General features: G+C 39.6%; 2 protein-coding genes and 1 pseudogene across 2 annotated transcripts; 1 reads left to right on the forward strand and 2 right to left on the reverse strand.

Annotated features, from left to right (window-relative positions):
• Positions 1-2453: 2453 nt before the first annotated feature.
• On the reverse strand, positions 2454-21683 carry LOC136850373 (crustacyanin-A1 subunit-like). Its single transcript, XM_067123984.1, has 6 exons — positions 21537-21683; positions 21210-21330; positions 15994-16081; positions 4251-4367; positions 3325-3467; positions 2454-2696 (listed from the first exon to the last, which is right to left on the reverse strand). The coding sequence occupies exons 1-6, from the start codon at positions 21560-21562 to the stop codon at positions 2607-2609; spliced, it is 585 nt and encodes a 194-aa protein (XP_066980085.1). The 5' UTR covers positions 21563-21683; the 3' UTR covers positions 2454-2606.
• A 33293-nt stretch (positions 21684-54976) lies between these two features.
• On the forward strand, positions 54977-210542 carry DCAF12 (DDB1 and CUL4 associated factor 12-like protein). The gene is made up of 7 exons (XM_067124272.1): positions 54977-55133; positions 71689-71835; positions 96229-96404; positions 130200-130364; positions 153491-154177; positions 189038-189174; positions 209794-210542. Exons 2-7 carry the CDS (start codon positions 71817-71819, stop codon positions 209987-209989), a joined length of 1380 nt encoding a protein of 459 aa, XP_066980373.1. The 5' UTR covers positions 54977-55133; positions 71689-71816; the 3' UTR covers positions 209990-210542.
• A 1371-nt stretch (positions 210543-211913) lies between these two features.
• Positions 211914-212033, reverse strand: LOC136850884 (5S ribosomal RNA; annotated as a pseudogene).
• Between the last annotated feature and the right edge of the window lie 22905 nt (positions 212034-234938).

The raw sequence follows: 234938 nt of genomic DNA on the forward strand, positions 1-234938 counted from the left end.
TCTGAAGATTTCATAACTTTAACAGAGAAAAGCTCTTTCGTTTTTGTTACTGCCTACTGATGAATATAGTTGTGTGCCATTCAGTATAGTGAATTTTGGGACTGTCTTGTCAAAGATATCCCCTTATATATATATATATATATATATATATATATATATATATATATATATATATATAGATAGATAGATAGATAGATAGATAGATAGATAGATAGATAGATAGATAGATAGATAGATATACATGTATATATATATATATATATATATATATATATATATATATATATATATATATATATGAGATATATGATACTATGACTACAATGTTTGTAAACAGGGCTACACTAACTGTTACTTCGTCCTTGTTTGTGACCTGTCTAAAACCCCTAATAAATAAATGATTAGCCTACGTATAAATTTTGCCATGACCTGAGGTCTGCTGTTTTACCTTGACTTCAAAACCTTGTGAAGTACAGACTAAATTTTTTATCTTGCCTCTTTATGGGTCTTCTTTCAGTTTTCAGCTTTACCAGTCATCACGAGTATAAAGAAGATTTCCTATTTATTATAAAGACAGAAAGCAAGAAAAAACAGTTAAAGGAAGGCACTCTGATTCTGATTAAAATCTTTTTTGAGCATTGAATGAAAGGTTTAAAGATTTTCCTGACTAACTTGACCGTTAAACTGCTGAGAGAAATACTGTAATGTGTCGAGTGATTCATGACGTCGATGAACACACATTCATCATCATATGAGTGGGGGTTACAGACTTCCCTAGTTCTAACCATGACTACACAAAAAATTTTGTTAAACATCTGCATTCAGAGAACTGTAGGGCGTCAAGAGGGAAATTCTAGAATTACAGGAAGTGGTCATCATCATTTAAAGCTACTTAAAGCAACGATTTGGTGGAATTATGATAAGCTAATCTTTATATTAATATGAATGATTTTCAAAAGAAGTTTTGCAACTGCTTGATGTGGCCTTGTTGTGACGACTAATGTTGAATACAAATAAGGGGAGAGAGAGAGAGAGAGAGATTAAAAATCATACTAAAAACCATTCATAATTAAACCCATTTTTGGCAATTGCTGCTTATTCCTCTCCCGTTTCAGTGATCTCCACAACCTGGTGTTGAGGGAGATTAGACTGATATTTCAGGACATGACACAGTCGAAGTGGTTGTCTATGATACTCGTGAGGTATTTTCAAGCACAAATAATCTGAAGAAGCAACAGCATTATCATCGTTATATATGAACATCTCTGAAAAGTATTCTGAAGAAACAACAGCAGTCATGGTTATATAGACGAAAATCTTTCAAAAGTACTCTACTGTACTTACACTAACTATTTCCATTCTGTATGCATTAAGAAATCTTAAGATATGATGTCTATAGTCAAATTCTCCCTTCCACCTCTGAAAAGAAAATGACGAAAGAAACGGGATTCGCCATCATTGCTCAGCGGCATCGGCAGAAATTAATAACTGCATTTATAGCAGATACTGACGTTGCTTTAGTCGTTGTGGTTGTCCCTGGATACTTCTGATATTCAAGAAGATACGTTCAATAGCTTTTCTCATAATTTCATTTGCATTGCTAGTGTGCTTCTATTGTCTCTCTGAGAAAGATTCAAAGGAAAGCGAGAAACTTCACAGTGTTTTATTAACATTGTTCGACATAAGCATAACACGTGTACTCTTTTTCCAAATGCCTCTTCATAACAGCGCCTGATAGGGCGTGGATTCCTCACAGCCTTGGATCCAATGGGAGGTTTAAGTTCTGCCTAAGAGTACTTTAACTGATGCTTTGATAAATAAACGGAATATCTAATCGTAGCAAGTATAGTGCTTTCCCTCTGTACCCAATAATGATGAGTAACAGTAATATATGCGATTCATTAGTATACCTGCTGCAGAGACACTAGCGTAAGCAAGTTTAACTTAACTTCTCCAAGTGCCTCAAAAAGGTAGTGAAGAACTTTTTTTTATTTAAATTTGACTTTCATAAGATTCATGATTTTGCTAATCTGTAAAACATGTTCAGTTATTAGTGTCATATTTATCATCATTATTACTCTCAACATCATTAGCATCATCATATAAAACATTGACATCAAATCCTTGAAAATTGCTTGTCTGTGGCCCCTGGTAAATTTTATAGTTTACTTCTTAAAAACACTTTATCGCCAGCATCAGAAACGTTAACTTACATAAAACTACGTCGAGTCTACGTCCACCCCCGGAACTATGGAGGATTTCCAAAATCGAAAATTCGTGATGTACTCACATGATCCGAGGTAACAATAACTTTGATTTTACCTGTTCAGGTCATTTGGATGAAAGCCAGAGTATATTTAGGTCCCTTATCCTTGTGATTATTTTTCTTCAGTGTCTCAGCATAACTAGATAAACAGACCCTGATGAAGTCTGAATGTCTCAATAAAAACCAGTCTCTTTGTTTCTTTATTTATTAATATAACTCTACAATCACTCCACTTTCTCGGGTTTGCATGATGACCTGCTGTTTTCTTGCTTACATTATGAGAATGAAACTTAAAACTATATGCCTTTACTTTTTCCAGAGTCCTTTCAGATGAGGCACGTTAGTGACTGCAATTAGATCCTTGGTAAGTTCCTCGCAACTGTGCAATTGGCACTCCCACTTTACGGAGAGCGACCTGGCACTCAGCGATCTGGAAAAAAAGATGCATAGAGAATGAAACTGAACTATAGAAATAAACAAGATGAGCAACGAACAAAGTGTGGGTAATTTTGAATACGTTACTGAAGTTAACGAAAAGAAAAGAAACTTTCGAGCAATAAACTTCTTGGCAAGCAAAGAATCTACAAACACCCGGAAGCCCTCTTCAGAGCTTCAAGTCAAGGACACTTGAGTCTGATTCAGTGAGTGTGTAGTCACTACGTCTGCTGAGACAGCCCCTTGTATCCCTAGTGTTGCACAAAAAGGTTCCCGAGTCGTCTGCCTGTTGTAGAACTTAGGATTTGAGCCCTTTTATGAGCGAACAATTTTTATCGTGTCTGTAAATAGTTGTTAATTCAGGTGTTTTACTGCTAACTTCAGAGTTAATCTGTACATGATTGCTGGACCTGTCACCCCCGTAAGGAATTTATCGTTGCATATTCCTCACTCACCCACACACACACACACACACACACACACGCACACATACATATATATATATATATATATATATATATATATATATATATATATATATATATATATATATATATATATATATACATATGTATAAATGCATGTATCTATATATTTGTGCATGCTTTATAAAGAAGACTAACCTTTTCTTTGGGCAGGCTAGTAGTGCGAGAGAGAATCCAAGCGAACTGCGCCTTATGAGATTCTCTGAAGTTGTAGCAGGTGAAAACGCAAGCATACGCTGAGTAGTCTGTGCTCACGACAACCATTTCTGCATCAAACTTACCTAAAAGAGAATTAAACACCGTTGTAATCTGGAATTCATTCACAGCAGGCAAGTATGTCTGAAAACTTGTTCTGTTTACACCTCAACACAGAGGTGGTTTAGGAAAGATACAGAATGACACTCATGCGCCTGGCGCGCGAATGAAAAGTTGCAGGCTTCGTTGCTTTGATATTATTTCGGCCTCGGAATCTCTTGGTTCATCAGGAGTAAGTTCTTTTGAGGTTAGGAGGTAACAACGCAAGGCAATCTTATAAATAGTTGGTTCTCTGAAAAATGAGCTCGTTCTTTATTTAGAGCTTCACGTGCTGTCGCTCAAGATGATACAGTACCTGTACAAAGATGTAAGCAATACCAAAGAGGAAAATGGGAATGTTTCTCATGTTAAAATAATATTGTTGCCATTTAGTACCTAATATTTTGGTTTCGTAGTTGAAACCCCGGATTAAAATAAGGCAAAAATGTTTATCAAATTCTGCCAAACTGATCGTAACTTAATTAGAAGCTCAGTCTAAGAGATATAACCTACCCAATTTCATGGGCAATGGCAATATTCTTTCATTCACTACAAACGAAGGAAAATTCGCGTAAACAGTTGTTTTTCATAAACCTGAAACATTCCCACATTTTTTATTGGATAAGAACTTGGGGGAAGAACACTTCAACAACATGAACTACTACAGACTAGAATTTCCTTTTCAGAATTATGGCTTTGATTCTTTTAATCAGTCCTCACATAAGTAAGGTACCTGTCCATCCTGAATTCCAGGGTTCCGGGAGAATTACCTCTTATGGTTGTGGTGAACTGTGCTAGGCCTGGCGTCTTCTGAGTAAGGGAACTGCTCTGGCTAACTGGACTGAAGTCACTCAACACGCCGTTGGATATCACATTGAAGCCAGATCCTGATGGAACAAAATTATCTGTAATACGTTGCTGCATGAAGACAGAAATAAACATTATATACATATACATACATCCCCTACAGCATGAAGGAGCGCGTGCTTGAGAATATCACTAAGTCCACGTCGGAAGGTGAGTGAAAACCGGGAAATGTAGAATAAACCACGAAAGTACTAGTTCAAAGGTTTTCACTCACCTTCCGACGTGGACTTAGTGCTATACATACATACACATACACATACATCTATATATACATATATATATATATATATATATATATATATATATATATATATAATATATATATACTATATATAACATATATGTTTATACACATATATTTATATATATATAATATATATATATATATATATATATATATATAAAGAGTTTTTATCACATTCATTTTACTTGAATCTTATCACACTCTTGTATATTTTCAAGTCACCAAGACGTATGTCGAGATTAAAAATAAAAGTGACACACATACACAATATATATATATATATATATATATATATATATATATATATATATATATATATATATATATATATATATATATATATATATATATATATATATAATCGTAATAGCCACAATGCCCTCTTCTCGAATTCTTCGCGCCTTTTCGGATCCGCTTGCCACTACAAAGACTTAGGATCCAAGTGCAAGAAATATGAAGAAATTATGATGTCCGGTAGCGGGAAACGAACCCGGGTCCCCTAATCAGAACGAGGTACCATTGTCGACGTAGTGACAAGCGTACCAAAAAAGCTCAGAAGAGACGGACAGAGAGGTTAAGAGGGCATTGTGCTGATTACAATTACATATGTATCTGTAAAAATGGATCAGTAGGTTGTACATTTATATATATATATATATATATATATATGGATATATATATATATAATGTGTGTGTGTGTTTATGTGTGTGTGTGTGTGTGAAAAGAGCATTTATCCATTTATTAAATCCTTTTTCTTAAACGTGGATGGCTCAGAGAAAAGAGCAAATCACAGGCGAAATCGCTTGCCAGCTTGACTAACGAATTGTGGATGGATACCCGTGAGGTACAGTTCTGCATCATTAGCAACTTCATTTTCCAATTGAGATGTCTCATGGGCAGAGCATCGGAAAACCCTACACATATTGGGCCATTCACCTCTCTCATGCATGCATTTTCAAGAACACTGATATGTTGACAAAGATTTTAGTCATCATGTTCAATAAACTTTGCACAAATTCTTATTGTGACTTGAAAATGAAAGAAATGTCCGTTTCCCAGAACAGTATTTGATTCCTCCATCATGGGTTATACTGTTTTTTGTATTTTGATAATTTAATTCACTGTTTTCAAATGCCTTCCTCTACATATCATTTGGAATTCAATTCACTGTATAGGCAAATGGTATGTTTCACTGATAAGAAATTTAGACCATTGACGTCCGTTAAGGACGAAGCCTTTTCAGTTGGGTGAAGGAATTTTTCCTTACATTTCTCCATGTTGACACGTTAGTCACCAGGACACTTTCCTCAAGATTGCCCTTTTCTTGGACACCTCTGGAGGCTCATAGAAATACTCGTCATTCTGAGACTACGAAAGCAACGTGGCTTGGATGATCAATTTATGAACGGTCATTTCCTCGTTCATCAATCCAGTTTCGATTAATTTTCATAATATTTGTCTCCGTAAGGTGAGTCCTATTAAAGAACAAATCTGTAATTAATGACGTTATCAGTGTATGAAAATTTCAGATAACACTAGTTTTTGCTTAAACGGGGATCATCAAGCGTCCGGGTTTGGTATCCAGCTGTTCCCTAATCTCTTAAGGGACAAATGCCCTAATTGGTTTTGAGCATTATACTGAAGCTAAACAGTTCAGCTTATTTAGCAGTAATGTCTCATTGCTAGAAAACCGAGAGTTATTGGTTGAATAAATAAACCAGAGTGATTTAGGGCTGCATACTTGTTGCCTGAAATTTTTTTACGTCTTGTTCAATTTCCAAATTCTTAGATTCATACATCATTAAACAAATGATAACTTTTAGCTTGGTGCTCAGTTACGGTTAATAAACCTCCTGTTTAGCTATCTTTCAAAGATTAAAAATGCAGACTCGCTTTTTTTTCGCAGACGCAGTTTGTGAAAGTATGTTTGGAGAGGAATGTTATAAAGTGTTTGCTAATTCTGGTTTAGACTTCATGGCCGGTGAAAGAAACTATTGCGTATATCGGTCACAGTCATTATCCGTTACATTTCTTGGGGCTTTGACGAATCCAACACTTTCTTTGACAAAAACAAGGGGCGATAATTGTAGCAGCAGTTAATTAATGAATAGATTTCTGAGTAATCTGTTGCTGAAGCTGACTTATTTTAGAGGGAATGTTGTCTTTTACTGAAGATGAAATCAACATAGGACGACATAAATTTTTAAACCAATAATTGGTCGTTTTGGAGTACTACGAAGCAGGTGAACTGGAGATTTTTGACTAATGGTTACCCGTTTTTAAATATTTTCAGATATCTTAAATTTCCGGTGACGTCTTACAGACTTACGATTTGGTGACAAATTACGATCGCCACGTGCTAATAGGGGAATGCTTATGTTTCAGGGTTGAAAGATATTATCTGACATTTGAATTGGCATAAATATGACAAAATCTTCCTTTAGCGAATAAATACGTTCCAAATACAATTATAAGATTTGCTCTATCGTTATGGGACTGCTTAAGTCAAAACAACCTTGTTTTCTGCGGAACATCAGCTGTACGAGCTAATAAAATGGGAATAAATGTGAATGAAGAGTGGACGCTGTAATAGTAAAATAATATATGTATGAAATATCAATATAAATAAAGTTTGAAGTAAGACATACAATCTAATGATGTTCAAGGATATTTTACAGAAAACATTTTTTCTGTTTACTGTTATTAGGTAACATGTTGCGCAGACTGTTTTGGAAACGACAGAACGACCGTTAAATCAACATCGGTGTAAGACGAAGTCACGCAAATCTCATCTAATGCACCACCTTTCACTCGTTCTCAAGTCAGTCACACTGGTACATAAAATATTAACTGCTTCTGTCATTTCACCGCCCCAAAAAAAAAAAAAACCCTCGTTAAGTGTCGAAAATTTACCTCAGGCCAAAGAACTAGCAAAACGTCTCCTTCAGTATGCGTCACCTAATGGGTTCCCTCGAGTGCATAACAAGACACAAAGTATCAACTATAACAGTTAAGGTTTCCTTGGAATGTATCCATGGTCGCTTTACTTACGTTACTTTAATGTTACCACGAAACAAGTCAGGAAATAAAACAACAAAGAGCTGCTACCCTCATAATGTTAAACAGATTCGATTAAAAAAAAAAAATTGTATTTCAACGCTGCCTTGCCATCCATAGTAGACTACGCACTGTGTGCCCGAAGAATCATAGCAACCAAATTAATATGTTTAAATCGAGAGTGGAACCGAGATACCATTACAGTCTTATGCAGCATATTAACCTTACAAAGATACCATGTAACTACAGAAGAAAGCAATAAAATAATTTTGACGATTAAACACAATAACTAAGCCAGAACAAAATAGTGGCTAGAGATAAAAAGTGTTTCGCTGTAATTTATAATGTAATGGATTTCTTTAGATCGTTAATGTGATATGACCGCAAGTGTGTCGACACCAGTGAGGGAGAGGCGGTGGGGGGACGAGTTAAGGGGATGATGACAAGGAGTTTAAAATCCATTCAAAGAGAGAGAGAGAGAGAGAGAGAGAGAGAGAGGAGTCAACTTTGGTATTTGGAGAAATTTAGACGGGGATTTTTTCAAGGCATATTCTAGCAAACTGCCAGAACCCAAGAGTTTGATTTTTGTTATCAAACTCTTTGATCAAGACTCCACTATAAATAGCCATTTTTTATGGTTTGTCCTTTCAAAACAAAGTGACAGTGTTCTTATCTTTTCAGTTTGTCCTGTTCAGCGTTGTTGGCTGCAAAAGCCCTGCATGTGTTTTATCTTCATCAAAAGTTTGTTTGATAATTTTTCCAAGTTTTCAGCGGAATAATATTGCATTACTAAAATGCTGTGTTGAAAATCCTTCAACTATCCATTGCCTATTAATTGTAATATAGCTTTTCTTGCTTCGGTAGAACTAAGCCCCTTTAAAACACCAGTCCTCCATTTTTTCTGTGCCCGTTGGTACAAAGCAGCACGATCTGAATCATTGGTTCACTCGAAGTGCTGCTGCTGTCTGTAGAGTGGAGACACAACATGATTGTTCGCGGTAATTTCGCAAAAATACCAAGGTGAGGCTAGATTCCATTCTCTGCTTCTGAGTGCCAAAATCAAAGTTGAGTTTAAACGGAACGATTTGATCCTGATGCGCATGACGAATGTCTTCCTTTCGAAACAGATATAAAAAGTGGACTGCAGGTCAGAACAAAGCCTTGTTCTCGCTCGCCTTGACGGAGTAACCCGATGATTGGACCAACCGGCTGTCCTTGGTGCATAGCAGTGATGTAGACGTCTATGATATTTTTTTTCTCTCTCTTATAATTCCTTATTTGCTGAACATAAATACAGAGCAAAGCTTTTGACGCGGTAAACAAACGCATGTGACTTCATTTCAGCACTGTATTTAGACTCCTCTCTCAGCGCGAGTTCACAAACACAAATGATCTCACTTTCTCTTAAAGCCCAAACCAACCACACATGTGGCTGTCAAGTCTGTAGTGATAAAATTAGGATATAAGAAGTGTCCGAATACGTTTCGTGCTCACTTGATGCTCAGTGACTTGTTTACCTTTTGCATCTAGAAAAAAAAGACTCTTTCAATAACCTTATTCTTCAAAGACAGATTATCAGCAACTTTGCATTACGTTACAGAAGGAAACACACTCCGTTTCTTGGGATCATTAAGCGTTACCTTTATCTCTCTCTACCTTTCTCGGTGAAGAGAGAGCTTTATTTCTTATCTTTATTTGATGGTCATTTTTTCTTACGTCACTTTTCATGTAACATATTTCCTAAAATTAACAAAGATTTTTGTTTAACTTGAACTTCCGTCCCATCTAATTATGAGGTAATCTTACTATATATATACACACACACATATATGTATATATATATATATATCTATATATATATATATATATATATATATATATATATATATATATATATATATATATATATATATATATCCACTGTTGGTTTAGTCTAATATATTTAAAATATTTATCGACACTTTCGATTCTGCCGAATTACGGTACTTGGCTGTTGAGTAATCATTTGTCTGAATTCGGGTGTAGGCTATGTTGCCCAACAGATAAGAAGCCGTGGTAGAGGAAGTAAAGGTTTTAATTATCCTCAATTTTAGAAGATTAAGGGTGAATATCGACATTGTGAAGAACCACGCATTTTAAACTTCCAATTCCCCCATAAAAACATCCCTTTTTTCAGTAAAGAGAGGAGGAAAGAAAATACATTGTAAATCAGATAGCATTAACGCCGTAATGTTGATTCTAGATAAACTGTTCTTCAGGTTACAGTCAAAAGAGGAAAAAGTGAAAATATTAGAATGGCTGCCATTAAGGACAGCCAGTCCAGTCGCAGATATTCTGACTCACTTGGTCACTTCTTTTCTGGAGACTTCCTGGAAAACTCTATACACGTTAACATGTACTCTCTCTTTGGTCTAACGTTTTGTTGCTTTTCGCTTTATTTTGTCCTATTGGAGGCTGTCGAGAAAGGCAACTGAATGTCCTTGTGTAGATCAGGACAGAGAAAAATAAAAAGTGGAAAGCGGTCGAGAAAAATGAAGTCAGGAAGAAAATTCTGTTTATTTGGTTTTCCTTTCATCCAGGATGTAAATGGACATACAGATAAAGCAAAAATTTTCCCAAGGAAATCAAAACAAAGTTGCCAGAAACACATCTAAATGTAAGGAGACATTCGTCATAGCCTGGTCTAAATACTAAAGCGAATTTACTAACCCAGTGTCCCAAAGCTAACTCTAAAAGTTTTTGGCATTCTTCTGATACGATGTACATATGTGTACTAACTGCAGCATGTATACTCGAAAGATGTTTATTGAAAGAGCGATGAGAAATTATAGACCTCAACTGAAGAGAGAGAGAGTAGAAAAAAGTGACTCCTTCACTCTTAAACGTCTAGAATCATCCATATACTAACGCCATGCCAATTCTAATCAAATCTAATCTGTTCTTTTGCATTTATCAAAAGATCATATATACATATACACACATATATATATATATATATATATATATATATATATATATATATATATATATATATATATATATATATATATATATAAGCAGTTTATTTCTATAGAATCCAAACTTATATACAAACATTCACTTATATATATATATATATATATATATATATATATATATATATATATATATATATATATATATATATATATATATATATATATATATATATATATATATATAATAAATAAATGTCTGTATATAAGTTTGGCTTCTATAAAATTCCAAACCTCTTGACAGACTCAGACAAAATTTTGCACTCGGCCTCTTTGTCACCCCAGAAAGGTTTGTAACTCATAATGAAACCCCTACCTCCTAACAGACATACAAACACAGACAAAACAAATGAAATTTTCGTTTTTACGTCACCTTTTCCTTCAGTTTTCTGGGTTTATTCTCATTTTTTAACTGACACTTCACCTTTTCTTCTAGCGCTGTCAGAAGTATGATTAGCCTACAACAAAAAATCCCCCATAACATCAATTTTTTTTTATCAGAATTTACGTGAATTTTGATCATAATTTATGATAATAATCATTATAAACGTTTATTACATCGATAAAATCTGCACTGAAAACCTGAATCGATCATTTCTTTCTGTAGTAAGCGAAGCCAAGTCCGCGCATGCGTAGTAGTGGCTTAATGCAACGATTTCAGCCAGCAGAAACCACGCCTGTTCATACATATGGTTGAAGACGTTATATGACATAAGTAAATAAACACATTCCCTTTTTGAGTACGGTGTTAAAATGGTCCTACACACGATCCTACATCATTTATTACACAATCACCAGAATCATTGTTGGCTGTGCTGGAATAATTGAAATACCACCTTGGACACTCCAGTGGCTAGAACTAATTATCGTGCTAATTAGCAAAAACTTCACTGCATAAGAAAGATAAGTTTCTTTTCACATTGCTTGGTACTGATTACCTGGAAGATAATGACTAAAAATTCTAGATTAAAACTTTACAGGAATGCAGATCATAACATTTGGAAATATTTTCCAGAAGGCACTTGGACGGTAAATGTATTAGACGCAAATAAGGATTTAAGAAATGGCAACTACTGCACTTCGAGTCACCTGAAGTGCTCACAGCTTACACAACACGTCAAGTCATACCTTTTGCTGATGTAATCATACACAGTAAGGAATAGTATTCCCATCATTTAGGAAAATAATAAATCCAAATCCCCTATAGCATCAATTTTTTATCAGAATTTATGTGAATTTTGATCATAATTTATGAAAATTATTAATATAAATTGTTTATTACCTCGGTAAAATCAACATTGAAAACCTAAACCGGTTTAAATGAGGTTTGTGTGGAATTAATTATCGGCAACTAGAATGGTGAGGAGCAAGAGACAGCACATTATATATTTGATCGAAGAACTAAGTAACATTTTTCATACAATCACGAACATAGAATATGCATGAAAAAACAAAGCATTAACTTAAATTTGGTGATTCACACACTTTTATTTGAAATGGACACCTGGCAGCTACATCAACCCGTGAACAGCAAGACTGGAAACTACCAGTCAGTTCGCACCTATTGCTGCATTTCCAGGATTTAGGAAAATAAAATGTTTGTTTATGGTTATTAATTAGAATGATACATATTCATTTCTATCTTTTACCAACTTGTATTTATTCAAAACAATAAATAACCGTTTGCCTTACATTCCTCTGCGAGGGGAATGTTTTTGTTTATGATGCCTTATTACGTCATTACCATAGGTACGAATTGACCGTTGGGTGCTCACCAAACCTTGTTTGTACGGGTTGATATAGTTGCCGCACGAGCATGCATAGCGGTAATTTTTTGCTATCGTTCCGTGTAACCTTATATTAAATGCTACGTTCATAAATTTGATAACCACTGGAATGAAAGGGCTTTCATATCCAAGAAGCGAGAGGGCAGGCAAGGCATAGGTGAATATTGTCTTGTGTGCACGTGGGTTTGACAGACCGCAGATGAACCTTATGTGTAGTTGTCAATAGTGGCTAATTTTTGGAAGATTTCCGTACGGTGGGTTTATCATTGATGCAGCAGTTCTGAAGGGCTGATCATTAGTTACCTAACGTTGTGACTAGAACTGTCAAAGATAAGGAGATTCTCCGGTCAAAGGATTAATGTGACAGTGACCTGGAATCACCATTCTTATATTCGGCTTATTGTCTCTGGAATCACCATTCTTATATTGCAACGGCTTATTGTCGAAAATTTTGGTCATTACAGTATATATATGTATACATACACACATATATATATATACACACACACATATATATATATATATATATATATATATATATATATATATATATATATATATATATATATATATATATATATTATATATGAAGATAAAAAACACTATTTGAGCGTTGCAACCATATGGTTGCAACGTTCAAATAGTGTTTTATAGGCTTTTTTTATCTTCATATTATACTGTAGTATTACAGTAAAAGACATTCATATATATATATATATATATATATATATATATATATATATATATATATATATATATATATATATATATACATATATATATATACTGTATATATAATTGTAATAACCACAATGCTCTCTCAACTTCTTGCTTTCTTCACACTTTTTTAGATACACTTGTCACTACGAAGCAGGATTCGAACCCGCATCCGGAGTATCAGAACAAGGTCACATTACCTACCTGACCACGTGGTAAAGTGACCTAGCCCTGATGCTCCAGATGCGGGCTCAAATCCTGCTACGGACGACAGAATTTCTTCATATTCTTCTATTTGAATATCAGGTTCTGTAGTGATAAGCTAATCCAAAAAGTACGAAGAAAATTAGGAGTTCAGAGAGCATGTAGAAATTAAAATTACATACGGATCTGGTAAAGAGTGGCTAGCAGATTCTATACATATACATATATACATACATAAGTTAAGTATACCTTAGTTTAACCAGACCACTGAGCTGATTAACAGCTCTCCTAGGGCTGGCCCGAAGGATTAGGTTTATTTTATGTGGCTAAGAACCAATTAGTTACCTAGCAAAGGAACCTACAGCTTGTGGAATTCCAACCACATTATAGCGAGAAATGAATTTCTATCACCAGAAATAAATTCCTGTAATTCTTCATTGGCCTGTCGGAGAATCGAACGCAGGTTAAAAGTTAAGTATATCTTAGTTTAACCAGACCACTGAGCTGGTTAACAGTTCTCCTAGGGCTGGCCCGAAGGATTAGACTTATTTTTACGTGGCTAAGAACCAACTGGTTACCTAGCAACGGGACCTACAGCTTATTGTGGAATCCGAACCACATTATGACGAGAAATTAATTTCTACCACCAGAAATAAATTCTTCTAATTCTTCATTGGCGGCTCGGAGAGTCGAACGCAGGCCAGCAGAGTGCTAGCTGAGAACGGTATTCACCAGTCCAATGAGGAACTACTATATACATACATATATATATATGTGTGTGTGTACATATGTATATATATATAATTTATATATATATACAAATATATATATATATATATATATATATATATATATATATATCATATCAATATCAGATGCTTCCCCTACAACCCAGAATAGCGATGCAAGCCAATCAAGAAGCGCCCTAAGCGAGAACATAAAACCTAGACTACTTATTTCTACGACCCGAATCTAGTTTTTATGCTTTCGACCTTAATTAAGCACGTCTAGAGTTCATCTGTCACGCGGACGAGCATCAGCACAGGTAGGGATGACGTGGATGCCACGAAAGTCTGATCTTTGTGAATACTTTGAAACCATCTCTAAGAAACTAACGACCCTCCATTAATCTCGTTAAACCACAGGGACTAAAATAAATCTTCGTGTTTCGCTTGACTTTGGGTTAACGAAGGAACTACATACGTAAATTTACCGGTTTCTGAAGTGAATTTTATATCCCTAAACATACACATCTTGGGAACAAGTGCATGACGAGTATAGCAACAAAATATAATGCTAATCAAAATTAACAGAATATATCGTAAACGTCCTAAAATTCCGTAGAGAAGTCAATCAATATTAAATCTGGTTTATTCTCTACGTTTGGTAACGAGTGCTCTCCGTTGCAAGACTGGATTCAGTGAACAAAAGCAAGTGAATATAAATGAAGATTTGTCTCCTTCATCAAAGATGTCGTTATTAGAGATTCTTAATGTATTGTGTATCATATGACAGCAAGAGCATTGTTATAAAAAAATTATTAACATTATCGTGTTAACATATCATCAATAATATTTATGAGTTTTTCTTTTTTTCATTTTCACTATTATTTATGCTGTAAACGTTTACAAAAAGTGTATGAGAAACGTGGCCTGCAAAACTCACTCTCTTTTTTCTCTCTCTCTCTCTCTCTCAAACACACACACACACACACACACACACACACAAAGAGTGATTGTGTGTCTGGGGAAGCTGATTGTGATAATGGAAATCATCAAACAAGGTTGCCAGCTGTTTGATGAACAATCCGACAATTATATAACAGAGTAGTAACCAATGTGTCGGAGGCTGGATTTATACAGTATAAAATTCACAGTTGGCTGATGGTGTTTTTAGTAAGTTAGATCTACCTTCTCTACTGCTCCTCAGTAGGCCTATAGTGCTCAGAGACCGCTTTTTTTCTGGTTTTATAGCAACATAAATGTTATCGTAGAATTTGAGATGATACTGCTGCTTAGTTACTCAGCCCAAAGAGGGAAATGAAGTTGCTGTTATCTACAAACAAGGATCTGGAACTGGTTAGTGCATTTCTTAGCAAGTGTGACTCTGAACTCCAGCAAAATCGAGGTTATTGATAGCTTATTCACACCGTGTCCCCTCTCCATGATCTACTCTGCAAAGTAGCTACTGCACTTAATCATTTATAACGTTCGACGATATACAGCGTTACCTAAGGCATGGTATTTTTCACAGCACTTGAAAAGTATATCCAATGTTACCAGAAATTTTGCTGTTGCCTTTCGTGGAAGCTGACATTGAGAGTAGTTTCAGGAAAACTGTTATCCTGTGCCGTGCCAGTAAAATATCCCTGGAACCGTTATCTTTCAAACAATGTCGCTCAGAGTCACGACTTGCTTTTCCCAGTAATGGTAATTAGAATTCAGACTAATGCAGACAGGTGCCCTATTTAGCCGTCTTTCATGAACCCTGTTTCGGTAGAAATCCCTTGAGCACAATTGATGTTTACTATGCGTTTGCCACTGAATCAGCATCCACATTCCCATGATGCATCACGTAAGAAGATACAGAAAGAATATTTTACTGCAAAGCAAAAGACCTTACCTGTAAGTTGGTAATTGTATATAGTACAATTAACGGACTTTTCTTCAGCGTTCCGAAGACCTCCGATCCTATACCAAGTTCCAGAAAACTGCAAAGGAAAAGAAATTTCTTAGAGTCTACATTACAGTTTTTCCATGGCTCACAATCAGGAGGCACAAGTCAAAAGTGCACTCCATTTGCTCGGCAGACGCTTAATTGTTAGGATGCCCAATGGTAAAAAGATGAAATTGCAATTAAAATGGAAAACACAATAACAGCAATGATTAACTAGATGATATTTATTAGTTACATGAACGTCTATCTGTTAAGAAAAACAAAACTAAAAATAAAATGCAATCCGTATTAAACCCATTATTTTTCTCCATTCTTGGGAGAAAACTTATCTCTGAACCCGTAATTGTGGAGCAAAGTATTTCCACGGAGGAGAGAAAGCTTCTGTTAAAATAGAGAAGAAGTTTTATAATGCTAAGGAGGCAGTTCCAGGGGAAGGTATGAAATAACACCAGTTATGAGAACGATGTTTTTAAAGGGCAACCACGTCACTTTAATGTAAGTATATAGTTAAAGATGTCATGCTGAATATATATATATATATATATATATATATATATATATATATATATATATATATATATATATATATATATATATATATATATATATATATATATATATATATATATACATATATGAGAAATGGAATCTACCAATAAATAAGATCTGAATAGTTCTGGGAACTGATGGCCCGATTGCATGATGTTATAATGCATTAGTTAAAAAAAAAACTGAAGGAAAGATCTATTTCAAGTGTGAACATGGGTCTCAATCAAGATTGGGCTCTCTCTCTCTCTCTCTCTCTCTCTCTCTCTCTCTCTCTCTCTCTCTCTCTCTCTCCCCAGAGATTATTATCTATATCACGTGTGAACATAGGTCGCACTCAAAACTGGTTCTCTCTCTCTCTCTTCTCTCTCTCTCTCTCTCTCTCTCTCTCTCTCTCTCTACACACAGATCATTATTCCTAAAAAGTTAAGAAGAAAGATAATCACCATATAAAGAATACAGTAAACGTTTGTATGATTTTTATCTCCCATTTTTGTCCGTACATACGTCAGTGCGTGCAAACAGCAATCTTTGGTCACCAGATGCAGCTGAATGATGACATGTTAAAAGAACATCGTATACAGAGGCCTCCAATAAAATATCTGTAAACACACACACATTATACACACACACACACACACACATATATATATATATATATATATATATATATATATATATATATATATATATATATATATATATATATATATATGTGTGTGTGTGTGTGTGTGTCTATGTTCTAGATATTTTATTACATATTACATATATATATTTATATACATATACACACACACACACATATATATATATATATATATATATATATATATATATATATATACATACATACATACATATCTATATGTGTGTGTGTGTTTATGTGCGTGTGTGTACTTACGCATGCACCTTCGTACCCTTATCTTCGTAAGGAAGCTGCACGAAATCACCCGATTTTTTTTCTTTTTATGTAGCGACCAAAACCGGTTTATGGCCAAAATGTATAGCTTCGCAGAATTGTGGCCCGGGCCAAAAAGGTCCCAGGTATGGCTGGTGATTACGGAAATGTCATGACGCTGTCCTTAATCTCAGTGTCAAACACAGAAGCAGAAAGCTGTTTGGCTAAACGAATGATGTCGCCTAACAAAAGCAGTTACTTCCGTTCGTCAGTATCTGATGCACCTGGGGAAGATTAATGGTGTTTCTGGTTTTCTTTTTCAGCTTGTGAACTTGGCTTTTCTTGTTTTCGTTTTCATAATTTTTCTCATCGTTACACCTTTGTTCAGTGAAAACTAGCTCAGATAGTTCCTTCGACTTCGTTTTGTCCTTTTCTTTACAAATGCACGTACATTTGAATATTAGTTATGATGTTTAAATAGATACTTCCGTCTTTACAGAAGCCACACATTGCTCCGTATGATGTTTGTGCGCAAGGAGATATAAGAATCAGATCACAGTCCTAAACAGAGGTAATTATTTCTAGATGATATGTGAAAAGTCATGGTCAGTAATCAAGGCCAAGAACCAGTCTATGCAAGACCGAACCTGGAAGGAAAATAATATTCTGGAATCTGTGATCATTATTTCGCCGAAGCAATATAAGCCAAATCCATCAGCCACAGGTTTTTTGTTCAGTGATTATTGATGTTAGATTAGAAAGCAAAGCAGAGCAATATGAATCTCTGTTACAAATGCAACGTATTAGTTTAATGCGATGCATTTTGTGTGCGTATGTTTACAGAGATTTACTAAGAGGCGGATATAAAATTATATCATATCCAAGTAGGTCACTGTACACTCGTGAAAGTTGTCGCTATTTGGAGCGAGTAACGCGGTCATCATTATCGTGTAATTCAGGGGCTGAATGAATGTGCCTTTGCAAAGGTCATTGGCGATTTTCATATTGCCGCTCTAAAACCTCGCTTTGACAAACATGTATTCCCTCCTTGTATATCTGAACCATAGACCCATGATACAAATGACTTTCAAAATGACACAAGATTACACAACTAATTATACGTTAAAGATCTGTATTTTCTAAGCCTTTACTCCGTTTACGAAATCGTCTTTGTGAAATTATACTGGATCTGGCAAGACAGTAACCTTGTCCCTCTCCAAATTACGACACTGGAGTAAAGGGGAGTAGGTCTGTACATGCAAAGGAAAAAATGATTTTCCTGTCTCTGTCTCTCTGCACACATTGCAGAATCGCACGCACACCGATCTCTTGACTTTATTTCTTTCTCTTGTTGCTCATAAAAACAAATTATTTTTCAAAAATAGGATATCTAAAATGAAATCTGGTCCACATAATTTACATTTTCTGGAGAGAGAGAGAGAGAGAGAGAGAGAGAGAGAGAGAGAGAGAGAGAGAGAGAGAGACGCTGAAGTATGTGTGAGCCATCAACTGAGCTCTCATTGTTTCAGAATATTTATCAGAAACACCCTGATACCGTTACTGTTATTTTTTTCTAACTACCTCCTAAATTGCCTTACAATCAAAGAAAACTTTTCGCTCTTATTTATATTCCTGGTTCTTTACAAACAGACGGGAAAAAACATCTGAGTTTAGCTAAACGTCTCTCATAACCCAAAACCGTCATAATAATGAGAGACAGCCTAATGCTTTCCAAGATACGAGACAGCCAATATTCTTCAAAGTTTTCACACTCGAAAGGAAAGCAGAAGACTCTCTGGAACACTTCTTGGAGTATCTTGCTACATAGGTCTTGAATAAACTAGACCATGCAACAAGCTTTTCACAAAGGAACCCTAAATATAAATCAATTAATGAAACTGATCTCTTTTGCTTATCAGTTCCAGCGATCCACATATTTCGGGGTGTGAGAACGTACGTAAGAGCCCTTTTACAAGTAAAAAAACGACGTGCTATTCAATACCTGGTTATAGGTTCATATGCTCCTAAGGTCAAAAAAAAAACTATGGAAGAGTATGTGCCGCACAGCTGCTATTAGAAATGAAGCATGAAAGGTCTTACGCGTGACTACTTAAGGGTTGTTTTACCTTGTCTTTTGTTGCCTGACCACTACGTCAACCAGGAAAATAAGACAAAAATTTTTTGTTCCTTGAACAGATTATTCCATTCTACGAATTTCTTAGCTACAAAACAAGGGAGGAATTTTATTGTTATCACTTTCTTATCATAATATACTCTTGGTGATTCTTCATCATTTTTTGAGGCTATAAACTCTGGCGATTAAAAGAATCTAATAAAACCTTGTCATTCATCTCTCTCTCTCTCTCTCTCTCTCTCTCTCTCTCTCTCTCTCTCTCTCTCTCTCTCTCGCCATAGCAAAACGATATATTACTAGTTTTGAATCTTGCAGTGCAACTTTCACTTTTGTTAGCTGAAACTTTTACCCAAACCATCAACAAAGCAGGCTCCTGCCGTACAGGAAATTACCGGATTCTTTTTAATAGACCTTGTAAATAGCAAGAACACGAGAAGGGGCTGTGAAAATTTAGGGAACAATTTCCTCAAGAGAACATCGAACAAACTGTGTATAAATGCATTCCTTCTACAGTTGCTAAAATGACATAGGCAAGAATAACAAGTTTTGAAGCACCAGGCATGAATATGAAATTCTTAAGATTATGAAGTTCAAGCACTGTCTAGAAATACAAGATGTTATGATCAGTGAATAAACCATCGACAGATGAATTTCAGATTCCTTTCCCGGGCGCACGTTCTTCAGCCACATAAGAGAAAGGAGCATTAATGCTTTCTCAAAATGACATTGGCACTGTGATTAAATTACTACCATCTCAAAATGCTTTCCTCAAAGAAAAAGGAAGCAGTAAATATACATTTCCGTTCTCTCGTAGTTACATAAAAATGCCACACTCGCATTCCCATTTCTATCAAACGAAACGGCATTTGTTATGTTCTAATGTTTCCTTAAAATTACCAAATCACAATGAGAATAAAGTTAAGGTTGTAATTACAAAGCATTCTTTTAAAAAGCTCTTGACTCCGAAACAGCAATACAATACAAAACACCAAGTAAAACCTGAAAAATCTTTGATATTCCTGAATATAAACTCCAAAATACGCTTCCTAGTCAATAAAGGGACTCGATGTCCGTACACTTCATTTCATGAAGCCTTGTAGAGTCAGAAAACCATATCTTTAGACAACAAAATTTCACAAGAAAATATGTGGTGCACTACGATTTTAGTTCACGATTTTTTTATTTTTTTGTTTGTTTGGTTTTACCCTACAGCCCTAACACTCAAAAAATACTTTTATTGCACGATAAGTGAACTGGAGCGAACATTCTGCTTTGGAATTTGGGAGGGCCTTACAATGAGCCTCTACATAAGTCATTTATAAACGATTGCTGGAGTTCTCAGACTTAAAGGGCTGTTGATAATCTCCCTATAAAATCAAGAAAAATTTCGAAGTGGCATTATTACTGTCTATCATGTACACATAAATGATCGTTCGCCAACTTTGGTGAAGTACTGTTATTCAAATATTCTATCCAGTAGCAGTCGGAAGCCCAAAAACATTAAAGAAATGGGAAGATCAAAGTCGTGCTTTATCTAAAGAGAAAGGTGTTATTTACTACTAAAATCTCACATGCATAACTTACGCGAGAGTTGTCAAAACCAGTCGGGATATCTACGATGGGGCATCGTCCCTCGACGAGAAATTTCGGCCTGTCAGTGGCATAGGCCAAAGTTGCAGCAGCTAGCAACAGGACAGCAGCTCGCCTTCAGTAATAAAGCAAAGAACATGAAAAACCAGGCACAAATGGAATTGTCAATAAAGCCACAAAACTAAAGGTCGATTACAGGCAAAAATGAACAGCCTTCAGCTTTTTTATTTTCAGACGTTAATTCTTATTCATGAGAGAGAGAGAGAGAGAGAGAGAGAGAGAGAGAGAGAGAGAGAGAGAGAGAGAGAGAATTACACTTACAAGACTGAAGCGGACTTATTACTCATTTCGGCGCTCAGGGATGTTCACCTATCGGTTCGAGCAGCGTTGGCTTTCTGCCGGACTAGGAATTCGCTTGGGAAGTTGGGAGGTCGTTAGTTGCGCCATGTGGAATCCAGTCCCCCTAAACCATTGTTGCCAGTTACTCATATTGCTTTGTAATATTTACGTTGAAAACAAATGACATGCTCTTTTAAATTATTTATTTCTGGGGGCAGGAGGAGATTTGAAATTAAAAATCAATCTGCTTGTATCGGATTCTAATTCTTGTAGAAAGTTAGCGAAATGTTAGTGCTTTACTGTAATTATCCATTTCCCTGTGTAACAATGGAGAGCATGTAAAAGTGACAGCTGGTTTAAAAATTTGCTTTATTTAACCACGAAGATTTCTGTACATATCTAGCTTAAGTTAAAGAGAGCAAAGCTACCTTAAAAAAAACAGATTGAAGACCTGATCGTTACATAAACATAGCTCGAGGCTTAAGGAGGTGACTCCCGTTACGTAACGTGGTTTGGTTGGACTTAAGGCCTGGCAAAAAAATTTACGTCGCTCGAGATTTGCACAGTCTGCAAACCTTGCAGCGGAATTTATGCATAAAACCTTTAGCAGTACGTCTTAGAGAATATAAAAAAATAACCAAATTAAGGAAAAGTTTTTTAAAATGCAGCAGGATTATTTTCGGAAGACATAAAATTTCAGTCGCAGTATCCTTAGACAAACAAAGCAACTAATGTATGTCTGACCTACGTGTTTTCTCTTAATTTTTATTCTTTTTCTTAGAAGGGGTGGATTTAGGTGCCACCCTTCCTATTCTGATAGCCTTTGGAATGAAGTAGTTAGCCCTTTCCCTCACGCTATCTAGACCCACTACCGTCGATTCATAAACAGATGCGTACCTTGCTGATTAGGTCATCAGAGGCACATTTGGGATTTAGCTGAACGTTTTCGTATCTCGTTCGTCATCTCGAATTCGACTTGCTGAGAACCAGAGGCCATCCTTTTAAATGGTGAAAATGTACGTGTTTCTTTGACACCTATCACCCCGACCGTGTGCACCAATCTGTCACAAATTGCATTTTGGGTTAGCAATATTTCTATTTGAATGGTAAGAGTAGACTAACTTGGTGAATTTTCCTGAAGTTACCCCAGTTTTGCTATTCTCTCATAATATTCCCTTTTCCTGTACCGCTCATTCTTCCATTTCCTTATCCTTAAAAAGCCAGGTGTGTCCAGTCATGTCAGCTCTCACACCTGATACAGCAGAAGAGAGGGGTTACGGTTTGGTATTCATAGAAGTTAGGTTAACAGCGACAGAGGCAGAAATTTATGATTCCTTGGTGCTTCGCTTCTACTGGACAGAGGGTAAACATAGGTCTAATTTCCCTTGGGTAGCAACGACAACTTCGGAGGGCCACAGTCAGATAACTAGAAAACATTTCTATAAATTGGAGGGAACAAATGGAATAGAATATAAAATTTAGGCCAAAGGCCAAGCACTGGGACCCATGATGTCATTCAGCGCTGAAAGGAAACTGAGATCAAAAAGGTTTTAAGATGTAACAGGAGGAAAACCTATCAGTTGCACAATGAGACCATTGTTAGGAGAGAGTGGAAAATAAGATAGATGAAAGAGAGTATGAACAGAGATACAGTAAAAGGAATGAAAGAGGATACAGCCAGGGTCCGAAGGGAGGCTGCAAAAAACCTGTACCGCGTGAGGTGCACTGACGGCGCTACCTCCCAACGGGAGATACAAAATTGAGGGTACCCTCTCCTTTAACTCTTTCTGCTCTCTTACCCTAAAGATGTGTAGCATGATGAAGTACAATCATCACCATTTTTCAGCACGGACTGATTGCTCCGTAGGCCTCTTCCTGCGGAGGACAAGGCGATCGACATTCAAAGCTTCAAGATCCAGCATGACTAATATTTTTTTTGAGAGGGTTGCTCATTCATATAAAATAATCACGTTAATGTATTATAGTGTCTCGTCAGCCAATATTCATAACATTGTTATGAGTTACTGTAAATACTGTTTTATTAATAAGTACTTTACGTTCTGTGTAAGTTCGGATTATAATTTCCCTCCCCCTTGAAATGATTCACTTGCTCTTCAGAGTTAACTTTTCTGAATTAAGATATATAAAAGAAGTAAGAAATGTACTTCCTCTGAGAAGTCAAGACACTGAAGTGTTTATATAGTCTGTTAAAGCATAAATTGTGTGATTTTTTCATTCTATTCTCCTATTGGTACCATTTTCCGTAACTAAACTTACAAAGAAAAAATACGTTCCTCGAGGAGTTTAGATTTAGTATCTGTAATACTCTAGAATTTTTGGTAGATGTTTTAATTTCGAAACGATGTATATAACTAAAAAAAATGCTTGCTTATTAAAATGTTGTATTAACTCCGGTATATATAGTTATTTTTAAAGCATATCAATTATGATTTTTCCAAAAATTTAACGTATGTATTTCAAGGTATTTGCAGAGGTTTCTGAATTGCGCAGTATATTTGAAATTTGTATATTTGTTAAATGGTACCTGGAATCCAAGATTGTTCATTTGACTTTGGATTAAAGCCTTCATTCCAAGCAATAACTCTGGAAGTTCAGAACCCACATTTCGATTATAGTACTTTGAAACATGTTCTCTCTTTTCTAACAAGGATTCTGGGTCTTATAACTTTAACAATTTATAATCACCCTCAGCTGGTAGAATGGAACGGGTCTTCTTTCCATACAATAACTCAGCAGGATTTAGAATTTTTCCGTCCACTGGGGGACAACACAGGCATAATAATGCCATTTGTGGACCACTGCCTATAACTGTTTTGCCTTTCTGAGTACAGATTTCACTACTCCCACCATCCGTTCAGCAAAGCCATTACTCTGGCGATAGTGAGGGCTGCTAGTAATGTATTCAGAATCCCAATCTTTGGTAAACTTTTCGAAATCATCCGTAGTGTATTGTGGTCCACTGTTACTACACAAGAGTTTAGGCTCCCCATGAATTGCACACTTATTTTCACTGAACTTAACCACCTCAGCACAGGTTGTTATCTTTAGTCCTTGTACAAAAGGCATTTTGCAAAAATGATCTACTAGCAAAACCACTAGACTACTCCCCATGGTTGTGAGTTCTTATGGGAAATAATAGATTCCTTCCTCATGCTCTTGCCATTCTGCAGGCATATTTCATAATTTTTTGCAGCTTTCTCTATGGCAGTCATCATATTTGGCCAATAAAAACAATCATCTGCCCCGAGATGAGATTGTGTCACATCCCAGTGACCTGCATGGACAAGATCCTCTGGAATAATGAGTCTATGCCTACAATATACTACGCCATCTTCTTTGGCACTAACTCTGATAGAGTTGGCCATCCCCTTATCGTCTGTTCACATAACACTCACATTTCAGCATCCTACCGACTAAGTTTAACTATTATGATTGATGGACTGAAATTTGAATCATGTGCATGGCCTGCTCTAATTCTGCATGGCACCAGGAGATGGTTGCAAATGAGAGAGGTAATCAGTATAAATCATATCTCTCCCAGGACAGTATTTATCTGTTAAACGTCCTGGCAATGTTTTATTATTTGCAGTTTCTGGCTTGATTATTCACCACAGAAATTTGTTTACTCTTTACAGTCTATACAATTCCTAACCTTTCTCTGAAAACAAAGCTAAGCATAAAGGTGTAAGAAAACTATCTTAAAGAACACCTTAAATAAAATTGCTAAAGCTACTATACTGGCTATCAACAGACCCTTTGCGTTCTGCCTTGAAAAATAAAATTCGTTTAGAATATTAATAGAAGATCCACCAATTCCCAGTAATGTCAGCTTGCAGAATAGTGCTTCATGATTCACATAGTCTTAGGCTGAGGTAAAATCTAAAATGACCACTCATGCCTCTGCAACATCATCAATAGCACTCTGCAAGATGGTGGATATTGACAAGAGTTCATCACACGTGGCGACCATGAAGAAGTGGCTCATCTTAAATTATCTCAGGAACTTAGAAAAAAAGTTATCCTTAGGTCTTCACATGCTTGCTGACTTACCACATTTTTCTCATTTTGCTGTCTCTTTACTTAACTCTTTTTTTCTTTAATGTCTTATCACACAACTTCGACCTTTCATGATCTGACATCGACGTTTGTGATTGACACAGTTTTACAAAATGATTCTCCTAATGTCATATTGCATAATTTTTCCTAAGCTGGGCGCTGTTTTGGTGGGTGACTTATGCCAAAGTATCTACATAATCAGTTCTCATCTGCTTCCATAGCCACACATAAAACTTAAGATTTTGCACAGCAGCTTTAAAATTGTATACAGATTTAATAGCCTCAACTTACTTTAAATCATGCCTTTGCTGATAAGACTTTTCTCTCATCTGGCCAATATAAATTACACTTTTATCAACTGGTAAGTAATTTTCTCGTTCCTAACAGTAGTCTGAAAATCTGCAAAAGTTAGCTTTCGTTTTCAGTCTTTGTACAATATTATCTGTAGACTCGCCTTCTCCCCTTCTCTATTGTTGGAAGCTCAAGCTTCATAAGCCATTTATTTGTAATACCTAACGTGTGTGCCTCAAATTTATCAAATACCAATGCTGGGTTTTGCTTATCCTCATCTGTTAAGGTAAGTGTTTTTCACAGTTCATGGTCCTTCTGACTAGCTGACAAAAGAATTTGATGATATTCATTTTCATCAGGAACATTATTACAAAATAGTTACTTAAAATACCAGTCTTTAAAAGCATCAATTTAGTCTACTGCTTCCCAATTTAGGGCTGGTAGTAAGACTGATGTATCCTTAAAATTAGACATTTCTAATATCCAATAGTAAATAATGCTGCAGTAAATTAATACACATAAGCACCTCTACCCAGGGTTAGGTTATTCACAAAATATCATTAAATATAATTTACAATATATATTTAATTCTTAACCAAGGTAGATAAATTCATCCCCAAAGAGTGAACAGAGTCTTGCGAAGACAGCTCATAATCCTATGACATGCCCATACCCATTATTTTAGGCATCCTGAAATAGCGTCCATGTTAGTTTCCACATGCTTCCCATTTCACTTTGCTGCCAGTTCATCCACTATCACCGTGACGAAAATTCCTTATATTTCATTATACAAACTTACTTCACCCTCCAGGTTTGAAAAAGTTGACACTATGTTTGTAATTTCCAGTGGGGAAATTTTTCATCCGAGTCAAGGGAAGGCATTTTTAGTTAGTTACAGAAATCCCCCAAGAAGTCAGGATAGTTTTAATTATTTACTCACAAGTGATGGAAAATGCGAAAAAGAGATCAAAAGATCCGTAGATAAAGAAATTAGTCACCAACTCAAAAAATCATGAATCAAGATTTGTGAAATGTTTTGTTTTAGCATATGGCTGTGAAACTTGGACCTTCAGAAGTTAAGCCTTGAAATGAAAATATGGACAGAAAGGAAAATAATAATTAATAATAATAATAATAGACAAAATAATGAGAAGACAAGAATAATAATAATAAGTAATAATATATGGATGGATGAGAATCCTGCAGCTTTGCTTTCAGCCATGATTGCCGACGTCCTTGGGGATATGGCACCTGGATGATGATGATGGGTAATGGAATATACAGCAAATACAATACAGCAATTTAATAATAATATAATAATAACGATAACAAGATAAAAATAATAATCATGGAATATAAATACAATACACAATTTAGATGCTACGATAATAAGATAAAAATAAGTCGCATATTCCACACAGTTGCTGAAGAAGTCGAAAAATAGAATTCATAATAATAGTAATGACAGTAATTATAAGGTGAATAATAGTAAAAAAATATAAAAATAATAACACTTAATAATACAGACTGCAGACGATTAATTTCCAGCTAGGTGGTTACAGAAGTCAGGTCAGGAAGGCTAATTACGAACGTTGAAAATTGCAAAACTCTACAATGATATTATTCAGAGTAATAATAAAAAAAGGAAAATACCAATAATAACAAGAAACATAGAAATATAATAATAATAATAATAATAATAATAATAATAATAATAATAATAATAATAATAGCAAACCAGAAAAAGAAATGGACAAGAGAAGAAAATAAGGAAATATGGAGATGCTACATCAGAAGCAACCCGACAGAAAGAGGATACAGAAGAAGACTGGTCAATGTTGTATGATATCTCTAATGCACAGCTGTGTTATTGATCTTTTGTCTGCTATCTAGCATTTATTATATCAATTGTACCTGTGTCTGGTAACAGTGCCAATAAACAGTCCTAGGCCGGCCACACACGTGCAGTTTTAACTGACAGTTACAACTGTTCAGTTAAAACTGTCAGTTGAAACTGCACGTGTGTGGGTATCTCAGTATCTCAGTTCAACACAACTGAACAGTTAAACTGAGACAAATAAAATTTCAATATTTTTAACTGAACTGAGCGTGTGTGGGGATTCAACTGTATAGTTCTCAGTTAAAAATTTGTGTTTAGCATGGAGTGCAGTTGGTTGAGATGAAGATGTCACGTAAACCAAACCAAGTGATTGTTGATTTCATTGCATTATATCGATGTGAACCTTGTCTGTGACAAGTTAAAAGTCAAGAATATCATGACTGCGCAAATTAGCAAAGAAGTTGGAGGAACTTGAACCTGGTGCTACCAAGAAGTGTGTGTTAATGAAAATTAACAGTTTGAGATCTGCTTATCGCAAGGAGAAAAAGAAGGTTGAGGCATCACTTTTTGCACCACTGTTACGCTTTTTCGTTTTTTTTTTCTTTATTTGCAGAAATTGTAGCATTACAAAGAGTACACCGAGAGCGGCAAGATCGTAGGCTACTCCTCGGAATCCATTGTGAAAATTGAAGGATTGAACTGTACGTGTGTATGCATCTCCGTTTAAACTGACGTTAGTTTAAACTGACGTAAATACAGTGAACAGGTATAACTGTCAGTTAAAACTGCATGTGTGTGGCCGGTCCTAGACTCCTAGCAGCAACGATGTTTCAGTTAACCAAATAATCCAGCATGGTGGCAGCGTTTTGGTCGATTTTGTGCACATATCAACGTTGCACGAACTTTGCGTGCCTCACAGGAGATTGTGAACTTCTCAGGAACATTTTGGCACAGGTATTTGGGAATATAAAGTTAAATCAAACTTATTATCTTATGATATATCATTGGTCGTCCACTCTCCAACCGGCTGTGATGTGATGCCAACTTGGAGCAATATTGCCAATACTTGAAAAAACCCAAATATTTCCAGACCAGTAAAATCTGCAGTTGAAGTTCCGAGTATTTATGCCAAAGTGCAGGTGAATTTAAAGTGCTAGGCTAAGAGTTTTCAATCAAAACCACACCTAATGCACATTGACAAAGTAAAGTTGGCTACTTACCAAATTCCTGCACCCCAACCCATGACCCTCAATGGAGATGTTGAAAACTGGAAAGAATTCGAGAACTCCTGGGATTACTACCTCATAGCTACTAACCTAAGAGCTAAAATGAGAAATGCTGAAGGGGAGAAAGATAACGAAGGGATGGAAATCGTTGCTGCAAGATTATGCACAGTTATGGGAGCTGGATGCAAGAAGTTATGAATTCCCTTCCAATCTTGACCTCGGAAGACAAGAAGAAACCAGCAAGGATAGTCGAAGAATTATGCCCACACTTCGTACCCCAACGTAATGTGCTTTACAAAAGGTTTGTCTGTAACTCTGCTAATCAGAAAAGAAGTGAAAGTATTGATGAGTATGTACTACGCTTATGTCAGCTGGCTGACTCGTGAGTTCGGCGACCTCAGGACTTCTCTTATTAGAGACAGGATAGTCATAGGTACTTCAAATGAAGCAGGAAGAGAAAGACTACTTCGTGAACAACCGGTTCCAGATTTAGAAAAAGCAGTGCAAAGTCTTCGAGCTACTGAAATACCTCGAACGCACAAACAGATGATCATGGGAAAATCTGAAGCTAACTCGGTTGACTATACAGCAAAGCATAAGGGTACTACTAGGCTACAATCAACAAGGAAGAAAACATTCAGCAAGAAAGCAGAAGTGATAAGACACAGGAATCTGTGAAACAGAAGCAACCTGGGAGAAGTAGACCAACATCAACCAGTCAACAAAAGTGCCAGTGGTGCGGCAAAGAGGATGAGCACTACAAGAGGGATTGTCCCGCCAAAGATGCAAGGTGCCAAATGTGTAGCAAAATAGGACATATGCAACAGTATGCCGAGCAAGAAGATCAGTGCATGAAGTCTGCGACGAGGACTATGATGAATCTACAGATGGATGGTACATGTTAGGAGAAGTCAAGACAGATGAGGAAAACTTCTGGTCAGCAGATGTTCGAGTGAACAATGAAAAGACGACGTTTAAACTCTACAATGGATCAAAAGCTACAATCGTCGATGAGAAGATGCCATGGCTTTGAGGACTTAAGGTTTCGTCCTCGGGCTCGACATGTAAATTTGTAGGACCAGATAGTGTAAAATGATCTCACTTATTCAGAAGTAAGATTCCAAATGCAGAACTTCGAATAGGAAATAATACCCTTGTTGAGGACGTATTCGTCATGTCAAAACAGCCCCATAATCTTCTCTCCAAGAAGGCAGTAGAGAAATTAGGACTGCTAACACCTGGACACAAAGCTTACAACATTGGAAACGCGCCTAACTTTCGAGAGGATTTTCCAAAACTTTTCAAGGCCTAGGGATGATGAAAACAAAGTACAAGATAGCTTTGCGTGATGACGCAACACCCTTTTGCCTTTATGCGCCCAGAAGAGTCCCCCATCTGCTACTCCCACAAAGTAAAAGAGAAACTGCAAACGATGGTCCAGCAGAACATCATAACGCCCGTAACCAAGCCAACTGAGTGGTGCTCAGGAATGGTTAAGGCAGTGAAGCGTAATGGGGACGTGAGAATTTGTGTGGATCTTACACTGTTGAATAAAGTGGTTAAAAGGGAAATGCACCCAATGGCCAGCATTGATGAAAACCTCACCAAGCTACGAGGAAGCAAAGTGTTTACAAAATTGGATGCTAAGTCTAGATTCTGGCAGAGACCCCTCGATGAAGAATCAAGACTCTTGATGACATTCATAACCCCATTTAGATGGTACTGTTTCAACCGTCTTCCTTTCGGGATTAGCTCAGCACCTGAAATTTTCCAGGTGACAATATCAATTATTCTAGAGTGACTGGAAGTTGTCTGTCACATGGATGACATTCTCATCCATGGCCCTTCACAGGATAGCCACGACAAGCATGTCAGAAAGGTTCTACAACGAATGCAGGATGCGGGAGTTACGTTAAACAACAAGTGTGAATTCTCTAAGGAGCAGATTAAATTCCTAGGACACATTATCTCCAGAAATGGAATACAGGCAGACCCAGAGAAAACAAAGGCTATCAAAGAATTTCCAAGACCGACTAATGTTACCGAATTTCAATGGTTTAACGGCATGGTAAACCAACTAGCCAAGTTCCTACCAGACCTTGCCACTATCAACGAGCCTCTGAGGCAACTCTTAAAGAAGAGTCAACACTGGTTCTGGGACCAGCCTCAAGAAGCAGCTTTCCAGTCAATAAAAAACAAGCTCATGTCTACGGATGTGCTAGCACACTATGATCCTAACAAAAGGAGCACAATTGCCGCTGATGCCTGCCATGATAGATTAGGAGCTGTTCTTCTACAACTTGACGATTCCAGTAATCGACGACCAATTGCCTATGCTTCATAAGCGAGACCGAGCAGAGATACACAGTTATCGAAAAAAAAGCTTTAGAAGCCACATGGGCCTGCAAGAAGTTTAAGGATTATGTATTAGGTACAACTTTCAGTCTAGAGATGGACCACAGACCGTTGGTTCCATTACTCTCAGTTACTGACCTATCAAAGCTTCCACCTTCCATTTTCATCTACGACTTGCAAGATATTTGCATGAAGTAACCTACGTCCAAGGAATACGTCAAAATACAGCCGATGCTTCATCCCACACTCTGATGAGTCTCCCGACAATGGAAGATTTTCAGTTGATTAAAGAAGTAGAAGAATATCAAGAAGCAAATCTGAAGTGTATCCCAGCTACAGAACGACGACTAGAAGAAATTAGGTAGCTCAAGAGGCTGACGCTATTTGCAAACAAGTAATCACGTATTGTCGTTACGGATGGCCTGCAGTTATGCCTTCTCAGCCACTCTTGAAACCACACTGGGAGAAGAAACATCTTATGGTAAATCAAGGACTTTCGATGTTCAACACCCGTATAGTTATTCCAGGATCTCCTCGTTTGGAAGTACTGAACACACTACATGAAGGTCATCTAGGTATCACCAAATGTCAAGCATGTGCAAGTTACTCAGTTTGGTGGCCCCTCATTACGAAACAAATAAAACCGATGGTTAACGTGTCATACATGCGCCAAGTTGAGACCAGACCCAAGGGAATTTCTTATGGCTATGCCCTTTCCAACGAAACAACCATGGCACCAGATTGGTACCGATTTGTTTGAACTTGAAGGAAAGTCATATCATAGCAGTAGACTACATCAGCAAATGGTACGAATTCAAAGAATTGAAAACCATGTCTTCAGGAGCAGTTATCAGAGTTTTGTCCAAGATATTTTCGACTCATGGAATTCCTGATACACTCATTTCCGACAATGGACCTCAGTATGCCAGTTGTGAATTTCAAGAATTCGCAAAGGATTGGGGATTTGCTCACGTGACATCATCGCCTCTTCATCCACAAGCAAATGGGGAAGCAGAGAGAGCCATACAGACAGCCAAACATATCCTTAAGAAAAACGCAAATACTTATCTTGGTCTACTTGCCTATCGCTCAGCGCCTCTCAGAAATGGCCTTACGCCTAGCGAACTCCTGATGAGTAGAAAGATATATACGAAACTACCTGTTCACCCAGATGTTCTACATCCAAGGGATATAGATAAAGAAGAACTGCAGAGAAAAGAGGAGAGATGCAGAGAGCAGTATTCAGCCAACTGCAACAGTCATTACCGAATACAAAACTTCCCTCTCTACAAGAAGGTGATAAAGTGTATATATGTGACCAAGAGAAATACGGCGAAATTAAAGAAAGACTAGCAAGCCCTAGGTCATATAAAGTAGTTACAGACACTGGATCAACAATAAGGAAAATAGGTGTTCTCTGATTTACACTGGGGAAAACTCGGACTCTCAAATAGAGCAACCAAGAAATGACAGTCTGCAAACCAGCAAAACTACACCTAATTCAAATGACCAAAATGCCAGTGCACCAAGTGACAACAGTCACAGTGAAGTAAGGAAATCTTCTAGACTACCCAAACCAAACAAGCAGCCCGATATGCTGTACTATTGATTATTATTGTATTTGGTTATTTTTGCACAGTACTGTATTCACTGGTCAGTGTTTAGTTACTCATGCAGAGACTCTATTGTTTGAAATGTTATGTACGATTCCTTTTGAAGCTTGTCTTGTAGCTATCCATAAGCTTGAGGTGGGGTGTTGTATGATATCCCTAATGTACAGCAATGTTACTGAAATTGTGTCTGCTATCTAGCATTTATTATATCAGTTGTACCTGTGTCTGGTAACAGTGTCAATAAGCAGTCCTAGCAGCAACGATGTTTCAGTTAACCAAATAATCCAGCAGTCAACATCTGGAATGAGAGAAATAACACCCCTCAAACAGAACAGAGGCTGGCAGACCAATTAAGGAACATAAAGAAAAAGAACTGGTTCTCCACAACAGAAAGAGAGGACCTGGAAAGAGAAACAACACCCAGCAACAAAGGACAAGAAGACGAACTAAGAGGCGATGACACAGAAAACAACAGAAATGATGAGCTAACAAACAACAACACATGAGGAAACACCAAGATGTAACAGAGAGGTCTGAATGGTTGGAAAAGATCAGACAATGGACGGAGCCAGATACAGAAAGAACAAAGATCCCCTCCATGAAAGCCTACAACACAAGGAAACTAAGGGAAAAAACAAGTGAAGTTAATAAAATAATGAGACTAATCCACACCACCAGTATCACAGAAACAAATAATCTGGTATATGCAGGAGCAAGACTCGTAGTAGAACTCATGGGGATACAAACACCAACACCACCACAACCAACCCAACAAAAACCAAAACAGCAACCGCCTTGGAAAAGGTGCCTGGAAAAGCAAATCTTGGCGATGAGACCTGACTTGAGTAAACTGAAAGAGATGCAGAAAAGTGTCTAAGAAGCAAGAAAACAAGAGAGGAGCTGAATGAGAAATACAGAGTACAGGAGAATGGACTAAACAACACAATAGAAGATATTAAACAGAGGCTTAAAGCCAAAGCACATAAGATCCAGCAATACTTGAACAGGAATAAAGGATGCCAACAGAACAAACTCTTTGAAACCAGTCAGAAAAGGCAACCACCAGGAAATTCCTGAAGCCAAACCAAGTAAGAGACTCTGGGAAAACATATGGAGCATTCTGGTATCACACAACAAACATGCAACATGGCTTCAGGAAATCAAGGCAGAAGAAATAAAGATTCACCGAAATCACGACAGACACAGTCAGACACCAGCTAAAGAAAATGCCCAACTGGAAAGCCCCAGGTACCGATGAAGTTCATGGATACTGGGTCAAAAACTTCATGACCCTATGCCCACGAATAGCAGAACAACTCCAGCATTGTATCACAAACCAAGATGCGCCCAAATGAATGACCACAGGGAGAACATCATTAGTACAGAAAGACAAGAACAAGGGAAATATAACAAGTAACTACAAGCCTATCACCTTCCTACCAATAATATGGAAATTACTAACAGGTATCAGTGGAAGGCTATACAACTACCTAGAGGACACAAACACCATCCCCCACCAACAGAAAGGCTGCAAAAGAAAGTGTAGGGGCACAAAAGACCAGTCCCTAATAGACAAAATGGTAATGAAGAATAGTAAGAGAAGGAGAACCAACCTAAGCATGGCTTGGATTGAGTGCAAGAAAACCTTCAACATGATACCGCACACGTGGCTAATAGAATGCCTGAAAATATATGGGGCAGAGGAAAACACCATCAGCTTCCATAAAAATACAATGTGCAACTAGAATGCAGTACTTACAAGCTCAGGGATAAGACTAGCAGAGGTTAACATCAGGAGAGGGATCTTCCAAGGCAACTCACCGTCCCCACTACTCTTCATAGTAGCCATGATTCCCATGACAAAAGTACTGCAGAAGATGGATGCTGGGTACCGACTAAAGAAAGTAGGCAACAGAATTAACCATCTGATGTTCATGGACCACATCAAGCTCTATGGTAAGAGCATCAAGGAAATAGATACCCTAAGCCAGACTGTAAGGATTATATCTGGGGACATCAGGATAGAGTTTGGAATAGAAAAATGTGCCTTGGTCAACACAAAAAGCAAAGTAACAAGGACTGAAGGGATAAAGCTAACAGACAGGAATAGCATCAAACACATAGATGAGACAGGATACAAATACCTGTGAATAATGGAAGGAGAGGTTATAAAATGTCAAGAGATGAATGACACAATCAGGAAAGAATATATGCAGAGACTTAAGGCGATACTCAAGTCAAAACTCAACACCAGAAACGTGACGAAGGCCATACATACATGGGCAGCACCAGTAACCAGATACAGAGCAGGAGTAGTGGAGTGGATGAAGGCTGAACTCTGCAGCATAGACCAGAAAACTAGAAAACACATGACAATACACAAAGCACTACACCCAAGAGCAAATACAAACAGACTATTCATAACACAAAAGGAAGTGGGGAGAGGGCTACTAGGCATAGAGGACTGTGTCAACATTGAGAGCAGAGCACTGGGGCAATATCTGAAAACCAGCGAAGATGAGTGGCTAAGGAGTGCATTGGAAGAAGGATTGATAAAAGTAGACGAAGACCCAGATATATAAAGAGACAGGAGAATGAAAACCAGAACAGAAGAATGGCACAACAAACCAATGCACGGACAGTACATGAGACAGACAAAAGAATTGGCCAGTGATGAAACATGGCAATGGCTACAGAGGGGAAAACTCAAGAAGGAAACAGAAGGAATGCTAACAGTGGCACAAGATCAGGCCCAAAGAACCAGATATGTCCAAAGAACAATAGGTGGAAATAACATCTCACCCATATGCAGGAAGTGCAATATGAAAGACGAGACCATAAACCACATAGCAAGCCAATGTCTGGTGCTTGCACAGAATCTGTACAAAAAGAGGCATGATTCAGTAGCAAAAGCCCTCCACTGGAGCCTGTGCAAGAAACACCAGCTAGTTTGCAGTAATAAGTGGTACAAACACCAACCTGAGGGAGTGATAGTGTAAAGTCACCACATCGGCGCCAGGAAAGTGTTTCGGCGGCGCCATTAATTAAGTCTCCGCTGAGCTTGTTTTCTTTGGTGACTTCCCATTTTCTTCAAGCTCAATTAGTCACGCCTAAAACGTGCCAGGTCACGCATTTTAATAATTTTTACTTATGCATATTTATACAAATGTCGCACATTGTGTATCACATGTTTCTTCATTCACAGGCATCAAGACTGTATCCATATTGTAGCTCTGTATGTTTTTGTATTGTAATTTGTACTCGTTCACTGCATATTATTGTTTATTGTTTCAACCTCAGGTCACAGTCAATTCCATTGTCTCGCGACCCGGCGTCAGTCGGCCGCAATATAAGCTGCCTGGATCTGTAATAAAGTAGCAGTAACTTTACCTGCTCGTTTCTTTGACACCTTACAGTGGTGACCCCGGAGTATCCCGGAGCCATTAGCGGACTCACACGGCGACTTAGTCTTGGCTCCAGGATTTCTCCAAAAACGCTCTTAGTGGCCTAAACACGGCGCTGTAACCAGCGTTTGAGCGTGCTGACTCGCCGGCGTGCCCCACCAGCGTCACTAGCGGAACCCACGGCGCACGAAAGTGCGACGACAGTACCCCACTCCAGTAAGGGGTCAGCGAGCGAGCATGGACGCGGATATCCTCCTTCAGGCAGTTAAACGTGGACCCCGCGGACTCGGAGGTTTACCTACCTCCCATCACACCCGCGCCTGCCCCGCATCGATCGAGGCCCTCCCGCAACTCCACACCAGCGCCCGAACACACGACGGCCGGGCAACACAATCGCGGGCCGCCCTCACCATAAAGCTGCCGCCCGTTTACGCAGGGGAACCCATCGATGTGGCTGCGCAGGGTGGAGAGCCACTTCAGAATCGCGGACCTCACGGACGAAATCCTACAGGCCGACACAGTGCTCAACGCCCTTCCGGAGGACGTGTACAGAAAACTCATCTCGCGGGTACCGAAACACACACCCTCACATACAGCACCACAAAAAAGTTCCTCCTCGAAGCTTGCTCCTGCCCATCGCCGAGCGGGCCGCCCGTGCTATCGACCTTGCCATAAACCCACGCCACGACCTCAATTCAAGAGACGCTGGGGCATGGTCGAGATCTCCTGTCACTACCAGACTTGGGTGGCACAAAGAAGCGGCAGGAGATAAGTTTCACACGGGAAATCTACCTTCGCCAACTCCTCCCGGAGGTACGCAACCAGATCGCTCACCCCTACACCATGCCTGTCGAGGACCTCAGAGACGGCACAACACCTCACGGACTCCGTCAAGGCTTCACAGCGGCTAAAACCGGCCACACAGCCGGTCAGCTCTGTCCAGCCTGAAGAGGACGTAGAGCAGCCAACAGACGTCCACCAAACCACAGCAGATGGAGGTCCCTGGGCTTCTGTCGCTACTCACAAGTGGTTTGGAAAGGACGCCCGAAACTGCCTGCCGCCCTGCTCATTCGCCCGTTCAAAAAACGGGGGTGGCGGCGGCCAGCAGGACAGGCCGCCATGGCAGCCGAAGAACCCAGGGCCTCAAAAACAGTAGGTTTTACGTCCCGCGACACCGTCTCCGGCAGGATGATGCTGGTCGACACAGGGGCCTTTAAATCGGTCTTCCCAGCATCCAGAGAGGACCGCAACCAGACACCAGACCCGGCCGCTTTCCTGACGGCCGCCAACGGAACCCCCATCTCTCCTACGGCACCAGGCTCCTGTTGGTCTCCATCCTTGGCCAGAGTTACTCCTGGGACTTCATCGCCGCGGACGTAGGGAACCCCACTCCTGGGGCCGATTTTCTGGCGCACTTTGGCCTGCTAGTCGACGTGGGGGCAGCGCCTCCTCGATACCGACTCCTGCCGGTCTCTCCCATTAACGGCGGGACCCAGACCCACCATCAGCGCCATCGCCCCCACCAGTATGCACACCTACTGTCGGAGTTCCTGAGATATTTAAGCCTGAGCTTTGCCAAGTCCCCGGGCCCCAGCCAAGCACGGCATATACCACCATATAGTGACTAAAGGGCCTGACGACATGCGAAGTTCCGCAGGCTTCCCCTCAGCGCCTTCAGAGGCGAAAAAGCATTCATGGAGATGGAACAGATGGGCATCTGCAGGAAAGCCTCCAGTCCATGGGCCTCCCCCTCCACATGGTGCAGAAACCGGACGGCTCCTGGAGACCCTGCGGCGACTACAGGCGGCTCAACATTGCAACAGAGCCCGACCACTACCCTCACCCAACATGCAAGACCTCACGGCCTCCTTTTCACGGGGCCAAAATATTCACTAAATTGGACCTTCTTAAATCTTATTTCCAGGTACCTGTTGCCAGAGGACATACCAAAGACAGCCATCATCACGCCCTTCGGGTCCTATATTGTTCGCCTTCTCCACCTTCGGGCTGAGGAATGCGGGCCACCTTCCAGCGGCTCATGGACAGCATCCCTGGGCGACCTAAAAATTCTGCGTCTGCTAAACGTCGACGACATTCTCATATTTTCCAGGTCTCACAGCGAACACCAGAGACACATCAGAGCAGTCCTCCAGCGCCTCCAAGAAAAACGGCCTCGTCGTCCGTTTCAACAAATGTACCTTCGGCGTCCAGAAAGCAGAATTCCTGGGTCACGAGGTATCTCCGACAGGCGTCCGCCCTCTTACATCGAGAAAGTAGCAGCCGTAGCCAAGTTCCCGACACCCACCTCCATCAAGGCCATCCAGGAGTTCCTTGGGATGGTAAACTTCTACAGGCGGTTCATCCCGGGATCGCGCGCACACCACGGCCCCCTGACGGCAGTCCTAAAAGGCCAACCAAAAGTCCCTGTCTTGGGACCCAGCCAGCAGCAGGCCTTTCTTTGACGAAGGCGCCCTCACCAAGGCAACCGCCTTGGCACACCAGGATCCCCAAGGCCCCCTCCAGCTGACGACAGACGCCAGTAACGTTGCCTGCGGGTGCTGTTCTGAGCAAATCATCAACGGCGCCCCAGCCCATCGCCTTCTTCAGCAAGAAGTTCAAGAAGATGAGACCCGCTACAGCACCTTCGACAGGGAACTCTGCGCGATGTACTGTGCAGTTCGGCACTTCAAGTTCCTCCTGGAGGACGCCCTTCACAATCTTCACAGACCACCAGCCACTGGTTCACGCCTTCACGAAGCAGGGGGACGCATGGTCTTCCAGACAGCAGCGCCACCTCTCAGCCATAGCCGAATTTACCTGTTCCGTCAGGTACCTCCCGGCAAGAAAATCCCCGTAGCAGACGCCCTCTCCAGAGTCGAGTTGAACGCAGTGCAGCTGGTGTAGATTACCAGGACCTTGCCAGAGAACAGGCCGCTGACCCAGAAACCCCAGCATACCGCCCGCCATCACATCCCCCTCAAGTGGCGGGAATATTTGACCCTCTGGGGAAGGCCCCAGCCTGCTCTGTGACATCAGCACAGGTCAGCCCGCCCCTTTGGTTCCAGCCTCACGCCGCCGCCAGGTATTTGACATAATTCACGGCCTCTCACACCCCTCTCCGGCAGGACCACGGCCAAACTGCTTTCAAAAGTTCGTCTGGCATGGGGTGCAAAAAGGACGCCACGGCCTGGGCAAAACAGTGCCTGCAGTGCCAGACCAGTAAGGTGGGTCGTCACACGCAGTCGGGGTAGGGCGAGTTCCCACAGCCAGGGCGCCGCTAAGGCCACATCCCATCGACGTCGTCGGGCCCCTTCCCCATCGGGCGGATCCAGATACCTCCGGACGGTGGTAGACCGTTTGACGAGGTGGCCCGAAGCCACACCCATGCAAGAAGCCACCGCCAGCGCGTGCGCCGAGGCCCTGCTCTCCAGTTGGGTTAGCCGCCGGCGCCCCGGACCACATCACAACCGACAGGGCCCGCTTTCCTCTCCGAGTTGTGGTCTGCCCTGGCTCAACTGCTGGGGGAACCACGCACCACACCACCACAGCGTACAACCCAGCGGCCAACGGCCTGGTCGAACGGTTCCACAGGTCCCTAAAGTCATCCCTCATGGCCCGCTGCACCGCCGAGGACTGGAAACATCAGCTGCCGTGGGTCCTCCTCGGGTTGAGGACCGCCCCAGAGCCGGCGGCACCCCATCCGCAGCTGAACAAACCTATGGGGAACCCCTCGTGGTGCCGGGAGAGCTCGTGACGGATGAACGCCACTCCCCATCACTGCAGAGGCTCGCGACGTGGCGGCAAGTTAAGCCCCCTTGCAGGCGCTCATACATCGACAAAGCAACCACCTTCATGCCGCCACAGCTGTCATCCGCCACCCACGTCTTCGTCAGAGTCGACGCCGTCCGTCCACCACTAACTAAGCCCTACAGGGACCTTCCGCATGCTGGAACGAAACAGCAAGGCGTTCCAGCTGGCACTCCCAGGCAAGGACGACTGGGTTTCCATAAAACCAGTTAAAAGCCCGCCTTCCTGTCGGAGAGTCCCGGCAGCGACGCAGCACCCTTCCGCCCAATACTTGACTCCAGCACGCCTCACCCCGCAGGCGCCATTTTTTTCCCAGGAAGGGACCGCCAACCAGCAGCCTCACAGGCGGGAGGCCCCTCCGTTATCTTCAAGGAGCCGCGGCACCCTTCAGCGTCCCAGCAGATGCAGGGGATTAGTCAGGACGCGTCCCTCGTCTTGGGAGTATTTGTAAAGTCACCACATCGGCGCCAGGATAGTGTTGGGCGGCGCCATTAATTAAGTCTCCGCTGAGCTTGTTTTCTTTGGTGACTTCCCCATTTTCTTCAAGCTCAATTAGTCACGCCTAAAACGTGCCAGGTCACGATTTTAATCATTTTTACTTTATGCGTATTTATACAAATGTCACACATTGTGTATCACATGTTTCTTCATTCACAGGCATCAAGACTGTATCCATATTGTAGCTCTGTATGTTTTGTATTGTAATTTGTACTCGTTCACTGCATATTATTGTTTATTGTTTCGACCTCAGGTCACAGTCAATTCCATTGTCTCGATGACCCGGCGTCATAGTGTGTGCTATAATATAAGCTGCCTGGATCTGTAATAAAGTAGCAGTAACTTTTACCTGCTCGTTTCTTTGACACCTTACAATAGAAAACAATCAGGCAAAGATGCTCTGGGACTATGGTATCAGAACAGATAGGGTGATACGTGCCAGTAGACCAGATGTGACATTGATTGACAAAATCAAGAAGAAAGTATCACTCATTGATGTCGCAATACCATGGGACAACAGAGTAGATGAGAAAGAAAGAGAGAAAATTGATAAGTATAAAGACCTGAAAATCAAAATAAGAAGGATATGGAATATGCCAGTGGAAATTGTACCCATAATCATAGGAACACTAGGCACAATCCCAAGATCCCTGAAAAGGAATCTGGCCAAACTAGATGCCGAAGTAGCTCCAGGACTCGTGCAGAAAAGTGTGCTACTATAAACAGCGCACATAGTGAGAAAAGTGATGGACTCCTTAGGAGGCAGGATGCAACCCGGAACCCCACACTGTAAAAACCACCCAGTCGAATAGGATGACTGTGATAGACAAAAAAAAAATAATATAATAGTGACAGATTCTGGAGGTGACACTTCAGAATTGCAAAAATAGCGAATATATGTCATTTAAGGAACAGATGCCTCATTATCCCATCTTTCCCACAATTTAGATTTTCTTCTTGCCTCACTGCTTAGGAAGCTTTGTTTGAGCAAATTGCTGTTGTTTCTCAGTAGGGGGGTCAGACTGGACATGTTCGCCTCACAATGATTTTAAATTATCCAGGTGGTTTTCTATGAACATCTGCATGGCAGAGTAATAGTGAGGAGGGTTTGTGAGGCATCTCAGAATGTCATTGTGAACAACAGTGATGCGTCTCTTGGGTATAGTTCATCCAAAGGGAACACCCATATATACTGTAGCAGAAGAGCAGCAGTTTTGTGTCTCAGTAACAGAAGGCAAACATCCTTGCAATCATGTTGCCAGTTGCACATAGTTTTACGACGCCTCTGTTCTGTCTGCCGTATCTTTTAGGTCATCCGTGATATTGTGGCCCAAATATGGAAGTTCATGCACGAATTCCAGACGATGTTTTCAGAGGAAAATTTGCAGTTCTGCAATATGCTTAAGAGATCTCGGGAGCAGCGACATACACTGGGTCTTGGTTTCGTTGTATAAGATATCAAATTCGTCTGCATGTGGGCGGCAGGAGTCGATGAAGTCACTGGAGACCTTGCACTGATGGGGAAATCAGAACCATGTCGTCGGCATAACAGAGGTTGTTTATTGTTGTTTCGTTGATAGTGAATCCAATTGGAAGTGAGTTCAGTTTGACATTCTGGGCATCCATGTATGTGTTAAACAGGTATGGAGAGAGAATGCCCCCTTGCCGGAGCCCGTTTAGGGAGCCGAAGGTGTATGACAATTAGTTACCCCATTTGACACAGAATTGCTGTGTGGAAAACCAACATAAAATGCCAATTAGATATAGAGGTGTGCCTCGTTTGTGCAGCTTCAGGAAGAGCTTCAGGTAGTTTACTCTGTCAAATGCTTTTCTCACATCTACAAAACATAGGAAAACAGGAGAGGCTGATGATAAGTAATAGTTCAGCAATTCTTTCAGGATGTAGATGCAGGTGTCAGTTGAGTGGTTTGCTTTAAAGCCGAATTGGCTGTCAGTAATGTGTAGAAAGGGAAGAAGTCTAACCAGAAGAACGGACTCAAGTATCTTCGATGCAATTGTAGTAATTGCAATTGGGCGATTATTGCCAGGGTCAGCTGCATCCTTTAGCTTGTTTTTTATTAATGGTATTAAGTGAACTAAGAGTAGGGAGTCTGGGAGAAACTGGTGAATTATGCACACATTGAATAGAGCAGCTAGCAAAATGTAAATTATCAGATAGCAGAATTTGAAAGCTTCAGCAGGTAGACCATCGCAGCTTGGTGACTTATTATCAGGTAGGTTGTTTATGGCGTCGCTGATGTTACCTGGTGTTATACGATTGGCGAAATGAAACTGAATGTTATCAGTAAGGAGGTTATCTACATCCCTTCGGGAGTCTTGATCATTTATGCAATTCAGGATAGTGCTGAAGTGATCACCCCACATTCTAGCGATAGCCTCATCACCAACGGCATCTCCTGCTCTCTGTGGTAGCTTTTTAGTTTTGGGATTTAGGGATTGAATATCTTTCCAAAGACGAAGGTAATCACTAGATTCTAATTTTCCAGACACTGCATCAGCTCTTAGTTGCTTTTCATTCAGTCTGCAGTGCTTAAGGGCAAGTTTGAACTGCGCTCTCGCCTGCCTCATTAGCAGTGCAAAGTGTCCTTCCCTTGAGCTACCATTTTGCCTCCACCGTAAAAAAATTTCTCGTGAATGTGAATATAGATCTTTAACCAAGTCATTCCATCCAGGTATATTATGAGAGTTGCCTTGACGAGTTCTAAAGGTATCCCTGCTGGAGACAAGCATAGTGGAAATTATATTCGAATAGAATTCTTTCAGATCTCTCCTGTGATGGTCATTTCTACATTTTGGGTTAGTGCACAGTAAGGCGTCTGCCAGTTGAACTATTGACCGCAGCCTGGTTTCAGTGGTTTCCCCAAAGGATCTTGTTTTCTGTTGGTTTTGAAGTCCCAGTTAACAGCAGGTGGGTGATTAGTTACGGGGTTCACGGTAGGGAGGGATGGGGTACTCAATGACACCTGTAAGGTAATGTGATCATAGCCCATTGCAAGATTGTAGCAAATGTTGCAGGTCACAATAGAATCATGAAGCTGTGGGAACATGATGCAGTGGTCCAGCCAGGAGGTTGTAATTGTGTCAGTTCTATTTTGTACATAGGTGTAGGAGGAGGGAGGGAGGAGCTTTACATCGCTAATTTGGAGAGCATGATTTTGACAGAAGCGAGTAAGTTCGCTATAAAATCCTAGCAAATGTTGCAGGTCACAATAGAATCATGAATTTGTGGGAACATGATGCAGTGGTCCAGCCGGGAGTTTGTAATTGTGTCCATTCTATTTTGTACATAGGTGTAGGAGGAGGGAGGGAGGAGCATTACATTGCTAATTTGGAGAGCATGATTTTGACAGAAGCGAGTAAGTTTGCTATAAAATTGTTTTGTGGGGTGAGAATTAAGGTCCTCAATTATACAAATATGATCAGCAGTAGAATCATGAATAATGCTGTGTAGCTCATCTAGGATCATGCAGCATTGATCAAAATTGTTGTTCTTTTCCCAGGGCACACAAACATTAATTATTAGGATCTTGAAGTCCCCTAATGTCACTTGAAGCCCCAGCAATCTATCACTCCTGTAGGTCAACACGTTCACCATATTGTCTAACTATTTGTGCCACAGGAAAGACAGGCCCCCTTTCGGGCGACTGGCTACAACGTGATCTGTAACTTGTATCGATGAACTTGAGTAAGCTCTGAAGTCTTCATGCACTGAATCGATTATGGCAAGGTCACGAGGCCAGAGGAACGTTTCTTGTATTGCAATGATGCCTTTGAAGTTTTTGCAGAACATGTTTAGGAGAGGAATGTTCTGCTTGAGGCCAAAAAATATTCCAAGAGATTATATCAAATGTATCCATGGCAACTCACAAAGATGGGAAATGAATGAGTTGGTCATTTGGGTGGATGGGGGGTTGGCCAGTGGGGGTTGGCATTCACTCAGCTTGGGAGGTTTACTGGCACTTGTGGTAGAAAGCAAGCCTACACTTGAACCCCTGCTTTGGGTGTCAGTAAGTTCCCCCTGGGATGTGGGGTTGGTCCCGAATTAGGTGGTATCTTGAGACTTTTATATTAGGACCGAAATTCTCGCCTTTAAGAACATCGAGGTGTTGAAATAGGCATTTTAATCCTGTAGGCCACTTTATGTTTAATTTTGCATGGGAGATAAGAGGGTTGGAGCCCTTGAGAAACTTGACTCTCTCTACTGTCTATCTTTACAGATGAGCGTAAATCGTGAATCACAACATGACATCTCTTCTCAGGTTTCGAGCGAGGTGATTTACGAATGTTCGGCTTCAGTCCAGCGGACAATCAAGATATTCTTTTCTTTTTTCTACTTGATTGTGTCTGCCAGCCCCCGGTCCCCTCATGGTCATTCACACCCTCATCCACGACGGAGGCCTGGGCAGGAAAGATAGGGTCGGAAGACTCATGAGGGCTGGTGATCGTCACTGAAGATCTATGACTTGCAGTCCTTAACAACTGGAATTTTTCCACGAATAAGGTCATAAATAGGATTATTTAGGCACATAGTGTACACTTCTCTTACACAGCAAAGTGTTTTTCATTAATCTTTGAAACTGGATATTCCTCCATATTCCTATAAAACTGAATGCAAAAATGCACTTCTTATCAGTCATTTGGTCCTTAGTTACCAAATCCAGCATGCAATTGCGCTTGTAGAACCTGTATCTTGTTGCACTGTTACTTTGTTCTTGACAATCTAACCTTCACTAGCTGGTAAATTATGGTGCCTCAACCTCCCCTCTTCAGATCTGCATGCTCCTAACACAACAGGTAGTTCAGCTGCATTTGCCAGCTTCAGCCTATATCTGTGATGATTTGGTGACTATTATTCGAAAAACAATTATTCGAAAAACAATTATTCGAAAGACAATTGTTCGAAATTCAATTATTCGAAAGCAATTGTTAGAATGTGTAATTGTTCGAATTCACAACTGATCGAATTACAAGATATTCGAATAAGCAGTTCTTCGAAATGAATATTGTTCGAATGAGTAGTTATAGGAGAAAAAGCTCAGTTGCATTGTTTGTTTTTAAGTTCATTTCTAAAGAATTCATAACATACTTTACCTAACCATAAAGGAAAATAGGATTAATGTTAATTAACAATATTTAAAAATAATTAAAGTTTTATTTACATGTCTTTGCACATTAATGACAAATACAAAAATATTTTAAAAGCAATTTAACAAATATTTTAAAATAGTTAAAGTTTTATTTACATGTCTTTGCACATTAATGACAAAACAAAAATATTTTAAAAGCAATTTAAAATAATACTACCAATATAAAAAGGAAATCAGACATTTTATTACAGCCTTAAATTATGGGCTATTGTGCGAAGATACTTGATCACGTCTTCATATTCTTCAAAGCTATCGACTATTTTCTTGAGACGTTTTGCGCTTTCTTTATATTATGGGTGCTTCTCTCACATTCTTCACCTCTATTTAATTTTGCAATTTTAATTCAGTGAGAGACTGTTCTCTTTTCAGGGCGTCGATGAATTTCCATAATGATGGGTGAGCAGCGCCGACTTGCTGAGAAAATGCTCGATGCCAACCCTCAATCAAGTTATTGGTCTTTGGGAAATCATTCTTAACTCTTTCAAAGCAAGACCAAATATTTATAGCAAACGAAGGTGCACGGCGCGCATTACGTCTACCTGGCCGACCAAGCCACGTATCTTCAAAATAATCTAGTACCGGAAGTAATTCGGGTGAAGATAGCTCCTTTTCTGCTAACTGTTCAAAAGTTTCAACAACGCTTTCTTCTGGTATAAATGCCAGTGCTAATAGCATTCGAATTTTCATTGAAAACTCTACGTCAGTATCATATTTTATTTTTAAACCAACATTGCATACTTTTCTATATAAACATTGACATAGATGGAAAAAACAACCATAAAGCTTGACTGAGGAAAATTCATTGTTGGAAGCATTTATCATGGCCTGTTCAAAATCAGTAGTGATTGAATCAATATTTGATAGTCGTGTCAATTCTTTGACGCTTCGCAAAAATCTAACGTAAGTTTGTTCCTTTTTTATTAGGCAGCAACGCAAAAATCAAAGGTATACAAAACCCATTCTTTGAGCCATGTATAGTATAAAGTTGTTCAAACAGTGTCGGTACAGTTTTGAAAGTACCATCGCAGAACAAATGTTGACACGAAGTTAAAACATCAAGATTTGCGTGTGTGGAAAATATTAATATTCTCTCTTCCTCCATGCCCGAGTCAAAAAGAAGAAAATCGTCATTCTTGAATGTCTTCATATATTCGATTGAAAACACTATATCCATCCTATCACTTGGTGTTGATAGTCCACAATTTTCTTTCGCGCGAACCTTTCTAATCGAACGCTTAATACTGTTTACAGTTGGCAATCCTTGAGCTCCATATTCGCTAAGATTTGAAGCTGCGGTTGAAATTATATAATGAGGGGAGTCACGTGTATGCTTTGCGTCGTCTTTAACTTTTTCCATGAATTTTCGCACTTCTATATCAGCTGGATCAGCTGAATGATTATGTTCTTTAGAAATAGTAACATCTTCGTTTACTGTTATAGCACGACATTTACAGTAACTTGAAAATTTATGGCACTTCCAATATGTTTTATCTTGTATTTTCTTGTCTTTAACAAATAAATGTCCATCCACTAATAACATTGGTTTTCCTTTTTCACTCTTAACGAATTCAGCCATCATAAGGTCTAGGAGATTTCTTCTAGATAGGAAAGCGTCAAAAATAACACTAAAGTTTTGCCGGTGGTTTATTTACCAAAAGCAAGTTTTTAAGTATTTTAAAAAATGTTTTTAAAAAAAGAATGCAATTGAGTTGTTTATCGTATAACTACTCATTCGAATAATATTCATTTCGAAGAATTGCTTATTCGAATATCTTGTAATTCGATCAGTTGTGAATTCGAACAATTACACATTCTAACAATTGTTTTCTAATAATTGAGTTTCGAACAATTGTCTTTCGAATAATTGTTTTTCGAATAATTATTTTTCGAAAAATAGTCCGCACACGGTCTTTCAGCTTCCCCTCTTGCTTTTTGGCATTCTTCATGAGAGCTAGTTCTTGCTGTTCCTTAACAAAATCTCTAAAATCATGGTCTCCTAGTCCCATTTCCTTAGCTAATTCAGTGAGCTCTGCCACATCTGTTGCTGTTATAAAGAATGTACTTAAACCTTTGCAAGGTAAAATCATACTGAAATACTGCTGCTTGAAAGTCCTGTCATAGTCACCTCTTTTTCACACTAATGGTGTGTTATAAGGTCCTAAATTAGCAGTGGTCATTGGATTTATATAAATTGTGATTAAGATTCTCTGTATATATAAATAAATAGAATGTTATTTCAGTACTCACACAACAACATATTAAAGAAGGCAAACAATGACTTTTAACTAATCTAAGGATAACTTATAAAACAAAAAACACTGAAATGCCTATATATATTGTACTGAAAACACTATCTCTTCCTTCTTTTTAAAGTACACTGAAGAGATCATGTGAGATGCATCTATACAAGATGACTGGTGACTTGAAACTTCATAACCTACCAATGTAATGTTTTTACCACCTTCAAATGTTATGATGTTCCTTTCTTTATTTCTGTTATAGTTGCTTTGTCGTTTCTAGCTTTGTTTGTTATTAGCTGTAGAGTTCCAGGAAGTTTAGCAAGACACAGTGTAGTTTTCTTACTTCATTAACACACTAATAAAATATACAGTATTTATACAACTTAAGTGAATCAAAGTGTGAGCCTTTCTTTCTTCTCGACCCACAACTGGTGAGGCTCACGACCTCACTCCTCTGCTTCTCTCTCTTCTATCTGCTTCTTTTCTATCTGCTTCTCTTTCTCTTCAAACTTGCTTTTTGAATGGTTTTGAAAGGAAAAAGTCCATCCCACAGTAGGCGGACCATTGTTCTTGTTCTGCCTTGTAGACGTCCTAAGTGCTTGGAGATTATCTAATGACATCCCTTTGGGTGTGATTAGTTGAATTAATCCCCTCCTTCGTGGGTGGGACTAATGATGTCACAGAAGTCTTTAGGTGCCGGCGAAAATTGAAAGGTCAGCTCACAGGTAGGACGGTTAGGCATTTTCGTTATGGTTGCCTTAGATTATACTGGCACCCGTGTTTTGGTTACATAATCATAACACTTCCTGGTCGTTATTCTCTCTCTCTCTGTCTCGTTTCATTATTATTCATTTCTCTCTCTCTCTCTCTTTTCTTTCTTTGTCTATCACTGGTTCTCTCTCACTTCTTTTTCTCTCTTTTATAATTACGCTAATTCCTAATATACTTCCAGCTATCATTACACCAACATCACTGGTATTTATAGAAATATCAAAAGCTTTTGTACATTCTGGCGCATGTGCCCACACCATGTAACAGTGAACTAGAACACTAACACATATGCACACACCATGTGACAGTGAACTAGAACATTGTTATCTCAAACTCTGAAGAACCCAGAAACTTCAGGAAATTTCTTGAATAAACATGTTAGGGCATATCCATATGGGTGTTCAAACATCTGTTATGAACACTGATTTTATCATGCTTTGATGCACGTTTCCAACAGTATTTAGACAGTTGTCTGGATACACGATTCAGTAATGTTGCAAACATGTTCACAGCAGTGATACCATGATACTCTCGTCCAAAGGACTGGGAGTGCTTGATACAACTCAGTCAACATCAGTGTTTGCTCCCATGACCACTCCATCCTATCCACTGTGCTCTGGGTGTTTAGTCCACCATATATGTGAGCAGCTCACACCTCACTTTGCCCACATTGGCATTATCAACATATTCCAACCAGTGCTGTCCTTATTTCCTGGACACAACAGTTCACAACATGTTAATACTGTGTGTTGCTTACATGTTGCAAGCACATGTTTGAGCACCCGTGCCCTTATGTAATATTTCCAAGAAAATCATAATTGACATGCATATACCAGAGTTAATTTGACACCTTATTGAACAAATATATTGTCAGTAATATACATCCTCACAAAGTAACACGTTTAATTACAATTCTAGAGAATTACAGCAACTATTTCTAAACTCTTCTAGAGTATTACCCATATTCTCAACAAGCTTGGCAACACAGAAAATGGTACTAGTGAGAAACTACAAAAATCATCCATAATGGAACTAAAATGAGAAAATCACTAAGTTATACTTTAACAAGAACTCATCACTGACCTCAGTTGAAATAACTCTTCAGCATTACTAATTTGATCAGATTACAAAAGAGAACAGTTTGCTAATTATTTAGAATATAGCCCATATAATAAGGTTTACTTGAAGAACACTGCTTTGCAACCACACAATGAATTCAAGGATCATTGACAGAGGAAGAAGTTAATGAAATTTAAGCTCTTCCTGGATTTTGGACTTTGCATGAATTTATTATTTCTTGTTAAATATTCTTTCAGAATATTTACTAAGAAATAATAAATCCTCCAAAGGTATTTATTTATGCTATACATCTAGTACATCGGGAAATGTATGGTGTCAGTAGCCTACAAATTGAAGTTCACCTATGACAGAGCAACCTTGCTTGTTACATCGTCTTCCTCTATGTATGAAAGCTCTTATCCAGAAGATTACAGGCACCTTTCACAAGGTTAAATTTTTGTTGTTGTTGAGCAAATCATTCATATATAATCTCTGCTAAAGTACCAGCTGACTAGGTAACAGGGTGGAAGTGAAAGTCATTGTGCCAGTGATAATGTTTTTATGTTTCACTTGTACTGTTACATAATGTTATAGGTAGTAGAGTGGTATTCTTTCTGTTCCAGTTCTGCATGACATGGAAGATCAGCTGTATAAAATAGATTTCAAGACACTGAAGATGTTTCACCAAAAATTATGATTTAAATACCTGAACATCTCGAGTTAAGCCAAGCTGATAACCATGGATAAGTTACTGCATCCAAGCATCCTTGGCACTTACCCAGAATCATCGACAGCAGCAGATAAGTGGGGTATGTGAATTTCCAACTTCAAGGCAGTAATTGAAGCAATAGATCCTGGCTTAAATCCAGACAAACTAAAGTTCCTACTAGCACATGCATCAAGCCACATCTTCAAGTTCATCAAGAGTGAGGCTGCTTACCAGGAGGCCATTGAAATATTGAAGGCCTGCTTTGTGAGGCCAGAGAGAGAGAGGTGCATGCAAGGGAATGTCTGGCCACCCACAAACAACAGGCAGGTGAAATGCTGGACTAGTTCTTGGAGAAGCTGGAGAGCTTGGCTTAAGATTGCAACCTCACAATTGCTACTTCTTAAGAAGTTGAAGAGTTGGCCATCTGAGATGTCTTCATGACAGGTACAGTATCAAATGTCATATGACAGAGACTTCTAGCAAACCTTGAACTTGTAAGGACTGGGGTATGAGCGACATACTGGCTGGGTGTTGACTGGTTTATTGGTTGTTCCTTACTGAGATAAATGTACAGAATCTTGGAAGATGTTATTGACGCGTGCGAGCGGTAATGTAGCGTCTACACACAGACAGGTAAAACAGACATAAAAGGTTCAGACATCTGTGTCTGTCGGCAGACAAACAGATGGCGATATCAAGAGACATGATTAACATACAGTGATGAAACATGCATCAGTGGAAAGGCCAGGAAATTCTACATATGGCCAATTGCATGAGATTCAAGACAGATTAATGGATACAATGCAATAGCAAATAAATGTGAAATGAAGAGACATTTGGCGTCTTCACAAACAGAAACACACGTACAGTTTAATACAGAAGGTTCGTTGGAACATTATGAGTACATGATTAGAATGCTTGCATGGCAATGCAAGTAGTGGTGATTGTACATACATCAAGACAACAGTGGCTAGGGAGAAACAGACGGAAATATTGTATGGTTGAAATAGCGTTCCTGTAGAGAAAGAAAACGAGACGGTGGTTTTGTCCTGTCCACTTCGATGATGACGATTGACGAACACACACGTGTTTGGAAGAGGCAGCGTCGGGGCTCTTACAAACTGAACTTTCATACTACTGCAAAGCAGTCATGTGCTTGAGATGGTTCAGTTACATTCTGATGTTACCATACAGTTATCATTGACTGCATCTACTGAATTGGATGGGTGCCACAGAGAAATAAAAAAAGTAGAGCATAGCACAGGATGACTTTCCAACCATGAATGTGACAGTGAAATCCAAGCAGAGGTTTCTTCTGTGGAGAGGCCTTTCACCCTAGGAAGTTGTGTACGACAAGGCATTCTTGTCAGAACTCTGGGTCTCCCCGGCACACCTGATGGGGACAACACCCCACAGTGCGACGGCATACAACCCTGCAGCCAACAGTATGGTGGAAAGGACCCACTGTTCATTGAAAGCAGCTCTGATGGCATGTTGTACTGACGGGAATTTGAGGGCGCACCTGCCCTGGGTCCTGTTGGGTCTCCGCACTGCACCAAGGGCAAATGGCGAAGAATCTCCTGCAGAAAAAGTCTACGGCGAAGCATTGGCCGTACCTGGAGAATTCTTCCCCACGGAGCCGGACGACCCAGATACACCCCTTCCAAGACCAAGAGAAATTGCAAAGAAATTTGCGCCCTGACGGAAGACCTTCACAGACAGGACCCATAACTTCAGCCCAGAAGGCCTGAAACCTGTACACACGTCTTCATGAGGAACGACGCCCACCCTTGACCAGACCATACAGAGGACCGTACTGAGTCGTCGTAGAACATCCAAGGCCTACCTCGTCAACATCCATGGGCGGGAAGACTGGATATCTATTGACGGGTTAAAGCCAGCCTTCCTGATGGGTAGCGGAACCCAGGAGGAAACCGGCAGACGTCCCAGAATTCCTCCACAAAAAAGACCTCAGATGAAGAGGTGAGCATCCCGAAACGAGGCCGAGGACGTCCCAAGGGCTGCACTAAGGATGTCATACGCCTGGCAAAACCGCCGGACGACTCAGCAGTCGAATCCGCCCCACAACCGCAGATATCAAGAACTCGGGATTGGCTCCTGCTCCCAAGAAGATAGCGTGATTAACATTCAACAGATCTTCCATTCATTATTTAATAATAATTGTCTAAAGAGGGGGGGTGGGAGTACTTGTAAAGACGTCTACTTTGCCCATTAATTACGTTCATGTGTCGCACCTATCAACGCAGCAAGAATCTCATGTAGCCTATATATTTGTATGTAGAATTTTCTGTCCTTTTCGCCAATATACATTTTATCACTGTATGTACATTATGTCTCGTTGTTGTTATCTGATTGACTGTTAACAAACACAAATTGCTCTCACCCAGTGTGCGGGTCACAGAGACCTGGGGTCGGGCACCATGTTTCCGTCCGCACGCTGCTATGTAAGGCTATACCTTATGCCCAGGTAATAAATGAATCAGTAGGCCTACCCAGTTCTGTCTTCTTTGACCTCACAGTGGCAGACATCTCTAAAAGAAATAAAAAACGTTTAGACAAATAAACAAATGTAATAAATAAGAGATTTAATATCAAGTACGAGGAAAATATAACACATAAGAAATGCAGCAAACAGTGTTTGTATATAAGAATGCAGTCACACGGCTAGACTCCACATAACAAGGTAGTGTCATATGTACATCTCCCATGGTGTACTGTACGCATTGCTAAAGCTAAGAGACACTGGATAATATCATTACACACGTATCTGGTAAAAAGTGACCAGCAGACTACATATGGCTGTGATGGTAAAAGTATGTCTATTCCAACTCTAGTAAATGTATTTGAATTTAACAGATATGTGCATGCATGAACAGGACAAAACTAATTCCGTCCTTTGTGGTGAGGTGCATAACATTACCCCATTCTGTAACTCCGGATACTGTTTCGAATCTCGCCCGGGCATCATGATTTCTTCACTTGGTGTTTCTTTACTTTTAGGCTTTGTAGTGACCAGTGTCTCCACAGTGTGAAGAAATCGAAATGATAAGAGGGTATTGTGAAAGGTGCTTGCAGTGTTCCTTCGGTCCCTAGCCCCATCCAACCTTTTACTTTACCTCCATGCCCACTTCATTTAGACTCGGTGTTCAACACCTTGGACCGTTTCTTCTTGTGCAACTGTGGGAGTTTCTTCCAGTTGTGAATTTAGATCCTTGTACTACATTTTCTTTACCTTTTGGCCACTATCTTGCTGTCCAACCACCCCAGTCCTCTCTTTTCACTGTCTTAAGCACTCTATTAAAGCAAGAATTAAATACAGAATACATATTTTGGCACACATTACGGTAAAAAATAAAACCCGTTATTGTGAAAGACCTCAACTAAAGTATACTTTAAAAATTCAAAATACACGTATGGACACTGAAAAATATAGAGTACTGAAACCAAGGTGCAACAAAGAGATAAGACTTCACAACGGGGCAATAAAAAGAAATTGGAGACTCATTAATCCGAAAACAGCCATGACACGTTAAATTAAAGCGAGATGAAAACTGCAGAATGTCAACGGTGACAAACAAATGGAGGTAGCCGATGGTCCAAAAGAGGGCCGAAAGAATTATTATTATTATTATTATTATTATTATTATTATTATTATTATTATTATTATTATTATTATTATTAAGGAGAAGATAAACCCTAATCATGTGGAACAAGCCTACGGGGGCACTGGCTTGAAATTCAAGTTTCCAAAGGTGTGGTGTTTATTTGAAATGAGCAATTCATAATGATGACTACCACTTAGAAATCTTTTATTGTTCAACGACGGAAATTTCTAACAAGCAGTATTATTCCTTATAACAAAAGAGGATTTATAAAAGAGAAAAGTGGGATATAGCTGGAAAATATCACACAATATGAAAAATCACACCTGCGATCTATGTTTTAGAGATTTCTTATGACAAGCGGCATAGGAACTCGGCTTTCATCTAAGTAAATATTACAAAAAGCAGAAAGTTTCAGCCTTTATCCTAGTAGAGAGGTTTAACAACAATATTGGAAACACATAGATATGATAATTAAACTTACATCCTCAAAAGAATCAGCCCAAAAATTCTTGGTAGGACAGGGGTATAGGCATCTTGAAAGACAAGACCGTTGAATCTCATACGCTTAAGCCCAGACTACATACATGTAGTCAATGCAAATTTGGGCATAATAATTTTATCAGATGTTCTTCATGCGTCTGGGGCACTTCTTCACAGACTCAAGTTGGGATAACAGCTGTACAGAAAATCACTTGATTTGAACAACGTCAGGGGGCAAAATCTGTAAAGAGCTCAAGTTAGACTTTTCCCACATTGGCCACCAGATGGCTCTGTGTGCCGCCCCTTAATGTTTATGTTTTCTCTTTGCAGCTGAAGACTTGTAGTCGTCGTCCGTCGATCCTCCTACCTATGTATTTGGTCGAACTTCGTTTTTACGTTTTGTTACCTCGTTAGGTAAGTTAAAGTTCGATGTATTTCTATTTGTTATTTTCGTTTATTTTGTATTCGCTGTCCCATGGGGTTTGTTCCTCGCAATATCCAAATAAAGATAACCCACTCTCCAAGGGCATGATAGTATGCAATGATCAAAGTGACAATGACTTTCGAATGGGTTAGCTTAGTCAAGGCTAACTAGCCCTCCCTTCCCCTCTGCTGGTGGATTTTTCTTTCTGACATAAACTAGGATGCTGATATAAAAAGTATTTATTTTGATAGTTTCGATGTGACTTGAATATTGCCTAGGCTAGCATTGATTTATATAGAAGTGCTGGGTGAGACTACCCTGTGCCTATCATTGTGTACCAACGAAGGTCAGTTTACTACCCACCCTAGCCAAGTAGCAGCAAATTTTACAGCAGTGTTACCCCAAGGCTAATTGGGGGATTTTTTGTTTAATAGCTTTTGACTAAAGTGCAGAACGGTTGTGCAGACGTTCTGCTGTGCAAAATATCATGTTTGAGAACAGGCATGGTGCCTCTGATTAAGGTTAGGTTGCTATATATATTATATATATATATATATATATATATATATATATATATATATATATATATATATATGGTAGAACTTTATAGTAGCTCATGGCGGCTTACTCCTTCTAACTTAACTTTTTCTACAGTTTTTTGGTTGCTAATTATGAATTTACCTTTAATTTTTGGCGCTCGAGTGTAATTAACCTGTAATTAACCCGTTAAGTCTATCCAACAAGGGGTTTCCATACGCGATCTTTACAAGACAGAGCACGGGTACGTCTGTTCCGAACGGTTCATATCCCGTCTGGCAGTTGCAATAACTTGTTAATGTATGGGTACCCCCCCTGGGCCAGTACTAAACACAGTGAAAGGACATTCCATTTGGCCGACAACAAATAGATGCACCACCAGTATCACAACCTCTAAAAGTGTAGAAAAACCAGTTGAAAAGGTAAAACAGATGCGGAGCTAATACTTAGAATTACCATATATATATATTATATATATATATATATATATATATATATATATATATATATATATATATATATATATATATATATATATATATATATATATATATATATATATATATATATACATATATATATATATATATGTGCTAGGTTTTACCTGTTGCAGAATGTCTTTGATCTAGCCTAGGCTATTTTGAAGCTGGCTGAGATCACATAAGTACCGCGCACTGTTCTTTTGCACTTTACATAGTTCTTCATGTGATGGAGCCTCGATGGCTCGGTTGGTAGAAGCAGCAACCTCAGACTTCATAGAAGTCTATGGCGAGGGTTCAATCCCCGCAGCCGACCGGTCAGAGAGTTGGACACTTTGCTATCCGTGTAGACACCCCGGGATTACGTATGTAATCAACGGATAGGTTTGCTGAAAGCAAATGGTTGTTACAGATTAATACACACATAAACAAAGCCACTCCAACGCCTTCAAAAACATAACAGACACCTCACACGTCTCGAACTGTCAACCTACTCGCCCAGTTCTCCTCGCTGCTGGGAGAAAGGGAGCTGGGGATTTGGTAACATGTACACATTCGCTACCGGGGTCTAAGCGATGCCAGGCAGGGCAGCCGATCGAGGCTACGGCCTACCCCACCGCCAAATCAAAGTCCTTCAAAAAGAAGGCATCGTGCTTACCCCATATAATAATGGGAAAATGCACGTTAAAGACGAAGAAGAAGAAGAAGAAGAGGATAGTTCTTCATGTGATGTTGGTGAATTTAATGTAATTTTTGTACGAAAAGCATAACTAACCCACATCATGGCCTCCCACTCCCAATATCTAACAATAGTGGGGGCTTCGTGAGATACTGAGGCTTATGGGTGGACGAACTGATATTAGAAAAGTAAGGGAATGCATCCTAAACTAACATAGGGTGTTGGGTCCTTACCTGGCTCAGAGTGCCATAAGTCATAGAGTGCAATGCAGGTGTGAATCATAGCCCAACTTAACAGAGGGCATCGGGTCCTCACTTTTGAGTTCTGGCCCCACCTAAGTTTGCCCAGAGTACTGTAAACTATATTATTTGGGTAGGCTTTGCACAAATCCATCATTTCAGCTAAATGAAAATATATGAAACTTTGCCTCATTCTACCAATATCACATTAGCACTGTTACTTGTCAGGTTGGGAAATTAAATAACTAAGAATTTCTGACAAAAGTTAGTATGAAAATCATTCAAAACATCAAAAGCTATTAGAAGAACCCCATATCAATGCTGATTTTAGTTACTGTATTATCAGCTTGGAAATTTCACTGTTAATGTTAAACCTTAAGGTGTAGTGAAGTAATCGAGTTGGGTTCTCAAAGTTATGCTGTAGTAGCTCAAACAGAAAAAGTTAACTTTTCTGACTTTCCTAAGTAACACCATATAATGGCCACTGCATTTTAACTATTTTCATTCATAACAGTGAATTAATACAATAGAATTCCTCATACCCAACACCCTTGGGATGAAAAGGTTGCCAGATATTTAGATTTGTTGGGTACACAAGAGATATCTTGAAATGCCATAACTTTATCTTAAAGTGTCGTTTTGCCTTCATTATCAATAAACAATACCGACTTTTCATGATACTTAAAAACTAACATTATCTTGTCCTCACCTAACTCTGATGGTAATGTGCTTAAATTCATTGATGCAGCAGATAACAAATACTGTACACACTTGCTGCATTAGAAGAGTCAAACACTTCTAAGTGAAATGTGACAGTTGGAGGGAAGTACAGTCAAATCTTGACTTATGAGTGAACCAACATACATGCCGGCACACAAGTGATTTTTTGCTTTAAGAGCGAGCCAAGATTTGAGCTACGAGCCTGGTAGACGCCATCTCCCAATGCATCCTCCATTACCAGCACCGAGATGGCTAGCCAAGCGATCTCATTCAGTTCATGTGGTTACCTTGTCGTGTGAGCCTATACTTAACTTATCTCGTAGCATTACTCGCTGTGCCCCTGTATATTTTAACATTTCTTAGTTTTCACCATGGGTCCTAAGAAAGTGAGTTTTTAAGACCAGTGTTGAGAAGAAGAAAAGGCCTATTACCTTGGATATGAACCATGAAATTATAAAAAAACTCAATCAAGGTGTGCATTTTATGGACTTGGCTAGGCAGTATGACTGGGCTACTTCTACAATCTGTACCATTTTGAAGCAGGAGTCGATAATGGCTATAACGCCAGCCAAGGGCATAAGATTATTTCAAAGCTCTGGGCCTCTGCCCACGAAGTGATGATGAAGTTGTTGTTGCTGTGGTTAAATGAGAAGCAGCTCACAGGGGATACCGTGACAGAGAGCATCGTCTGTGAGAAGGCACGAGACATCTATGCGGATTTGGTGCGGAAGACGCCGGGAACATCAACAGACAAGGCATCGGAAGAGTCATTCAAAGCCACTTGGGGCTGGCTTGATCATTTTAAAAAGAGGACTGGCATTCACTCTGCCATCAGGCATGGTCAGGCAGCAAACTCCAATGTGAAGGCAGCTGAGGAGTTTGTTATAAGTTTTGCCGAACTGGTAGAAGCAGAGGGATACGTCACCTAGCAAGTCTTCAACTGTGACAAGACAGGGATCATCAGGAAAAAGATGCCGAGGAGGACCTATATGATGGCAGAGGAGAAAAGCTTGCCAAGCCACAAACCTGTGAAGGATAGGCTAACCCTTGTGTTGTGCACAAATGTGAGTGGCGACTGCAGACTTAAGCCACTACTGATATATCACTCAAAAAAACCCCAGAGCCTTTAAGTCCCACAAGATAACCAAAGAAAATCTGCAGGTTATGTTGAGGGCAAACTCAAAGGCATGGGTCACCAGGGATATCCTTGTCCAGTATGTAAACGTAGTCATTGGTCTTACCATCAAGAATTACCTCACCAAAAATAACTTAACCCCTAAAAGCCTTTCTCATCCTTGGCAACACTCCCACCCACCCACCAACCCTCACAGCTGACACCTGAGAAGAATTCAAGTAACAAAACTGTCTGACAAAACATATGTTATTAGCTGATGTTATTGTTGTCATTACAAAGAAAGTAGACAAAGTAGCTCATTAGATGAACTACAACTTGAAAAGTACTGCACAATAAATAGGGCGCCATTTGTAAATTACAGGAGGTATATGTAACAGCCTACAAATATGTCAGTAACTATATATTTGCTATGAATATCACATACTGAAGTAAATACAAAGGCTATGCAAATATTAAGGAATTAGCCTATAGGTGACTTGGAAAATTATACACAAAAATACTTCAAACAAGATAAACAGTTGCAAAAGTATATGGTTTGTGTATTTAGTGAGAAATTAATATACCCCCTTTCAAATTGCACTTAAATAGCAGAACCTAGGTTTGCCTGATGTAAAATATCAGAGCTCCAGATTCTAAACTGCTGAATAATGTCAAAACTATTTTTTTTTTTACCAGCAATGATATTAAAAATCCATGAAACACAGTAACACCATTCAAAAGTATATGGTTTATGTACTTGCTAAAAAATTAACATGTCACATAATTATACCAGAGTTATTGTAAATAACAAATTGTTCCTACATAAATACAAACCTTCTTTACATAGGTCTTTAGCTTGTGAATAGCTTGCAAACTTGAGTTGGATTGGTCGTTTAACTTCAGACAAGGTTGTTAACTATATATTGACTGGTAGGGGGAAGCCCTGCCCACCTGTCATTATGCACTCCACTTTGCTTCTGTGCTGTTCTGTTTGGATTCCCGTTAGACTCTCTGTCCCACTTTGCCATTTGCTTTCTATGAAATCTTCAAATTTTATATACGTAACTCACCAAGTAGTTACGTAGCTGTTAGTTTCTACTTTAATGGCAGCTTTAGAATTGAAGTTCGCGGTAGTGCGGTTTTGTTTTGGTGCAGGTAATTACCCCACCCACTTCCAGGGAAGTACAGTTACAACATAGCTGGAGAGCTCAGTTCGTTTCTGCCGCTCAGTGACCATACGTCGGTTGTTCAGCAGCTTTGTTTTGAAGTTCAGGAGTTTTCACAGGGTGGTTTTGATTGTTTTCGAAGGATTTGGTGAAGTATTCTTTGCTTAGCTTAGTTTTTTTGGATTTTTTGACCTATTATGTCTGACTCGAGTGTGTGTAGTAACCGGTATTGTAGCAAGGGCTGCAGTACTAGGTTGACTTCTTCCAAATGTGACGCCCATTTAATTTGTTTTCATTGCTGATGACAAGTTGGTTCTCCTGACTTGACCTGCGAAGAATGTAGAGACTGGGACGAAGTTAAATGGAAAATTTTTACTGCCCATTTAGATAAAGTTAGAGAAGGCTAAGCATAGAAAGGCGACTGGTAGAGCCGAGGCTAGAGCTTCACTGTCCTCTACCCCTAGACCAGTCCTTTCGACACCTATGACTACTCGTTCACCTATTCCTACTTTTCGCGCACTCCCTATGACTCTGTTACTTGGCTGCCTTCCCTCTGAACCTAGTGCCATTGCCAGTCTCGAAGCTCGGATAGACAAGAAATTTGACGCGTTAGTGAACATGTTCACTCAAACAAGAGCTTCAGTAAGAGTGCTTTTAGATAAAGCAAGTGGTGATCCCTGTGCTAGTGTAGGTGCAAGTGTTAGCACTAGCGTTGTGTCAATGGAGGGGGTGGCTTCTCGACCCACCGATGCTCTTGGACGAAGGTCCCTGCCAGACTCCCCTGCACCTTGGAGGAGGCAAACCATAAGTCCAAAGGAGGTCTGTGGGGTTTGCCCATAAGTAGCTGCTCCCTCAACCGAATCTGTTGCTATTTCCCAGGTTTCAGTAACTAAGCGCTAGAAAGGTGTACCAGTGGACCACACCTTATCTCCCAGTGGTTCTGATTCCGAGCCCAAAGGATGCAGTGGGCCTTTTCATGTTTCCTCCAGTTCTTTGAAGAGACATGTATTGGAGGATCAGAATCCCTCAATTCCTCGTAAGCACCAAAAGGACCAGGAACCTTCATGTAGCTATTGGGACAATAGAAAACTCCCATTGGATACCAAGCTCCCAGTGGCTCCCAAGTGCCAAATGGCTCATAAGCGTACCAAGGGATCAACTTCTCCCGTGGGATCAGAGGTCCCAGTAGCTCATAAGCATGCAGTGGGATCAGTACACTCAGTGGCTTCCAGCTCTCATACAGTGTTGGATTACGTGTCTGAGGGTTCTTCTGATTCAGGCGTCCCTATTACAGCTGGTCAACCTGTTTTGGTGCCTTCTGTTAAGCAAGTTTCGAAGACTGTGCCTTTTTCTGTTGCTGGGTGCCCGAAGGTGACCCTAGTACCGCCTCCTCAAGAAACTTCACTGCTCCCCATTCATCAGCGATTGGACAATATCCTGGAGCTTCTGAAGAAACCTTTGTCTTCTCAGAAACCAGAGGAACCGCAACAGGACTTAGCGCTGTCTATGTCTTGAGCAGAAGAGGAATGTGAGCAAGAGCAGCCTTCTTCTTCATATGCTTCCCTGTTAAATTACTTTCTGTTCTGCTTCCTGTCGTGCTTTACCACCACGGTGCCGCCTTCTCCTGGGTATTCCTTCATGTTATGGCAACCAGCAGGGTCTGCTAAACTTTCGAAGAGGACTCTCTCAATTTCACCCAAGAAGGTTTTGACAGGTATTGATTCTTGGTTGGCTGAGAAGAGAAGGTTAGGCAAGGCGGTATTTTGTTCTCCTCCTTCGGCCTGTGGAAGAGGAAGTACTGTATGTGTTTTATGCAACTGGAGTAGCACCCTCCTTGGGAGTTTCTGCTTCCTCCCAAGGGGACTTCTCCAGCCTGATTGATCCTGCTCGAAGATTGGCCTTCGACTTGGTGAAGATTGTTTTCTTCCTCTGACTCAGGGTTCTTTCTTCTGCCGATAAGGCTATTAGAGATGGGGCACAAGAATTAGCTGCTCTCTTTTTTTACAGGCATGTTGAAGAAAAGGGAGCTTTCGTGCCCATTCATCACCAAGGGAGTGACTCCGTCTCAAAGATCTACTCTTCTCTTTGCCCCAGTGGACAAAAGTAGCCTTTTCCCTCAGGTGACAGTGAAACGAGTAGCTACGGAGCTTCAGAAGATGACTACACATGATCTGCTAGCTCAGTTGACCAAATGACTGAAGGATTCGAGCCGTGCCCCTTCTGTCTCTTTTAATCCTCAACCATTCTTTCCCCTTCAGCCACGGCCCTTTTGAGGTGGCAAAGGTAGAGCTCCTTCTCGACTAAGTACGAACCCTAGATCCGTCCATCCCATTACGAAGGAATCATCCTCTAGACCAGCCTCTAGCAAGTGAGGATCCCATCCTCCGTTTCCCAGTGGGCGCCAGATTCCTACATTTTTGGAAGCAGTGGGAAGCCAGATCAGCAGAACTGTGGGTACTTCAAGTGCTCAAAGAAGGATATTCGATCCCCTTCAAGGAGAGACCTTTGACGTCTTCTCCCTTTGCCTTGAAGGCAAACTCAGAAGGCTCGGAGAGGTGTTCGGCCCTCTCTGAGGAAGTTGCAGCTCTTCTCCAGAAAAGAGCAATAGAGGAGGTAGAAGACGTATCATTGGAGGGGTTTTACAACCACCTTTTCATAGTCCCCAAGGCATCGGGGGTTGGAAACCGGTCCTGGATGTAAGCACTCTGAACTTCATCCAAACCACGAAGTTCAAGATGCAGACGAACAACTTGGTTCTTGCTGCAATTCATCAAGGGGACTGGATGGTTTCCATAGACATGAGAGATGCTTACTTTCATATCCCAATCACCAAGATTCAATGAAATTCCTGAGATTTGTATTCCAGGACAGTGTTTTCCAATTTCGGGCTCTGTGCTTCTGGTTGTCCACAGCCCATCAAGTCTTCAGCAGAGTACTCGCCCCTCCTACCACAATGGCTTCACCTAATGGGTGTGAAAGTGTGCCTATATCTGGACGACTGGCTCCTACGATTGTCATCCCAGAGGAAATGTATGGAGGACCTTCTCAAAACTCTGCAGTTAGCCCAGGATTTGGGCATTTTAATCAATCAAGAGAAGACTTCCAGATTCCTTTGTATTCCCCATCACTCGGGAAATAAAGGAAGATCTTCGGTGATGGCTTGAAGAAGGAAGGTTTCATATAGAAAAATCTGTTTCATCCGAACCCGAGCCTAAAATTGTTCTCCGCTGCATCGGATAAGGGTTGGAGAACAGTTCTAGAACATTTAGGAGTGTCAGGAAGATGGTCTCTACAAGAGAGGAAGCTACACATAAACCTGAAAGAACTGAAGGTGATTCATCTCGTGCTTCAACATTTTGCTGTAGTGACTTGCGACACAGTGGTCGCAGTGCATTCCGACAACACAACTGCTCTAGCATATATTTGGAACCAGGGAGGCACACGTTCTCTTTCGATGTGCGAATTAGACAGAGATCTTCTTCTATGGGTTCACAACAACAACACCCAGATCCTCACCCGCTTTGTTCAGGGCAAGTCAAACATATTGGTGGACGAGTTGAGCCATTGCAAACAGGCCTTACCCACGAAATGGTCGCTGAATCCACAGGTGTCCACTGACTTATGGAAACAGTGGGGAAAACCATGGGTAGACTTGTTTGCAACATCCAGGAACCATCACCTCCCCCTGTATTGCTCTCCAATGCCTGACCCTCTAGTAAAGGCAATGGATGGGATACTCCAAGACTCTGTGCAGTTTAGTGAGGGAAGTCATAAACAAGTTCCGGGATTCCTATCACACATCAGTGATTTTGATGGCCCCCTTTTGGCCTCAAAAGAAATGGTTCCCAGACCTTCTGGGACTTCTGTTGGACTTTCCATGACTCCTTCCACAGAGGAAAGATCTGCTCAGACAACCTCATATCAGCCGGTTTCATCAAGTTTTGTCCACTCCTGCTCTGACAGGCTTCAGACTGTCAGGAAGCATGTCAGAGCAAAAGAGTTTTCAAGAGAGGTTGCAAATGCTATTGCAATTATTTCACAAGTGGTGTAAGGAATGTGACATCGCTGCTTCTTCTACCTCTATAGCCCAACTAGCTGAATTTTTACTCTACCTGAGATCTTCCCGGGGTCTGTCAACATCTACGATCAAGGGCTACAGATCTATGCTGAACTCAGTGTTCAAGCATAGAGGTTTGGATCTCTCCTCAAACCCAGATATTTCGGACTTGATTAAGTCCTTTGACACCCGAAATGGAAATCGCATTCTCCAGTTTCTTGGAACCTAGATGTAGTACTGCATTGGTTTTCAGGCCCTCTTTTTGAACCAATTCACAAGTCTTCTTTTAGGGATTTATCCAGAAAGACACTATTTATAATCACCATAGCCACAGCAAAGTGAGTCAGTGAGTTGCAAGCTCTGGATGCCACAGCAAAGCAAGTCAGTGAGTTGCAAGCTCTGGATAAACAGGTTTGTTTCTCCCAAGAGAATGCAGTATGTACGTATATCTAAAATTTTTTAGCTAAGAACAAGAATCCTTTTAATCCTTGGCCTCATTCTTTTTGGTCCATTCAGAGCCTTACGGAACTGATGGGATCTTCGGATCAAGAGAGAGAGAGAGTTGTGCCTAGTGAGAGCATTGAGATATTACCTTGAGAGAACCAAGAACATCAGAGGGGATTTTCATAACCTCAGGTGCTCAGTTAAGAATCCTTTGCGCTCTCTCTCCAAGAATGCTATCTCATTCTTTTTGAGAGACATTATTTTGGAATCTCACTTGGGGATTCAAGATGATTTAACTTTTTAAAGGTAAAAGCCCATGATGTGCAGGCGTAGTCACATTGTTGGCTTTTAAACACAATCTCTCTGTCTACTGTTATCCAATCAACTTATTGGACGTGTCCCTCGGTCTTCGCCAACCATTATTTATGTGATGTCAAAATGGTGTTTGAAGACTACAGTACACTGGGTCCGTTCTCCGTGGCTGGCGCAGCACTAGGAAATGAGGATTAGGAGTGATCCTTCTATTTTCCTCTATCTCCTAGCCTTGTTGGTTGTTGAGTTTCTTTGGGAAGCCTGGGGGGATACTTGGTACCTGGAGTACCCTCCGATTTTTTTATTTTAATGGTTGGGTAATAAGTTTTTAATTGGTGTTCAGGTAACAATTTTTATGGTCGTATTTTGGTTGGTTTATTTTCACGCCCAGGGCAAGGGCAGTTGCTTTTGTTTAGCTTTGTCAAGTCATGAGAGTACTCCCTGACCACAAAGCTCCCACTGAAGAAGGGACAATTCCTGACATTACCTGTCGTGTCCCAGTGGATCGAGATGAGCAACGACCAAGAGGCAGTATCTTCCTGCTCTTGCTCTCTCCCCAAGGTAAGGTTACAACAAGCATTACCACAATGCTAGCTTTTTATCTATTACAAATGCATTTCCATTTATGAATGTTTTTGAGTAATACATGTCTGTGCTTCCCACCTCCTGTGGATGTGGGATTCAGCTATGTAATTACTTGGTAAGTTACATATCGTCACCCTCATAAACTAACTACCTAAGTCATTTTTTCTACTTTTTGGGAAATTAAAAAAAACTCATTCACTTTCTTACTTTTTATATTATTGTCATTTGTTTCCTTACACAGCTTCTCGATAGAACGATAGAAACATGCATAGACCATATTCCTGTAGAAAACGTTAGATATAGAAATAAAACAAAGAAAACTGACTTAGGCAATTACAATGGTAGTGTTTTCCATGACTTAGGCAAAATTATAAAACATACAATTGCTCAAAAAAAAAATAGTAATAATATATAAAATACTTGTACATCCTGAAAACTTTATTTATACTTTCTGGAAATAAAGAAAGATCTTCTATAAAAAAAAAACAGAGATAAATACTCCAAATAGTGTAGGATCCTATTGTGCAGTAGTTTAATTTCATTACTCATGAGGCAAGGAATCAAAGAAGTTGTAGCAGTCTGCTGGCATTACTGTTTTCATGGACTGTAAGTCATTAAATTTCCTCTTTTTAATAGGGAGCCTTGAGGGGAACAGTGGGTTCCACTTAATTTCAGTGTTTTGAACTCTTTTTGGCAAGTCTTCCCAGGTGGATTGAGAGTTGAATGACAACTTGTACTGTACTTTTCCATCGCTTTGATACTTCAACCCATGCAGATCATGAACTACTGGGTCTCCTGTCTTTTTCTCTGGTCTGATGCTCGTGAAGTATGCTCTATCCATCTTCATGAAGTCTTGGTGTTTCATTTGTTTGACAATGTATGGCGATGGTTTGATCCTAGCACACTGGATGAGTACTGCATAGTCATGCTCAGTAAAGACATCATTAACAATCTTTCGTTCAATGGTGCTAAGCATGGAGTCACATTCCATCTGTGTGTGACCTGCAACGAGGTACTTTTGAATGATGTTGATGCCATACTTTCTAGCTAGGGCAGAATAAGCGTTGGCAATGGCAATGCTTCTGTTCTGGTAGCCACATCCATCACTCCAAATTACAACTTCTTGTAAATTTGGGTTGTCTGAAAGTACCTTCTCAAAATGAAGATACTGCAGACATGCAAAAACTTCACTTCTCAAGTCACCCTCTGTTTCATTCCAGAGGTAACAGTAACCTTTCTTGGAAGCAAGATCATGCAGTGTAAAGTTATGCACCTGTAGGTTTGTCTTATAGTACATGGTACTTGCCATTGTCTTTGGGCACAAGAGTACAGATTGTAGATCCATAGTCCAAACAGACTTACTTACTGGCACTGGCACTTTCCTTATCTTCTGCTTTCTCCTTCCTGGCTTCATCCTTGAGCTTAATATGTTTGTCGTACTCATTCTTAGAAATGTTGCCATGTTTGAATGAATAACAAACATCGCATTGATCTTTTCGGGGTATGAAGACATAAAACTTTTCCTCATGGAATCTTTTTGTGAAGTAGGTGAGTTGAACAGCTCTTACTCCTTTCTTGTCAGCCTCCATTTTGTACTCCCGATGAAGGTTTGCAATAGTGGTCCCGGGATACAAGAACTTTTTGTCCCTATATGTTGGTGAGTTCCTGTAATAATGTGATTCAACAGTGGGCAGTCCATTTAACCAATCTGTGAGGAATTTATTATCTAAATCACTCACTTTAGCACACTTTCCACTTTTGGGGCCACGTTGGCCTGATGCACTGACTCCTGATTGGCTGTCAGTTGACGAGGATGCTGTCTGTTTACCCTCCTTAGCCTGTACCCATGACATGATAGTTCTTGCAGGGACTCCAAAGGTTGAAACAAAGAGTTGTTTGCAGACCTGATATGATGATCCATTAGGAAGTTGTAGACAGTAGGCATAGGATGCTTGCCTCCTTAAGTCTTGTAATTTTTTCTTCTGCTTTATTTCTTTCCTTGTGATCAAGGCTTGAATGCAGACTCTATGTTCACCCCAAGACTTCAATGACCAAAATTTATGGAAGATTTGGCTTCGTTGTTCTTCAGTTATCAATTGACAGTTACAGAACTTGGCTTTCAGACAAAATGTAGATTGGCAGGGAGGTCCCATTGCAGCAGGTGGAACATCTTCACCAGTTTTCCTTTTACGCTGCTCACCCTTCAGCCGCTTCTCCTTCGCAACATTCTGCTGCCATTTTTCTTTATGTGGCCGTTTGTGCCTCTTAATGTTGTCTTCGGGTATGTTCTTCAAAATAAATGCATCGTTGTCAGCTACATCAGTTTCAGAGCTTGATAAATCACCATCAGGTGGATGATAGGGATGCTAAAATATTCAATAAAAGAAAATTATTTCTTAAGGGGATACTTTAGAATATTGATTTAGGCAGTATTATTTTTTTTTTGCACAATCATGACTTAGGCATAGTGATAATAATGCCTAAGTCACTGAGTGACTTAGGCAGAAAGCTTTTTGGGAAATTTATTCCTCTTACTTTCTACATCAGACTTAGGCATGTATACCAGTAGGTGCACCACATATTGGAGATTTGATTTAGGCAAAAAAAAATCAATGAAAAATGACTTAGGCAGTTAGTTTATGAGGGTGACGATATATAGAAATGACATTTTCATTATAATGACTTACCAAAACACTGTAAAAGCTTTTATCTCTTTAAAATCGACACGTCCGAGATATAAATTTTCAAACTTTGTTTGGGAACGCTGATACAATTGGCGGAGACCCAACCCCACGGATGTCGGTGGGGGTAGCGTGGCAGGAGACATACCCATAAACCCAGGTCAGTTTCATTCTCGGGCGATTGGGAACGCATCTCGCGCGTCCGTCTGCCTCAAACTGTTTGGGTTCCTTTGTCTGCTTGCACTTAGTTGTGGCGTCTCTCCTTGGTGAAGTACTCAATTGCCTGTTTATTTATCTAGCTAGCCTAGCTCTGGGAATTCATAGCTGTGTCGGATTCAAGCTTCTCGGGATCCAGAGTTTGCGCAGGGAATTTGTGCTCCGCCAAACACCAAAACAAAAGAGCGCTACTGCAAATTTCAATTCTAAAGCTGCCATTAAAGTAGAAACTAATACCTATGTAATTACTTGGTAAGTATATATTGAACCTTATTTTTTTTATGAAAAGTCATAATGATTAGCTGTTTCTCTTTATATGACTTATTTTTCCTGATTGGTTGAATAGTAAAGACTGTGAGGCTTTCCACCTTCCTTGCAAGGAAACCTCTGGTATTCAGGTGCCGCCCAGAGAAGGACAGGCCTTGCGGCAGGTTCCTTTCCTGTGGAAGTGGATCCTCACACCCTCTGTATCTCTTCCATGAATCATGAGTGTAACCAAAATAGCCAGTGTTTGGAGTGTCATGTCTGGCCTTCTGAACAGTGGGTGATGTTGCTTAGGAAGAAGAAAAGAAAGGTCTCCCCAGTGTCATCAGATTGCAATACTCTGCCAGCGACATTAAAGGTTGTCTTTGGTACTTATCCTCCTGCCAAACTCCCCCTTGCCAACTCCCACTGAATGTTTGGCAGACGGCTTCAAGATGGAGAGGACACCCAGTCCAGCATCTCTGTTGAGGCCTCCTTTCACTCTGAGGGAGACTTTTACTCCGGAGGACACACACTTGGGGCAAAGGGAAGAGTCTCATTAATAATCTGACTTTCTTTCCAGGTGCGGCTGAGGACGAGCAGCTTAGGAAGTTGTGGCCCTCCCTGGGCATCTTTTGGGGACCCTAATGTTTCTTCTCTTCATGATCACCTGAAGGTCTTGCCTGTCACTGCTTCTGCGGTGAATGTTACGACTTCAGTGGTCACAATCTCCACTGGCTCCAGGACCATTCCCACTTATTCATTGTCTTCCCATGTCTCATCAGTGGTGTGTCCAGAGGAGTGTTCTTCTTTGAATATGGGACTGGTCATCATTGAGTCCTGTCATCTCTTTCTCTAGTTAGCAAGTTGAGAAAGAATAAGGCTGCTATATCTCCCTGCGGGAAGTCTCATCGAGATTCCAGCAGTTAATCCTCTACTTCAGAGAGGAATGACAGGGCTCTCACTAGTGATACCATGAGCACTGCTGCACCTGTTGCCAAGCACAAGGGTGCAACCACTACCCAGGGTTCTCTGGATCCCTGGTGTACCAGTACCGCCCCTAGTAGTACCCCTACCTGGCCCAGCCAGGGTTCCCTGTCTATGGACCCAGTCCCATCTGCCAGCACTACTATAAAGAACCTGATTGAGTTCTGGGTTCTCAGGTATGTGAAGCAGTTTTCTGCCCCCGCTATCAAAGAAAGTCGTTCTGTGTTGTCTTCAACCCTGTGTCATGCTAACCTGGATATTGCTTATTATTTTTGAAGGAGGTTTTCCAATCTTTTGAGCTGGAACCCGAAATCTTCATATTATTTAGGATGGAATTTTGGACATATTCCTTAAGGATTTAATGTTACCTCAGTTTGAGCCTTTAGATGCAAGTCTCCCAAGAAATTTTAAGATACTTTTTGTTTTAGCTCTTGCTAAGCTTAGCAAAGCATATTAGCAAGAAAGGGCTTGAAGCTTTAAGCCCTTTCTTGTATGTGGGCTTTGTTTAAGGGGACACTTGTCTCTTTTCTTCCATTGTGTAAAGAAAAAAAGATGTCAAAGTAAAATCCCTTCCTAGATTTGTGACACATGACTAATTTAACTGCTTTAGTAGGCAATAAAGAAGTGGTTTTTATGTCCAGTTAGAGCTCTAAGGGTTTACCTGGACAGTCATAAACCTTGAAAGGAGGAGTTAAGAATTTATTCTGTGGTCCTTTGTCCAAGAATGCTGTCCTTTTTCTACGTTGCTGGGTTAATTCAGCACACACGAAGTTGAATCCTGAGTGTTTAGCCTGTTTGAAAGTAAGCCTTATGGCATCCATGCCAAAAGCATGTCTTTTTATTTCCTTTAAAATCGTTTGCTAGGGATGGTTATCAAAGCATCTCATTGGGGGTATAACTTTGATTTTGCCTCCCATTATTTTGTGAAACAAAATTTTGCACGAGAAGTGTATAGCTCCTAGTACTAACGTTGAAGTGGGGACAGTTTCTCCTGAACAAAATATGAGAGTAACCTTCATTTATCTTCATATCTGGAGATAGTCTTCTTTAGTTTTGGACTGTCAATTTTGGGCTTTCGATTCAGGCACAAGAGTCACTAGTACTCATCAAGATAGTGTTCTTTTCCCTGTAAGGGTCCTCTGACAAGTTTTGCTACAAGGGCCATACACCCTGCTGTGGATCCAACAGCTGGTGACAGTACTTACCAGTAGGATCATATAAGAGGCAGGAATGTTTAGAACCTTTTTTTTTAAACTTACTTGGTCAAACAGATGTTTCTCTGGCTGCACCAACCCACCATCCTCATTTTATTTTGAATGCCAGTTGCATCTGACGGTGCGAAGATGTGATCTAACTTTAACAATAGTTAAGTGTCCAGATAATTAATTTTATCATAAACAGTTCATTTTCAAAATGAAATGTATGACTTGGATATTTATCTACTGTTAAACGTACACCTGCCCAGCCTCCCCACAACTTAGTGGGCTGTCAAGGAGAATTCTTACATGGACTAAAAATTTGAGATGCACCTGGTGGAGATCAGGTGAACCAGATAGTCAACCAGGTCAGCGAAGCTATCTATTTCTTCTTTGCTTTGAGTGACAGCTGCACCTGCCAGCTGAAGGTGTAGCTGTCTTGAACAGTAGGTAGGTATCCAAATAAATGTTATGAAATTTTACATATCTCTGGATTTAGAAACAAAAAGTTTGTAAATCCAGATTGTGAGTAAGTTGTTACTTAAAAGTGGTGAAACAGCTGTTATGACAAAGAACAATAAATGGAAGAAAGATATCTTCAAATTTTTTTCAGCAAGTGTCAAATGAGAATTAGAAAAACTCCGACAAGAAAATTATTGATCCCACTAAAGCAGTTGTATTGAAAGAATTTTGTCTATTTACTGTATACTGTACTGTATTCTGCTTAAAATGTTTTGTGCATTATCATTGTGTAATTTTTTTATGGGTAAATAGCAATAAAGCAGTTAATTTATTTTAGCAGCTCCAGATATAACCATAGTCTCATTTTATTGTAAAATACCGCTAACTAAGCCTTCAGTGCATTCCTATATTATTTTAGTTTTCTACAGATCTCTTCCCATGGCAACAACTCATACAATAAGGACAGTAGGAAGCATACCAGCAAAGTATGTTCCAAGAAAGCGGCCACGTTCACGTCCCTCTAATCTTGGTTATCATCGTGTTGCTTTAGTCCCACATGAGAGAACATGAGCAAAATTGGTCATGCAAGTGACATATATTATTTTACTGTACATTTCTGTGTTGCTGACAAATATTGGTCATGCAAGTGATACTCTACAGCATATTATGGGCAAATTTGAACACAGAATTGTCAAGAAATTTCATGGTTTTGGCTGTTTGCTGCTTTCAGGGTACATGTACTGTACATTTATTTTCCCCAGGATACCTTCCACTGGAATCAAGGCTAAGAACATCACATTCTGTAGGAATGATTACTGTGTTAGTAGGATGGTAATTTTTGAGGTATAGATACACTGTTTGTGCTGGCTGCAGGGGTATAAAGTGTGATCTTGAGAATAGATGTGAGGAAAATAGGGATTTTCAAAGGACTTTATGGTTTTGTTCGTTAGTATAGTAAAAGAAGGGAAGTAAATAGATAGTGAGAGCAAATAGTTAGGTCAGGTCATAAACCTGTCATTTTTATATAAGTGACTTACCATGCAATTACATAGCTGCTAGCTTCTACCACGACAGTCTAAAAAAAATTCAAATTTCCCGGTGGCGCTACCATCGTTTGTGTAGGTGACAAGGCCCCGTACACATTTGCGACTGATAGGTACAACTCAGCAAAGAGTTTCAGTTCATTTTCTGCCGGCTCCTGACTATCACCGGTGGTTTTGTGCAGTTGTTGCTTCATCTTTTTTGGATATTTGTCATGTATTTTGGTGAAGTATTCACTTATTTGTGGTGGCCTTTAAGATTAGTTATATTGTTAGCTGTGGTTAACTTTGTTTCTAACATTAGTTCAAGATGTCTGACTCCAGTTCTTCAAGCATTCGTTATTGCATTGAGGGTTGCAAAACTAGATTAACTAAATTGTCTTATGATTCTCACACTAAGTGTGTCAAATGTAGGGGGCATAAATGTAGTAAAGAGCTTACTTGTCCAGAATGTCAGGATTGGGAAGATAAAAAGTGGAAGGCATTGAAGCCCCATCTGGACAAACTTGACAGAGATAGGAAAAGGAAGGCAGCCCTTAGAGCCGAAAGTAGGACTAGTTTAGAGGCTGTTCCTTTACCTGTTATGGTAGAAGATAGCACTGTTTCTTCTCCTCATATTCCTGGTATGCCTCCCATCCTTAGCCCTCCTGCTCATTTACTCCATACTCCTTTACCAGGTTCCCGTTCTTCTAATCTCGATGCCATGGCCAGTCTCAAGTTGAGGTTCGACCAAAAATTTGAGTTTTTGGCTACACTGTAATGGAGTCAAGTACTTCTTTCGGAGCCTTTGTGGAGAAAGCGTCTTCCAGTGTTCCGAGTGTCAGTGTTGTGCATGCTGAGGAAATGGCTGCCTGTCTCACTGGTGCTCCTAGACAGAGGTTTCTGTCCCGCTCCCCTGCACCAGGAGGAGACATACCGGAGGTCCAGGGGAGGCTGGTGGGGTTTGCCCATGGACAGTTGCCCCCTCCGTCGAGCCTGTTGCCCTTCCCAGGCTGCGACAGAGCGCCACTAGAAAGGCGTCTCTGGTGTGAATCGTCTGTTGTTTGTCAGATTCGGATGGTTCCACTCCTGACAGGAAACGACAGTGGTGCCATGCTTCTGCTTCTCAGCCTTTGAAAAGGCACTCCGCCTATGCGGACAGCTCCCCGCCTCCTGTCAAGAGGTACAAGTAGGCCAGTGTTAGCCCTCACCCCTCCTGTAGTTTCGCTGTTCTGCCTTCTGCCACTACCACTGCTCATCATCTGCAGCCTTCATGGGATAGTCCGTAGTCTCTCTTGTGTCTAGAGCGCCCTGTTTTGGTTCCCAAGCACCCAGAAGCTTCTAGTAAGCACCCATCTCCTGCTGCTAAGTACTTTCTCATCTCTGAGCACCCCTCTCCTCCGGAATGCTTGGCACCCACTTTGACTCTTCAGACTCCTGCACCTGACTGCTTGGAGCCAACTTTTGGGCACTCAGCACCAGCTGTGGGGTATTCAGAGTGAACTTTGGGCACTCGGCGCCAGCTGTGGAGTGTTCACTGCCAACATTGGAGCGCTCTTCACCTCTTCCTCTCTCATCAGCTCAGGAAAACTCATCTTCAGCCCCGATTAACCGTCAGCTTGAGGAGCTGATGAGGATTTTTGAAGAAGAAAAGAGCAGTCCCTAAGTGTAAGGACACGTCTTTGTCCCATCTCTTCTGGCGATGAGGATGCTGAACAAGATGCTGCTCCTTCTTCAGGCTATTCTTCCTTACTGAGGTTTTTCCTGGCTAATTTCCCATGTTATTTCGAGCCTGTCACTCTTGATTCTCCAGCCTCAACCTTCCTCATAAGGAAACGGATGTCTGACAGTGCTTGCCTTCCAAAGTTGGTTCTTTCCTCTTCCTTGAAGAAAGCCTTTCGGAAAGTAGATAAGTGGTTGGCCATGAAGAGGGAGCAAGGTAAAGCTACCTTTACTTTCCCTCCTTCTAAGCTTCTCAAGAGGAGGTATTGTTTCTACTCCACTGAAGAAGCTCCCTCCTTGGGAGTTTCTGCCTCCTCCCAAGGGGACTTCTCTGGGTTGGTTGATGCAACATGTTGTTCCACGTTCGCCTCGGCTAAGATTTTATTTTCTTTTCCCATGCAAGATCATCTCGTCAGGGATCTCCTTCATGGTTTTGGAAATTTTTAGCTTCCTCGACTGGGCCATGGTGGCTTTGGCAAGGAAAATTGTGGATTGTCCAGTCCTGGCAGAAGATTTCACTTACTGTTTAGAGGTATTGTCATGTGCTGACAAGGCAGTCAGAGATAGTTCTTTTGAGCTTGCCTCCTGGTTTTCGATGGGGATTTTGAAGAAATGAGAGCTGTGGTGCTCCTTTGCCACAAAAGGGGTACCACAGTGCAGAAGTCAGCCTTCTTGTTTTCTCCTTTGGACAGATCCCATCTTTTTCCCCAAGACACAGTTAAGGAAATTCTGTTGGACTTACAGAAGAAATCCACTACCGATCTTCTGGCTCAGTCTACTAAGTGCCCGACAAAAGCTCCCACAGTTGCAGCCAAGCCTTTCTCACCACTGCAACCTCAGCCCTTTCGAGGAGGAAGATCTAGACTTCAGCCGAGACATCGGGCCAATGTGCGTCCCCCCTCTAGGTCTGCTGTATCAAGAAATCTTCATTCAAACCAGCCGTCAAGAAATGAGTCTAGTCCTTCGCTCCCCAGTAGGAGCCAGGCTACACCTCTTTTGGGAGGAAAGCGATGCAGAGGGGCCAGAACCTTGGGTAGTCCAAGTGTTGAGGGAAGGCTATTCCATCCCCTTCAAAGAGAAGCCTCCCTTATGCAAGTCACCGATCATCTTGACAGCATACTCGGCAGACTCTGAGAAGTCAAGTCTCATATGGAGACCAGCCACTCAGTCATATCCTCTTTCCATCAGGGTGACTGGATGGTCACTCTGGATATGCAGGATGCTTATTTCCATGTCCGTATGCATCCAGACTCCAGAAAGTTCCTGCGATCTGTCTTTCGGGCAAGGTTCTCCATTTTCGAGCCTTGTGCTTCAGCATGTCCACAGCCCTGCAAGTGTTCACTCGGATTCTCACACCTCTTTGGAAATGGCTTCATTTTCTCAACATAAACATATGCCTCTGTCTCAACAACTGGCTTTTCCACTCCCCTTCGGAGGAGAAGTGTGCGGAGGACTTAAAGAAGACTCTTTGCCTGACACAGTTGGGCATTTTAATGAACTTCCAGAAATCTCAAGTAATTCTGACACTGCAGATTCTTTATTTAGGGATGATTCTGGATCACTGATTTTCGGGTTTTTCTCCCCCAAAAGGATTGACTCCTGTCTCCAGACTGTTCGGGAGTTCCTATCTTTCAGAAATTGCTTAGTGGTTCAGTGGATGAGTCTGCTGGGGACTTTGGTGTCCATGGAACCTTTTGTGAAGTTGGGCAGGCTTCACATGAGGCCGCCTCAGTTTTACCTGAAAGTGAACTGGAGCAGGAAATCTCAGTCGGACTCCTTTCTTTCCCATCTCTTCAGATACCAAGGCAGACCTTCATTGGTGGTTGTCCATATAAAGACTTCGAGAAGGGAAGTCTCTTGTGCCCCCTGAATCCCGTCCTAGACTTTTATTCAGACACTAAATTCTAGGTTGGGGATCCCTTTTAGGGAGTCGGAAGGTCTCAGGGATGTGGTCGGTAGATCAGAGGGCTCTCCACATCAATGTCAGGGAGCTGAAGACTGTTCACCTGGGCCTCCAGGTCTTCTCCTCACTCATCTCCGGCAAGGTAGTAGCAGTTTACACGAACAACACCACACCTCTTATCATGTCCGCAAACAAGGAGGCACTCGCTCCTTCACACTCTACGAGACAGTGAAAGATCTTCTCTGGCTGGAGCAGAACCAGGTGAAGATTATCACTTGCTTCATTCAGGGGAAAATGAATATCCTAGCAGATGAATTGAGTCATTGCAATCAAGTCCTGCTGACGGAGTGGACCCTGGACTCCCTTGTATGGAACGATCTCTGGAAGCTATGGGGCAAACCAACAGTGAACCTCTTCACGACGTCAAGGAACCACCGTTTGCCTGTCTTTTGCTCCCCAGTCCTGGACCTCCTCACATGGGCGATGGATGCCATGCTTTTGGACTGGACAGGCCTTGACATGTATGCGTTTCCATCTTTTGAGTTGATCAGGGAGGTGATCAAGTTTTCATCTCGCCAGAACGTCTCAATGATCCTAGTTGCTCCGCTCTGGCCCAGGAAGGAATGGTTTCCAGTCCTGCTGTGACTGTTAGTGAATTTCCCAAGCTCCTTCCACAAAAACAGTCGCTGCTCAGACAGCCCAACAAGGATTGTCCGCTCTGACCCTGGCAGGCTACAGACTGTCAGGTGCCTTGTCAGAGCGAAAGGATTTTCAAGGCAGGCTGCAGAAGCTATTGCTAGTGCAGACAGTCTTCTTCTAGCAAGCTCTACCAGTCCAAGTGGACAGTTGTCAGGACATGGTTCAGCCGCAATAACATCTCTTCTTCTGAGGCCTCCATAAGCCAGATTGCTGATTTTTTGCTTTTCCTGAGGACCACCAAGAAGTTCTCTCCCTCAGTGTTTAAGCATAGAGGCCTGGATCTGCCCTCAAACCAAGATCTCAGCAACCTCATCAGGTCCTTTGAGACTTACAAACAAGAAAAGCCTGACTTAGTCTCTTGGAATTTGGACGTTGTTCTGAAGTGGCTCTCAGGCCCCGCCTTCGAACATCTGTACATGCCAAGGAGACAAGAAACAATGTTATGCAAATTGAGGATTGGACATACAAGACTCACTCATGGGTTCTTGATGTCCCGCAAAAATCCCCCATTTTGCGATGACTGTATCGTGCCCTTGACTAAGACATTTGCTGGTCAGGAGTCCCAGCATTGGGAGTTTGAGACGTAGGTTCCTGTCTTGGGGTTGTGACAGAGAAGGTCATTTTATTCTAGCTAGCAACTGAGGATGGTAACAAAGGGCAGTTATATAGCTTTATGTGGGAGGCGGGCCTCCTCAACAAAATTTAAATTATACATATAAAGTATATATAAGTATTGAGAATATGATTATGTACATTTTTTTTAGGTATTTTTATATGAAATTCTTTTTAAACATTTATTTTTAGTTTTCTGTTTAAATTTATTATGCCGTCAATAATCTAGATGTTGTTATGCCAGTTTTAATAGATATAATCAGTCAGTCAATCAGTCTCCGCTCTGCCTCTTAAGAACCTCACCAAGAAGACTCTCTTCCTCGTGGTGTTGGCTACTTCCAAGTGCATTAGCAAACTGCAAACTTTCAACAAGGGGATGCAGTATGCTCTCTCTCTCTTGGTTTTCTCGCCAAGAAGGAGGAAATTGCCAAACCATGGCCTCGTTTGTTCATTATTAAGAACTTAACAGACATCCTTGGACTAGAGGAAGAAGAAAGATTCTTTGTCCTGTGAGAGCCTTGAGGTGCTACCTTCAAAGGACAGAAAGGATCAGAGGACTTTCGAACAATCTCTGGTGCTCTGTGAGGAATCCTTCACATCCCTTGTTGAAGAATGCACTTTCTTTTTTTGAGAAGTTTGATTACCGAGGCACACACTCAAGTTCAAGAGGACGTCTTACCAACCTTTAAGGTGAAGGCTCATGAGGTTCAGGCCATCATGACTTCTCTAGCTTATGTCTCTTGAGGCTATTCTGCAATCAACATTTTGGAACTGTAGGTCAGTCTTCACTTCACATTACCCTAAAGATGTAGAAACTGTGTTTGAAAATTGGGTCCTTTATCCGTGGCTGGCATGGTGTTGGGAAAGGAAGCATAGGGGACTCTCTGTTCCTCGTCTTTCCTCTCACCTTGATGTAAGGTGTTGAGTAAAAAGGGAAGCCTTGGGGTACATTGTACCCGGAGCACCCTCCAGTTTTCAGTGGTTGGGTTGTTGGTTTTTATTCCAGTGTAGCGTGACAGGGTTGTATTTTATTCTAGTCTACACCCAGGGCAAGGGCATCCTTTTTAATCTTTGACAACCATTGGTGAACTTCCATGGTTGCAAAGCACTCACTGAAGTAGGGGTGATTCTTGGCCATACTGCAATGCCCTCTACAGGTTAAGATGAACACCAATAAGGAACAGCAAATATTGTACCAATGCTAGCAACCTTTCTATTTCAAAGTCATTACTTTTATTAATGTTTTGGAATAGAATATGTCCACTATCCCACCTCCTTTCATTGTGGAATCAGCTACGTAATTACTTGGTAAGTCACTTATATAAAAATGATATATTTAGGATAAACTAAGGTTTTATATACAGTCCCCCCCAACCAGTTTTATGCATTTCACGTTTCCGTGGTTCACTTTGTCGCGGATTTCTGTGGAACACATCATTCAGTTGTCCAGGGGGGAAATTTCACTGATTTGCAGATTTTTCTTTGGGCCATATCTCTAAAATTATTATTAATTCGATTTTTTGTAGAGCAGCAGTATTTATTTACTAATTACTATATTTTTTCATTAAAATAAATGTATACTGAGAGAGAGAGAGAGAGAGAGAGAGAGAGAGAGAGAGAGAGAGAGAGAGAGAGAGAGAGAACTGTGATTTTTACATCAAAGTCTAAGCACAGTATAAGTCGATTCTGTAAGTGAAATATTTCATTCATGTTTTGCTATTTTTTTTTTATTAAAGGACATTATACCATTTGAGAGAGAGAGAAACACTGGTTTTTACATCGAAGTTTAAGCACAGTATAAATGGATTCTGTAAGAGAAATAACGTTTCATTGATATTTTGCTGTTTTTTCCATTAAAGTAATATGTATACCAGTTGAGAGAGAGAGAGAACTGAAGTGTTTATACATACATCAAAGCACAGTAACTTGCTGAGGACAAGAACTAAAGGCACTGAAACTCTGGCTGGGATGAGAATTTTGAGTTCCCTACGATTGAAATTTGGATTTTAAATATTTTTACAGTGATTATAGATGAAACATCAACAGTGATGAAATATTTTCTTGTGTACTGTTATAATATGTGCGGTAATCATAGTCACCTAAACTTGTAATGAAATACAGGCAGTCCCTGGTTAACAGCGGGCTCGGTTAACGGCGATCCAGCTTTATGGCGCTTGTCTAGCGACGAAAATCAGCAATTTTCGGTGCTGAAAATCGCCGATATCTGCTTATTGGCGCAGATAATTGGGTATTGGTGTCGATACATACCTAACAGAGGCACCGATAACTGAAAATCGGCGCTTTTTGGTGCTGATAAGCCCCGAAAATCACCAATTTTCGGTTATCGGCTATTTTCAGTTATCATCGCACCCTCAGGAATGGAACCCCGCCGATAACTGGGGACTGCCTGTACGATATAATAAATCAGATAAAGCAAAAATATGGCAATCTGTCATGAATTGCTGGATTTGTTTATTTCGTGTTTTTTTATGCTTTGGTACAGTAATTGAGATTGTTTTTCATTAACGAATATGTACAGTACAGTACTGATATACAAGAGAGAGAGAGAGAGAGAGAGAGAGAGAGAGAGAGAGAGAGAGAGAGAGAGAGAGAGAGAGAGAGAGAGAGAGAAACATTACAGAAAAATTGCTACTGGAGCCTACGTACAAAATTCAGATTTTAAATTTTTTATGGTGATTAGATCAGTGTAGTATAAACAGATTCTGTGAGTGAAATAATGTGTTACATATATTTGCTGTATTTTCTCAGTATATGTATACTGAGAGAAAGAGACAGAGAGAGAATAATGGCACAAAAATTTTTTTACAAATTTATGGGAGATGTTGAGGACTAACCACACAAGACATAAACCAAGAACTTACTGTAATAAATAATTTTCTTTATCATAATGTATTTTTACAATCATAAAAATATTAACACGACATAACAAGCCTAGCATTCTGTTTGGAGGTACGTGTCCCATCGTTCTAAACTACCCACGTGTTTTAGATGCTCTACACAGTACAGTACTAGTACTATCCTAAAATACGTACCTGTACAGTAAATATAATTTCAAAATCTTCTTACAACACGGGAAAATATCAATATGTGTAAAATATAAGCCCAGTGCATTACAGTATGCACAGAATGATGCGTAAAGTTATGTAGGCCAAAAAAACGTATGTGTCTGGGTGATAAGGGAAACTTAAGAGTAACAGTTGTGGGCTGGTATACTTAATTTTGCAGCATGACTTTGAAATATTATGGTGTTCTGGGATGGTAGTTTGAGGTATATTTTTGTTTGAACTGTCAAGTTTATTGATGAACTGTTGAAATAGGCAGTTATAAGCGTTTTACGGGTGTTTATTGCCTCCTTGAGAGTAACAGTAATAGGAGGGTACTGTAATGTAAGGTTACTTTGGGTGTTTTGGGATGATGGTTTGGGGTGTATATTTGTTTTGAAATTATATTAATTAAATTGTTTTAGTATGATAATTTAAGGTATATTTTTGTGTGAACTATCAAATTAAGCACTGAAATGTTAAAATAGGCAGTTATAAGCATTCTTTTTAAGGGGTACAAGGTATGTGGCAGTTATAAGCCAGTTATAAGCATTTTTTTAGAGGGGATTTTTGCATTTCTGCCGTAGGTTCTGGAACCTATCCCTGCTTAAAAGTGGGGAGCACTGTATACTTACCAATTAATTACATAATTGGAGCCCTCCCTCCTTCCCTCAGATGGACATCAGGCCTCAAACGAATTAAAGCTCTCTGCTGAGTTGTACCTATCAGTCCCGAATGTGGGTGGGGCATTGTTACCTACACAAATGATTGTAGCGCCACCACGAAATTTGAATATTTTTTAGATTGCCATGGTAGAAGGAAGTAACTATGTACTTTCTTGGTAAGCATATATAAAACCTTACTTTATCATAAAAATATAATTTTTTCCCCTTCTTCAGATTTCATATGTAGTTTTCCATACTCAGTCCATGGCTTTTTCCCCTACTAATGTTTTAGCTAGTACTGAGACTTCCTCTTTAGCTCCGCCTTCCACTCCCCTTCGGTTCAAGAAAAGCATATTGAAGTTAGAACAGGATGTAAACCTTATTTTGGTAGTTAAAAGGTTTGTCTGAATTTATGTTAGGGAACTGTTGTGGGTCCCTCCAAATTGTGCGATTATTTCCTCATTCCCCTGTAAGAGATAAAGTGTCAGTGCCCTCACCCATCTGTAGCCTGAGCCTAGGACAGTTGGAAGACTCCACTGCCAGAGAACCGGGCAGTTCTTGAGGCAATGTGGTTCCATGCCTTCCATCACCTGCCTCTTGTTTTTCACAATCTGATTCTCATTTAATGTGTTGGCTGAAAGATCGTTTTTGTAAACATTAATCTTTGCAACAGATTCAACTACTACCATCATCAGCATCTAGTATGAGGTTAGCACCGATAAGACTAATTATACAGTATAGGTGAAGAGTGTTAGATTGTTAATAATTGTGTGCCTGAAGTGAGTTGTACTTATTCTGATGTTACGTTGACTCAGTCGATTGTTAAACCAATCTGTTCTAAACTTATCATCATTCTAAATCCTTGTCTGTTATTCCTCTTTCTCTTCGAAATGCACGTGTTCGCTCTTCACATGCTGTTTCTTCAGCTTTTGGTGCATCTCTTCCTTATGCTTCAATTAATATGTGTCTTTCCAATTCTGCCATGGATACAGTATCTTCTGTTGTTTCCAAGCTAGATATTATTCTAGCTAATTCACTTTCTTAGGATGTGTAGTATGGGAATTCTCTTAAGTCTGTTATGTTGCTTTCAGACAAGGCAGGATAGTTGTCATTTTCTTTTGCTCAGCCAACTTGTGTCAATTCGGGTGAGTCGCTTCAGATTGAGTTTCCCTTTCTCCCTTTCATATAGTAGTGGATTCATTGCAGGTAGTTGCCTGCTGCTGCCCATAGTTGCCATAACTCCTCCTCTAGTGGAAGACGAGTTTGAATCGGAGGAATCTTCTTTTGATTGTTGACGTTTGCTGGAACGTTAAGCTTCACTTCATCTTCATTTAGTGGAGGAAAGAGGCCATGTATGGAATAGGTCTCGGTTATCTTTGAGTATCTCGGTACCTATCAAGTATTTGGGGTCTCAGTTATCTTCGAGTATCTTGGCACCTATCAAGTATTTGGAGAACCCTAGCTTTCTCTTTCAATTAGAACACATTTCACCAGTTTTCTCATACTCTGGCACACAAAGCCTCTTTTAGGTCTGCCATCACGTCTTCTTGGTGTTTTGAAGTCGCGGAGAGCCACATCTTATGAAACGAGCACTTTACTACCAGTGCTTGAACTGCTATTGGGTGAAGATTTGGTTGTCTTGCCTGTCTCTGACCTTTGGAGAGACGTACTTTGGAGACTGCAAGTGCTTTGGACATGCTGAACGGTGTTTGTTTTCCAGATCTCTGTTTAGATTGTTGACGTTTTATCTTTTTCTGAACTTTTGCTCAGTATGATTGCCGCCTCTCTGCACCAGCTTAGAGTGGTTGAGTGCCAGCTTAGAGTGTTTGTGGTGCCAGTTTAGAAAGTTTGTGGCACCAGCTTAGAGAGAGTGTGGAGCCACAGGATTTTAGCATGGGAGAGTGTAAAAAGATTTTTACATAAGTGGTCAAGGCCTTTTCTGATGCTTTGGGAGAATGTTCTCATACTTTTACTAACTCAGTTTTGAAGAAGTGAGAACTATTATTCTCTTGTCTGTAGTTAAAGGTTTCCCCTGCACAGGAAATGGCAGCTGTTTTGATTTCTCCTTAGGATTGCCTTCTAAACCTGACTTTTTTTTTTTTTTTTTTTTAAGGCAATAAGGGAGGATATATAGGTACTGTACAAGCCGTACCTCATTCTCACAGGTATTGTATACCTTTCTGGGATGCATTCAGCCCTCAGGTTCCAGTAGGAGGCCATTTGCAGGCCTTCTGGCATGCTTGGAGAGACTTCTGAGTAGAATCTTTAGTGGTGTAGGTACTGTAGGAGATGTTTCCATTTAGGTTTCCCCTCCACTGGCTTAGTCTTCCATACCTGTTCCTTCTTATCTTCTCCAGCTGAAGTATCTTGTTCTTCAGTAGGAGGTTGTAATTGGAGAAGAATGCAGTGGAGCAGGTGTTGGTACTTCACTGGGATTTTACCTCCAACTTTTTCCTAGTACCATAGTGATTGACACCCAGTGTTAGGCAATTTAAGACTGAAAAACTTTATTTGTCTGTTCCCATACTTTTTGGTTGTTTTCCAGCATTTTTTTACTGACTTTTCCAAAAGAATGATTGAATGTTTTGGTGGACATGCAGGATGCATTTTCCTCATACCAACAGATCTTCAGTCTCGCAAGTTCCTTAGATGTATATTTGCAGGGAAGGTCTTGCTGTTCCAGGCGCTTTGTTTCGGCTTGATTACAGCTCCTTAAGTACTGTATTCACAATGAATTTGTTGCCCAGAGGCAGATGGCATTGTCTTTTAGGAGTAAGAATTCTTTTCTGCTGAGTAGAGTGGTTCAAGTTGGCCAACTCTGTCAACAGAATTCCAAAGGCCAAGGATCTGTTGCTTCACTTGGCTCAATCTCTTATGTATTATGGTTTTTTGTAGACTTCCCTAACTTTGTGGGATGAGAGTATGCTTTTGGAATTTGCGGGTGTTTTAGTCATAAGGTCAATAGGCACTTCTGGCTTCTTGAAGAATTTTAGCCCATAAGGAAGCTTCCTATGCGGTAATGGCTTTCTTTGTTAGTGAGCATAGCCCTACTGGAAAATTTGTCAGAATAATCGGGGAAAATTACACTGTGGTCTCAGATTGCAGCTTATAGCAGACATTCATTAACTATGAGTTGATAAGTTTATTCTTAGACCTACACCCAGGCTTTGTTGTTTTTTCCCTCTGTCTTGTAATACAAAACGAAGAGTTAAGACAAGTGTCGTGACACTTACTTATAGTACACCAAACAATGTGGTCAACACTACACCCGGTCAACCTTAGATGTTAGGGTACACCAAAAAATGGCCAACACTACACCAAGTAAACCTTACAGAGATGTTAGGGTGGTGGAAAGGTCGTTGAAGAATCCTGGTAGGTTTATCCCTAAGAGCTTATACTTGGCTCTGTGGAATTGTCTACAATGCAAATGCCCGGTCAGAAACTAAGTCATAGTGGAAAAACTGCTTCATTTAGCGAAAATGAACAACATAGTACTTGCTCTCTAGGTCATCTGCTGAAAGACAATGTTTTTGGCAATTGAAGATTCAGGGAGAACAAGAATGCTTACTTAGTGGTCATTACATCCATGAGTCTGACAGTTGCTGTGGAATTGGAGGAGTGCTCAAATGTGGACTTTTTAGCATGCAGATGAACAGGAACAACCAGTCTACTACTTCTCCTTAGAGAGCCCTCAGGCTTGAGTGGTGGATGCATTTCTTCAAGCTTGGCTTGATTCAGTAAATGCTTTCCCCTTCTATCTGCTCTAAGAAAAGTATTGAACAAATCTTGATGGCAAGAACTGCTCAATGACTCCCATAGAGCCCTAGTAGCCTCGGAGGGATTGATTTTTGGAGTTTGTAGCTCTCTTGGTGGATGTCTTGTATTCTTCTGTTAAGGAGATACTGACCCAAGCTACTGAATTCCATCTGGTTCACTAACTTCCACATCTCAAAAATAACCACTTGGAGATGCTCAACCATCTCTTGCCAATAAGGGGGTTATCAAAGGTATCTGGGATTCTAGCCTTAAGTGAAGAAACAACCGTGGCCTTGTATCAGAAGCAGGGATTTATGTATTGCTCTGGGTGCTGCTTTAGAAGAATTTTCAGCACATGTACCCCTGTAGACATCAGAGTTTCCCTGCTTTCATAGATAAAGTAAGAGATTTTTTGCTGTCTACTTTCAAGGTTATAGTTCCATGCTTTCCTCAGTACTGCGTCGTGCATTTGGATCTGGCTAAGGATCAATACCTTAAGGTGTTCAGACCAGTTGAGATTGAAGCCCCAGACCTTAGTATCAGTCTCTCTCTGGAATTTAGCTGTACTGTAGTTCTAAAATTATATCTGGAATGAGTTCCATTTTGTAAGCACTGTCGGCAGCCAAAAGAGCAAGTTTATTGCAAGCACTCTCCTTAACCCTTACTGGACAGGTATGATTATGTGAGGCATAATAATAGCTAAAGAGTGAGGAGCAGACTGCCTTAGGTGAGAATCATTATTATGCGCCACACAGTTTGAATGAATTTTGTAGGAAAAGTTTTCAAATTACTTCAATGGGTTACAAATGACTTCTGGCAACTCTTATGGCAACACTCGTACCTCAGTACAGGATAGAGATAGATCAGTTTGACTTGAGATTTCATTGAGGAATGTACTGCACCTCCCCATCCCAGGATGTCTTTTTATATATTTGCTCAAAAATATACCCAGTGATTGCTGTTGGTTTTAGTTCTTATCTTTTATGATAGTATGTCAGCTATATTTGTAATTTTGCAAACTTAAGTACAAAGTAGTAGAAAAAACGTGTATACTGCACTAAAAGGTACAGCGTCATCTCATCTCAGTACATCTTGTAAATATTTTACCTTAATATACAGGCAGTCCCCGGTTATTGGTGGGGGTTCTGTTCCAACAGCGTGACAATAAGTGAAAATTGCTGATAACCGAAAATTGGCAATTTTCAGCGGTTATCGGTGCTGATAACTGGAGATCAGCGCCTCTGTTGGGTATGTATTGGCCAATACCTGACTGTGGGCACCGAAGATCACAGATTTCATTGCTAGACAAGCACCATAAAACCAGATTACTGATAATCGGGTGCTGCCTGTACTCAGAATTTGTTACTGATTTTAGTTCTTATCTGTTATGATATTGTGTGATTTGTAAAAAAAATTATTAGAATAAACATTAGCATATTTTTATGACTGTCTTTTGGAAAAGTGGCCCGCACAGGGTTGGAAATATTCACTTTCAACATCCTGTGGAAGGTACAGAAAATTTGCTAGAACTTTTTTTCTTATACCATGTGCATTTGCTTAAGAACTTTTTTTTCTTATACCATGTGCATTTGCATATCTTCCTCTTTCCATTGATGTGTTTTTTTTTTTAAACTGGCCAACTTTATAGTTTGCCTGGTTTAGGGGTGTGCTTAATATATATTATTTGGAATGAATCTTACCTACTGTTAAAGTTAGCTTATATCTTCGCACCATCAGATGCAATTAGCATTTTAAAAAAAATTCAAATTTTGCTTGGCTAACCTGTTAGGACTGTCTCTGCAATCACCTGTTTTCCCACCAGATGGTGTCGGAGTGTATACTTTTGAGTCAGAATTCTTCATGCCGTCTGTTTCTAGAGGTGTGTGAATCGGCAATTTTATATTTTGATGATTTTTTACTAAATTTCTCTTATGTGGTATTGTGCTTGTTTTCGGTTTTTCGTATTATGCCAGCTACAACAGGCACAGGTGAAAGCACTAGGCTGTATATGATTCAGTTTTGCAGAATGACCACGTAGCCTACGTTAGCCCAGCTAAGGCATGAGTGTGGTTTTCTTGTCAAGATAATGAGTGATCTAATGAGATAATGGAATTTTGTGTAATACCGAAAGTGCTAGAGGGATGATACTGCAAAATTTTGAGTTTTGAAGTGGCTTAGAGCTGGTTTAGACCTTACAGATAGCCTGTCACCTCTAATAGGTCAGGTACTTAGGCCTAATTGTGAAGCCTAATTTCATTGTAGTATTTCATTCTTAGCACTACAGCTTGATTACTGCAAGAGTAATATATGTTTATATGCACAAATGTGTAATGTTTTTGCATGCATATACTGTATAGATAGGCCTGTGTATGTATGTATGTATGTAGGTAGATAGTATATGTTATTGTGTGGTGTCACTGGTTGTCTGCTCTCTCTACATCCCCCCTATTTTGTAAGCTATGTTTTATAAGGCTTAGAGGTAAAAAATCAACATAGGTTACAATACAATATGCTAAGCTATCCCATGTCTACAATACCATAGGCTAGGGTACCATAGGCCTAAATACCATAGGTTAGGCTATCATACCAAAAATAAATATTGGCCTAATGGCTTCGTGGCCAACCTTTATGACATAGGGGTGATATATCAATCTGTAACAGATATTACATCATATGACTCTGTCACCATTTGTTACATTTAATGATATGTATAAAAGTTAAAATTAGCCCTGAAGAGGCAGTGTTTTTTTGCTGATGCCTCAGACTTGTAACCTCTCCTTGATAGCCCTATTCCGAGGCTAATGGAAGGAATGTCCGTTTCCTATTCTCAACTCAGATGTAAAGAGATGTAAAGTAACAGAAACAGTCGTGTATAAGTCATTTTAAGTAGCCCTGCTCAGCCACTAGTAGCTCTTTGTTCCAACACAATACACAAACTGTCGGTCCTTTACATTAGGAATTACTCTCAGCGAAGCTGGAAATGGCCATTTAACTTTCGAACAAGGTGTTTAGGCAGATAACTACCGTCCTGGAGGTGGGAGTCCCTCCTGCCTGGATGTAAACCTTCCAATTTGCTTTCAGCCGCCGTGCCCTGCAGACATGTTTCTCGCTCTTTGCCCTGACTGATGTTGAGCTCTTTTCCCGGTGGGATCTTTTTCTTGTTGTTTTCTATATTGAATGTGATAAACCTCCCAAGTCCTCCTTCCCCCAGCATGTGTGCCCTGGGATAGGGAGTAAGAAGTGCAACAGTTTCCGATCTAATGTTGACATGGACCCAGACGCCCTTTGCGCCTCTTGCAGGGGGCAAGTGTGTTCACGTAATTCACCTTGTTTGGAGTTGTTCCTGGTCTGCCGAGCAATGGGTGAAGTTTGAGGGGAGGAGACGGTACTGAACGAAGCCCGCCAAGGCGTCATCTGAGGTTTATACACCTCTGATGATTCCCTTGGTGGCTGACCCGTCGGGATCATTTCTCCCTCCCGGCAAGCTTCCCCATCTTGCTGCCTCTCCTTCGGGAGGACTCTCCCTCGTCATCTTCACTCGCTTCCGGGTGTGGAAGACTGCATGGGAGCGGACAATCAGGACATCCTCTCGGGGGCCTCTCCTTGTTCCAGGGGGGAACTTTTTCCCCTGGAGCGAGCAGAGACTCCCTCCTTTGACCTGACTTTGTCTTCAGGTTTGCCGGTGGAAACTTCTCTCGGTGGGCAGGTTCCAGACCTAACCTCTACCTGGCTTCACCTGGGTCCACCTGGCGTCCCGTCATTGGAAGGCCTGATTTCCCATCTGTCTGGTGCTCCTGTGATTACCCACACTGCAGCTACTGCCACCACATCAGCAGTCACCATGACTTTTTTCGCCAAATTGCCAGTGACTGTCGCCTCGCACCTGGGTACCCAGGTATCAGCCGTGCCTGGCCCTCTCCATGCCTTGCCACTGCCGCCTGGCTTTCTGGCCCCGCTATCCCTTCCTGGCCCCTCCAGTATGGTAACCTCATCAGTGCCCTACATCACGGTTCCTGCTCCTACTGCTCCTGCTGTTGCCACCCTACACTCGTTCCCCACTCTGGTCCCTGCTCCTGGCTTACCTGGCTCTCGGCTTGGCCTGGCTCCTGTTCCTGCTCCATCTGTGCTGACCACCCATGTCTTGGCTCCTGGCTTACCTGGCTCCTGAGCTGCTCCACCTGCCACGGTCGCTGCTGGTCTGATTGTTGATGTCTCCGCTGCCCAGGTTGCTCCTGCTTCCCTGGCCCCCCGGCTGCTCCTAAGTCTTCTGCTGCCCTCTCCTGGATGGGGGACCTTACCGCCATCCTGAAGATGATGAAGAAGAGGTCTCAGAAGGTGTCATCATCTTCATCGTCTTTTGAAATTTGCTGGTCACACTAGTTTGTTTTTGGTTTTGGTGATGTGCCCCGCCCACTTTCAGGGAAAGAGAGGAACAACTAGCAAAAGAGCTTCAATTTGTTTCTGCTAGCTGATGGCTGTACACCAGTTGTTAGCAGCACCGGTTTCTATTTTGGAATTCGTCTTTCCTGTAGTTATTTCATCACTTGGTGAAGTATTCTGTATTAGTAGCCTTTTCGGTGCATGTAGATAGTGTTAGATCCTTAATTGTGAGTTTAACTGATTTGACTCTTCCTAATTTTGTCTTTTCCTCGGTTTTTCATTATGTCTGACTCTAGTTCATGTAACTTTCAGCATTGCAGCAAAGGTTGTAATACTCGTTTGACCAAGGAAACCTATGACTCTCGTACGATCTGCACAGGCTGTAGGGGACAAGTATGTTCTGAAGAGTTAACTTGTAGCGATTGTGTTGATTGGGATTTAAAGAGGTGGAAGACTTTGAAATCACATTTGAGCAAACTGGCTAGGGACAAGAAAAGAAAAGCTACTGCTAGACAGACCAGTAAATCTTTAGCCAGCCAGGAATCTCTTAGTCCTGCTATTGATAATGTTGACATTTATAGTAACATTCCTGTGATGTCTGCTAATCCCATTAACGATTCCTCTCCTGTGAAACCCTCTCCTTTACCTGGCTCTCATGCTTCTGAACCCAACCCTATGATCAGCCTCGAGTTAGAGATTGATAAAAGATTTGAATTGATCGTCGAATCCATTGCTAAGTTAGCTTCGTCCGTCAAAGTTCTTATGGATGATAAGTATTTTGGAGTGCCCTGTAGCGCCCAGTTCTAGTGTTGTGTCGGCAGATCGCATAGTAGTGCCCAGTGCAAGTAAAGTGGTGGTGGAGGAGGTGGCTGCCTGACCATCGATTCTCCTAGGCAAAGGTCAGTGACATACTTACTAAACCTGGGGGAAATCAAATTGGTAGCATAAGGGAGGTCGGTGGGGTCTGCCCTCGGATAGTTGCCCCCTCGGTTGAACTTGTTGCCAAATCCCAGGCTGCAGCCAAATGCCTTTGGAAAGGCGTTTTGTTGGATGCTCATCATCTTTCCTCAAGTTCGGAGGGTTCCTCTCCAAAGTGGCAATGGCGCTTTGTAGATGAGTCGTCCACTGAAAAGACGTGCTAGTGGTATTTCGTGTTCTCCTCCAGTGCCTTGCAAGAAGTAAGTCAGCCTTCATGTAGTGGTTGGGACAGTCCAGAGCAGTTTTCTTTGGTTCCTCCTGTTGTAGAGAGTCAGGAAGTGTCTTCTAAGCGGTCTTTGTCTCGTCAACATTCAGATTCTCGCAGAGTATCTTCTTCTGATCATCTCCCAGCACCAGAACCTGCTTTGGCTCCCAAATACCCAGTAGTGACGAAGACTCCTGCTGTCGTCGATTGCCAGACTTCTCCCAAGCACCCAGAAGCGCCAGACCACCCATTAGTGCTCAAACTCTTGTCAGTTTCCGAGCGCCCTTCTTCTCGTAAGTGCCATAGAGCTCCTGAGTGCCCGTGTTTGTCCGACTGCTCTGTGTATCTTGAGGTTTCTGTTGTTTTGAAGCGACCATCAGTGCCTGAGTGCCCAAGGATGGCTGGGCGCCCTCCTTCCAGAGTCGATGCTCCTGTTGCAGCTCCTGTAGTTGTTCGTGCTCCTTAGTCTAGTCTGCTTCAGCCTTCAACTAGTGCCCAGTCAGCTTCTACAGTGGACCCTATCCAGAGTAAGCTGGACAATATTTTGAGCTTGCTTACTAAGGCTCCTTCGGCTCCCAAGTCTATGGATCCGGTCTTGTAACCTGTTTCTTCTGAAGACGAAGAGGAGGTTCTCATTCAGGACGCTCGCCTCTCAGCTTACGCGGCTCTTCTGAAGTACCTGTTAGCCACTTTCCCGAGTTTCTTTTCCCCTGTTGCCCCTTCCTTGTCTGCCTCCGCTTTTCTGATGGAGGTTCAGTTGTCCGACTCTTCTAAGTTGCCGAGGTTAGTGCTCTCTTCTTCAGCAAAGGAAGCCTTAAACGATAGTGATAGTTGGGTGTCGGAGAAGAGGGAGCAAGGTCGTGTCATCTTTGGTCATCCTCCTTCAAGGTTAACTAAGAGGAGACACTTTCATGTTACAGGGGAAGCTCCTTCCCTGGGAGTGTCTGCCTCCTCCCAGGGCGACTTCTCAGGTGTAATTGACTCTTCCCGAAGATCGGCTTTTGCTTCAGCAAAGATTATGTTTTCCTTGATGGAACTTTCACACCCTCCAAAGAATCTTTTTAATGTGTTTGAAGTTTTTAGCTTAATGGACTGGGCTGTGGGCTCTCTAGCCTGTCAAATTAAGGAATGTACGACTGTTCCTGAAGATAGATAATGCCTCTAGCTGGTTAGGGGTACTTTCCTGTATAGATAAAGGGATCAGGGATGGTTCCCAGGAGTTGGTTTCCCTTTATACTATGGGAGTTCTGAAGAAGAGGGAGTTGTGGTGTTCGTACACCTCTAAGGGGGTTACACCCTCTCAGAAGTCTACTCTTCTGTTTTCCCCTCTGAACCATCTGCACTTGTTCCTGCAATCAGCTGTTCTTGGGATATCATCTGACCTGCGGAAGAGTAAGCATCTGATCTGCAGAAGAAGAGTACTTAGGATCTTCTGACGCAGTCTTCTCAACGCCCTAAGGAGTTGTCTTCTCTTCCCTCCAGGAGTGTTTCCCCTTTGCAGTTTTGTCCCCTTCAGGGTAACAGGCAGAGAGCATATTCCAGATCTAGATCTGGAACCAGATGAACATTGAAATCCATTAAGAAGTAGTCTTCCCGTACATCCTCATGCAAGTGAGAACATTCCCCTCTGAATGCCAGTAGGAGCCAGACTCCTTCTCTTCTGGGAGAGGTGGAGGGAGAAAGAGGCCGAACCCTCTATAGTAAATGTTCTCAAGGAAGGATACTCCATTCCATTCCGAGAAGAGCCTCCCTTAGTCAGATGGCCAGTGACATTGAAGGTGTACTCTGAAGGCTCTACGAGGTTTTCGGCCCTCTCAGAGGAAGCTTCATCCCTCAAGAAGTGGGTGATAGAGTTAGTAGAAAATGTGAATTCTCCAGGGTTCTACAGTTGTCTTTTTGTGGTACCCAAAGCGTCAGGGGATGGAGGCCCGTGTTAGACATCAGCGCTTTGAACGTCTTCGTGTAGAAGACAGAACTCAACATAGAGACAAACCGTACCATCCTGTCATCCATTCACCGGGGAGAATGGATGATGTCAATAGATATGCAGGACGCATATTTCCATAATCCAATTCACCAGGAGTTGAGGAAGTTTCTAAGGTTTGTCTACGGGAACAAAGTCTATCAGTTCTGCTCCTTGTTTAAGACATTCGATGGCACCAGAAGTTTTCACCAGAGTTCTCTTTCCCCTGGCCAAATGGCTCCATTTGATGGGTATCAGAATCTCCCTGTATCTCAACGATTGAGTCCTTCGGGCCCAATCAAGGGAGAAGTGTTTGGAGGATCTTCGGAAAACCTTCCTCTTAGCCAGTATCTTGGGTTGGTCATCAACTTTCAAAAGTCCTAGCTGATTCCTGATCAACAGATTCTTTATTTGGGAACGTTGATCAACTCTCAGACTTTTCGGGCTTCTCTGTCCCCAAAAAGAGTGGAGTCTTGTCTGAGGACGGTAAACAAGTTTCTCAATCTAGACTTTTCAGGCTTATCCGTCCCCGAAAAGAGTGGAGTCATGTCTGAGGATGGTAAACAAGTTTCCCGGTCTCGATCACTGTTCAGCCGATGAGTGGATGAGCCATCTGGGAATGTTGTCTTACTTGTAGCAATTCATTCGTTTAGGCAGGCTTCACATGAGACTACTGCAATTTTACTTAAGGATCAGCTGGGACAGGAAGGTTTATCCAGACATCTTCAGTTTACGTATTTCAACTGAGATCAAGGAGGACCTGCGCTGGTGGAATTTAGAAAGCAGGTTAGCAGAAGGAAAGTCTCTTCTTCCGTTGAGCCCCAACCTAGACTTTTATTCCGACGCATCAGATCTAGGATGGGGAGCTCTTTTAGGGGGCAAGGAAGTTTCAGGGACATGGTCCCCGGAACAGAGAGAGTGGCATATAAATGCCATGGAACTGAGAGCGGTACATGTGGGACTTCAGTTCTTGAGCAGGGTAGTATTCAAAAAGTCAATAGTGGTACATTCAGACAGCATGACCACCTTATATAAAGAATCAAGGTGGAACTCGCTCCTCTCTTTGCGAGATATCAAGGGAGCTTCTACTTTGGGCAGATCAACACCAGACGAACCGTTTAACATGCTTCATACAAGGGAAGTCAAAAGTTCTGGCAGGCGAATTGAATCGTCAGAAGCAGGTGATACCCACATAGTGGATGCTAGATCAGCAGGTATGTCTGGATCTATGGAAACTGGGGGGGGGACCCCAATTCTCGACCTTTTTGCAACTTCCAGAAACCACTGTCTTCCTCTGTTTTTTTCGCCAGTCTGGATCCTTTAGGGTGGGCAACAGATGCCATGCTTCAGAACTGGTCCAACAAGTTCCTCTATGCCTTCCCACCTATAAATATGGTGAGGCAAGTTTTCAACAAATTTTGGATGCACCAGAATGTAGAAATGATCCTAGTAGCTCCGTTTTGGCCAACGAAAGAGTGGTTTCCAGACCTCGAACTGCTATCAGACTTCCCAAGGCTTCTTCCTCAAAAGCCTCATCTACCCCAACAACCTCATTTTTGGCAGTTTCGTCAGGGTTTGTCTTCTCTGGCCCTAACAGGCTACAAACTGTCAGGGACTCCTGCGGAAGAAAGGCTTTTCAAGAGGAGCTTCACAAGCTATTGCCAAATGCAGACGTCAGCCCTCAGACAGAGTTTATCAGGCAAAGTGGGCGATATTTTGAGATTTGTGCAAAAGCCGCAGAGTTTCCTCTTCCCAAGCATCATTGACAGAAATAGCAGATTTTCTGCTATATATGAAGACCGACAGAGGCCTTTCTACTCTGACGATTAAAGGGTACAGAGCCATGTTGGGCTCAGTATTCCGACATAGAGGGATAGATCTCTCTTCTAACCACAATTTGTCAGACCTTATCAAATCGCTTGCTATATCTAAACAGAAAGAGGTTGTAGTAGTTCCATGGAATTTGGACATGGTACTTAAATGGTTATGTAGCCCCCATTTTGAGCCATTACGTTCAATCTCTTTAAGAGATTTGACTAGGAAGACACTGTTTCTTGTAGCCTTAGCAACAGCTAAACGGATTAGTGAGATCCATGAGATGGGTAGAGTGGGCTTTTCCCAAGGTGATGCTGTCTTCCCCTGTTCTTTGGGTTTTATGGCTAAAAATGAATCCTTATCCAATCTGTGGCCTCATTCTTTTTCTATTTAAAGTCTGTCAGAGATTGTTGGCCCTAGTGTCCTGTGAGGGCACTGAAGTATTATATTTACAGAACAAAAGGAGTGCATGGTTCGTCTAGTGCTTAATGGAGTTTGGTCAAGAACCCCTTGTGCCCACTGTCAAAGAATGCCTTGGCATTCTTCCTCAGAGACCTAATCAAGGAAGCTTATTCCTCAATTGGAGATGAAGCCCGTCCCTTGTGTAAAGTGAAGGCACATGAAATTAGAGTAGTAGCAACTTCCTTAGCCTTCAAGCGTAATGTCTCTCTCTTCTATATTGCAAGCTACTTTTTGGAAGTGTCATTCAGTATTCGCTTTGCATTGTTTAAAGGGGATAGAGACTGTATGTGAAAACTGCAGTACATTGGGTCCGTTTTCAGTGGCTGGTGTGGTGTTGGGGGAGGAGGCATAGGAAGCAATCCTTCCTACTAAGTTTCACCTTGAAACAAGGGTGTTGAGTTTTTTAAGGGGGCCTGGGGGTAAGACTTGCCTGGAGTACCCTCCAGTCATTTATGGTTGGGTAATGGTGTTTTTATGGTGGTTTTGGTAGCTTATGTTTTCTCTGGCTATATATATATATATTTTGTCTGTGCCCAGGGCAGGGTAACTTTTTATCCGTGTGAAGCAATTGGAATTGTTCTTTTCTGCAAGATACCCACTAAAATAGTAGGCAACTCTCGGATGTAACACCGAGCCACTATACAATAAGATGAGTGCCATCCAGAGGCAGTATCTTCCTGTAGCAGCTCTCTTATCAGGTGAGGATTCAACAGACATTATTTTAATGTTAGCAATCTTTTCTGTTCTCAAATCCATTACAATTATTAATGTTTTGGGGTAGATATGTTCATGCCTCCCACTTCCTATCAATGTGGGAATCAGTAATGTAATTACTTGGTAAGTTACTTATACTGTATAAAAATGACATTTTTATGGTAAAATAAAGTTTCATATATACTTATCAAGTAATAAATGATTGGAGCCTAGCCTCCTCCTCACGCTTGAATATGAGTGCATAAGCTCTTTTGTTAGTTGTTTCTCTCTTTCCCCGAAAGTGGGCAGGGCACGTCGCCAAAACCCAAAACAAACTAGCACGACCTGCAAATTTCAAAATTTTAAGCTGCTGATAATAGAAACTAAAAGCAATGTAATTACTTGGTAAGTATATATGAAACTTTATTTCATCATAAAAATGTCATTTTTCCTAATATATAAACTTGCGGTCTTTACAATAAGGGCCCACCTCTTACTACCCTGCATTCTGTTACCTGGGCCAAAAAGGTAAACTGCATAGAACTGAATGTATACCGACTGGGTGGGCGGTGCTTCCACCCCTACCATCGGTAACTGTTACCATCACCAACGTTGCAAAAGTTTAGCGCCCAGATTTCCAGCTCGCTGAAAGTTAATCCCATACGTAAAGACCTCAGGTTTGTATGTTAGGAAAAATACAAATTACTTTGGAAATTTGTTGTTTCAGTGCGGTAAAATAATGGTTTTATTTTATGATTCTATTGACTGGTAAACTCATTTTATCTGGTATAGGAACTCTTAAAGTGTACACATTGTGATAAGGCATTGGTTTTTATATTATATACAGTAATGGTTTTTTGTGATATTCTTTTTTTTATACATTTTAACTTTTTATTTACTTGACATTTTATCATGAAATATTTTTTGCATTTTACATTACATAGTATACTGTTGTACTGTTTACAGACAGGAAAATTGTATATTCCATTCTTTGTTTAGATTTCATCATGTTCATTATAGAAACTGCTCCTTTCAGGTTGATGAATTTGTGATATACAGCGATGAAGACGAGGATGCTGAAGATGAAAATGATGGAGAAGAGGATGAAAATTCACGTGATGGAGGAGGTTACATTGCTCTGGGTGGTGTTCCTCATCATGCTGCACATTCCTATCACCATTCATTTCGACGGAAACGGTCATTTATGCAGGTGAGAGAGGTTCTGTTACTAGATTGGATGGTATGGAAGACCCTCCCCCCAATTCTGTAGAGAAAATTGTACCCGTAAAAAAACAGGTTTTGGCATAGGAAAAACCTGTTTTTGGTAGTTGCTGTTGAGTCCTCAAGGAGTTACCTTCCATGGGTCTACCAGAGCTCCATGGTGAACAAGCTAATATCAAAAAATTCTCTTTAGTTGGTCTCATGGCCAGCTATTGTGTCGTAATGTTGGGACTTCCCAGAAGAGAAACTGGTTGATGACCCAAAGTAGGAATATAGAAGGTTTACACACAAAAAAACTAAATTTCTTAAAACTAATTTATTATCTTAGTAATCCCAATCATACAAAAACAGATGAAAATTTGGCCTCTTCACAGCACTAGGCAACCAGGAAAAAAACCAACAGTACACACAATATATACACACAAATGCGAGACACAAGCAACAAAATTTAACCAATGAAAACTACCACTTCACACACACACACACACACACACACACACACACACACACACACACACACACACACACACACACACACACACACATCAGTTATATATAAACTATGCAATCAAAGTACAAAAACAATTGATTTATATATATATATATATATATATATATATATATATATATATATATATATATATATATACATACAGGTATATATATATATATACTTATATATATATATATATATACAGGTAGTCATCGACTTTTTGACTGACCGACTTTAGGACAGCTACGACAATATAATAATATATAATAATATTTAATTTTATATTTTGCTAAAATAAGTCGTAGCGTCTGATACTTTTTTTCCCCTGCCGGCAGCGCTCATATCATATCCGAGAGATGCTCAGCTTTCGCAGCAGCGTTGTGTGTTTGTGTAAAAAATAGTAAAAGATTCATATTTTTGTAATGTATTTTGTATTTCTATTTTTTGCAAATAAATCAAATGTAATAACAAATTACCGTATTTGATGGCTTATAACACGTATGTCTGCATAGGACGCACCCCAATTTCAGCAGGACATTGAGGGAAAAAAAATAAGGTTTCCTAGCCCATGCTCATATGATTTTGGTAAGTAAAAACTGTAGTATTAGGTTATCATATGCATATTGTTTCTTACCAACAGAATCAACAAAAACATTAATAAAGAAGTTATTTACCATATTTATATTTATCAAAATATGTATTATACAATCAGCCATTTACTACGATCGAATGTTTCGTCTGCTGCTGAAAGCTACCTCATAGGTTTACCAATAGATTGCAACACATTCATTTGTAAACATTGTTTCTTACTGGCAGAATCAACAAAAACATTAATAAAGATGTTACCTACAGTAATATATGTTATATATATCCATTATATATTATAAAAGTATGCAATCAAGGGGTAAAATCCAATAAATAAAAATGTTTCCTATGTAACGGCTCGAGCCTCATGAGCAACTGAACAAAGCCATGTTATTATTCTTAAAAGAGAATGCTAGCACGAGTTACGAAGTATCAACTCAACGAAGCCTTGTTATTATGCCTAAAGAGAATGGTAGCAGGAGTTGTCAACCACCAATTGATTGAAGCCATGTTGTTATGCGTAAAGAGAATGTTTGCAGGAATTGCCAACTACCAACTGAACGAAGCCTTGTTATCCGTAAAGCTCTCGAGATAATCACCAATAGGTGGCAGCACACATACTGTAAGTCTGTAAATGTGGAATGCAGCGATCCGCTGTAGACGACGATAATAATATTAACATTTTAATGAAAATATCGATAATATCAACGTAGATATTGATTATAATACTAGCAGTAGTAATTGCGGTGATGGTAAGTGTGATAATGATAAATAATTATAATAAACTTTGTTTTTTAATAGGTTATTAGGATAACACCGAATGTTAGGCTAGGCTACAACATCTACGTGACGTTTCATGTATAATTTTGGCCAAAATTCTTAAATTTTGAGCCTATATTATGTACATATGACGAGGGATTTTTAGGCTATTTTTTTTTTTTTTTGTTAAAAAGTGCGTCTTATATGCCGTCAAATACGGTATATATTAAATTCAAACCTATAAATAAATAAAAGTAAATAATACGTCATACGTTTAGCCGATTGGCAATGCAAATGGCAGATAAGAAAATGTAAACACCAGACAGATGGTTTGAATGCCTACAATAAAAATGTTAAATACAGTAATAAAAGTAAGTATTAATCAAGGAGTTCAAGCATGATAAGATTTCATATGCTAAACGTAATAATAGGTACTATACATGGACATTTTTGGGATAATATAAAATGTATATGTAGGCTAGTCATACTTAGGATATAATATATGATGGATAATATACGGTAGGTACAGAATACATGTACATATGTGGTTGGTCGACTTACGACGAGATCGACTTCCGACCACTCTTTCAGAACCTAAGTCAACGACTACCTTTATATATGTGTGTATACAGGCAGTCCCCAGTTATCGGCAGGGGTTCTGTTCTCAGGGCGTGATGATAACTGAAAATCGGTGATTGTCGATGCCTTTTTGGTGATTTTTGGGGCTTATCAGCGCCTCTGTTAGGTATATATCAGCTCCAGTACCCAATTATCGGTGCCGATAAGCAGAAATTGGCGATTTTCAGCACTAGACAAGCGCTGTAAAACCGGATCGCCGATAACCGAGCCCACAGCTAACCAGGACTGCATGAATATATTATATATATATATATATATATATATATATATATATATATATATATATATATATATATATATATATATATATATATATATATATATATATATATATATATATTATATGTCCCTGTTTACGACGGGGTTCCGCTTCAGCCAAGGTCAGAATCCTAAAATCGTCGTAGTCGGAACATCGCCGTAAAACGTCAAAATCATAAGAAAACCTTTACTTTTAATGCTCTGGGTGCATTGAAAACGAAGGAACCTGCATTATTATTGAGTTTTACATCAAAAAACTCAAATTATGATTATTCTGCCATTTTGGGGCCATATTTCTTCCGGTTGATCGGCGCATTTAATGCGCCGTAACCTCGAACATGCGTCAGTTGCGGAAATAATTTCTGATGAATATTTGAAAAGCGCCGTGAACCTCGAACGCCGTAGTCGGAACCGTCAGAACTGGGACTGCTCAGTATATATATATATATATATATACTGTATATGAGTATGTGTGTGTGTGTGTATGTATACAGTATAGTCATACCTCGATCTTACACGATTCGATATGCGCGAATTCACACACACACAAACTTTTCACTGGAACCTAACTAATTGGCATACGCGATTTTTTCACACACACGCAAAATTCTTGAGAAACCCTGCAGAAGTGGATATGTTTAATTTTTGAAGTAATTTCTGGATCGGGTCCCGTGTCACCCGGTGAAAAAGTCCATTCAGCACTTATTTCTAGGTAACCTAATACAGATACCAGAGAAAGCAATGAAATGCTGGAGTTGACATTCTCAGAGCGAGCCCATCAGATGGAGTCAGTGGAAAAAGGGTGAACTAAGCAAAACACGGAACCTTATCCTATAGAGATCCCAAAGTCAAAAGTCCCACAGGGAGGTGCTGTTACAAACCCATGCACCACTCGCGGACAGCACACAAGACACCGCTAGCCGCATTCCATTTCAGCAAGCACCTTCGGTCACACGTTTTTTCGTTGTGCTTAATCTGTGCCTTTTGTGCATCATTATGGCTTCCTCACAAGGTCTTTCACACCTAAGTTGAGTACCAGTATTTTTGGTTTTTTAGCGGAGGCGATTGAGGCTCCTTATTTCCTTTAGTTTAATAATTAGTATTTATAACGCCCGCCTCGATCTCCTCTCGCCTCACGTGACCTCCATGGTTCGTGGATCTGGGTCACTCCTGTTTTTTGATCTTTCTCACGGTTCCTCTTCGTGTTTAGGATCATTTTCCTTTCATGAGGTCTAATTAGTGATTTTGATTGATTAATGCTTATTTCTTTGCTTCGAGATGAGGGCTGGTGCTTAGGCCGGGCTTCCTCGAGCCTATTCCTCGCCTTTACTTCAGTTCTATTAACATGCCTTATTTTTGCCCTTCTCTCTCTTTTTTAGCTTCTGGAATTTTATTTACGTTAGTACTTTTAAGTTTTTTGTTTTATCTTTAACCCAGTGTTCGATGTATTTGATACTGATGATTATTATGGATATTTTCTTTTAGCCATGAGGCGGCCATTTCCCTTCACGTCCACATCGTGTTGGGTATGGTCCTCCTCTTGTTTTGTTTTGTTGCGTTTTTATTTTATCCTTTTTATGGGTTGGTTGTTAGCTTTGGATTTCTTTGAAGTGTTAGTTATTGCCTCCCTTTCCATGAAAGGGTGGTCAACCATTCTTTTCGCTCACATGCCTTTCATAAGGTTTGTGTTCGTATTTTCCAATGCGCGCTTCCTTAAGTTTTACTAGGTCTTCCCTTTATGTTCCCTTCCCTGTTTCGCTTTCTTTATGTAGGCTAATAAGCTTCCCGTTGCTGAAAGAATAGGATCTCATGTTGCTCTCTCCCCAGCCCTGGCTTTTTCTCAAGGTAGGCTAATGAGCCTCTTGTTGCTGGGATAATAGGGGCTTCATGTAGCCTACCCTAGTTTGGGCTTTTTACTTAAGGTTGGGTTTCCAGTTTTTATTATGTCGACCCACCCTTTTCCCTCCTCTCCCGAAAGTGCTCTCTTCCTGATTTGTTTTCAATCTTGTTAACTTATCCAGGCTTAATGAGAGCATTCCTTCCTTTAGCCTATAGCATATGCCCTCTTCCTCTGCATTGTTTGGCCTCCCTTGGTACGCCCGTGACTTTACCTATTTACTCTCCCTCCTGGGATTGTTGCGGTCGGGAGGGCTTCTCCCGTCCACCATCTTTGGCCATCTTTATCTCCCTGTCCCCATGGAGGTTGTTCCTGTTCCTCTCCTGCTTCTCTCGCTTGTTGCACCACTCAGTCAGCGAAAGTGGGCTGGAGATTGGCCAGAACGCCCGGATTGTGCATTCCTACCTCTCTGGCTGCCCTTTTGCCCTTCCTCCGGTTTTCATTCTCCCTTCATACGCCTTCCGGGCGTGTCGTTAATTTGGCGACACCGTTCAGTCCTCTTCGCTACAGTTAGAGCTTCCGCCTGACTGTCTTCGTGTTGGGCTTTTGACGTTCCTCGTTCCTTACAACTACTGTCTTCTATCGGAGCGCATTCTCGTTTCCGCTCCGGCGGTTCTAGCGCTTATCGGTCTTCTGTTATCGCTTAGTTTCATATTATTTTTAGTTGCTGGAATGCGCTTCCCGACAGCGTTTAACCTTCCATTTCATTTTGTATCCGCTAATTTACTTTAAGGTACGTTACTCCGCTAGTTCGCAAATTTATTTTTGTTTTATTTATTATTTTATTATTTATTTTGTTTTGTTTGTATGAGATTTTACTCGGTTACCTCCTGGATCATTCTGGCTGGTTTCACGGCTTTTGTTTACTGTGTTGTTCGCACACTACTCCGCACTCACAGTGTATCATAATCTCATACTCTTACAGGTGGTACGCTGCCAAGAAGAAGGGTGCCCGCAGCCCCATCAGGCCAGCGGCCACGGTTTGTCGGTCTCACTCCGATGTGCGGTCCACGTAGGGGATCTTATTGTTTCTGGCACTCCTGACGGATGATGCTTGCTACGCTTTACGCAGCAGGCTATCGGCGATTGGGTGATCATGCATCTTTCCTAGCCAACTATAATGTTTACATTTTTCCGATCTCCTCCGCCTTCGGTAAACCGCAATAATGTTTTTCTTCCGGCAGGCTGACCGCAAGTCTCGTGATGCTTCGCTTCAGGCCCTTAAAGTCTGGGTTAGCGGCTTTGGGCGCAACGTAGGAGCTGGCAATCCATATATACTCGGCGACATTTGTAATGTCCTTTTTCCCAAGCGCTGATCACAGCTTCGTCACCGACGCAGGTTGCTGCCCGCTGATTGCCGGGATTAGGGAGTTGACCCAGCCCTCTAGACGGTTCGCTCAGATATGCCTCCAGAAGACGCGCGAACTCGATCTCGCCTGAGTTCCAGCATTATCCCGGAGCATCGGCAGGTATGTAAGTAGTGCAGCAGATAATTGCATATTTCATAAGAATCGTTCCATAGTAAAACAAGTATGAAATTTTGCACAAGTGCTCTGAAGTTCCTCTATCGTAGAGTATACACACGCGAAAATTTAATATGGCGCCAAATTCCAAGATGGCGCCAGTATCGACAGATTTTGGCTAATTTTTCACTAGAATGGCATGTATTTGCTTCTAGCAATATGGTAAAGCTCTTCCATACTATTTCAGAATATTATGTTTCTATAGCTTCCCAGCACAGTTTACCTTAAATATGGGGGCTATATGGCTGCTACAAGAAAAGGTAGAAACAATAATTATAATGAGAAATAATGTCTGGTTCAACAATTATCGCTTTAAGCATGGATCTTGGTTTCTGTGGTTTTAGATCCTAATGAGGCCATCTCTTCGAATAACTCATCAATTTGAAGGAAAATTAATAAATGTAAAAGAGTGTATGTCTGCACACAACCAGGGCACACTGGCAGAGCATCACTGCTGTGTAACTCAGCATAAATTCAGTGCCAGCTAATCCAGCTTTACTAATCCTGTAGTCTTAGACTAGTAGTTGTAGTATATGGGTTTAGTTTAGTGTCCCAAATGCTTTCTAACAGCCCCAGACCAGCTATAGTTAGATAGCCAAGACTGAATAGACAGGATGTGCCAGCGCTGGAGAGCCGAGCCAGCAGGGCGGGGGGCTGTCAGCTGCAGTGTAACCAGGACACGGCAGATGCAATTCAGGTTACAGCCTCTAGTTTGTACAACTCCTGAGGACAGCATACACTGACTACTGTGCTGAGAAAGCAAACAACACTGAGCAGGCATTAGAGTTTGAGGAGGAATGGACCTTCGAAGACAGAGTCCACAGTTCCACTTCTGGCACATGGCAGGTTGTCTATGGAACTTGTGATATTCCTACTGATCAGGTCCTTCCGTGAGGCCAATTTTGTCCTCTACTGCTGTAGCATTGCATGAGCTGATACCCTACTTCTTTTCCAACAATAATACAAACTATGCTCATGGCTGCCTATTCACCTCAGGGACATGCTTACCTCAGAGAGTCACACCCAGAGTTGCACAAGGAGTTCAAGGCTGGCAACTCGTTGTGCACAAGACCAGTCGCCAGTTCAGCAATGGCTCTGACCAAGCTCATGAGCAGACCAATGCCTTTATAAAGGCTGATGGCGGGAGTTTGGCTGGGCTGACTGAAGATCCGTCAGCACTCAGAAGATGGATGGTGGCTGGCCCAGAGAGATCATCCGCTTGGTGTCTGCATACGAAACAGAGGTTCAAAGTAAGGAGTCTAATGAGCATGACAACACACCATGAACAACACCATGCGCAGAAGACATTCTTGGAGAGGAGTCAGCAAGCTGTCATTGTTGGCTTTGCAACACTTGGGAAGTCCTTTTCAGGAAGAGAGCCAGGACCTGTATTCCATTGACAACAAAGACATTGCCCACCCCAGCTCAGCAGAACTTCTACAGACACACCTTGACAGAGGCACAGATTAAATTTCAGAAGCTTTCAGACTCTTTGGCAACAATGCAGTCTCCTTCTCTATGAGCCGATAAAGAAGAACAGAACTGACTTCTTCAGGCAAGAAGCTGCTCCCTGTAGAACAGTCAAAGCAGAAACTTCTGAAGGAGGATTGCCAGCTTTTCTCAAAGCTACGAGTATCCTGTCAGAGCCGTGAATGATCTGTAGTGAATTCTTCCAGCACGAATCAAACATTCCCAGCTTCCTCATAGGAGGGTGGTGAGGCTACACATGTCAGAAGTCTCCAGCTGACCTCGGTCCTGGAGAGTCATGTTACACTAGGAAGACAAAGAACCAAAGACTGATGTCCTCATTGTAGATGGATCAGCTTTGGTCCATGCCTTGCCACCAAAGAAAGAAAGACCTTGAGGGCTATGCACTTTGCAACTTCTTGCCTGTGATACAATCCTATAGCAGCAAGTACACATCGTCACATCTTGTATTTGATGTATACAATACATCCAGCCTCAAAGCTGAGACCAGGCCCGTGGTCAAGGAGGAAGGCGAAGGTGACAGACAAGCACCACAATTCCATCCAACTGGCGCACTTCCTAAGACACGATGCCACAAGACAGAGTTTGTTCCAGTTCCTGGCAGACAAAGTTGCCCAGATGTCTGCCACAAATGTTGTCATTGCCACGAAAGGGTCTGCTGTCCTCAGCACTCATGAGGTTAGTCTTCAGGGACTGGAAAAGTGCTCTCATGAGGAAGCTGACACCCGCATCTTTCTCCATGCCAAATATGCCACAGAACATGGAGCCAAGACCATCACGGTTAAAGCAAATGACACAGATGTTCTTGTCGGGTTGCAGTCAGGTGCTTTCTCCACTCTCCACAATCTAGGGCTGGGAGAAGCTTATGTGGTATTAATGTGGCGCCAGAGCCTGCGCTTGGATTGCTGCAAGGACCTGTGCAACTCTCTGGGCCAGGAGAAGGGGTGAATGGCATGCCTTTCTTCCATGCTCACAGGCTGTGATACAGTGTCAGCCTTCCGAGCAAGGGCAAGAAGACCGGGCCTGGCAGACATGGAACATCTTTCCAGAGGCCCTCCACTGTGTTCTCCAAACTGAGTCACCACCCTCTCAGAGTGGAAGAGAGTGACCGAAGGTCCTTGAGAGGTTTGTCATACTTATGTATGAAAGATCCAGCACTGCTGGCACTGTGGATGAGGCTAGACTTGATATGTTTGCCAGAAAACAAAGGGCATATGAGGCCATCTCCACCAACCAGAGTTTCTCCTCCAACACACCAAGCTTGCTGCGCACTCAGGCTGGTTGTGTGTGGGGCAGGCCACCCAGTGTCAGCCACAGCCAGAGAACCCTGCTGAGTGGGGATGGCAAAGTCTGGTGAAGCATGGCAAGTCCTCTGACAACCAACTCACTTCCTTAGCAAGAGTTGCCAACAGCTTACCAAATGGGATGCAAAGCAGGCTGTCGGGAAAGGTGCAAGTGCTACAAGCTGTCTTCCTGCACAGCTCTGTGCACTTGCAATGTGAAGTCTTAGATAAATATTGCCTCTCTCTTCAGTAGATAATCTAGCTTGAGTATCCAACGTCATGCTATGCCTACCTTTCTTATCCTCAATTTTTCAAAGGTGTAGAAGGAGAGAGACCTATATAGATTGGTTGTGAACGAACTGCATTTCTCTCTCTTTCTTTATGGTTACAGTCTTAGACACAATGTTGTATGTGACCATACCATTACTATTTCAGTTGGCATTGGCATATTAGCTAAACTGTTCGATCTGCCAGAATATACCATTAAATAAAAACAGTTGGTCTCTAAGTGTTCGCTAGCGCTGTGATAGAAAAACTTTTATGGCAACCATTTTGTACGCCCATCTTGGTTACAATTCATTTAGTAAGGGTTTTCTAATAAAATGTGTGTGGTATGGAACATTTTTATAACCTAAAAGTCGAGGTTTAAAAAAAAACTGGTATATTCCATCCAATAGATGCTCCCAAACCAGTGACTAACATGTGATGGCGGCCATTTTGAAAATAGCCATCTTGATTTTCAGGTGGCCAGCTACTCTTTTCTAAGAGAGCGTAGTCTTAGGAATGTTTGTGCCAAATTTCATGCTTGTTTCACTATCTGAACGATTTTACAGAATCTGCTGCTAAAGTGAGGCAGGTTCTCCACTGTTTAGCTCTCCTTCCTCTGTTGCTTCTTTAAAGGCTTCTAAATCTTCATACCTTACGGGCAATGCCTGGGTCTACGTCTGAAGGTGAAGTCCGTTAAAAAGAAAACCTTACCTACTCCGGCAGGCCGATATGGGGTCCCTCCGGCGGCGGCACGGGCGACGAGCCCCGTTCCGTCGACGAGTACAGCCTCCCCTTCCGGGTCCCAAGCGGAGCCTCAGTCACGTCAGGTAGTTCCCCCTCCTTTCTTTGGATACGTTTCATTTCCTTTTGAACAATTCCTTGGAAAGAATCGACGCGCAGGTTTGAGAAGATCGACGCGTAGGGTAGACATAAGCTGTCCGGGTCTTTACTTTTTCAGTCTCTCTTCGCCAGCTGTGAATCACAACAAGGTTCTCGTTCTAGGTCTCATTCTGTTCCTGACCTTCCACTCTCCTCCCTTGATCTAGGGAATCTCATGCCTCGCTCTTTATGCTCCTTTATACCAAGGTACTTTACCATAGAGGGTTTGGGTACCCAGGAGAGTGGAAGAGTTGGAGTTCTATCCTGACTGACATCTCCCTACACTGGGTTTGCCAGGCTGAAGGGGAGAAGTTTGGAACAGGTCTGACAAAGTCCTCAAGGAGACGCAAGACCATCCTAGGACCAAGCCCAGTCGTCTTTGATGAGGACCTCACGAGTGGCAAGCGGAGAACACTCAAGCTGGTACCAGCTAAGGAGGTTCACCATGTTCACTCTAAGTGATGTTCTCCTTCCCTTGCACTTGAAAGGGCCTCCCTGGGACTAGTCAGGCTTGCTTCGAAGGAAACCCTTCCTCATCTCCGAGAGACGGACCCAACATCTCGCCTTCCCGAGGCAATCAATTCTGGAAGGAGCCCCTAATACGTTTACGGTGACTCGGTTGGACTCCAGACTGCGCCTCTGATTTGTTCAGTGAGCAGCCCCTAAGATCCTGAGACGCTCTTGAAAACAGAGGCTGATACTATGAAAGGCTCTCGCCAGGCTTTTGAACTTTGGCTTTAGCGGAAGCAACTTTTAATATAGGAAGATCCATTATTCCAGGTCTTGACGAAATTCTGGCGAGTTTTTTCAACAAGACCTGCTTGACTTTATGATCGTTCCGACTGGCCTGCCGAAGCACATCTTTTCAGCAGCCACCCGCATGAACCAAATAAGTTTCTTAAGAGTTCGATCTGGGAGCTAATCTTTTTCCCACAAGAAGAAGTTGATGCAGTCTATCTGAGGCAGCTAGGTCAATCAGAGTCTCCGCTCCCGCTGGGGTCTGCTCCTATAAAAGGAAACAGTCTGATCTTGCTAGCCCTCCCACAAAGTCCAGTAAGAAATTTAAACATTTCTCTCAAACGCCTTTCCAGCTCAGTCCTTAGTTCAGGTTCCTTTACAAGGTCAGCCTTCGACTCCTTTCCTCCCATCCTCCGCCTCTCAGTATGTCCCAAAGTGGTGAACCCGGCACATCAGTCTTTGGCTGCTCCCTCCTATGTTTCCTCCCCAGCCTTTCAATCCTGCATATGAAAGTCAGGGGAAATTTCGCTCCAGACAATCAACCAGAGGCAATAAGCCAGGTGGCTTCGCTCGGGGAAGGGGAACCCCGGCCTCCTCTCCCAGGAATGAACAGGGGAGGTAGAGTACCCAGAGGGGGAAGCAAAACACAGGACCATGACATACATCCAGGGCGGGAGGTTGTACCATTTTCGAGCTCGGTGGACCTTTCTGTCCCTGGGCTCAGAGTATAGTTTCCAAGGGCCTAGGCTGGTGCTGATCACAACTTCTCCGCCGGGTTTTACTTCTTCTTCAGGCTACTTCTACCAAGGATCTCGAGGACTGAGGATCTCCTACAGAAACAGGCTATAAGGAGTGAGGACTCTGAAGTTCCAAGGCAGGCTCTTCAGTGTTCCCAAGAAGGGTTCGGCTAAACGGAGAGTAATTCGGGACTTGTCCCGCCTAAATTCCTACATTCAAGGCGGCATAAGTTTCGGATGCTTACTGTCTCCTGCCCGACCTCACTGTCCCGTGGAGCCACCAATCTCTTCTTAGATCTTCCGACGCCATTATCACGCCCGGTTATGAAGGTTCTCCTCTTCTGGGGTTCAGGCTCGAAGGCAGGCATATTCTCATGTGATGCCTTCGGCTCAACATAGCCCCAAGGATTTTACTGTTGATGACACGGTCGTATACAACAACTCCGTCTCAAGGGGATTACGCTTGAGCCGCGCATCTCGACGACTGGATCATCTGGGCATCCAGCGCCGAGGAATGCCGGAGAGTTACATCCGCGGTGGTCGCAATTTCTGAATCCTTTGGCCGCGGTGGTAAACAGGGAGAAGTCCCCGCGCTGGTTCCGGAGCAGTTGTTTTCAATGGCTAGGAATCTAGTGGGATCTGACTACAAGCTCTCTTCCCTCCTCCCAAGAGGAAGGAGATAGCCAGAGCAACCAGACAGTTTCTCAAATCCAAATGGCTGGCGGACTCAAGAACGAGTCTTGGCCTTCAGTTCGTCGTGACAGACCTGTTGCTGAAAGTGAAACTGAAAGATATCAACAGAGTGTGGCAGAGTCGGCAAATATCAGTCTCAGGACAAGGCGTGCCCTGATCCTCACATCTTGAAGAAGGAATTCGGCCTTGGTCGACTGTCAAGAGCCTGTCCAAGTCAGTCCTGGCTCTCCTCCGGCGTTGGTTATCCACGCAGACGCCTCTCAAGTGGTGAGGATATTTCTAACACCAAGAAGTACAGGGACTTGGTCCTCATGTTCTGCCAGTTCCATATAAACGTTTGGAGCATGGCGGTCTTCCTTACCTTGAAGCAGCTTCTTCCCCAAGAAGATCCACATAAGACCGGTTCTGGATACAGCGCCACGGTAGTCCACTGCATAAACAGGGGAGGTTCAAAATCGAGCAGGATCAACCAGGTAATGATTGCACTCTTTCTCCTCTTGGCATGCAAGAACAAGTGGCACCTATCTGCATCCATCTTGCAGGGGTCCGAACGTCGTGAGCAGACTTTCTCCAGGACAACTCCCTCGAGTCGGAGTGGTCCTGACAGGGGCTCGCCTAATTGATCTGCAAACAAGTTCCGGGTCTGAGGTAGATTTGTTCGTTAAACTGCCCAACAACAAGCTCCCCCATTACGTAGCTCCCAACCTGACCCTCAAGCTCTTTTTCATCGACTAATGTCGCTGATTGGAACAGGTGAAGGTGATCTATCTGTTCCCTCCAGTGAACTTGTTGTTAAAGGTCCTTCACAAACTGAGGACGTTCAAGGGTCAAGTAGCCTAGTGGCTCCTACTGGCCAAAGCAGCAGCTACTTCTCTTCTGCCAGAACTGAAACTGGCCACATCTGAATCCCCAGTCCGGAAACTAACACAAGTAGTACAAACTCAGACTGTGTCAGCTTCCTCAAAAATCCAAAATGCCCTGGCTTCAGGACTTTATGAAGTTTGCGGCCCGCGATGCTAACGTTGGATCCCGTCAATACCATGTTCTTGGAATCAGATAAGCTGAACTTCCACTCTTCAGTACGACTCAGCAATTAAGAAACTAGCACTCTTTGAGAGAATCTGAGGCTACAGTAATGACCATAAATTTAGTAACCTTTTTAGATTCACATTTCAGAGAAGGGCTTAGCCATGGCACGTTACTACAAATAAGTCGGGTTTAATTTAAAGTGCGTTCTGTATGGTTTCAAATTGGACTCTCACAGACCCTTTAACTTTCTTCCATCCCTAAAGCATGCATGGTCTGAGGCCAGTAATCCGTCCACATACGGTTTCGGTTTTAAATGACGTGTTGGCTAGCCTCAGATATCGAGCAATCAGTCTTGGCTCCCTACCTTTCCTTGCTGAGGAAAACGCTGTTCTAGTTAGCCTAGCTCGGGTGCTAGAATTTCAGAGCTGTCTGCACTCTAGGAACCCAACCACGCCGACTTCCTTCCATCAGGGGAGGTTTTGCTGATTCCTCACCCTACCTTCCTGGCCAAAATGAAGATCCGCAGGCCAGGTGGTCGCTGGAAAATTCTCCCTGCCTCAAGACCTGTCCCTGGTGCCCAGTCTGTTTTGAGGGCTTATTTAGACAGGTCCTCTCACATCTCTTCTGGGCCTCTCTTTACTGTGTGAGGTAATTCCTCTATGTCTGCTATTAGACAACAGATCCTTTTACTTTATCAAGCAGGCTAACCCTGACTCAGTCCTAAAGAGTCAAGATATTAGAGCTGTTGCCACCTCCATTAATTACTCATTACATGAATTTCAATGGATCTACCAGGCACACCGTTGGAAGTCACCCTGGTTTTCAACGTGTCACTATTTGAAATCCTGCAAAAGCTCTTAAATTCTCAGCAGTCGCGCAGGGAACGCGGTCTCTCCCTCTGTTCCCCTTCTGATTCCTAGTCATTTCCTCCTCCACTGCCCAGTTATCCCCACGGTCATCATTTCCAGCGTCAGGCTTGGCCTTTGACTTCTCACCTGGCTGTGTTATCTATGTGTTTGTCTAAATGACATTTAAGTTATAAGGTTTTCACGATTGTAATATTTTGCTTTATGTATATTTTTCATATTGTCATGTTAATTTTGCAGTTAACATCAGTTTCTTTTGTACATTATTGTTATTATTGTTACTAGTGATTAAAAATTTCTTTTTGACCTTCGGTCTTCGTTCTTTAGAATTATTATCTCTTTAGTTTAAGAATGATATTTATTTCTCTGTTATTTCTGCCACTGCGACATCGACCCATCCAGAAAAAGGGATTTTGACGAAGGAAAATCTATTTTGAGAGGGACCGCAAGTCACCCGTGACTCACCTCCATCATGTGTCATGTCCTCCATAGTAAACATCATTCTGGTGGGTATGTCATGGAATGCGGCTAGCGGTGTTTTTGTGTGCTGTCCGCGAGTGGTGTATGGGTTTGTAACGGCAGTCTGTGGACTTTTGACTTGGGATCTCTATAGGATAAGGTTCCTGTTTTTGTAGTTCAATTTTCCATACCCACTCCATCTGATGGAGCTCGCTTCTGGGGGGTAGTAACTCCAGCATTTCATTTAGCTTTCTCTGGTATCTAGCAACGGAATTACCTAGAAATAAGTGCGCTGAATGGACTTTTCACCGGGTGACACGGGTCCCCTCTCCAGAAATAGATTTTTCCTTCGTCAAAATCCCTTTTATAAGTTTTCTTGCTTTTATGTGTAAAATCTGTATGAAAAATGCATTTCATGCTTTTATATGTCAAATCTGTATGAAAAACGTATTATTTTTATTTTTGCACATGCATAAATATGATGCAAAGTTAATTTCAGCACATTCAGTTAGTGTACTTTTACAAGATGTGATACCCATTTGCAAAGTTACTGCACTTTTCAAAGATGACACCCCTGCAGAAAATGCTTGTTTAATCTTTAAAGTACAGTACTGTACAGTACATTTATAAGTTTTCATGCTTTTAATTCCTCTGGCCGGCTGATGAAGAGTTAGAGGAATTTATTTCTGGTGATAGAAATTCATTTCTCGCTATAATGTGGTTCGGATTCCACAATAAGCTGCAGGTCCCGTTGCTAAGTAACCAATTGATTCTTAGCCACGTAAAATAAGTCTGATCCTTCGGGCCAGCCCTAGGAGAGCTGTTAATCAGCTCAGTGGTCTGGTAAAACTAAGGTATACTTAACTTTAACTGTAAAATCGATATGGAAAATTTATATTTATATTTTTGTACATAAATATCATACAAGTATTATGTCCACGCAAAGTCTTTGTCACTAGGACGACTTTACATGACCTCGAGATGAGGTTGTTCTGTCGCACTCGTTTGATAAAATGAATTTGTTAATGTAATATCAGAGATGTAACTAAAAGTTGTATAAGCGTCATTCTTTGAAAATTACTTTAACCTCAGAGAAAAGTGCTGGTGCAATCTGTATGTGCATGTAATTACAGCACGTTCAGTTGGTGGACTTTTACAAGATGTGATACCCATTCATAAAGCACTGCACTTTTCAAAGATGATACCCCTGCAGAAAGTGTGTTTAATTTTTGAAGTACTATTTTATAAGTTTACATGTTTTTAGGTGTAAAATCAGAATGGAAAATTTGTATTTATACGATACAAAAGTAGTAGTTACTGTATGATGCCCATTTGCAAAGCCTTACCTCACATTACCTGGAGATGAGGTTGTTCAGTCGCACTCGTTTGATAAAATGAATTCGTTAACATACTAAAGCATATCAGAGACATAACTAAGAGTTGTATTAGTGTCGTTCTGTGAAAATGACTTCGTTAACCTCGAAGAAAAGTGCTAGTGCATCTGTATTACTGTAAAAAATACAGTAGTGAATTAACTATTATGAAACCCCAAATCTCATCGACAAAGCGTATCTGGCTTGGGCGATGACGTAGGCACCATAGAGACATGACACTGGCTACAAGAATTAGAGGTAGCCAATCACAGAGCAGGCCAGAGTTCGCTGACTGTTAGAATGCTTCAGCATCAGTTATAACGCGCTTAGTACGTATCTCGTGCGGTTGTGAGAAATTGTGTGCTCAAGTATTTCAGTGTTTTTACTTTTAATCATCAAGATGCCTAAACGTCCCGCTCCCTCTAAAGCTCCTAGCAGTCTTCCTAAGAAACAGAGGAAGGTGATGACCATAAAGGAAAAAGTTAAAGTGTTAGATATGTTGAAATCTGGTCAGACTGCTACAAGCATAGGGGGCCAGTTGGGGATGAATGAGAGCTCTGTACGTTCTATAAAGAAGAAAGAGGTGGAAATTCGGAAAATGGTCTCCAAGAGCTACCTCAATAAAGCGAAGCAGGTTTCGACCAAGAGAGATCCAAACATTGTGAAGATGGCATCTGCCCTTTCGTTATGGATAGAAGACTGCCGTAAAAAAGACAGCCCCTTGCAGGGCAATGTGATTCGGGAGAAGACTTTGCAACTTTATAAGATTGTCGAAGAGGGTACAGAAGAACCGCAGCCAGGAACATCAACATCACCAGACCGTGGAAGTTTTCAGGCCAGCAGGGGATGGTTTGACAAGTTTGCAAAGCGTTTTAGCATCAGGAGTGTGAAGTTGCATGGAGAGGCTGCATCTGCTGACACAGAAGCTGCAGAGAGCTATCCAGAAACCTTCAAAGGAATCATCCAGGAAATGGGATACAGGCCTGAACAGGTCTTCAACATGGATGAGACTGGGCTGTTCTGGAAGAGAATGCCATCAAGAACATAACTGATGAAGGACGAGGCCAAAGCTCCTGGATTTAAGGTGCAAAAAGACAGAATCACACTCATCATGTGTGGGAATGCTGGCGGCCACATGCTGAAACCAGGCCTGATTTATAAGTCTGCAAACCCCAGGGCCCTCAAAAACAAAAATAAGAATACCCTGCCTGTCTACTGGATGCATAACCCCAAGGCCTGGATAACCAAAGTCTTAGTATCCAACTGGTTCCACCAGTGTTTCATCCCTGAAGTGAAGACTTACCTTTCCGACCTAGGCCTTGAATTTAAGGTGTTGCTGATCATGGACAATGCTGGAGGGCACCCCACAGATCTGTCGCATGATGGTTTGCAGATTGAATTCCTCCCTGCCAACACCACCTCTCTCATACAGCCTGTGGACCAAGGCGTGATCCGTGCATGTAAGGCCCTCTACACACGTAAAGCTCTGCAACACCTGGTTAATGCAATGGATGCACTGGAGGACTTCACCTTGAAAGAATATTGGAAGACATTCACCATAGCATCGTGCCTTTCAATAATTCAATCTGCTCCCAAGATATGAAAAAGGAAACACTCAATGCATGCTGGAAAAAACTGTGGCCAGATGCAGTCCATGACTACAAGGGCTTCTCGCCGGAGGAGATTCACAATGGGGCTGTCAACAAGGCTGTGAAACTGGCAAAATTGCTTGGTGGTGAAGGATTTACTGATTGCACCGAAGAAGAAGTCAACACACTCATCGATGCCCACTCTGACCCCCTGACAGATGATGATTTACTTGAGCTGACCAAATCAGCAAGTGAAGAGGAAGAAGAATCAGCTCAAGAACAAGAGGATGATGAGGGTCTTAATTGGTCATCTTGGGATAATCCTGAGGGCACAACAGCAGGTGCTATCATATATAGAAGAGTGGGAACCACAGTTTGAACGTGCTCTGAAAACGAAAAATGCAATAGATTCAGCCATGGCATGGAGACATACAGAACCCGCTACCAGACAATGAAAAAACAGCAGCGGCAGAGCAAAATAACTTGGTTCTTCAACCCAAAACCCAAACCTTCAAGAACCTCCTGAAGAAAGTCCTGGCAGAAGAGTTTCCTCATCTGGAAGAGGAGGAACTCAAGTACTCTGTGCAGCCATATCATCGACATTCATCGGACTGCACACAGCTTATTCATCATCACCTTCAAATCAACATTCATCACTGGTGAGTACCCATACTTACTGTTTTTTTATTACAGTCCAATATTTTTAATGCGTATCTAATATCTTAGTTAGTGCTCAAACATATTTTTACAACTTACTATTTCTCTATACGTCATTAAACAGTATATAATTGTAAATTGATTGAATTTACCTTAATACAAGTATTATATACATGTTTTTCGATATTTTATTAAATTATTTCTATCCCATGAATTAGGGGTAACATTAGTATAATCACTCATAAAGTGATAATTATGAAATGCAGCTGTCAATTGGGTCATTTAAAAGTTAACTTAATGCTTTGAGTCAAGAAATAAACATTTATTAGCATTTCTAAAGACCATGGGCAGGAAGAACCTAATATGAAGTTCGAGGTATGTATGTATGTAAGCAGTTATATATATATATATATATATATATATATATATATATATATATATATATATATATATATATATATATATATATATGTATATATATATATATATATATGCATATTATACATATATATATATATATATATATATATATATATATATATATATATATATATATATATATATATATATAGTAATTTACCCACAATCACGTGTGGAACAGAAATAAATTTCTGAATTGCATCAGATTGAACACAGATTTTTCAATTGCAAGGGTGCTGCCCTCAGGTTCTATCCAAGTTCTGTCAATTTTTAGGTGACAGTTAGCTTGTCCTTTGGGTGCAGTTGCCTGTAGGCAGCACCCTTGCCTTTCAATTGAAAGACCTAGGTTCGGTCCTGATGTGAGTCAGAAATTTATTTCTGTTCCACACGTGATTGGGTGTTGATTATTTCTATCTTATTCACTCAGAAGGGATAATTCAAATGAAATGCTGTCAATTGGGTCATTGCTGAGTCGGGAAGGTGGGGAAAACACGCTGGTATGCAAGCAGTTAGCTTGCCCAGGTAATTCCTTGGGTTCAGTTGCCCTTAGGTTCCAAGTTCTTTTGTGACTTGTATGGCCTAGTGGGCAGTGCCCTTGCCTTTCAGTTGAAAGACCTGTGTTCAATCCTGATGTGAGTCAGAAATTTATTTCTGTTCCACACGTGATTGGGTGTTGGTTATTTCTATCTTATTCACTCAGAAGGGATAAGTCCAATGAAATGCTGCCAGTTGGGTCATTGCTGAGTTGGGAAGTTGGGGAAAACACTGGTATGCAGGCAGTTAGCTTGCCCAGGTAATTTCTTGGGTGCAGTTGCCCTCAGGTTTCAAGTTCGTTTATGACTTGTATGGTCTAGTGGGCAGAGCCCTTGCCTTTCAATTGAAAGACCTGGGTTCGATCCTGGTGTGAGTCAGAAATTTATTTCTGTTCCACACCTGATTGTGTGTTAATTATTTCTATCTTATTACCTCAGAAGGGATAATTCGAATGAAATGGTGTCAGTTGGGTCATTGCTGAGTCGGGAAGTTGGGGAAAACTTGCTGGTATGCAAGCCATCAGGAAAACCCCTGGTTTTCCACTGTAGTGCCTATGGGATCAGAACTAACCATACCACCTACTGATACACAAGTGTAGTTAAACTTGTTCAAGCTCATGGCAATAATGTTTTAAGAATACTGTCTCTGATGACCACCCTGTACATTTCAGAGACTTCTTCAAAAGAGACATTTCTGAAGAAGGCCAACGACATACTTTCTAATATCTTGTGACCTAGGAATGAGTGGATTTGCCTTTTTAATGAAGGACTTTAAAATTATTCTCAACCCTTGTAGAGAGGGTGGTTTGTCTGTGCTAGGGTGTGGCAAAATTGGACCCTCTGGGATGTTTGCCATGACCTCTAGTTAAGCCTTAAGTGTTTGAACCAGGCATAATTTCTTGTCTGCTAAATTGAGTTTTCTTATGACAATACTGTAGATTTCGTTTTTAAAGGACTCTCTTTCTTGGCCAGGAATGATGGGCCAGGGGACAATAATAACTGATGGTCAGCTGTTTGCGTAATGTATTGTCCCCGTCTAAGAGAACCTAGTTCACTAATACGAGCTCCTGATGCGGGTCTTTGTAGTGCAAAAGACCGGAGAAGGGAAGTGACAATTTCTATGCTAGAGTCAATCCCTAATCTGTAAGGCAAGGGTTCTGTTAACCTTTAGTGGATGGGAATCCTCATATGAGTATTAATATTACATGCCATACTGTTTGAATGAATTTACCGTGAAAGATGTTCATAGCACTTCAATGGTACATAAATGACTTATGGCAACTGTAATACCTCGGCACAGTAGAGGCATCGATCAGTATGTACTGCTTCTTTGCAACTCCAGGACATCTTTTTATTTATTTGCTCATGAATATACTCAGGGATTGCTGTTGGTTTTAGGTCTTATCTTTTATGATATGTCAGCTATAATTGTAATTTTGCAAAGAAATGTTAGAAAAAACACATATAACTCACAAAAATTTACTGCATCTCCCCATCTCTGTAAATCTCGTAAATATTTTACAACAAATGTACTCCGAATTTGTTCCTGATTTCAGTTCTTATCTATTATGATATTGTGTGAACTGTAATTATAATTTTACAAAATAAAAGAAAATAAATTATTAGAAAAAACATGCATAACTTAGTAAAATTTACATATTTTTACGAGTGTCTCATAAAAGAGGCCCCACAGTGTTGTAAATGGTCACTTCAAACTTCCCGTGGAAGGTAGGGAAAAATTTTTAGAATTTTTTTTACTCACACCATGCGCATTTGCATATTTGATGTGTTTTTTTCTTAAATTGGCCAACCTTAAAGTTTGCCTGATTGGGGGGTGTGCTTGATATATATTTAGCCCGTCCCCTAAGGTGAATGCTGCCTTGTATGCTGTGATTGTTGTAGCAGCAAGGCGTTTTGTTGTCAAAAAGGTATACAGTAAAGCCCTGTATCCGCGGACTCACCTATTCGTTGATTTCTCTATGGAACATATATACTCATTATTCGCTGAAAATCTGTCCATTCACGGTATTTTTCACTGAGAAATATTCACTAATTACTGTTCTTTCATCTTATTTTCATGACTAACTGCCTTTTTTGTGATAAAACTAATTTTCATGACTAACTGCCTTTTTTGTGATAAAACTATTAAAATACTCGGGTATTGCTCGAGTTACGATAATTCACCTTACGATAATTTGATTTTGCAGTGGAGTAAGCAATTAATACCGAAACAACAATATTTGTAAAATATTTTTAATTTCACACGGGCGCAGGCGGCAGCATACAATCAGTCAGTGAGAGAGACCAAATTACAATAGACCAGCTTCTTTTCCTCCAGCTCTTTATCCTATCTTCTAGTTAAAAAAAATAACAATGACAAAAGTATTGTTAGCAACGTTATACTCTTGCGTAAATGCGTACAGCCATAAACAACCACCAAGAAACTGTTGTTTTGTTTATCACTGAATCGGATGAGAACAGCCCTTTTGCTTGTATTTCAACCATCGTACGGTAATACACAATTACCGTAGGTTATAGTACAAATGACGTTAAGTAGAATAGGACTGACATATTTTTACATTAAACTGTTATTCGGTATGGATAAAAGATCGGCAAGGAAATATACAGTAAACCTCCCGTACTCGCGGGGGATGCATACCACACCCCCCTGCGAATAGTTAAAACCAGTGAATACTTAGAACCCTTTTAAAAACACTTAGAACTGCCTATTTTGATAGTTCAAGCATACACAAAACAAACTAAAAATGTTTATACAGGTATTATCCTACTTACGATGGGGTTAGGTCCCAAAAAACACCATCGTTTGTTGGAAAAAACGTAAGACATAACAAAACGTATCTCGAACATAGCCTAGCCTACACTGGGGTATTCGATGCCATGTACTGATTACATATATATGGTAGCCTAGCCAACGCTATAAAATATACTCTTTACATACACGGTATAGTAATTACTGTATTAATATCAGCTAATTCTGGAGGTTCACGCAAAGTGACTTAGGATAATTCAGTACAAAGAGAAATTGAATAACAAACAAGAATTAGTTCAGCCTACTCTATGGTATGTTGTTTACATACACGGTAGCATAGCCTACATTATACTCTCCTCTGTATTCATATATCATATACAAATGTCAACATAACGAATATGCATGTTTTCCATGGATCTTTTAAAATGTTATGCCTTAATTCACTTTATCCAATAATATTGTATATATTCTTATATTGCTTTTGTATTATAAATTGCGATCATAGTGATCAATGTTTTGGTGTGGAAATGTTTACGTGGCGTTTATTTCGCCATGTTTAATGCAGTTCTGAGCGCTTTTTTAGCTTCTAGTTAGCGTAAATGTACCTCTAGATACTTTATTTATATGGGGCAAGGTTATTTTTCATTATACAAAGTGTTTTTAAGTCGAAATATAGCTAAAATACATCTCGTTGTGAAATTAATTTATCTATTTTCGTTAGTAGATGACGATGGCCATTTGGGGCATTTGTTTTATGTGAGAAAAATTCAAGATTTGGTTTGCCATTTTCACTTGATTTCATCGTAATACAAGCTTTACATATTTATCGTTTATTTGTGTAAAATAACAGTAATGTATTCTTTCATGCACAGTAGTTTTGATTAAAATACTTTCTCTCGCATTTTAATTACGATCGAGTTTCATCCATGTTGCCGATGCACGATAGTTTACAGTATAGTCATTAGCAGCTTGAACATTGTTTTCTCAGCTTCAGCTACAACTTGTAGCTTAAATTTAGCAGTGTATCTCCTTGCCGATCTTTTATCCATACCGAATAAGGGTATAGTGTAAAAATATATCAGTCCTATTCTACTTAACATCATTTGTGCCATAACCTACGGTAATTGTTTATTACCGTATGATGGTTGAAATAACAGGTACAGGCAGTCCCCGGTTATCGGCGGGGTTCCGTTCCTGACGACATGACGACAACCGAAAATCGGCGACAATAGCACTGATCCCCGGTTAGTGGCGCCGATGACCGGTGATCAGCGCCGCTGATAAGAGGTGATCAGCTCCAATAACCGGTTATCGTCAACGAAAATCTGGTTATCGTTGTCGCTAGACGCGCTGTAAAACCGGATCGCCAGTAACCGAGGCCGCCGATAACCGGGGACTGCTTGTAAACGGCTGTTGTTATCCGATTCAGTTATAAGCAAAACAACAATTTCTTGGTCAGTTGTTTATGGCTGTATGCATTTACACAAGAGTATAACGTTACTAACAATACTTTTATCATTCTCTTTTACTTTTTTAACTAGAAGATGGGGTAAAGAGATGGAGGAAAAGTTGTCTATGTCTATTGTAATTTGGTCTCTCCCACTGCCTGGTTACACTGCTGCCTGCACCCGCGCAAAATTTAAAAATATTTTACAAATAATTTTGTGTTATCGGTATTAACTGCTTACCCCATTGCAAAATGGAATTATCATAAGGTAAATTATCGTAGCTTGAGCATTACCTGAGTATTTTAATATTTTTATCACAAAAAGTGCATTTAGTCATGAAAATGAGATGAAAATCCAGTATTTAGTGAATATTTCTCAGTGAAAAATACTGCAAATAGGCGAATTTTCCGCAAGTAATTGGTAGATACGTTCCAAAGAGAAATCCGTGAATACGTGAGTCCGCGAATTGTGAGAACACGAATCCGGGGGGGTTTACTGTACTGCTAAATCTGCTACAAGTTGTAGCTGAAGCTGAGAAAACAATGTTCAAGATGCTAATGACTATTAGCATCTTGAACATGCATCTGCAACATGGATGAAACTCAACCATAATTAAAATCGGAGAGAAAATATTTTAATCAAAACTACTGGGCATGAAAGAACACATTACTGCTATTTTTATGCCGATAAACAATAAATACGTAAAGCTCTTATTATGATGAAATCAAGTGAAAATAGCAAATGGAATCTTGATTTTTTACACAAACAAACACCCCCAAACAGCCAACGTCATCTATTAATGAAAAAATAGCTAAGTTAATTTCACAACGAGACGTATTTAAGTTATATTTCAACTTAAAAACACTTACAATATAATAAAAAATAACTTTGACCCATTTAAACAAAGTATCTAGAGATTCATTTAAGCTAACTAGAAGCAAGAAAAATGCTCTGAACCGAGTTAAATACGGCGTAATAAACATTGAGTAAACGATTTCCAAACAAAAACATTGGTCGCTATGGTCGCAATTTATAATACAAAAGCAATATAAGAATATATACAATATTATTGGATACAGTGAATTAGGGCGTAACATTTTAAAAGATCTATGGAAAAGGTGCATATTCATTATGTTGATGTTTGTATAATACGATATGTGAATACAGAGTACAGTATAATGTAGGCTATGGTACCGCATATGTAAACGATATACCATAGTGTAGGCTAAGCTAATTCTTGTTTGTTATTCAATTTCTCTTTGTATTGAATTATCATAAGTCACTGAATGAACCTCCAGAAGTAGCTGATATTAATAATTACTATACCTTGTATGTATAGAGTATACTTCATAGTGTAGGCTAGGCTACCATATATGTATACATGGTACCAAATTTTGTTTTTTTTTATTGTGTTTGAACTATGAAAATAGGCAGTTCTAAGTGTTTTTAGAAGGGTTCTAAGTATTCTGTGGTTCTAGCTATTTGCGGGGGCGTGTGGTTCGCATCCCCCGCAAATATGGGTGGTTTACTGTATGAGAAAACTTTAAAGTGTTTCCATAGAGATCTCAACTGGGCTCTCATCATGGATATAATCTAACCATATCTTCCATAGAGACTGGTATTATTGGATAGATGACGTCCGTAATTTTTGTACTAGGTACCTATTGCTGTTCGGTGAGTAATTTTCATGGTAGACAATATTTAGAAAATCCACACATGAAGGTCTCGGAGGAGGATGCATAGACGACATTCTCTCCTACTTTCTGGGATAGAACAGTGGATGGTGGTGGAATTGATCTCTTTGCCCATTGTTGGAGTAATGGGAACCAATGCCTGTTTAGCCAGTGTGGGCTATTAACCCTTAAACGCCGAGCCTCTATTTACAAAAACGTCTCCCGTATCCCGGCGGCGTTCGGTGAGTTAGCTCCGAAGCAGAAAAAAAGTTTTTTTCAAAAAATCACAGCACCCTTAGTTTTTAAGATTAAGAGTTCATTTTTGGCTCATTTTTTTGTCATTGCCTGAAGTTTAGTATGCAACCATCAGAAATGAAAAAAAATATCATTATCATATATAAATATTGGAATATATGACAGAAAAAAAAAACTCTTATATAATTGTATACAAATCGTGCTGTAAGCACAACGGTTAAAGCTAATGAGTTAATTTTTTTTAGTTGTATTGTACACTAAATTGCGATGATTTTGGTATATAACAAATTGTAAAACGATCAAAGTAACAGAGAGAAAATATTATCACAAAATGATGCATGAATTGTGAACGAGCGGACGTAAAAAATGTTTTTTTAAATTCACCATAAATTGAAATATTGTGCTAGAGACTTCCTGTTTGTTGAAAAATGAAGCTAATTGATTGAATATTACTAGACTGTAAGTGTTTTAGCTTACAATTGCAGTTTTCGACCATTTCGGTCGAGTTAAAGTTGACCGAAAGTCGAATTTTGGCAGTTATCGTGATTTATGTGAAAATATTTCAAAACTGATAAAAGCTACAACCATGAGCTATCTTCTGTTGTATTCTACATGAAATTGCGCACATTTTCATATATAAAAATTTATGTAACAACTAATGTAAAACAATGCAAACATTACGACAACATGACGAAAGAATTTCTGAGATGTTCGGCCGAGTTACAGCAGCAGGCGTAAGGAAAAAGTTTTTTTTTCAGAAATTCACCATATATCGAAATATTGTGCTAGAGACTTCCAGTTTGTTGCAAAATGAAGGTACATGATTGAATATTACTGGATTGTAAGAGTTTTAGCTTATAATTGCGTTTTTACCATTTCGGTAGAGTTAAAGTTGACCGAAGGTTGAAATTTTGGCAGTTATCGTGATTTATGTGAAAATATTTCAAAACTGATAAAAGCTATAACCATGAGTTATTTTCTGTTGTATTCTACATGAAATTGCACACATTTCCATATATAAAACTTTATGTAATGACTAATATAAAACAGTGCAAACATTACGACAACGTGATTTAAAGAATTTCTGGCGCGGACGTAAGGAAAAAAGTTTTTTCAAAAATTCACCACAAATCGTAATATTGTGCTAGAGACTTCCAATTGGTTGCAAAATGAAGGTAAATTATTGAATATTACTAGAATGCAAGAGTTTTAGCTTACAATTGCGTTTTTTGACCATTTTGGTCGAGTCAAAGTTGACCGAAGGTTGAAATTTTGGCAGTTATCGTGATTTATATGAAAATATTTCAAAACTGATAAAAGTTACAACCATGAGTTATTTTCTGTTGTATTGTACATGAAATTGTGCACATTTTCATATCTAAAACTTTATGTAACGGCTAATATAGAACAGTGCAAAAATTACGACAAAATGACGAAAGAATTTCTGAAATTTTCGGCCGAGTTACGCTGGCTGGTGTAAGAAAAAAGTTTTTTCAAAAATTCACCATAAATCGAAATATTGTGCTAGAGACTTCCAATTTGTTGCAAAATGAAGGTACATGATTGAATATTACTAGAATGTAAGAGTTTTAGCTTACAATTGCATTTTTCGACCATTTCGGTCAAGTCAAAGTTGACCCGAAGGTTGAAATTTTTGTAGTCGATGTACTGTACGTCCACTTGACACCCAACAGACAATTTTAGTCGACTTATGATACGTCCAGTAGGCGTTTAAGGGTTAAGTAAGTTGTTCCTTTGAAGGTTAGAAGCTTGCTCAAAACCTTCAAAGTCTGGGACAGTGGAGGAAAAAGGTATATTGTCTTCCATTTGTTCCAGTCTTGTGGGAAGGCATTTCTTGCTGTTGCTTGATTGTCCAAGTTCAGAGACATACACTGGAAGTTTGTGATTCTCATATGTGCCACACAGGTCCACTTCTGGTTGTGGAAGCATGTTTGCTATTGTTTGAAAAGAGTGGTTGTCCAACATCCACTCTGTCGAGGCTGTCATTTTCCTTGATAAAGAGTCTGCTATTACATTGAGAGACCCTGTGAAGTGGATTGCAGATAAGTGCTGCTTCCTTGCTTGCGCCATCTGAAGGATGGCTAGCATTACCATATTGAGAGGAGGTGAAAATGATCCCGACCTCTTGATACAAGACAGTTCAACTTCTATCATGTTGTCTAGAACCAACAAAATGTCTCTCTTTTGGAGGTTTGAGTTTTTTGAGAGAAAAAGACAGCCATCAGCTCCAGGAAATTGATATGACAATTCCTCAGAGTAGCTGACCACCTCCCTGCCGCCTGATGATCCTCCCAGTGTCCTCCCCGACCTGTCAGTGAGGCATCTGAATGTATTATCACTTGTACAGATGGAAGAGTCAGGGTGACTTGTTTCGCCAGAGAGTCCTTCAGGGTCCAAGGCCGAAGTATCTCCACTTTTTTATTCTTTTGGTGAGGTCGGTCTTGCATCTTTTTTCTTGCGTGCAATAGCCAGAGTTTGTTCACATCTTTTAGTTGCAGTCTGAGTATTGGATCTGTTACTGATGCGTACTGCAGCAGGCCCATCGTACATTCTAATTGTCGTCTGGAAACTCTGGGCTGTGCAAGGAATGTTTTGAGGTCTTTTCCTGATTCTGTTTTGAGTACTGATGGGGAGAGAGAACTGGCTGTGTAGAGTATCCCAGCACAATCCCAACCACTGAAAATGTCTGCTGGGCATTAGGCGGGACTTTTTCCAACTTATTAGAAAACCTTATGACTGGAGTCTGTTGACCACAGCTCTTAGGTTTTTCAAGCACTTTTCTTGTGGGCCCCCAGATTAACCAATCGTCTAGGTAGGCTATTATAGTCAACCCCCAGGATTTGCAGATGTTTTTTGTGGAACCTATCTATAAATTATTCTTGGTAAACTTGCCCTTTCGCGGATATTTCTGTGGAACATGTTTATAAATTATTCTTGGCAACCACTATTTGCGGATTTTTTCATTTTTTCGTAGAGCAATATTCTGTGTTTTCATGTTATTTACAGTAATAATATTAAATAATAATGTACAGTAATAATAATACTATAGTACATAATAGTAATAAGATTAAATAATAAAGTACTATATAACAGTAATAAAATTAAATAATAATACTAATATGTAATGTAATAACACAGGGTACCTGTAATAATAATACGTAATAATACAGTAATAAGATTAAATCATAAGGGTACTCGCTGGTGATGAATGTTGATCAAAAGATGATGATGATGAATTAGCTGTGCAGTCTGATTAATGACGAAGATATGACTGCACAGCAGAGTAGAGGAGTTACATCTCCTCTGAGGGCAGCTCTTCCCCTTCTTCAGGAGGCGCTTCGTCAGGGGTTTCGGGAGGCACCACCTTGTTGAGGTAATTGAACATGTCCACAAAGGTGTTATGATAGGGCTGCATCAGTTCATTAAGGCCATTGGAAAAGTTTCTTGCTCTTTCCTCAGAACTATCCCAAGCCTGTATCATTGTCTGCAGCTGCCTGACTTTCTTAAGAGTTTTGTACAGACCATGAAATTCTTCAAAATCCTGGTCCATCAGTGGGATAGAGAGGGCTGCGAGTTCTTCTCTAGCAAGGGCTTCTTTCCCAAGCATTCTACCATTTTCATATTCCTTCTTGATGAAGGCAATGGCACTTAATGTCATGCCATAACGGGCTGCTATTTCTTTGTGACTTTTGCCCTCTCTTAACATAACAATCGCATCTACCTCCTTCTCAAGTGTCATGATCTTCCTCTGGTGCTTAGGCTCTTTGCCAGAAGACTTAGAAGAAGCAGGGCATTTAGGAGGCATCTTGGGCACGATTCAAAAAGATATGCAGTCTCCACTGTTACGTATGTACACGACACACGACCTCTAGAGGCATGCACAGTGAACTGACACATAGGGTAGACATGCTGGGTCATACAGGGTATTACGCATAACAATATTGATATTGTGCGCAATTTGTTGTGTTGTAAGATCGTTTTGAAATATCAGTGTGTTTCGTGATGATACATAGTACGTATGAAGGGATTTATGTACTACATAAGATATGTCTATTTTCATTTTACTGTACAGTATATTTTCGTGACAACTCTACGTAAATACATTTTTTTATGATGAAAAAAGATTTACTAATTTTCAAATATTACAGTACTTTAATATATTAATGTAAACAGCAAAATTTCAATAACTGTATTTTTTTTTTTATCTTAAAAAATGTTCTACCCCAGCCATCGATCTGTTGAGAAAGAAAATGCGTCCTGGGATGCTGTATACTCAGGCGCAATAATACTCGACATGTTATTGGCTGTCTACACCCCTCAACCCTTCTCAGTCTCTTTGTTACCAACATTTCCTTAGGCTGCACAGCGTTGCCAACAATTGAAGAATGGTTTTTTTTTTTTTTTTTTTTTTTTAATTTTTAAGAATGTGTACATATATATTTACAGTGAACCCCCCGTATTCGCAGGGGATGCATACCGCCTCCCCCCGAATAGCTAAAATCAAATACTTAAAACCCCCTCTAAAAACACTTAGAACTGCCAATTTTGATAGTTTAAGCACAAGAAAAACCCTGTAAAAATGCTTATGCCTGAGTATTTTAATAGTTTTATCATAAAAAGTGCATTTATTCATGAAAATTATATGAGAATACAATAATTAGTGAATATTTCTCAGTGAAAAATTCTGCGAATGAGCAAATTTTCCACGAATAAGGGGTAGATATGGTCCACATAGAAACCTGCGAATCGTGAGAACGTGAATACGGGGGGTTTACTGTATCTTTGGTTCCTTGGATCCAGTTGTGTCCGGATAATGTCACAGTCCAGGTAATGTGCATCTAGATGATCGAGAGATTACTGTATTTTCAAACAGTCCACTCCTATAAATAAGAGCCATTTGCTCATCACTCACAACCATGAACACATGCTTAACTTTCTCTAACTTATCTATACTTACAACTAAAACTACTACTTCCCATGCCATAACTTGTCCTCTACTGAGCCCATGAAGAATTATATTGTCACATATATGCTTAATATTCTATGTACAGGCAATCCCCAGTTATTGGCAGGGGCTCTGTTCTGAGGGTGTGATGATTAGTGCGATTTTTGGGCCTTATCGGCGCCGAAAACTGATTTTCGGTTATCGGCGCCTCTGTTAGGTAAGTATCGGTGCCGATAAGTGGAAACTGGCCATTTTCAGCACTGAAAATTGCCGATTTTTGTCGCTAAACAAACTCCGTAAGACCGGATCGCAGTTAACCGAGCCTGCTGTTAACTGGGGACTGCCTGTATACTTTTCTATCTTCTAGACCAGGATGGAAACGGTTCAGTCAGTGCACAATTTCATCAGAGAGGGCGACTTAATGGTTTCAGCACACCTCAAGGATGGCATTTCTAAATATTCATGCATCAATCCTCTTGAAAGTACCTCTGCTTTACCTGGGGGGTGTCTATCAATACCGGGCACTCTGTTTCTGGCTTTCGAGTGCCCTGAGTGTTCATACAAGTATTCATGATGGTGTTTGTTGAAGGATAGCCATGTGGGATACATCTTTTGAGGTACTTCAATGATTGGCTAGTCTTGGTAAGCTTGTTGCCACAATTGTTACAGGACAGGAACCATCTTTTCAAGTTTTGTCGCGACCCTCATGTTGTGATAAACCAGCAGGAATTGACTCTCTTTCCCAAGCAGAGGGTGGAGTACCTGGGTATGCCGACAGATATGGCAGCATTGAGAGTCTTCTTTGGAAGGTAGCTTGCAAGTTCCTGCCTCATCAGGAACAATCTGTTCAGCTGTGCCAAGTCATTACAGGTCATCTATCATCCTTGGAGAAGCTGGTCCCTCAAGGGTGGCTTCACCTTTGCTCTCTGTAATACTGTAGTAGTTAAAGGAGTTCAGGTCTCCAGCAAGATACCATCCTTTTCTTCCAGTTACCCCCTTGGAGGAGGTAAGGGAAGACTTAAGCTGGTGACTAGACAATAGGAGTCTCACAGTGAAGGTGCCACTTATCACATGTGCACACACAGCAGTGGGTGGGGTGCACACCTAGAGGAGTTGTTGGTGTCAGGTGTGTGGGACCTGACTGATCGTCACCTATGCAACATTGTCTGGGAATTTAAGGCAGCATTTTTTTGTTTTGTTTTTCAGGAATTTCCAGGTTCATGTATTAGGTCACTCCATGGTGCTGATGAGCAACTACGCTGCAGTGGTGGCTTACATCAGTAAGCGACAGAGATTGGTTTCTCTTCCCTTCACCAGTTGACAATGCAACTGCATGACTTTGCGGTGAGCCACTCTATAGAGCTGACCACCAGATAAGGGTTTTGAAATGTAGTGGCAGACAAGCTCAGCTGCCAGGGACAGGTAATAAGGATGGAGTAGTCCCTGCACACCTCTATGGTGGAAAAGTTGTTTGAGGATTGAGGGATTCCAAGCATATACCTGTTTGACACTTGGGACAGCAGGAAACTCCTAGTCTTGTGTTCCTTAATACTAGACCCAGGGGCCTAATAGGAGGGTAATCAACAAAATCTTGACCACCCAAATCTAAGGCTGACTGTTGTCCAAAGTCCCAAAAGAGGTAGGTTCCTTCCTGGCACTACCTTCTGTGTCAGCTGCAAGTAGAGAGGTATCACTAGGCAATGGGATCACTTGCTCTTCACATCTGGAGACTATCCAGCTTCTCTGAGTGACAGTTCTTTGTTGCCAGGCTATGGAGGAAATATTTGCATTTTGCATAATTCTTTGTGGCTGTCTACCAGGGAAATGGTTGGTGTCATAGATGGGGTATCTCTCCAGTCAGAGCCACTCCTCAGCAGGTAACAGACTTTCTTGTTTCCTTAGCTGTGGGAAGCTTCTCTCTCTCTTAACTATTATTGGCTAGAGGTCAATCTTAAGGGGATCACCATGCTCCTGCAAAGCTAGAACAGTCTTGTCCTCCCAGAGAACTCAGGCCCCCTGAGTACGACATGAATCTTGTCCTTAGAAGTTTGTTTGTTGCTAGATTTTGTAGTGAAGGCTGAGAACCCTTCAGTCCCTGACGTTGGTTCCAAGTCCTTTTCGGTCGTTTCTCTTGAGGACTTTGTCAGTAGTGATCTGGGTGAGATGCTAGGGGGTCCTGTGAGGTTGTTATGTTACCGTCTGTAGACAATTCAACATCTCAGGCCTGATTGTGGATGCCTCTTAGTACTTAGTACTGGCAAAACCATAAAAGAAGTGCAAGAACACCATTTCTTTCTGGCTCTGGTAGATGATCAAGTGGAGGAATGATTCCTCCAACGAGGAGGTTGAGAGTGCAGTTTAGGCGATAACTCACGAGGTCAGGGACACCTCCCTGTTCGTAGCAAGTATTACATGTTGGGGTGTGTTCTCAACATACCACATTTACCTCTTTTTACCTGCCGGACAATGCCCACAAATCCTTGATCACTTTTTCTATACAAGTCTTTGGACAATTTTTCCTTTGGTCCTGTGGTGGCTGCTCAACAAGTTTGTAGCTACCCCAGCTCCTGTAATTGGACAAGTAGCATCTTTTCTAAGGTATTTGGTTGGCAAGAGAGAGGTATGTGATTGATGGGTTCTCCCTCCTTTTTCTTCCTTTCCCTTTTAGAGTTAGAGAGTGCCAGGCCACATACAAGCTGGAAGGACGAGAATGCAGGTAAGCTATGTAACTGAGCACTAGTCTGTCATCAGGATATGAATAGATATAAGTTCTTCCACCTCTTTCAACAATGGAAGAGGACGATAGGCAGTGAAACAAATCCATCGAGTTACATATGCCAGTTTTACTGTCTCTGACAGTATATGATGCAAGGTTCTCTCAGCCTTTTTAAGTAATTGAATTTCAAATTTCATTACTTCAAGGTTCAGAAGTCTAGTAGCTGCAGCATCCTGTATGTCCAGCAAGGATAGAAGTAGGGAGTCATCCTTCCTTTGCTCCTATCTGACCAGAAAAATGACATTCCCTGGTCTGATGAACCTACCTGTTGGCTTAGAGGGTACCCAGATATCCACCCACCAGTGGGTAAGTCTCCTATGCAAAAAACAAAAGTTTGTATTTGTTTAGGAACAAATATCAAAGTAATTTGAAGTTTTACTAAACCTGAAGTTCTTTACATATATTGCTCACCTCAGCCACCCCTCCCAGTCCGACACCAAGGCCAGAAGGCAGAGTGGACTGCAGACTGATAAGTGGTCAGGGCTTTCCTCTACTGTTGGTTGTTAACTACCTTGTCATTAAGTTTGAATGGCTATTTCCAGCTCATGCTTCAAGCAAAATCCTTATGTAAAGAAATTCAGGCATGTATGTTAGGAAAATTTCAAATTACTTTTAAGCTTTGATATTTTGCAGTTGAATATAAGCTGTGTTCCCACCTGCCCAAACTCTGGTTGAATATGAATAAAATAAGTAGTTTTTATCAGTTACAGAGATAATATTTTTTTTTCCAGAAATACCAGCCAGTTAGCCATAGCTTCGCCGATTACGTAATTACAAGATCTCAAGGATGTAGTCGTCTTGAGCATCAACATGTAAATGAAGAGTTTGGCACCAGGCATATGTTAACGACAGGAATGTTTAGAGAAAGGCCTATCCCTCTTGATAGAATTAACAAGGTAAGTTTTTAGGATACTTAGGATATAGGAGGGAAAATGTAAAGGTATGTGTTGTACAGTATTGTAACAAAGTTTTGCACAGTATAAACTTTTTATGGTGTTCTGTAACAAATACAGATTTATACTGGTTAGACAACAAAGTTTGCTCTAAATGCAGATGTCTACAAAGGAATTGAAAAAAAACTAATTCTTGTTAGCATGTTCTTTCACTGGCAAATCACCATTTTAAATTTCTAATGAAGATACAGGAATGATGGGTAGCATCATTATGTATACTGTATAAATTACAAACCATTGCTTTACAAAGTTCTCTCAGGTCTTCATGGGGCATACCTCCAACCCTTATTATTTGGGATTAATCTTGTTGACTGTTGAAGTAAGCTTACAACTTTGCACTATTAGGTGTGATTGGCAGTCAAACTAAACAAAAGAATAATGCTTGGCTGACCCAGTTGGACTGTGTAATTACCTGTTTCCCACCAAGTGGCATTGAAGTCTTGACATTATTGTGAGAATTCTTCATGCCATGTCCTTTTGCATACAGTGTGAATTGGATGGAGTAATTTGGATTATTTTAGACTGTTTTTCTCATGTATGGTATGTTCTTGTTTTCTAAATTTACATTATGTCATCCACAGTAAGAAGAGACAGAAGCATTAGGTTCTGTATGAGGGAATGTTGTGTAAACTGAATGTATTCGGTTAAGCATGAGGGTCTCATAGATGTTGCCAGTTGGGGTAATGAGTGTGATTTTATTTATTCTTAGTATGAGAATGTGAGGAATGGTCTGATGAGAATGAATAATTTTGTCAAGTATCAAAAAATGTGAGGGGGCCATTAGTTATGTAGACAGTCAGTTTAGGTCTGGTCATAAGTCTACTTTATCTTTTTTTTTTTCTTCTGTTGTTATTCCTCACACTCTTTTACTCCATCTCCTAATGCACCCTGTGTAGTTGTTAGGTAAACCTGAAGACATGAGTTTACTTCTGTTGTCAGTCAGGCACTTCACCTCCCCCCGAAAGAGAGATGGTGTCAGAGCCTTTCTGTCTGTCTGTAGCCCAACCTTTGGACTGCCCTGCATTAGTAGGTCTCCCCTGCCAGGGAACCAAGGTGTGTCTCAGGGCAGAGTTCTGTTCCCTTCTCCACCTCAGTGGCAACTGTTTCCTATCCTAAATTTGACATGAAAATTACACCATTGAAGGAATTACTCAGCCTCATCTGTGGTGGACCAAATTGTTATCATCTGTCTTTGGGTCAGGCTTGTCTTCCATTCCACCACTACTAACAGATGATGGTAGATTGCTTACTGGCCCTAGGGAAAAGGTTGAACTGCTTCATTGGGCTTTTGAAACTAAACAGTTAGCTGAGGATGTCTTTCTCCCTGATACTGTATTTATCATCCAGAATCTATTCTTACAAAATTTGCATTTAGTCTAGAGATGTTAAGAAAATTTTTGATAAACTTTATAGCTGGGGTGGAGATCCTGATGGTTTCTTCCCTTTGTTTTTAAAAAAGTTTTTAGTGTGCTGTTTCCCAAGATTAGTAGATTCTATAGATTTTTATGTCAACGAAGTGTCTTTATGAATGAGTGCAAGCTTAGTAATGCAGTGCCTGTTCCAAAGAGTGGCATATCTGTGGACTGCAGTAACGACAGGCCAATTGCTATTCTCCCTGTGCTCTCCAAAGTTGTAGAAAAACTTACTTGTAAACCACTATATAAGTAAGGCAGTCCCGGGTTACTTCAGTCTCGCATTATGTCATTCCGAGTTTACGCCGCTTTTCAAACATGTTCATAAAAAAATCAGTTCTGGGTTACAGTGGATATTCCGAGGTTATGTCGTTATCTTAAACCGCGACGGAACAGTAAAAGCATATACAGCTACTAAAGTCAAAATTTGGAGCTCTTTGGATGCACACCACATCAGAATGCAAATAAAATACTGTACAGTACACCCAGAGGATTAAAGGTAAGGCTTTCATCACCTTATTTCTCAATTTTATTAATTTTTCTTGCGACGTTCTGGGTTACGTCGTTTTCCGGGTTACAGCATGGCATTGGAACAGAACCCCCGACATAACCCAGTTAGGTACCTGCAATGCTGTTTTAGACATGACATGCCTTTTGCAAGAGAATCTTGAAAAGAGTTTTGGATGCAAAGTAATTCAAATAGATTTTAGTGCTGCTTCTGATTTAGTAAATCACAAAGCACTTCAGAACTTGGGAGTGAGTTGACATGTTGTAGGATTACTTTGAGATTTCTTTACACGTAGGCAGCAGCAAGTTGCTGTTGATGGGATCTTTAACGAACCAAGACTTACTGTGTCTGGAGTTCCACAGTGAAGTGTTCTTTGTCCACTGTTGTTTTTAGTGTATACAAGTGATATGGTTGTTGGCCTGGAAAAAAAGATTGTTCAATATGCCAATAATGCAACACTTGTGGGTGTAGTAAAGTCTCCACTTTTGAGAAAGGAAGCTGCCCTCGGCCTCAATCGGGACATGGACCGGATCAGTGAATGGTGTATTCAGTGGGGTGTAAGGCTGAACTCGGGTAAAACGAAAACACTAATGATTAGCAGATTTTGTACAGATTTTCCACCCCATCCTCCCCTTCAGATGGATGGGACTTTGCTCAATGAGTCTGAAGCTTTAACTATTCTAGGTGCAACTTTTGACACACATCTTACTTTTGAGAACCATCTACTGAAAGGTTCAGCAAATGCCACACAAAAATTAGGTATTGTTTGTAAGGCCTCATATATTTATAACAGCAGTAAAATGAATGCAACTTGTTTTAGGTTGTTTGTCCTTCCTTTAATAGAATACTGTTCTCAGGTGAATGTCTGCTTCTTCCAGAGATTATCTATTTTAGATAGAGACTGGTTTGTGACAGTGGGTTTCTGTTTCCTAATGTTAGCAGTTATGACTTGGACCACTGACAGATGGTCTCTTGTTTGTCAGTTTTTTATAAGTTGTATTTTAACAGAGATCTTTCACATTCACAATTAATCCCTGATCCCCTTTTCCTGCCGAGAGCAACCAGATTCGCTGAACAATACCACCAACATATAGTAAATGTGCCACACTGTGGAACTCATCTCCAGAGGTCGTTTATTCCTTACATCGTTGGACTGTGGAACAGCCTCTCTGAGGATGTCATGCAGTTGGAACTTTGGAAGTTCAAGCGAAGATGCAATGCATTACTATCATAATACATTTCTCCTTGTATTTTTATAATGTACTTTCATTTTTATTTATTGATTTATTGATATGTTAATTTACCTGTTTTTCTAATAACTGATCTCTTTCTGTGTATTTCCCATTACCTTCTGTTACTTCTTTCAAATGAACCCATATTGGGAAGCTTGAATTTCAAGTCAGTGGCCCATGTGGGCTTATTCCATATGAATAGGGTTCATCTTCTGATTGGCAATAATGATAATGATAATATTCGCTAAACGTTTTATTCAGTAGAGACGGCGTCAGGCTCTTACAATCTCAGAAATTCTTTAGTCACTGTCGAAATTTTTGCACAGTTTTCCATTAGCCGTTACATGAAATTTTATATATGAAAATGTGTGCAATTTCATGTAAAATAGAACAAAAAATAACTCATGGTTGTAGATTTTATCAATTTTGACATATTTTCATATAAATCATGATAAGTGCCAAAATTTCAACCAGTGGTCAACTTTGACTCGACCGAAATGGTAAAAAATGCAATTGTAAGCTAAAACTCTTACATTCTAGTAATATTCAATCATTTACCTTCATTTTGCAACAAACAAGAATTCTCTAGCACAATATTTCGATTTATGGTGAATTTTTGAAAAAACTTTTTCCTTACATCCACGTGCTCTAACTCTGCTGAAAATCACAGAATTTCTTTAGTCACTTTGTCGTAATTTTTGTACCATTTTATATTAGCCATTACATAAAGTTTTATATATGAAAATGTGCGCAATTTCATGTAGAATACAACAAAAAATAACTCATGGTTTTAGCTTTTATCAGTTTTGAAATATTTTCATATCACGGTAAGTGCCGAAATTTCAACCTGTGGTCAACTTTGACTCGACCGAAATGGTCGAAAAATGCAATTGCAAGCTAAAACTCTTACATTCTAGTAATATTCAATAATTTTTCCTTCATTTTGCAACAAACAAGAAGTCTCTAGCACAATATTTCGATTTATGGTGAATTTTTGAAAAAAACTTTTTCCTTACCTCCATGCACTCTAACTGCTGAAAATCTTAGAATTTCTTTAGTCACTTTGTCGTAATTTTTGCACCGTTTTATATTAGCCGTTACATAAAGTTTTATATATGAAAATGTGTGCAATTTCATGTAGAATACAACAAAAAATAACTCATGGTTGTAGCTTTTATCAGTTTTGAAATATTTTCATATAAATTATGATAAGTGCCGAAATTTCAACCTGTGGTCAACTTTGACCCGACTGAAATGGTCGAAAAATGCAATTGTAAGCAAAAACTTGTACATTCTAGTAATATTCAATCATTTACCTTCATTTTGCAATAAACGAGAAGTCTCTAGCACAATATTTCGATTTTTAGTGAATTTTTGAAAAAAAATTTTATGTCCGCACGGTATGAATTCATGCATCATTTTGTGATAATATTTTCTCTCTGTTGCTTTGATCGTTTTACAATTTGTTATATATCAAAATCATCGCAATTTAGTGTACAATACAACGGAAAAAAATAGCTCATTAACTTGAACCGTTTTGCTCACAGCGCGATTTGTATACAATTATATATGAATTTTTTTTTCGCTGTCATATATTCCAATATTTATATATGATAATGATATTTTTTTTAATTTCTGATGGTTGCATACTAAACTTCAGGCAATGAGAAAAAAAGGAGCCAAAAATGAACTCTTAATCTTAAAAACTAAGCGTGCTGTGATTTAAAAAAAAAACTTTCTTTCCGCTCCGGCGCTAACTCCCAAACCCTGCCGGCATACGGCAGACACTTTTGTAAATAGAGGCTCGGCGTTTAGGGTTAAAGTAATGGGAACTGTTTTGTTCATATTTATCTTATAAAGTAGCAGTGGTCAGTTGCTGTTTTTGACACATTACATCATTGCTTCCTTAACCTCAAAGTGTCTAAGGCCATTGCCAAAGATGTTTGCGTGATGTTTGAAGCCTTCCCTCTAGCATCCTGTGCGTGCAGACTTTTCCACTTGGAAGTTCTGCGCAGAATATCAATCCAAACTGCCCTTGAGTTCTTCCTTTTCAATATGCTTATTTGAGGTGTTGAAGGCTGACAAACTAAGTGAAAGAATTGCAAAGGCAACTGTAACTGATGTTTTGAATTCTCACAGTCAAGTAAGAGGCCAAATACAAAGTTTTTGAAGTGTCTTGGGTAGTGATGATTCTCAGGGAAGGATATTTTGTACTTTTGTTACTCTTCCATCTTGGTCAGCATCCTTGATATCCTCCATCTTGGTCAGCATCCTTGATATCCTTCCATGCCCACCATCTAAACAAAGTGAAGTCCTGAATTTGGAAGATCAGACATTTGTTATGCAAGATGATCGAGCTGATTTTAGATAAGTCAGCGAGATCTTACCATGGACTTTTTCTTGTTCCCAAGACCTTGTGGGGCTGTAGAACAGTATTGGACATTTCCTGTCTCAAGTTTGTTTTACTCCCTTTTCAACTGAGTCATTCCGTTCAGCCTTAGCAGCCTCTGGAAGTGTGACTGAATCTTTTCTGTAGATATGCAGGATTAGTATATCATTGTATCTATGCTTTGTCTTCAAAGGGAAGGTTTTCCAATTCAAGCTGTGTGTTGGTTTGAGCACAATGCCACATGTATTCTCCCATGGTTGGGTTCATTAGTGGGAGGAAGTCACCTGCTAGGAGTCTGAGTTCTCCTAATTTTGGATGACTGGTTAGTTCTCACTTGAATTAAAAAATAAATGTTTTTATTTGAAATAAAAGAAAAACAGCGTTTCATTTATTGGCCTCACGAACTCCTTTCGGGCTATTTTGAGAGCGAAAGATTGTCTTCTGCATCTAGCTTTGGTGCTGGGCATTCTGATTACAGTAATGTCAATAAGTCTGTGCTTCTCCAGCCCAGTCAATTGTTTACTCACAGTATATGGGGATGATGACCAACTCTCTCATTTTGGGTTTGTCAGAGACACAGAGAATTTCAACCCATATAAGTCTTGCGCCAAGAAGTGGCTACCTCTTTTTGGGTCACTTAGCCTCTTTAGTGAAGTTTGTTAACATGGCCTGTCTAAGAATAACCAGATTAGGCTTACCTCGAGAAATCCTGGGTCAGGTTTGATTTTCTTGACTTTGTTCCAATGGTAATTTATTCAGGTCTTTATGTTCACTCCATTGGTTGGGAGATCAGTCAAGACTGTTGATGGATCTGCATCTAGACCTCTGGGGCCCAGACCACACATTGTCCTCAGTTGCTGCAGGGTCAGGTTGGGGGCCCATTCTGGAGAACATTGGAATGTTAGGGAGTTGGATGCTATAGGAGACTAAATGCATACAAACAACCTAGAGCTTTTGGCAGGTTGAAGATCTGATGTAAGAAGAAAATCTGATCACAGACAAGATGGTCATAGCTTACCCCAACAAAGCTGCTAATGACTATAAATTATCGTGCACCGGCAACATGGATGAAACTCAACCGTAATTAAAATTGGAGAGAGAGTATTTTAATCAAAATTACTGGGCATGAAAGAATACATTACTGCTATTTTTACGCCGATAAACGATAAATACATAAAGCTCATATTATGATGAAATCAAGTGAGAAATAGCAAAAGGAATCTTGATTTTTTTACACAAAACAAATGCCCAACATCATCTATTAATGAAAAAATTAGCTAAATTAATTTTACAAGGAGACATATTTAAGGTACATTTCGACTTAAAAACACTTCGTACAGTATAATGAAAAATAACCTTGTCCCATATAAATAAAGTATCTAGTGATTCATTTACGCTAACTAGAAGCAAGAAAAGCTGTCTGAACTGAGTTAAATGCGGCGAAATAAACTTACCGCATAAATATTTCCAAACCAAGACATTGATCGCTGATTGCAATTTATAATACAAAAGCAATATAAGAATATATACAATATTGGATACAGTGAATTAAGGCATAACATTTTAAAAGATCCATGGAAAAGATGCATATTCGTTATGTTGATATTTTTATAATACAATATGTGAATATAGAGTAGAGTATGATGTAGGCTAGGCTGAGTATAGTGTAGGGTAGGCTACCATTCATGTATTCAAGGTACCAAATACCCTAGTGTAGGCTAGGCTATACTCGAGATACGTTTATTCCAACAAACGATGGGTTTTTTGGAACCTAATCCCATCATAAGTAGGATAATACCTGTATAAGCATTTTTAGTGTTTTTTTTTTTTTGTGTGGTTGAACTATGAAAATAGGCAGTTCTAAGTGTTTTTAGAAGTGTTCTAAATATTCGCGCAGGTTTTAGCTATTCGCTGGGGGTTGTGGTGCTCATCCCCCACGAATACGGAGGGTTTACTGTACTTACCTAATGTTAAAGTGGTAACCCACCCAGCCTCCCTACATCTTATTGGGTGGTTGGGAAGAACTCTGACAAGAATGTAAACATTCCAATGCCACCTGGTGGGAAACAGGTGATTGCAGACAATCCATCCGTGTCAGCCAAGCATTATTCTTGTATTTATATTAATGGTGATTGCACCTAACAGCATGATGTGAGCCAACTTTAATAGTAGGTAGTATCCAAATAACTTATTTTATCATCAAAATTTTCAATTTTCAAATGATAATGTTAGGGGTTGCTGATTAGTTCCCGAGATATTTCCTGTAATTGTTTGTGCCCTTTTTTCCTCACAATCTCCAAAATGCTCTCTAGTGTCACCTCAACTTAACGGACAGATCAGGGGTCTGCCCTTGACACTTCTACGAAATCTGCTAAATAACAAACCTACACAGTAGGGTACCCAAAGCTAACCCTCATACCTTATAGTCTAGTGCAATTCTGTATAAAGTATTTAATAGCCTATGCTGACCAGCATTTTGTAATTATGATTCAGTTTAAAGTATTGAATAACTTATCATTTTAACTTAGAGATATAAAAGCAAAATGAAATGCTGCTAGTAGTAGGAAGTAAATGAAATGCTGATGAGAGATATAAAAGCAAAATGAAATGCTGCGAATAGTAAGAAGTAAATGAAATGCTGATGGGTATTTTAGTAAGGTATGCCCCTAGAAAGGTCAAGATTAGGACGAATGACTAGCCATGGTTTGATGTACCTTTGCTTTGCCTGTAGTGGTACCATCAATTAGTTCAAGGTGTTGCTTCAGACTGGTAATGGCTGGTCAGGTGTTTACCCAAGTATCCACCTTGGTTTTGGCTTAGGCATTTTTGAAGGTTATTCACTTTGTGAGGTACCCATCCATTTACTTACTCCTGGTGTCCTCAGAGACATGACTCCTCCAGGACACTGCTTGACTTCTCGCCTTGTGGTTTTTTCTCTTAGGAACCAGTGTTAATAAATTGAAGAGTTATGGAGTAAGAGCAGTGTTTTACTTGAACAATCTTTGGGAGTAAATCATACAATCACTATTTAACTTAAAAATTTATTTGCTAATACTTTAGTTACATTTACAAAATCTTCAGTCAGCACAGGTTAACTCCGAATTCCTGTAGACAATACCTAACTGAACAGACCTACAGTTGGTATTATTTCCATATTTATTTTATGATTATCATACTTATATTAGCCCTACAATAACTTCTTTATAAATTATTTTGTACAACAGTCTTATGACAACTGTAGCAATATTAGTAGTCACAACAAATACAAACAATGCACATCAAGACCAAGTTAATTAGTATTCAATTACTTTATATTCTTTGCATTAAAAAGTATAGGCAGTTGCTGATTTTATGCAAGCTTGCTCCTGTACAGCGACACCTAGACGATGTTCAAGGTATTTTTAAGAAACCTACGAACCCTTCTTCTACTAAGGACTTGTCTTTTTTGCCAGTATCTGTGATGGATGAGGAAGGTGACAAGGATGAGGAAGCAGACTCTTCTCCTTCAGCTTATGCATCGCTGCTTAATTTTCTACTTTGAAGTTTCCCCCTTCTTTTTTCTCTCTAGCTGCCCCTGCGTCCACTTTTCAAATGAGTAATGTCACTATTGAATCTTCAAGACTACCTAATATGGTACTATTGACTTCAGCCAGGAATGCACTTAATGAGGTCGAGACCTGGCTCGTGGATAAGACAAGGAAAATATAATTTTTTAGTTACCCTCCTTCTCGTCTTCTGAAGAGAAGATATTCATATTGGGCTGCTGCCTCCTCCCAAGGCGTTATGGATTCGGTCCATAGGTCAGCCTTTTCTGTGGCCAAAGTTATGTTCTCTTCGGTGGAGATAGATCACATGATGATGAATCTCTTCAACGTACAGGCAGTCCCCGGTTTACGACGGGGTTTCTGTTTTTACACCGCGTCGTAAACCGAAAATTGTCGAAAATCGTCAAAAATCCTAAGAAAACCTTACTTTTAATGCTTTGGGTGTATTGAAAATGACGTAAACTGCATTTTTATTGAGTTTTTCATCAAATATTATTCTGCCGTTTTGGAGCCATATTTCCTCCGTCGGATCGGTGTACGACGCGTCGTAACTCTGGAACATGTGTCGTAAACCGGGAAATAATTTTTGATGAATATATTTGAAAAGCGTCGTAACCTTGGAACGTCGTAAGCCAGCCCGTCATAAACCAGGGACTGCCTGTATTCGAGATCATGAGTTTTGTGGACTGGTCGGTAGGCACTCTCGTACATAAAGTACAGGAATACGGTGCCTTGCCTACTGAACTTTCTTTAGATATCTTCGGAGTCCTTTCGTGTATGGGTAAAGGGATAAGGGATGGAGCACAGGAGTTGGCTTCACTCTTCACCATGGGAGTGTTAAAGAAGAGGGAGTTACGGTGTTCGCACACCTCTCAAGGAGTGACTTTGATTCAGAGGTCGGTACTTCTTTTTCTCCCCTGTCGAGAGACAGTTTGTTACCTCTGTCAGTAATCAGTGAAATTTCTTCTACCTTACAGAAGAAATCTACACATGATCTTCCAGCCAAGTCATTGAGGCACCCTAAGGCGGTGGGTTTTAAGTCTTCATCTCATCTACAACCTGTTCCCTTTTGTGGTAGTAGGCAGAGATACTCCTCAAGAGCAAGACCGAACGTGTGATTCCAGTCTCAGACTGTTAAGAAGTCCGCCTCTTAAACCTTTCTCAAGAAAGTGAATTGAGTGTCCTCCTTGCTTCAGTAGGTGCCAGACTCTTTCAATATTGGGAGAAAGTGAGCAAGAGAGGTGTGGAGCAGTGGGTTGCGGAAGTTTTAAGGAATGGCTATGCTATCCCCTTCCTAGAAAGACCTCCCTTATTCAAGACGCAGATCGCCTTAACTGCCTACTCCAAGAGTTCGAGGAGATTTTTGGCCTTTGCAAGAGAAGTAGCATCTCTCCTCGAAAAGAAGGCAATAGAGATAGTTCCAAATGTAAATTCAGAAGGGTTCTACAATCAGCTTTTTGTGGTCCCGAAGGCCTCAGGAGGATAGAGGCCAGTTCTGGAGTGCCTTAAATGTCTTTATTCAGATGACAAAATTCCAAGTGGAGACCACCTGTTTGATCCTTTCCCCACCCAGGATGGAGACTAGATTGTCTCGATAGACCTACAAGATGCTTACTTCCACATCCCATTGCACCCAGACTCTTGGAAATATCTGAGATTTGTTTTTCAGGACCAGGTGTTCCAGTTTGGGGTCCTGTGCTTCGAGCTATCAACAGCCCCTCAATATTCACTCATCACTCATGTTCTTGCTCCCCTGGAGCTATGTTGATGGGCATCAACATAGCGTTCTATTTGGACGATTGGATTCTTTGCTCCACATCGAAGGCACAATGTACAAAGGACCTTCAGAAAACAGTACCTCTTGCCCAAGACCTGGGCTTGCTAATAAATCATGAGAAGTCTCAGATGACTCCTTCACAGGAGATAGTTTATCTGGGGATGACTCTCAATTCTCATCTTTTTCGGGCTTTTCCCTCTCCGGAAAGAGTAGTCATGCCTAAAGAAGATAGACGAAATGCTTTGCCTCCAGATGTGTTCAGCGAACAACTGGATGAGCCTCCTAGGGACGTTAGCTTCTATGGAACAGTTCGTCTCCCTAGGGAGACTGGATGCGAAGGTATTCCAGTTTTTTTTTTTTAAGGGAAAAATGGGACAGGAAAAGATTTCCAGACTCCTTCACATTCCCAGTATGCAAGAAACCAAGAGGCACCTGCTTTGGTGAAAGTCAAGAGACAGGTGGCTGGAAGGAAAGCCTCTGTTTCCACAGAGCCCAGACCTGAACTTTTATGCTGACGGATCAGACATGGGTTGGGGAGCCCTTGTATGGAACAAGGAGATCTCTGGAACGTGGTCGAGAGATCAGATGATCCGTTGGCACATAAATGTCAAAGAATTAAAGGCAATCCACTTGGGTCTGATGGCCTATTCGTCAGTGGTATGCTGAAGGATGGTAGTGGTCTACTCGGACAACACGATGGCACTGGCATACTTAAACAAACAAGGAGGAACTCTGTCTTTTTTCCTCTGCAAGGCAGCGAGGGACCTCCTTCTATGGGCAGACTAGAATTTTACAAGGTTGTTGACCAGTTTTTTCCAGGGCAAACTGAATGTGTTGGCGGATCAGCCAAGCCGACAGAACCAAGCAATTCCCACAGAATGTACTCTTGATCCATTGGTCTGTCTAGACTCATGGAAACTATGGGGAAAGCCTGTGTTGGATCTCTTTGCGATGTCAAGGAATCATCGGCTTCGTCTTTTCTGGTCTCCAGTGCCGGATCCACAAGCATGGGCCATGAATGCCATGCTTCTCAACTGGTCTGACAAGGTCCTGTATGCCTTTCCTCCCTTCAGGATGATGAGTGTACTAAACAAGTTTCACCCATAGCAGAATGTGATGATGATTCTGGTAGCCCCCTTTTGGCCCTTGAGGGAATGGTTCCCAGAACTAATGAATCTGCTGGTAGATTTTCCAAGACTCCTCCCTCAGAGGAAAAAGATTCTCAGACAACCCCACATCAGGCACTTTCATCAAGGTTTGTCTTCTCTGGCTCTGACAGGATTCAAACTGTCAAAAGATTCCTCAGAGCAAAGGGTTTATCAAGGGAAACTGTGGAGGCTATTTCAAAATGTAGATGTCAATCCTCAGCTAACATCTACCAGAGCAAATGGTCAATTTCCCGAAGTTAGTACAAAAGTAATAGAATCTCTTCTAAAACAACACTGACAGAGATTGCAGACTTTCTTTTATTCTTGAGGAACTCCAAGAGTTTATCGCCTTCGACCATGAAAGGCTACAGAGCAATGCTGAGCTCTGTGTTTATACATAGGGATCTGGATATATCCTCAAATCAAGACCTTTCAGACCTCATTAGGTCTTTTGACACTAGGAAACAAAATCACTTGGAACTTGGAATCTGGACGTAGTCCTAAAGTGGCTCTCGGGACCACCGTTCGAGCCCCTGAACTTAGCCTCATTCAGGAACTTAACTAAGAAGACTATTTTTAGTAGAATTATCAACAGCCAAAAAGAGTCAGTGAAATTCAGGCCATTGACAAGAGGGTCGGATTTTCAGGAGGCGAAGCAGTCTGCTCCTGTATTTTGGGATTTCTCGCTAAGAACAAGAACCCGACTAATCCCTGGTCTCTATCTTTCAGCACTAAAGTACTAACAGATACACTTGGACCAGAAGAGATTGAGAGGGTACTTTGTCCAGTAAGAGCCCTAAAGTTTTACCTTCTCAGGACAGAGATGATTAGGGGTCCATCTGGCAACCTCTGGATTTCGGTCAAGGATCAATCTCATCCTCTTCCAAAGAATGCTGTCCTTCTGCTTGAGGGATACCATTTGTGATGCACACTTGCTAATGAGAGAGGAGGATTGTCCTATCTTGAAAGTAAGGGCACGTGGAGCCAGACCTGTGGCTACTTCATTAGCTTTTAAATACAATCTGTCACTCTCTGCAGTACTCCAAGCGACTTATTGTAGGTGCAGGTCCGTATTTGCCTTGCATTGTGGAAACAGCTTTTAACAATTGCAGTACCCTAGGACCTTTATCGATGGCTGGCATGGTATTGGAGGAGGGAGTATAGGAAGCAATCTTTCCTTCCTCATCTCTTGACCTTGGTTAATGGTGTTGAGTTCTAGGGGAGTCTGGGGGTACATTGTGCATGGATACCCACTAATCTTTTTTAGTGTTAGGTGGTGTTTTTTAATGTTTTATGGCATAGATAACGGTGTTGTGTTTTTGTGGTTTTTTATGGTACTGTGCCCTGGGCAGGGGCAAAATTTCTTGGTGCTTCATTTAGCGTTCGGAAATGTCCTTCTCTGTGAAGCTCCCATTGATGTAGCAGACAACCCTTGACCATGCAGCCACATCTCTATGGTTAAGATGAGCGCACAACCAGAGGCAGTAACTTCCTGCTGCGACTGTCTTACCAGGTAAGGAAACAACAAGCATTTTTAGTAATGCTGGCAGGCACTTTTTCCCTTAATTCATTACATTTATTGATGTTTTGGGGAAGAACAGTCCATACATCCCAACTCCAGTCAGTGTGGGAATCAGCTATGTAATTCCTTGGTAAGTTTTTACTTATATAAAAATGTCATTTTATGGTAAAATAAGATTTTATATATACTTACCAGTACTGTAATTACAGAGTGGTAGCCCACCCTCCTCCCCTCACATGGATGCTAAGCATAAACATATTGGAGCCTTCTGCTCAGTTGTTCCTCTTTTGCCCAAAAGTGGGTGGGGTCAGTTACCTACACTGTAATATAAACAAAAGAATCGCTACCGCTAATTTCAAATTTTAGCTGGCAGTTAATAGAAACTGTTAGCTATGTAATTACTTGGTAAGTATATATAAAATCTTATTTTATCATAAAAATGTCATTTGTCTTATGAAGTCAGTGGCATCTTTCTCTCCTGGCAAGCTGAGGAATACAGGAAAGTCATTAGGGATTCTTTCAATTGACTTTATATATATATATATATATATATATATATATATATATATATATATATATATATATATATATATATATATATATATATATATATATATATATATATATATATATATATATATATATATATATATATATATATATATATATATATATATTTCCATTATCCAGAATTGCCATTATCCAGAACTTGACATTATCTGACACACCGGACCAGGGTCAAGGCCCTAAATTTATGTGATATTTCTAAATTTTTTAAATTTGAAAAAAAAAACTGCCCTCCAATGTTTGGCTGGCAATGCTGTGTGGCCTCAAGAAAATGTTGGTAACACTGCCTACACTCAGACTGACTGGTGCCATCAGAGAGGATGGCCAGTAAGGCTGTGTAGAGGAAGGCTCAGAGAAGGGGCTTATTTTGGAAGGTGAGTGGAGCTTGGGAGCAGTTTTTATGGCTGGGAGTGGGTGGAGATGTAGTGCTGGATGGGTGGAGAGGGCTACGTTGACCTGACTCGGACTTAATAGAGCTTGTTTGGTTTCATGTTTTTATATTAATGATACAGTAATTCACATTTTATATAGGATATGTACAATACTGAGATAGGGAGAGAGAGAGAGAACAATAACTGAGGTATCTTTACATCAGAGTCCAAGTACAGTAACACACATGCACTCCTTCACTTTTTTATTTATATTTTATGCTACATATTCTCATTTATATTTTTACTGTATTTTCTGATTTCTTATCCTCTCAAACCAAAAAAGATAAAGCAATTAGACGATAAGTACAAAGAGAGAGAGAGAGAGAGAGAGAGAGAGAGAGAGAGAGAGAGAGAGAGAGAGAGAGAGAGAGAGAGAGAGAGAGAGAGAGAGAGAGAGAGAGAGAGAGAGAACAATTATCGAGGTATGTTTACATCAAAGTCTAAGTACAGTAACACGCACTCCATCACTTTTTTATTTACATTTTATGCTACTTCAGTATTCTCATTTATATTTTTACTTTATTTTCTAATTTTTTATTCTTTCAAATTGAAGATGAATGTAATTATGTGCTTAGGTTACCAGAGAGAGAAAGCAAGAATTATGATGTCACATTACTATAAAATTGTCATTGTAAATCCATAGTATACCTGGATAAATTACTTAGTTATTGCGATGCAGAATGTTGTAATTATAGTCGTTGCTTGGTATTCACTGGGATGCGTACCACACCCACCCACGAATACTGAAACCCCCTCTAAAAATGCTTATAACTGCCTGTTTTAATAGTTCAAACACAAAATGTATACCTTAAACTATCATCCTACACCAAATATACCGTTAACTATCATCTAAAACCCTTCAATATTTCAAAGTCAGCTTACAACATTACCCTTAACTCTCAACGGACGGGCTAATTATATATCATGCAACCCCCCAGACCGTGCAAATTTTAAGGTTGGCCAATTTAAGAAAAAACATATCAGTGGAAAGTGGAAGATATGCAAATGCAAATGGTGTAAGAAAAAAAAATTCTAAAACATTTTTCCTACCTTCCACCGGAAGTTGCAAGTGACTATTAACAACCCTGTGTGGGGCCTCTTTTATGCAACACTAGTAAATTTTACCAAGTTATACATGTTTTTTTTAATAATTTGTTTTATTTTATTTTGTAAAATTATAATTACAGCTCACACAGTATCGTAACAGATAAGAACTAAAATCATTAACAAATTCTGATTATATTTATAAAATATTTACGTAAATTTACTGAGATCGGGAGATGCAGTGACTTTTTTGGAGGTATACATGTTTTTTTCTAATATTTCCTTGTACTTTTCTTTGCAGAATTACAATTATAACTGACATCATATCTTAAAAGATAAGAAATAAAACCAACAGTAATCGCTGGGTATATTTATGAGCAAAGTAGCGCTGTTTTTTCCATTAGAAAAGTGCTAGCCACCTACGTGATGCACACAGAAACTGTTTACAGTAATACCTCGAACTTATGCTAGGTTAGGTTCCAGAACCCCTCGTGTCAGAGGAGGATTCGCATAAGTTTGGTACAGTCACTAAAAATGCTAATAAATGCTTATTTCTAGAGTTTAAACACTAAATATGACCCAAATCATGCTCTCAAAGTACAGCATTAAGCTAACTTTTAAATGAAATTAATGTTTATTTCATTTAAAAGTTAGCTTAATACATTACCCTTAAGAAAGAAATAAATATTTGATGTAAAAATAGAGTGCAGTATCGTAATGGGTATTTGCCACACACTAGGGCATTTACAGTAGTCACGTATACTAATGTTACCCCTAATTCATGGGATGCCATTTTCTTTTTTTCCAACAGCAAAGTAAAAGACTTTTTTTTTGTGTCACAGATGGTACAATTCAATAAAATGAAAACACGTATGTAATGTATGTAGAGGGTACAGGTACATTCAATCAACTTAAAATTATGCAGAGAGGTAAAGAGAAATAATAAGTTGTAAAAATATGTGGGCGCTAACAACAAGAGAGAGAGAGAAGCGTATGCACATTTAAAATATTGTAATATTTGTATCATTTATGTACAAAAATAAAAGTAATACAAATTTTTCATTCCAATTTCACACTTAAAAGCATGAAAACTTATAAATTACTTCAAAAATTAAACATAAACACCTTCTGCAAGGGTATCACGTCTTCTAAAATTATGTAACTTTGCGAATGGGTATCACATCTTGTACAAAAGTAAACTTTACTGTAAATTACCTCTGTATCACATATGTATAAAAATAAAAATAATGCAAAATTAAACAAATACTTCTTCAGGGGTATCAAATCTTCTAAAAGTACGTAACGTTGCTAATGGGTATCACATCTTGTACAAAAGTAAACTTTACTATAAATTACCTTTGTATCATTTATGTACAAAAATATAAATAATACAAAAATTTCATACCGATTTTACACTTAAATGCATGAAAAATTATACAGTTAATTACTGTACTTCAAAAATTAAACAAACACTTTCTGCAGGGGTATCACATCTTGTAAAGTACACTAACTTTATGTGCTGTAATTTCCTTTGTATCATATTTATGCATGCACAAAAATAAAAATAATACATTTTTCCTACAGATTTTACACATAAAAGAATGAAAACTTGAACTTACTTCAAAAATTAGACTTCAACACTTCTGCAGGGTTTCTCTAGGATTTCACAAATGTCACTTGTCTGTGAAAAAATCACACATGCCAATTAGTTAGGTTCCAAAGAAAAGTTTGCATATCTGTGGATTTGCGCAGCTCAGATCACGGAAGTTCAAGGTATTACTGTATACCTTTTTTGGTCAAAGACATGCAGCTTTGACAGTTTTCAAGGTCGAGAGCTCAGTTTTGTTTCACTTTGCAGTTAAATAATTGCTCTATGTAATGGCATAAAAAACAAAATAACAATATGTAGATGAAATAATGAGTAGAAATTAAGACACACAAGAAAACTTTGCACTTCCCCCAAAAAAAAAAATTTGCTAAAAAAAAAGAGGAATTGCGATAAACTCCTTGTTTTTATGCATATTACACCCAGATAAATTACTAGTTACTACAGATTTGCATTATGAGTTCCATAAAAAAACTCTCTCTCTCTCTCTCTCTCTCTCTCTCTCTCTCTCTCTCTCTCTCTCTCTCTCTCTCTCTCTCTCTCTCTCTCTCTCTCTCTCTCTCTCTCTCTCTCTCTCTCTCTCTCTCTCTCTCTCTCTCTCTCTCTCTCTCTCTCTCTCTCTCTCTCTCTCTCTCTCTCTCAAAAATGGTTCTTATTTGACAGTGGGCTTGTGCAATTCCTTCAAGCTGTACTTGCAAAAGCAGTGAGATGCAAAATCCATACACAAGTAAAAGCATCCAAGAAATATCTTGTTGCAATGGCAGAAGGAATTGCAAAGGGCCAATTATAGTTACTGGCCACATCCCCTTTCTCTTGAAGATGACATTTGACTAGTACTTGTGAAGGATGTGGCACCTCTTGAAGCAGTCCCCCCCCCTGATGCAGAGTGCCACGTGACACTCAGTACACTAGTATGGGGTATCCCTCCATATGCTACCATGTAGCATAGTGGACTCCCACTTATTCATGCTTCACTTTATTGCAGATTTTTGTGGAACATATCTTTCACTTTTATGCGGGAACTTTCAATTCACTTTTTTTTTTTTAATTAGGCAGTGAGCTGTTAAAATAGGCAGGTATAAGCATTTTAGTTTAAGGGGTACAGGCATTAGCTGTTCGAAGACATGATGGAGCGATGATGTCTTCGGATGTCCAGAAGGACCGAAGATCCTGGCCCTCTTCTTAGGGGAAGGTGTTTCCTTGATGAGATTGTCATTGGAATCGTCATCATTATCATCATTTCCCTGACACAACAGGGTCAATAGAATGGCAGGCCTAGCGGGCAGGAGGGTGATAATACTCCAGCTGATCAACAGGCAGTGAAGGAGCATGAGGCAGTTCACTGACACTAGCAGGCCATTCTGTGATGTCAAAGTAGAGCAGTGCATATGGTGCCATCATGTGAAATTCTATTAGAGTCAGCTTTTGTACATCTGTGGTGTACTTCTGGTAAAGGATATAAGCATTCTGCAGCAACACCTGGATCAGATAAAGTAACAACTTATTTGTCCACTTGGTACTTCTGTAGTTGAAGCTGTAGTACTTGATCCTCTGATGAAATCAATCAACTCCTCTCATGTATTTGATGTACCGTCATATTACACATGGATGTTACAAGGTGGTTGATTGCAGCGTTGACTTGCCCTGCTTTCATACTTGCTTATGATGCACTTACTCTTCTACTTCCACACCATCAGCATTCGTGATCATAGTGAACAGCCGAGTGTCCTGCCAACACATCAGGAAGGTATTTCCTTTGCAACAGAAATCCATTGTGTTCCGAGGCACCTTGGAACACGCAAATACTTCAGTGGCTTCAGTGCTCCTCATGTCAGCCGTAAAGTGCCAGTAGTGTGTATGCTGTGCTCCAAAATTTCCTCAGACAGGTCAGCAGAATTATAAAAATTGTCCAAGAAGACATGGTATCCTTTATTCAGATATGGTGCCAAAAGTCCAAACACAGTATCACGAAGTGTGTGCGACACACTGTGATAAATGTGAAAGTCCAGTACGTATCCGCTTTCAGCCTCACATAAAAAATAAATTTTGTTGTCAGGTTTCTGGGGTTAAAAACTTTATTGATGATCCTTCTTTGTAAGAAAGCATGCTCTCGTCCAAGGAAAGATTTTGCAATGGTGTATACAGCCTCCTCCACTTCTGCACATACTCCATGATGGTCTGGACCAGCATGAGCTTATCCCTGTTGCCCTTTGGCACTGCCTCTCGATTGAAGTGGAGATATTTGCCAATTTACATATACCAATTATGTTATCATTTGTTGTGCAGTCGCTGGGACGCAGGGATCTGGCAACCAGTAATACTGTTTCTGAGGCAAACGTCACATCCCCTTAAATGTGCGCAACCCAGGGTAGTGTGCATTGTTGGAGATGTACCCGTGCCACAAGTATTTGGTTGCCATCTGCAATTTCACTGTGCAAAGCATTGCATACATATTTATTTCAGTTACTAATACTCGAGAAACTCGAGTGTGAGAAAAAACTGGAGGAAACCAAGAGGTGTACTGTAGTAGGAATGGGCACAGACATCCCTAGGGTGGCACTGGATGGGTAATGGGGCATTAGATCACGTGACCAATCAGGAACTTCATCCACTGTGAGTCGCTGCCATGTTTTGCTTTGTTTCCCCCCTCTCCCTCTCCCATTCCCTCGTGCACATAGGCAACCATGCTTACATGATGGGACAGATAAACCACCTGTTTTCATAAATTTACTGACTGTTCATCATCATCATCAGCCCTTGCCTCATTATCATCATATCACTTTCATTCCCCCCTTCCCTCTCTTCAACCCCAAACGCAGTCCTATCCCGCAAATACACACAAATTTTCTTCCAGCATTCTCTGCAATTCAGGTCTTTCTGGCTCATCTTCTGACTTCTCAAATTCATGTTAACTTTCCGACTCATCAGCAGGTTGCGTTTTTGCTGCTCGGCAAGTGACAAAATACAGTAATACCCCGAACTTGGGCGATTTGAGTTGCGCGAATTCACAGACACACGAACTTTTCATTGGAAACTAACTATCGCACAAGTTTTTCACAGACATGCAAACATAAGTGAATACTGGGAAACCCTGCAAAAGTGTTTATGTTGAATTTTTTTGTAATTTATAAGTTATCAAGCTTTTATATGTAAATTAAATAACATTAAATGATAAAAGTAATAATTTCTCTCTCTCTCTCTCTCTTTTACTGGGATGAGAGAATTTTTATGATACAATATATGTTTATTTGTTTTGTATGATAATTAAATTTTTTACCTAATAGTAAGTACTAATTTTCAGATATTAATAAGACTAAGATTAAATAATAATAATAATAATAAAACTAATTACAAAATTCATATGTGATATGCATTTTAAACAAAAAAATATTTTTCCCTCATCTTCTGTAAGAAGCTCGAAGGCAAAAAGCTGTCAGACACGTCACTTTAACATGCCAAGAAGGGTAGCGTTGCTGATTAGTGGTCAAAGGTTTCTCTCTCTCTCTCTCTCTCCGTTAATTCATAAAAAATTTCACTCTCTCAAGTAAGGACACCTGTTATCTCTCTCTCTCTCTCTCTCTCTCTCTCTCTCTCTCTCTCTCTCTCTCTCTCTCTCTCGTTTGTAGTTAGCGCAGCTCACGTATTGTTTCTCTATATGTCTTTAAGTACACAGTAGATAATTTTAGATTGATCTAATTTTACCTGTACCATCTACAAACTGTAAGTGTGCCGTTTTAAAGCATAGAGACATAGAGCATTTCAGAACAAAGAGAAAGAGACAGAATAAAGAAGTTTCTAAAAACGAGGTTGAGAAGACTTCTAAAAATAGATTGGTGGAATGGGGAGAGAGGGAAATAGTACACTAATCTTCACACTCTCCGATATTCTTACATCTACCATTTATTTATTTTTTTAAGGGTAATGTATTAAACTAACTTTTAAATGAAATTACAGCAACTTTAATTTCATTTAAAAGTTAGTTTAATACTGAATTTCTATCTTTTGATATTAACATAAGAATAACTTTCTCTCTCTCTTAAGTAAGGACAATCTCTCTCTCTCTCTCTCTCTCTCTCTCTCTCTCTCTCTCTCTCTCTCTCTCTCTCTCTCTCTCTCTCTCTCTCTCTCTCTCTCATAGTTAGCGCTCACACATTTTTACAACTTGTTATTTCTCTGTACTTCTAAAAATAGATCGGTCGGAAGGGGAGAGAGACAGAAATTCTCTTCCGACTCTCTTTTTATATCAACTATTTATTTCTTTTTTTTAAGGGTAATGTATCAAGCTAACTTTTAAATGAAGTTACAGTAACTTTAATTTCATTTAAAAGTTAACTTAAGAATTTGGGAGCATGATTAGGGTCATATTTAGTGTTTAAACTTTAGAAATAAGCAATTGTTTGCATTTTTAGAGACCATGCCAAACTTACGCAAAAATTCACCTTGCACGAGGGTTTCTGGAACCTAACCTCGTGTAAGTTTGGGGTATGACTGTATACTGATCACTTGCTGAGTTACAGGTACCATCTTTCACTCCACCAAAAGCATGATCACTTTCCCTGAGATTACTCTCATTTTTGGGACTTTGCCCTTTTGCACTTGTTATTTTTGACACACTTTATTCACTTATACCTGGAATGAGCGAAGGATATGTGAAAAAATTTAAAAAATTGAATCTCAAATAACTGAGATATAACACTTTTCCCATGAGAAGCAAATGCTCATGCTTAACCTTTCACATCCATGATAAGACTGAACAAGATCAACACATTATGGGCCACTGCATGAGATATAAGCTTGCTTACTGGCTCATGCCCATAATCTTGTTTTACCCCCTCCCCCCCACACACACACATACACACTCAGAAGCAAAAAACCTGTGCTAGTGTGAAAAAAGGAATTTATTATTTTTTTTTTTAGGGTGATTATACCAACGGTAAGCTAAAGACTTAAATTTTGATGACTCTATATCCATCATTAGTGAGCGAGAGGGTTAAGATCCATTTTAGAAAGATGCAATGTTTTCTAACTTAATGTAATTAGATTTTTTGTATAATAGGTAATTTTTCTCCCCAGTTATTGGCAAAAAATAGAAGTATGAAGCTTGTCTGTTATATGCACATTCCAAATAATTTAGGTTTCTAGTGCTCCATCAATTTGTTTCTTGTGCTCGATAAATTTGTCACACCATCATGGAGTGGCCTACTGGTATGGCAACAAACCAGAAGGTTACCACTAATATTGTGCCATGCATACAGTACTGTATTGTAGTTTGTATAATGCTAAAGGTACTTGGCAGTGTCATCTGAGACCCAGCTGCCTTGCTTTCAGATGTTTACTCTTCATCTGATCCTTTTGATCTCTCATAATTAACTTTCCAGCTTCATTAACTTTACCTTATTTGAATTTTGAACTAGTACTTTAAAGAAAAAATCCTTATGCTGAGCCCATTTAAAGTCAAGAAATTGGTCACAATGGTCATGTTAAGTTCATGGTGATAGTAGTCAAACAAAAACTTCCCACCTTGGGTGGTCTTACCACTTAATAGCTTCTTAAGGTCAGTGACTACTGAGGATTGTCATAATTAAAGTAAGGTTTGGTGTATATGGAACAAAATAGCCCAAGTTTTGTATGATTGCATCAGCATATCATAAATATGTTGATAAATGTACAAATATTCTTCCTAACTCTTACTAACCCTTACAGATGGTTTCAGTTTTATCCACTTGCACTTTATTACAGAGTTTGGTTTTTTTTTTTCCTAAGTGTCAGATTTGGTAGAAATGAAATGCCATTGCTATATTTTAAAGCCTAACCAACTGAAGTTTTCACAACACAGTTTTTCTTATTTGCATCCTAAAAATTTTATATACCAGTTTATTCTTTTACAGGTCTTTTGCTCACAGTGGCTAAGTGACCATCAAATAGCAATGGGGACTAAGTGCAATAAGTTAATGGTTTATGATGTAAATACCAGACAAATGGACATCATTCCTTCTTTACGCAGTATGGAAGTTATGCGACCACCAGATCAACCTTGTGGTATTCATTCAATTGAAATTAATCCTTCTCGAACACTCTTAGCAACAGGTGCCCTAAACTCGCATGATGTTGCTGTGTATCGACTTCCAACTTTAGATCCTGTTTGTGTTGGAGAAAAAGCTCACAGTGACTGGATATTTGACATGTGCTGGTTGGATGATCAGTTTCTGGTATCAGGGTCAAGAGACACTCGATTAGCTCTATGGAAAATAGATGATGAGTTAGACACAAGCGATACAAACAATCTTCCTAATTATGGACATATTAAACCTGTTAAAGTTAAACAGTGTAGCGGTGCTGAGAAAGTTCGTGCAGTTATATTTAATCCAAATCTAGTAGAAATTGTAGCACTATCACTTAATGCTTATGTACATGTGTGGGATGCTAATAGATTTGCACAGAAAATGTCCAAGAAGCTTCCACATGCCATGGAGAATGTTTGTCTAACAAGGAAAGAAGACAGCTCTCTATATGCCATAGGATCAAAATCTCACACTACACTTCTAGATCCTAGGACGTTACATTATGTAAAAAAGGTAAGCCTTTATGAAGAATAGTGATAAGTCATATTGAAATTTCGAACTGTTATTGCACATTTTGTACTGTATAAGTTTGCAAACATACTGATAACATTGATGTTGTCATAACTTCATTGTATTAACTATGTCAAAATGTTCAGTGCTATCAGAAAAATGGAGCAGTTACAGGCTTTGTTAGACCAAACCAGGGAATCATGATGAAAATTAAACTTGTAAATGAATTGATATCTTAATATTGTGTCACAAAGTTACTAACGAAGAAGTTACTAATGCTTCTTGTTGGAGGGATATCATATGTTAACACAGGAGTTCTTAAATAATTCAGAAAATTATTAGTTAAAAACTTCACAGTTGCTAGTTACTTTATATATAACAACATACTCTGGTGTTCCAAAGGAAAATATCAAAACAAGTGACAATATAAGTCAAATTTTGTTTGGTAGATACAAAACATAGCTATACCAAGTCTCATGTTTTGTAGTGGCCAGTTAGATATTTACTAAACTGATCCTTTTACTCAAAGAGATGAGAGGCCCACTTCCAGAAAGGTAAGTTTATATTTCCAACCCTAATATTTTTTTTTAGTAAATTGCTCTCAAATTAATTTATGGGAAGATTGAGGATAACACAGGGAGTGGTTTGTCTATAAAAATAAAACAGGTTATATGAAAGTGCTCAGGGCTTGTACAAAAATGAACTACTGCTATAAAATGGAAAATTTTTATCTTTATAGCTGCTTATGACAAAAATCTGAATATAGAGTATTTCATGAAAATCATTGTACAGTATATTGCCCTTGTAGTACATGTTGATTGTGACAACATATAGTGTTACAGAAAGTTGCAATGACTTTTGGAAAAAGAAACCAATAAAACTGAATGAAGCACCATTTCCCACGTTACAAAGTCAACTTACCTTTTAGTTCCCAAGACCAGGCCTGTTTTCGAGGAGTGACAGGAAGACTAAAAATTTTTGAAATACTTAAAATTTGTATTCTGTACCCTGATTATATGTACCTATTATTCTGTTTGTTCCTACAGGAATACAAACCATCACTTTTTATAATGGATTACAGTATCTTTCAGCAAGAGCTGGAAACTGGTCAGAACTTGTTAATGGGCTAGTTAACCAGATCGTTAACAGGTGGAGGTAGGGGATGAGTGACCCTCACTCGCCAATCATCACTATCACTTTTCCTTCAATCATGGTGGAATACAGAGGTGCCGTACCCTTCTGTCTAAATGCCTGTTGAAAGCCTGGATTTTTCATGTGTGTTATTGTGTTCTTTTATTGCCTTCTTCATGTGTTTTACTGGAATGGATAAAAATTATAAATGTCATTGTGAGGGATGTGGCTGCCCTCGTGGGTGGTACATGCTGCCCATAATGACGTAGTAGTACTCTGTATGTGCTTCTTGCAGGGGGAAATCCTGCTCTAGGCATTCTGCAAGGAATGTATTAATTGGGATTTTCCACAGTGGATTAGGTTTAGGAATTGGAGGAAGAAGGATTAAAGGCATGCCAGTGTCTTTTTTTTTGGGGCGCTATTTATCTAGGGACACCTCCAAACCATAACCCATAGGTTACTTCTAATCTCCATTTTCCATCCCTCTTCCCTCTATGAGTGTTACTCCTACAATGAGGGGTAGCACTAGGCCTAAAAAATCTGACCACAATGTTTTGCCTGGGGATGTAGCAGCTTTAAATGAAGGTGCTCCATCAGCTGCTGCGTTGCCCTCTGGCAATTCTGATCATGGCTTTAACACTCCTAGTGTCTGTAGGAAGATGTCTTCCTGGGAGTACCTGTGGAAGATATGGTCCCTCTTTTGTTGCTTTCTGGACAACCAGACTGAGGAGAAGTGGGCCTTAACTTCTGAGCCCATCGCAGAGTATGTTCCTGATGGGTCTATGGCCGTTTCACCTTCGTCAGTTGCTATGAAGGGAGTGTATCTTCCTATTGCAGTGGTTCTCCCCGAGCAAATCCTCTGGTGGGTAAGACGGCTGCAGTTCCTACCTTCACCAGTTGTGTTGTGCATAAGGTGAGTGCGATCAGTGGGGAGAAAGCAAAGAAGCACTGGTGGTGCTCTCTCTCTTCATCTTCCTTTTTGTTGGACTTGTCTTCCTCCTCCACAACCCTGAACTCTTCTCTGCATAGGCAGATGAAGAAGAAGGGGAAGTCTAAGGTCTCACATAAGAAGTTGAAGAGGGCTTCAGTGCACTCTTCCTGTCAAGGGGGTAATAGAGGTACACTATCAGCGGGTGATTGGGCTTAGGTAGAGTTGATGACAAGGCACCAGCTCATTTAGACTCAGGGCAGTTCCTGTCTTATCTCACTGAGAGTGCTTGGCTGAGACCAGGATGAGATTGCACCACTTGCTCATTCTGGTCAACCACAACTGGATGATCATGGGAAGGTATGTGCATGGGACAACCCTTCTTACTGTGACTCCTTGGGGTCACACAAAGAGGGGCATTGCCTAACCCACTCGCTTGGCTTGGGTCTGGTTTATGGATCGGGTGCAAGTTAGTGATGAAGCAGGATCTCCTCAGTCTTCTGTGTGGGGCTGTAGGAGGGAACCTGCACTGGTTCCATACTCAAGACATTTGTGCTAGTCCAAGAGATCCTTTTCCAGGGAGAGATCTCCTTAGACTTCTTCTGCCTATTGTATGTACAGATTGTTGACTGGCTGGGAGGGGAGTGTTCCTCTCTTCTGCCTTTTTTCTCAGTGGCTACCAGGTATTGCAGCAGAGGGGCAGATATCTCAAAATTGCCCCATACCTTTTCTCCGACAAGAGTCTGAGTTGTTTCAGTTCAGGACCAAGAACACCCTAGGGATTGGAGTTGATACGTGTCTCCTTCTTTGGCTGAAGAAGGAGTGGCTCATGCTCAAGGGGATCTGATGGGACCAGACAGTCCCACTCCAAATTCTCTGCAGGCCAAACTGAAGCAGCAGTATTCGGAGATTATTTCGCTCATTTATGAACAGAATAACTTAGGGGAAACAACTATGGCTTCTTACCTGTCAACAGTCTCGTCACGGGGAAACGACTAAGGCTTCTTACTTGTCAGCAGTCTCGTTGACGGAGATAACCTTCAGGATTATTAGACTGGTTGACATGGTCACAGTTGGCACAAGGTGTTTTGGAGGAGGTGAATACCCTGATCTACTAATCATTAGTTCCCTTGCCTCCCGCAGATCTTGCAAACTCCTTCCCCCACTGCTTTCATGCCGGAGGAGGTATTATGTGGCTGAGGATGTTGGACATCAGTCTGCAGGCTGACTAACCGCCTTCCATTGATAAGGTTTCATCTGGAAGCCACCTTTGCTGCAACTGTGGTAGCTGCATTGGAGACCTTGTCTATGATGAACATCCAGACTGTTTTGTGGCTGGACTTATGGCTAAATGCATTAGCCCTTAAACACCGAGCCTCTGTTTACAAGTGTCTGCTGTATGCCGACGGTGTTTGAGAGTTAGCACCGAAGCGGAAAGATTTTTTTTTTTTTTTTTTTTTTTTTTCCAAAAATCACAGCACGCTTAGCTTTTAAGATTTAGTTCATTTTTAGCTCCTTTTTTTCTCATTGCCTGAAGTTTAGTATGCAATCATCAGAAATGAAAAAAAAATATCATTATCATATATGAATATTGGAATATATGACAGCGCAAAAAAAAAAATTTCATTTATAATTGTATACAAGTTGCGCTGTGAGCGAAACAGTTAAAGCTAATGGGTTATTTTTTTTCGTTGTATTTTACACTAAATTGCGATGATTTTGGTATATAACAAATTGCAAAAAGATCAAAGCAAAACAGAGAAAATATTATCACAAAATGATGCATGAATTCGTAACGCGCAGACGTAAAAAAAGTTTTTTTCAAAAATTCACCATAAATCTAAATATTATGCTAGAGACTTCCCGTTTGTTGCAAAATAAAGGTAAATTATTGAATATTACTAGAATGTAAGAGTTTTAGCTTACAATTGCATTTTTCGACCATTTCGGTTGAGTCAAAGTTGACTGAAGGTTGAAATTTTGGCACTTATCGTGATTTATATGAAACTATTTCAAAACTGATAAAAGCTACAACCATGAGTTATTTTTTGTTGTATTCTACATGAAATTGCACACATTTTCATATATAAAACGTTATGTGACGCCTAATATAAAACGGTGCAAAAATTACGACAAAGTGACTAAAGAATTTCTGAGATTTTCAGCAGTTAGTGCGAGCGGACGTAAGGAAAAAGTTTTTTCAAAAATTCTCCATAAATCGAAATATTGTGCTAGAGACTTCTCGTTTGTTGCAAAATGAAGGTAAATGATTGAATATTACTAGAATGTAAGAGTTTTAACTTACAATTGCATTTTTCGACCATTTCGGTCGAGTCAAATTTGACCGAAGGTTGAAATTTTGGCACTTATTGTGATTTATATGAAAATGTCAAAATTGATAAAAGCTACAACCATGAGTTATTTTTTGTTGTATTCTACATGAAATTGCGCACATTTCCATATATAAAACTTTATGTAACGGCTAATACAAAACTGTGCAAAAATTACGACAAAGTGACTAAAGAATTTCTGAGATTGTAAGAGCCTGACGCCGTCTCTTCCAAACACGTGTGTGTTCGTGTGTTCGTCGTCCATCGGAGTGGCGAGATGTTTGGCGTCTTCACAAACAGAAACATACACAGAGTTTGATACAGAAGATTCGTTGGAACATTATGAGTACATGATTAGAATGCTTGTATGGCAATGCAAGTAGTGGTGATTGTACATATATCAAGGCAACAATGGTTAGGGAGAAACAGACGGAAATATTGTATGGTTGAAATTGCATTCCTTTAGAGAAAGAAAACGAAACGCTCTTGTTGTCTTGTCCACTCCAATGGATGACGAACACACAAACACACACGTGTTTGGAAGAGACGGCGTCAGGCTCTTACAAGATTTTCAGCAGTTAGCGCGTGCGGACGTAAGGAAAAAGCTTTTTTCAAAAATTCACCATAAATCGAAATATTGTGCTAGAGACTTCTCGTTTGTTGCAAAATGAAGGTAAATGATAAATGATTGAATATTACTAGAATGTAATAGTTTTAGCGTACAATTGCATTTTTCGACCATTTCAGTCGAGTCAAAGTTGACCGAAGGTTGAAATTTTGGCACTTATTGTGATTTATATGAAAATATGTCAAAATTGATAAAAGCTACAACCATGGGTTATTTTTTGTTGTATTCTACATGAAATTGCACACATTTTCATATATAAAACTTTATGTAACGGGTAATACAAAACTGTGCAAAAATTACGACAAAGCGACTAAAGAATTTCTGAGATTTTCAGCAGTTAGTGCGAGCGGACGTAAGGAAAAAGTTTTTCAAAAATTCACCATAAATCGAAATATTGTGGTAGAGACTTCTCGTTTGTTGCAAAATGAAGGTAAATGATTGAATATTACTAGAATGTAAGAGTTTTAGCTTACAGTACAGTTGCATTTTTCGACTATTTCGGTCGAGTCAAAGTTGACCGAAGGTTGAAATTTTGGCACTTGTCGGGATTTATATGAAAATATGTCAAAATTGATAAAAGCTACAACTATGAGTTATTTTTTGTTGTATTCTACATGAAATTGCACACATTTTCATATATAAAACTTTATGTAAAGGCTAGTAGAAAACAGTGCAAAAATTACGATAAAGTGACTAAAGAATTTCTGAGATTTTCAGTAGAGTTAGCTGATGCTTTCTTTTGGGGTAAGAAAGAAATTCGCGCATGCGCAACTGGGTCACAACAGCGTGATCCGTGAACTCCCAGCATCCCTTAAGGCGCTTGATTTAAAATTTTTTGCAAACGAGGCTTATAAGTATTTTTCCGCGAATATTTAAAAAATCTTTTTGTAGTCAACGTATTTTACGTCGACTTGGCACCCGACAGACAATTTTTATTGACGTAAAATACGTCCAGTCAGCGTTAAAGGGTTAATGAACCAAACCTTGTCAGGCAACTTGTCCTTGGATAAGGTGATGTTTTGAAGGTTGTTGGTGTGAAGAGGTAGAGTTTTAAATTCCCTGGCACACTAGAGTGCCAACCAATGGGCAAGCTTGGTCCTTCAGAGGAAAGACAAGATTTCCTCTCTTACCTACTTTTCCTCAGAGTAGAATGGAGGCGGCAGTGCATCAGAGAGTCTTGGGCTTTGAAAGCAGCTTCATCCAAACCTAAAGGTCTGGCTAAGCCTTCCATGCCTGGGACAGCAAAGAAACTGTCTCATTAGAAATTGAGACAAGATGCCAGCTTTCTTCCTCTAAGAAGGGCAGAGTCTTCTCAGCCCTTTCATCTACCTCCCACTGGCAGTGCCAAAAAGGGAGGAAAAGAGGAGGAGGAGGAGGTCACTGAGGGTGGCAATCCCCTTGCCCCACTGTCATGAGTAGTGGATTGCTTGTCGTAACAAGGAGCTGTTTGGCAGGAGCAGGGAGAGCAACCTTGGGTAGTAGCCATGCTTCAGGACGGATAAAGAATTTTATTCAAGAATATTCATCCCCCTCCTCTTGGAGATGTTTAACAGTTTACACTTTTATCCTCCACAATCACTGATGTCTCGGGCCCTGTCAGCAGAGGCAGAAGCGATGATGGAGAAGAGCGCCATAGAAATCATAGAGCGCTGGTCTTGGAGGTTTTAGTCAGATTTTCCTGGAGGAGAAGGGACTGGAGTCATGAGACCAGTGATTGACCTTTTCCCCTAAACAAGTTTGTATGTATTGTAGACTCGGTTCAAGATTGAAATAGCACGGACTGTGTTGGAATCCATCAAAGAGAGCTACTCCATGCCTTAGATAAATCTGAAGGATGCTTATTTTCATGTACCCATTCATCAAAACTCTCACAAGAACCTCCACACTGTCTGGAGTGGGACCATTTACCACTTCAAAGTGTTGTGCTTCTGACTGCCAACAGCCCCTCAGGTGTTTACTTGGGTAGTTACCGTGGTGTCAACCTGTTCTCATTTGAAGAGTATTTGCTTATTGCGCTACCTGCATAATTAGCAGGTCCTGGTGTCCACAGAGGTGTGATTCCTTCAGAACAGAGATTGATTTCTCAAGTTTTATCAGCTGGGAGAAGTCCAGTGTCATTCTCAAGCAGCAGACAGAAGTACCTGGGCAAGCTTATAGACTGGGCAGTGGAGAGAGCCAGTCCTACAGGCTTTCATGTGAGCAAGGTTATGGAGATGAAGGTGCAGTTACTGTCCTAGCAGGAACAACCAACTCTGCTTTGTTGGTGACAACCAAAGCAGTATTGGAGTGCCTGTTGGTATCCTGCTTCCTGACTCATTCCTTTGATTCAGCCCCCTGATCCCAACCCCTTGACGAGGTGGAGGGCTTAAGGATCCACTGCAGGGAGTGTATGCTTACTCGCTTTGTTGTAGATTCAACTGAGCATTGGGATCTATAACTATTTTACTCTTCCTATAAATTTTCCCCTTCCCTTCTTCCTCGTGTTGACGACCTTGGCATGGTATTGGATTACGGAATTTACTGCTCTCTAAACTAGGGTGGAGTGTGATGGCATACTACTCCACTCATAGCACTAGAGTACCCAATGTGGTCGAGCAAGGGGAAATTTTTGTCAGATCATGCTCTCAGTGTTGGGTCCGATCTCGACAGACTGACGACCTTAAGGCACTGAGGGTATGGTGTATATCCAGATGAGGGTCCCAGGAAGTTACCACTGTGAGTAACAGTATTGCTCCCCCCCAGTTGAGCCTCTTGGGTGAGAGGGACCTCATCTTGGACAAAATTTATAATTTTTCGTTATATGGGGAATAAACCAAACCTCCCTATGACTTCTGGCATGGAAATGTACAATTCCCAGGACAACCTAGTTAATCAAAATTGGGGTGGTATAAAAACTTTAATACCACATAAACACCCAAAAAAGTAAATAACGACATGACCCAACCTTGACTCACTTTGACTCCCTCAGTAGGAGCAGAAGTTGGTCAAGGTTTCTAACCTTGGAAACGGAACAAAAAATCTCAGTCGTAAAGTTGGAAAACTACTTGTTAAAAAGACATCCAAAGACAGAAATGTCATTCAGACAAATTAAAGAAAAGACATGGCTTATAGGAGCCACAACAAAAAACCAATCTGAAGACTATTTGTTTATGAAATGTATCAATAATGTAAATTTAAAAATGAAAAAAACAGGACATTATGAATAGCATTCAGGTTCTATTATACAGTACATCCTGAAAATAATAACGAACCAGTCGAGAAGAGTATGCTGTTGGACTCTTAAAATGAGATAACCCAAAGTCCAAGGTTGTGGGATACAGTATATATACAGTAAACCCCCCGTATTCGCGGTCTCATGATTCGCGGACTCACCTATTCACAGATTCCTCTGTGGAACATATAGAGGCAGTCCCCGGTTATTGGCGGGGTTCCGTTCCCAACAGTGTGACCATAACAGAAAATTGGCGATAATAGCACCGATCCTCAGTTATTGGCGCCGGTATCCGGCTTTCACCGCCGGTATCCAGCTATTGGCGTCAGTATCTGGTTATCAGTGCCGATAACCAGTGATCAGTGCCCCCAGTAACCGAGGATCAGCGCCAATAACCAGTAACCAAAGATCAGCACTGATAACCGGGAATTGGTGTCGAAAATCCGGTTATCGTAGTCACTTGACAAGCATCGTAAAACCAGATCACTGATAACCAAGGCCGCCGATAACTGGGGACTGCCTGTATAAGCATTATTTGCTGAAAATTCACCCACTCATGGTGTTTTCACTGAGAAATATTCACTAATTACTGTATTTTCATCTCGTTTTCATGACTAAATGCACTTTTTGTGATAAAACTATTAAAATACTCTGGTAGTGCTTGAGTTACAATAATTCGCTACGATAATTCGATTTTGCAATGGGGTAAGCAATTTATACTGATACGACAATATTTATTATATATTTTAAATTTCGCACGGGCGCAGGCGGCAGCATACAATCAGGCAGCGAGAGACCAAATTACAACAGACCGACTTCTTTTCCTCCATCTCTTTATCCCATCTTCTAGTTAAAAGAGTAAAAGAGAATGATAAAAGTATTGTTAGTAACGTTATACTCTCATGTAAATGTGTACACCATAAACAACTGAACGAGAAACTGTTGTTTTGCTTATCACTGAATCGGATAACAACAGCCCTGTTGCTTGCATTTCAACCATTGTATTGTAATAAACAATTACCATAGTTATAGTACCAATGATGTTAAGTAGAATAGGCCTGATGTATTTTTGTATTACTTTATACCGTTATTCGGTATGGATAAAAGATCAGCAAGGAAATAAACTGCTAAATTTAAGCTGCAAGTTGTAGCTGAAGCTGAGAAAACAATGTTCAAGCTGCTAATGACTATAAATTATCATGCATTGGCAACATGGATGAAACTCGACCATAATTAAAATTGGAGAGAAAGTATTTTAATAAAAACTACTGGGCGTGAAAGAACATATTACTGCTAGTTTTATGCCGATAAACGATAAATATGTAAAACTCATACTGTAATGAAATCAAGTGAAAATAGCGAAAGGAATCTTGATTTTTTTTACACAAAACAAACACCCCCAAACGGCCAACGTCATCTATTAACGAAAAATAGCTACATTAATTTCACAACGAAACATATTTAAAGTGGCAGTTCAGCCCCAAATTCAGCAAAGTGTCTTGATCCAGGGAGGGCTGGAAATCTGTCAAGTTGATGTAGCTTTGTGCTGCTGCGGCACTCCTAACTTACCACCGTTGAGGGCTGTGAGTTTGCGCATGACGCCCCTCATGTGTTGGGTCATATCATCCTCTCGAAGGAGGTAGAGACAGGCTAAAACTTCTTCTTCAGTATTCATCATCGGGTGGGGGGACACGTTCATTATCAATGTGGTCATCTTCGTGGTCGATCTCAGTCAGGATGTCGTCATTCATGGGAACTAAGTATTGCAAGGGACCAGGTTGTTCTGCTTCGGGTGCTCCATCTCCTCCGTCGGTGGGTCTGCTCGTCTGCTACCAGGCGTTCATCCATTGCTGGTGTAGGCGGGCTGCTTCATCGTGCAGGTCACGCAACTCCGACGTCTTAGTTCCCAATTGCCGCTGTAGGAGGGACCACCTGAAGCTCCTGGTATCTTCGTTTGTTCTTGCTGAAGGGTTGTGCAGTCTTAAATTAGTATAATTTGGCAGCAGACCCTCTTTTAAACAGGTTTTATTGAATATTATTGCTGCTTCAGCTGCATTTATCTTGTAGAAGACTTTTTCTATTTTCCTGCGAAGGAGCTGAAGGAAAAGGAAGGCATCACGGTGCGTCGCGCTGACAAGACAGTAGCTTTTGTCCTTATACATGCGGAGGAGTATTTCAACAAATTGGATGCCATCATGTTGGACACGACGAAATTCGAGAGGCTGACGAGGAACCCCACTGAAGACATCAAGAGGGAAGCTAATAGGATCATCAGCACTGTGAATGCTGCCAGCAATGCTGTACATCTTCCCCCCATCGTAGGTGACTTCGACCTTGGTCACCTGTATGGGAATGTCAAGACACACAAGGCTGGTAACCCCCTCCGCCCGATCATCAGCCAAACACCTGCCCCGACCTACGCCCTCGCCAAATGACTAAACCATATCCTGACCCCCTACGTCCTGAGCAGATATAGCCTGAAGTTCTCTGTGGAATTCCTCGAAGTGATCCGAGACTCCCCTGGCGCAGGGACCATCGCCTCTGGATGTAGAGAGTCTATTCACCAACGTACTGGTGGATGAAACCATCCACATTATCCTGAACAGAGTCTACAGAGACCCGACAAGGACCCCACTGAACATCCCAGCAGGTTCCTTGAAGGCTCTGCTGGAGATCTGTACGAAGATGGCGACTTTCACCACGCACAGAGGGCACATGTATAGACAGAAGGATGGCGTTGCGATGGGCTCTCCATTGGGCGTCCTCTTTTGCATTTTTTTACTTGGGCACTGTAGAAGAACGTGTCTTCGAGAGGATCCAGCGGCCGAAGAAATATGCCCGATATATTGATGACGTCTTCGTTCAAGCAGACAACGAGGAGGAGGTTGAAGCCCTTCGTCAGACGTTCCAGCAATGTAAGTGTGCTGAACTACCGTGTCCGGAAAATTCACCGTAGGAAAATTTGCCGTAGGAAATCTCGCCTCAGGAAATTTCACCGAATAGGAAAAATCGCTGCAAGGCAAGGCAGTTTTGCCGTAAAACATGTATTTGTGATAAAAAGTGTGGTTTCTGAAGTACCATTTTATCGCTTTCAAACAACCAAGTAATTATTATTTTTTTACTTTAAAAGTGTGGTTTCTGAAGTACCATTTTATCGCTTTCAAACAACCAAGTAATTATTTTTTTACTTTAAAAGTTCTTTATATATTCGACTACAGTTTTTGTAGGCAGCCAACCCAAGACGATGGTCTATCAAATGGAAACCAGTAGAGGAGGACTGAAATTAGTTGACGATCGTAACTATATTTACCGATTAGATCGAAAATACGGTGAGAAAACATATTGGAAGTGTGATTCTATGGGATGTAAAGCAAGAGTTCATACCAAGTTGGAAGATGATAGTGTATCTATATGCAAAACAGTCGGCGAGCATTGCCATCCTGTCCATCCTTCTAAGCCTAAAGTTTACGAAGCATCAGCAGCCACCAATTCACAAACCTCTTCACGGTCCTTAATTGCCGAAGTTGCATCTAGTTTAGATTCAAATGCATTGGCGTTGCTGCCCACTAAAGCACATTTGTTGCGCAGTATTAGAGGCCGGAGGCAAAAGGAAAATCAAGCTCCCCCGATCCCAACCGGAAGAAGTGGGTATATTATACCAGGAGAATATAGATTTCTTGAAAATGGTGATCAGTTTTTATTATACAATAGTGGGGAAGATTGTTCAGACAGAATTTTAGTTTTTGGCACAAAAGCTGGGCTAGATGACCTTGAGAAAAACAAGGACTGGGCGTGTGACGGCACGTTTAAATGCAGCCCAGAGATATATTACCAATTGTTCACATTACATATTGTTATAAAGAATATTAGTATACCACGTATTTTTGTCTTGCTACCTGACAAATCTCAAGTAACTTACAGCAGACTTTTCAGTGCCTTGAAGGACTTACGCCCATCATTACAACCCGAAACCTTGATGGTCGATTTTGAAAAAGCTAGTATTAACGCCTTTTCTGCTGTATTTTCAACAACAAAGTTAACAGGTTGTTTATTTCATATGGCAAAGAATATTTATAGGCACATTGTGGATCTCGGTTTAAAGTCACGTTATCAAACAGACGCAGAATTCAACAACAAAATCAAATATTTGACCGCATTAGCTTTTCTTCCTGTGCAAGATGTTATTGACGGATTTATCGAGTTATCAGATGATGACGATTTGCCCCAAGAATTAGTATCTTATTTCGAAATGCACTATATAGGAGAAGAACGGGGTAGAGGAGAGCGACGTCGAAGAGTGGAGCCTACTTTTCCTATTGCATTATGGAATGTTTTCGAACAGTTAAGCTTTTAATAGAAGCAGAACGAACAACAGCATAGAAGGCTACCATAATGCACTGCAAAGCTAAATGACAAATATGTATCCAAATCTTTGGAAACTTATTTCGTATCTAGAAAAGGAAGAGATTTTAGCAAGAAAGAAAAAGTGTGACTTAGATCGAGGAGACGCAGAAGGAACGAAAAAGGTATATAGTGATATCAACACAAGACTCCAACGACAAGTAATTGGGTACAATTCTGCGCAGAAAAGAGACTATATACATAGTATTGCATGGAATCTGCACACTTTTTAAATTATTACATTTTTTCTGTTTTATTTTATGTATGTTCTTAAATGACGAATCTTTTTTAAAGGATATTTTCTTAAATAATAGAGTATTTTATAAATGGTCTACGTATTTTCATTTGATCATAGTAAAAAAAATAATTATTTGATTTCCTTATTGGTTGTTTACTTATCAGAAACTTAGAAAGCCAAACTTGGTTGTTTGAAAGTGATAAAAAGGTACTTCAGAAACCACACTTTTTATCACAAATAATTGTTTTACGGTAAAAATGTCTTAGGGCGATTTTTCCTATTCGGCGAAATTTCCTGCGGCGAGATTTCCTACGACAAATTTTCCCACGGCGAATTTTCCTAGAACCCTGAACTACACTGTCGAGTTCAGCACAGACGACCAGCTCCCCTTCCTCGACGTTATGGTCACAAAGATGGAACGGAACATGAAGACATCAGTCTACACGAAATCCACCAATTTGGGACTATGCTTGAACAGAGATAGCGAGTGCCCTGCTAGGTTTAAGAATATAATGGTCAGGACCTTCATTAGAAGGGACCTCTCCCACTGCTCCACCTGGCAGGACACTAACAAGGAATTTGAACGTGCTGCACAATTGTTGGTGAATAATGGTTTCACCAACAAACTCATCAAAGAAATTCGAACTGGCCTGGAAAAATGGTATAGCGGTGAGAGCGCACAACCTGCCCCCCAAGATGACATCAAGATATATTATAAGGCCCGGATGCATCCCCAGTACCGTGAGGACGAGTGCTCCATGAAGAAAATCGTCGTGGAGAACATCACCCCGACTGAAGACAGTAAGAAAATAAATCTTGTAATTTATTACAAGAACCGCCGCACCCGTGATCTCGTGATGAAGAATAACCCCTCTCCGCCAGCAAGAGAATCCCTCAAGAGAAGAACGTGGTCTACCAATTTGTATGTCCTATCCGAGGATGCCCGGCGCTTATATTGGAATGACCACGATGCGTTTGTCAAAAAGGATCTTGTGCCATGCCCAGGAGGGTGCCATCATGAACCACGCTTGTGCTACCCACAATATTTCCATCTCCCGCAACAGTATTATACATAATACAAGTATAATCGGGAGAGCCGCCGACCCTCGATGTCTGCGCCTTCTGGAGGTGCTCCCCATTGCCGGGAGGAAACCCACAATGAATACAATGCAGGAGGCATCGCTCCTATCCATGAATTCGAGAAGAGTAATGCCGAACACCCACCAAATCCAACGAATACCTGAAAATGACAACCCTGAGAATGGAGACACCCCTGATGAGCAAGGCACCCTTCGAGACAACTCCCCCCGACTACGACAGTGTAAATAATGACATCATTCATCCTCCGCCTAATAGCAGCCAAACTATCGATGATGTCAGTCAGCATGACATCACACAACAGCAGGCCAATGGGAACGCTGGAATGAGTGATATTCCCAGGTTGCGAAGATCTGTCAGGATTGAGCTTCGCCGCAGAAATTTGGCTTGAAGTTCGCCGACTGCAACCAATCAAAATTCGCCATCCATGACCCCCCGCTGAAGCCCGTGTATAAATTCAGAAGGACCTATGCAACCTGCCAGTCCTCTACTAGCTCCCGCTGGAGAATGACAGGAGAGTCTGTCGAAACGTTGCGGCAACAAGTGTTTAGCAACTATGTCGTAATATTCTAACTGTATAGAATCTATGAAAAAGCAGAATCCAGATTTTTTACTTTTCCCCCATGAAATGACAAATATAGCCGAGCTGTTAGCACGCACCTCCAATGAAGAGAAGTCCGCAATAAGGTAAATAGAAAAAGTCTTCTACAAAATAAATGCAGCTGAAGCAACAATAATATTCAGTAAAACCAGTAATAATAATAATAATAATAATAATAATAATAATAATAATTTGTTAAAGAAGATGGCAGCATCAGTGGAATTGATTTTATATATGGTCTTCTCAATTCCTATTATTTTCTCGTCAGGGCTGATTCTTCATTTATACAGTCAGGAAGCCAAATCATAAAAATGACAACATTTGAGCTGCAAAGTTGATGATATCAGCGATGACATGTGCTATCGCCAAGTTGTGAAATTTCCTGAATGTTTGGGAATTTTTCTCTGTTTCACAGCCAAATGGTTAATGTGGATCATCAAAGAAAGAGGACAGTCATGGAAATGGCGAATACTAAAGGGAAACTGTGCCTACTGGTGGAATATTTCCTTTCATCAAAGATCCTGAAAATGTGTTATCTGTTGAAGAAGTCACATTTTTGCATGATAAGGCATGATGTTTCAAGGCTCTTCAGACACAGGAAGCTGCTTCGAAACAGTGGTATCGATTTCTTCTCGTCAAGTGAATTTCCAGGTAGCTTCCCTGACCTTAATGTGTGTGAAAACATTGGTAGTATCATAAAGGATCGTGTTGAAGCACGCACATTGAACTATGATGGTATACCAAACCTCTACAACCTGCGGAGAGAGGTGATAGAAGTGCTCAGGGAAATGGAGTTTGAGTCTCAGCTTTTTTGCGATTTGCTGAAATCATACCCCTCAAGAATGCAGGCTGTGGTACAGGCAGATGGAGGCCACACAAAATATTAAATACTCAGAGAGAAACTTAAATAAATACCTGTTCTGAATTACTTTTGTTTTTGTCCATATCAATTTTAGTTTATGCTGTAGAAGGGGGCTTCTAATTTGAAACACCCTGTGTGTATATATGTATATATATATATATATATATATATATATATATATATATATATATATATATATATATATATATATATATATATATATATAGATATATATATAGATAGATAGATAGATATATATATATATATAGATAGATAGATATACAATTTTAGTATCATAACATTTATTGAATATATATATATTATATATATATAAAGATTTTGTATATAAAAATGTATGATTCTGTGCATGATAATACAATAGGTACACAAAGTATCATAACATTTATTGAAAGATATTTTAAAGATTTTGTAGGGAAAAATGTATGAATTACAATAGGTAACAACTTTATCCAAAACATTTTGTTTGAAAGTAGTGTCAGTTCATAAGGTTGGCGTGCTAATGGCTGACCTGTGTCATTTGGGTTTGTGTTGCTACTCAGATGATTTTTATTACAAAATCCCAAGAATTCACCTTAGAAAATCACAAGATAATAAAATACTTGAACATCTATCAAGCCCCAAATGATATCTCTCTCTCTCTCTCTCTCTCTCTCTCTCTCTCTCTCTCTCTCTCAGAAAAAGATACTGCTAATTTGAGTCTCTTTAACCAATGGGTATTAGTACATACGTACACAGTGTGTGTGTGTGTGTGTGTGTGTTCGTAATGTTTTAAAAATGTATAGCACATGTAATACATCTTTTGAAGACAAAAAACATGGTAAATTTTTTGTTATCAGTCACATGGAAACAGGAAAAATAAATAGATTAACATTCCTCAAGAGATTAAAGAGATGGACTCTCTCTCAGGAAAAGATATTGCTAATTTGAATCTCTTTAAGCAATAGGTATTAGCATATATGCACACACTGTGTATTCATGTTTTAAAAAATGTGTAGTACAGGTAATACATCTTTACTATTAAAAACTATGCGCTGTATTTAAAACCAAAACACATCTGGCCCCAAGGATTTCGGATGAAGGATTGCGTACCTTATTGTGAGAGAAATATACGTACAGTATTCCAGTAGACTGTATGAAATTTACAATAAATACTACAGTACGTAAACGTTTGTGTTCCCGCGACAAGCTATGGTTTGGTCACATCCACTCATGGGAAATAGCTGAAAGGCCAACTGCTGACGTATAGTAAACAGTTTGTTTTAAGTTTGTGATAACAGATATAGTTCAGTTTGTTTTTAATGTTTTATTAATTTACTGTAATAATATGCTTGTTTTCTAATGTTTTGTTATTACCAACAATTTTTATGCCTACCCAGTACAGTATAGTACCTAGCCTAGCCTACAGTGCTTAGTCTCCCATCAGTAATGTGGGCGCGTTGGAAGTAGGGCAATTTTTTTATACAGCATACATTTAAAAATAAAAAAGTCCCTCTAATATGGTATGTTATTTAACTCTGAACATATTTAATTGTATGTAATTTATGTGTAATGTTTTGTATACAAAGACAAGGTTAGGGTAATAACTGGTGGTCAAGAACAGATTAATCCATTTTCAGTCTTGACAGAATTGCATCTCGATGCTTCTTCTGGAATGGATTAGCGTCAAGGTCCAGAGTTCTAATGTATTATATATACAGTACTGTATATATACATACATATATATACAAATAAATACATATATATATATATCATAATACAAATATATAATATACATATATATATATATCCGTATATATATATATATATATATATATATATATATATATATATATATATATATATATATATATATATATATATATATATATATATATATATATATATATATATATATATATATATATATATATATATATATATATTTTATGAGACTCCTTTTAAACTTATTTATCTTTTTAATTTCCTATTTACTATTATTAGGGCATCAACAACCTAGATGTTGTGATGCCATTTTTAATAGACACAAATCAGTCAACCTTTCCAGGTAAGAGGTTCATAACAATTATGTTCCTTTAGCTTTTCCAGTCAGCAGGGTTGTTGGGCTGTTAAAATACAGTGGACTCCCACTTCTTCACACTTCACTTTTTCATGCTCAACTCCGGGAATTTTTGTGAACATATCTTTCACTTTTACGTGGGAATTTTCACCAATGCGTGAATTTTTCTATGGACCGTATCTAAAATTATCACCAGATCTTTTTTCATAGAGCAACACTGTGCATTCACTCATTATGCGTTTTTTCATGTTTTGTTCATGGCTAAATAAAGATTTTTATGATAAAAATGATTTACAGTGTACTTACCTACAGATTCGCAATCCCTTATCTGAAACTCTCGGGGCAAGCTGTGTTTCGGTTTTTGGATTTTTTCAGGTGTCAAAACTGGATGTAGCTCCTAAATGCATAAGCATATTCATTTTCAACAATAATTCTTTAAAACTGAAAAATATGCAGCATAAAAAAGAAACGTAATTTGCTTACATAATCACGTATCATCTGATCTCATGTATAATGTGATCCTTAAAATAATTGTCCCAAAACATGATTTCATTACATATAATATCATGTACAGTAAGAGATGCATTTCATTAGATTACATGTAGGTATGCATAATATGCAGGACATACTAGGCTAGGCTTCCTATGCCTTTCTCATTTTCATCAGTAAGGTTTATGTAGGTTAGCTTTTAACTAATTAATTGGCCTGTGAACAAAAGTTCATCATACATTCAACCAGGCTTTCCAAATTTGTTTATGTAAGAATTCATTACTATTTCTTACAGTTAACAACAACTTGCTACTGCATGCAAAACACTGGAATAAACAGCAGCAAATATTGACATAAATAACAGAATTAACAAACAGCTGTTTGCCAATGTTAGTTGCCGTAACTAACACGTTTATTAAGAGTTGTGTTACAGTTGTTTTGTTTAAAACTTGCTTTTTTCAATGTAATTCCATAAAAATAAAAATAAAAATATGGTAATACTGTTATACATGAATTATGATTAGATATGCACAGTAAAAAAAGTTATATTAAAATTATCATTATTCTCAATACAGCTATTATTCAACTTTTGCTAATGGATATCTGTCAGTGTAACAGCTAACTGGGGCAATAGTTTCAATCTCTCTCTCTCTCTCTCTCTCTCTCTCTCTCTCTCTCTCTCTCTCTCTCTCTCTCTCTCTCTCTCTCTCTCTAATGGATATCTGTCAGTACAACAGCTAACTGGGGCAATAGTTTCTCTCTCTCTCTCTCTCTCTCTCTCTCTCTCTCTATCTATACATTTCATCGACTGTAATACTTATGATGATGCTCCGTCATCCACTAAAAAATTCTGGTTTTTAGAATTCCGGATGAAGCAATTGTAAACCTATACTGACATAAACAGCCGAATTGAGAAACAACTAGCAAAACAACCGTTATTTAAATCATCATTAGTATCAGTGTAGTTGTACTGCTTAACTTTTGCAAATTATTTTTCTCCAGAAAATATTATTTTTAGAGTTTTTTGGTTTTTAGAAATACTGATAAGAGATTGTAAACCAATTGTACATACATCTGTTTTGTGACCTTTGTAGTTTGCCATGTGTCGAACATCTTAAAAAAAAAAATACATTTTAGTGATATTCAGCTCTGTTTACATACATTAATATTACTGTAATGGTACAAAATTAGTACAGTTGATCATTTTTTTTGTCATGAATGTATTTGTACGTAATCACGAAAATACTAACATGATGCAACTAACCTAGCATTTTAGATATGCTCTATACAGTAGTACTATATTAAAATAATGTACTGTACATTAAATATCATTCAAAATCTTCTTACAACACAGCAAAATATCAATAAAATATATGTACGTTATATGCAGTACAGTAGACAATGTGCAAGGTTACATTAGGCAAAAGAAAATGTATGCGTCTGAATCGTAGGGATACTTAGAGTAACAGTGTAGTCAGATCCATAATGTTTTAAGATGACTTTGAAATGATATTTGGGTGTTTTGGGATGATAGTTTGAAGTATATTTTTGTTTGAACTGTTAAGTTGGGTGATGAACTGTTAAAATAGGCAGTTATAAGCATTTTAGGGGTGTATATACTTGAGAGTAACAGTTGTAGAAGGGTAATGTAAGGTGACTTTGGGTGTTTTGGGGTATATTTTTGTTTGAAATGTTGAGTTGTTTTAGTATGATAATTTAAGGTATATTTTTGTTTGAACTATTAAATTAGGAAGTGAACTGTTAAAATGGCCAGTTATAAGTGTTTTAGTTAAGGGGTACAGGTATTTGGCAGTTATAAGCATTTTTAGAGGGGATTTTGCATTTCCGCAGTGTGTTCTGGAACCTATCCCAGTGAAAAAGTAAGGTTCACTAGCCCTCTATTCACATCAGTGTGGAATTCAACTAGATGAATGTTTGGTAAATTGTATTGAAATAACGTACAGTTTAACCCTTAAGGGACGGGCTAAATATATATCAAGCACACCCCCAGACTGGGCAGACTTTAAGGTTGGCCAGTTTAAGAAAAAACACATCAATGGAAAGAGGAAGATAAGCAAGTACACATGGTGTAAGAAAAAAAATTCTAAAAATTTTTCCCTACCTTCCACAGGAAGTTGAAAGTGACTATGTACATCCCTGTGTGGGGCCTCTTTTACAAGACACTTGTAAAAATATGCTAATTTTACCATGTTATGCATGTTTTTTCTAATAATTTAGTTTATTTTATTTTGTAAAATTATAATTATAGCTCACACTATCATAACAGATAAGAACTAAAATCAGTAACAAATTCTGAGTATATTTGTTGTAAAATATTTACGAGATTTACTGAGATGGGGAGATGCAGTAGCTTTTTGTGAGGTATATGTTTTTTCTAATATTTCTTTGCACTTTTCTTTGCAAAATTGCAATTATAGCTGACATACTGTCATAAAAGATAAGAACTAAAACCAACGGCAGTCCCTGGGTATATTTATGAGCAAATAAATAAAAAGATGTCCTGGAGCTACAGAGATCCCTCTATGAAATCTCAAGGCATACGAGCTAAATAGTTGCCATAAGTCATTTATGGCCCACTGAATTGTTAAGAACATCCTTCCCACAAAATTCATTCAAACAGCATGCGCAAAATATGATTACAGTACTCAGATGAGGATTCCCGTCCATCACCCAAAACCTGTTATAGATACTCATATGAGGATTCCTGTCCATTAGGGTTAATCATGAAATTATATTTCAGTATCACAAACATTCTTAAAACCACCCCCCTACCTCCCCACATTCTAGTGGGCAAAGAAAAAGTGATGCAAAAGCCAAAACTGGCTTGAGTGCAAGTGAGAGGGTATAAAATGGACAGCCTACCAAAACCCAACATGGTATAACTGTGAAATATGTTCTTTGATGTGTCGGTAAAGTCATAGCTAGATTAATTGATAAAATAATGTTATGATGAAAATTCATATTTTTGTGCATTTTCATGTATCTAAGAAACATTTAAAAAGATAACATCTCCAATGTCTTTGTACAACTTGGTGGGTTTTATCAAACCAGTCCTCCTTCAGGAGAGTATTTTATCTCATTTTCAATAATTTAAAACTCCTCATACCATTTTCTTTTTAGAATTTGTAAACAGTCAGAAAAAAAAAATAATAGGAAATTAAACATTTGTATTTAAACAAAATACATCAAGAAACAAAACTTAATTTGTTCTGCATTATGTATTTATTCACAGAATATGTACAGTTTGCATTTTCCTATTATTTGGAATGAAACGTACCTGCTGTTAAATTTAGTTTATATCTGTGCGCCATTAGGTGCGATTGGCAATCAAAATTAAACAAAATAATGCTTGGTTAACCCACTAGGGCTATCTCTGTAATCACCTGTTTCCCACCAGTTGGTGCTGGAGTATTTACACTCTTGTCAGAATTCTTCATGCCGTGTCCTTTTGCAGACGGTGTGAATCTGCGTTAATAATAATTTGGATGATTTCTTGCTGATTTTCTCTTGTACGGTATTGTGCTTGATTTCTATTTTTGCATTATATCACCTACAACAAGCAGAGATGAAAGCATTAGGCTGTATATAGGAAAGAGTTTGTGGGAAAACAAATGTTTCGTTTGTGCATGACATAACTACATGTTAGCCTAGCTGTTGAGGCATGAGTGTGGTTTTCTTGATGTGAAGATAATAAGGAGTGATGTGATAAGGGGATGAAAATTTTGTGAAGTATCAGAAGATGCTAGAGGCTGGTACATTATGTAAACAATTCATTAGGGCACACCATAAGCCTACTCAGTTGTTTCCTTTTCTCTTCTGGTGTTGCTTCTCCTCCAACAGCCTACCTGACAACCTAGGTTAATTCGTCTATCCTTCAGCTCTGCCTTTTGCTCCCAATGTGGCTCAGGAGAAAAATAATAGGTAATTGAGAAATATTCTTTTATTATGGTTAGAAATTTGACTCTATATGTTAGGGCATGATCCCCACCCCATAGTGATCAACCTTTTTTGGTTTCTCCTGCGGAAGAGGGTGTCGAAGCCTTGGTGTCTATCTGTACACGCCCTCTGGACTGCCCTGAATCTTTTGGTCTTCTCCATGGACAGGGAACCATGGCTTGTGTCAGGACCAAGGTTTGTGCCTTTTGCCACCTCTCTCAGCCGTCCCTCTGGTTTGAATTTGACGCGTTCTCCAGATGAGTTATTTGATAGTTTAGCACTCACGTATCATCCATTTTGGAGAGTGATGGTGATGTATGTGAGCTGGTAGAGTTATTTAGGGATACATACATGTTATAATATTATATTTACCTTAGTAGTTTTGAGCCACGCACCAATTCTTTTGTTATAATTTACTCAACCGGTATCGTCCTTCAAGTGGACGATAACCATCCCTCCTCCTACTCAGTTTTCCCCTCTATTGCCTCATATTTGTCACCATGTGACAGTTATTCCTTTTGGTAATAGTGGCTTTCCCTCCTCTGCTGCTTATTTATCTAGAGTGAGTTAGCCTGGTGATAGAATGGCTCTCGCTTCTCGGCAATTGCCTCTTAAGTGTTAAGTAGACGGTTCCAGCAGTTGTCATGGTTACATGGTGACGTCATGTAAGAACCCTCTACCCTCCCCACCCAGCCATCTGGTACTTATTACTGGCACTCTGTGATGTCTTTGCTAACGTTCCGTGATGTGTCACCATCTGTGGCATTTTTTCGCCTTGCCGTCACCGTCCTTAGATTGCCATTTTTTCCGTCTCAGTTCCTCCATTTAGACTTAAGGGGTTTCAACCATGATTTGGTTGATTCTCTTATAGTATTTAGGCGGTGCATAGCTCGCATTGTTCCATTAACTTCCTTTTGCTGAAGATGAATCCGTTGACCGGCGCTCTTTAGTTTCTTCTACCTCGGCTCCTGTTAAAACAAGTGAGAAGTTAACACTGATTATGGTAAGGTGCATTATCATGTAAATAGAGCCTGTGGGAAATGGAAGCAGTCAAAAGAAGAAGCTAGGAAACAGTTTAGTGTTAAATAGCTCTGCACCTAACACCAACGGTGTATTGTACTCGCCAGTGTTTTTGTAGGGTGAGCTCTTAGGAACCAACCAACCTAGGTGATGTGCCAGCACATTGCTGGCTTAATCTAGACAATAGAGGCAATCTCAGAAGTGTATCATTTAATGCTGGTTCTCGTATGCTGCTGCATCTGTTTCCAGTTTTTGAAGCTGCTTAGAGCTGTTCAACTTGCAGGTTTCAAGTTCTTGGACCAAGGAAGCAAAGACTCCTCTAGTTGGTAAGGTACTTTGGCCTAATTGTGAGGCGGAAGTGCAGTACCTTGAAGTATTTTTTTCTTGCAGTATATTATATATATATATATATATTTTTCTTATAATATATATATATATATATATATATATATATATATATATATATATATATATATATATATATATATATATATATATATATATATATATATATATATATATATATAATGTTTATATATATATATGAAGATATGTATGTATGTAGATACATATAAGAGATAATGGTGGATGATGATAATAGTTATAAATATTAGTCCTGAAGAGGCTGAGTTTCTTGATGATGCGTCAGAGTTGTAAAGACCAACTTCCAAGGCCAATGGTAGTAATTTATTCCTTTTATAGCTCAGTTGTCCCCCCTGATCCCAACCCCTTGATGAGGTGAGGGACCTATGGATCCACTGCAGGGAGAGTATGCTCTTTTGCACCTACTCTCCCTGCTGTGGAATCAACTGAACATTGGGACCTTTAACTCCTTTACTCCTCCTCCTCCTATAAATTTTCCCCTTCCCTTCTTGTTCTTTCATTGATGACCTTGGCATGGTATTGGATTACTGAAGTCACTGCTCTTTTAACTTGGAGGGTGGAGTTGGATGGCATGCCACTCCACTCGTAAAATTAGAGTACCCAACTTAGTCGAGCAAGGGGCAGTCACCAGTGCAGGTAACAGTATTGCTCTCCTCAAGTTGGGCCTCCCTGGTGAGAGGGACCTCATCCTGGATGAAATTTATAATATTCGTTGTGGCGAAACAAACAAACCTCCCTACGACTTCTGGCATGGCAGTGGACTGGCCACAGGAAAACTCAGTTCATGAAAATCAAGATAGTATTGAAACCTTAATACCATATAATAAGCCTAAAAGAAGTAGATATCATCATGACCCAACCTTGACTCACTTTAGTTCTCTCTTTGGAGAGTCAGACTGGTCTAGGTTTTTGAATTTGCAAGCAGACCAAGACATATCTTTATTAAAATGAGAAAATTCCTTGTTGAATTGATGCCCATCGCAAGAGATGGGCATAAGACAAATAAAAAAAAAAGGGAATGGTTGGTTGAAACAATCAGAAACCAATCAGAAAATTATCAAAACTTTAAAAATATAGAGAACATAAATATAAATGTTACAAGGCATGATACCATGAATAGTGTACAAGGCAAAGTAATGGTGCCAAATCAGAACTAAGACCTTATGTTCCCAAACCCATGCAATGCAAGAACTGTTGCAAATATGGCCATACAGCCATTTCTTATATATGCCTTTTGCGGTTTGAAAGAACAAAACATGCCGGGACTGTGGCCTACCAGACTGCATAAATTGTGGACTAGAACATCATGCTTGATCTAAAGTATGTGCGTTCTATATCTACAATACTGAACGTGCGTTTTATATCTACAACACTGAACTTAAATTACTACAAGAATGAACTGGAATGGCGATCAGTGAAGCAAACTTAGAACTAAAAGTGAGAGGATTGCATGACCCAACTAAGAAATTTGGTATGCAGATACTTCAAAAGCAAAATTACCAGAACTAAGATGAATGATACCAGAAATAAAGAAATACCACCACAGAAAATACGTGATAAAAAGAACTCCAATAAGGAAATTTCAGACATCAATGACATTATCACAGAGGACAAACGATTTACCTCTTTACCGGAAATAGAAATGAATAATGACATAGAGGAAGACGAAGAAGAATTAAAATCGCACGAATGTGATAAAACAGATACCACAGCTTGAAAGAGGCAACTAGATAAGACCCCACCTAATTCCACCAAACCAAACTCTAAAAAGGTAAATAGCCCCCCAATCTCACCAAAAGCTAAAATTCAGAAACAGAACACAAAATCAAACATTCCACTGTCTCCTAAAGCAACAAATACTACCTCTAGGAGTTGAATCACAAAATTCTGAAAAAATGGAAAACCAAAATATAGGTAATAACTGCAATGAAAGCAAAGAAATACACCCACAAGAAAAATCAAGAAAAAATAATGAACTGATGAACACAAAGGTACATGCAATTGTAAATACTTTATAGCAATGTGCCACAAAAATAAAACTATAAGTAAAGAGCCTAACCAAAACTATAAGAAATTTCATGAGGTATAGGAATAAAGAAAAAACAAATATAGATCTCTTGAAGAAGGTTGCATGTGTGTTGAACACTCAGAATATTACAGAGAAAAACATACCAATGTTATAGATAATATTCTAAAGTAAAAATGGAAAAATTAAATCAAGATAGTAAAAAGTCAGATTCACAATACAACAAAAAATGAATCGAGACGTACAAAAATACAAATTGAAGTGTTTTGTTGGAACCAGACTCACAGGCTCTTAACTTTCATCCCTAAGGTCTGTGTTCGTCTAAGAACAGTACTCCGTCCACATTCGGTTTCCTGGACTTTGAGTAATGTATCGGAGTTAGCCCGGTAACCAACAATCATCTTGTTCTTACCTTTCCTTGTTGGGGAAGACCCAAAAATTTTCAATCAGCTTAGCTTCTAGTGTTAGTTTTCCTGTACTGTCTGCCCTGTCTGCAGAACCAATCACTTTGGTTTCCCCTCATCAGGGTAGTGTTGTGAATTCCTCCTCCCTAACTTTTCTATCTACAATTGAAGGTCCTCATTTTCGGTGGTCACCTTGGAAAGTACTCCCCTTTTACAAGGTCTGTTTCTGTGCCCAGTTTTCTCCTTACAGGCTTTTTTAGACAGGACCTCGCAATTTTGTCAGATCCTCTCTTTTAAAAAAGGGGGGGGGTACTGTCATTGGGTCTGCTATTAGACAGAAAGTATTTTCTTAATACAAGCCTATTCAGGTTCAATTCTAAGTTCAGGATCTTAGACGGTGACCACTTACATTATTTTCATTACATGAATTTAGAGGACCTTACTAATGTTCAGGGTAGAATTCTCCTAGTTTTCAACGTCTCTATTTAAGTCTTTAATAGCATAAGAATGATGTTTATTTCTCTGTTATTATTTCACCGGCTGACACGGGACCCGATCCAGAAAAAGGATTTTGACAAAGGAAAAATCTATTTCTGGAGAGGAGCCCGTGTCACTGGGTGACCCACCCTGTTTTTCATTCTCTCCCTCCCATGGTAAACATCATTCTAGTGGGGTGGGTGCTAACATGGAATGCGACTAGTGTTGCCTTGTATACAGTCCATGAGTAGTGCATGGGCTTGTATCAGCACCTCTCTCATTGGGACTTTTGACATTGGGAATCTCTATAGGATAAGGTTCCGTGTTTTGTAGTTCACCCTTTTCCATACACGACTCCATCTAGTGGAGCTCGCTCTGGGGTAGTAACTCCAGCATTTCATTTAGCTTTCTCTGGTATCTAGCAACGGATTTACCTAGAAATAAGTGCGGAATGGACTTTTTCACCGGGTGACACGGGCCCCTGTCCAGAAATAGATTTTTCCTTTGTCAAAATCCTTTTTATAACAAACTTAAGAAAACATCAACTTATATTATTTAGAATAATCTGACCACCACCCACATATCACACCATTCAACCGGTATATAATTCATTGGAATATAAACAGAATATTAACGAGAATGCACTTAGAAGTTCACGACTTATTAGCTAACACGAACCAATGATTATATGTATTTAACATATAGGAAAACTTGTTCCAAGAATAGGTAAATATCTACTAGCCACAACATCAAAGGAAAATGAAAAAATTTAGGAACAGCAATATATGTCCATAATAAAATAATATATGACAAAGTAGATATAGATTACACTGAATTACAAACTTCAGCAGTAACAGTGAAAATAGAAAACAATATGTTTGATGTTACTATCTTATACAACCAGACCAATAAAAAATATGATTTAAACATTTTACAACAAGTAATAAAAGAATTTAAGAATCCCATGTTAATTGTAGATTTCAGTGTACATAATCCAGAATGGGACTATAACAATATTACACCGAATAAAAATGGAGAAAATAATAATGTCTGAATGACATTGAAGTAAATACATACTGTTCCAGAACCCATGGAACAGTTTCCTCAATAGATGTCCCCCTTTATTCAACAAATATATTTGACATACTAGATTGGAATACCTGTGGTGGCTCCTACTCAAGTGATTATTTTCCCATAATAATATCCTTATTAAATAATAAGCCAAAACCATACTCTCCACATTATAACATGCAAAAAGCAGATTGGGAAATATTTACCATGCATACCAGAAATATTCCGCCATATGATTATTTGAAATCGTAATGAGACAAATGAATTCTTTGTATCCTTCATTAAAAGGTAACAGACAAAGCTATTCCCCATTCAAAACCTCATACTAAACAACATAAAGTCCCCTGGTGGTCAGATGATCTATCTGAATTAGTACAAGAAAAAACTCTCTAACAAGAAGGTTAGATACTCTAAACAGAAGATTCAATAAAATAAATAAATCAAAACCATTTTTAGAAGAAAACATATTAAAAATGACAATTATATTGTTAGAAATTGATGCATTAAAATGTTTATGTAATAAAATATCAGCTAAATTTAGAAAGGAAGTCATAAAAGGTAAAATAATATCTTGGAGGTCATATACAGTATATATATATATATATCAGAAATAACAACCAAAACATCAATTCAAAAAGTATGGGAAAAATTCTGAAAAATGAATAGATCAAACAGAAGACCACCCAGACAAGCTATATTAGATATTGTAATAGCAAAAAAATTAGATTCTTTCAAAATTAGTAACATACTGTATTTGGGGAAAGTTTTGCCAATATAAGCAGTGACCAAAATTTGGACAAACATTTAGAAAAAATAAAGCAGAACCTGCAATACTTAACTTTGAGACAAAGGAAGATATATATTATAATAAGAAATTCAGTAGGGAAGAGTTGGAATATGCTCTCTTGAACAGTAATAAGTCTGCTCCTGAAGGTGATGATATTTGCTTTGAAATGTTTTGCCACCTAGCGCCTCTGGCAAAATCATACTTATTAAAATTTTACAATCAATTATGGCTCTGAAACTTGTTTCCAGATGAATGGGGAAATGTGATAATAATTCCTATACCCAAACCTGGAAGAGATCCTAGTAATGTGAATAATTATAGACCAATCTCTTTAACAAGTCATCTATGCAAGTTGTTGGAGAAAATGGTAAATGCATGACTTACGTGGCACATTCATGAAAATAAAATTTTGAGTCTCACCCAGTTTGGTTCACAACATAATCGATCTACATTAGATTCTCTATCTAATTTGGAACACCACATATGTAGGGGATTTGAAAGAAAGCAAATTACAGTAGCTGTCTTTTTTTGACATTCAAAAGACATACGACACTACATGGAGGTATGCAATATTAAAATCATTACGTAATACAGTAATAACACACGCAGCTATCTCCCTAAGTTTATTAAAAACTTTATAACTGATCGCACTTTTCAGGTGAGAATAGATAATTTTGCAAAATATTCCCACTTGAAAATGGAGTCCCACAAAGAAGTGTCCTCAGTGGTACTCAGTTTACATTAGCAATTAATGATAATAACATGCTACTGGTTGCAATTATAAGTAACCTGTATATGGGTGATTTTGCCATATATTATACAGCATCACGCATAAAGGATGCAGAACAAATGATTAATAAAACCATAATAAAAATAGATGAATGGACCTCATCTGTAGGCTTTAGATTTTCCATAGAAAAAACTCCAGCTGTCATGTTTTATAAAAATAAAAATTGGAAAAAAGGTGAAGAAATAGAATTGAAAATGAGAAACCATAATATACCAATTAGCCAAACTGCAAAATTTTTAGGATTGATATTTGATGCACACCTGAATTGGAAAACACATATAACTTACATAAAATCAAAATGCAACAGAGCGTTAAACCAATTGAAAAACTATCACACACAAATTAGGAAGCTGATAGACATAATCTTACTATACTGGATAAAGCAACAGTGTTATCAACCACTGGTTATGGAAGTGAAGTATATGGTTCAGCATCAGAAGGAGCACTGAAAATATTACATCCAAGTCACAATGAAGACTAAGAATATGCACAGGAGCATTTAGATCCTCACCAGTCTCCTCTTTACAAGTTGAATGTAACAAACTTCCACTGTCCCTCCATAGAGAATTCATAAGAATGAAAGTGCACTAAGAATCAAGACAAGTGATTCACCAACAAAAAATCTATTTGATCAAAGGGATATACTTTATAAACAGTCATTTACCGCCTTTCCCAATTAGAGCTAATAGATTGTTCGAGTCACTGAATATAAATATATAAGTACCTTCAACAGTGAAGTTACCACCCCATTGGACAATGAATAAAGTAAAGACTTGCGCACACTTAAAATATTTATCAAAAAGTTACTCATATACCCCAGAACACCATAGACAAAAAACCATAGATCATATAAGATGAAAAAGTCCACATTACACAACATACACAGATGGATCTAAATCACAACATGGAGTAGGATATGCAGCATATCAAGGAACAAGACTTATCAATTCTATTTACCTAATAATGTCTCAGTCTTCACAGCAAAGTTGTGTGCAATTGCAGTAGCTATTGAAATTATAAAGCAAATAGCATTCAATAATTTTGTGATTTTCAGCGACTCAAGAAGCACTATAGAAGCCATTCAAAGTTACTACCCAAAAAATAATATTGTACAGGAAATTAAATTTGAACTCCACAAATTGTATAATAATGGAAAAAATATTGAAATATGTTGGATCCCTGCCCATGTAGGGATTAAAGGAAATGAAGAGGCTGATAAAGCAGCTAAAAAAGCAGTCCACATGACAAGAACAAATGTAAAAATCCCAATTAGTGATTATATAAGAGATGTGAAAACAATCATTTGTAAGTGTCAGAATATATGGAATGAGAAACCTATAAATAATAAATTGAAACAGATAAAATCCTGTGTTGGAAAATGGAGTTCATCAAATCAGAGAGACACATGCGCACAAGTAATTCTGACGCGTCTTCAAATAAGCCATGCTCGTTTGACACAACACTTAATGAATAGCCCACATGGCCCTCTTCCTGAATGCTCAGAATGCAGTGTTGATAACAGTCAAAGATGTGTTGTGTGACTGTCCAAAATATAACTAACAGCAATTATCAACCTTTCAAAGTAAATCGATAGGGGAAGTTTTGTCAGAATCTTCTAGTTTCAATCATTCCAATTTTAACATTCATGAGGAGGTGTAATTTAATAGACAAAATATAAAAAAAATAAGTAAATAATGAAAATACAAGTCTGTAGGGCATTCAGTGAATAAAAAAAAAAAAATTTAAAAATTCTATTTAGTTATTCTGAATTTTAATTTTTATTTTATTTTTATTTTATTTTATCGTTTTAATGTTTTATTTTTTATGTATGGAAAGGAGCAAATGTATTTATTGTATACATGTGTTCCAGTGTAAAAGCATATACCTTATATAGTTTTTTCTTTTAAATTTAATTTTCATTCATTCATCATCACACAAATTACCTATTTGGTCCCAGTTCTAGGCCTATGGCCTAGACCTGGCATTTCATCCTAGTCCTTCAGGCCAGCCCTGTGAGAGCTAATAGTTAGTTCAGTGGTCTGGTTAAACTATCTTAATAATAGTAATAATAATAAAACTCAGTTGTAAAATAATGGAACAGTTGTGTACAAATCATATAAAGTAGTGCTGCTCAGCCATTAGTAGCTGTTTTTGACAGTGTCCCATCATTGGCTCCTTAACCCCTAAGTGTTTAAGGCCAACACTAAAGATGTCTCAAATCAGAACTTTACACTACCTTTGAAGTCTTCCCTCTAGGGGTCTTGCCTCAACAGCCTTTTTTGCATGTAAGTTCCATGTAGAATTTCCCAAACCACACTCGAGTGCTCCTTCACTAGTGATCTGGCTCACATTTTGAGTGGAAAAATGACACATGTAGCCATAACTGATGTTTTGAACTGCCAGTTCAAGTAGGCTGTGTGGATCCTAAGAAGGCCTGTGCAGAGTTTCAGAAGTGACTAGCAAAGTGTCAGGATGGTTCTCAGGTAAAGATACTTTGTACCTTTTGTTGTTTTTACCTCTATCAACTTCCTGATATTCTTCCCTCCACACTCTTCACACAGAGAAGTTCAGAGTTAAAGGGGTAGATTGGACAGTTGTTATGCAACGAGGCCATCGAGCCATAGGCATTTCCAGTCTCAACAAGTTTATTCATATTAGTACTCCCTTTTCAATGAGTCATTCACTGTTGTCCTGATGGCCTTTCGGAAGGGTGAAGGATGTTTTCTGTCGACGTGTAGGACATGTCCTTCCACATCTCAGTACACCTTAAGTCGAAGAAAAGTATTCTCTTGTTTGTTGGAGTTTTTAGCCAGATGGATTCATCTGCTTGGTATCAGAGTAGTTCTCTCATTTTTGGATGACTGGTTTGTTCTCACCAATTTGTTTCTGATGACTTTGAGGGTGAAAAATTATGTTTTATGTTTAACCACGGAGCTTTTGAGAACTTGCATGGGTTGGCCTGTAGACCTCAAGAACCTTTACACTGTCCTCAGATGTCTCAGAGGCAGAAGGGGGCGCCATTCTGAGAAACATTTTATGTCAGGGAGTTGGAAGCTAAGCAAGCTACACTTTGGCAGTTTGGAATGGTCTTACACAAGTAGAACAGCTAGTCAGAGACAATACAATCGCAGTCTTTTCTGACAATTCAACCTCTTGATTCTTACATAAGATGACAAGAAGACATGATCAAGAGATTTGTTCAGGCTAGCAAAAACTTCCTTCTCCTTTGGAATAGCCCAGCAACATCATTTTGTCCTAGAAAAATATTGTTTTTGAAGACCAACTCAGCAGAAAAGGGCAAGGCCTCCAGCCAGATAGTCTCCTCTTCCTCAGGTTTGCAAGGTCTCCAGTCAGATAGTCTCTTCCCCTGGTTTGCCAGAAGTTGTGGAACCTCTGGGAGACCTAACACCAATCTATTCACGACTGCCCAAAACACTACTCTCCCAGTACTGCCCTCCATGCCAGGATCCTCAGATATGGGCAGTTGATGCCTTCCTTCAGAATGGTTGAATCTAGACCTTTATGCTTTTCCTTTGTTTGCTGTTTTGAGGAAATACTCAAGTTGTGAGCTCTGCAGAACACAAAGATGATTTTGATAGCTCGTTGGTTGCCCCAAAGGGAATGGTTCCTCTAACTTCCTTTCTGGGTGGTAGATGTTCCTTGTCTTACTCCACTCAGAAAAGATCTTTTTTGACAGTCTTACAGTCTTATTAGAGAAGATTTTTGTCCAACTGGGGATTGTCATTGTCTGTTACGAGCTAAGGGCATTTTTAGAATGGCCAAGGAGCAATCCTCAAGTCTAGAAGGCCCTCCAGCGTTCGACTTGTTTTTTCAGTAACAGTGGTCAGTTTATTGATCTTGGTGCTTGTCCAAATTGATATCCAGCACCTGTTCACTAGTTAGCCTGACTTAGTTCTGCCAGTATCTCAGGTACGCAAAGCAGTTTTCTGTCTCAGTGGCCAAAGGATAACTCTTTATAATGCATTCAGTTCTGCATCATGGTGACTGGAATATTGCTCACGATTTAAAGAATGAAGAGGTTTTCTATCTTTTGTGCTAGAAATTTCAATCTTCCTGTCATGGTTTACGATGAAATGTAGGTGGAGTCCTCCAGATTTTAATGTAACCTCAGTTTGAGCCCTTTGATAAGGCATCACTTTAGAACTTTGAAGACACATTTCTTTTAGCTCTTGCTGCAGCATAGTGTGTTAGTGAGATTCAAGTCCTTTCTTGTATGTGGGCTTGTTCTAGTGGCAACCTCCCTTTTCTTTCATTACATAGAGAAAAGATACAGAAGTAAAACCCCTTCTCAGATTTGTGACAGTGCCTAATTTAACTGCTTTGGTAGGCAATGCTGAAGTGCCTGTCTTATGTCCAGTTAGAACTCTTAAGGGTTTATATTAGTGAGCTTCAAGTGCTTTCTTGTATGTGGGCTTGTTCTAGTGGCAACCACTCTCTTTTCTTTCATTGCCTAGAGAAAAGATTAGAAGTGAAAGCCCTTCCCAGATTTGAGACAGTGCTTAATTTAACTGCTTTGGTAGGCTGGAAGAAGTAGCTGTCTTATATCCAGTGTGAACTCTTAAGGGTTTACCTGGACAGACATAAACCTTTAAGAGTTGGAGCTTTATCTGTGAAGTTAGACCAAACACTCCTATATCCAAGAATGCTTAGGACAATGCACGCATAGTTGATTCCTGATCTTTTACCACTTTTGAAAATAATCTTCATGGCTTCCGTACTGTAAGCATGTCTTTATTTCCTTTAAAACCTTTTGGTAGAGAAGGTTGTCATGAAGCTTAGGGGAGATATAACTGTTGTTGACTCATATTATTTGCAAAATGTTCAAATTTAGCATGAGGTTTAAAGCCCTTAGTCCTGTTGTTGCAGCAGGGATAGTAACCTTGCTTTCTATCTTATTATTAGTTGTTAGGAAGTCCCACTGTTGAATTTTGGGAACATGAAGGTACACTTTGGTGTAAAGGAGCGCACCTTGATATATGAAGGTGGTAGTTGTCATTTATGGGCTTTGGACTCAGGCACAGGAGTCACCAGTACTCTACAAGATAGTATCTTTTTTTCCATGTAAGGATCCTGTTGTAGTTCACATGTCTGGTGACAGTACTTTCCAGTAAGAATCACACAACATGCAGGAATGTTGAGAAGCTTTTTTCCCCTTATTAAAAAGCTTTTAGTTCGCTTGGCTGAACATTGTTTCTCTGGCTGCACTGAGCCACCATCCTCATTCAATGTGGTAGTCAGCTAACATTAATAGTAGGTAAGATTCATTCTAAATAATAATAATTTTCATGATAAAATTAAATATTGGGATGCTTACCTACTGCTAAAATGGAAACCCACCCAGCCTTCCTACATCTTAGTGAGTGGTCATGAAGAATTCTGACAAGAACGTAAACATTCCAGTGCCACCTGGTGGGAAACAGGTGATTGCAGAGACAGTCCTAGTGGGTTAGCCAAGCATTAATTTGTTATAGTGTGATTGCTGATCACACCTAATGGTGTGAAGATATAAGCTAACTTTTAAAAGTAGGTAAATATCCAAATACAGTAATTAATTTTATCATGAAAATTATAATTTTTTTCCTTTCAAGAAATGTAGGTTATGAAAGTTACATGAATTCTAAAACTGGGTTAATCCTGTACATTGACATGACAGTTTTTGAAAAATAGGGGTTTAGGAGTAACAATATTATCTCTTATAATAGTAATCTTTCTTATCAAAATTGTCAATTGTAATCATAAATAAACAGTTAAACTTTAGTAAGAGCCATGTATCTTCCTGCAGTTTTGTAAATGATTTATAGTACAGTATTTTTGTGAATGAAGGAAGTGTGTGCATTGATTTAGGCCTTAGAGTAATTTACTTGTATTTTCTGAGTTTTATTATATAACTGGATGTATATCTGTAATTATTTATGATTTTTTTCCCACAAAGGTTAATGCTAGAATTACGGGTTGTGGAATAAGGTCAGTCAGCTTTCATGGAGATGTTTTAACCATAGGGACTGGAGTAGGAGCCATCATGTTTTATGACATGCGTGCCGGAAAGTACATGGAGTCAACGATGAACAGGTAAATTATTTTTAGATTTCCTAGTATTGCAGTGCTTCTCAAACCAAGTGATTTTGCAATATAAAATTAAATTTTCTGTAAACTCTCTAACAAGCATATATAAAGTAACTAAAACTTAATTACCTTAGTAATTATCAAGGCTAATTAGTGCTAGGCCAAGTCCTAATTTAAAGTGCAACATGTGGGGAAAAAAAATTTGCCATCCTCAGCTATAGCAGACTAATTGAATCTTGAATTAATTGAAACCAATGGTTTGGTTATAGTATTTGATTGTTGAACTGAATGGTTTTTGTGAAAATGTTCCCCATTTATCATTGATATCAGGGAACTTGTACCAAATTATACAGAGTTTTTCCCTTCACAGAACCACACCCACCCGCATATACCGAAAATCCTCGAATATTGAAATCCCTTCTAAAAACACTGAAACTGCCTGTTTTAATAGTTCAAACACAAACTGTATACCTTAACCCTTTAACGCCAAAGCCCTATTTTCAACGTCTCCCGTATGCGGCCTCGAGAGGTAGCGCGAAGCGGAAAAAAGTTTTTCAAAAAATCACAGCGTGCTTAGTTTTCAAGATTAAGAGTTCATTTTGGCTCCTTTTTTTCTCATTGCCTGAAGTTTAGTATGCAACCATCAAAAATAAAAAAAATATCATTATCATATATAAATATTGGAATATATGACAGCGAAAAAAAAAAAAACTCGTATATAATTGTATACAAATCGCGCTGTAAGGAAAACGGTTGAAGCTAATGAGTTAATTTTTTTAGTTGTATTGTACACTAAATTGCGATGATTTTGGTATATAACAGATTGTAAAACGATTAAAGCAACACAGAAAATATTATCACAAAATGATGCATGAATTAAGTAACGATGGACATAAAAAAGTTTTTTCAAAAATTCACCAAAAATCAAAATATTGTGCTAGAGACTTTCCAATTGTGCCAAAATGAAGGAAATTGATTGAATATTACTAGCCTGTACGTTTTTTAGCTTACAATTGCATTTCTGAACCATTTCGATCGAGTTAAAGTTGACCGAAGGTTGATTTTTTTCTATCGTTATTTCGATGTAAATATAAAAAAGCTGTGAAGAGCTAAAGGAATGATATATTTTTGTTGTATTCTACATGAAATTGCGCAAATTTTGATGTATAACACTTTATGTAATGAATAATATGAAGCGAAAAAATTACGGCAAGCTGACGCAAGAAATGCTAGGATTTTCAGCGGAGTCTGCGCGGAGAGAGCTTAAGGAAAGTTTTTTTTTTTTCAAAAATTCACCAAAAATCTACATATTGTGCTAGAGACTTTCCGTTTGTTGCAAAATGAAGGTAAATGATTGATTGTTACTCGAATGTAATAATTATGGCTTACGGATGCGTTTTTCGATCATTTCTGTCGAGTCAAAGTTGGCGAATGTTAAAATTTTGTCAGTTATCGTGATTTCGCAAAAAATATTAAAAAACTGTGAAGAGCTAAAGAAATGACATATTTTTGTTGTATTCTACATGAAATTTCTCACATTTTGATGTATAACACTTTATGTAACGAATAATATGAAATGGCGAAAAAATTACGGCAAGCTGACACAAGAAATGCTAGGATTTTCAGCGGATTACGCACATGGAGCGAAGGAAATTTTTTTTTTTCAAAAATTCACCAAAATCTAAATAATGTGCTAGAGACTTTCCGTTTGTTGCAAAATGAAGGTAAATGATTGATTGTTACTCAAATGTAATAATTATGGCTTACGGATGCGTTTTTTTTCGATCATTTCGGTCGAATCAAAGTTGACCGAATGTTAAAATTTTGTCAGTTATCGTGATTTGTGCGAAAATATTAAAAAACTGTGAAGAGCTAAAGGAATGACATATTTTTTTTTTGTATTCTACATGAAATTGCGCACATTTTGATGTATAACACTTTATGTAACGAATAATATGAAACAATGAAAAAATTACGGCAAAGCTGATGCAAGAAATGCTAGGATTTTCAGCGGAGTATGCGCACCGCAGAGCGAAGGAATTTTTTTTTTTTTTTTTCAAAATTCACCAGAAATCTAAATAATGTGCTAGAGACTTTCCGTTTGTTGCAAAATGAAGGTAAATGATTGATTTTTACTCGAATGTAATTATTATGGCTTACGGATGCGATTTTGATCATTTCGGTCGAATCAAAGTTGACTGAATGTTAAAATTTTGTCAGTTATTGTGATTTCGATGTAAATATTAAAAACTGTGAAGAGCTAAAGGAATGATATATTTTTTGTTGTATTCTACATGAAATTGCGCACATTTTGATGTATAACACTTTATGTAATGAATAATATGATGACGAAAAATTACGGCAATCTGGCGCGAAATGACAGGATTTTCGCCGGAGTTCGCGGGTGAGAGGAAAATTTTTTTAAAAATTCACCAGAATTCTAAATATTGTACTAGAGACTTTCCGCTTGTTGCAAAATGAAGGTAAATGATTGATTGTTACTCGAATGTAATAATTATGGCTACGGATGCAGCCGATCATTTCGTCGAAATAAAATTGACCGAATGTTAAAATTTTGTCGGTTATCGTGATTTCGATGTAAATATTAAAACACTGTGAAGAGCTGAAGGAATGATATATTTTTTGTTGTATTCTGCATGAAATTGCGCACATTTTGATGTATAACACTTTATGTAATGAATAATATGAAACGGCGAAAAAAATTACGGCAATCTGACGCAAGAAATGACAGGATTTTCAGCGGAGTTCGCGGCGTGGAGAGCAGAGGAAAATTTTTTTCAAAATTCACCAAAATTCTAAATATTGTGCTAGAGACTTTCCGCTTTGTTGCAAAATGAAGGTAAATGATTGATTGTTACTCGAATGTAATAATTATGGCTTACGGATGCGTTTTTCGATCATTTCGTCGAGTCAAAGTTGACCGAATGTTAAAATTCACTTTGGATGCTGGGTCCTTCGCCAGCATCCCAGTCTAAAACTCGCTTCACACGCTCACTTCCGACAGGCAGTATGCGCTTTCATGGTCCTGACGCCTTGTGACATCTCTGCAAACGTTCTGTTGCAGCACGAATACGCTAACACTTGCAAAAGTTCAACAAAACATGTCTGCGTCAAAATATCGCTCTCGCAAGGTGCTGATCTGATGCTCTCTGATGCAAGATGGGGAATTTACGCATGCGCGTCTGGGTGACGCTCAGAAACAAAACAACAGCTGGATCCGTGAACTCCCAGCATCCGCCGAGGCGCGGATTTGAAATCTTCCGCAAACTAGGCCTACAATTATTTTTCCGCGAATATTTAAAAAACATTTTCAGTCGACGCTTGCAACGCCCACTCGCATTCGACAGACAATTTTAGACGACGCGTTTAAAACGTCCAACAGGCGTTTAAGGGTTAAATAACATTGAATAATAAAAGTAATAATTTCTGAGTCCAGTCTCAGTGTCAGCGGTGAAATTCCTGAGATGAGAGAATTTCTATGGTATAACATGCTATATACCAGAGTTTTGTATGATAAATAAATTTTTACTAATAATAGTACTAATTTTTCAAATATTAAGAAGTTAAATAATGAATAATGATAAATAACTATTTACAAAATTCGTATGTGATGCATATTTAAACAAAAAATCTCTCATCTTTTGAAAACCCCTCAAAAGCAGCTGTCAGACAGCTCACACTCAACACCCGACAAGAAGGGGGAACACCAGCGCCACCTACTTCATTCCATTTTCTAGCACGTCTCTCTCATTCTTTTTTTGTGTCTCTCCCTTTTTGGATTGTTTCTCTCATCTAAATGGCAACTGTTTCCATCTCTAAGTTAAGTATCTTCTTGTGTTTTTGAAGCTAATGTATTACTGTTTTCTGTCTGTCTTTAACTGTAAGTATAATTTTAAATTGATCTCATTTTACCTGTACTGTTTACAAACTGTAAATGCACTGTTCTAAAATGTTCTGACATTCGAGGATTTCAGAACAAAGAGAAAGAGACAGAATTTAGAAGTTTCTTCCGAGGGGTTCCTTGAGAAGACTCCTCCCTTTAGATTTTGTTTGAATGAGGGGAGAGAGAAATAGTATAGTAATCTTCAAACTCTCCTATATTCTTTTCATTAACTCATTTGTTTATTTTTTATACTTGTAATGGTATTAAGTAATTTTTAAATGAAATTTAAGTAACTTTTTGTTTCAAATGGTTTAATATTGAATTTACCATCTTTGATCTCTAACGAGGTAGAATAACTCTCCTCTCTCTCTCTCTTTTGATTGTAATAATACATATGGTCAACTTGATATATAAAAGGGATTTTGACCTGGGGAAAATCTATTTGGAGAGGTTTTGGACCTGTTTCACCTGATGAAAGTCCATTCAGTACTTATTTCTAGGCCCATCTCCTGCTAGATACCAGAGAAAGCTAAAATGAAATGCTGGAGTTACTACCCCAGAGCGGCTAGCTCCATCAGATGGAGTCCCCCTTCGGAAAAGGGTGAACTACAAACGGAACCTTATCCTATAGAGATCCCTCCTCCCCTGTCCCACAGGAGGTGCTTTCCAAACCCATGCACCACCCGCTGACAGCACACAAAACACCGTTGGCCGGGTTGTGTATTCCATGAAAGCATCACCCCACCAGAATGATGTTCATTTGGGAGGGACATGACACATGATGGAGGTGGGTCATGTTTCTCCCTGTCTCCTGTCCCCTCTCCAGAAATAGATTTTTCCTTCCACAAAATCCCTTTTCTGGATCGGGTCCCGTGTCAGCTGATGAAAATTAACAGAGAAATAAACATAATTTTGAACCAAAGAGATAAAAATTTAAGGACCTCCTAGAAGACCGAAGGTCCAAAAGAAATTTTTAATCACTAGTAAATAACAATAATATACAAAAGAAACTGATGTTAGCTTAAAATTAACATGACAATGTGAAAAATATACATAAACAAAATAACTATACAATATTGAAAACCTTGTAACTTAAATGTGTCATTTAGACAAACACATGGATAACACAGCCAGGTGAGAAGTCAAGGCAAGCCTGACTGAAATGACCGTAAGGGATAACTGAGGCAGTGGAAGAGGAAATGACTAGGAATCAGAAAGGGAACCAGAGGAGGGACAACGTTCCTGCAGCGACTGCTGAGAATTTAAGAGCTTCTTTTTATTTCAAATAGTGACGTTTGAAAACCAAGGGTGACTTCCAACCGGTGTACCTGGTAAGATCTGTGAAATTCATGTAATGAAAGTAATTAATGGAGGTGGCCACAGCTCTAATATCATGAACTTTGGGACTGAGTCAGGGTTAGCCTGCTTGATAAAGTAAAGGATCTGTTGTCTAATAGCAGACATAGAGAGATTACTCCCTCCTTCCCTGATAAAAGAGAGGCCCAGATGAGATGTGAGAGGACCTGTCTAAATAAGCCCTCAAAGTATGAACTGGGCACAGGGACAGGTCTAGGGGCAGAGGGAGAATTTTCCAAGGCGACCACCTGTGCTACATGGATCTTCATTTTTGGCCAGGAAGGTAGGGTGAGAATCAGCAAACCTCCCTGATGGAAGGAAGTCGACGTGGTTGGGTTCCTAGAGAGTGCAGACAGCTCTGAAATTCTAGCACCCAGCCAGGCTAACTAAGAACAACGTTTTCCTCAACAAGGTTCATGAAAGGTAGGGGCAGGACTGATTATCGATATCTGAGGCTAACTTCAACACGTCATTTAGAAACCAGGAAACCGTATGTGGACGGATTACTGGCCTCAGACGTGCACATACTTTAGGATGGAAGAAAAGTAAGGGTCTGTGAGGTCAATTTTGAAACCATACAAGAACACTTTTTTCGCTAAAGCCGACTTGACTGTAGTAACAGTACTAGCGGCTAAACCCTTCTCAAACAGTGATCTAAAAAAAGGAGATTGCTAAATTTATGGTCATTACTGTAGCCTCAGATTCTCTTAAATAGAGTGCTAGTTTCTTAATTGCTGAGTCAAACTGGATCAGAGTGGAGACCCGGTTATCTGATTCAAGAACATGGTATTGACAGGATCAACGTTAGCATTCCTTTGAGCCGACAAAACTTCATAAAGTCCACAAAGCCAGGCATTTTGGATTTTTGAGGAAGCTGACACAGTCTGAGTTTGTACTACTTGTGTTAGTTTTCGACTGGGGATTCGGATGTGGCGAAGTTTCAGTTCTAGTAGAAGAGGAAACCAGCTGCTCTTTGGCCAGTAGGGGAGCCACTAGAGCTACTTGACCCTTTGAACGTCCTCAGTTTGTGAAGGACTTTAACAACAAGTTCACTGGAGGGAACAGATAGATCACCTTCCACCTGTTCCAATCCAATGACATTGCGTCCGTGAAAAGAGCTTGAGGGTCCAGGTTGGGAGCTATGTAATGAGGGAGCTTGTTGTTGAGCTTGGTTGATGAACAAATCTACTTCCAGACCCAGAACTAGTTGGCAGATCCAATTGAACGAGCCCTGTCTAGGGACCACTCCGGACTGAGGAGTTGTCCTGGAGAGAGAATCTGCTGACAAGCCCGGGACCCCTGCAAGATGGGTGGCAGATAGGTGCCACTTGTTCTTGCAGGCCAAGGAGAAAAGTGCAATCATTACCTGGTTGATCCTGCTCGATTTTGAACCTCCCCTGTTTATGCAGTGGACTACCGTGGCGCTGTCCAGAACCAGTCTTATGTGAATCTTCTTGGGGGGAAGAAGCTTCTTCAAGGTAAGGAAGACTCCATGGCCTCCAGAACATTTATATGGAATTGGCGGAACATGAGGGACCAAGTCCCCTGTACTTCTTGGTGTTGAGAATATCCTCCCACTCCGCTTAGGGAGGCGCCTGTGTGGATAACCAACGCCGGAGGAGGAAATTGAAGGGGGACTGACTGGGACAGGCTCTTGACAGTCGACCAAGGACGGAGTCGCTTCTTCAAAATATGGGGGATCAGAGACACCTTGTCCCTGAGACTGATATTTGCCCGACTCTGCCACACTCTGTTGATATCCTTCAGTTTCACTTTCAGCAACAGGTCTGTCACCGAAGCTTAACTGAAGGAGCCCAAGACTGTTCTTGGGTCCGCCGAGAGGCCCTTTTTGGATTTGAGAAACTGTCTGGTTGTCTGGCTATCTCCTTCCTCTTGGGAGGAGGAAGAGAGAGCTTGTGAGAATTAGATCCCACTGGATTCCTAGCCATTGAAAACAACTGCTCGAACCAGGCGGGACTTCTCCCCTGTTTACACGGCCCAAGGATTCTAGAAAGTCGACCACCACGGATGTAACTCTCCGGCATTCCTCGACGCTGGATGCCCAGATGATCCAGTCGCCGAGATACGCCGCCAGCGTAATCCCCTGAGATCGGAGTTGCTGTGACGACCGTGTCTGTCAACTTGGTAAAAATCCTTGGGGCTATGTTGAGGCCAAAGGCATCACCTTGAAGGAATATGCCTGCCTTCGAGCCTGAACCCCAGAAAGGGGGAGAACCTTCTCGCAACCGGGGGCGTGATAATAGGCGTTGGGAAAGATCTAGAGAGGTGGTTACGGCCCACGGGCAGTAGGGTCCGAACTTGGGAGACAGTAAGCATCCGAAACTTGTCGCAATGAATGTAGGAATTCAGACGGGACAAGTCCAGAATTACTCTCCGTTTGTTGGAACCTTTCTTGGGAACACTGAAGAGCCTGCCTTGGAACTTCAGAGACCTCACTTTCCTTATAGCCTGTTTCTGTAGGAGATCCTCCACAAAGTCCTCGAGATCCTTGGTAGTAGCCTGATAAAACTTGACTGGTGGAGGGGGGATTGTCGATCCAACTCCAGCCTAGGCCCTTGGAAACTATACTCTGAGCCCAGGGACAGAAGGTCCACCGAGCTCGAAAATGGTACAGCCTCCCGCCCACAGGATGTACGTCATCGGTCCTGTGTTTGTTTGTTTCCCCTCTGAGCCTCTACCTCCCCTGTTCCTGGGAGAGGAGCGGGGCTCCCCCTTCCCCATCCACACGGGGCTTATTGCTTCTGGCTGATTGTCTGAGCGAAATTTCCCCTGACTTTCATATGCAGGATTGAAAGCTGGGGAGGAGACAGGAGGGAGCAGCCAAAGACTGATGTGCCGGGTTTACCAGGACATACTGAGGCGGAGGATGGGAGGAAGAGGTCGAAGGCTGACTTTGTAAAGGAACCTGAACCAAGGACTGATCTGGAAGACGTTTGAAGTGTTTAAATTTCTTACTGGACTTTGTGGGAGAGTTGGCAAGATCAGACTGTTTCCTTTTATAGGGCAGACCCCAACGGAACGGAGGCTCTGATTGACCCTAGCTGCCTCAGATAAGACTGCATCAACTTCTTCTTGTGGGAAAAGGTTAGCTCCCCAGATCGAACTCTTAAGAAGCTTATTTGGTTCATGCCGAACTGTGGCTGCTGAAAAGATGTGCTTCCGGCAGGCCAGTCGGGCAGTCATAAAAGTCAAACAGGTCTTGTTGAAAACTCGCCAAGAGAGATTTCGTCAAGACCTGGAATAATGGATCTTCCTGTAAACCAAAGAAGTTGCTTCATAAAGCCAAAGAGTTCAAAGACCTGGCGAGCCTTTCCTTAGTATCAGCCTCTGTTTTCAAGAGCGTCTCCGGGATCTTAGGGAGCTGCTCACTGAACAGATCAGAGGCGCAGTCTGGGTCAAGCCGAGTCACCAGAAACGTATTAGGGGCTCCCTTCCAGAATCGGTGCCTCCGGGAAAGACGAGATGTAGGGTCCGTCTCACGGAGATGAGGAAGGGGTTTACCTGCGAAGCAAGCCTGGCTAGTCAGGAGGCCACTTTCGAAGTGCAAGGGAGAAGGAGAACATCACTGAGAGTGAACATAGTGAACACTCCCTTAGCTGGTGTAAGCTTAGTGTTCTCCGCTTGCCACTCCGTAAATCCTCATTAAAGACGACTGGGCTTGGTCCCTAGGATAGATGACCGTCTCCTTAGGGGACTTTATCAGACCTGTTCCAAACCTCTCCCTTCAGCCTGGCAAAACCAGTGTAAGGAGATGTCAGGTCCGGAGGATAGAACTCCAACTCTTCCACTCTCCTGGCGTGCCTAAACCCTCTATGGTAAGAGTACCTTCCACTGGAGCATAAAGGGCGAGACGCCAAGGATTCCCTAGATCAAAGGGAGGAGAGTGGAAGGGTCAGGAACAGAATGAGACCTAGAACGAGAACCTTGTTGAGATTCCACCTTCTTCGAAAGAGACTGAAAAGAAGAAGCAAGACCAGACAGCTTGCTGTCTACCCTTGGCGATCTATCTTCTCAAATCTTATCTGATTCTTTCCAGGAATTGTTCAAAGAAATGAAACGTATCCAAAGAAGGAGGAGGGGGAACTACCTGACGTGATTGAGGCCCGCTACTGGGACCCGGAAGGGGAGAGGCTGTACTCGTCCGGAACGGGGATCACGGAGTCTTGCCGCCGGAGGGGGACTCCATTCGGTCTGCCGGAGTAGGTAAGGTTTTCTTTTAATGGACTTCACCTTCGGGGCAATAGATCCAGACGTGCCCGAAAGGTATGAAGATTTAGAAAGCCTTTAAAAGAAGCAACAGAGGAAGAAGGAGAGTTAACAGTGAAGAACCTGCCTCACTTACCTGTTTTTAGAATGCTTGATGCTCCGGGATAATGCTCGAGACTCAAGGCCGAGATCGAATCCGCCGTCTTCTGGAGCGCCACCTCAAAAGCTGAACCGTCTGGAGAGGGCTGGGTCAACTCCGAATCCCGGCAATCAACGGAGCAGCAACCAAGTCGGTGACAGAAGCTGTGATCCAAGCGCCGGGAAAAAGGACATTACAAATGTCCTATTTTTCGAGAGTATGTAGGGATTGCCAGCTCCTACGTTGGCGCCCAAAAGCCGCTAACCCAGACTTTAAATGGCCTGAAGCGAAGAATCGCGAGACTGAATGCGGTCAGCCTGCCGGAAGAAAAACATTATTGCGGTTTTACCGAAGGGTGGAGGGAATCGATAAAATGTAAACATTATAGTTGGCTAAGAAGGAAAGATGCATGATTACTCCCATCGAATCATCGATAGCCTGCTCGTAAAGAGCGTAGACCCACAACATCACATCCGTCAAGGGTGCCAAACAATAAGATCCCTTTATGTGGACCGCACATCCGGAGTGAGACCGACAAAACTCTCAGGCCGCTGGCCTGATGGAGGGCTGCGGGAGCACCCTTCTTCTTGGCAGCGTACCACCTGTAAGAGTATGAGATTATGAGTACACTGTGTAAGGTGCCGAGCAACACAGTATTAAAGAAAGCCGTGAAACCAGCCGGAATGATCCGAGGTAACCGCTAAAAATCTCATACAAACAAAACAAAATAATAATAAATAAAACAAAATAAATTTACCGGAACTAGCCGGAGTAAATGCCTTAAAGTAAGTGACGGATGCAAAATGAAATGAAATGGGAAGGTTAAACTGTCCGGGAAAGCGTCATTCCCCCAACTAAAAATATTATGAAACTAGCGATAACGAAGACCGATTTACGCTGAACCGCCGAGCGGGAAGCAAGGAATGCGCCCGATAGAAGACAGTAGTTAGCTAAGGGCAGGGAACGCCAAAAGCCAACACGAAGACAGTCAGGCGGAAAGCTCTAACTGGCAACGGGAAGGGTATTTGAACCGGAGTGTCGCCAAATTAAACGATGTTTGCCGGAGAAGACGATGCCCTTGAGGAAGAACCGAAAAGAACGACCAGAGAGTGGGAATGCACAATCTGGGCATTCCGTGTCCTACCTTTTACTCGCTGACTGAGTCGTTACCCAGCAAACGCGAGAGAAGCAGGAGAGGAACCTCCATGGGGGGGTGCAGGGAGATAAAGATGGCCAAAGATGGTGGACAGGAGAGGGGAAGCCCTCCCGGCCACCAACAGTCCCAGAAGGGGAGGGTAAAATTAGGTAAAGTCAATTTTGACCGTTTCAAGGAGAGGCCAAACAATGCAGAGGAAGGGGGCATAGCTATGGGCTAGGAAAAGGATGGGTCACATAACCAAAAACTGGAACTAACCTTTTGACAGAGTAAATACCAAACTAGGAAGGCTACATGAAGCCTCTCCCTGATCCCAGCTTAACCAAGAGGCTCATTAGCCTAGTCTGGGGTTAAACAGGGAGAGGGAAGCAACATGAGGTCCTCGCTATTTCAGCTTAACGAGAGGCTTATTAGCCTAGCTGAAAGCTCAAACAGGGGAAGGGAACATAAAAGGAGAAGACCCCAGTAAAACTTAAGGAAAGCGCCGCATTGGAAAAAATTAACACAAACCTTATGAAGGGCATGTGGATGAAAAGAATGAAGCGACCACCCCCTCCCTTTTTCATGGAAAAAGGGGGGGCAATAGCCTAACGCCCAAAAAGGAAATCCAAAGCTAACACCAACCCATAAAAAAGGATAAAATAAAGTAAAAACATAACAATACAAAACAAGAGGATGACCATACCCAACATGATGTGGACGTGAAGGGAAATGGCCGCCTCGTAACAAAAGAAATATCCATGATAATCATCAAATATCAAATGCATCCGAACACTGGGTTTAAGAGAAAACAAAAACGTAAAAAGTACTAAATAAATAAAATTCCCAGAAGCTAAGAGAAGAGAAGGGCAAAAATAAGGCATGTTAATGAAGTGATAAATCTTTCCTAGGCTTTGAGAAGAAGAGGGGAAGCCCGACGCCAAACACCAGCCCTCAACTCTTAAGCAAAGGGAAACAAACGTTAATCAATCAAAATCACTAATTAGACCTCATGAAAAGGAAAATGCTCCTAAACACGAAGAGAACCGTGAGAAAGATCGAAAACAGGGCAGTAAGATCACGAACCACGCATGGAGGTCACGTGAGGCCGTGAGAGGAGATCGAGACGGGCTTATAAATCCCTTTAATTCTAAAACTAAGGGAAATAAGGAGCCTCAATCATTTCAACTAAAAAAACAAAATACTGGTACTCAACTTAGGTGACGAAGACCTTGTGAGGAAAATAATGATGCAAAAAGGCACAAGATTAAAAGCACAACGAAAAAAACGTGACCGATGGTGCTTGCTGAAATGGAGTCCATTTGTTTCTTTTTTTATGTGTGTCCGCATGGGTGGTGCATGGGTTTGTAATGGCACAGTGGGACTTTTTGACCTTGGGATCTCTATAGGATAAGGTTCCGTGTTTTGTAGTTCACCTCTTTCCATACACTCACTCCATCTGATGGAGCTCGCTCTCTGGGGTAGTAACTCCAGCATTTCATTTAGCTTTCTCTGGTATCTAGCAAACGGAATTACCTAGAAATAAGTGCTGAATGGACTTTTTCATCGGCTGACACGGGACCCGATCCAGAAAGTCTGTTGTTGAACTATGTGCTGGCCTGTCAGAAGTACTGCCGGGTCAGGTGCAGGTATGTTGACATTGAATGCTTCCACAGTTAGATACAGTGGGTATCTGGCGCATTCATTTGTGCTTTTTGATCATGGCCTAAGTGCATGGAGACAGTGTGACATATGGATGAAAGCGTTGTGATCCTTTGAACATTCTTTAAACATTGAACCAGTGTCGTCATGCTTCCAGGGAGAAGTAATTAAGTGCCTATGTGTGTGAACTCTCTAATGGTAGAGGAACAGACAAAGGCAATGGGACTTCTATTTGCGACTTGGTATGATTTGCTTGTTGTGTAGTGTTAATGGATAAGACCTGCCACTGTGAGATTCGTTATTTGCGGCCATAGAAAGTGAGTAAGATAACTCATTAACACTTGTATCTTTTCAGACATTATGGGGAAATACCCAGTTTGTGTTGCAGTGAAACTCCTCTGATCCTCCATTAGGCATTTTCCCATTTTTTTCGTCCATTGTGCATTTTTCTGTTTTGGATGTTGATTTCTTTTAACACCATTTCAGGTTTTAATATATGATATGTTTCTTTTAACAGGAATTCTGTGTTTGTCCTATGAGGGCGAATATTTTGGAAGTGGTGTTCTTTACATACTCTGTGACAGTTATCTTGGTCTAGAATAATTATGACCTGTTTACTTTATCTGATGACCAGGGTGTTAGTCACTAGTATTGGTTGGTCTAGAATCATTAATTCGATGGATTGTGTATCAGAATTTCCTCTAGTTATGATTTCCATTTATATGGGGTAAGTCACTCCATTTTATGACCGTAGCTTTTGCTGAATTACTTTTGTTAAATTTGCAAATAAAGTCTAGTTTTGTATCTCAGTGTTTAATTCCAGTAGGCCTTTGTCTGACATTAGATTCAGAGAGAGAAGGAATGTGCTGACCCAACGCCAGGCCATCCCTACCAAGGAATCCTAGTGATGTAAGGCAATATGATGCTGTTCTTAAAACATGCCGTAAGAGATTATGACCCTAATTGACCTTGTGTAGGGTCATAACAGATATTTCAAGTCTCTCTCTCTCTCTCTCTCTCTCTCTCTCTCTCTCTCTCTCTCTCTCTCTCTCTCTCTCTCTCTCTCTCTCTCTCTCTCTCTCTCTCATATTTGTAGTTAGCGCTCACACGTTTTTACAACTTATTATTTCTAAATATTGTGCTAGAGACTTTCCGTTTGTTGCAAAATGAAGGTAAATGATTGATTGTTACTCTAATTTTACCTGTACCGTATATGTAGTGTAAATGCACTAGTGTGGCAAATATATTCAGAAACATAGAGACATAATAACTAAGAGTTGTATTAGTCAAAATAAAAAACACTGTTTGTTCATGAAGAAGCATTTCAGAACAAAGAGAAAGAGATGTAGAATAAAGAAATTAAAAAGATGTTGGGAAGACTTCTAAAAAAAGATCGGTTGGAAGGGGAGAGAGACAGAAATTCTCTTCCAACTCTCTATGTTTATGCCAACCATTTATTTCTTTTTTTTTAAGGGTAATGTGTTAAGCTAACTTTTAACTGGAATTACATTAACTTTAATTTTATTTAAATCTAGCTTAATAATTTGGGAGCATGATTAGAGTCATATTTAGTGTTTAAACTTTAGAAATAAGCATTTACAGTAAACCCCCGGATTCACATTCTCACAGATTTCTCTTTGGAATGTATCTACCCATTATTTGTGGAAAATTCACCCATTCGCAGTATTTTTCACTGAGAAATATTCACTGAGTACTAAATACACTATTTTCATCTCATTTTCATAAATAAATGCACTTTTTGTGATAAAACTATTAAAACACTTGGGTAAGGCTCAAGTTACAATAATTCACCATATGATAATTCGATTTTGCAATGGGGTAAGCAATTAACCCTTAAACGCCGAGCCTCTATTTACGAAAGTGTCTGCCGAATGCCGGCGCCGTTCGGGAGTTAGCGCCGAAGCGGAAAAAAGTTTTTTTCAAAAAATCACAGCACACTTAGTTTTTAAGATTCATTTTTGGCTCCTTTTTTTGACATTGCCTGAAGTTTAGTATGCAACCATCAGAAATTAAAAAAAATATTATCATATATAAGTATTGAAATATATGACTGCGAAAAAAATTTCATCTATAATTGTATACAAATCGCGCTTTGAGCAAAACGGTTAAAGCCAATGAGTTATTTTTTTTCTTTGTAATGTACACTAAATTGCAATGATTTTGGTATATAACAAATTGTAAAACGATCAAAGCAACACAGAGAAAATATTATCACAAAATGATGCATGAATTTGTAACGCCACACATAAAAAAGTTTTTTCAAAAATTCACCATAAGAATTGAAAGACTTTGGCGTTTGTTGCATAAAATTGAATATTACTAGACTTAAGTTTTTTCAAAAATTCAATTTTTCATAAATCGAAATATTGTAAAAGCTACAAATGAGTTATTTTTTGTTGTATTCTCTTTGCGTTTGTTGCAAAAAACTGAAGGTAATTGATTGAATATTACTAGACTGTAAGTGTTTTTTCAAAAATTCACCATAAATCGAAATAGTTTTGCTACCATTTGTTGCAAAATTAAATGATTGAATATCACTGAAGGTTGAATTTTTCCCATTTATCAAAGTTGACCGAAGGTTGATTTATATGAAAATATTTCAAAACTGATAAAAGCTACAACATGAGTTATTTTTTGTTGTATTCTACGTGAAATTGCGCACATTTTCATATATAAAACTTTATGTAATGACTAATATAAAACGGTGCAAACATTACGACAAAATGACTAACGAATTTCTGAGATGTTCAGCCGAGTTACCGCGTGGATGTAAGGAAAAAGTTATTTTAAAAAATTCACCATAAATCGAAATATTGTGCTAGAGACTTCCAATTTGTTGCAAAATGAAGGTAAATGATTGAATATTACTAAAATGTAAGAGTTTTAGCTCACAATTGCATTTTTAGACCATTTCGGTCGAGTCAGAGTTGACTGAAGGTTGAAATTTTGGCACTTACCGTGATTTATATGAAAATATTTCCAAACTGATAAAAGCTACAACCATGGGTGGTTTTTTGTTGTATTTTACATGAAACTGCACACATTTTCATATATAAAACTTTATGTAATGGCTAATATAAAACGGTGCAAAAATTACAACAAAATGACAAAAGAATTTCTGAAATTTTTGGCCGAGTTACCGCGCGGACATAAGGAAAAAGTTTGTTCAAAATTCACCATAAATCGAAATATTGTGCTAGAGACTTCCAATTTGTTGCAAAATGAAGGTAAATGATTGAATATTACTAGAATGTAAGAGTTTTAGCTTACTATTGCGTTTCTCGACCATTTCGGTTGAGCCAAAGTTGACCGAAGGTTGAAATTTTTTGTAGTCGACGTACGGTACGTCTGCTCATCACCCAACAGACAATTTTAGTTGATTTACGATACGTCCAGTCGGCGTTTAAGGGTTAATACCGATACCACAAAATTATTTGTAAAATATTTTAATATTTTCCGTGGGCGCAGGCAGCAGCGTAATCAGGCAGTGAGAGAGACCAAATCACAATAGACAACTTTTCCTCCATCTCTTTACTCCATCTTCTAGTTAAAAAAGTAAAAGAGAATGATAAAAGTATTGTAAGTAAAGTTATACTCTTGCGTAAATGCGTACAGCCATAAACAACTAACCAAGAAACTGATGTTTTGATTATAACCAAATCGGATAACAACAGCCGTTTACCTGGTATTTCAGCCATCGTACGTTAATAAACAATTACTGTATGTTATGGCACAAATGACGTTAAGTATAATAGGACTGATATAATTTTACATTATCCCCTTATTTGGTATGGATAAAAGATTGGTAAGGAAATATACTGCTAAATTTAAGCTGCAAGTTGTAGCTGAAGCTGAGAAAACAATGTTCAAGCTGCTAATGACTATACTGTAAATTGTCATGCATCGGCAACATGGATGAAACTCGATCATAATTAAAATTGGAGAGAAAGTATTTTAATCAAAACTGCTGGTCATGAAAGAACACATTACTGTTATTTTTATGCCGATAAACGATAAATATGTAAAGCTTGTATTATGATGAAATCAAATGAAAATAGTGAATGGAATCTTGAATTTTTTTTACACAAAACAAATTCCCCCAAACATCCATTGTCATCTACTAACGAAAATAGATAAATTAATTTCACAACGAGACATATTTTAGCTATATTTTTACTTAAAAACACTTTGTATAACGGAAAAATAACCTTGTCCCATATAAATATGCCAACTAGAAACAAGAAAAGCGCTCTGAACTGAATAAACACGGCGAAATAAACACCGTGTAAACATTTCCAAACCAAAACATTGATCGTTATGACCACAATTTATAATACAAAAGCTGTGTAAGAATATATACAATATTATTGGATAAAGTGAATTAAGGCATAACATTTTAAAAGATCCATGGAAAAGATGCATATTCGCTATGTTGATGTTTGTATAACATGATATGTGAATATAGAGGAGAGTATAATGTAGGCTACGCTGCTCTGTATGTAAACAATATACCATAGTGTAGGCTAAGCTAATTCTTGTTTGTTATTCAATTTCTCTTTGTATTGAATTATCATAAGTCACTTTGCATGAACCTCCATAATCAGCTGATATTAGTAATTATACCGTGTATGTAAAGAGTACAGGCAGTCCCCGGTTATCGGCAGCCTCAGTTACTGGCGATCCGGTTTTGCTATTATTGCCGATTTTTGTTAAACTCTGTATGCAACCACATCATTAAAATCGCATGAAGAACAAGTAACTAAAAAGTTGCAGCATTGCTACTGTATATGACATTAGTGTTTTGCAACCCAGAAAATTATAACTGTAAGTCTGTTATAAAACATGTGCAGTGCAAAAGATAGATTCCTTGTACTGTACATGAAGTAAAAGAAACAGATGATGCTCAGTTATCAAAAATGCTTTGACTCTCAGGGTGTTATCATAGCGTGAATAAGTTATCAAAGAGAAGATGTGCAGTTGAGGAAAATATCTAAATTTGTTATGAACAATTGTAAATTAAAAATCAATGTTTGAAAATTGATATTTACAAAAATATTTTACAGTGCTAGAAACTGTTGGCAGTATAGTGTAGATAGAAAATTTTTTGCATAAATTAGAATAATTAGAGAGGGTAGCTAGTGCTGTTTATATTTAGTCTGACCTTATACGTTTGAATAGGAATAAGTTCTTCACCTTGTAACTAATTTATAAGAAACAGTTGACAAAATTTCAAAATTTTCCAAGTGGATTATTTGTTGAAGCTCTAATATAATTCAGAATTGTGAATTCAAGATTCTATTTTCATAAGGCAAAGAAACCCAAGACTTAATATAAAGAGCAGTGCCTACCCTCTTTGCATACTGTACTTTGATATGCCTAATTTATTATTTATACATTGTAAATAGTTTCTGGCATCTTATAAATATTTTTGTGAATAGTATTTTGTAGACATTGTGGTCTTCACTTTGCAATGTTTGCCTAATGTGCCTTTTTTTTTTTTTTTTTGGTTGTTTTTGTCAGTAATACATTTTCTCTTATATAACATACGTGTTACTTGTGGTACACAGACAAGTGTAGTGAAACATTAATACGACACTGTGGATATGGTATCTGTTTTAGTACTTATTCCTGCTACAATTTTTACAGAAAACTTATTTTACCTTATACAGTAAACCCCCGTATTTGCGGGGGATGCGTACCGTATCCCCCTGCGAATAGCTAAAATCCGCAAATACTTAAAACCCCTCAAAAAACACATAGGACTGCCTATTTTGATAGTTTAAACACAAAAAACCCTCTAAAAATGCTTATACCTGAGTATTTTAATAGTGTTATCACAAAAAGTGCATTTAGTCATGAAAATGATGTAAAAATACAGTAATTGGTGAATATTTCTCAGTGAAAAATACTGCGAATGGTTGAATTTTCCGCAAATAATGTGCATATATGTTCCACAGAGAAATCCATGAATAGGAGAGTCCGCGAATAGTGAGACTGCGAGTTCAGGTGTATATCATATTTCCCTTTCACATAAGATCCATCATGAATATTTAAAAAAGAAAAAGAAAAATACTAATTTAAATGTACACCTTAAACTATTTCCTACACCATATATACCTTAAACTATCACCCTAAAACACTTTAATGTCATTTCAAAGTCCTCTTACAACATTACCCTTAAAAATATATGGCTTACAGCCAAGTGTGAAAGCTAAACTCAGGTCCCCCTACATTCAGTCAGAGCCATTTGCTCTCATACAGTATTGAGGCTGTCCCATTTTCTTTTTACAGAACAGGGAAACACTAGGAATTCACAAGTTCAGTATGTACTTAAATACATTGAAAAAAATACATTTTACGATGTTATGCTGTCTTTAATATTAATATCTGAAAATTAGTAAATCATGTTTTTATCATAAAAATTGTATTTAGTCATGAAAATAACATCAAAATACACTACATTCAATCAGAGCCATTTTCTCTCACAAAGTATTGAGGCTGTCCCATTTTCCTTTTACAGGACAGGGGAAACACTAAAATTCACAACTTCACTACAGTACAGTATGTACTTGTATACAGGACATAAAATAAAATACATTTTATGATATGCTGTTTACTTTAATATTATCAGAAAATTAGTAAATCATGTTTTTATCATAAAAAATGTATTTAGTCATGGAAATAACATCAAAATGCACTTATTAGTGAATATTTCTTGACGAAAAAGTCCGTGAATTGCCAAATTTTTCGCAAATAATTTGGGACAAGTTCCACAGAAAAATCCACAAATCGATGACGCCACAAATTGCGAAACCTTGAATAGCAGGTTACCTGTATATATGTGTGTGTATGTATATATATATCATGGACTGCCTATGTAAAGTTGTCAGAGTCAGAAGTCTTCATCTTCCATTTGAGAATGCTATATCACCTGTTTTTTTCATAATTATATGTAGAGATTTAATTTTGTGGAAATGTAGCGATTTGTTTGACGGGGAATTGTCCATTACATAGAATATGTTTTTGTACATATGAATTACACAAATTGTGTTGCTCTGATAAGTTTAGGCATCTGATAGCCACAAGTTTATGTTTTTTTAAAAGGAAAGGTAAATCTTTCATGACTCAAAATTATACCCACTTTCTCAAGGTTAGAAAGATTGTGAATGTCCACATGTAGGTTTTGTACAGATGATATCCATGTCAGTTTCGAGAAATATGTTTAGTAATAGAAATTTTTGACGGTGAATTTAATGTGGATATATAAGAAAACTTGTAATATAAATGTCCTATGTTATTAATGTCAGGATTTTTTAAATTTTTATGTAACCATGAGTATTCCTGTAAAAAGAGTTCTAGCACAGTACACTGCAATAGTTTGGTTTTATTGTAGTATTTTCATTACGGATGTGATTAAATGTTATAGAAATTTTGAAGCAAACAATGTCCAAGAGTTGCAAAAAGTTAATATACTGACATACTGAAGTTCTTCATGATGTTAGTGAATAATTGAGGCACTTTGAAATTTTTCTGCATTCAAACTATAACAAGGCCAATAACATGCCCCCTGTTCTTGCTATATGCATGTTGGTTTTTAGTGGACATCTTTAAGTTTAGTACTGCAGAGGGTGTACTACCTTTAAAAAACCACAAGTAATCAACTTTAAAAATTTTATCTTAAGATTCAGTACTGCAGAGGCTGTGCTGCATTTACTTACAAAACCACAAGTAATCAATTTTGGACATTTTATCTTGAGATTTACTGCAAAAAACCACTAAAAAAACCACTAGTAATCAGTTTAAAAAATTTTATCTTAAGCTTCAGTACTGCAGAGGCTGTGCTGCCTTTACTTACAAAACCACAAGTAATCAACTCTAAAAATTTTATCTTAAGATTCAGCACTTGGTTCATGATGCCTTTGTAGTAATTAGTGCCTCTAACTTGCTTTTAATATTAAAGACACTTATACATTTTGTAGTTGAATGTATTGGAGCTCATATAATGGTTAAGCTGCATAATTATTTAAAAATAATGGGGCCTATCTTACCACCAGTGGTATGATCTTTTTTTGTTTTAATCAGTGGATGGCCCATGTCAGAATGGAATGTGAAAAGGCCATCAGGTAATGAGTTTACCAATGGTATAATGCACGGAAGATTAAAAGGTTGGTTTCATTTCAGTGGACGTGCAGTGGTGCTGAAGAGCACTAAAGGATGGGTTAGTGCTGATGATCAATATCATGATGTCTTTCATAACGTTGAATATACTCCTGCTATTTACACACACTGCTATGACTGGTCTGGAATGCGCCTTTTTACTGCTGGTGGACCACTTCCTGCCTCACTGAAGGGTAACTACGCAGCCCTTTGGTGTTGAGTAGCATATTAGCATTTTGGAATTTTTAAGAATACAGTACAGTACTGCTGTATCTTGGTAGCTTTAGTAGATTTTCAGTAAATACTGTACCACTTCACTATGATAAAGAAAATTTTCTTAATGTTTCCTAGAATTTTTTTAATGCAAAATGGATGCTTGCACATTTTGAATTCTTAATTGGTAATTTCAGTAATTTGTATTTTACTTTCCATCTGCTAGTTTTCCCAGTGGAAGTTACTGGGTAATTAGAAATACTGTTCTGTATATCACAAATTTTATTGCAGCTATGTTTATGCCAGTATCTGTCATAAGCATCTTCTAGAGATATTTGTAGGTTACTTCAAGTCAGGCTGAATTAGTTGTGAAAATGTTTTTTTCTGTTAAAGGGAGATAATAAAAGTGCTGGGAAAGAATTGGTATTTTTGTTGGCAAGATGTGTAGTGTAGGCATACGAGTTACTGTATTTTTTTTACACGTATGATGTACTGTAATTTTTACACAAACTTATTGCTTTGAGATGACTAAATACAGTATTATTAAACAGTACTTTATCTGTAATTTATAATTATAACCTCAAGTATTGATGTATTACTGAATGTAAGAAGATTATTTCTGTTAATTCATACCATAATTTTTTCCATTCTAAAAGGACAAATTTTTAAAGTAATTTGTATTTTTTTTAACATACAAACCTGAGGTCTTTGCATAGGGGATTTACTTTCAGTGCAAGCTGGAAAAGGACGCTTAACTTGAAACAAGGTGGTTATTAGTAGTTGGTTGCTGACGGTAGGGGAGGAAGCCCTGCCATCCAGTTGGTACCCATTCACTTTACCTTTTGGCCTGGGTAGCAGAATGAGGGGTGGCTAGAGGTGGGCCATTTATGTAAAGGCTTTAGGTTTGTATATTACATACAATTTACTTTTACGTTAAAAATTTGTCATTTGTTCCCACACATAAAAATTTGTCATTTATTCTCACACATGTATGCAAACCTGGTGTTTACATATGGGAGACTTACTTCTTAATGGGAGGATTTTGAGCAAATCTCTGAACTGACTGGATATTCGCCTCACCTGGGGCTTTTCTTCCTGGTCATGTAAAAGCAAAGGAATGAGACCCATGCCTCTGATCTGTTGAACATGTGTGATGTTCAGCTGTCAGACTTCTTGGCCTTTTGAATTAATGGGATATGGCATCACTGATTCAAAAAAAAAAAGCTTGGATGAGCCCATAGTGTTGGTGACAGTTAAGCTGAAGATAACCGAGTTTGTTCATTGTCAGTCCCCCTCTCCCCTTGCCAGAGAGAGGGTAGGACTTGCATCCATTAATCCAAATTGAGGTATATAATAGAAAGGATACTCAGTCATCTAGAACATTTGCATGCACGCCCTGTCCAGCATGTGATGGCTTGCTAACCATCCCTCTGCCCACTGGGAGAAGGGCATAAAAGAGAAAGGGAGGAGGAGAGAGAGACACACACACACACACACACACAGAACCTAAGGAAAAACACACACACACACACAACACACCAAGGACCTATGGGCAACATCCCAAAGGTTAAAGGAGGTGAATGTGGTCTGTTGTGACTACCTTCCCATCCCTAGTACCTGTCCAACAGGTTCTTCCTGAATGCAAGGGACGGACCAATGCCCCTGACCTTGTGAAATCTCACCCGGAACGTATTGTTGTCCACCATCATCATGCAAAGTCAAAAGCCAGAATTAACGAGTCATCGGCACTCAGGCTTGAAGGTTAAGTCCTTTTAGGTGGTAACGCAGACAGCCTGCGGTCACTTGGTAGCCACCAGGGTCCTTAGATTCAGAATGATCATACCCTATTGAACACCCATTGAATCAGACAGAACAGCGGGAAGACGTAAGTCTCAAGACTTGTACCATGGATGCAATAGACATCTCATAGAGGCGAACAGCATCCGGTGTTCCCAGGAGGTCACCCATCCCAGTACTGACCAGACCCAGCATTGCTTAACTTGCTGATCAGATGAGAAGCAGTACTGTACTATTGTAGTATGGCTATGGGCAGTTTATGCCCATGGTCTGGAATGACACAGCCAAACAGTAACAACTTCGATGTGTTGAGAATGAAGGTCTAACTCGGCCGCTTTCCAAGGTCGAACATTCCTTTCAGAATGTTGAGGTGCCGAGACCAGTTGTCCCAAACACTGACCCTAGTGACCTAACTTTCCTGTCCTTACAGCCATCTTGCCTAGAATGTGTCTGGTTGGCTGTTGTGCTGTGTGTGCTGCTGCCCACCCATGCACCTGCACAGTCTAATTGAGGAGATGAAAGGACACTAGCCCCCTTTCTTGTTTGACTATGTAACTACCGTGGTACCGTTGCTTATCAACACCATGGAGCGCCTATCCTTGGACCCTGAGGCTTTTGTAAAGCTGAGAAGTTCCAGGATATTGAAGTGCAGGTTAGGTTAGGCTGGGTTAGGTACCCAACCTAACGTCATGAAATGCAGGTGAATGCCATTAAGGTTGATGACTTGAGGCGCGAAGTATCTCCGGAGTGGGAGTGTGTAATGACACTCCAAAGGAGATTCCTGTCGTCTAGCCATCAGGCTAAGCCCTGTCCCACTTTCTCTGAGAGAGGAAGGGAAGGAATGGAGAGTTCCTTGTTAAAGATCAGGACCCCTTCAATCTGCATTGAAGGGAATGAAGGAGAAGCCACCTGTGAAGAACCAGCCTCCCAGTGATGACAGGTGACCAAGAACAGCTTGCAACTGCCAAGCTGTTTGCCCCTGTTGAGAGAAGGACAACCTCGCTGCTGTATCTGTTTGCCTCACAGATACTTATTCTGGCTTGGGTAAGAGTTAGGACTTCTCAAGTCCATGCAACTCTCAGGTCAGGCTGCAACCAAATCCGAGAAGTTGGTCCTGTCCTAGAGACTGCATGAGAACTCGCCAGGACCAATCGATCATTGACATACATCAGGAGGCATACCCTGAACGAATGTGCCCTAGTCGAAGCCAGTGTGAGAAGTCATGTGAAAACTTGGGGAGAGGTCTGAAGCTCACAACAGAGATAGACATGGAACTGTCTGCTCTGAAGGGGTACAGAGTCTCCCCAAGAATGAAGGGGAGGAACTTACGGTATGATTGACAGGTAAGTAGCCTGAAATACTTGTCCCTCAAACCCAATGAATGAATCAAGTTGGACTCCTTAATGGTTGCAGGTAGAGCGTGTCATTTCCATCTTGAACCAAGTCTGTTGAAACGGGTCAGGGAAGAAAGAACTATGACTGGTTTCCAATAAGCCATCACTTTCTCTACGAGAGAGGGGCGACTGAAGAAACTGGGAACTGAACCGTAATGATTTCCACCACATATCCATTCATTGCCTTCACATTCCCTGCAGGGGAAGATTCTTCAGTGAGCCAGAACAATTTATGGACATGGACCAGATGGTTGATGTGGAGTGGTAGAAACTTGAAGGGAAGTTGATATCCTACCGAAGGACAGCTACTACCCAGGCTTCAGCCAGTGTAACAAGATGCTTAAGGCTACAGGCACTCCCCCACCAGCAACCGCACGTGGGGAGGAAAACCGTCTTAGGATCCTCTTCTTTCTTCTTACCCTACTTCCTCTTCCGGGAAGGGAAGGGATTTGGAAGGGACACCTTCGATTGCTTCTGTGGTCCCAAAGGGATCAAAGAACTTCAGTGATGTCTCTACCTGGCACATCCTTGATTCCGTGTGCCCCCCATAAATGGATGAACATGGCCGTGAAGGGTTGTCAGCTCATGCAATGGTGGCCATAAAGGTCTGGAAGAATGATCCAGTTCATTCGGATACAGTTGTTACCGGAAATGAGAGTTGGCCACTCCAGTAAGTTTGCTGCAATATCACGGACGTGAGCAGGGGACATTGCACAGACGTGCCCCTGATTCTACATGAATATGGGTGGGTGCTGTGCCCCAGATGTCCACGGAAGTACCATTGATGCCCTTCATCTGACTGTGGAGGTAAGAACGCTCTCGGAAGAGCGATCTTGTTCGCAAGGGAACACTCCATGTAAACGTAGGACGGAGGTGCTGCCCCACAGAGCCATGGGCATGTTGATAATCCTTTTCACAACAAAGTGAATGGCAGGGCTATTACAGACATCCCACAGATGTGTCAGCCAACCGTTTCACACAATCATGGTAGTGGGAAACGTTCTCCAAAGAGTGATCCATCCACTACCAAACCTTTCACATGACTTTGGGGGAAAAAACCTCAGAAGAGCCATCCCATTCTCCTCCAAACCTCCACGTGAGCATGGTTGGGACCCCAGCCCCAGACGTGCCATGCTGTGGAAACATTCCCGAGGGGGAATGTGCAGGAATGAAGAAGCATACTGTATAATACTTGACACCCACTCAGTCTAAGAAAAAGAGGCTCCAAGTCTGTGTCCATAGACAGGGGTGAGCATAAGGAGGAGATGACAACAAAAACCACCAAGAAGAGTTGTTTCTTTGTCATGCAACATTTGTAGAAAGGACATGGCTGTGCTACATCTGTGCAGCCGTGCTGCTTCTTCCTTGGAGAGCGAACCTTTGGTTTAAGACGTTCGGCATACTGCAGCAATGTCAACTTATTTAAAAGGTATGGCCGTGCAACATTGTGGTATGGCAAAGCTTCTGCCTACCCAGGCCCTCTCACTTTCCTCCTCGGTCATACAACATGGAGCAAAGACATGGGTGTGCAACATTTAAACAGCTGCTGATTCTTCCTTCCTTGGAGAGAGTATCTTTGGCTTAGATGTCCAGAAACTGGAGTGACATTGATGAAAATGGCAACCAGGAGCTGTTCCCAAAAGGAAACTTGCAGGGGAAGAGTAAGCACAAATACACTAATAACTCTCATTCTGGTACTGAAGATACGCTCAGCTGTGCCCTGAAGGGCAACGGGAGGAAGGGGACGTAGGCAATCTGGGCGGGAGCTGCATTGTCGAGGAGGTACACCTGGGGAAGACATGGCCATGGCCTACAGCAAACTTCTACTGCACAACCAACATTGAATGAAATGGGGGTGAAGTAGCTCCTGAAGCTACGACTCACTGCAACGACGCTCACGCACCCGAACCGAAGACAACTGGCAGATTGCGTGGCCGTGATGGATTCTGTATAAGGCAAATGGTCACAGCCGTTCAAACGCGGCCAATGGCTGTCCCTCCAGTGGTGTGTCATCTTCCTTACAGCCACTGTGTATATTTTTACACGGCTGTGGCCTACCCATTGTGATACAGCATACGACGACAAAGAAGCGAAGGCGGTGAATGAAAGGCTTCATCAAGAATAGTTGTCCTGGACTTCTCATCATCCAGAACAGGAATGAAGGGAGGGGGAGAAAACACACACACACACACACACACACACACACCTGATATGTAGACAGGGCGGCTCTGACATTGGAGGCAACTTGCCGGAACCGGTAAAATTGTCCAAGTGTCCTGCAACATAACCCCAGCTTGCTCCTCACGCCAAGGGACAGGGAATCCCATGCCCGAAGGCAAGCAGAAGCTCTCGTACAACGGGTTATGACACCGCTGCACTGTAGCAAGAGAACCCACCTCCATCAAGCCTCTCAAGCTCTATAACATCTGAAAGTAAAACATTACGACATTCCAAGTAATTGTGTCATCGAAATAAAAACCCTGCTTGTTTCAGAGAGAAAACACTCGGAAACAAGCAGAGAAGAGATGTAGAACAAGGATGTTCGATAAAACAAAGTTGAGAAGGTGTCTGAAAATAGAAAAGGTTGAAGGTGAGAGGGCAGTCCCTCTCTCCTTGAATGCGAAATATACATAGTATAAAAGATATAACGGAGTAAAAGAACAAACACTGAGGCTAAGGCAAGAGTTGGGTTTGTGTGTATCAAAAAGCAAAACAAGTTAGAGAGAAAATCAAGAGAAAGGCTCATACATTACATCTTTCTCTTTTGGGCCGTGGATCAACTGGTAACGGCAGCAGCAGCTGCTCACAGTTCCCACATCTGTGTAGTGCAGCAAGAGAGAGCAACTATATAAACAGATTAGAACATGTTTTAAGGTTGCAGTATTTCCAAATAAGCAAAATAACTCAAAACAACATTAAAATCTCAAAAATGAAAAGAATTATGAAGAATTAAGTTGAACAGTAGGCAGCAGAAGAGACATCTGTCTCAGACTGGAGCCGAAGGGTGAAGTGAATGCGTACCGACTGGATGGCAGGGCTTCTTCCCTTATCATTGGTAGCCAGCTACCAATAACCACCTTGTTTTAAGTTAAATGGCCGGTTCCAGCTTGTGCTGAAAGTGAATCCCACATGTAAAGACCCCAGGTTTGTATACGTGTAGGACCAATCAAGTTTTAAGTAGTATCAGGAATGGATATTGCCCCATCATGTCATGATTTGGAAAATTATAGTGCAGTATGTATGCAATACTTAACATTTAAAGTATTTGGTTAATGGCAACTAAGATTGTGTTTAATAAATTACGGTCATTTGTAATATTTGTTAAAAGTTATTTACTACCTAATACTGTAATTTTTTGATAAGCCAGAATTATTGGCATGTAAAATATCTAAATGATTGTCAATAACATGGTAAACAAGTGCAATAATAAGTGTAGTTAAGGTGAATTTAGAGTATATTAACCTGTTGAGGACTGTATTAAACTTTTCTGAACCTTTTGACAGGATTTCCATGCTCCCTTAGTGACTATTTGCAACAAGACTGTGTATGGTGATATACAAATTGTGTCGGCTTTAATACCCATGAACTAAAGCAGCAGGTTGTTAATATCCTTACAGACATCCGTAGCTCAGGTTCATGATGTTGAGATCTGTATTTTATTTTGTCTGACTACAAAAAACCATATTTGGGTAGTAATGAATCTCTATAAAGATAAATTAATATTGGATTTACATTTTCTTGTGTCTGATTGCATGTTAAAGCCCTATGAAATGAAAGGTATAATTCTTGATAGATCCACTGCTATAATTTACAGGTTGAATGTTTCAAATGACTTTGTATCAGATTTTTTAAACCTGTAGGCTATAGAAAAGATTGGTCCAGCCTGCATTGCTTTCGTACTTTCCATCCATTCTCTTTTGGTCTTGTTTCTTATTTTGTATTTAGCTCTCCATCCAACTGAAATTTTAACTCTACCTTGCTCAATTTCTTTACGTCATCAAAAAATCTTTATGGCAAACCCTGAAAGTATAGAGATGTGACTCAGTGGTCTTGTGAAACTGTATAATAATAATAATTTAAATTTTCATTGTTAAAAATCCTTATTACAGGTGTTACCTAAAATGTAACAATATACCTCATGACAAAAGGTAAAATTTAGTGAAAATTTTTAGTTCATAGGCACATATCTCGCATGAAACTCAAGTTAGGAACTGTTATTATTTTACTAATTCAAAAGTGTTTGACCTTTGTTGGAACATGAACTCTCGTATCATCATCACTAAAATTGTCAGGTTTCCCCAGTAGTGGTTATAAGAGTTCTCTCCACACTTCTCTGTCTTCAGACCTTTCTGCATGAACTCCCATCATTTCTAGGTTTTCAGCTACCCCCTTTCTTCATTTTCTTGGGTATTTGTGCAGTCCTTCATCTGTACATGCATATCAATGTCTTTTCTGACCAACTGTTCATCCTTTTTTGCTTAGGTCTTGAAACATCTGTATGTTTAACCATAAAAACTTTTGTTTATTTCTTTAGGACATATTGTGTAGGTTCTGGCATGTGAAATAGTCTTCCAGGCCAAAGTTTTGCGCCAGTGGTTTTTGCTGTAGTTTTGGAGAAAACCTGATTTTAGCTAGTTTTGTGAAAGCATAAAAATAAGATAACTTCTTTTAGTTGGAAGTTATTTTGGATAATTGAGGGTCTTCTTCCCCATCCAAAAAGATTGTGGCAATGTCCAGTAGTAGGATAAATGAAAAGCCATTGTCATCACCTACAAAGGAACTGTGAAATTCCACTACTCATTTCTTACCTGTGCTTTCACATACACAATCTCCCCTCATTTCTTACCTGTGCTTTCACATACACAATCTCCACTCATTTCCAGACTCCCATCTTATAGATCTTGTCCAAATAGATCTGGGCTTTCAACTCAAAGCCCAGAGAAGCCAAGCTGACACTCATGTACTGATATCATTGGGGTGTTATGAGGACATGTCCAAGCCTTTTCATCTCTCCATTATTATCCCATCTACATACAGAAATTCATAATCCCCTTGTCCTGCCATCTGACTCGTAATGCTTATCTTAACATCAAATTGACAAGATCTTTTAGAAATATTTGTTGTACCATGATTCATGTTTATAAAATTTTACTAGACTAAAATATAATCAGACTTGTGTACTTTCCAACTAAAGAAAACCTGTATTGGATATCATTGTTCTTAAATATTTGAAATACTCAACCTGATTACTAATCCTTTTTCTATCTGTTGTAATTTTATCCCTGTAAGAATACTTTGTCCTCATTATTTCTGTTTTCCATAGATTTACTTGATTATAGAAGTACTATCAAAACACTTAAAAACTTAGGTGCTAAACAGCTAGAGAAGAAAGTTGAGTATTCATTCTATATACAAAAGATATGCTAGATCCTTGCTCATGTAAATATTTAAGGAAACAAATATAGACAAAAGATGACAAATACTTAAGTAGGACTTATATATGGGATTAACTTTCGGCACAAGCTGGAGCCAGCCATTTAACTATAAACAAGGTGGTTATTAGTAGTTGGCTACCAACAGTAGGGGTGAAGCCCCCCATCCAGTTGATAAGAATTCACTTTACCTTTTGGCCTAGGTAGCAGAATGAGGGGTGGTTAGAGGTGGGCCATTGATGTAAAGACCTCAGGTTTGTATATTAGGATAAATAAAAATTAATCGAAAAATTTGTCATTTGTTCCTAAACATATACAAACCCTCGGTCTTTACATATGTCTCAGACTGTGGCCAAAAGAAAAGTGAATGCTTACTAACTGGATGGCTGGGCTTCCATCCCTACCTTTGGTAGCCAACTATCAATAACCACCTTGGTTTTAGTTAAACGGCCGGCTCCAGCTTGCAGTGAAAGTTAATCCCATACGTAAATCATACATTCTTCCCAAAAAGGTTAAAAAAATGCTGACGCCAATTATAAGAAATTCTGACATTTTGTTCATATGAAACGGAAGCAGATTAAACTTCCTGTATAGTTATGAAATTATAATTTAAGGGGGCAGCATATTGGGTTGTTTATCCTAATCATATTATTAAATGTTTTTGTCTTATTTTCACCCTATAGGTTAGACGTAATGAGCTGTTCTTTTCACTCTTTTTCTATCTTGTGCACTTTATGCCAGATTCCCTACCAGGTCCAAATCCTCACCTTCTCCCTTTTCCGTGATATGGCCTACCAAGTGGTTGTCATCCAGTTGCTTATATGTCTGTTACTTGTCTGAGTGATTGCTTCTCTTTTTTTTTTTCATCACATGCTGACAGTTCAGAAAGAACAGGTCAACCAACATGTATTTAGGGGTATTATCTCATCACTACTGACGTTATGTATCTGATGTCCTACAAATGAAGGTACTTAGGGAACATGTACAAAGTCATCACCTTGAATAGCATCATTGCTAGGAAAATTATTTATAGAAAAAATTATGGTTTTATCATTTGTTTAAATGAGCACAGACAAAGAATGAGTTATGTACAACCACATGAGAAATTAAAGGCAATCAAGTTGCAAGGTCTTATAGGCATGTGGTGACAACCAATGTATTTTTTAATAGATCAGACTGAAATGCATAAAGTGTTACTAGAGATAACAAAAACAGAGGATGGAGGCTATACTGTTGTTACAGTAGTGCATGACATGGGAGCTAACAATCTTTGCATATGGAAAGTATGTAACATTTGAAAATCTTGAAAAAAAGATATCTTTCAAGAGTTACAAAGTCATACACAGGGAAGTTTTTTATACTTTCTGATGTTCTGCTCCAAATACAACAGGTTACAAATAATTTCAACAACTCACATTATTTGCTAAAAAAATGGAGACTATTTCAGATGCTTGTATATACGTAATCTCTCTCATATCCAGGCTAATACATCCAAGGCCCTGCTGGATAAGAGAAATTTTCAGATACGATAAAAAAATACTCTATGGATGTCAAATAGCATTTCCTTTACCTTGTCAGTACTGCATAACTGTAAACATTAAATATGCTTATAAACAACAACTATCACACTTTCAAATGAAAACTTGATGCAAAAGCCAATTACCTACCTTATTTTCCCAAATTTGTAACTAAACATAATGTATGATGTACACTGTTTACATGAAGAAAATATTTCCTCTTTCTCTTACCCAACACACAATACAATAGGTATACTATATGTACAGTACTCTACCATATATAACATAGGTATCACTGTTTTTCTTATTTGTCTACACAATAAAAATCATCCTTGAAAATACACATTGTACACAAAACAGCAAACTTCTTTTTCTCTCTCTCTTACCAAACAAACAATGGTAAGTAGTTTGTATGTACAGTACACACCTATGTAACACAGTTATCACTTTTTTTTTCCTTATTTTGCTTACAATAAAAATTACATTTCAAAGCAAAAACTAAACTTTTTCTCCCACTTAACTGTGTGCACTGCTGAAATTGCATATGATGACTGGACTTTCAAGAACTTGCGAGGAGGTTCCCCCTCCAGCTCCATTAAAAAGAAAATAATTGCATTACCATCACCATAGCAGCAAGGTTTGTGTTTGCAACGCATGCACCTACCATATGCCATAGAACTGGTGGCATCCCCCGCCCATCCTGCACTCCCCCCCCCCACCCCACAACCTTTCTCAGTGTGCTTATGCTTGTAAGCAGCTTTGCCAACACTTCTTTCTACCCACATAGCATTGCCATCAAAGCACACTTTTTTTATTTCATAAACTGTATATCTTCAGTATCATATACTGTGGTGCTTGGGCTCCTGGATATTATTGTGTTGGATAGAGTGAAACTGGATAATTTAGACTACTGTATGTGTGGAAAATTAGGTGAAACTAAATCAGAAGGTAGTCTAGTTTATGAAATTAAAAAAATATATTTCAATGTAAGAGATGAAGAACAACAGAACCAAAGAAAGGAATTGTTTATATGTCAACCGCTGGCTTGTATAATATATTGAAAGGTTTATATATTCTTGACCACTTGTATGAAATCAGAATCTTCTTGAACATTTTGGTAGTGTAAATTTTAAATGTAGGCTGAAAAAATTGTTGGGAAAGTAAAGGCACAGTAAAAGGTGTAATGCCAACACAACTGAAAAAACATTTTTAGAATCTGACAGTAGGCATGAAATAAAAATATATATAAAAGGGAGGTACTGTTAGAAATATGTTTAGCAGTTATGATGTAGACTTTTAGAAAATTACTTGGATAAGGGTGAAAAATTTTTCAGTAAAAATACAGAGATAAATTAAGTGACGGATTCACTGAAAGGCTCTAGGGTATAGTGGTTGGTATACTGCCAAATATTTCATTGAAATATCCTGATCTGGAAGATGAAAATAATGAAATTGGATCTTAGACTAATTCATGAATAAAATATATTAAGACAAGAAGAGTTCCTTGCACCTTCTAGTTGAGTATTTATTCAGCTATTATGTGAGGGACATTTAATGCCGTACATTGTACAGTTGTCAAACACTGCTCTGAAATCCAAGTTTTGTTTTAATATTTCTGATGGTACAATAAGCCTTTTTCTTTGCTATCTGTATATTATAGGATGAAATATTAAAAGTATTTCATTGAAGAACATTAAATGGCAAGATCAAACTTGTAGGATAGCCGTGAAAAACTAAACTTTCAAGTTACTGATACATTAGTGTTTCAAAAGCTATATATTTTTTAATGTTACAATTTAGTTTCACTTGCCATTAGGTTAGTTAAATTATAAAAAAAATCCTAAACCACTTAGTTGTTTATCAGCATACAGAAAAATATGACACAAATTCCACTGACGTACAAAAAATATCTAATTCTTATTTCTTTCCCTCATTAAAGTAAGAGAAATTAATGAACATGGGCATTGAACAGATCCAGAGTAAAGGGTAACCATGGGATCCATGATGTAGGTGTGCAGGCAAACCTTAACTCAGTGATTTCTCTGGCTGACCTGTTCTTCCCACATCATGCACATACTCAAACTATCTCAATTTTAGAGGCCAACCCAAAGAATGGTAACTCATTTGTCTGGTTATACTACTATATGATGATGATACTGAGATCTTGTTATTCTGTTTTCCACAACTTCCTTATTTGCAGTACAAGCTTCCCAGCACTCTCCATTATGAATTTTAGCTTTTTGTGGTCATGCTTTTCCAGAATCTCATCCATTTTCTGTTGTTAAATGTATACAGAACTACAGGTAATATCTAATACAGTATGGGGTCATTACCCAATGTGTGCTCTGCATGGCACAGTGTAGACAGTTCTAAGGGTCCTTTCTGCCCACAGTTACTGTCCAGTTGCCTTAAAGGGAGGCACTGCTAAGACATTTTACTTACTTCTTGGAAATTCTCAATACTCTGTGAGGTGATCATGTACAGCTTCTGGCATGATGTATTTTTTTTTTTTATAAAAATCATTAAATTAACAAAGTTATTGTGTTTTTCTACCTAACCCCCCATTATACATTAGGTAAGGATGAGATGGCCAGTAGGCAGTAGCCAAATAAGTAACATTAGGAAAATATAGACATTTTTATAATAAAATTTATTTTTTAAATACTTACCTCTCTATTATGATAGTTGTATTTCCTGCATCAGGCATGAGGATGATAGTGTGTGAAAAGTAAAAAAAATTAATAGGATCGTTTAGTGTGAACCGTCTACTCACCCATCCCTTTTGGGTGGTTTGAGCATCTATAGTTTTCCATTCAGTTTTTTCTTCTGTCCACATGAGTGGGGAGGTGGAGGGATGATATATAAATTTTACTATAAGAATTTCTATTTTATAAAAGAATCTTACCTCTATTATGATAGCTGATTCCCGCCTTGAGCAAAGGTGGGAAAGGTGCGAGGACAAATTTAAAAACCCACAAGAAAACCATAAAATTCCACCAGGAATAAGACACTACTTACCTAATGATTAGCATCCATCTGCTGGTATTGCTAAGTGACGACTAATTCATTCGGTAGCAAGACCTCTGAACAATGCTGGAAGGTTCCTTGCTAGGGATACCACTCACACACTGATGCAAGTGGGATGTAAGGCCTTGTGCATAGGTCTGCAGAGCAACGACAGTAAAAGAATGAAGGCTCTCACCTAATGCAACATAGGTACCTTCATACTCTCCAAAATTCAACAATTTCCTAACTAAATAGGAAAGGTTAGAGTACAGCTACCCTAGTTGTTCAAGATATGAGTTCCCTTGCTGTAATGAAAGGCAAATGAGCTCTGCAAAATTTGTATTGGATTTCCACATTTCGCATATAGTGCGAGGCAAATACAAAGTTGCGCCTCCACTGCACTTCTCTGAGCAGAGCCTTGAACAGACAAAAGCCATACCATTCTTTAACAAGGGTAAGTCAGGTTTCCCAGGCCTGCAAAAAAGGTTGTTGACATTTTGCCTGATTTCCCTGGTTCTTTGCAAATATATAGAGAGAGTGCTCTGACTGGACATACGAGTTTCTTCCCCATCTGGTATCAAAGAGGACAGATTGGGGATCACAAAAGAGCAAGGCAGAGGATGAGACTTAAAATCATTCCTGGCCCTGAAAAGGGGTAGAAAAGAAAGGACTGCTCCTTGGGTAGTAAAGCCACAGCTAACAAAAACAGTCTTCACTGTCAAGTCCTAAAGGGAGGTTGTGCTCAAGAGCTCAAATGGGGGTATGCAAAAATACTTAAGCACCACACCCAAATTCCAACCCAAGGGTTAATTTGGAGACTTAGGAATATCACTTTAAAAGGAGCAGATGGCCTCCTTAATATCTATGTTAGATGAAATATCTGGGCCAGTATGCCTCAAAACAGCAGCTAACATGGATCAATATCCTTTAATGGCTGGGACTGAAAAGTGTCTGTTGTATCATAAGTAAAGTAAAGATTTTAATAATGTTATTCATAGAGGCTCTGCATGTGTGCAGGAAAGCCTTCTAGCAGAGCACCAAGCCCTAAATACTGCCTACTGTCTTTGATACAGTGCATTAGTTGACTCCCTTCTGGAGTTAAGGATAGACTCTCCGCATTCCTTTGTAAAAAACCCTTGCTGGTAAGAGACAGTAGAGTTCTCCAAGCATGGGGAGGTTTTGATGAAACCTATGAAACCTCATACCTCCTGGCTGTTTGAGACCTTTCCTTAATGGAAGAAGCCTAGGGCTGTCTGCTAACAGAGGCAGGGGTCTGGGAACCTTTCTCTGAGTGGCCACCAAGGGGTCACTAAAGTCGTGCATGAAATTCACAGCTATACAAAAATTTGCTAGTACAGTTTGTATTACTGCATAGAGGTCTAGATAAGACCAGTCTAAATGCATTGTGTCGACTGCCCATGCCTGAGGATCCTGAACTGGACAGCAGTACACTGGTAGGCAATTATTGGACCTAGTGGCAAACAGGTCCATTGGAGGAGTGCCCCAGAGCTCCCACAGGTCCTTGCAGACTTGTGGATGTAAGGTCCATTCGGAAGACAGAATCTGGTCCTTCCTGCTCAGTTGGTCTGCCACAATGTTAATTTTTCTTGGCACAAACTTGGGTAACAGAAGGATCTTCATTTCCTCTGGCCAAGTGAGAATGCGACTTGAAAGCCAGAACAAAACTTCTGACTTTGTGCCTCGTTGACTGTTCAGCTATGCCAGTGCTGTTGAATTGTCTGAAAAGAGTGCTACCTTTTTTCCAGTACTAGATCCTCTAATGCTAGCAGGGCCTTCCACACTGCCAACATCTCTAACTGAATGATATGGAGTTCTTGTTCCTCTGTGGACCAAACCCCAGCTAAATGCCTGCCTGCTGCAACCGCACCTATACTTTCTGACGATGCATCAGAATATAATGTGAGGTCTGGGCTCTTCAACTGGAGAGCACTCCTTGCAAAAGTCGAGTTCAATGGTTCCACCATCTCAGAGGGTCCTCTAACTCCCTTGTGACCTGAATTTGAATGGATTCCAGCTGAACTTCCCAGTTCCAGTGCCTCTTGAGAAAGAAAAGAGTTGGCCTCATTCTCAGCCTGGCACCCAGAACCAACTTCTCTAGTGATGCCAACTGCCCTAACTGGGGCAACCATTTCTTGGCTGGCAAGGTTGTGAAGGATAGAAATTCTTCTAGAATTAAAAGAAAGTTATCTAAACATTTCTCCTTCGGAGAAACCAAGAAATTCTTGGTGTCCAGAAGCATTCCCCGGTAACAAGGGTTCTTAGTTGGGATTAAATTGGAATTTGAAACATTTATCAGTATTCCCAACATACTTGTCAACTTTAAAAGTGTATCATTTTCCCTCTAAACTGGATGCTAGAATCAGCCAATTGTCCAAGTAGAGAAGCACCCAGATGCCTAACATGTGAGCCCACTTGCCCAACTGCGATAGGACTCTTGTAAAAACTTGAGGAGCTGAGCTTAGACGAAAGTACATCGCCCAAAAGTGGTGCAACTTGCCCTGAAAAACAAACTGCAAATATTTCCTTGAATTTCGGTGAATTGGTACATGGAAGTAAGCATCCATCATGTCCACTGACACCATTCAATCCAAGACTATTTCCGCAGCTCCTTTTAGCCGAAAAGAGACTACTTTCTCTAACAAGATCTGGAACTTCTCAACTGGCTAGAGGAGGCTGGGAACGAAAGGGGATACTGTATCCCTGCTACAGTACCTCCACCACCTAGGGGTCTGCCTCCAGATCTTGCCAAACTGAATAAAAGAGGCTCAACCTTCCTCCTACCAGGGACTGGGGGTTTGATGCATCATATTATCAGGAGCCAGTTTTCCAGGATGCTTACTGTCCTTCTTGAAAGCCCAAAAGGGCTGGCTCAAGGACCCAATGGATTGCCCATTTGCCTGGGGGGAACCTTGAAATTTGCGTTAACCGCAGAAGTGGCTGCTGCCTTGGTTGTGTATGCCTAAATGTTTAAGAGCAATGCAGCAAAGATCTGGTTTCCACTTCCCACCCTCTTGCACTATCGTACCTAATGCTGAAGCGTTCAGTAAAGAATGTAATGGATGATGTGCGGTAACATCAGCCTTCTTTGTTGAAGAGACAGAGGAAACCATAAAGAACACAACTGTTCCCTACACTAGACAACCCCCTCAGTAAAGGCGTGCATGGGCTCCCCAAGGGAGCCTGAAACTTCTATCTAAGCAGCCAAAAAAAAAAAAAAAAAAAAAATGCAGAAGAGGCAGAAATGATCTCACTTGCTATTTGTCTATTGCTGCTAAAGCCATTTCCGGTAAAGGTTAACTACCTAGTATAAAACATTGCTCTCCTTTTTCTCATAAAGAGAAGAAAAAGGGAAGATCTTTTAGAAGAAACTTTCTGATGGAGCAATTTAGCCACTAAGTCAAATCCGTTCAGTGAAAACTTAGCCCATTTTGGAGATGGAAGGGATATGCCTTAGGTTCCAGCCTAGCAATCCTATGGGACCTCGAACCCTGAACTGCTGGTTCCTCTAAGAAATCAGGGAATTTGCTAGCACAAACCTTAATCAGTCTCTGAACAGCTGATGATACTACCTGCTCTTCATCAGCATCAGAGTCAAATTTGCAAGCTGCAGGCTCTTCAGAGGAGAATCCTTGGGAAGCAGGGGTGGTGGCAGCAGAACCCCCTGCTCCCTGAAATGAAAGGCATTTCATCTCCTCTAAAAAGGAATTAAATTGAAGCAAAAAACCTATTTCATACCAGAGGAATGGTTGGCTACACTCTGTGCCATGGTGCCTGGCACCAAAGAATCATCTGCACAGGAAACAAAGCCTTCCTGACTATTCACACCATCCTGCACTGACATCGAGGTAGCAGGAGGCAAAACCAAAAATCCCAAAGGAGCTGACCTCAAAAAACTGGGCTGAAGGGAAGATACTCCAGTCTGCTCCGCTACTGCTTGACTAACAGATGAAGACACCAAACCTTGGCACTGAGAAGTTGACCGAGAATGCCTAAAAGAGGCTCGAGAATATTTCGAATCTTGCCTCGGAGACTGGCAAACAGCCCAAGGCATCTGCAGTGTAGAACCCGGTAAAAGAAAATGCCTAGAATGCTCAGGAGTAGCCCAAGTCTGCAAAGAAGGGGGACCGAGACTGGAAGCGCAAAGTCTAAGAAGAGAGGGAACTACTATAGAAGCTCCTACATTCTCTGAGAAGCAGGAGAAACTAGCACTGTCTTACGAGGCAGGTGTCAAAAGTTGATGAGAATGCCTGAGAAAAGAAGGAGAACGTGGAGAACAAATTCGTTCACACACCCAATCACTGCTACATGCACGAAAAACCCCAGCATCGGACAAAAAACGTAAAGACGAACTGACATAGCCAGACCACCTGGGAGACCAAGAAGAATCTGGGTGCCTGGTGCCAGGCGAAAGTCTAGCGATAGGGAAGCATTTGGTGTCAGGCTAATGCCTGCTGTCAAGCGCGTGTCCAATGGAAGGTGAGCACCTACTGGCACGAGAGCTTCCAATGCAAGGCAAGCACCTGCTTCCAGGCAAACGCCTGCTGTCAGGCAAGCGCCTGTGTCAAGCAAGTGTACATGTCAGGCAAACACCTCCGAGTGAATACCAAATCATCTTGCAAGGGAAGACTACAGGAAGAGCCCAAATAGGGATCAAGGCCTACGGGCAGGGTTGGCAAAAACCAATGGTTTGTCAAAAAAAAAAAAAATAATTTTTTTTGGTTTAAACCATGGAATATGGTTTTTTGGCTTATTTAATTAAATTATTTTCTGTATTACTCAGTAAAAAACTTCAGATATGTAGATGATATTCACATAAATCTGTGTGCCTATATGTGTTTGACATACCATTATCCATACATTGTAAGTATTAAAAAAAAATTAAAGTTTCCATTATCATTTGTCTCCATATCTGTAGAAATTAGAACACTTTAGTTACAAGTCAAAATCATTGGTTATATGAAATACTTCAGATAACTGCATGTGTGAGAGAGAGAGAGAGAGAGAGAGAGAGAAAAGGATTCTGTAGTTGAGTGGATGTGTCGTGTATAATATCTGTCTGACTGACTTACAAAATTGGATCTGGTTAAGCAAAATATTAAGTTACCAACTTACCATTTTGAAGTAGGATTTTAAATTTCATATTAATAAACTTTTCTGACTTTCTATATCCAAAAATGGCTTTTATTTATTACATCTAAAAAATAAAGTAAATAAATAACAGAGTTAGATGACAGATTAATATTATTATATGATCATATGTCAAGTTGGCAACTGTAAGAGCACTATCATATGTCAAGTTGGCAACTGTAAGAGCACTAACAATCTACCAGCATGCCTGACATGTTACCGTTACAGAGTTATGGTGCAATCACTAACTGGTTTTCTAAAAAAGTGCAAGTGGTCAGTACCGAGAAACATTAGCCTAATCGGCAGTTTATAGTAAACTGACCAATATGACAGGTAGAAAAGCAAACTACATTTGGAAATTTTATGAAAAAAGTGGTGGAAGGCAGAAAAGAGTATAGAGCTATTTGTAAAAAATGCCAAAAAGTAATGGAAGGGCAGATAGCTGGAATGAAGGCTCATTACAGTAACTGCTCTGCCTTGGAAACTAGCGATGATATTGGTGAGTAAAGGTGTTACAAAAAGATGTTGGTAACTGATATGATTTAGGGGTAATTTTTGTGTTACTTAGGCTAAACCAGGAAACTGAAATTGGCTAGACTAGGAAACTGAAATTGACACTGAAGGGCCTATCGTCACCTATTGTAATTCAGTAATGTCAAGGAGGTTAGAAACTTTAGTTCATAGTCTAGGCTAATAATATGATAAAAGAATTTTGGACTTGGCCAAACTCTGATTCTGTAGCACTAAATCCTCAGGAAATTAGGCCTAGTTACATTGGCTGAATTTCTCACTTGACAGAAACTTAAAATTTTTATAGAGAAACTATTACATAAGATATAGGACAGGTCAGGTTAGTGGGGTATGTTTTAAGGCCTGCCATACACTACAGTAAGTGATCTGATTGAACAATTTCATCTGAATTTATGTTTTTGCTTTTTTTTTTTTTTTTTTTTGCAAGAAAACAATACTACAGTACAGTAAGCAATCTGATCATACAATTTCATCTGAATGTATGTTTTTGATACTTTTTTTGCAAGAAAACAAATGTAGAGTTATTGTAGACTACCCGTATCTTTTTACGTAAGATTTCAGTATAGGCTGTAATCAAATTGGAAGACTGATAATTTATTCAAGTCTAAGCTTCATACAAAGACTAGGGGCGTGCTGAAGCATTGGCAATTTTGCTTTGCTTTGCCAAATCTATGTCTTTGGAAAATTATTTTTGATTCAGCGTAATACACCACTGTATTTCAATTAACATATATACCCGAGTAATTTGCTATTTTTGAAGGTCTATTTTTCAGCTCTGAAAATGAGTGTCACATATTACGACATATATTTTCAAAATGTGAAATTTCTAGGCCTGTACACTTAAAAACTCAACATGTGATCAGACTTGTAGACCTAAATTTGCCATACGATTGTATTTAGGATATTAACTGAAGCTTTGGCTTCAGCAAACCCCTAATAAAGATATTATCAACAAAATTTAGGCTTATAGGTATAATAATAAAGTTATTAAAAGATGGAGCAAGAAATTGAATGCCTTAGTAATCCTGGACCATCAGATTCAAGTTATAGCTAGGTCTCTCAGTTAGGCACAATTAGAAGTTCCTCTGCCCCTTGTACCAGTAAACAAACTGTTATTGATAGCTCTAGTATGAGACTTTCTTATAAATCTGATAAAAATTTGAAAAGATCAGCTGAATCGAAGGAAGAAATAAAACCAAAAAGAAAAATGGAAAGAAACATTCAACTAGACAGATATTTTATAAAGACAAGTGAAAAAGAAAAAGAAAGTTTTGATAAGCAGCTAGCTAGATATTTATATGCAACAAATAGTAGCTTTAGAACAGTAGAGAACCCTCAGTTTCTATAATTTGTTGAAATGATACGTCCAGGATATAAATTACCTACAAGGAAACAAATTGGTGGATTAATTTTGAATGAAGTATAAAGACTTCTTTTGAAAGGTCAGATGTTTCAATGGATTTAGATGGCTGGAGTAATGTTCATAATGAGCCAGTTGTGTGTGTCAGTTATTGATGAAAATTCAGAAAGTTTCTTGATTAAAACTGTTGATACGTCTGGTCAAAAGCATGATGTAACATACTTAACAAGTCTTGCTACCAAAATAATAAAGGAAGCATCTCAAGAGTTTGATATAAGGGTGCATAGTTTTATAACAGATAATGCTAAAGATAATGCTGCTAATATAAAAGCCATGAGGAAGCAACTTACGAATGAGTTTGGCTGTAGCATTGCAACTTATGGATGTTCTTCACACATTGCTAACTTATTAGCTCATGATTTAGATATACCAAATGTGAAATCCCATGTAGTACAAATTATAAAGTATGTAAGGAATACCCATCTTCCTGCTGCAAGATACAAGGAAGCAGGTGGTAAAAAGCTGATTATGCCAGTTGAAACAAGGTGGAACTCTGTATACGAGAGTTTGGAACCATATCTTCATAACTGGCCAATCTTGGCATCCATTACTCTAGATGAATCCATTACTTCCAAGATTATGAACATAAGCATTAAAAGCAATGCCCAAGATTTAGCCAACCGACTTAAACCCGTATCTATTGCCCTGCCTGATCTACAAAGTGACAAGTGTAAAATAGGCAATGCAGTGAAGATTTGGAAAAATCTTGTTCTTGAACAACAAATACTTCCTGAAAAAGAAGTGGAGAAAGCCAAGAAAAGATATGATCAAGCAATTACAGATTATCATCTTATTGCATACTTACTGGATCCCCATTTCCAAAAGGACGTAGGGAGTATGCCAGAAGATGAAGAATGTAAAGCAGTCTTTAGTAGAAGAGGAATACCCAGAATTCCTACCCATTATACTTAAGATGAAAGCTAAAGCATATCCTTTTGACAAAGCCTACTTGTCTGAAACATCAGTCACTTCTCATCTCACCAGTTGCTCCTGGTGGAGAGCACTAAAAGGCAAAATTGATGTCGATGTAATAAAAGATATCTGTGGTTTGCTTCAACTGTGAGTTTTCAGAGAATCTTCTCTACATTTGGCGTGGTACGCTCTAAACTCAGAAGCAAACTGGGTATAGAGGAAGGCTGGGAAATTGGTTTTTTTACAGAAATTTTTGAACCAAGACTACAATTTTGATGTGGCAGACTAGATTTTCTCTACTCTGTAGTCTTTAGGTTTTCATTTTGGATTAAGTTATCAATCACCAAATAGTATTTATTTTTGTAAATTTTTTTTATTTAATATCAGTCACCAAATGGTATTGAGTTTTGTAAATTTTTCGTTTATTTGATATCAATCACTAAATTGTATTTATTTTGTACATTTTTTGTTTATTTGATATCAGTCCCCAAATGGTATTTATTTTTGTAAATTTTTTGTTTAATTGATTCATATTCTATTTTTCTTTATACATACAGTACAGTACCTCTTTTGCATTAAAAAAATAAAATTATTTACCAATTTCTTTTAACCTAAATATCTGAAGTCTACCACTAGTAATAATATGTTCAGTTACTTATGTCATGTTCTAAGATATGACTTTGAATGTACTAGTAGGTTAAACATTATGTTAAGTACCAAAAAATTAATATCTCAAAAAGTTGTGGAGGAAGCATAAAGACCTAAAGAAAATAAAAAAAAAATGAAAAATGAAAAAAACCATGGTTTTTTTTACTGGTTTAAACCATTTGGTTAAAATGGCTAACCCTGCCTACGGGATACAAAATTGGATAATGAGTGAGTGTGCTTACCCTTACCTAGCATATCTACCTCCTGACTGGTTCCCAAGCACTCACTCCACAAATACAGTTGCAGGCACACTACACTGTTCGTGTTACATGCAGAGTTATAAACTTGAAACAATTTAACTTTATTACATTATAGAAATTTATTACATTATAGAAACTTACACTGAATTTCCTTAATTATAATTTAATCATCTTTAGCATTACTTTATATATCATTTCATCAGTCTGTTTAGTTTCATCCTTGAACATTAACCTTTTCTGCAACAAGAATGTTACTAAACTAATTTTACCAAATTCGCTTGATCTTGTCATGCTTATTTTTCGGTGAACGAGTGCCAACCTGTACGTGACATGCACCATGTTGACCAGTGGAAGAAGACAACGGACACAAACCGTTTCCACTCCTGCTTCCCTGTACCTCCAATAGTAGAAGGAGAGTCACAGGGTATGGCTAACAAGGAGGGAGGGCATTAGCACTTCCTCTGCCACAAGGGGGAAACCCGAAATAGGACGAATAGGCTAAATGGGCTGATACAATAGCAAGTAGCCCCAAGACTTAATTATAGCTACATTGCTTCTAATTGCCAAACCTCATATCCTGAACAATACAAGGAGCTTTGAGAGAAAATTTTGAAGGAGAAGCATTACTAGGAAAACAGGGAGAGTGGCAAGAGCTGCTATTTGAAAGGTAGTAAAACATGAGAAACTTACTCCTAACCTCACTTCCTGTCCTAGAGTTAAAATCTTTTTCTCTCTTTTCCTATTCTTATCTGCTTCTCACATCTGCTTATACTTTAAATAAATATTCATTATTTCAACTGACCAACCAGTACACTGATCTAGTGATCATTGTTCCTACATTTAATACACTGGTTGGGACCATCATAAACTGAAGAGTAAAGCTGGGTATGCACCCTCTTACCTTACAGACTGGAAACGACTTGTCTTTCTCCTCTTTGGAAGATATCCTATATAATGGCAAATATAAAACACATGAAAACCCAAACCAAATTCAGATAATGATCTAATCAACAAAATCAGGTAAACACTCTCCAATGCGTCCTCACAGGCCGACGACAGAGAAAAAACTGAATGGAAAAATGTTATTTTCATAATAAAATAAATTTTTGAACATACTTACCTGGTAGTTATATATATAGCTTAAGTCCCTGACGTCACGGCAGAATTTCAAAAACTCGCGGCAATCGCCGATCGGTAGTCAGGTGAACCACCTGTGCGCCCTCTACCCAGGTACCTGGAACCATTCCAACTATTCCTCAGATCTTCCATGCCCCTAGTCTCTAGAGGGGAGGAGGGTGGGAATATAATTATATATAACTACCAGGTAAGTATGTTCAAAAATTTATTATGAAAACATTTTTAAACATCTAACTTCCCTGGTAGTTATATATATAGCTGATTGACACCTTTGGTGGAGGGTCAGAGACAGCTAACATCGTTGGAATTTGCTTAAGGGTTAATAAACCAACTTAAGGTCCTTACCTGGATTAAGAAAGCTGACTTCAATGAACTCCCCTCATTATGTCTGCTTTCCTTAAGAGGTCCAGCGATCCACTCAGGGGCTGAAGACCTCTAGGAGCTGCCAACCGGTGTACCAACCTCTATGTGACAAACAACCTATAATACCCTTGTTCCGGGCGCCACCAAGGAACAAAATGATCATTTGACTAAAATCGATGATTGTGGAAGACTGCGTTCAATCTTCACAAACAACCATAAAATTTCAACCATTCCAAGGTAAGAACAAAGGGTATTGTTTAATGGAATTGGATTAAGGAAGCTGACTTCAATGAACTCCCCCTCATTATGTCTGCATTCCTTAAGAGGTCCAGCGATCCACTCAGGGGGCTGAAGACCTCTAGGAGCTGCCAACCGGTGTACCAACCTCTATGTGACAGACAACCTATAATACCCTTGTTCCGGGCGCCACCAAGGAACAAAATGATCATCTGACTAAAATCAATGATTGTGGAAGACTGCGTTCAATCTTCACAAACAACCATCAAATTTCAACCATTCCAAGGCAAGAACAAAGGGTATTGTTTTATGGGATTGGATTAAGGAAGCTGACTTCAATGAACTCCCCTCATTATGTCTGCATTCCTTAAGAGATCCAGCGATCCACCCAGGGGGCTGAAAATCTCTAGGGGCTGTCAACCAGTGTATAACCTCTATGTGACTAGACCTCCTCTCAATACCCTTGTTCCGGGCGATACCAAGGAACTTTCATCCCAATGATTGCGGAAGACTGCGTCCAGTCTTCACAAACAACCATAAAAATTCTCAATTCCAAGGTAAGAAAAAGGGTATTGGTTTATGGGATTGTAGGGGTATTCCCCTCTCCCATTACTGAATTAGATGCTATAAACGGACACAGCGTATAGCAATCTTCGCATAATGTCTGGACTTGTTTTAGATAGTGAGAAGCAAATACTAACTTGCTTCTCCAGAAGGTCGTGTCCAAGATACTCTGCAGGGACCTGTTCTGTTTAAGAGCTACAGAGGCTGCTACTGCCCTTACCTCGTGCGTCTTTACTTTCAGAATCTTGTGGTCTATCTCTCTACATTCCATATGTGCTTCTTTTATCAACTGTCTGATAAAATAAAACAGAGCATTCTTCGACATCTATACAGAGAGCTTTTTGACTGAGCACCAAAGCCCTTCTGAATTCCTTCTTAAGTCCTTTGTCCTATCCAGGTAGAGCCTTAGAGCCCTTACCGGGAATAGGACTCTCTCTCTCTCCTCCCCTGTTATGTCCGTTAGGTTCGGAATCTCGAACGTTCTGGGCCAGGGTTGTGACGAGTATTCATTTTTTGCAGAGAGGCCTAGTTGCAGTGAGCAGATTGCCTTGCCTTGCCTAAAATCTATATTCTTGCTGAGAGCATGTATC

This window comes from Macrobrachium rosenbergii, chromosome 22 (genome assembly GCF_040412425.1).
Source record: "Macrobrachium rosenbergii isolate ZJJX-2024 chromosome 22, ASM4041242v1, whole genome shotgun sequence".
NCBI lineage: Eukaryota > Metazoa > Arthropoda > Malacostraca > Decapoda > Palaemonidae > Macrobrachium > Macrobrachium rosenbergii.

Excerpts from the sequence above, each read along its gene's own strand:
- LOC136850373 (XM_067123984.1), bottom strand. The coding sequence starts at position 21,562 with ATGAGTAATAAGTCCGCTTCAGTCTT. Across the intron at positions 21,331-21,536 it reads AATAAGTCCGCTTCAGTCTT|GCGAGCTGCTGTCCTGTTGC; the intron begins GTAAGTGTAATT and ends TTATTACTGAAG. Across the intron at positions 3,468-4,250 it reads GTTCACCACAACCATAAGAG|GTAAGTTTGATGCAGAAATG; the intron begins GTAATTCTCCCG and ends ATTCTCTTTTAG.
- DCAF12 (XM_067124272.1), top strand. Across the intron at positions 130,365-153,490 it reads CTCTTGATAGAATTAACAAG|GTCTTTTGCTCACAGTGGCT; the intron begins GTAAGTTTTTAG and ends ATTCTTTTACAG. Across the intron at positions 189,175-209,793 it reads ATGGAGTCAACGATGAACAG|TGGACGTGCAGTGGTGCTGA; the intron begins GTAAATTATTTT and ends GTTTCATTTCAG.